This window comes from Lonchura striata, chromosome 2, assembly GCF_046129695.1.
Source record: "Lonchura striata isolate bLonStr1 chromosome 2, bLonStr1.mat, whole genome shotgun sequence".
Taxonomy (NCBI): Eukaryota; Metazoa; Chordata; class Aves; order Passeriformes; family Estrildidae; genus Lonchura; species Lonchura striata.
In genome coordinates, this window is record NC_134604.1 from 42,099,641 (window position 1) to 42,387,998 (window position 288,358).

The 288,358-nt window shown below is 38.3% G+C and overlaps 7 protein-coding genes across 12 annotated transcripts; 4 read left to right on the forward strand and 3 right to left on the reverse strand.

The window, feature by feature from the left end:
• Positions 1 to 23,294: 23,294 nt before the first annotated feature.
• Positions 23,295 to 34,648, reverse strand: ANGPTL5 (angiopoietin like 5). Its single transcript, XM_021529401.2, has 8 exons — positions 34,547 to 34,648; positions 32,684 to 32,831; positions 31,624 to 31,727; positions 31,154 to 31,247; positions 30,283 to 30,383; positions 25,891 to 26,011; positions 24,709 to 24,894; positions 23,295 to 23,614 (listed from the first exon to the last, which is right to left on the reverse strand). The coding sequence occupies exons 1-8, from the start codon at positions 34,646 to 34,648 to the stop codon at positions 23,295 to 23,297; spliced, it is 1,176 nt and encodes a 391-aa protein (XP_021385076.2).
• Positions 34,649 to 38,243: 3,595 nt separating this feature from the next.
• Positions 38,244 to 74,946, forward strand: CEP126 (centrosomal protein 126). Its single transcript, XM_021529389.2, has 11 exons — positions 38,244 to 38,312; positions 39,115 to 39,240; positions 47,712 to 47,857; positions 49,222 to 49,342; positions 51,783 to 51,981; positions 61,859 to 63,986; positions 67,858 to 67,982; positions 68,295 to 68,382; positions 68,895 to 69,104; positions 71,496 to 71,559; positions 74,628 to 74,946. Coding segments are annotated over exons 2-11 (3,135 nt in total). The 5' UTR covers positions 38,244 to 38,312; positions 39,115 to 39,187; the 3' UTR covers positions 74,629 to 74,946.
• Positions 74,947 to 101,526: 26,580 nt separating this feature from the next.
• On the forward strand, positions 101,527 to 123,015 carry CFAP300 (cilia and flagella associated protein 300). The gene is made up of 7 exons (XM_021529402.3): positions 101,527 to 101,656; positions 102,079 to 102,160; positions 103,757 to 103,829; positions 109,115 to 109,281; positions 111,502 to 111,674; positions 117,718 to 117,784; positions 122,627 to 123,015. Exons 1-7 carry the CDS (start codon positions 101,550 to 101,552, stop codon positions 122,756 to 122,758), a joined length of 801 nt encoding a protein of 266 aa, XP_021385077.1. The 5' UTR covers positions 101,527 to 101,549; the 3' UTR covers positions 122,759 to 123,015.
• A 475-nt stretch (positions 123,016 to 123,490) lies between these two features.
• Positions 123,491 to 210,791, forward strand: YAP1 (Yes1 associated transcriptional regulator). Of its 6 annotated transcripts, XM_021529331.2 has the most exons (9): positions 123,491 to 124,072; positions 127,022 to 127,269; positions 172,558 to 172,673; positions 180,852 to 180,965; positions 192,638 to 192,819; positions 194,324 to 194,371; positions 201,406 to 201,536; positions 205,293 to 205,405; positions 206,026 to 210,791. In XM_021529331.2, the coding sequence occupies exons 1-9, from the start codon at positions 123,749 to 123,751 to the stop codon at positions 206,262 to 206,264; spliced, it is 1,515 nt and encodes a 504-aa protein (XP_021385006.1). In that variant the 5' UTR covers positions 123,491 to 123,748; the 3' UTR covers positions 206,265 to 210,791. The 6 variants fall into 6 exon arrangements, with proteins under 6 accessions (XP_021385006.1, XP_021385008.1, XP_021385009.1 ...); XM_021529333.2 differs by lacking the exon at positions 194,324 to 194,371 and having other exon boundaries at positions 192,638 to 192,831; XM_021529334.2 differs by lacking the exon at positions 194,324 to 194,371.
• A 31,489-nt stretch (positions 210,792 to 242,280) lies between these two features.
• Positions 242,281 to 253,018, forward strand: BIRC2 (baculoviral IAP repeat containing 2). The gene is made up of 9 exons (XM_021529335.2): positions 242,281 to 242,454; positions 243,755 to 245,810; positions 245,919 to 246,018; positions 247,234 to 247,312; positions 247,873 to 247,921; positions 248,772 to 249,014; positions 250,171 to 250,425; positions 250,578 to 250,619; positions 251,423 to 253,018. The coding sequence occupies exons 2-9, from the start codon at positions 244,976 to 244,978 to the stop codon at positions 251,614 to 251,616; spliced, it is 1,797 nt and encodes a 598-aa protein (XP_021385010.1). The 5' UTR covers positions 242,281 to 242,454; positions 243,755 to 244,975; the 3' UTR covers positions 251,617 to 253,018.
• Positions 253,019 to 255,550: 2,532 nt separating this feature from the next.
• Positions 255,551 to 271,831, reverse strand: TMEM123 (transmembrane protein 123). The gene is made up of 6 exons (XM_021529336.3): positions 271,723 to 271,831; positions 266,655 to 266,723; positions 264,563 to 264,625; positions 259,911 to 260,102; positions 258,376 to 258,523; positions 255,551 to 257,300 (listed from the first exon to the last, which is right to left on the reverse strand). Exons 1-6 carry the CDS (start codon positions 271,778 to 271,780, stop codon positions 257,276 to 257,278), a joined length of 555 nt encoding a protein of 184 aa, XP_021385011.2. The 5' UTR covers positions 271,781 to 271,831; the 3' UTR covers positions 255,551 to 257,275.
• Positions 271,832 to 283,024: 11,193 nt separating this feature from the next.
• MMP7 (matrix metallopeptidase 7) lies at positions 283,025 to 287,105 on the reverse strand. Its single transcript, XM_021529390.2, has 6 exons — positions 286,998 to 287,105; positions 286,260 to 286,483; positions 286,005 to 286,153; positions 284,282 to 284,407; positions 283,587 to 283,748; positions 283,025 to 283,047 (listed from the first exon to the last, which is right to left on the reverse strand). The coding sequence occupies exons 1-6, from the start codon at positions 287,103 to 287,105 to the stop codon at positions 283,025 to 283,027; spliced, it is 792 nt and encodes a 263-aa protein (XP_021385065.1).
• Positions 287,106 to 288,358: the final 1,253 nt, after the last annotated feature.

Below are 288,358 nucleotides of genomic sequence, written 5' to 3' on the forward strand. Positions count from 1 at the left end.
GCAACAGTTAAAGATTTCCATGTGCACTAAGAGTGGTTTCAATACTAGTGCACAAGTCTTACTCAACAGATATGCAGTGATTGCTCCACAACTTATGCTGGGTGATTCTGAAGTGACACCTGGACTCAAGAGTGGTAAAATTGTACTAAATTAAAGAGGCAAAAACTGGCCATCTCAAAATATCAAAAATTAAAACTTGCACGAAGCCGGTCTAAGTTCAAGTGTTTAGATGATGCTCTCAGGTACATGGTATGATTTTTGTCCTGTGAAGGGCCAGGAGTTGGACTTTGATGATTTTTGTGGGTACTTTTCAACTCAGGATATTCTAGGATTATGTAATTTAAAAAAAGAAGAAAAAAAAAAAAACATACAGCATCTTTGTCCATTGCTCCCAATCTCCTGTAATAGAACACAAAATTATTCCAGCAAGTTATCCTTTATCTCCCCCAACAGCATTTTCTCTGCATGAAGAAGATGGAGGTCAAACAAGACTTCAAATAACACAAGTCATGCAAGTTCATATTTCAGAAGGGTAGAATCAACAAAATAAAAACACAAAATGTGAAACTAGATCCTGGAAAATAACTAGATTTGTTCTTCACACTGGCTCACCAGATAAATGGTAGCCTAAAAGTGGAATGTATGTCCCAAATTAAAAGATTGCTTTTTGGCAAAAAATGACCACTTAATTTTAGCCATGAATAAAAAAAAAAAACCAAAAATGTTTTGCTTCTGTCACCTAGGATTTTAAAAATTTTTACAGTGACCTGTTTTCCATATCATGAATTCTGCTTTTAAATCATATAATTTTCATTGCAAAATCTAATATATTTTAAGCTAAAAAAGTTAATGTTTCAGAAGAAGTGTTATATTCAAAGCAAAAGTTTCTACTGTCCAAAACAGAGCACATTTTTAAACCTCAGTCATGAAAACATCGAGAATTCTAAGGATCATTTCAGACAGATTACAATTTTTTTCAAAATTTGCTGTAAGAAAAGTGATTTCTTCCCCATATTCTTCCCCAGTATGTAATCTGAATTACATTATTCATGCTGCATTTCTGCAATTACTCTACTAACAGCAGGACCTTGATTTTCTTTTCATACCATTTTGTGTAACAGATAATTTGCAAGTGTGCACTTAATGGAACTGATTTGCTTTCATTTCCATTTCTGTAAACGTGACCATCAGTTTCTGGGGAGATATTTAATTCACTACTACAAGTAAGGTCAAACTCTGACTTTCTTCCAAGTCATGCTGTAACACGTTATGTCAAATGGTTTGATCAAACATTTTCTAAATCACAGTAAATAGTTTAAAGGTGCTATAACAATATTATGGCATTTGAAATTAGAACAGATGGCTGTAGTCTACACCAGCTTAGTGAAAAGCTCTGCATTTTAGGTCTGTTAAGGTTCTTATTAACAAACATCTTGTTTTAGTTTACATTATCTGAAGTTTCAAATTTGAATTCAAGTTAACTTAAAGCTTTACCAGTGTTAGACTGACCGGTAGGAAATGAGTTGAAATTAATTTAAAACAAATTTAGTCCGAGGCCTTAAAATGAGTCTATTTAAACTTTGTATAAATCACATTGGAATGAATCACATTTTTGGTTTGGACAATCTTTACTTCTGCTTTTACTTATGAACTGTAAAAGGCATTTAATTCAGTTGTTATGTCACTGTTTTGGGGTTTTTTTCCATATAATGAAATTGCTGATTGAATTTATTTGAGAAACTCAACTCTGGCTTTTGAGTTCTGTTATAGAACGTATTGGGGGATGGAGTTTTGCTATTTTTCAAGCAAAAAGAGGAGGGAATTATGTTCTATCCACTTTCCAGCTAGAGAAATATAAGATATTTGTAAATCTGTTGTCTGCAATTGTCTGATTTACATGTTCAGTGTCTGAGAAGAAAAGTGGATCAGAAAAATATTGAGGAGGTTGTAACACACAGGCTTGTTGTTTTTTTAAGACTTTATAGCTTGCACAATGGTTTATTCTTGCCTTGAAACTGTAAACAGCCCATCTAGTCAAATCCTTCAGAAATTTCAAAAAATCCTGTAAATTGGTTACTGTAGAATAATCATCTCTCAGAAAAAATTTATATTGTTATAATGATCACACTTGTATTCAAACTATATTCTTAGTCATTTACCAAAATAAAGAGTCCCTAAGTACATATTGAAGCAAGGACATTGCAAAGTCATAAGTTAGTAATAAGTGTCTAGAATGATTTGGTGTAATAATTAAACACATAGCATTACTAATTATAATATGTTTAATATTGTCTGATATTTCTACTGCATGATACAGCAGAGAATAAAAAGAACATATGTTGCAGGTACACTGGAAAGTGAGTGGTCTGTCCATGGAGTTTGAACAGAAATACACACAAGACATCTGACTTTGAAAAACAGAAACCTTCCAATTCCCACCTTAAAAACTTTCAGAAAGGCCAGCATATTTTCTAACCCTCTATCTGCGGAAGGAAAAGAGCATTAGCAAAGTTCACCCAATTTTTGTTTTGCTTTCTCTTATAAAGATTGACCCTTTCTCTAGTTTTCAAAGAAAAATATGTGGGCACTTATTTCCAGAGGAGGTCTTGTCCTGTTGTTCTCAAGCATCAGAGGCTCTAGGGCTGAGCACAGCTGAATGCTGCTCCTGCCCTCCCTGCTGTCCTGCTTGGAGTCATCTCCCTGGAGGGCATGGGGACTGGGGCTGCTGCAGGCACTGGATCCTGAAAAGCAGTGCAATGGAAGTGGGTTGGATCCAAGGACTCAATGTGCACAGTAGATGCACAGTGGGAGGGTTAACTTTAGACTGGAGCTAGTCTGTCCCTGGGAATTTAATACCCTTTGGAAGGCAGAGGGCATTAGAGGGGATCTTGAAGCGTATCTACCAGATTCAGTTTCTTCAGAAAGTATTGAGTCTGTGTGCTGTGAGACAATATGACCCAACACACAGTTAAGTGTGCTAAGACTGGGATTCACTTCTAAAGTGTATTCCACCCTGCTGACATGGGTGCAGTCAAAGGTCCCTCACTCTCCTGCACTGGAGAGCCTTGGTACTGAGATTAAAATGAATGCAAAGACAGAGTCCAGCAGCACAGAATTAGCTGCACATGGGGATCAGAAGGCAGGTAACAATCAGCTCACAGAAGTTTACCAAAACCAAGTTGCTTTTGTCTTTTAGATTTGCACTTGTCAAAGTGACCCAGTGTATTTTATCAGTTCACCACACCAGTGAGCCACAGCAATTACTTGACCTCATATGCTGAGAAACAGGGATGGAGTCCTTATAGGCCATGTACAGGCCATTTGGCAAAAGCATGATGACATCAACAAAAAAAAAAAAAAATCAGCTCAGTGGTTCTCAAAATCTTTTAGTGTTCAACATCACCATGCAGTTAATGAGCACTTGAAACAATATGCTGTGTCTTATTTTTTCTCTTTCCTGTATCACCTTTACTTTGAAAGCCAGTTTCCAAGCAGTAAACACCAGTAAAGTACATCACCTGTTATTAGCATTTGGAAATTAATCCTTCTCTGATGACTCAATCCACTGGAAAATCAGCTCTTGCTTTCCTACTGCACCATTAAATGAACTAAATTAACTTCCAGAAAGGATACAGGACTCACTCTTCTGCCTTTTTCAGCTGTTGGCTGTCAATTGGGACTAGCAAATGCTCAGTTCATTAGATAATTTTTGTTTCTTAGGAACCTTAAAATAAAAATCTTTTTCTAAAATTGCACAGTAGCTCCTCTCTAAAAAGAAACACAGAGAGCTGAACACTACAGCTACAAAGTCAAAACACAGAGGGTATAGAAGAAGGACAGAAGGACTGATCAGCCAAGATCCAGCTGTAGGTTTGCTGTTCTCAGGGAGCACTTACTATGTAGCAGAGGAAAGGTGAAGTTCATTTTTGCTACAGACCCTTTTCAATGAATACCTGACACTGAGCAATAATGGCAGAAGTAGTCAGGTTGATGTTTTGAGAGGACACGACAACTTGTCAGACTTGTCTAACCTTGAATGGTTTAAGATTATCATAAGGAATTTTTAGCACTTCCAACAAAAAGTACAGAGAGAACAATTTTTTGCCAAAATGCATCTTCATTATTTTTTATACTGAATAAATGTATATACCTACAAATAAGAGATTTCTGGGATGGGAGACTGATAAATCAAACTTTGAAACAAAATACAAATTGAAACTCAAGCCACATAGCCTGTGCTGGTGGCTATGGCCCTAAATGGTCTTTTTGTACCCAGTGTGGGCAATCAATGAGAGCTCATTGACAAGAGAAGCTGGACCTGTCAATTGTCTTTTCTTTCTCCCCTGCCATCACCTGCAAATCTGAGATCTCCTTTCATATGTATTTTCAGTCTCTGGATGGTTCTGAATTCTTTACCTGTGTTACTGAATTACAGGTGGGTGATGCTCAGGTGGGGTTATTTCCAGGCTGTAGCAGGTATCTTACTACATCACGTGTCCATTTTCCTTTTTTGCCTGGCTGCATCTTCTTGTTTCAGAGCAGCACCAGCTCCTAGCGAATAGTTGACCATCAGCAAATCGGTCACAGTTCTCAGATCTCAATTTTCAACCTGCACCCATACATTCAAGGTTTTCAGTGCTATCTCGTACTTCAGCTTTGCATAGTGCCAGGGAATAACTGGCACTAAGCTCCAGCTCACCCAGGAAGCTCACACAGTAGGTTGGTACAAGCCCTGACTGGAGCTTGTGTTGTATGCATAAGGCACTTTTAGCATAAGGTACATGATGAGGCACATGTCCTGCTACTGGCAACAACAATATTTGTACTGGAACACTGTGTACAAAAATCTTCATAGATTTGTTCCAGTTATGCTATATTAGTGTGTTTGCTTCTGAGTTCAAAGTAAGCTAATACCAATTAAATCCTTCTTAGCCTGTTGCTATCTTACATGTACCAAAGATCTGTGCTTGGGCTTCTTCACTGTCAAGGTTGAACCGTGGATGACCAGCAGGTCCTATCCTGCAGCTTTCTCTGGTCTCAGTGGGTGTTTCTGCAGAGAAACACCTCGTTATAAGTTCAAAATTAAACACTTCTGTCCATTAGCTGGAGAAGAAAAGGAGATGTTTATGAAGTACAATCTCTCAGCAGCCTTGCTGACAGTATCCAAAGTAATAAGAAAATGGTCTTCAGGCAGCAGATGACTCCAGCAGACCCATGGTCCATGAGGGGGCATGGGATGTCATGTTAGATACAGTGAAACAGTCACTGTTTGTTCTGCCACAATTTTCTTTAGGCACAAATCCAATTTTTAAACACATTTACCTCTTGTTATTATCAAATAACAACAAATTGCTTCAAAGCACTAGGTTTTACTGGAGAAGAAACAATTAAAGCAATTTTATAGTCTTCACAGATTTTTAAATCCCTGATTAGTGATGACAGTGGATACTACTGTGCTTGATCATTTGTTTGCTAGCTTAAGCAACCATGAGTGCAACCATGAGTTCAAAATTTTTCCACTAGGACTTAATCCCTATTCCAGGGAAATGGAATTGGTACATATCTCACTGATTAAGGATGGAGTGATAAATTATTCTCACCCTTTCTCACCCCAGTGAGCCAGGCAAGTTACAAGAGCCATTCTGGTGCTTCTTCTTGATGTAATGTATTGGGGAGAGCAGTCTGAAGAATGTAGGATGAAGCTTTTCCATATACTTCACTTGCAGGAGGGTGCACACTAAATTAAACACTATGTTTGCACTTTTGGACTGCCTCTTTGGATCTGAAATAGTATTTAAGGCTTTCTGTGTGATGTTGAAAATGTACAGAACTAATTAAAGTGACAAGAAGCAACACCAAATTAAGTTACTGAATCACTACTTAGGCAAGCAATTCCACCAGTGATGTGAAGTGTGTAAAGCATCACTTATGTAGTTAGGAGTTACTCTTTAAAAATAAAGATACTGGACTAATGAGGTACAATGTAGCACTTTAACCTCTTCTTTTTTGTTCACTTCCATTTCTTTGGTTCATTCTGTCCCTCAAACTATGTTCTCAAGTCTGGATACATTTGATGTCAGAGTGATAAGATTAGGCAGATACCTAATCAACAAGTCAAACAGTCAAACTCAAATTTGAACTTGTATGTTAGGAACAGGAAGAAAAAAATAGTGAAGACTTAAGAATCAAAAAGATAGTAAGTGGAAATGGAAAGTGTATATATATATATATATATATATATTTTTTTTTTAATGGCTATTTTTGAAAGGAGCTTATGGTTGAAGAAGCCAAGGAGTGCAGGGATAAAGACAGAGAGAAAAGGGGAAAAGGGTTTCCTGAAGAATGACAATAAATAATCTCAGCTTGTTCCCACAATAGCTGCTTTACCTGAACGCATAGTTACAAAGCTGAGCTTGGAGACAAAGCCAGGTTACTTAGGGGGAATGAGAAAAAAATCAAAATTTCTGCACCTGAGGTTGAAACAAATTTCAGCATTTGCTTTATGGATTTTTAACTGTAGAAACAGGATCATCATTATCCCAGCATGCTGAAGGAGCATGAAACTACAAGTCTGACAGCAAGGACTGAGCAGAGGCAGTAACAAATTTACTTCTTATCCTTGAGAAAACTGCTGGGAGGATGTTCAAGCAACGGGGCAACCACAGACCTCATCAGAGATGTGCAACCTGCACCACTGTGCTGGGTGCTGTGGAAAAGGGTTTCAGAGGAGGAGTGCTAGCCACAAAACATGATCCAACACCCATCAGCACCTTTGTGCTGGGACTTGGTGTAGTGTGTAGTAGGGTATTTAAAGTTCTGGGCCTTTGGCCTTGAAGGTGATACTGAAGTCTTTCTCCCTACCTCTTAACCCGCTGTGTCAGCAGCACAGTGGCTCTCTGCACTTACATGGATCCTGTTAGCAAGGACAACATCCTCAGCTTGAGCTGGAACGTGGCAATTACTCCACCACAGCTAAAATAGGCTTTCTGCCCCAAAAAGAAGAGTAATGCAGAACTGAATCTACCCAAGGAAGAGTGATAAGGAACAGAATCTGTTGGGCTCTGATCACTTGCTCACAGGGTCTGCTGCTGGTGACTCGTCTGAAGAGATTTGTCTCCCAGGTCTTGCCTCCCCCAGCCACAGCTTGCAGCCCCATTAGCTGAGCTGAGGCAGCTGTTTGGCAGAGCAGCTCTGCAAAAGGGATCACTGAAACAAGCTGACTCACTGTGCTGCTGAGGGCCATGCAAAACTCCTGGACACTGAAAACAGCCACAGACTAGGCACCAAATGCAAACTCTATGGGGATGAGAACTCCCTAGGATCCATCCCTTCTCCTAAATCTATTGAGATATTTTCCTTGGAGAGTCAGCATTAAGAGAAAAGATAAAAATCAAGATCCCACCTGTCTCTGGGGAGTTCCTATTTGCCAGACCTGGCAGCTAAGCTTCCTCTTCATTTTCATATCAGACTCTGATCCCTTGATTCTTTCCTTTCTCTCTGAACAGCAGTCCAGCCATTTCAGACCCCAACATTTTGTCAAAGGATTGAAGGGTAAGCAGCAGCAAGGCCAGAAGCTCCTTGGGATAATTCAGGACTTCATCAAAATATTGTCCTACACAACGACCTTATGAGGAATGTGAATAAATCCATAGCAGGAGTTAACAAACAACCTCATGAGCTTCAGTGTGATCTTTTTATCTTAACAGAACTAGATTTGTATCATTGGTGCACATGTGCACTGAGGGTTTATTTCTAGTTCTAATTGCCTGCAGTGGACTTTTACATTATGTTGGTATTGTTCAAACATTTACATAAGAATCTTTTCCCACAACATGAAACATTTCCTGTTTAAATTCCAGTGGCCATAAATGCTGAGAAACTCCTTTAATAGCTTGTAGTGGATGACACAAGCCCATAGTTTTATTTCAATGAGAAAAGATGCATATCTAGTGAGGACCATCTACTCATGCACTATGAAATCCTGGGGCAAAATGTTCCAACTTAGCTTTAATACAAAATACAACATTAAGAAATTACAATAAAAATATTTTTGTTATGATGCAAAATGTGTAGTTTCATACTGTTATTCCAATATGCCAAAATCTAAGATCAGATTTATATATCCACTCTCTGTTATCTATTAGAGATCAAGGTCTGTGGGTAGTAGAAAACTACCACAGTTTTCTTTCTTTTTCTTTTTTCTTCCAATTGAAAAGTTATTCATATTTTTAAAGATTTCTTTCCTTTATGCATAAAATTAATAATTGCTTCTGTGTTAGTGTCTGCCTATAGCATTACCAATCAAATGAAAAGCAGGATCCCAACGTGCCAGTCAATCACACCAACCTTACATCGATGTCTTCTTTGAAATCAGTTATGTGACACCACTGTAAAATCAGGATCAGCTTCTCTCAGTCTATATGCTGAAAGTAATGACAAAAAGAGAAAACCACAGAAGTGATCAACCACATTCCTGTCTGTAGGTCTGTGCTATAGAGACAAATCGTGCCACCAGCACCTATCAAAAGTGATTAACTTCTATGAAATTGTCTTCTCAGTAGTGAATTCAGCACTGTGATCTCTGCCCTGATTCGCCATTGCTCAGACTAAGTTGAAATCACAAAAGTAGAGGTTGTTTTAATAAAGATAGCATTGGCCAGGCAAACTAGCCCCCCCATGCACACATTGGTATCAGACACAGGGCAAAAGCTTGATAGAGCTGAAGAGTGATGGGAAAATATGACAAACGTGTTCAGCAATGCTGCAGTTTGCCTGAAGAGGACCATTGTCCCTGCAAGAGCAAGAGGCAGTAGAAAGTGAGTCTTTCTGCCAATCATGAAATGATTAAATAATTGTCCTAAATTGTCCTGCAGTTAAGGTACACTGATGTGCCAGCAAGGGACAGGTGCTGTCACCACAAAAAAATGTGTTGTGTGTAGTGAAAACATACAAAAACCTGCAAGGCATTCAGATGTTACCTTAGTGATGAGGAATATATAATACAAAATTCATATTTCCAGTGTCAACACTACACTAACACTAACACTAACACTAACACTAACACTAACACTAACAAACACTAACACTAACACTAACACTAACACTAACACTAACACTAACACTAACACTAACAAACACTAACACTAACACTAACACTAACACTAACACTAACTTATATTCACTGTTTTGTTCTTCTGCATTAAAATCTCCCACCCTTCCCCAGGAAAGGAAAAAAAAGCCCAATTCTTAAAAAATAATGTTAGAAACCAAGTTCTAATGTGTTTGTTGTCATAACACTAGTATTTTTCTGGTTTCGATGGAAACCTTGCTATCAGCTTATAGAGTCATAGTATCACTATGATTGGAAGAGACCTCCACGATCCTCAAGTCTAAACTTCAACTGAACACCACTCTGTCCACTAAACTATATTGTGAAGTTCTATGTCTATCAGTTTTGAAAATTACCAGGGATGGTGATTCCATCACTTCCCTTGGCAGCTGGTAACAATGCTTAATCACAGCGAATGAATTTTTTATAATATCCAAACTGAACCTCCCCTAGCAAAACTTGCAGCCATTTTCACCTTGTTATACCATATCTGTATAGTATAACTCTCTGTATTTGCATATATATATATATATTATATATATATATATATATATATATATATACACACATATAAAAATAATACTTCTGTTTTCAATATCTGAAAAGTTACAGAACAGTTTACTCAGTTTGAATTCACTGGTAATACAATGACAGAGAATAAAATATGTGGATATTAATAAAATAAAGGCTCTCTTGTGGAGCAAAATTTTCTTAAAAACTGAACAACCGTCCAGCAACTACTCAGGAGGAATCAAAGACATCTGTTTAGAACAACTATTTTTGTGTTGCTTCCAGCCTTATGTGTGCTAGTGGTCTGAAGAGGAAACAAGAGAAATCATAAATAAACCATAAAGTAATTAATTGCAAATAAGAGTAGACATTATTTTACAGAGTTAGAAATTACCCAGTTTACTGATAATAAGTCTTCATAAAATTGCACTACTGCTGCTCTTGTAAGGAAGGGAAAGCAAAGAATAATGCTCTGTAATACTAATTCAGTATATTCAGGAACTACTTAGCAAGAAATAGGGCCTCATTAAGGCACTGACCAAATTTACAAGTGCAGCTTTTTTCATCATTATAATGAAATAGGATAGTGGCCAATCCAACATTGTTGATTAAGAAAAATTTATAGAAGTGTGAGATCACCAGAATTACTCAAGAGAAGTACTTAGCACATAAATCTGATGAAGATGAACTTGTAAAAGTAAAAAGCAAGCAAACATTTGAGCAAACACAATGGATATTGATGGAGAGAAAATTCAATTTTATTAGAGAACAAAAAATTCTGAAGACATTACTAGTAATCAAATCCTACAACTTCAGGAGGTCCAGTAAATCTTTTGTGAATCTTTGGCAACTTAGCCAGTAGCATTAAAAGAACACCAGGACTTGTTCCTTCCTCTCCATTTTCTTAAGATTTAAAAGCACCACTTTTTTAACCTCCTTTCATGGGTAAGGCTAGGATCCCATAAATATTATTGATTCTCTTTTATTATTCACTGTATAGCAAAACTGTGACAACAAAACTAATAATTATGGACTTAAATGGCTGTAAATGCAATAAAGTTCAGAATCATGCCCTGTGGATTTGCCCATGCTACATTTTACCAAACCATTACATTAGGAGATCTATCCAGTGTAGTATATCCTCAGATGTTACCTCCACTTGGTTCACAGTACAATTTTAGGTAGGGAAAAAGCTGGATATGTAACATTTATTTTACTTAAAGCCATCTCATTGAACATTTTATCGGTCTAAATATGATACTTCTATATTTCCCGGGAAGCTGGTACTCTGTTTGTACAAATACCTGCTTAGATTCTCACATAAGGAATTGGTATTTCATTTCCAGTTGGGCCAGTTCAGCTGACCAAGCAGCAAAAGCAGCAAATTCAGGTTCACATGTATGTTTACCACTATTCTTCCTATAAGAAAACTTGCAAGGCTGAGTGAAATAAGTCACAAGGGATGCAACCAGGAGTTAAATATTGTTTGTCCTCGTGGAGTATCACCTGGATTGCCCTATTCTGCTACAATAGAAAAGTAATCAAATCACATAGCAACTTGCTCACAAAACTACTCGAATGTCAAGGTTCCCACAGAGTTAATCATCATGGATCTGACAACTGTCTGTGCTCCTGATGTAGGTAGAAATGATGTGAGGCCTTAAGTAACTTGCAACCATAAGAACCTGGAGATCTGCTGTTTCTGGATGTGTCCCACAGTGTTCTGAGTGGTCTCGTGGATGTTTAGTGATGCTTATTAGTGACTACAGAAACTTGAGTATTTGCAGTCCATCTGTGTTAAACATTGTCATCATGAGGCTGGAGCAGATTACATAATCTATTTAGATTGAGTTAAGGAGCCACCTTCTGTATTCCTTACCTACATCCCTGTTGACAGCTGTATGATATGCTGAGATTCTATCTCTCCTTACAAAGAATAGCTTATATTGGTGAAATTTTAAAGGAAGCCTCTTTCCTCTACAGCTACCATGAGCTTCTAGCTCATTTTATGACTGTACTCATCACTGGTGCTTGCTTGGGAGCTGTGCTGCCCAAGGCACATTGCATAACCTGGCTTAGATGACTTTGTGCTCCTCTCATCTTGTGCAGAAACCCCCTTGACATTCATTTTTGTGGTAAATACTGTCTTCAATGAAGCAGGGTCCAGTATGAATAAATAAATAATCGGTCAGAAAATTGTTTGGGATATTTACTACAATCTTTCTTATTCTTCTTCATTTTACTTTGTTCATTTCTTCCAGAATTCTGAACTTTGTTTATTTCACCCTATTAATTTCTTCTTACTTGTCTAGTCTAGACTCCATTGTCTGATTTACTGTGTGGGCATAGTGATCACCTGCTTTTCCAGGCACAGAAACCCACAGCAGCCTCACGTGGAGAATCACAGCCATTACCATTATACCAGCCATACATAGCAGATATTCAAAACAGGGCAATCTCTTGGGTGACCAAGTTACAGCTGAAACAGAAACTCGAATGAAATATGAAATGTTGCCTTTGGGTACACCATCAAATTTAATCATGCACTTAGTGGAAATTGTGCATTTGGTCTATCTCAAGCTGGAGCAGCCTTTATGGAGCTCTCCAATTGCTTGTTTCATCCCTTAAAAAGCAGTTCCGTTCAGAACACAAAGTATGAGCTACTCATTTACAGTTCAAAGCACAATTAAAGTACCCAAATCAGGGCTGGGTTTCCAAGCTGTGACTGTCAGCCGGTCTCACACGAGAGAATGTGAAATACTCGAGTCCTCACTCTTTTCCCCTTGAAGTTCAACAGCCCTTCCTCTTGGCTGGTCTAGATATACTCTAGAGAGGAGACTCCTCTCTAAAGCACAGGAGGGACTAGGTGCCAAGGCTGGGCCGGGAATGCACAGAAAGAGCCCCTCCCATTGCTAAGAGCTTGACTCAGGCAGCATAGATGCTGAGTGAGGAAAAGTAAAGATCACAGATCAGCTCAGTGATTGCCCTTGATTTATTCCTGTACTTGCCTCTGAATGACAATCTGATTATGCATAACTAACATTAAGATTTTAATGAGTTGTAACTAAACTTTCTGGTTTTCATTTCTGGGATACCTGATAAACTGCCCCTTTTATGCTCTTTTTTTCTGAAGAGCCAAGCATTTCCATCTGTGTTATATTAAAAAAAAACTATTTTGAAAAAGCTTAGTCTTTAGTAGACATCTCTGTGTGTCTCATTCCCCAAGATGTGAAATGAGGATAAAACCCAAATGAGAATAAAACCTCTAACAGTATTTTTGTGAAACTAAATTCGTATCTTAGAAAGTCTTATATTTCACACGATGATTGCGATGGAAAGCCCAAGGGAGTTATTAGCTTTATTTCAGAGAGATATATAGTCAATAAAGGACAAGGCCAAAGTTTGATCAATTAATATAAGAGAAAACAGTGATCAGTGCAACATAGTCAGAACATCTGGTCCACTGTATGAGGCAGCGTATGTCTGCAAAGAGAATATGCTGTCATAAAATATTTACTCGTGCACACATATTTTCAAGTGACTTGCTCTACATCTTTCCCACTCTGATCATTTGATAAAAATATCTATGTAAACACTTACGCAGAACCATATAGAGAATGTGTAGCTATATACATCCATAGTCATATATACATATATAGGAACACTTCACAAAATCTTTGCATTTTTATTTTTAGCATTAGTGTTATTTTTAGCATTATAACATTGGCACTAGTATATCAAAGTCTTCCTCTGCTGGAGCTACTGAATATGAAGTTGCATTTCTTTTTTGTCTTTTTTTTTTTTAATCAGACCTTCTTTTTTTCAGGGCAATTCTACAAGCATTTCTTTTTTTTCCTCTAACATAATACTCAAAGTACTGTGAGGTGAAAAATGAACCTCACAATTTTCTTGTTTAATGACACAAACTGCATTGAGATGATATTATATTATATATAAACAAAAATGAATTACATGTTATTTTTATTTTAAATACAATAATAGCTGAGAGGATACAGCAGAGTACCTGAGTACTGAGTACTGAGCAGGACAATAACCTTGAAAGGAAAATCTCACTGGCATAAAAGTACATGTTGCACCTGTGCCTTTTTTTCTCCAGACAGCATTTCCATCCTCTCACAGGAGCTAGTTTGATGGACAGGCTGAGACTAGAAACAAACTAGAAAGACTTAACAAAATAGCAAAGGCAAGAAGCAGAGCTAAATAAAAGGAGCAGATTGTTTTCCTGGTGTGGATCAGAGGGTTTCAACATGTGTCAGAACATCAAGGAGGCAGAGAGATGAAGAAGCTCAGCCAGGGACAGGCATGGGCTAGGTGTCTAGTGAACGTGTTTAGTTTCATGCCAATGTAAGCATTTTAAGCCTGGATGACGTAGGTGAGAAAGCAGGGTTCCCTGACCCTGTCTAAATCAACAAATGGCCGTCAGCTTTTCTTTCTTTCCCCCCATGCCAAGCTCTAGCAAATCTAATTCTGCCCAGTCATCCTTTCCTCCCCAAATCCCTGTCCACAGGAAATGGCGGGTGTGGGAGGCACGTGGAACCAAATTAGTTTGGAAACCAAGTGCAAAGTCATTTGAGGCCATCCTGTTGGGGGAAGCTATGGTTGCAGCAGGGGTTGGAAGGCAGGGAGGAGTGCTGGCTCCCTCACCCCCACATCCAGGACTGCCAGGGTGCAGGAACACTCTGAGATGCTGCTTGGCACCAAGCAGAGAGGATCTATGAGGAGCAGGACTTTTATTTGGTCTCAGCTCTCAGCTGGTTGCTCCTGGACCACAGCTGATTTCTTGGAGTACAATAGCTGCTGCAGGGCTTGGTCACTGCTGTGCTTTTGCCACCTCTCAAACACCTGTGGGGTTCCACTCCTCATGTCAAAGGGGATTTTTAGATCTCATCTGTGCTGCCAGACCTCAGGTTACACTGAGCTTCTGAAGAGCAACCAAAGAACGCAGATGAAAAATCAGCACGTTACAAGAAAACAATATAGCAAATAAGCTTCCAGAAGCTTCTAAACCCAGTATTTTTCAATAGAAAAACAGTTGGACAGAAAACTTTCTGAAACTTTGTCAGTTCCACTAAAGTTATTTATTTATGCTCCACCAGTAATAAAAGAATTTTTTAATATCATAAGAATCATGTACAGAGGGCCATTTAATAAGCAAACACCTTAAAATACTTTCAGTATTCCTGAAGAAAATCCTTGCATAGGTATGCAAATTCAGAAACAAGGATTCCTCAAGAATTTAATCAACTCACTATACTCACACCTGTAAAGAACTCAAATAATCACTATTTCATAGAGGTACCATCAAAAACCTCTGCAATATTTTTGGTGTTTACTTAATAGCTAAGGAACTTTACATTTTCTAAAGATTGGCCTCTTCAAAAAGGCCTTATGCAATTTACAAATGGACCAAATGCATCAGCTGAGATCTGCCTATCCAGCAACAAGAATAATCACATATTTATGTGACCAGCAAACCTGATTCCATAATAAACATAAACTACAGAAGAACATACTTTACTCCCATTTAAAATGGGTTTTGAAAGTATGCTCTCAAAAAAACACCCATTTCTTAATCTAAGATTACATGCTTCAGTGTATTGCAAGGCTCTCTACCATGTAGCAGGCCTAAAGCAGACTATTATGTCCTTCTTCATATCCTTGATTTAGAAAATTCCATGCAGGCAGAGTCCCTATTCCAAGGAGTCTTTTCCCTTAACTATAATCAGGGAAGGCACATTTGGCTCAATGATGCATAAATGTAAGTTTTTCTTGCTCCTGGGTGGCTTCTAAAAATGTTGAATCTGAGCTTGAGTACTTTGTTCTGATGTAATTTGAGAAAGCATGTTTGTAAATAATTGGACTGTACCTGCTGTTGATGATATTAACTGCATCTGTTAGTGAATCCATACATACAATTACTGTCTTCAGTAACTCTGTAAGTAGTGATGTAGAAAAAGACAGAGGTTTTTCAATGAACAGCATCAACTATTCAATGAAATTATGTTTGATTTTGTCCAAACCAACTGTGGAATTTTCCTATAGTTTTAAATCTTGTTTCATTACAGCCCAGAAAATAAATTAAGTCACTCTTCATAAAATTATCGACCAACTCACCAAATAAAAGTTTGTCGTGTACATTTTTCAAAGTGAATAGAAACATACAGCCTTTTAGGTTAAAATTATTTTACAGCTGCTTCTGAGAAGCAGATTAATCACAGTTGATTCAATTCAATAGAGAAATTTATAACATAGCTGGAGCACACTCTATAAATACAAGTCAAAGGAACACCTTGCCCTAATATGTTCAATACTAAATTGAAATAAATATTTCAGTGAAAAATTTTTGCTTTGATTTACTAATTGTGGGTCCTAAACTGAGACTTCAGCTTCCAGAAAAAGACCTCCTTTGGGCATCCACCTACTCCAGTGTGGGGTCTCCCACAGGCTACAGGTCTCATGCACCCACAAAGCACTGCAGGGGCACAGCTGCCTCACCATGGGCTGCACCAGGGGCTGCAGGGGGATCTCTGCTCTTGTGCCTGGAGCACCTCCTGCCCCTCCTTCTGCCCTGAACTTGGTGTCTGCAGGGTGGTTCTTCTCACACATTCTCACTGCTCTCTCTGGCTGCAGGTTATCTGAGAGAATTTGATGACAGCTTACCTGATGTTAATCTCAAGAAAAAGAAAAAAAAAAAATAGTGCAAGCTCTACAAGGGATCTGATTAATATACAACAAGAATTGTAGGGGGGTTTGCCCATCTCAAATACATTATCCCAGAGGTGCTACCACTGCCTTTGATGGGCTGGGCTGTGGCCAGCAGTGGGTCCATCTTGGAGCCAGATGCCATTGCCTCCATTGGACATGGGGAAAGCTTCCAGCAGCTTCTCACAGAAGCCACTCCTGTAGTGCCCATGCAGTCCTCCCACTACAAAAATCTGGACACACAAACAGAAAGCAGTTTTATAATGATAAAGACTAATCAGTCATTCACTTCCATTAGAATGCAGGAGTTACTTCTGCTTATGTCTTGTAATTATTATTTTAAAAGGACAGGAAGAAAGTTTAGAAAAATAGTTGGAGCATCTGAAAAGGTATTAGGAAAAGAATATAAAGCAAAATCTGAAAAGTTACATAGCTGAATTCCTTCAAATATTTCACTAGAAAATAGAGTGTGCTTTTTCTTCCGATTACAATTTCTGGATAAGAAAGATGCTATTATAATTGTAATAGCTAAAAAGCTTTGTACAAAGTATTCTTTTATATTGTGAGGACCTTCTCAACTTTTGAACTCTGGCTTCCTGAATTCTATTTATTACTTGGCATTTTAAAGGACTGTCAATGGGATTTGATCAGAATTAAATCAGAATGCTAGAAAATTTTGAAAATTTTTTAACCTTGCAACAATACAGGACCTCATTGAATATTATGAGGCTGTAACAGCCGGAAATAGAAAAATGAATCTGTTGTCATAGGCAGGAGACATAAAATATGAAACCTTATTTTTTAAATACTCAGTTTTGTACTTGTGTGCCTATGTTGAGTTCTGTTTCATAACTTGTGTACTTAGTTTTGCAATAAAAAAAAATAATAAGAAAAAATAATTTCTATTTTATATCTGTTCATTGTAGAAAGTTAATTGGATTTTGACATTTTTTTGTCTGCAGCTAAATACCACAATACAGCTGAAACTGGAAGAATTGACTTCATTTTCCTCTATATTTCATAGTTTCTGCAGCCCTGTTTCAGCTGAGTGACACAAACCTATGTTTTGTACATGGTCCAGGAAAAGAGGCACAAGGAGGGAGAGGGTGACATCTTCTCCCTCTGCCCTTAGTGTGGGTACATGGTGAACTCAGAAGTCCTGATCTGAAGAGTGTTCTGACCAGCACCCGGTCAAAGTGTCCTCTAATGCCTGCCTAAGAAATGCCCTGCATTGCTTCTTCATGAAAAGCCAGGTGCATCAGAGGAATGAGGGTCTGACAGGCACCGGGCACAGGAGGAGTTAAGCACAGTGACATTAAACCACAGCCAAAGCTTATCCATCCCACCTTAACTAGGAAGTGCTTCCTACATCCATCTCTATAAATGCAGCTTCTGAGCACTTACAGAAGATTGCCCACCCCACATATTCCCACTACACAATCTTCATCCAGACGACCATCTAAGCCTCACACCTGATGGCAGCCTAGAGCAGATACCTGTGGGAGCTATCAAGGCAAAACAAGACTTAGTCTACACCTAGTGACAATGTCTGTGAACACAATAGCACCAGGTGATGTTTAGGTTGGATATTAGGAACATTTTCTTCACTGAAAGGGTGGTCAAGCATTGAAACAAATTAGTGGAATCACCATGCCTAAAGGAGTTAAAAAAATGTGTAGATGTGGTGCTTAGGGACATGGTTTAGTGGTGGACCTGACAGTGTCAGGTTAAGTAGGGGGTCTCAATGATCTTAGATGTTCATCTTCCATGAAACCATTCAAGTCCTTTTTGAAAGCATGAAAACCTTTGCTATCTTTAGCAAACTTTTCTGTGTAAAGATTCATTGTCATGAGCTCCTCTTCCCTAGAGCTAAATATAAAATCCCCCCTAAACCACTGTACAGCAGTACATAGAATACAGTGAATAATGAAAACCAGAGTATATGGAAACCCTGATGGGCATCGCTCTGAGGGTTTTCTCATGGAAAGCAAACAGCAGTGACTGCGGTTCTGGGCTGCAAAGAGAACATACCCCGTGCATCCTGGGCCGGTGCAGTTCACAGAGATAATATTGACATCACTGTAGGCAAAATACACTCAAAAAAAGAGGAGAAGAGAGGCAAGGCAGGAGGGAAGGGGAAGGGGAAAGGGGGAAGGGGAAAGGGGGAAGGGGGAAGGGGGAAGGGGGAAGGGGGAAGGGGAGGAAAGGGGAGGAAAGGGGAGGAAAGGGAAAGGGAAAGGGAAAGGGAAAGGGAAAGGGAAAGGGAAAGGGAAAGGGAAAGGGAAAGGGAAAGGGAAAGGGAAAGGGAAAGGGAAAGGGAAAGGGAAAGGGAAAGGGAAAGGGAAAGGGAAAGGGAAAGGGAAAGGGAAAGGGAAAGGGAAAGGGAAAGGGAAAGGGAAAGGGAAAGGGAAAGGGAAAGGGAAAGGGAAAGGGAAAGGGAAAGGGAAAGGGAAAGGGAAAGGGAAAGGGAAAGGGAAAGGGAAAGGGAAAGGGAAAGGGAAAGGGAAAGGGAAAGGGAAAGGGAAAGGGAAAGGAAAGGGAAAGGGAAAGGGAAAGGGAAAGGGAAAGGGAAAGGGAAAGGGAAAGGGAAAGGGAAAGGGAAAGGGAAAGGGAAAGGGAAAGGGAAAGGGAAAGGGAAAGGGAAAGGGAAAGGGAAAGGGAAAGGGAAAGGGAAAGGGAAAGGGAAAGGGAAAGGGAAAGGGAAAGGGAAAGGGAAAGGGAAAGGGAAAGGGAAAGGGAAAGGGAAAGGGAAAGGGAAAGGGAAAGGGAAAGGGAAAGGGAAAGGGAAAGGGAAAGGGAAAGGGAAAGGGAAAGGGAAAGGGAAAGGGAAAGGGAAGGGAAGGGAAGGGAAGGAAAGGAAAGGAAAGGAAAGGAAAGGAAAGGAAAGGAAAGGAAAGGAAAGGAAAGGAAAGGAAAGGAAAGGAAAGGAAAGGAAAGGAAAGGAAAGGAAAGGAAAGGAAAGGAAAGGAAAGGAAAGGAAAGGAAAGGAAAGGAAAGGAGCGAGGCGGCGCTCCCGGCGCTCTGGCGCCCCCTGGCGCTGCCCCGCCGGTCGGAAGCTGCGCTGGACAGCCTCGGCTGCGAGCCCCCGCCGAGCACAGCCTGACACGAGCACAAAACCCAAACCTGTCAGATCAGATGAGGCTGGAGAAAAGCTGAAGCAATGGAGGCTAACACATGGAAAACATATGCTTGTGAGCCCCTTTGATACGAGTATCAGCAGCCTTCTGTCTCACTGAGAATTACACTGGAAATACATACCCGTATTTGTCTGCTCATGTGTGATTTCTACACACACAGACAGACACACACAGCTAAAAATTGAAATGATGGAGCAAAAAAGCCTTCTGTAATTAAAGGACCATTCCCTTCTATATTTGTATTATATCTTTGTACAATTCTGAACAGTACAGTATCATTTGCTCTGTTCTGTATAAAAAATATTCATTAGAACATGTTGTAAAGTAACAACCTAGCTTCTGGTTAATGAATATAGAACATATGTCAGCAAAATTTGTGTCCACTGAAAGCCATAGATACTTTTCTTTCCTCAATTTTAACTCATTTTACAACGAGCTGCTAAATGATGTGCATCCTCTGTTTATAGATCAGAACACCTGGCAGATCAATACCCAACCTGAAACTGTCTGTGCAGGTCTCCAGTACCCCTTCTGTAAATAAATTAAATTCTCTATACAGCCATACCGACAGAAATTCCACAAGGCAATTCTTCCGTGCCAAGGGATTGTCTCTGCAGACTTCTAGTTTGCCAATGGGACAATACAGGGCATACTTCAGAGGGAGACTTGCGAAACAAAATTAAAATTACCAGAAAGGTTTCTTGTGACCAGAATTATCAAATAACTAAACAATTTGAGTTCACCAAACTGAGATTTACAAACTGAAGGCATACTATTGGAAAAAGAAAACAAAAGAAGTGCAGTTTTGTAGTGTCAGAGATTGTGTGTCTTTTAATGGCAACTTCTCATAGTTTAAAGTATCATTCCTGGAGTAGATATTAAGTGCAGTTAAACCAAGGTACTCTTTATTTGAAACACTCAATTGGTTCCTCTTAATATGCTATGCCCTACATGTTCCCTTATATTATAGTTGAAAGAAGACTGTTTGGGAAATAAACAACTGATTACCAGTCTGAAAAATGGCCACACAAATCTTATGCTATCATATGACAGTTGGGAACCATCAGCTGCAAATAGGAAACAGAGGTCCCTGCAAACAGTTTAATGTCCTTGAAAATTCTGTGTTTAACAAAAAAAAATTGTTTTCCTTTTTTTTTTTTTTGTTTTTTTTGTTTGGGGTGTTTTTTTTGTTTGTTTGTTTGGGGTTTTTTTTGTTACTAGGGAGGAAATGGAATGAAACTGCGAAGAAAATAGCCATCAATCACATGGAAAATGGTCTCTTTTCATTGCTGTATTTAAGACATGCAAGAATCTGCCAACTAATCTCTAGCACTCTGATTTTCTAGGCATACTCTACATTTTAGAACAATGTATATTTGCAAGAATGATTCTTTAATTATCTTTTCAGGTCCATCTCCTTTAAGATTTGTTGCTGCCAGCTAATTTAGCCAATGCTGACAAAGGAGAGATTAAACCTCATAATTAAATGTGGTAATTTTTGCCAGCACAAGTCTGCAATCTTCATTTACTACCTTCGATTTTAAGCAGTAATTCTACTTAAGCCGAAAGCAGCCTCGGGGTGTCAGTAGAATATAGCTATATACATCCAAAGTACCCACTTAGACTCCTGCTCACAGGCTCAGATCTGGTTATCAGAACAGAGGCCACACCATCAAAGTTTCATTAAAGCCATTATATTTCCATGAAATTTACCCACTGACAGACTTGCAGACAGAGTTAATACCCTTTCTAAGCTCCAGTGCTTGTTAATCTTAGTGCAGAAGCTTTCATTTAAGCATCTACCTTTAAGGCTGGTGTGAGGGCAGGCTGAAGAAGGTGCACTAGACAATCTCTTCACCTTTAATTTCAAAGACTCCAGTGTCTGACAAAAACAAACCCCCACTGTGCTCAGAGAATTCAGTCTCCCCCAAGAGCAGGACCTATACCCTTTCTTACCATGCCTCTACTGAGACAAATTTAACAAAGTAAAAATCCATTTAAATTTAGATGAAATGTGCCACTTTAAGCTTACTTAATATGCTGTTTAGTCTAGTTAACAGCAGCCCTAGCAAAACTACCCCAGCTAAAGAAAAAAAAATGCAAATTTCCACACTAAAAAAAAAAGAAATAAAGACTCCTCAGACCTTAAAACAGACAGGGGAAAGTAACCCAGGAATTCTTTCTGTACTTTCTAACAAAAACTGAGTACAAGTGTAACTAGCTGTAAATATAATATAAAATCAGCAAAATAAATATGCATTAACCTATTGTAAAATTCTATGCATATAAAAATTAGTAAAAGTAATAAAAAAGGATCGACAGTTCTCAGAGGTACGCATGTCCATTAAAGGGCAATGAGTCCCAACATGTGTCCACAATGCTGTACATACCCATTCCCTGCAAATCTTTATTAGAATTGTAGAATTTAATTTTTCATCCACATTTCACTACAAGGCCTGTGGTGTTTTTCCTCAAGCTACATCCTACCGTGCATCTCCTGTTAGCCTCCCCATAAGGACACTCTTCAATTTCTCTCTAACAGAGAGGAAACCTCTTGCTTTTAGCAAATTTACTTCCAACTGTTAAAGGCCAGTCAAATAGACAAGAAAGGAAGAATCTTTTCTCCCCCTTAACCTTGTAACATACCCAATGAAAAGCTTCCTTTCTTCCTATGGCTACATAAATCTTTGTGAATAAGTCCTAAATTGTGGTGGTTCTGATTTGATGATGGTCTTTGCTCAGTGTATTTATGCTTGGTTAAAATGAAAAACAGCAAAGAGGAAATTAATGGAATTTTAAACTATTTTCATTCCACATGATATTACAGAGCTGGTCTGCTGAAACTGAAGCAAAGATGAGAAATACCATGCCTAGCTGCTACAGATGTGATGCTGGGTTCAAGAAACACTGTACTGACAATATTCACATTTTTATTGATTTTTTTCTATTTTTACTGACAGAAATTAAAAAAATTCACAATCCTTAGTTTTAAAACTTAGTTTTAAGTTGGTTTTATTTATTTCCACATGATCATTCATGAAGTGACAGCCATTAAGAATGAAAAACATAAGATCAGGCCCATATATCCAAAAATTAAAACGGCACAGGTTATATGAAAAGCTATACATTTTCTTTGAAAAAAAGTTTGAATTTTTAGTCAATTGTGAAATAGGCAATGGTAGAGTCAAAACTGGATTATGAAATACACTGACTATGAAAATTAAATACAAAATTGGTCATAGTTCTTGAATGTCACTATCAACATTACTTGTATAAAAATTGGGCCATTATGGTATACAAAACCTTATTTATACATTGAAACAATTGTTATCTTGCTTGATAAGGAATATAGAAATAAAAGCTGCTGCTGGAAATTTAACTTAAGATGTAGTAGTTTTCCAAAATATTACAATGAAAATGGCAGGTACATGTTTTTTTTTAAATAAATTTGCTAAAACTTCTTGCCAATTTAGATATGTAGAGAGCATAGAAAGAGCACATTCAAAAGTCAGCATTACACTTCTTTTTATATTTTTTTCTGCTGGTTCTGAAATTTTTTAAGAAGCAGTTGAATAAAAGCTGACAAACACTCAGCTTAATCCTTTTCCTGAAAACCCAGTTCTTAGGATCTTCTTCCTCAAGCTGGAGCACTATAAATGCTGACATTTCATAATAAAATTTAGTAACTGTATTATAGAAATGTCTAATAAAGTTTTAAGACTGAACTGTCCAAGTGAAGATGAAAGTTACTTATGATTGCAGTGATACATTATTTCACATAATTGCAAAGAGATATATATTTCTATTTTCATATGTTAATGGAAATACGGATAATTGGTTCTCCGAATTTTCATTGAAACGGATTTAATTTTGACTGGTTTTTTGTTCATTGTCCATGTATCCCAGTGAATGCCAGTTGCAAGGAATCTACCTGTGTAGCGATGAACACCATTAAGATTGGCAAGGCCACACTTGTTGAACCACCATCCGGTGTTATCACTGAAGTTACTACAGCTCTTTACTGGCTGTCCTTTAATAGTGCACATTGGCCTGCATCCATCATTATCAGCATCAAAAGTGCTGAAAGGCATGGAATTTTGGTTATCTTCTCTTCTATATCCTCTAAATGCATCACCTAAGTACAAGAGATAAAACAGAACGATAAGAATGTTATTTACAGAGAAATGTTTCTTACTTGATGCACACTGTGCAAACTTTTCCTCTGTATTTATTAGAAAAGTAGAATTCTTTAAAAGTGCTTCAAGAGCACCAGCTAATGAGCTGCAAAAGCTGAAGATGCAGGAAAGAAAATAATTAAATCCTTAGAAATATGTAAGAAGTTGACATTCAACAAAATGTCTGTATTTTTGTTGCTTTTAGCAATGCATGCTGGCTATGAAGGTAAAGGCTTCTGTTCTCAAAGACAGACGAAGAAGGGAGAAAAGTAAACAAAAAGGGTTGAAACTTCAGATTTTCCAGTAACATGCCCAAAGCCCCAGAGTGAGTCATGACACAAGATGGAATTGTTAAAACACAAAAAGGTCAGTTATTATTGTCTCTGTTGTCTTACTAAAGAACTTACTGAAGAAATAGTATTTTTCACAAATACAGAGTAGAGCACCAACACCTTTAGAAAGTAACTATGTAATTGATAGTAAAGACCATTCTTGCATAACATGGAAAAAAGCAGTAAGACATGATGCAATGCTTAATGCAAGTCTTTGCACATTGAGTATATTTATTGTATTAAGGGAGGTCTGGAATTAATTTGTATTTATGCATTACCCAGCAACTATTATACACTGTAGGCCAGCTTTGTTCCACTCAGTTGCTTCCTCTATCTTTTGTACATGACTATCTGGGCACTTCGGAATTATCCAAAGCATTCATCAAGAAGACTACCAATAACATCTGTTATGAAATAATGGGCATCTAAATAATTGTACATTAGGTAAATAAACACTAACACCCACAAAATCCCTTATTTATTTTTTATATAACCCATTCCATTTTTTTTATTACAGGCATAACTGTAATAATATATATAATTAATTTAATTAATGATGCATCTAATTAAAAAAATATCTGCATAAATGTTCATTATATACCAGAGAAAAACATATTAGAAATAAAATTTTTGAAGATAATTATTATTATTTTGGATTAATTTTTTTCATATTAAGAAAAGGAACAACTACCTTTAAACACTTCAAAGAAGGAAGTTCTTACCAGCATTTCCTGAATAATGCCCCAAATGGATCTTAAAATAACATGCTTCATCCTCTATCCAAAATCCATCATATGATGCATAGGCATGCTTGTCATTTTCTGATTCCAAATCCACATAAAGACTGAAATGAGTGGCCTTTTGATTTACGATGTCAAAAATCTTCCTCAGTCCAAGCCAAAATTCTCCTTGAAGAGAAATATAATATGTAGTCTAGAAATGGAAACTGTAAAAGAAAAAGTGATTGTTCCTGTTTTTTAACTTTCCTTCCTGAACCAAATGTAATTACAGTTGCATGATATGCTTATATTCCTTTGAAAGACTAATGAAGGAACAGAGTAATCTTCCTATTTCCTTAGGAAATCCCCAAGAAAACCCATGTGCGCATCATCCTTTTTTATTCTGTGATATATTTTAGAAAATTGTCCAGATGATAGATTTCAAATATTCATCTGTAATATATCTTAGAAGACCACAAAAACTGGACGTGCTAAAGATCCACTTACATGAACAGAACTCAGTAGCACTCCTAAGGGCAATACTGAGAAATTATAAATGTTAGCACTCTATGAAATGCAAAAAACATGCAAACCCTATTCTCAAAACTTAAGTCCTGTTGTCAAGATTTGCTGCCTCCATAAATCACACTTGCAGCCTCACATGAGCTGCACTTCTTTGTACAGAAAAGCCGTGTGCTTCCATTGCAATTTCAGATAAACATCTGAAAAAGCAAATGGGTTTAGATTTATGGGATTATAGGTGGCAATAAAAAATTAATATCTCAGTTGTGTTTGTATAAGCTACTAAAACATTTCCATTGTTAATAACTTTGCATCCCTATGGTGAAATATTATTGATTTCACTCTGCTCTAAGGAAATATTTTGCAAAAGTGATTCAAACCAACAAAGGCGCTTTTTCTTTAAATCTGAAAAGAGAGGAAATACAATCTATTATTTCAAGCAGAAAATATAATATTTTAAACACTCTTGCAAGACTGCAATAGCTAAAGACTCTAGTGGGGCAATAGTCATTATTGAGAAGATCACACAACAGATGTGATGAGAAAATCCTTAAGTAAAAATAAGATTTTTAAGAAACAAGAACTTCATTCTGCTAAAACTACCATTCAATTTAGTGGAACGTAGCTCACATAAAAGCATTTTAGAGTATTTAAAATTAATACCAGTAAGGTCACCAAATCCATCCAGATATTCAGACCATGTTCTCTGAAACTGAACAATTCCATCAGTTCTTTTCTGAACCACAGTCCATCCACCTCCTCGAAAATCCATGTCACATAAAACCTAAAATAGATATAGATATGATTAAGCATTCTTGAAGCAGCTTTTATGAAAAACACAATCTAATTAAATAAAGGTGGACTATTCAGAGTTTTGCTAAGTGACATAATTTTCAAATATCTTTTAAAAAATCTCTAAGAAAAAAAAATTAAGCTGCAGTACTTTCTTATATGTTTTTGTTGAACTGTTTGATTTGGATATTTCTTCAACCAGTAGAAACTGCTGTAAGAGTCTGCTCATAACAGATACAATAAATACGCTTTGATAAATGTCACTGTAACATTTATAGCATGAAAGAGAAGCAACTTGCAATGTCATGTCAACTTGCAACATATCATCCATACAGGTAGCAACACTGAAAACTTTTATTTCAGCAAAGCAAAATAGACACAACTGCTTATATGTTCTCTGTCACCACCATGCCTTCTTCCAGAGAATACTGTGTTTATGGTGCCTGGGAAATTTAGAGCCTTTAATAAGGGTGAGGAAATGGAAAACAGTGATAGCAATAACCCAGCATATAACAATAATTTGCAGCAGCAAAAACCTCTACATAAGAAGTGGCCCAAATCCAGGGAAGTCCCAATGTGAACATATAACTGCCTGAAACCACTGAATGCATAAGATCAACTCTCAAATTTATGAGTCTTTATGAGTCTTTGCTAAAATTTGTGCCCAGCAGTATGTCAAATGGCAGTGGTCCACCTGCCATCTGCTCTGCTTTGGAATATCACATTGTGTGGCATGTTTTCTCCTCAGCCCATCTAACTTAAGATTTGTAATTGTCTTTCCTAAGTATATCCACAGTGCCAAATCTTGATCAGTTCAAACTGGGATTGTAAAGTCTGGGAATCTAATTTAGAAAGATCATATTGCAGAGTTATACACTGTACTACATAACATATTCAATGTAGTTCTAAGGGATAGTATCCATAATTAGTGTTTGAAAATGGACTCATTTTTGTCTCCAAAGGTGACTAACATGAGGAGAATTAACCTGGAAAATGCTTATGGATAGTGAGCCAGTAAGCTTCTTGTGGTAACATAAGTAAGTTCAGAATGTAATGTTGGCTATGGTAACACTAATCCAATGCACAAGTGATGGAGTAAAGTAAGAAATTGTTTTGACATTATAGGAAATGTACAAAATTAAACATGTTTCAGAGAGATATTTGCAGTCTTAGCCAGCTGATTAAAGTGGAAACTAGATGTAAGTCAGTTTAACCCTCAAAAAAAAATTGTGGCAGACTGAGCATTATATGTTGCACTTCCATGGCCTGTAGCAGCCATATTTTTCAGGAAACCAGACTTGCTCCTTAGCAGGAAAACATCAACATCGTAGTCAGAGCCTCTGTGATTTAACAATGTCTTCTGAATGAATGACAAGAAAGCAACAGGACAGAGCTGCAATTTGATCTAATACAGCCTGAGGGATCCTGGACCATCAAGTAAAATACTTCAGGCAATTCTTGCAAAACAAACACTAAATTAATCATACTAAGAGTATTGTGCATGAAAAAAAATTGTGACCTTTATTCCCTGGAGAATCACATGCTTATTTCAGTTACCCAAGGAGGACAGGACTGGAATAAAAAGAAATACAGGAGATTCCAAAATTAATATTTAGAGGAAAATACCTAAACCTCATCAAAAATAATCCTATTGCCTCATTCACTGTCTTGAGAAGACAATTGCATGCTTGGCTACTCCTCTGACTATGATTCAGAAATACTATGAAGAGGAGCCCACTTGGTCACAACATCAACCTTCAGTCCAACATAAATCAGTGTGAGTGTTGATAATTCACAGAAGGAACAGATATGATTCTACATGAAAGGTCATCAGCCAGTTAGATAAAGCCCCAATACATACACAAGCTAAATAAAAATATTAGATAGATACAGAAAAATACAGTTATAGCTGTGTAGTTTTCTTAATGCTTTATGAAAATGTTGCAATTGTAAAGCTTTATAATAGTTAATCTGCTTTACTGTTTGCTCTATCTGATATCATGAAAGGTATGAAGGGCATGATTGTACCAGGTACGACCTAAATTAAATGAGGAGGACACTTCTACTGGATATTTCTTCCCTTTCCACCCGCAGTGTGTATGAGAGGTATATTCTAAGGAACTGTTTAGATTGTCTGATCCACCTGAGAAATATCATTGATCTAAATTTATTGACTGAAAAATGTATCAGAAATTGGTCATGGTTCATATTTCCAAAAGTAAAATTGATTTTAATCACTTCATGAATAAATGCTCAGGAGAAAGCCTATTTGAGAGTAACTTTCAGAGATGATAGAAACCTGCCACTATCACTAAAGCTAGGTATTCTTATTGCTCCTGGAATCTGGAGTTCAATTAGCCCAAGTTAAGCATCAAAATCTATACTTACTTTTGGAAACATGATGTATCAAACATGAAAAATAAGAATAGGATCACATTTTCTAAATAGTTTTTATTTCATTGATCTCTTTATGCATATTATTCTAAACATATTTTCATTTAGGTTCCATTGCATAAAAAATCATCTTATTGCTGCAAAGGTCCTCATTGAAACAAATTGTTTCATGTTCGGTTTGTTTCCTGTTTTCTAGTTTCTTACTATGATTTTCTGCCTCTGTAGTTTTTCTTATTTTGCTGGTCTGCAGGACATTTAGAACTCAGCTATTAGCCTCCAAAAGATGCTTTATAATTTCTTGTTTATATACTAATGTCTTGATATTTTTGTCTATCATTTCTCTTGTACTCCTTTTATGCTTCAGCACATGAAAGAATTCACATTAAATAGTTTTCCATAAAATAACATTCTTTATGGAACACATATTTTAGAATTTTTTTCTCTGAGAGCTTTTTGGCACTGTCTTTCAAGTTCTGTGCAACATTTACCAGACAAGTAATGAGACACTCATGATTGCTAACATTCTTCTCAATATTTATTGTTACCTTGTTCTTTTAATCAAATTGCTATGATTTTTCTTTTGTATTTCTGGAATCACCTTAAATCCAGAAGAAATTCTGAAATAGATGCATTTTTTCCTATGGTAGCATTTCTTCATACTAAAAATATGGTTGTTCTGTGAACACTGCAATGTCTTTGCTTTTCTTTTACGTGGAAGGGACTTAATGATGAATTACAGATAAGTTTCCTGAGCTCACTGCATTTTATGGAGAGAATGACAGGGTTTTATATCAAAGGTTGTAGAATCAAGTTCATTTTTTTCTTTTGGGATGCCAGCATAATTCTGAAACCTTTTATTAACCAGTTTAAGCTCCTTTTTCTAGCATTTTGAAGGGCTCCACTTGGCCAGAAATAAAGAGATTCATCCTTCCTTTGTTACACATAAAGGAACACTATAAAGTTAGATATTAAACTTTGCTAGTTATTATTTGGCTGAAATTCCTTGTTTTTTCTTCAAAAAATAATGACTTCAACCTGTATGGCAAAGTTGAAGGTTTGAAAATGCCATATCTACATTTCCACTATGCATAAGGCCTTCTCTAAATAGATCAACATGAAATAGAAATAAAAACATTAAAAAATATTCCTTGCGTTTGCAAGGATCTTAATATTCTGAGTCTGAGGAAATTAACTCAAATTTCCCTTCTTCTATATGAGCACTATTAATTGGAGCAATTACATAAAGCATAGGCAGTGATAAGAAGCATGTTTGCTGCAGTTTATTTTAGGGATATATATCCTTGTTTTAGGAATATAAATCCTGCAAACTGGATAGGAAAACCACAATTTTAGATGCCTCTGTGCCTCAAGACTGGATTATAATGATACTCAGACAAGGTTTCTACTCCTCAAACCAAGGCACATCTGCACCTACACCTGGATGAATCTGCATCAGCAGAGTCCCATCACAAGACAAGGCAATATTACACAGCAGAATCACTCAAAATCTAAAAGTCCCATCTTAAAAGACAAATGGATCAGTCACTCGCTCTTCAGTTTTCCATCTCTAAAAGAGAAAAGAACAGCTTATCTCCATATCCAAGAGGTGCTGGAAAACACCTTGGGTTTTCTTCTGGTATTTTTCACTGCATATGAAAACAATGACAATGGGTTCTTATGACAGAGATTAAATTTCTTTGTAGAAAATACAAAACTTGTCAAAATTATAGTAAAAGCACTCATGTGCATATGATTCAATACATTTTTTATTCATCTGTTGAGGATGAATGGAAAACATTTTAAGTCTATTAAAAATATACAAAATGTATATTCTCAATCAAATTATGACTATAATAATAAATGCATTACCTCAAAAGGATAATTTGATCCTTCTGGATGGATAATGTACAGACCACTTGGAGTTTTTGAAACTGAACCAACAGTATCTTTAATATGAGTGCAGTCCAAACCTACAGAAAAAAGGTACTCAAGGAAGTTCATGAGCAAAATATTTTTTAAAAAAACAGATTAATATAGGAAAATTACTTTTTTGGTGGCATGAATTATTTAAAATATAATTTTCTTCTCATGAAAACATTAAAATCATGCTTTGTCATGAATTTATCTTGCGAATTAAAATTCTCTAAACACCATCCTACTTCTAAGTTATTACAAATAACACTGTATTGATGCAGTTCTTTCTAATCTTAATAGATATGATACATACCTACATGAAATTAAAGATTATGTATCTGAGTAAATTTACATATTTTTTTCATTTTATTTATAACACCTGTACTGTGAAAAAGACATATTATCTGAGAAAATAAGTCTTTTTTCTACAGATATTTATACTTGTAAAGGCCTTTCCATCTTAAAGTACATATGAAAAATATTCCATTTGAAGAAGGATACTGCAGATGCAGAGCACACCATATTTCATTGCAAAAGAATGTACTATTTAACAGCCTCAGATCACTTACTAGCTAAAAATCATACTTGGTGTTTTACATAAAAATCAGCATGCTAAATGGGATGCCCAGAGTTCTCAATTGCAAATGATTTAAAGCAGTATTTATGATAACACTTTTAAACAGTTTATTAAGTTTATAGAGTTTATATGTCACTAACACAGGACAAGTGTCAATGTACAATTGCTTACCTTTGCTTTAATTAGCTCCTTTGCAAGATACAAAGATGAAAAGGGAAGGTGTCAAGACTATCTCTGAAAAATACTTACCATGAGATTGAACTGCTTTATAAGGAAGTGGATCCAGATGTTTTCTCAGAATTACGGTGTTCAAAAGAAGAAGTTTGTTCATAAGTTCATTTACCTGCAAATTCAAATAAAAGATCTTTAATTAGTTTGCAATGAGAAATTTTACATTTTAAAGATTTTTCTGACTCCTAGTAAACATAATGTGAAGTTAAGTTTTGTGATGTGTAGTAATTTGTACCAATGTGAAGGAATGGTCCTCCACTTTCCCTACTGCAATGTATGACACTAAGGTGTGAAATGGGATGCTTACCACTCCTCACAGAAATGGAAGCCACACTCTACCACAGCTACAAGGACTGGTGATAAGACACTCTAATTCTGGTGAATTAATGACAATTCAATGGTTTAATGACCCCTATTTTTCCTCAGAAAGATAACACCTGCTGTAAAAAATAACAAATACAAATCTTTATAATAAAGGAAAAAAGTACCTGATTAGAAAGGTAATCTAGCGAAGACTGTTGATCATCCATCATGTCTCTTACCAGTTTTTTTGTACTTCTGGCATATTCAGCAAGTGAGTTCTGCAAATTTCCTTCAAAAGAAATATGTTCATCCACTTTGTTTTCATAAATCCAGAAATATTCTTGACTAAATAACAGCATATTTATTTATGACATCTAAGTGAATACTGAAGGTGTTTTACCTTACAGCACCTAAAAGTGAAATGAAAGTAATACAGAGACCACAGATTAAAGCCAAAGGTGCTAAAAACTTCATACTTTCTGATTGCAGTACAGATATCTTAAGAAGTGATGGTTCTTCTCATGTTTTGGAGAAGAAATTAATCTTATCCTTGGGTAAACTGGACAACTCATTAATGGATATCACAGAAATATAAATGCATATGATAAAGGGCAGATCTATATAAGGTTTCTTGTCACCTTACATTTGCTCATTCATGGTACTACTCCTGGTTTTTGCTCTGATGCTAAAAATCTTAATGATCATCATAATGGCATATAATTAATAATAGATATTTTTAAATCATATGTGAAAACCAATAATTTGCACAATTATTTTCAGAGGCTGATTGTATAATTTGCTGTAAGTTTATCAAGCTAGTGCATAGAGAATGTCCTTTGTAAGCCTCCATAAAAGTAAGTACACATTTACTCCCATGTAACTAACTAATTAATTAAATCCCACTCACACCCCCACATCCAGCTATGACGTTTAATGAGGAACAGACATCCTCCTCTTCCTCTCTGCTTGAGAGAGATGCTGACATTCAGAGGGCAACAGCTGTAGGTGGGTTGTGTGGCTGCTTGGATCTGCCTGTCTTCACCAATGTCTCACACCAGCTGCATCCCTAAAAAAGGGTACCCCAGATTTTCTGGACAACACACAGTTTTGGAAGCAGGGTCACAAGGCTGTCACATGTGCTTAAGATTAAAAACAAAATTGCACAGCATAGCATAGCAGAGGAGAGGATTGCATAGCATAGCACTGCACAGCTCATCACTAAAAGTATTCTTCATGAATACATACTGCACATGTAATGTTTGTCCCCTCGTAAAATTTTAGCTTGAGCATCACATGGTACAAGGCATTGTTCTTTTTGTTTTGAAATATCTGCAGATTTATTTTTCTCTTCTGCCTGGAGTGGTTCCTCCACAGGTCCAACATTCCTTGTGTCCTGTTGTACCAAATAATGGAGGGGGAGATAAATTGAATATAAAGCACGAATAAGATAGCTCAGTCTGTCAAAATGGAGTATACTGCTTCACAGAACTTCCTTCAAAACATGTTTTTTAAAAGCTTTATCAAGCAATAATTGACAGAGCTGAGACCAAAACTGATTAGATGTTCTCTGCTTAGCCATACCTCTCAAAAAAAAAAAAAAAAAAAAGTAGTGTCAGAGGTAAAGAATAACCTGAATAAATTAAAAAACCACCACCACCATTTTGGTGAGGTATTCTATTTGTAAGCACTGTAAGTGGGAGGCAAGAACTTGCAAATTCTGCATTTTAGGAATTACCACACCCAATGGACAACTCAAATGCTAATGAACTTATTTTCACTGGAAATGAGCAGGCTTTTGGATTTACCTCATATTAGCAAAGTACTTTTACTCTTGAAAATCCTTAAGTTCATTATTTAGACATTGATCAAGGAAGTAATTGCATAACTTTTTAACTTATGCACACAAGCAATCACGAGAAGATTTGCAGACCAATTCAGCAGTAAAAAAATATTTCAATGTTCTTATAGGGGAAATAATAAAGGGACAGTATGCATAGGCACACAATTATCTGAAACAATAACAATATAGCATTAGTAAAAGTAGTTCCACCTATTCCTGTTATTTTAAAATTTTATTTTCATATTTAATAATTTTTCTTCCATGGTGCCATATGACATAAAATATGGGAATGCCTCTGAATCATCACTTAAAGAAATTACTAAAAGTAATTCCCAAAATATGTGTCATTGTCAAAAGACTAAGCAACATATTTTCATGAGTCTTTGTTTGATGATATCATCATCTCAGCAAATAATTTGTAGTATGTTCATACATTGTGTTTCCAAATGTAAACAGGATGCTTTAGAAATGTCAAGATTTTAATGAAAAACAAAAGTTATTTAGACTTGAATACATCTTCATCAGTTGTTCTTTTCTGCTCCAGTTTTCTTTCTGCAATTGGTACTACACCAGCCAGCACTGAACAAGGATTTTTCCCCTGGTTTTTGTTCTTAAAAAGTGAAAGTAAAAATTACAGAAAACTGTTATACAAAGAAATTTTACAATAAAAGGTTTATAAATTACTGGTATAATTGCATTTTGTGCCAGGAGAATGACAGAGAAGTAAAAGAATAAGTTTCTTTAATTTTGAAATAAACACAAAATAAAGAAGGAAAAATTATGCAAGAGTTATAAAAAGATCTCTAGAAACTTATAAATAGAACACTTGAAAGTATGGCTTGTTTCAGGGCTATCACAGCTACTCACCAGATGTTCAATTAAACACTGTTAAGCAAATATTTTTAATCAATATTTATCTTTAACAAAAGCCAACATGAAATAAGCAATTAAATCTGTTCTCAGCAATTCAAGCAAAAACTAACTCTGCCAAAACCAATAGTTACTCTGCATTTAAAGTCATGCATATGAGATTAAAAATATGACATAACCACTGAGCTGTCATACAGGACTCAAAAATGTTCTAATATACTGAATTCCTGCAATTTCAATGTAGTTTCTTTTCTCTATCTGAAAATACCTGATTCTTCTGTATTTCCATATCAGTCTTGAATAAGGCAATCCATATTTTTAAAACATCTGCCACTTTTCTGAGAAATCATTCAGTTACATTCATTATCTTATCTGAACAAAGTAAAAGAAAATCTTACCTTAGGTGAACAAGGTTCGCCATTATTTATCACAGTCTTTCCTAAACTGAACAAAAAAATATTAAGACAAATAAATGAAGTTACCCTAAAGTGGCGGTTCATCTTTTACTTGAAGAAATGCAAATGTTTTGATGGGTTTCAAATTTCTGTGGAAAGAATTGTACACTATGAAGGCCTGATCTAACTATTTGGGAATGTCTACAGCACAAAGGACAGCCAACACATCACTCCTTTACTGCCTGGATTTAATAAACCACATTTCAATTGCACAGTAGATTTTATATATTACTACTTGAATCCTGAAGGAAAATTACAGCTTATCACCTCTACATGACACATCAAACATATATTTTCATTGTCATAAACTCTGACAGATTTTCTTATATGCTATTCTTGAGCATTTTTGTATATTTGGCATGAGTGTTCTGGGTTGCTTGAAAGAAAAACTAGTATCACTTGATGTTTTCAGATTTTTACCAAGTTTTTTTATCATTAAAATGAAAGAGTCTGTACTGCTGTGGTGATAGTGCACTAGAACAGGATGTGGAGGCAGTTTTGGAATATGTCATCAAAGTAATTTCAAAATAGAGAACTGAATAAACATTATTTTAAATTAATACTTCGTATTGCATAGAAAATCTTTTACCAGGAGAATAACAGCAGTATGTTGGTTTCACCGGTAGCCCACCCATTGTAACACAGGTACTGAGTCTGTCATTCAGTACAATGATTTTTATCTCTGAAAAAAGTCAAAGTACAAGAGAATGGCATGAAAAAGAAGAAAATTAAATGCTTAATTAAAACTATGGGGCACTTACAGATTTCATTCAATTCCACTACTTTTGTATCTTAAAACTGGATCTGACAGTCTAAGAGGAAAAAAAAGTTCACAAAGGTCAAACATACTTAGAGAATTTAGACACATTAGAGAATTTAAATTGTTTGTGATCTGGCTGAATAAATGAAACCTCAGCTTCCAATGTACCACTGGGAAATACACTGTCTAAAGGATCTTTAAAATACAGTGTTAACCTGCATGTTACACCGGAAGAAAATGTTTCAAATTTGGCTTGATAATGTGATTAATCTCCACCTCTATCTAAAGCTGGAATACACTGGAAATAGTTTTTGCTACTAAGACTAGTTGGGAGCAACCAATATTTGTTGGGAGTGGGGATTAATACACTTTTTAATCCAATGTTTTCTTTGAAAATTAATACCTTAATGGCACTAAGAACCTGTAACTGAGAGGAGTATATTGAAATGCCTGTGAAATTCTGAACAACTTTGGCTCTTCTGTATTTCTCAAAATTATTTTTTTTTTTCTAAAGTACCACATGGTACATAATAGTTTTCCAATATGAGAATTACTAGGGTTTAATTAGTGCATCACTTGATGCTCTCTCCAGAAGATGCAGGTTGTGATCATTAGTTCAGTCTAAGGAAAAATGTGAAAAGATTTCCATGGCTCTCTATATATCACATTAAGGGCAAACTAACAGTTTTTCTTCTTCTTTCTATGTACATCAATAGGTAGAGTGACAAATTTCAGGCAGGAATAGTTAAAATAGTCAGAACATTATCTTCTCCCATGCAGTTGCCTACACAGCTTGAAGAAAAACTATGGAGCATCAGCAGATTAATCCTCCACTGGAATAAGAAGGAAAGAAAAATGCATTTCTGCAGCAGCACAGCTATGCTCTAGCCTTCAAATAAGACTTGTAATAAATTCAGAATACATCCCACAAAGTTTTAAAAGCTGATCTTATCCTTCACTGGAATATCAGTGTCCAGCCCAAAGTAAAATTTATGAAACTTCTTTCAAACCAGCTGTCAGAGCAGGACCTTCCATTCTGTAACTACTTAAGATCAGGTTTCTTGCTGCCCCAGAATAATCATACACTTCTGAATTACATGGCACTCAGCTTGTCACCTTCTTGTCCCACAGTCTGAAAAATGTGAGGTTACTCATGAAGAGAAATTATCCAATAACCACAAAGAAGGACTATGGAGACTTAATAAAAAAGTAAACAAGATAGAAATATATATAAACACTGAGGAATTTCTGAATCTCAATAGGTATCTTAAGGTGAAGCTGCAAGTTGTGCTGTATTACATGAAAATTTTCAGCAAATCTAAGGAAGCTCAAAATCTGTCAGTGGCTTGAGTTGACCATGACCTTCAATCTCGTAGGTTGAAGTGATGTGCACGGGCCCAAATTCTGTCATTTCCCAGCTCTGTCTCAGTTCTGATTGGGTGACTCAGTTCTCCATCCTGATAAAGCCTTCTACTGCATCCTAAAATAAACAGTGCATTTTATCAGGCAATCTGGGAATTTAAATGTGGGGGGGGGTTGAAAAGCCCACAGTGGTAAATTGACAACCACTTTTCCCCCTTCTGCAACAAAACAGAACAGATGGGGCAAAGAAATGGTGAAATTTGGGTTGATTTTTTGAAGCAGAGTTGAAAGACTTCCATTTTAGGGTGGTCTTCTAAATGGCAGTAACTGGGATACTATAAATATTGAACACATTTGGCAACCTGCCCACCACTGGTCTTGACCGTAAAATGGTAACAGCAACACCCACTTCCCAAACTGTGCTACAAATATGAGGGAGGGGTCTGTGGAGAAAAGTATTTTACAAATGCGGAGTACTATTTTTTTTACCTTCCTAGTCAAAGACATAGAACAGCTGTACACTGGGAAAAAAAAAAAAAAAAAAAAAAAAAAAGGAAGAATTGGTTTAAGCTCAAATACATCAGCCAAGAAATGTCTCCCCAGGAAATCACCAAGGCATTTAGCCTGTTGCTGACAGCTCATCCAAGGCAGGGCAATATCCCAAGACAACACCCTGCTTTGCTTAAAAAAAAATATAAAATAAAAGGGGGAAAAAAAAAGGTTTTGTAGTCATTAGAACAAACTGGAGGGTTTTTTCGGTTTTTTTTGGTTTTTTTTTTTTTTTTGTGTTTTTTTTTGTTTTGTTTTGTTTTTGATTTTTTTTTTTTTTTTGTTCTTTATGTAGCTGTATTCATAGACTTGTAAATATTTTTTATATAATAGTCATCATTTTGTGCATCAACTGATGCACAAAACATCTTTGGTGGTGGTTGTTGCTGTTATTTCTGCATCCTGTGTTTAAAAAGAAAAAAAAAAGTTTATGGTGTTATCTCCAGGTCTTCAAGAAGCCTAAGAGGCACCCGCACCGCAGAGCTCTGCAAAGCCCGCACACGGGGCCGGGCGCAGTTTGCCCACGAGCTCGCCCGGACCCCGTGTGCTCGGGGCTTTTAGAGGTCATGCCGCGGCTGCAGAGGGTGGAAAGCGCAGCGAGAGCCGAGCACCGTCCCTGGCAGGGTGTCCGCACGCTCTCCCGCCGGGACGGGACAGCGAGGAGCGGCTCCCCCGCGCGGCTCCCACCCTGGCGGCGTGTCACGGTTTGACACGAAAGGGAGCTCAGCCCCACGAGGACCGCCGGGCGCGGCGGCTCCCGGCCGCCGGCCCCGCAGGCGGCGAACGCGGAGCCGCCGAGCGCGCTCCGCCGCGCCGCTGCTCCCGCCGCGGCCCCGCCCCGTTGCGAAGGAAGCGGCGCCGCCGGTTGCTACGCGGCGCGGAGACGCGCGGAGCGGCGCGGCGGGGCCGGCGCTGCATGGAGCTCGGCGGCACGGAGCTCGGCGGCACGGAGCTCGGCGGCACGGCCGGCGGGGCGGCGCGGGGGCAGGTCCCGCCCGGGGCCCCGCAGGACCGCGCGGGCGGGCAGAGCGTCCCTGCGTATCCTTGCTGCGGCGTTTCCCGGGCCGGCCGAGCCTGCGTGCGGCCCGGGCCGCGCCGCTGCGTGCGGCCCGGCGGGCGGCGGCGGGGCCGGGGCCGGTGTCGCAGCCCCCGCCCTGCCCCGCGGTCAGGGGCCGCCTCAGGGGCGTCTTCAAATTGGAACTTGCACGTTGCGGGTTTGAAACTGCCGTGGGAAAGTTGACTGCTCCAGCAGCTTCGGAGTTCTCTTGTTTTCCCTTTTCTGGGAGATTATGCCACTAGGAATAGGGTTTTCCATCCTAACTTGGGGGTTCTTGTTTTTTGAATCTTAGTAGTAAGAACTACTGACGCAAACTCTTAAGATTATTTACTACGTAAATAATTACTGGCATGATGCAGGACTGACCTGGCTCTCTGGAGAGCTTTTATTTAGTGATGTTAATCAATTTCAGTGAAAACAACTAATCCTTTAGGGTGTGGGAGTGTGTGTGTGAGGGGATGTTTACTATTTAAAATTTTCCTTCTCATATCTGCATCCTTATGTTACAGGTTTAGGTAACTACACAAAATGTCCCTTCAAATGAATATAATAAAGGTGGGATTTTTCAGCTGGTGATACAATGAAAGATGAGTGTAAAGCCTCTCCTAAAATGCTTTTTAAAAGTAAAGTGCAATTATTTTTTTTTCTAGATGAGCATAAAGTTAGTTATGACTGTAAACATACAATTATGGGACCTCCTTTATATAAGGTCAATCACACAGGCTGTTATATCTTTTAATGAGCTGTTCCATACAGTTTCTATTGTCCTTAACACAGTCTTAGGGGTGGAGATTTGATATTTCATTTTGAGCAGGATTTACAAGAAGAACGTCGGGCATTGAAAGAGGATCAAAAAATGCATCGAAGCAAGGCAATGAAATATTTGATGGAGACAAACAGAAGAAGAAGGCAAGTAACTAGGGTTCCTTTAATGGAGGATTGTAAAAAAAAGATAAAACCAAAGCAAAAGGAGTCATAACCTTGAGACAGATCAATATATCTCTACTATTCTCATGTTCATTTTGATAAATAGCTCACTGCTTTGGCCTAGAGGAATTTAAGCTGAAAAGTTTCAGCAATCCAGTTTCTTGCTATAGGACAAATAAAATAAAACGAGCAATATTCTGATTTGCTCACTAATTTTTGAAAACTCACTGTAGTCACATCTCATATAAACTAAAGGTAAGTAGTACTTTCATCTTGTGGCTCTGATCTGCATTTCTAGTGTTCTGGGTTTTATTAGCTTCAATGCATGTATGAAAAATGCACTCAGCTGTACAGAGTGGGCCAGCAGAAGGCAGTTGTTGCTTTCTGAAGTGTGTGCTTTTTTGTCTGCATGGCATAACAGCTGCTCAGCTTCCCCTTCATGCCAAGGCTTTGTGCTCCCATTTCCCAATAAACACAAAGCAACATTTTTCTTGTACAGGATAATACTTATAATAAACTTATTTTGTACATTTTAAACAGAGCTTTGCATAATCTGTCTTCTGCATACATGAGAATGCAAAGCCATGAAATATACTGTGGCAAATGGATTGAGTAAATTATGCACTGAAATGTCTCAGTGAAGTGCTGTGAGTAGTTCAGTGGGAATAGAGGTTTTTCCCCTAGGACTGAGGTGGTGCTCACACATACAGGGGGCTCAGCTGTGTGTACTGGAGAGGCAGATGGGTTCCTCCTTGCAAGCCCCCAGCCTCAGACCAGCTTCCTCTGCCTCTTGTTAACTCACTAATGCTTGTGCCCTGCAGTTCCCTTATCTGATGACTTCTGTTGTGCAATGTTCACTTATTGCATATGTTCATAACTCAGAAGAGAGGTGGTATTTATTGTTTATATTGCCATTTTAGCCTGACAGTATGTGCTGTCAACTTACCCTTTGAAATAAAAAGAAATGGAAGAGGAGATAAAATCAACTGTGAGTAATTAAAGACAGAGTGCGACCCACAAACTTTGCAGATAATAAACTAAGTCTCAGTTGAAAAATTAAATACCTAATTTCTTTTTCTGGAACAGAACCACTGCAATGCTACACATCTCAGATGAACACTGTTTATTGTAATACTGGTCTTGAAATATTATACTTTAATGTAAAAGCAAGTACCAGACAGCCTGCATATTTTTGACAGACTGGTGTAGTTAAAGTAATACTTGTGGATACATAAATACATTTCCATATGTATTTCATTGCAGCCTTAGGAAACACAGTATAAATCCAAGTTACTCAGGTGAGTCACTTAGAAATTTAGGTATGGTATTCGTAAAACAAAGTAATTTCAATTTGTGATAATTGAGAATGGCATAATTATTAGCACAATAAGCAATTCAAATGGAGTCTGTGGTAACAAGTGTTCTCCTAATAACTGAAAAGGAGTGAGTTAGTTAATGTTAGAAAGGTAGAAAATGCATACAATGTTACAAGCTGTGACATAGATAATTAAAAATCCTGTATATGTGCAGGAAAGTAATTTGAAAATAAAGTTCTTTGAATCTACATATTTTTTTCCTGGGATTTATGCAGGTATGAATTGATTAATCAACCCTCAGGTTGTGTCTCAAGTCTATATGATCCAAGTTCCATTAGCTTTCTTATACATGTGAAGGTGTTAGATGTGATGATGGTTTCTCAAGAGTAGCATGACGTTCTTAAACTCCACATTCTCACCTGGCAGCACCCAAAATTCTCCCTGCCAGGGCTTACAGGTGTATGTCAGGAGTGTTCTTGGCACTGCTAGTGTATGATTTCAAAAGAAAATTTGTATCTTTTGCATATTTTGTGTGGAGTGTAAGAATGAGTGCACTGTGAAGTGTGACAGACCTCTAACCTTCGCATAGAATGGTTGAGTTAGGACGGGACCTCTTGATCTGTTTGAACACCTCTACTCAGGAAGGACAATCCTCCACAACCTCTCAGGGCAATCTGTGTCAATGCTGTCATCCTTACCAAAAAAAAGTGTTTCCTGATATTCTAAAGGAAACTTCTGTGTTTCTGTTTGGTCCTGTCAGCAGGCATCACTGAAGACAGCCTGGCTGTCTCCTCTTTGCACCTTCCTTCCAGGTATTTATAGACATTAAGAAGATTCCTTTGAGCCTTCTCTTCTCCAGGCTGAACAGTCCCAGATCTTTCAGCCTTTCCTCCTAGAGAGATTGTCCAGTTCCTTCATCATCTCTGTGGCCTTTCATTGAACTGTCTCCAGACTGTCCAGATGTGTCTTGTACTGAGGAGCCCAGAGCTGGACACAGTCCTTCAGCTGTGGCCTGCCTAGTGCTGAGCAGAGGGGAAGGATCCCTTTCCTCTGTGTGCCTGCTAGGCTTTGCGTAGTGCAGTTCAGGATACCACTGACCTTTGCAGCAAGGTTGGTCCTTTCTCTCAAGTAACAAGTTTTACAGCATGAGAGGAAATGGCCTCAAACTGCATGAGGGGAGGTTTAGATTGGATACTATGAAATTTTTTTTCATGAAGATGGTTGTCAAGCATTGGAAAAAGCCCATTGGAGTGGTTGCATGTAGTATACTTCAATATGTGGTTTGGTAGTGAACTTGGCCGTGCTGGGCTTGTTTTTGGAGTTGATGATCCCAGAGGTCTTTTCTAACCCAAATGATTCTATATTTCTATGTTGAATGAAGGTGTTAAAGAGGATTTGGCCCAGTAGTGACTTCTAGAGTTCACCACTATGTACTGGCCTCCATTAGGACTTTGTGTCACTAATCACCACCCTCTGGGCCTGGCCATTCAGGACGTTTACATTCCACTTCACTGCTTATTCAGCCTCTCAGCAGCATCTCATTTATGAGGATCATAGAGGACACTGTACCAACAGCCTTAGTAAAGTCCAAATAGAAAATATCTACTGCCCTCTTCTCATCTGCAGGACTGTCATTTCTTTATAGAATTTTATGAAGTTGATCAAGCTTAACCAAATTTAGTGTCAACCTTAAGTTTATAAATTTTCTACTAAAAAAGTAAAAGCAGTTAATTCCCTTTAGGATGGAACACTAGTGACGATACAGAAGAGTTTCTGCTCTCTGTTTAATCTTGTGTCATTTAGGTTAATTCTCTTATGTTGCTTTGTAGAGGAAAATTTTTCTGTGGGTTTTTCTTTGTGATTTTTCTTCAGGAACCACTAACAGGCCTCCTTTAAACAAGGCTGTACCAAAAGATTCTAGCAGATTGAGGTCTTCTGTTTTCAACTTTTTCTATATGTACTGGTAATGAATTTTTCCCTGATGGTCTACTGTTGATTTATTGTCAATACTTCTAAAATGCAGCATCCTCAGCATTAAAAATAGTCAACTTCTACAAGCTGTACACAGTTAATCGGTTTAGTAGTAAAAACACAAAATCATCATTTGCTCAGAAAGAACAAGGATACGTTTGGAAATAAAAGTCTCAGTAACCTAAATTTCAGATCCTTTTCAATCCCCCTGATGTAATCTGTTTCTTTGCATCTCTTGTACTGACCAAGCTCCTTAATTTTGTTAACACCAGTACTTCGACATAGCAAAATACCCTAGCCTGCAGTTTTTACAAGTTGCCTGAGTTTCAAGAAAGTAATTTCTTTATTGTCTCACTGATACATAAAGTTGCAATTTCAAGATCAGATTAAGAATCAAATATTCTCTGGGGCAGTAACTGGCAGATATTTTGTTTAAATAACAGTATTCTGGAAATAAGAGCTAGTGACAAAGCACGTACTTAATGCAAATGAATAGGATATCGTATTTTATGTTTCTATAACATGCTGCTTTCTAAATACCAGCTGTCACTTTTGCTGGGAACTATAGATTTTGTGCTGTTACTGCTCAGTGCAAAATGTGTTTCCCATTTTACTGTGATGTTACTGTCTGCAGGTAGCCGGTTCATTCTGGAAATGCAATTGTCTATGTGCATTGTAAAATAAACCTTACAGCTGGTTGTCTTGGTTCAGCAATAGCTAATCTGTCTGTTGAAACTGGGGAAGGAAATCTGTATCTGTTTCCAGTCTGTTTCCAATCTATTCCCAATCTATTCTTCTTTCCGTGAATACTTTATTTTCAACATAAGCACAAGCTGTGTGCTCCACCTACTGGCTGATTAACATTGATTATTTCATAAATGCTCTTTAAATTATTCACCAGTTTTGTTGATTGAGAATGAAAAGCAGTCTGTGGCCAGAAATATGAGAACAGTGTAAGCACTTGGTAAATAGAGAGGCAGAGTGTTAAGAATTTTGTATTTCTTTCTACATCAGAATGGAACTGTGAAAAGTAGGTGATCACTGTAACCACTATGATGTGGACTTGAAATGCAGTATTGCCATTTTTGATAATGAGCCACAGGATTGTGCTGAATTAGCAAGGACTTGGAACAGATGCTTGCCAAACTTGCTCTCTTTGAACTTTTCTTGACCTGACAGCAGTTTTGTTTTGCTTGGTTTAGCTGTAACAGCAATTTCTCTAAAAGACCGGGTGTCTGTGGCTAATTTTGCCTTTATCTTTTTATTGTATGACCATAGTTTTATGTACATAGCAGTAAGAAGCAGTTATTCTATGCAGAGGATGAGATATTTATGACTCTAAAATCGTGAAGTAGTATTGAGAAATGCAGGCCTGGTATGGTAACAGAGGCTTTGAAAACTGGAGGTGTAGGATGTGGCATGGAGGAATACAAGCAGGGAATGGTAAGAGATGGCACACAGGCTTGGCACTGGAGACCCCATGGCTATAATCACGAACAGTCAGCTAAAAAAGTGCAGAACTAGATCTGACAAACCTGGCTTTTAGAGGTAACAAAGAGAAGAAAACAATAGTATATCACATACAAAGAAGGCACCATGTATGGAATATTCGGAGGAACTGTGGAGCTGCAAATTGATGATGATAGAGCAGAGGTGTAAATGTGTATTAGCAAATTCAGAAATTACTCCAAATGGATTCTAAAGTGAGGGAGAGAAAGCATTTACATGAAGATCCTGTTGGTCCTGCTGAAGGGACTCCTGATGCTGCCTGTTCACCTTTAACACTCCAGCACAAACAGAAACTACAAGCCTTGGGATGCAAAAGAGCAATGCAAGAATGAGCATCAGGAAAAGAGATAGAAACTCAATATGTGAATAACTGTTCAAACTGGTATATCACTATTATTGACCCTTTTTCTGTATAGAAGTATTCTAACAATATTATTATTTTTCAGTAACAATTCTGGAGTTATAATAATTGGACTCTTAAGATTTGAATTATACTAATAAAAAAAAAATCTTGACTTAATAAGGTGTTCTTGGGTTTTGCCTATGAACAAGACTTGGAATAGTGCAGGCAGCCCACCTGTGGACCTTTGGGGGCATATTTGCAGGACAGCCCTCTGTGAGCCCATACGGTACTGTAAGGGTTGGTTCTTCTGAAGCTCTCGCATTTCAGGCTGTCTTTTTAGGTTCAGCATACAACAATCAAAGATGAAGGAATAGATTTAATATATGTTCCTGATCTTGGGAAGTGTCTGAGATAAAAAAGTTGATTTCTGATCTTTTTAAGGATGTAAGATCGCTTCCTGTTTGCCCATGAAGGAAATTTTGAGTCTGACACTGCATTTTAGCCTTTTCTTCATCCTACTGCAGTCATTGACAATACAAATATCTCCCTGCCTCAATTTTAAAATTACTGCGCACTGGTTTGCAACATGATGTGGCAATGGAAGAATAATAACAACTTTCATTTCATAGCACTCCATACACACTGTATATATTCATTTTTTAATTATAATTTTCATCCAATGCAGTAGTAAGCATTTAGTCCACCTGAGAATGTAGCATCTATCACTTCACTGTGAAGAAAATTTAATAAAATTAACCAGGAAATAGTTCTACCATCTAGTCATACTGTTTTTAGTATAAAACTGCCTTCCACATAATGTCTGTATATGTGAGACAGCTAAGTATTTTAAGTTTGGTATTCCAAATTCTCTATAAATATTTTGGCAGCCATTTCAAAAATTGCTGCACCACTGGGTTGTTTATAGTAGACAGAAAAATTAGGTTAAAAAAACACCAGTCAGGAAATTCTTCTGCTAACTATCCATCTTAAAGCCATACTCTTTTGCCAATGGTACATCTGTGATATGAACCTAAGCTGGTGACTTAAGGAGAGCACATGAACAAACATTTGCTTTAACTGTTTTTCTGTAAGATGTAAATGTGCATTTTTAAAATTATTTATTTTGCATAATGAACCTGAGTGTTACAATTTACATACTGTGAGGTCAAGAAGCTATTAAGGCTTCACTGAATAAATTTAATGCATTTCCTTACATTAAAATAAGATCCTTTTTTCTCCTTCTTATCTTAATCCAAACCAAATATTGATCATGATGAGCTATGCTGAAAAAGACATCTTGCATCAGGATTTGGACTTGCTCATTCCCAGCTATATGAAGAACAGTCCTTTTTTAATGCTCATTATTAAGAATGTGGAAGAGAGCAGCTAAGCCATATTCAAAATAATCTGAAAAAAAATACTCTGTCAGAATTGATTTTTTTCCATTTTGGAGTTATACACTGGAATTATTCCAGATGTAAAGTTGTAGAATTTCCCACATGTCTGAATTTAACAACTATAGTTCAACTAAAGGCCTTCTTGATCAGCTCCTAGAGGTATCAAAGGACATCAAGAAGAATGTGTTTAAAATACTTCCGAGGATAAGCAAGTCTGTTTCCTCTCCTGTGAATTTTACTTAGTCAAGAAAAAATTGCACATTTCTGTATTAAGTTTTACAGTGAGTAAAATTCAGGAATACTGAAAGTGGACAATGAACTCTGCTTCTACTCTTTAGTTCTGACATGTTTTGACAGGTATGTATATATGAGTTTTCAAAATAGTGAAAATTCTTTGTCTCTCTCTCTGCTACGCTTTGGCTTCCAAGTGCATTAAAGTGGATATTCTTGTATAAGTGTGTACTTAGGAATTAGTTGGCAGTTTTTCTATTTTTTTTACTATTGTGCCTTTAAGCCTTTAAGCTTTCTAAAATAAAAAGTACCTATTTCAAATTATTTTTGTGTTTGTTTCCACAGGTCATCACTTTTAAGCGATACTAGGTCAAGTTGATTTTTTCAGTTTGAACTTTTTCTCTGAAAAGCAAAGGGAAGAATAATTTAAAAAGCTTGAATTAAGGAGGAGCTCTGTGAAGTAGCAGCTTTGCTCCATTAAGCAAGAAGAACTATGAAGCTAGTGATTAGAGTTATGGGACGGTATCTTACTGTGATGGAAGAAACAAAGAACATTTGGCTAAACTTTCCACTAATGCTGGCTAAAGGGGGACCCTACTTAGTGTACTAGTGACCTGTTAAATCACATTTCTAATACACAGATGGGAAGCTCCCAGTTGTAGTGATCTTTGCATGGCAGGCTTTGGAAGTTTCACATGAAGACCATTACTTTTATAGTATTACTGCTTTTAGAATAGAATGTTTCCAGGGATGGGGCATCTACCACCTCTCTGGGCGACCTGCTCCAGTTTTTCACCACCTTCACTGTAAAAAGTTTCTTCCTTATATTAATTATATTCCTTATATTCTACCCTCTTTTAGTTTAAAACCATTAAATATGACTTGCCTACATAGGCACTATGCCAATAAATATTCTGGGTATATTTCACTCTGGGAGCTAGTTTGTCAGTAAAAGTTGATGATTCTGTCAGCAGGAGAAAAGATTCCACATAGCTTCATGAAGCTCACACGTACTGAAGGAAACTTTTGTGATGATGGTTGTCTTTGACTAGAGCCTGCTTTGCTTTCCAACCAGTGAGAGGACACATTTAGCATATTTTTTAATAATAACAGATTCTGTCAATTATAGTTTTGTGTTACTGTTTTATCCCATTTTGTGCTGCTGAACTGATTGTCTTTCAGGAAGCTTCTTAATAACTACAACAAAATACTTTTGCATATTTATAAATAATAGCTGTAGTTCCTTTGTGTTATTTCTAAATAACAACTTTTAAACTGTTATTACTTCCCCAACAGCTTGTGAAAAGTACACACAGAGCATTTGCTATTAACCTTCCTACTGATCTGCTCACTGTGACACACGTATGTGGTACTGTAAAGGCTGTTGTAAAAGTCACATTGGTGACAAGAACTGGTCGAGTTTGCATGTTAATTCACATATAAAAAAGAATCAAATCCCTGGTTGAGGCTAAAAAATTAAAATATGTTGTGACTCTTCTTCATCACCCACTGTCCCATTTACGTTCTGACAAACTAAAAATCCAGCTGTGCTGAAGTTAATAGCATTTGATTTATGGACAAGCAAGCTTTTGTACTAAAATAGGAAGTTGGTGAGCAAGTTACTAATACTTCAGTAAATGTAACTCATAAACATAGCAATGATCTACTTTGGTTTCTTAAATACAGAGCCTTTGAAGAAAGACAGAAGGAAAAAGAAGCAAAAGAAAAAAGATTTAGAGAACAAGTTCTGCAGCAGAGGAGAATTAAATTTCAGGAGGCAACTGCTAAGTTCCAACATGCTCATCAGTCCTTTTCTCAGCAGAAACAAAAAGGTTTGTGAATTAATTGTTATTCACAATACAAGTATTTTTATATTCACAGAACCAAAGAATAGTTAAGGTTGGAAGGGACCTCTGGAGGCCATTAGTCTTTTCTGTTAGTAAACAGAACAATTGACTTCACTCAAAATAATTGAATTCACAAAAGCAAAACAACTGACAAGAAGCTCAGATCTAATAGATATGACAATTGGGTAGGGGAAATAAAAACAGATTTTTTTTTTCCTAAAAACTGTATTGTGAGATATTTCACTATATTCCAGTCACAGTAAGTACATGACCTCCTTGAGGTATTGTGGCTTCCTGAATTTCCCCCACTTTTTTGACTGCAGTGTGCCTATTGGTCGCAGTACAGTGCTTTCACGGCTGGGTGAGGGGTGTTACAAAACCACTGACAGTTACTAGGATAGCGTAATGATCCCCTCTTTCAACTTTTGAATATAAAATACTCCAAAATGTGCTTTTTGTTTGTCATTAAGTAAATGCAGTCCTAGCATATATTAATATGGTACATAACTTTTTTTTTTCTGAATTAGTCCACTTTTAAGCTGTTCTCTTGCTGGGAAGCAATGATCACTTCAGCTCAGTTCCTGCTTTCTTGGAATCAGTGCAGATTGGCAAGAGTTTGTAACAGCATTGGCCAAGTCTGATTTCCCGTCAACTTTCCAGTGTTCAAATACTTAAGATATGGTCTATTACTTAGGTATTCTTTAACAGATTTACTCTCCCAACTGCAGTTGTGCCAGCTGTGAGGTAATGTCTCTGACTTCAAGATCAAATGTCAGATTAAAATAACAAAATAGAACAGTACTGGTTTAGGGCTTCTTCATAGTTGTACTGGCAGCCCAGAGTGTGTAGCAATAGGAGGAATCAGTTTTTTCTCTTGGTTTTCCTTTATAGAAATTTGCCTCTGCTACTCTCTGTCCTACTTCTACTCGCTTGAAAGTGGCAGTACATTGTGCCTGTCTGGACTTCTTCTTTCCCCACTGGTTCAATTATTAGGTTACAACTTGGCCTCTGTAAAATATATGCGAGCCATAACTTTGGCTTAATGCATGAGTGGAATAGTCATAATGTAAAAACAAAGTTAGATTTTTTTTAACCTCATATTTTTTCAGCAGTGCAGTTTAAAAGCAAATAGCAAAACTGCTGAATACATGTGTGACTGTAAACACTTAAATAGACTGGGATTTTGTTTCAGAGGACCTCAAGGTGCTCTTGCATGTCTAATAATGCTAAACTACTGTGTTTATTGTAACTGTCTGGATTTAGGCTTCCAAACTTCAGCAACTTAACCAAACCATTTATGGTAAAATATTCCAATTTTAAATAACTCTTTCTCCATTGTGTGTTTTTAGCTCTGATCCCTCCAGTTCAGACAAAAGCAGCTTTTCAGTTAGAAGAAGCTCTTAAACAAATTAAAGGATCAGTTTTAACACCAGGACTGTGCTTGCAAAACATAAACAAAATCAATTTCAGGTAAGCATTCCTGTTCATTCTGATGATCAAAGGAAGTAAATTTCTAAATCTAAGTTTCATTTATGGCAAAAAATGTAGGTGTTTCTGAACCTTATCTCAGGGTTTCTGATAATTTTTCTCATTTCACTCATAGGCTTCATTAAGGACAGCATCTCACTGCCTTAATAATTTTTTTCCTTATTTTTCAACTTTTTTCAAACTGCTTCTTGTGCAACACATTAGTATCTCAGGACTTGTACAAACCACTTACCATTTCTTACAGTGCTGTCACTCCATTTTTATTTGTATAATGTAAAAATGTGTTCTTTTTCTGGTTTTTATCTTCTTAGCCTGTTTTCCTAAGGAAATTATATTTACATGTTCATACTATTTACAGTTTGTTTTCCCCTCATAACCAAATTTGAGAGAAAGCTAAGAATCTTGAAGTTAATTATGTTTCTGTAAGTTTGAACTTAGAAATTGCTCAAGGAAAAAAAAGGAATATAAGTGACCCCAGGACCAGAAAGGCTTAAAAGTTGAGTCCTGTTGGGAGGTCACAAAACAGCTAGTACAGATAAAACAGAAGAGCATTTTGAAAAGGTTCTGAACAGTGAAAGTTCTTAAGAAGTCACCAGTTTTGAGATGTAAAGCTTTAAACATTTCTTATAATCCCTTTAATTGGAAATTTTTGGAAGGGTAATAACTAACTCATATGAAGTAGTAGATACCTATTCTGTTTCTTACAATTTTATAAATGCTGAAGCCAAAAATATTGTGTCATCTTTAGAATTTACCCTTCCTCAGAAAGAGAATGCCTAGAATTGACAGTCCCCTCTTAAAGGAAGAAATAAGTACTGTATTAAGTATGCAATATAAACATAGCTTCAGACCCAAGAGAATATCTGTGAATTTTAAAATATTATAGGATTCATAATGTCTGTCATTTAAAAGGTGTAAAAAAATAAGCAATGGTGACATATTAACTTCTCTTGGAGAAAGCAGAAGTCCTGAAACACCTAATAAGTGTATTCCATGCTGCAGTAGAGCCATTTTGGTTCTAGTAGGGTTTAGTTATTGAATGCTAAAGCAAAGATTTTGGAGAACTCATTAGCTAACAGACACAGGGATGTTTGTACATTAAGTGTGTAAATGGCATACTGCTCTTTTTACAAGATATATTTCCCTATTGGTGTTTAAAATTATAATGTTTGATGAAGTTGACTCTTGGGATATAAACTTCAATATGACAAATCAAAAATTTTCTATGGAAAAGTTAGAATGCTGAAACTTTTATAAATATAAATGGTCTGAGCATGTAGAAATGTTTATAGATATGAATGATCTAAATACTCAAATAAATATAAAGTAGGTTGTTTGTATCCAAAAACCCAACAGACCAGATTTTTGGGGGCCAGGTGTCAGTCAGTCTGGTCCACAATAACGAAAAGTTTTGGGATAGGGAGGATATCTGCCATTCAAAAGAAAACAGCATGCAGTTTTCTATGTTCAATAAATAAATATGTGAATTTGTTCTCCCTTTTTGCTGTCAGCCATCTCATCAGAAATAATAAATTCCATTTAACACTCTCCTTAGGTCACTGCAATTAAGCCAATGTTTTATGTAGTCTTATATAAAATCTCCTGAAAAATAACAATAATCTTAAGGGATTGAAAGTTTCCATTTTCCATTGCCCTAAAATTATAAGTGTCATGATAAATACAGGGAAAAAAAAAAAAAAAACAACAGTCTTACTAGATTATTTACCCTCATCCACTAAAAAGAAAAGGGATAGTTTTAGGTGCAAGAAGAGAAGGCTCAGAAGAAGAACCTTAAGCTGAAGAAATGTACAGAAATTAAGGAAAGAGGTTCTTGAATTTCTGTACATATATGAAACATGTACCTCCAGCTAAGAACTGATCACAGGTCCCAACTACACTAGCTACTCTAAAGATTTTTTTTTTTTTGTCAGGCAGCAAATTCTTTAACATACCACATTACTGACATTGCATATCATTGGTAAATTTGGGCTCTCTGGATATAAGAAAACCTTCTTGCTCTTTGAAGTAAGGGAATACCTGACATCATCAATATAGTTACACTCTGCATAAGTCAACTTTGTGGAAAAATAAAGCCCATTTTCCTGTTTATTTTTTCTTTTTCTTTAAAAAAAAAACCTTCCGTGTTCATTTCTGAAATTACCAAACTGTTGGCTGACATTTTCCATATCAATGCAGCCAGAGGCAGTCACCCAATAACCAAATCAGAAATTTCTATTTATAAATAGACAGAAGAGAAGTTTTAAAATGGAAAGTGTTAGACACGTTCAGATAGTACTAACAGCATTTGTCGGGCTTTTCATCATTTATTGATGTTGTATACTTTTGGTAAGAAATATATTTAAAAATGTACAGTTGATGCATAAAAGTAAGACAAAGTAATAATTTTCTTGTTTGTATTAAGAACCACAGATGACACTTCATCCTCATCAGCATGTAGAAGTGATGCTTTCCATCAGAAGAATAATTTATCAATGTTTGGCTGTGATGAAACAATACAGGAGAGCAGTAGAGCAGACATGGATAGTCACCAACTTCTCTTCCAGAAAAATCTGAAAGAAATGCAACAGCTCCTTGAAAAACAGCATCTCAATAGCTTAGAGGTATGATATTTTAATTTTCATGTGATGCATTGCAAGATGCTTTTAAGTGTGACAGGAAGTTTCTTGAATGTAATAAAAATGAAAGTCCTGTTCAGCTAACTTTGTCAATTAGACAAGTTGGGAGGGCACACTGTACTGTGCCTTATCAATAGATTATTTTTAGTAAAATTATACATATTTTCTAGTAAGAAGTCAGAGATCTTTAGAAATATTTTTAAGAATGTTTTCACAAATTCATTCAAGATACCTGTTATTTTGTCCTTTTTCCTCTGTTAATGTGAGATTTCTACGTCAGACTTCTTGTCTCTGACATTGGTAGCCATTAGTCGATCACAGGAGTCTTGTGCTAACTCTGAACTTAAATTGATGGTTTTCAGTGCACACCAAGATTCTGCTGTGCTGATTGTGATAGCACAAAATGCTATAGCAGTATTATGATGGCATGTGAAATGTTGGGGAATCTTTGTTTTGTTGGTTTTTTTTCTCCCTGGTATGTGGTGATATGTTAGAGATTGATTTCAAGTCTCTTGAGATCATTTTTTATCATCTTTGGAATAGCTCCAGGTGTTCCAGTAATGAGCTTTTTCTGCCTAAACTAATTTTCAGATTGAATATAAGTTTAAAAAGTCAACTTAGAAACAGTAAAAATCAAGAACTGAGCTCTAAGGTGATTTTTAGTTGTGCACCTTTAAGTGTGATTTTATGACTCAGTGTTGTCTTTGATTTTGGAAATACTGTCTTCAACATTAAATTTTCTGGAAAAAAAAGAGCCCGTACTTTGGGGCTCATTCTTTTATTTTTAGAATATCTATTGGTATCCAGAGTCATGGTGTCTGAAATGACCTGGACTCCATGAAGCCAGTCGCTCTATTTTGGTCGTGGATGGAGGCAAGGAATCATTTGTGGCCATATAGCAAGGTGTTTTTTTTTTTTCTTTTATTGCAAGTGTATGGATAACTTGTGAAAGACTTTAGAGTTCAGATATGGTTTGGCATTGATGCTTCTTGGAGCATTAATCTCTGCCTTTGTGTCTACTTTGTTCTGATGGTTATGCATGAAAATCTTGAGCTGATAGCTAAGACAGACAATCTCACTCAATTGGAGTGAGGTTCAAAAAAGTTGAATGGAGAGAAAGTATAGTTTGTACTGGCAGTGTTCTTTCTTATTTCTAAGCATAAAAGAAGGAAGAGAAAGTGACAATTTATAGAAGAGAGCTGATAAAACTGATTCTAGATAACCACTTTACAAAAATACAAAGAAAATCTAGGCTTTTTTTTAACAATATCACATTTGCATTTCACTGGTAGAGGATTTGCAAATCCCTCCCTAAATGATGATGCTGAATTTGGCAGTAGCTTCATTAGAACATCTTGGAATTAGAAAGCAAAATACATTCTCTTTGAGAAAAATATATAAAAATATTCTTTTAAATATATTTTAAGACTTCTGTATTGGAGTGTTTTATCAAACAGAATTATCACTTCCTAATTGGATTCTAGGGGAAAACAGCTATAAGTCATGCATAATTTTTTGCTTTTAGTTTTTTCTAAATGTTATCATCAGCTTTGGATACTGCATATAATATAGGCATTTGTGTTTACAAATTAATGTATTTTTGAAAATACCTGTAAAAAATTTTGCTTTTTTTCCAGAAGGTATTTTTCTACTACCACTAGGGGTTGCTCAGTTTCTTTCCTCTGATGAATAGTTTAAAATGTAAATATTTATACTTGAGACATTTGGACTTGCTTTCTTGAAATTGCATACTTTGGACTCTGATTAGTAAAATAGTGAAGAAAGCTATTGACCTTGTTCTAAGCCTGAGTTTTGGAAGTTTAATACTTGGATTGTGCTGATGGCTGGTGTGCATGTGCATTGTGACTTCCTGTATTGTGAAATAGTATTTTTAATACTCTTACTAATAAAATTTATAACTTATAATGGTTTAGATTGATTTCTTACTGGAATCAATATACTTCAGTGGTCTTGATATTACCTGTTGTCCAAAGTCATTTCTGAAATTAAAGTATTTCACTGTGCACATGCTTTACAACCTAGCCATCCATTGAGATCCTTTGACCTCTCTTTGTTTCTGTTTTTACAGGCCCAACAGGATTATAAAGATTCCTAAAATTCTTTACTTTCCTACAGGGCAATAAAGTTCTATGTGAACCTTTACCAGTAGATTTGTTGCGTTACCTGCTTTACATCTCTAAATATTTGTACAGATTTATCGGTAAGCTAGGGTTTTAGTGGCTTCTACTGTTTTCCAAAATTATTTTGTGTAAAGTATTGAGAGCAGTATATATTATTTTGTGCAACAGTTGTATTCAAGCCACTACATCAAGTTACTGTTTTATGTTCAGGAATATGTTCCATTTTTCAGAATTTAATATTGCTAACTTCATTCACAAATAAAGGTTTTGTCTCTCCATCCTTTCCTGGTTTTATTGCATGCATAAATAAAATCTTTAAGGTGGAGCTAGCAGCATGGTCTTTAGCTAAAGCTGCATGCAGCATTTAACCAAATGACATTAGTCCCAAGTTGCTTAACAATTTTCCGAACTGTTAACTCCTTATGTTGAAATTTTCCATTTCTGGTACCTGCCTTGGACTGAACAATTTAGAAAATTTCCACTAAATGGCTCATATGTGACAAGGAAGAGTATTTTTCAGGTATTTTTTTGTCCTTTTCTTTATTTCACCTCTTCAATTTCATGGCCATGCAACATTATTTTGGTCAGTACAGTATTTCTAGACTCCACCAGAAAAAAATTTGCTTTATGCCTAAATTGAACTGATAGCATAACATTTTATGCCTATAGTTTCATTTTTTAAACAAAATACTTAGAAGTTAGAGCTAATTCAAAACAAAATAGGTGTAGATTATCACATGGAGATGGTATTTTCCTCTTCCTTTCTTTATATGACCATAATTAGATTACTCTAGTGGTATCTGTGAAATCTAAATTTAAATCCCTTTCTGATTGATTTGAAGCAGGATTTTTACCTTGGTTCACTGTTTTTTTCTGTGAATATTGTGCAGACATTGAGGTTCTCAGTACCATTCTTTCTATGGATACCATTCCCCTTGGAAGAAAATATTTCAATATTTATTGAAATAGGAATGGAACATTGATATAATATATTGGATATATTCTCAGAAATTGCAACCCAAATTATATTATGTATAATACAGGAAAAATTTGTATCTTACTGGACTGTGTGCTTATACATGTTACATGCAAAATCCCATAAGTCTCTGAGAAACAATGAAGAATATTTTCTAAGTGATGTTCCACTGAATGGCCTGGACATCACCCGCTTTTCAGGAGTTCACTTGTAAGGCTTTAGCTGTTGGTGTTACTTTGCTTTTGAGTTTCACGGTGTCTATGAAAGGGAGATGTTTCAGGTAACCGATGGAAAAACTGTAGTAAGACTGGAATGAGTTAACCAAAACTTCCCTCTGCAAGACTAGTTAGTGGGAAAACAGACTCTGACAAGGAGGCCTAGGATAAAATGGCATAGAAGCAGAAGTCAAACTCGATTTTGTAGACACCATTCAACAACTTGAAATAGGTTTCTGCAGTCACCTTAAATCTAGAAATGTTGGCCATTTTTTAACTTGTAAATGTGAGTGTTAACGTTTTTATGTTGATCATTTAAATTGTATGACAGGCCTGAGTGATTTCCTTACTTATTTTCCTCTTGGCAAGAGGAGGGGTGTTCAGTTTTCATTGGCTTTCAACCAATATTGTGACTAACAGCTATCATCCACATTATTTTAGTAATCCAAAATTCACATGTGCTATAAAGACAAATTGAAATATATCTCCAGACTAAATTATTTTACCCAAATACTCCAACTTGCTTTGATTGTGTATTCCTCAAGAGTAGGCTTTGAGGTTTTGGAGATTTTTCATAAAATAACTTATTCTAAGCTTGCTCTGTATAAAATCACACTACAGTCTTCATATCTGACCGTCTGGAGTTCATTCAACACTGTCTTTCCTCAATTCAAAGTCCTTCTTGAACAGGTAATAATGTAGGATTGAAGCTGAAACAGATTTTCAGTACAAAACTGATTGTTTCACAGTTAGACTTATACATGGATAAGCTTTTGCTTGTGGATAAATTATGATTGTTATACATACAGCATAGCTCACAAACCACAGGAACAAGGAAATTGATACTGTCCTTTAATATATACCTGTTCCTTTTTTACAAGAACATAGTTTTTTTCATAAGAATTGCCATACATATTAGCATGACTCCATTTCTGGGTTTACATTCATATACATGTATATATATATATATAAATAATATTTATGTACAGCTATGCATTAAAGTATTTTTACCATACTTCATGACTGGTTTGGGAGAGATTTGTTTTACTGCAACAGGGTAAGATGTCCATAAATGTAGCTGAAAGAAAGGAACGGTAAAAAATAGCAGTATCAAATCTTCAGTGCACTGCAGTTACAGTAAGATGTTTGCTGGTAGGAAGGGACTGGAAGATATAAAGTTCTTGTGCATGTGGGCCTACCAGGATGCTGCATTATACTATTGTGGTATTATCAGTGATAGTATATTCTGGTGTCTCAAGGGGATGCTGGAAAATCTATTCATTTCTCCTAAAGTATCAATCTCCAAAGTAATTTTGCCCCTTTGAAGACAGCAGAGCTGTGTCTTAGTTTTCTTTTAAAAAGACTTTTGTGAATTTTAAAGCAACACAGAATTCAGATTCTTTTTTGTATCCTAGTACTCTGTTTATATCCTAATATTCTAATGGTCATCTGGGTACCCAGGAGCCTAATCAATGATTTCATTTTTTTCTAATGAAAATTAGTCTAATTATTATAATTATTAATTATTATAAATCTGCAGCAGCACTTCTGTGGTGTTTAGTAGCCTGAGCTTTGCTGGGCAGTTCATGCCCAATACTTGAATATCTCCATAAGGAAGTATGGTTCACCATAAATAAACTACAATATAAAGCATCAAACCAAACACCCAAAATTCAGAAGACAAGAATAAGTAGAGGGTAACTGGGACCTCTTTCAGAAGACTGAAAGTTCTTGTAATAAACAAATAATTGCACTATTTCAAACAGTGGCATGATTTAAAAAAATTAACCTTTAAATCCGGTAGGCTGTTTAGGGGATTGTAGATACTGAAATCTTGTACAAGTTCTTAAAAATCAAATCTGTTAAGTTCTTAGGAAGAATGTATATCTTGAAACACATCTGATTGAAAAAAAGTTGATTTTGTAAAAAAGGTAATATTTAAGTCACAGAATTTTTTTCCAAGATAAGTGATTATATTAATGAACCATGCAGTGAATGTTGCAAATTACATGAAAGTGCCTTATTAGGTAAATGTATTTCTAGAAAGGTGTAAATATAAGTACTAGAAAATGCTCTTAGATACATTGTTTAGGCTTCAGGTATGTATGTATGGAGTCAGCTTTGTGCTCAGTGATCCTTGTGGGTCCCTTTCAACTTGGAATGTTCAATGATTCTAAAAGTATTTCTGTATCTGACCTTTGGGATTTCCTCACATAAATCCACCTTCCTCCCTGGCTGCTGCTGTACAGTGCACAACAGTGAGACCATGTTAAAAACTCTTCCATCTTTACAAAATGTACTGCTAAAAGAAAAGCAATCCTTTTTCATTGACTAAATATATATATACTGTTTTTATAGAAAATAAAGAGCTTGGGTAGGGTTCCTCAGCTGAATGAGAGATTATTTTTAAAATTATATTCACACACTGATTCATTCAGGGACTGAATACTACTGGTCAAATAGTATTACTCTATTATTTTTTACTGATATTATGGCTCCAGATCATTCAAATCTGTTAACTGTAATCATTAAAATGATTATTAGTTAAACACTAAAGAACTTTTAGACTTCATTGTTCATATCCATGCCCAGTATTTCTATATGACTGTCTGCCTTTTCATGGTTTTTAATTATGCAATCCCATGCTATTGTTGAATGACAAATTTGTGGGGCAGATGATACCTGCTCAAACTGAATTTATTAATGGGTTAGAAACAAAAAAAGGGAACAATGCATTATGGTGCACCCTGCCTCACTATTTAATAATTTAAAACTTTTAATACTATTTTTACCTAGCATTATAAATTGCACTCCTGGAACTGAATGACCAGATTAGTGTATGATAGTTAGACACCTGGGACAGAGTACCTTAGAAGCAGCACTCTGAGTACTGAGATGCTAAAGCAACAGAGAGACAAGTTCAGCTGAAAATCTGTTTCCTACACAATTATATACATTTACCTCAGGGCTTATTAAGACTGAAAATCAGAATGAAACATTGGTGTTGAATGTTCAGATCACTTTTCTTTTAAAATCTTCTGATAGTATGGCTTACTGATACTGACTGCATGCCTATAAAATTAGAAACAAGGTTTTTTTATACTGAGAAGCTTGAACCTGCATTTCTAGCATCCTGTGATGGTATTTCAAATTTCATAGATTCATAGATAGGTAGTTTCCATATTAGCCTGGGAGGAGATCAGGCACCTAGGCATCAGACTGGGAAAGACAGCAGCAGTGTTGATAGTAAGCTTTTCTCTGGTCATCCGATACCTTCATAGCTTCTTTGGCTGTGGGTTTGGCACAATAAAATGTAACTCTTGTGTAAGGAAAGCACCAAAATCCTTTCACAGTGTCACTTGCTCTCTTGAGTCTGCCCAGATCTTCTGAGAAATAAGAATTGTGTATTGCTATGTACGTGATGTTTTTCAAGCTCATATGGAAATGAGATTAGTAATTTTGAATGGACTTTCACATTCAATAGTTGGTAAATTTGAAATTAGTTGTTTAGGTACCTCATTGGCTTTGAAAGTTAGTTTTGCATCTAAATGAGTTCAATGGTGTCTTTTACTTCATAGTCAATGCCAAGTGTAACATGATAAATATACACAAATTAAAAGCAAATAATTTCTCTAAAGAAACCAGTTGAAATTATCAAAAATAGTAATAAAAAAAATAGCAAGTAGTGTGAGAGGTGTGAGGGGCTTGGGTTTTTAGAATAGGTAGCATTTCTTCAGGATTTTATTTTCCATAAGAGTGTTCCTATTCACATATTGGAATTATGAACAGTCAGCACTTCTTTTGCAGAAAATGTCAAATACACATGTAGCAGCTCTTTAGTGTAATAGCATTCTAACAAAATCTTTTAGCAGAAATTTCACTTGTCAGGTTCACTTAAAATCTTACTTCTTGTTCTTTCACCGGCCTTATGAGAGATCTCATAGGCTCATGTTTGCCCTTTGTTTCAGTGCTTTACTAAAATGAAATTGCTTGACACAGCTGTTCTAAGTCCTAAGACATACAAGTGACCTCTTTAACTCCTCGGAAGTATTCCTTTACTAGGAATGTGGATACGTGGGGGTGTTAGATTTCATGCATTATAACATAAATTGTAGTTCTATAGCAGGAAAAATGTAAATCCAGTAAATACCAATATATTACTCTATGAATATTTTGTTTTCTTATAATCCTATAATATTCTCACAGATTAAATAAAATTAAGTTACTGGGATTTCTAGGTTTATTTCCCTGCACTTATTGATCACTAAAAAAGGATAATTGTTGAATGTTTTTTTTTTTTATTTCTGCAGAAATACTTCTAATTACACATTTCTACAAGGAAATGGGACATTCATTTGCATTATATAGTACTATAAAATGTGAAATATGTAAATATTTTAATGAGAATGTTAAGCATCTTTAATGTTTGAAAGGATGAAATTGTATGATGCTGCAACAAAATAAATGTAAATTAACTAAATTTGCATGAACTAAGTAGGAGTGAGTGTGTGTTTAAATGAGAACTCCTTCTGTGTTCTTTAGTTCCTAACATTTCTGAATGTTACCTCAACTGAGATTTTTGTTTTCCATGGGGTTTTGCTTTATAAGGAGCATACTTATTTATATAGTGTAGGAACCTCTGGACCTATTTTTCAACCTCTGGACCACAACTGCTTAGAATTTTTTTTTTAATTTTTGAAAGTTGGAAATTTTCCTGTACCCTCCAGATTTATCTGCTTAAGCTAACCTGCTCTCAAAATAAGTTTTTTTTTAAAATCTATAGTTACAAAATTTTTCTTCTGTCTAACTGCCATTTGAGAAACACGTTTTGGTATACAGGTGCAGTTTCCAAATTAGACAAGAAGTAAGCCTGACAGCTGTAATTTCTTTTCACTGTTTTTTTTCCCTCCTGAAAATTTCAAAATTAGTTGTTAAATTTGGTCTGATACAGAAAACTCTGAGTATATGCCTTTTGTTGTTTGAGGAAGTTCAAGCAGAGGTTAACAATATAATTTAGCCAAAAATAAAGGTTAATAAATAACTAACAAAGTGCTACTTGTTCTTTTTTATTAGAAGGACACAAGTTTGTATAGATTTAATTTGAAAATGTTCCCTAAAGGGAACATCTTATCTTTCCCTACACTTCCTTCTTTGATCTTCTGTTTAGTATCTTTATTTCAGATCATAACTCTAATGGAAGACTGCACCAACCTCTAAGCATTTAGTGCAAGATAAGATTTAATTCAATAATAAAAAGTCTTTCAGGACTTACTAAGCTTTTTCTTCTGCAGTTTAATATATTTGTACAGCTATAAATATGCAATATTTAGATAAACAATTTTATTGGAATAAAAATGTTTACTACAAAAATGTGTTATTATTCACTAAGGAATTCTGTGTTTGGTGAGTTTTCAAAATGTTAATTCAATGTAATTGCTAGGGGCCATATAGTCACTCACCTAGGTTAACAGATTTTGCTAGTTGAAAGATTTTCCATTTGAAGTCACTAATGAAAAAAAAATCTTTATTGCATAAGATTGCATATCTAATTCAGCTTCTCTTAATTTTTTGCACCAATTTTGTCCAACATAAGGTTTAAAATTACTTTGCTGCTGAGCTGTGTAAAAGGGAGCTTGAAGGCAAGAGTGTATGAGACTGAAAATTGTCAACATGCTTGTTTTCCTGTACGTTCATGTGTACTTTGAAGTCTTGTACTTAAACAAAGTATGTATTTTCAACCATGTCGGCATCTCAGTGCTTGGATAGAGGAGTAATAGTGAAGAAAACATTTGTATAGTGCATGCACACAGCTGTCCCACTGGTGTTTCAGATGGTGCCAATTGCTGTTATTCCTCACTCCATTAAAATTCAATTTAAAGGTTGAAGAAGTGGATGAGAGTCCCTTATGCCCTGGGACTTGATCTGTCTTCATAGAACAGGAAATATTTTCTTTCTGAAAGACTTGAAGAGTTTCACTGGGGGAATTGTTAATCACTGTGGGTATGAAAACCAAGAGACTTTTTGTGTTTGCCATGACAAGGCTTAGCTCCTCATTGCTTGTGGCACTTTGTATGAAAAGAAACATACTCAGTCTAGTATTATGGAAAAGTTGCAGTTTGGGGTAGATCCCCTATCAAACCTTCATTTTCATGGATTCTCTTTCAATTTATAATTCAAGTACCCTTACAGAGGATGAAAAACACCCAGTCTCATAGGGAAATTCAGAAACAGTACTGTTATTCAGATAAATTTAGTTCTTTTTTTAATACTGCAGAATTTATATGTAATTTAAGATTAATTTTGTTGAACTATGCTGCTCTCTTCTCTGGATTTCTTCCCAAACTATGTCATTGTCTTTTGCAATTTAACAAAGGTATATTTTGACTCAATGGAAATACTCATGGAGATATGACCCCAAGTCATAAAAACACTAGGATCAATATTTTTTGGTCTAATCTCTCATTAATGGAAAATTAGCAAAACCACATTTCTGAAAAATCTGAGATTTCAGTTTTCTGCCTGTATTTCAGAATTTTCATCACGAAGTCAAAGAAAGAGATGATTCAGAAAGCCTGATGAGCCTTGACAGTCTTGAGGCTGGAGAACAAAATGGAAATTGCACAATACAGAGTGAATCATCTTTTACCACACAGTGTGACTGTGCCCTGTATGATCCAGAAAAATGCCAGACTAGGAATAATGGTTTACTTCACGCAGATCAAAGTACTTCTAAAAATGCACATCTAAATAATTGTCTGAGAAACATAGATTTGCTACACTACCACAACATACCTACTCATGATCTTTTAGCTAAACATAATGTTCTAACTCCTGCTGAACATGTAAACACTTCAGAAGAGGAATCATCTGCTTCTCACAGATCTGGAAAACAACCTGCAGAATTCTCTGCCTCTGGTAAGCAAAAGAGCTCTGTAAGTAATGCATTTAGTTTCCTGCAAAACATAAAAGACAGAAGCAAGCCATCTTCTGGAGCAGCTAGCACATTTGCCACTGGTCATCCTGTTTTCAGTCCTAGCACAGCCTGGGACAGCCCTGATTCTATTCCAGAAGAAAAAATTCATGATCTGATGCAAGATCAGAGTTTTAAAATGACCCCACAGGAGAGAACTAAATCTATGCAAGCATCCAGTCAACCTATTGCAACATCTGTAATCTTATTTCCTAATCAGGGATGTTCCACTGCCATTCCCAGCACAGCTGATGTGTTACCAAAGGACAAAAATGTCAATACAGGCTTTTTAAAAAATACCTTAGCAAAAATGACTGAAACAAAAGAAGACAATATTAAATGTATGAATGACATTATTTCAGAAACATCTTTATTTCATGACATACCAAATGCCTCAGTTCTTTTGGAAGTTAAACAAAAGAATAATAAAGAAGGAAAGGGAAATATAATTGAAAATATGTCACTGTTACCTGATACAGAGTTCAATTCTGACACTGCTAGACAGGACAGAAGCCTGAAAAATAATGTTCTTGAAAGAAAAAGAGCCAAGCTATTCACAAGTATCTTAAAGAAGAGTTCTAAATGTGAACCAAATCATTTAAAAGCTGTGGTTACAGACCATGGGATCAGTTTTGGAACTCAACTCATGTCATCTATCAGAGACAGTTTAGAACTGGCAAAAATAAAAAAGAAAAGTGCAGAAAATGAAAAATGCAATAGGAAGCTAAAATGGTGTGATGAAATTAACCAGATAATAATAGAAAATAACAAAAAATGCTATGAAAAAAGCATCAGTGAAATATCTTCTTCAAAACTACAGTGTGTTCAAACTGCAAATAACACTCCTAAGAATAATTTAAGTATTGTTGCTCAGCCTTCAAACCCCATGTTTATAAAAAATCATCAGGAAAATTCTCATATGTCAAAACCAAACATTAATACTGAAAAATCAAATAAAGAATATCCATCTCAGAATATATTTATGTCTACAGGATCCTTTTCTGCTAAGGAAGCTTGGATGGTATCAAAAGATAAAGCAAGTAAACCCCTAGTATGTAGCAATAATGCTAAAATTAATGAAGGTGGACAACTCAAAAATAAGACAAAAATAACCAGAAGAGTAACATCTGTAAAAGTCCAGTCACATTTTATGCCCAAGAAGGGAAGAGGCACTATGATCCAACTGCAATCAGCCACTGAAGCCAACAAAACTCAAAAAGCTCCAGGGAAATGCCTTGCATCTCACCCACCTTCCACACCTCTGCCAGGAAACAGAAGTTTTGAGAGCCCAGCCAGCTCTGGGTATCAGTCACTGCCACCTGCCAGCCTGCAAGCTACTAGTGCTAGCAGCAGTGATTTCAATGGCAGGCATGTTGTTCTAGCAAGTCAGGTTTTAAATAGGAACAGTGCAGAAAACAGTGAGAATACTGCTGGTTGTGCTGATGTGGCCACTACCATCTCTACACCTGGATGCAGCAGGGCCAAATACAAACCTTGGGCAAAAAATACTTGTTCTGTAAATAATGTTAAGGCAAGCAACTGTCAAGATAATTCAGTAACTTGCTCTGAGAAAAGACCTGTTAACACAGAAAATGGATTACATCTCCATCGTATCCCAGCAGCTGGAAAAACAAGCACCTTCTGGCACGGAGCACATTCTACGCAAGCTCCAAAAGACTCTGCTACTGGTAAGAGTCATGTTTCTGGGTCTGGGGTGGGGGAATGTTTAGACAAAAGTCTTCTTCAAATACATCACAGATTTGTTTTCAATTAAAACCCCCAACCTTTTCACACAACACAGCCAGTTTTAACAAGCTTTCACCATTTGTCATTCTCATTTTTATTCTAGTGGTGCCCAGAGGCCTCTCAAACGTCAATCCTCATTTCTAATAGTTCTCTGTAATATTAAATGAAAAGGAAGTATTTTCCCTGAGATTATATCCATGACTAATGAGCAGATGTGACAGGTGGTCTAAATAATTATATAGGAGGAAGTGAGTAAGTTTGTACAAGTGAGTTTTACAAGGTAACTAAGAGTGAAAGCTTGTTGTCCAACAGTCACTGCCACATGAGACTGAAAGAAGTTTAGTTCTACTGTGTTTTTAAAATGCTGACAACTCTAAATGCCTACAATTACTGAGACTTAGTCCCAATTATACTATTAAAAGCTGAGCAAAAATTAAAGATTAGTTAAAATTAAAGAGCTTCTGCCAGGCAAACTTTGCTCTGCTGCAAGGTATACCTGATTTATAAAGAATTTTAAGAAATTTGAGGAACAATTCTGCATTTCATTAAAAATTAACCTTGGAAACAATATGAGGCACAGATTGGTTGGAAAATTACATGAAAGATGGATAAGAAAAATTTGGGAGAATAAACTTTAATCTTCTGGGGTTTATTCTCCTACATTCCAATTTACATTTTATGTTTTTTGATTTGCCTTGTTTGTCCCCTGCAGCCTAGCTACCTTCTGTGCCTTGGGCACTGATGACATCCTTGTACTTGCAATTTCTGTGTAGTATGCTGGTTTGCTTCCTACTGAGAGCTGCAGCTGAAGCTCCTGAAGCTGTAGTTCCTGCTTCAGGTACAAGCAGTACTCCAAACTGGTTCACATACTGGGATCACCCCAAGGATTGGCCATGGAACTCAAAGATACTTTTTAACAAAATGATGAATACCCTTAACTTTAAACCCCCCACATCTTAGTTTTATCTACAGTAATACAGTTTTAACAGATTTTACAATTTAAATGGAGTGATTCAGAACAGCTCTGTTGTGTAAGAGCAGATGCAGGCAGGTGAATATTCTTGGCCTAAAGCAGGAGTGGGAACAGCAAATACTATCTGCTTGTCTGTTCCAGTTCAAAGTCAAACAGATGAGTTTACGATCTGTGTGACTTAACCTATTTGATTTCACATTGGAAATGAATGAAGACTTGCATTACCACGCCTTGCCTCCAGCAGAGATTTTTGTCTCTTGATGTCCTTATCTGCACATCAGACCAATGAATCAGGAAATGTCCTGGGTCCATGCTGTGCACAACTGACTGTGTCTTCATTGCAACTTTAAATGCTACATCCTCAGCATCACATACCTCCAGCTCTTTTAGAGAAGGGCTGAGTAACTGCCTTTTAAAATTCATGTGGGTTGCCCTCTCTCAATATCTGCTTATACTTTGTATTTTGAAAGTCTTCTTTACTTTAAATACTCTAGATAACTATTACTGATTTGCTGTTATTTGTTCAATTGCCTGCAAATGCACATAGACACCATAGTCTTGTCCTAAAGTGCTTGCAGTGAGACTGAATACTGCACTGCTCTCTAGTAAAATGTCTGCAGAATTCCATGAGGTCTGTGAAGACACTGTAGAAAATGTGATCTGTTGTAATGCTTTGCCAAATGTACAGAAAGTGAGAACCAGATGAATACAACTGTTGTCCATAAGGATCTTAATTTAGTTCGGCTTCAAGGCTTCAAGTTGTATATCTTCTGCCCAACACATATTGTAGAATTTCTAACATCTTTCTTGTTTAGTCAGTAAAGGTTTTAAAAATGTGTTTAACCTTTAGCCTGTGACAAATATGGGGCTAATTAAAATACTTAAAGTAAAATAGCAGTAGACTGACTGCTCAGTATATCATTCCTAAAGATACTATTGATTACTATTTTGTCTTATATATCTCAAAGGAATGTTCTCCTTTGCATTTATCTAATCTTGTGAATTAACTAAATTAAGTATTGATGCATAGATATAGAGCAACTTTTGAATTCTATTTTTTCAGAAAATCATTACGTGATTACTAATGTATCAAGGGGATTCTTCTTTCTTTTTCTTTTTTTTTAAATCTTCTCTTATATTCAATATAACATGACATTTACTTTCCTTTTCAGATTTTATTCAGCACCATGTATTGTGATACAATAATTTGCAAATAACTAAATGGCAGCATTTCAAAGCTAATGTGTCCCATGTTACTATTGATGGCAGCAGTCAGATGACTACTTCTAGAACCAGTTCTTTTCTTTTTCTTTGAGTGATAAGAATTCTCCTTTAGTGTCACTTCAATAACCAGAAAATAAATGAAATTGAGTTAGAATCATGAATGCAACTCTTGGTCAAATTATGAACTGGACATTAAACTGCACATGTAAATATTTATTGTGTAAATAAATAGGTAATTTCTCTTTCCAAGTTTAAATCAAGTAGCTCCATTTACAAATCTAGTAACTTTGTTTACAAATAAGAATATAGTATCTCCTTGGTATGTAGATTCCTAAGTTACACATGAAAATACTAATTTGCATCTCCAATTTATATGCATTAAAGTTTAATTAAGAACATAATTTTAATTTTGAAACTTAAGGCTTTCATTTTGAAAATGTATTGCTACACCAGACAAAACTGAGATAAATTTGAGGTACAGTGTCTAGATTAGACCTCTCTGGCTGAGAGAAAATGCTGCCTAGCAGTACTGCCTTTTAAAAATTAGCACAAAGATGTATGAATTAATAAGATTAACTATGAAATGCCAAGCTATAGAAATAGGTTTTAAATCCATGACTTTTAAACCTCACAACACCTATGAGGACATACCTGGAATACTGTGTTCGGTTCTGGGCTCCTCAGCACAAGAGAGACGTGGACATGCTGGAGAGAGTCTAGAGTGGAGCCACAAAGATGGTAAAGGGATGGGAGCACCTCTCCTATGAGGAAAGGCTGAGGGCTTGCAGTATTCAGCCTGGAGAAAAGAAAGCTTTGGGGAGTCTTACCAATGTCTGTAAATACCTGGGAGGAAGCTGCAAAGAGGACTTTTAGAGAGAGACTTATTAAACTTACGGCGCTCACTGAAAGTACCTGAGCATTGGGTACAAATGGAAACACAGGAATTTCCCTCTGAACATCAGGAAACCCTTTTATAATTGTGTGAGTAACTGAGCACTGGCATAAATTGCCCAGAGACTCTTGAGTCTCCTTCCTTGGAGTCATTCAAAAGCCATTTGGGCATGGTCCTTGGCAATGAGGTCTATTTAGCCCTACTAGAGTGGGGACACTGGACCAGAAGGCCTCAGAAGGTCCCTTCCCATGTCTGCCATTCTGTGATTTTTGTGAATCAGATAAACTTTGTGAGCTACAACATGTTTTCTGCACACTAATATGGAATCCTAGTGAAAGTTGAATCAATTAACATATAAATATAACAATTTATCAATAGGGATTTATTGTGTTGGACAGTTAGACTTTAAGATTATTCTTTAAATTCAATTTATTTTCTAAACATTACTTATTTGATATTTTTTATATTGCAGCACACCTTTCATTCTTCTTTTCACTTGGTAAGACCACCTTATTATTTGTGCTCTTGTATCTCTGCACAGACCATCAACACAGGGCTTCACTTCAGCTGCATACCTCCACATCTAAGACAATTTAAGGAGATCAGATGTAAATATCTAAATGTTGACAGAGACATTTACTCACCATTGTTAGTTCTGCTATTACTATATTTTATCAAGTTGTTTACACATTTTTGGCTTGCTTTTTTCTCCATGTCATTTAAGGTGGTGTTCTTGTTACAAGACAAAATCAGGGCTTTGGCAACTATGAAAATAAACACCAAGGTTTTTCAGAATGCAGAAGACGAAGTGTCATCTCTAAAATATGGAAGCCTGCTCATCATGCACAGGTTAATATAAAATACTATAAAAAACCAAAAATGTTATTTATCTTCAAAATGGAAAACATTTCAGGAATATCAAAGATTTGTTCATTGTCCCGTGATTTTGAATCGATGTGCATAGTCAGCTTGCTGTCACTGCTAATAAAAAGAATAAAACCAACTAGAATGCAGCTCTATATTTGTACTCTAATATTTTCTTCACTCAAACACATTTAGTAATACAATATTAAATATAAATATTTAAAAATTGAAACATGTCAGAAGATAGTATAGTTACTTTAAATTATACTTAAATTATTCTTACAATATTTTTGACAGAATTCATTATGTGCTGTCCAGCTGAGTCCCATTCAATCTGCATTTGATCCAGTACAAAAGATGAAAAACATCTCTAAATCTGAGGAAGGTATAGTAACACAATTCACTTCAGTTCTTTATTATACGTAAAGTAGAATGACAGAATATACCCACTGTGTAACATGGCTTGTGTCTTTTGGCATCAGTGATAATAAGTAAGAAAGGGTAATTCTGTACAGCAATTTTTTTCCTGTAAATATAAGATAGAGCATCATATAGCATTATATTAATGATTTTATAAATGCATTACAACATATATTCCATTTTCATTCAATTCCTCTTTTTTTTTTTTAATTGTATGATGTGGACAGGTATTGCTTGCTATCATTACATATTTCCAAACTCATTAGTACCTACTCTGGTGCCATTTGTAAGATGTATTAGTGTCCTTAATCATTTAATCTTTTAACATATCATGTTTATTGATTTTCCCACCTTTTTCTTCTTTTAAAGTCAATTTTGTGTGTTTCAAAGAACTATGGTTATGAAAATGAGCAATTTATTTAAATGTTTATTCAAATGCACCCTTCTCATTTGAAAATCTCGCTGTAATCTCTTCAGTTTCAGAAAGCACTGCTCAATTTCTAGTGGCAGAAAAGCTAGCAAATACACCAATTGCAGAGGATGAAATCCTGGCAGCCATGGACTGTGTGAAGCCAGACAGAATGCTCTCACTGCTTAAAAGGGCTGTGTGTCCAGGCAGGAGTACCCTTTCTATAGAAGAACAGAAGATTTTCCAGTCTCTGGATTGTTTGAATAAAAAGCTACAAAGTAAGCTGGATAATAAATAGAATACTACATCAATTGATTAAATAGCTTTATATTTTGTTGCCATAGATTTTTGGGATTAAAAACAGGAATCTTGTAATAGAAATACTTTCTGTTGTTGTTGTTGTTGTAGTTTACTAAATGTAACAGTGTATCAAAATCAGGAAACCCTTTTTTAAGTCAATGAAATTAATTTTAAATAATGATGACTTTGTCTTGGCAAAAAATAATTCTAAATGTGATAGGAGGACATCTTCAGAAACTGGCTCAGCCTAACTGTAGATGTTGTTTGTAAGATGTATTTGTCAAAATTATTCCTGCAAGGTGCATCAGGTGCATCAGCCTCACTTGGAAATCTGTTCCAAAGCTTATCCATATTAATTTTTTTACAATTCTTTTTGAAAATTATTGCCCTCTATATCATATAGTTTTGCAAATGTAGCCCTTTATATTGAATAGCTTTTCATTTTCTTACTTCCAATATTTCAGAATGTTCCTCTTCTCCATGAATTCTGAAAGGCTAGAAATAATGAGATCTGATGTTGCTGCAGATAAATCTAAATGTTTAAGTGAATATTACTTTTGCAACCATTTAAAAAATGTCAGACTTACCTAAGCATTCTCTAACTTGTTCTTCCTTTATGCCATGTGGATTTCTTACCGGCTTTATACTGTTGGCTCTTTATATGAACTCCCCAGTCACAGCTTCCATTTTGCTAAAGAATGTGGGGGAAAAGTCTGTACTTGTTTGTGTGCTACCACACTTGTTCTTAATAATTTTATCCTCAGTGATTAATTAGCTAACACTTTCATTAGTCATCCTATGATATTACACTAGAACAACAAACTTACTTCTTGAGTCTCTTGCTACTTTGGGATTTGCTTTGAATGATGTGATCATACAGGTCTTCCATTAAAAATTCACATTAGTTTGGCATAGTTTTGGTATTTTTTGTGCTCCATCCTGTACTTGAAATCAGTGGGGACCTTATGACTTAGTCTCTTCTGCTTGGCTGCTTGGCTTTTTATATGATTGGAACAACTGCTTGCCATTTGTGCTCTGCATGGAATTTCCAGCTGAAATTTTACATTTTCCTGAATTTTACATTTTCCTTGCACTTTTTTCACATAAAATTTTACATGCCAATTATTTGAGTTTATTGGAATGTGCTTTCTTAAAGTCCATTGGTTTTGCTTTACTATTCCACTACTGTTCCTTCTGGACTGCGCCATTTATGGTCATGTTACCCAAGTTTACCCCCTTATTGACTGGAATCAAACTAAACCAGGGCTTATTAAACTTCTGCACACTCCATACATTTCTACATTACATGGTGAATAGTATGACTTTGAGGAAAAAGGCTTCAGTTTCCTATAGACTGCAGCAGAAGAATAAACGATCTTTGCAATTGTTTAGAAACTTTGTAAAGCTGTAGCTTACAATTCTTGCTCTGTCAAACAGTGGTTCAGAATTTCATTGTATAAATTGTATAACCTGTGGTTATTGCTTCCAGGCAAATGGAAATTTAAGAATCCATTTTTTACCAGAAAATGGTTTCAGTATGATGTGCTCAGGTCAAGAAAGTAGATATGAAAAGAGAAATATGAGCATATCAAGCTAAATTTCTGTGTAAGTAACAGAGAAACTACAAAGAAGGGAAAGATGAATTCAGCAAAAGAACTGGAAGCAAGAACACTGAAACTTTTGAAGTGTGAAAAGGAAAACTGTAACAAAAGTATATAGCAATATGGAAGAAACAGTGAAAGTATCATAGGAATTAACAGATTGCAAATGAAGTAACTGTGAAATTTAGTGTAATACATACACATATCTCAGAAATTTAATTAGCGTGCCTAATTATTTGGGGATTTAAATTGGTAATAGGAAGGTAGGAAATTTTACAGGTAGACTTACATGTAAGTACTTGTAAGTAAGGTAAGGTAAAGTTGTAGGTATTTACACATCATACAAGTACATTGCTTTTCTAAACTGTTATCTTTCTGCACCCCTTCCTTTGGCTTTGTTTTCAAATGTTACCAAATTAAAAAAACATGTAGCTTTGTACTGGTCTTTTTATTGAATAGCAGTCAATCACTAGCCAATCTACATTTGGAATATTTGTTGCTGAAGAGTAGATAGCATTCTTTTCTCTAGATTTAGATGTCTTTATTGGTACTAAATTTTTTGTTCATATACTATTTAGATGCAAATTTTTAAACTAGAGGTATAGCCTATACTTCAGCAGCTGTTGGTAGGGGAAATAAAACTAGTGCTATTAAATTACATTTCCACAATCTTCAGAAAGTTTTAAGTTGAATATTTGACTGTGAATCTTATTTTTATTTAAGTATGTTGTTATTTAATACTCATTGTATACTTTCATGCTTTTTCAGATGTTCAAAAAGCCATTACCAGAAACCCATTTGCTTCACATGTTTTGCAGATAAGCAACCCTTAGTAAGTATTTAATTTAAATGTGTTCAGCTTTAATTTCTACAAACTAACCTTATGGCTATTTTATTGTAAAAATATAATTGAAAATACTGATATCAGTCTCTTCAGCTGGCTTACTCTATTTTCTGTTTATGTAAAAAGAGCCCAAACAAACATGAACTTTATACTACTGTAAACAGGCTTTAACAATTTATATCAGACTGCCTCATCCTCTAGCTTCATTTTCATTTTTGGTATTTGAAGACATTTCAGGAAGTCCCAAGAACTTTTAAGGAACATTAATTTAGCAGGGTCCATTTGAAATATATATAACTCATAAATAATTTGTATTTCTAAACAACATGGAGAGAAAAGGGACCATTATGCATGGTAGTTCATAAAATAATTTTAATGCAATGAATTCCTACTTTGACCTGAAGATATACCATTTTCTACAAGTGATAGGTATTACCTTTCTTCAATAAGGATTTGCATTTTGTTTCATATATTGTAGATCTTGTCAGCTGAAAACAAAATATCGTAGCTGGAATGTAAAGAAATGAATAGGCATGGGAGCGTCTGAAATGCAGAATTTACTTTTCAAAAGTTTGGTGTATGATGCAGGAGTTTGTATTTATAACTGTATCATCAGTCTTCTCCTATAATCTAAATTTACAGTGAAGAAAAATTATAGATATGACCATAGACTTAGAAACATAGAATCATACAATTGTTTTGGTTGAAGAAGTTCTCTCAGATCATCAAATCCAACCATTAACCCAGCAATGCCCAGTCCATCCCTGGCCCACCTCTTTAAGTGCCTCATCTACACATCTTTTAAATACCTCCAGGGATGTGGACACCACCACTACCCTGGAGCATGTTTCAATGATTGACAACTTTTTCCATGATAAAAAACACCCTAATATCCAATCTAAACCTCCCTTGACACAACTGGAGGCTGTTTACTCTTCTCTTGTCACTTGTTACCTGGGAGAAGAGGCCAACCCCACCTGGCTGCACCCTCCTTTCGGGCAGCTGCAGAGAGCAGTGAGGTCCCTCCTGTTCTCCAGGCTGACCCCCCCAGCTCCCTCAGCTGCTCCTCACAGCCCTTGTGCTCCAGCCCCTTCCCCAGCCCCGCTGCCCCTCTCTGGACACGCTCCAGCCCCTCAATGTCTTTCTTGCAGTGAGGGGCCCAGAACTGAGCCCAGGGTTGGAGGTGTGGCCTCAGCAGTGCTGAGTGCAGGGGGACGGTCACTGCCCTGCTCCTGCTGGCACAGCAGTGCTGATCAGGCCAGGGTGCCATCGGCCTCCTTGGACACCTGGGCACACCCTGGGGCACGTTCAGCTGCTCTTGACCAGCACAGCCAGGTCCTTTTCCATCTGGCAGCTTCCCAGCCACTGCCCTCAGCCTGTAGCCCTGCCTGGGGTTGCAGTGACCCAGGTGCAGGACCCAGCACTTGGCCTTGTTGAACCTCATGCAGTTGGCCTTGACCAGCTGTTATCACAGATCCAGCCTGTCCAGATTGCCCTGCAGAGCCACCAGCAGATCAACAGTCACACCCAACTTGGTGTCAGCTGCAAAGTGACTGAGAGTGTATTCATCCCCTAATCCAGTGATAAAGATAAGTGATAAAGAAATGGCCCCAGCACTGAGCCCTTGGGAAACCCACTTGTGACTGGGTGCCAACTCGATGTAACTCCAGGCACCATCACTTTCTGGGCTCAGCCAACTACACAGTTTTTTTACTCTTTGAGGAGTGCATCCATTCACACCATAAGCAGACAGCTTTCCGGGAGACTGCTGTGGGAAACTGTGCCAAAGACTTTACTGAAATCCAGATAAAGAATATGCACAGCCTTTCCTGCATCCACTAAGTGGGTCACCTGGTCATAGAAGGAGATCAGGTTGGTCAAAGAGGACCTGCCTTTCTTAAACCGACGCTGGCTGGGCCTGATACAGGCTGTGTGATCACACTCAATATCATCTGCTTTGCATACTTCATATACTTTACTGGATAAGCTGTTACCAAAAATTATAAAGAAAATATTCTTTATTCATAAGGTTTTTGCAACTCTCTGAATTTGAGACTGAAACACCCCAGGAAGCATCCCAGCTCCTAAATTCAAAATGATTGCCCAGTTTTGAAGTGAGACTCTGAAAAGATCATCTGGGCCTTTCTTCTTGTGAATCTCAGTAATAGGTGTCACTTGGAATCTCAGCTTCCTTTCTTCTCCCTCCTATCTTATAAATTTAGTGTTTATGGCTAAACAACTTGTAAATTTTGGTTTTTTCTGCACAGTTATCTGTATTGGATCTAAGTGTGTTTTAATAATGCATTTTTCCTCTGGTCTTTCATGGTCTACCCCACACAAAAAAAAAAAAAAAAGAAAAAAAAAAAGAAAAAAAAAAAAAAAAAAAAAAAAGAAAAAAAAGGAAACAAAGCTGCTGTCCTCACCAGTGCATTTCCATGTCTTTCAGTAGACAGAATTCTTTCTTGGCTGACTGGTCTGTGACAAAGCTTTCTCCCACTAATTCATCAACAAGATTTTTATTTCATGAATAAGAAACAAACACTAGATATTGCTCAGATTGTCCAGTCTCTGGAACTTTAAGTTCTCTGATGGACATTTAAGACCCTTCTTTCACTACAAGTATATACTTACACATTGAAACAGGTGTCCAGCTATAGATATACATTCAAATCTCAGCCACTGGTTTGGAATTCTTCTTGATGATAAGAATGAACTGTCATACAAGTACCCAGCTGCAGAAAAAGTACAGATGAATGAGATTTCATCAAATCTGCTGGGAGAAACAATGGGATTTAAAATTTTTACTTCACCAAGACAAAAACCTGTTTCAGCTCTCCTTGTTTCAGAGCACCCAGATAAAACATGGATATTTACTCAATAATTTCTGTGAGGGCCTTGTACTCTGTAATACCAACCTCTAAATCCAGATGAAGGTATGTAGTTGTTTATAGAATGGAAAACACATCACGTTATACCATCAAATAATGTTTCTTGAATGTTCTACATAATCACATTACTGTTTATATACATGCTTATCATATTCTGTTTTATTATAGAGTGTTCAGCAATACATGTCCTCTCCTTGGGTGAGCCCTGCAATAGTCTCACAGCAGTACCAGAGTACCTCCAGCTGGCAACCCACTGCAATTGTACAGCAGATATTGACATTATCTGCTACAGGATCTTGTGGCTTTATGTACTTTATATGCTGTGCGTACAATGTTTGACAATACAAAATTAGCAACCAAATTAAGAAGAAGGCAGAAACTCAAATAATGAATGTCAATTGACTGGTAAGCATTTTTAGGATAACTAAATCTATTTTATTCTACACTTTATTGTAAAATCAACTATTAAAACCCAACTGAATTGCCACTTCTGGATTAAAGGCCTTTTGTTAACCAGCACGATACCTAAATCTGTGAAGTTAGTTAATTGCTAAGAAATGGTGAGCTTTTAACTTCTTCTTTTCCACTTCCTCAGCTGTTTCAATAAAAAGCAGACAAGCATTCATAGAATCATAACATCACAGGATCATTCAGTTGGAAGATCATTAAGTTCAACCTGACACCTCCATGTTTGCCACTAAACCAAGTACCCAGGTGCCACATCCACATCTCTCTTTTTTTTTTTTTTTTTTTTTTTTTTTAATGAGCAGAATCCATCCACAAATTTAGGCTTTAATTAACTGCAAGAAGCAATAAAAATAATTTACAAAATCTCTCAATTTATAACTCCATATTAGATGCCTGATTTTATGATACCTACACAGTAACAATTGTAGGGTTTGTCTCCAGGATTAAGCACTCCTGTACTTCCACCAGAGCTGTGCCTCAGCCCCACACAGTGTTACTGCTAGTCTTTGAAACAAAGTGTATGAAAGCTCAGGAGAGCCTTATTTCAGGAGTGGACTCAGTGCCATAAGAGTGCAACCACAGGAACATCTCCCCCCATGTAGAGACTGGTATTCTATAAATGGAATGCGTCTTCCCTAAAGAAACTTTTAAATTATCATTTGGAAAAAGTATTTTAAAAACTTGGTTGTTCTCCATCATACCAAGATCATCATATCATTGTCTTTAAAAAGAGCTGCCATTGCTTAGGAAGGAACCAGCATGTAAGAAAAAGAGATGAGGAAAACATGTGCTGTCCATCATAACAGTGGACAGTTTCTCAGGGTTTAGAGCTACCTGCTGGTGCATTGTGTAAGCCAAGACTAAGGTGAACTACATATAGCAAATTGTAGCTTAAATTTTACCAAGACGGTTTAGTGATAGATTGTTTTCAAGAAAATTTTTTGAATAATGGAATAATAAGTAAGCTTTCTCCTCTAGCTAGGCATTAAAACACCTTTGGAGGAAAAATCTGGCTTAAAGAGACTGACTTTAGTCTGGAGACTATTTAAACATCAAAATTACAAAACTTGGTTTCTTATGACCATTGTTCCCATCTGTTCTGACAGTTCTGCCATAAAAGGGAAACTGTGGTTGAAGTCTACATGCCTAAAGGATTTTTATAGATATCAGTACTTACTTGTTCTTTGGTGCTCAAATAAATGTAGAATTCCCAGCAAAATGCATGAAACAAACTAGCAAGGAGCATTTTGACTTGGAACTCAAAATTGGTTTGCCCTGAAACACTGAGCCCTTACATCTCTGTTTGTCATCAGTCCCCTGTGACATTCCAGTATGGTGAGGATTTCATATTTAAATAGCGGGAGAAGGTTTCCCAACAGAGATTAAGAGAGAGGAAAGCAAATAATCCAAATACCAGAGGCCATGGTAGTGGCTATTCAGCAAGGCAGAGCAGCAGCTTAACCAGATTTCTACTCCTGGGTGGCAGTTTAGGTGGCAAAAGTAAAGCCCATGAGTCAACTTCCTCAATTACCTAAAGACATTCTTTCAAAAGCAGGTGCCTGCATTTACATTTCCAGGAAAATAATTTCAAATTAGTTTTTTTTATTTAGTGTTACAGGCTTCAACCCAAAGGTAATAACCTTGTTTCTGAGGTCACTTTGGCTCTTATGACAACAGTGAAATAGAATTTTTATTTAGGTGTTTAAACGGGGTAACCCTTGGCCATCAGGAATGTGCACTATGAGAGCGGGCTCAGGGGCAGCAGTTGGATTCTGAGCACTTGTGAAAAGCCAGAGCAGAGCCTCATGAGGGTGTCATAGACAAACAGCCTCTCAAGTGCAGACATGGCCAGGAGAAGGCCAGGGTTGGAAGAAATGGGCTGAAGTTAACACAACCTTTATGCCCCATCAGGGCTTAACAGGGCGTGAAATCACCCCTACCCTACCAAGGTCTGATTTCCTCCATCACCTGTGTAGCAGCTTCCAGTGATGCCAGGAAGAAAATTATCTACCTTGTATCTGGGAGGGCACCACAGCAAACAGCCACCATCCACTCCAGCACCTGCTGGAGTCCAGTGAGATGGGGGCTGGCTGAGCTGCAGCTGGAGCTGCCACAGTGGCCTGGGAATTCTGAACCAGGCTCTGGTTTTCATTTCTCCTCTGGAACTTCCTTCCAGCCAGGGTCATTAGACAGCAGGGTCCTTGCCTATGCTCATTGGTAAGGTCTTGGTGGTGGCAAGAGCTGCAGTGATAATGGGTGGAAAGAGGGGGACTGGGAGAAGTCAGAGACCCTTCTTCTTCAGCCACTTCTCCCAGTCAATTTGCTCAATTGGGGAAAAAAGTGTTTTCTTTAGCTACAGATTCACAGGCTAAAAGAACTGCAGCCCTGTGAAGGGGGAAGGCATTTTCAGACTAATACTGACACCTGTAAATGATGTGTCAAGAATTTTAAATGTACAGTTTTGCAGCCAAAATAGGCACAAGTGTTTGAGGGCAGCCAATGTGTGTGTAAAATTGCAGCAGTGAACACTACTGTCCCATACAAGCTGTTAGGAGAGTGCATCAAAGCATTTGAACCAAAGGGCTACCTCAAAATATGCATTTGCCTGTGTTAGGCCACTGTAGAGTACACAAGTCTTGGGTTGTGTGGCAGTATCTTTGGTAAAACCCCTGCTAGGAGGAGAACCTGATTAATAGTGTCAAATTCTGCAGACACATCAGGAATGACAATGCACAGCACAAAAGAAACCAGAAATACTTGGGCATCTAAAACATGGCCAGTGGTGTGTGGGAATGACCAGACTTACTTCTCACCAAATACACTAAAACACATCTGCTCCATCAAGTAGAGAGGAGGGATCATATACTTTTTTCATCCTCATAATAATATTCAAAATCATCTGGCTCATAATGATTCCTTCTCTAATACCATTGCTTTTATAAGATAGCATTCACCCAAACTGAATTTGGCCCCCTAAAACTAGAGATGACTCCACAATATTTTTTGAATTGTATTTCAAATCATAGCTACACGATTCCTTCAATATTGAATATAAATCCCAAACCAGCAACAATGGTGGCGGTGATCCAGGGTGACCGAAGTCTCTGTGGGTGACACAAATCTACATATAAAGTTTCTATTATTGTATATATAAATGTTATTATTTTTTTGAGAAGGAAGCAATTGTTTAACATTTTTATTTAGTCTGGATCCAGTAGTTTGTGCTCTTTCAGATAAAGAAAAACAAAAAAGAAAAATAGGATGAAAGAAAAATGGAAAGGAGAAAAAAATAAGAAAGGGGAGGGGAGGGGAGGGGAGGGGAGGGGAGGGGAGGGGAGGGGAGGGGAGGGAAGGGAAGGGAAGGGAAGGGAAGGGAAGGGAAGGGAAGGGAAGGGAAGGGAAGGGAAGGGAAGGGAAGGGAAGGGAAGGGAAGGGAAGGGAAGGGAAGGGAAGGGAAGGGAAGGGAAGGGAAGGGAAGGGAAGGGAAGGGAAGGGAAGGGAAGGGAAGGGGTCAGTTTCCTTTTTTTTTTTTTTTGAATTTTTAGCAGTTTTTATTTGAACTTCTTACTTGTGCTGTGATAAGACTCTGAAAGATGCTGAATCTCTTGAAGATTGTGCTATCCTGCAGTTAGGTAAAAATGCCAGTAGAATGGACCACTGTCTGTTACTGAATGATCATTGAAGTGTTGTGCCATTAAGTAAACTGAAAAAGTCAAAACATATATTTCTAAGGAAATGCTGCTGAAATTAATATTAAGTTTTCATCAAAGAAAAAAACCCACTAAAGTTCAACTATTTCTGTTTATATTTAAAAGTTTGACTTTTCATTTCAAAATAAGGTTTTGAGACTAGCTTAATAAGATTAGTCAAAAGCTATGTGAAGTGTTTCGTTTCAGGTCCACTTAAATATTTGGTAATTTCTTGCCTGTGGAAATTTTTTCCCTTTCTGATTTCTCAGTTTGGCCATCTAATAAAAAGCAAAACTTACACAATCTATTCAAGAGGTCTGAACTCTGTTCTTAGCTGTAGGCAAAGGGTTTGGCACTGGGGAACATGGCCTTTAGAGATCATTTGGTCAGAGTGCTGGTGTTATTCTCTCATGGTTATTCACATTGCAGCATTGATTTCTGTGTTGTCTAGTCAGCCCATGCCTATGGTCTCCCTTTGGAGAACAGAGCTATGTGGGGTGTGGGGGGCAGGATGATATTTACACAGACCTTTCATGATATCACTCTTAACAGCAGGCAGAACTAGGGAGACAGAACACAGGGTGCTAAAGTGAATGTCTTTCCCTTCCTGTAGAGTGAGTCCTACCAAAGACAACAGGTGACTTGACTGGCAACTTGTGCATTTAGGTTAATTGTTTAACAACCTACATTTGATGGAGCTAAGGAGTAAGCTTGGGATTTCCTAGACAGCTTCTAAGCCAGTAAAAAATTATTAAGTCTTTCCCCATTTTCTTGGATTGTTAGAAAGCTGGATGAAAATGTGAAGCAATTATGTCCTTCAGAGCTCTTCAAATGACTGTACCATCCACACCCTGTGACTAAGTCCTTCTCTCAGTCTGTCTGAGATTGTCAGAGGGGATCGTTCTTTCTTTCTGAAGCAGAATTTGCTGTAAGGTCTCCTGGGATGGCAGAGGCTTTGTGCCTTTGCAGACAGAACTAAACCTTCCAACTCAATGATCTTATTACACATATGTGTGTTTGTTTTATAGAGACATACAGATATATAGGGTATGCATAAACAAATTAGTTTTCTTGGTAATGAGCACTGCTTCTGACAGTGCTTTTTTCTTTTGTTTTTAGATTCCAGGATGTGGCACACTATAATGCATGTTTCTGTGCTGTTGCTGCAAAAATACCCTGCTGCAGGCAGGGGTATTTGTCTTCTTTCAAGGGGTGGGGGGGGTTGTAGACTAAATATGGCCCAGGCCTGCTTGATAGTTCTCTCGTAAATGAAATGATGACAATCCTCTTATGACTAGGAAACATTCCAGAGCCAGAGTGTAGGGTTACACAATGGTACAGTGTCTTGCCCCTGATTTATAATTTGAGAAGCAGATTGTGTTCAGACAGAATGTGAGTTGAACAATGAGGTTTCTAGTCCTGATCTCATTAACAGAGATTTATACCAAGAGGCTATTGTATCTTGTTCTTTTGCTTTGCCATGCCAGCAAACATTCATAAGGTTATTTAAAAAAGAAAGCTTCTGTCACACACTTAGGTCAGAAAGTTCTCAGGAAAATAGCTAGTCACATACAGAGTGGTCTAAATCTGCATTAGCTAAGGCTTATGTTTCTGGCCTTAATAAATCTCAGAATGATTACTTGAAACATCATACTCAAGCTTATTACATGTAAAGATTTCTGGAGACATGGCTTAAAATGCCTTTTCACATATTTATGTTTGTTCATGGTTGAGTCACTCTAAAATAGCTTAATATTTGCAAATCATCCATAATCAACAAAACAACATTACAACATTCTTCCAGTACAGAAGAACCAAAGAAGGTGAAATAACAATACCTTGAGAGCTACTTTCCCTCCTGCTGCCCCAGACCCTGTGTGCTCTTTATCAGTGAGCCTGCTCTTTATCAGTGACAGCCAAGCAGTCATTGTGCATCCAGAAGATGTACAGCACATTAATTAATACATCAGTAATGCTGCCAGGCAATTTGGCCTGATCAGCAGTAGAAAGAAAATGGAGGTTCTTTTCCACACTCACCGTGCTAGAAAATAGACTGACCTGTCTGTATGTGTTCACAATGCAGCTCTGAAGCCTGCAGACCAATTCTGCTCAGAGAACCTCAGCAGGACGCTGTCTCGGAGTGTCACAGCAAGACATGAAGTCATGCAGAGTACAGCAAAATCCAGCATGGCTCTTAGGAGATTAAAGGGCACTGTAGCTGAAATACAGGAGGCATCTGGCTTCAAAGTGCCACACAGCTGTCATCACCACTTTCTCATACTCACGTGAAACATGAACAGCTAATCATTATCATGGCATGTGACTACCGGATTTCACCTGCACTGACTACTGTGCTGTTGCTGGTATAAATAAGCACACAGCACTATTAGCCTGTTATTCAAGGTCCTGTCAAATATCAAGTGCTATAGTAATACTCTCATGAGCTTGTTCTCCCAGACAGCTGATGCACATGTCAGATGAGAGGTCCCTCAACCCCAAATTTGATGGCCAATTCCACATATTAAGCACTTGAGAGTAGGTGAGGAGACAGGGCAGCAGAAGCATGTCAGGCAAACCTTCAGATGGTAGCCAGCTCCACATCACAGAAAACTGCTTCTAAATAGTATCTTCTGTTGTAAAGAACATGGATTGGCCAGACTGCACATAAAGAGACACTCTGCAGTACAGGGGCACAGAGGACAGTGGACGTTATACAGATTGACAGCACACCTTTGATATGTATGTTCAGTTTGTGCTGTGACAATAGGACCCAGTAAAGGCACAAGAGCTGAGTCTTTGCATGTTGGATAAACAGCAACAGTCATCTTTAAATCCTGTGATGGAACTGTAGCTAGACCTTCCATTTGATGTCCTCTGCCTGAACTGCCAGTAGAATTTAAAATAAGTTATACAACATCCCCTCATCAACTCCTGCCCTCAGTGTTACAGGAAAGTTGCACAGAATTTCTCACCTTAATTTTTCCAACACATTTGAAATGGATTCAGGTGATCTTTGCTTCCTATCCTGTACCTTTGCTCTCTGGTAAGTCTGGGGAAATAGGAACATGTTGCTCACTTTTTTCTGTGCCTTTCAATGTTTTGCATGTTTTTCCAGAAGAGTTCAGACTCTACTGCAATAGCAGCTTGTCTGTCTTGCTAATGACTTGTCACTGAATGCCAGACAGGCCAAATTTGAAGTAATTAGGATAAGAATGAATGACATTTTCTAGGCAATATGTGAACGATAAGCTTTAACTAATTTTGGCAGTCTTCTGCTTAATCCATACCTTTTTTCCTTTGGCTGAATGCTTGGTGTTAAGTGATAGAAAAAGGTGAACTTTTCCTTTTTTTTTCCTCCAAAGGTTTTAACTATTCTTTATCTTCCACAAAAGCCACCCTTCCCATAAATCTTACTTTCTAGAAAGAAAGTTCTCCTTTACAAATTTCCTATCCAAGTACAATTGATTTCTAGCATTTATGCTTGCTTTATTATGAAGAGCTGGAGAGACAATCCCGACAGTTTGTTTTATTCCAGTTATTAAAGCCCTGTCAAAGGGCAATGATCTGACAACAAGGCAGTGCTTAAAGCAATGAATCCTATGTTAAATCTTCACAATAAAAAAAAAAAAATTGCAATTGCCTTCTGTGTTTACCTTGTTAGTCTCATTGCCATTCACACCCAATGCAGTACTTACAGCAGGATCACGCAGCCTCCCCTCTGAAAAATGCCCTTTCCATGTTTCTGGGGACCTAACACCAGAGTAAGAAAAGCAAGGCTGAGGTCAAGCAGGAGAAAGCTTCTGTCCCCAGCTTTGTAAATAAGCTCCACAGTGAGTCTTCTTAAATCATATTTTGTATTCACACACTCAGTCGATATGAAAAGACACGCATTATTAGATCCCCATGCTTTGATTTTGAAAAAAGGTAAACTTGATAGAAAGGGTCCTACTGGAAAGAGCAAACTATTAAGGCAAACTCACTGCCTGAAGATTAGACCCCTACACAATAGGCTACCAGGGCCAGTTCCTCCACCCCTTACCTTGGTAATGTGTGTTCCACATTAGCTGCATTTGTTACATGTACTCTATGGGTACCTTATTTTTCAGAGCACTGAGGGACAAGTAGATTTGGAGTCTCAAATGCCTTGAACCAATGACTGATGCCCAGGTAGTCTGTTAATTCAAGATAGTAGCATTCATGTTCATGGGTGAGTACCAAAATTTGGATATGGATTAGGTACTGGACCTCTGTCCTTACCTTATGTATTCTCTTAAGGTACATGCATGTCATTCTGAATCTTCCAGAGGCTAATACTCTTTGGAGAACTAAATCATTAGCCCTGGCTTCTAGTCACTAATGTCAATAGTCACCTGGCTTCTAAGATAGATAGATAACCAATAGTCATAGCAGTTGTGCTGCCTCATTATCTCAATGAATTAGGACAGAGAAGAGGAATATAAAATACTTCTCCAACTCTGTTGAGGTTACATTCTACTATAAATTAATATCTGTGTCCTGAGTCTGTCTCCTGCTTTTACAATGGTCCAAACACATGGTCTAATCTCAGTGCCATTGAACCTTATTAGGTCCCTTGCTCACAAGCTCTGATAGCTCATGTTAAAATCACAGGGTTATTTAGGTTAAAAAAAACCCTTAAGATTCCTGAGTCAAACCACTGAGTAACTTAAGGGGTCACAGATCCAATCTCCATCCTCCCCTTCTCTGGAGATTTGCATCCCCATGGCTCAGCTGTACTTCACAGCCCCAAAACATGTTAACAAACACCCAGGGCAGGGACCTGAGACACCTCAGGGCTCTGACTCATGAGTACAGCATTGGAAGTAAAACAAGTATTTTCCAGGCTATCCTCAAGGGCTGTTACATAGGGGACATTCAAAGAAGAAATAATTGGTTAGAAAATAGGTACTTGCAAAAGAGAGACCCCCCTGTATGCTCTCAGTACTCACCTTTCCTGTTTTCAGGGATCTGGTAGATGTTTTATGCTCTTCTGGCCACGAGTGCATGACAGGAAAGGAGCGGAAATGGCAGTATAACAATAAACATTATACGGGACCATTTCCAACAAGGAAATGCTCCAGGCACTGCACAGTTTCTACACAGATACATAAATGTTAGCTACATAGATTAATACCTCTGGGATTTATGATTGCATCTAAAATACTAAAATATTCCTGTTTTCTTCTCAGTTTAGGCCTATTTTTTTCTCTGTTTGTGTCATTAAATCCACTATCATATCAATACCTAAGGAAAATGGTTGCAGGACCAGAAGTTTCTGGATCCAAGCTTTGGCAGGCTGCAAAGGAGAAGAGGAAAGGGAAAGAAGTTTCAAACTCAGCTAACTATGGCATTACCACTCCCAGGAGACCCTGCAGCAAGGTGTGAAGCTTGCCAAATTTGAATAGCAAATGGTAATTTGAATAGCAAGATCTCCTGAACTGTCTCCAGTGCAGCTGTGGTCCAAATGTATTACTTTATTGACTGTATAGGTGCAACACAACTGTCCTTTGTGCATATGAGTTGGAGAGAGCATATTGCCTCTAGTTTTGTTTTACTTTTCATCAGCACTTGTAGCAGACTCACTCTCATCTCTTCTTTCACCTAAGAATGCTGTGGGGTACATGTCGTTTGAGAGATTCTGTACAAATATCAGAGAATCAAAGAATCATGGAATAGTTTGGACTGGAAGGAGCCTTAAAGACCACCTAGCTCCAAACCTCCTGACATGGGCAAGAAACCTTCCATTAGACCAGGTTACTCAGAGCCCTATCCCAAGTGGCATTTGACTCTTCCAGGGATGGGGAATCCACAACCACTCTAGACAACCTGTGCAAGTTCCTCATGACTGTTACAGTGGACAATATTTTTCCTAATATTTAATCTAAGCATTGCACTCCTTCAGTTTAAGGTCATTTATTTATTTTTTTATGGCTGCCTATGGCTGCATATCCTTGTGAAAAGTTCCTCTCCAGACAGCTTGTAAGTCTCCATAGTTTTGCATTATAACAACCCAAATTAAAACACCATCAGGATAGGCTTTGCCTGAATATCGTACAGAAAGTTGTGCTGAAATTGTTTTGGGAGTGGCTCATTTCCATTCCTCATCCAATATAAACAAATGTTGAGACCAGTTCTAAGTTGTTCCGACTCTGCCATTAATGGAGGAACAGAGACCCCACAGAAAAGAAAAACGTCCTTTCAACCCAACAGCAGCACAGCATGAAGAAAGTCAGTGCCATCTTCCTGCAGAACATCTAATGGCTCTGTTTTCTGAGGTCCTGTCATCTGGACTCAGTTTTTCCAAGAGAGGTAAATACTAGAATTCTTTCATCTATCTTTTCAAGGAGCCTTTGTTGGCTAGTAGGATTTGCACAAACAGGCAGCTCCACCAAAACATATTTCAAGTTTCCTATTGGTCATACCAAAGATTGGTAAATTAAACTATATACAAGACAAAATCTCTTGATTTACAGTTTCGATGAAGGAGATTATCATGAGACACTATATCAAACTTGTGTTAGTATGATTATACTCTAAAACAGTCAGATAAAATAGATCAGATCCCATTTGGCAAGTCAGATGTCCCTACTAATTCAGCACGCTGATAGCTCCGAATCTATTACTCAATGGGTTTTTTAAACACTGGGGATGTGTACCAAATGGAGGAGAGCATAATAAAAAATACTTTTCAATATTCTTATATTATTATGTTAAGAGATGTAATAAGTATTATAGTGTATATATACTGAATTGTATATATTTATTATTATATGTTGCTAAAAATAGCATTGCACACTTATATGGGGACTTCTGCAAAATGGGAAGCTAAGGAAAAGCTTGAGTTTTGTAACACGGAGCTAGGAATATAGAAAACATGTGAGGAGACTACTTTTCTTTTGAATGTAGAAGCAAGATGATTCTGAAAAGTGGAACTATTCTCTGCAAAATACTTTAATTTGGATTTTGTGCTATTGATAAAAGTCCAAATTCAAAACAAATAGGTTGCAATTAAATCCTTATCAAAAGTACTTATTTTATTCTATTTTTCTTCTTAATTTTGAATGGAGAGAAGGTGAAATAAAGTATTCAATATATTGAGATGAATAATTATTTGTACAACATTATAATAATCCAAGTTAGGGACATAGTCCAAAGTTCCCACTCATTTTAATGGAAATTATGTGTCCACATTTTTTGGAAAGATTTTAAAATCTCAGGTATGATTTATTAGCCAAGCACAAAAGTATTTAAATGGCACCCAAAAAAAGCAATAAATGCACAGAGCACATCACAGCAAATTGAGGTGAATCCATTAATCCAATGACAATGCTTTTGTTCAGTTTCTGAATACCAGAGTATAAATCCTTTCTAGAAATTTTGCAGAAAACACTTGAAAAGACAATATAACTCTCAAAATCATACAGATTTTCTCAGTCAAAATTCTTGTTCAGTGATACATAGCTGTCAGCTACATTACCCTTCTCCTGAGAGCTGACAACAAACACACAGCTTTGTGGCAGCCCTGAACAGTACTATCAATTTAGCCTGCATACAACATCTGGCCCATAATTAATACAGCATTTTAAAATCCTTCTGGTACTATAAAATGCATGATATATTAAATCGAATTAGTCTAAAAGTTACTTTTGTTTGTTTGTTTGTTTCTTCTGGAGAACAAAAAATATGAAGGGTTAGAGAAGACGGAGTTATTGACATAAAAAAGCCAGACTATTAAATTTGACCTATCTGCCAATCCCTCAGATCTCTTTTGTCCTTAATAAGACAGTGCTCACACATTAGCCTGTGGGGTATCAGATGGCCCTTTTGTGCTTATTCATTTCCTATAAAGAACGCGACTCCTGTGGCCACTCATGTTTCCTTTGGCAGCTGAGAAGCTGGAGATTTACCACACTGTAAATCTGCAGCTGTAGCAGAGCCCAGGTCTCACCAGGTCCATGGCCACTGTGTTTGCTGTGTGCTGAGGAGGGCCCCCAAAATGTCCCCCTTCCCTGGGCCACCATGTGTCACCTACACCCCCCTGAGGTCTGTGCTCACTTCACTGCCTGACCACCATGATGGGACTGCACATGAGCAAAAGCTATGCCTCGATACATCTAGATGCCTACTTCTGCTGTGTATGGATTTATTCAGAAAGGGTGAAGAAAATCTAACAAATAATTTTATGGCACCATTGTAGACTGAGGAATTAGAAGCTATGTATATCTCCTGTAACTGTGAAGAAATTACGTATGAGAATATTGCCAAGTGCTTCCTTTATAACAACTGGAGAGAAACAAGACATTTTAAGGTATAGATCCACCTGTTCCTGTATTTCTGAAATAGGTCAGATGAATCATTCCCTAAAAATATTTATTTGTCATAAATGACTTGAAAGAGAGTTTACAGATGAGCTCAGCCATAAGCACTGTGTAGAAGTTAGGTGACATCCATGCTATTGGAGGCAGACTTGGAAGTGGTCTACTGACTTCTTCAGTTTCTCTCTTGGCATATTGTGCTGTTTTTGAGAAAACTAGATATCAAGCTGAGATGACCAAATTTGGCTATAAAAGGACATATAACATGCAAACATGATGATCACCAGTGCATATGCACCTGTGGCATATCTTGGGCCAATATGAACACCTTCCTATAGACAAAACTTTGTTCACTTGTAGCCAATTCTCCTTCATCCAAGTAACTTAAGTGTTGGAATTCCAAAAGTAAATTGTCAAACCTAAAATGAGAAAATTTGAGATATCTGCATCCTAATTCCTGATGTGTCCAATGCAACTGGGACACTGGGTGTTCAGAATTAAGCTGGCCCTGGATGGATCAGTTTTGATGTATTTGCCAATAAATAAAATGTATCAGAGACAACTCTCTGGCCCCAAAAACAAGTGACACACTACAGCTTGCAACCACAACACTAAACTCTCACCTAAAGCAGGTGGCTTTAATGTTGCACTGGGGAAGAGTCCCAGACTGTGCCACCAGTTGAAGGGTACCTACATCAGTAGGTCACTGTCTAAACACATTCCCTTTAATCCCACATGTTTCCAGTGAAGCTATAAGAGGTAGTTTTAGAGTCTAATAAAATACACAGGCTCAGACATTCTGCCCAGTGAATATGGATTACAGTTTCCATCAGTTAGCCAGATAAATCTATGTGCCTAGGATATAACCTCCACAAAGATAATCTGGCCATCAGTAAGGGACTGTATTTTCAAGGGAATATATCAAGGGAAATCAATATATTGCAGTGGCATGTTCAATATTTACTATTAATAGAGTTTTAATATTACACCTTTCTAGTCTCTAAACTCAAGCTTTCAAGGCAGAGTTTTCAATATTACCTAAATTATTTTGCCAACTAACCAACTTCACTGCAAAAGTTTGAGTTACTCTAGATGGAAGATAACACACAAAGGAAAAATGTTATTTCAAATTTAGTAAACACAAAGTATGTCTATACTATCTTGCTGGTATCTGCTGGATTTTTGCGCCTGTTATCTCCTGATTGTTCATGCTACTCGAGTGTTAGTTCACCTCCAAGCTTCAATCTGGAGAAAGGTTAGTTGTTTATGGGCTGGGAAGAACTAGGCAGAGAGGAGGAGATAGTGTGTGCCAGTGTCCCACCCCCACACCGCACAAAGATACAGTGTGAGTGTGACTCACGTTGGGTTTGGCTTCTCCCAGACTAACCAGTATTTCAGACAGCCTCACATCCTAAGCCACCCTTGGTGTTACACAACAAAAAGACATATCTGGCAGCCTGCAAACAGCTTCCCAATAGCAGCCCAGGGCAACATCTTAAAAGGACCACAGCAAATCAATGTCTCCATTGTTGGGAAGATTTCTTAGCAGCATTTTAATATTACACTGAGTGTCATAGCACAATCTGGGTTTATACAAACATGACTAGTGCTACTTTTGTTTCACAGATCTATCTGTATGTCCATGTACATGCATATGAATTTTGTGTCCCAGCTGTGTGTGTACATACATGCAGGAGGGGTAACCAACCCTTGGGTGCAGGCAGGCACAACTGCCTAGCGTATATGGGATCCTTGTAAGCCCTGCTTTCAACAGAATTCTTTGTGATTCCTGATTGCTGTGACCATGGTCTTGAGAAGCAGGTCTCTGCTTTGCTTGTCCAGACATGAATATCCCTGAAAGTCTCCAGGAAGAGCCTTCTTTCTAGGCTGTAACATGTACTCCTATAGACTCACTGGAAGAGGAAAGTGGTCAGCTTGCCAGGAAAGTGGTCACAGCACCAAGCCTGATAGAGCTCAAGAAGCATTTGGACACTGCTCTCAGGCACATGGTGTGATTCCTGGGAATGGTCCTGTGCAGGATAAAGAGTTGGTCAGATGAACACATTATCACTGGTGCTCCAGCCTCTTGCTTATATGTTTTCACAGCAACTGGATATTTTTTCTGTAGGGAATATCTATACTGCAAAACCAAAGGGGACCAGGTAATGACCTCAGGCATTCACACTTACTGCTACATGGCTTAATTCTTACTGCTCTCCTTGACTCTGTTTTGGAGCCCTTCAGCTGTCACTGAGAGAAGCCAGTTTATAGGGAGCTGACCCTCTGGAGTGTGGACACAAGCCAGTCAGTGCTATTCAGCTTCAAGGCTTGAATCAACTCAGCAGTATAAACACAGCCAAACAGTCTGTATGTTCAATGAGATGAAAAGGAGCAAACAATTCTGATTCCATTTAATGCCAATTTACAGATCTTAACATTGCCTTTCCCACAAATCAAGCAGTTGTATTGTCTAGCTGAGGGCTTTTGTCCAATGACAGGATGAGAGTCTGAGAAATCTGTCTGTTCTGATAATGTTGCAGAGAGTGTTCACATTTACTATCAAGGCTTCACTAGGACATAGTCAACATGTTGATTTTGCTAAAATAAATGTCTGGAATAAAGGAAGACACTAAAAATAAACATGAAGGGCATTCACTTTATTTTTGCCTAGAGAGGAAGAATTGTAGCTTGCCAGCCTTTTTATTTGGTTGCTAACCAAATAATGAATGGGAATAAACTAATTCTGACTATGTTTTCAATTACCGTAGGGAACTTGATGCCAATGAGTTTGAAGTTTTTCTATACAGGGACCACCTTACATATATATGATGACCTTCACTGCTCCAATGTAATCAGATTTCTTTTACAGATTCATAGAATAGTTTGGGTTGCACATGACCTCTAAAGGTCATTGTACTGGTTTTGGCTGAGATAGAGTGATTTTTTTTGGTAGTGGTTTGAATGGGGCTGTGCTTTGGATTTATGCTGAAAAGTCTGTTGAAAATACAGAGATGTTTTCATCATAGCTGAGAAGGGCTTATGGAGTCAAGGCCTTTCCTGCTCCTCACCCCATTCCACCAATGAGGATGCTCAGGGTGCACAAGAGATTGAGAGGACACAATGAGAACAGCTGATTCCAACTGCCCCAAGGGATATTCCAGACCAAATGGCATCATGCTCAGTATGTAAAGTGGGGGGAGAAAGAAAGAAGGGGTGGAATGTCAGAGTGAGGTTTGTCTTCACAAGTAACTGTTACACACAGTGGGGCACTGCTTTTCTGGACCTTCCTGTCCACGGCAAACAGTGAATTAATGCCTTGTTTTGCTTTGTTTGTATGTGTGGCTTTTGCTTTTCATATTAAACTGCCTTTGTCTCAACCCATGAGTTTTCTGTCACCATGCTGTGGTCACAGAATTCTTCTGTGAATCCTTTGCATTTTCATTCTTCTGATTCTCTCCCAGTCCCACCAGTATGGGATGAGCGAGTGGCTATGTGTTTCTCTGACTGGTTTTGTGACCTTTTTTTTTTTTTTGTGACCTACTCCAACAGGTCCACACCTTTCCTGTGCTGAGGACCACTAAGCTGGAAGCAGCACTGCAGGAGGACTTTCACAAGAGCAGAGCAGACAGGCAGAATCACTTCCCTCACCCTGCTGGCCACACTGCTTTGGATGCAGCCCAGAATATGACTGGCTTTTTTGGCTGCAAATGCACATTGCTGGGCCACTGCATGTGGCTTTATTGATCTTTGTGAGGATCATATGGGCCCACTTCTTGAGCTTGTCAGAGTCTCTCTGGACAGAGTCCCATCCCTTAGGCATGTCAACAATGCCACTCAGTTTGGTATCATCTGCAAACTTGCTGGGGGTGTACTTGATCCTGCTCTCTGTATTACTGTCCTGCAGTGAGACAAGAGCCTGTGTGATACCTCCTGTAGCTGGAACAAGAAGGCTTCACCAATGGGCTTTCCTTGATGAGGCAAGCTGTAGGAGAGACCAGCCATAAGGTTCCCTCTGTTGTCTCAGTATCTTGATTCTTACCGATAAGCTTTCAATCTGTTCATGGTTATTCTTTGGAGAGATCTCTTCCTGCTCTATCACACACACCCCTCTTGGTGTAGAAGACAATCTCTTTCATCCTATTTCCTTGCCTGTCTGTCCTAGACAGCCTGCAGCCATCAACAGCCACACTCCAGTCATGGGATTTAACCTACCAAGTTTCAATAATGGCAACAGCAAATAGCATCTTAGAGCCTGATGATTTGCTAGAATTACAGTTCTCAGGATATTTGACATCAGAGATCTAATTGTCTGATGACAAATAAAAAGATACATCAGTATGAAAAATTGCTTCCTGAAATCCCTTGTTCATTCCTTGAACGCTTGGATATTCTCTTAATAACTCTCAATGTCTTCTACATCTAACTTTAAAAAGTATGTTCTGTAAAATTTTGTGTTAAGATTGTAAACCTAAGCATCCACAAAAAGTGATCATTTTGCATTTCAAGGTATTAATGCATTAAGTTCTCTCACAAGCCTTTTGTAAAAATCATTGTATTTCTTTGTGTTTATAAAATGAGGAAATGCTTACAAGCTCTCTAGAAAATTATGTATAACTTTCTGAAATGCATGGATATCTCTAAATAGAATTGTGAAGTGTCAGATTGTGTACTATTCTGAGAGCATTTAATAGATTAAGCTCTGAAGGAAGTTATGGGTTTATTAAGAGCATGTTAACCTTTCCCTACATGCTGTGTCTTGGATACAGCTTGAAAACTCTTTACACCTCTCCTCCAGATTACAAACTCTTTTATTGTATGCACATGTCTGGCACAATTAGTCTATATTTCGGCAAGGACCTCTTGGTCTATTGTTATGTAAATAATTTCTTTAAATGTTAGTTCTCTAAATGTTCTCTAAATGTCTCTTATGCATTTTTTTCCTAAGAAGGTCTTAATACCCAAACATTTACCACTCTAGTCTAAATATTCCTCAGCTGAACTACAACATGAATAGGAAGAGAATTGCAGCTTTAGAGAAAATGGCAGTGATCCCATTGTTCCCGCTGTGAGCCAGATTGTGCACTATAAATCATGCATCCCTCAGAAGAAAAAACTCAGATCCTTCTGCCAGACTTCTGATTATAAAGTTTGTATTTGAAAACTTTAGAATCACTTCTTAGCTTGAGCTCTAGCAAGGGGAATTTTAATTTCAACAGACATTGAAACACAGAAAGTATTAATATCAAAAGCAAAATGTTTCCATTTCTCTTTCAAACTCATTGCTAAGGAATTAAAACAGACTTTTAATTCTTCATCATGTCATTTGAACAGAAAAGACAATTCAGTATCTTTTGCAGGGGATGGAATGTATAGTTTGTGACTCAATTTAGTTTCTTGCTATTCCAAGTAAATGTATATCTTCTTGGAAAGATTTTAAGAAAGCAGTTACATAATATTTTATTCAAAGCAAATAGTGCAGCATAAAACACAAGTGAGACTCTTCACTGGCTCATATCTTAGAGTGACTTTGTCATTTCCCCATGGGGACAGTATTGTTTTAGTAACTGAGACGTACACACTCATTTAGAGAGCTAAGAGGATGCTCTTCTCATTCATACTGATCCTTTCAGAATGGAGTCAAAGAGAAGCCAAGATTGATGTTGATGTTGCAACTATACAGAATGATTTATAAGACTCAAGGACTGAAAAGAGATGCAAACACCTTATGGGGAAGACAATATAAAGACAGATTCTAGAAGAATCTTCTATGCTTGCAAGAATACTATCCTGCTCTAGTAGCTGTGAATCGGCAGCAGCCTTTTTGTTCAATTTGCAGATGCAAATTCATTCTCACCAGAAAAATTACAGAAGCAAACTAGCCTACATATCCTTTTATCTTCTGGCAAAGTAGACAAAGTGATGAGCTCTCTGATTTGGTTTCCTACCAGAGGACATACAAAAGATTTAGGCCACACACTTCATGCCCATAAATAAGAGCTCTGCCTCTCCTTTCAGTCTTGAACCTGCATCTCGGAGAGGAATTGCCTCCTTCAGTGTGGATTCTAAAGCTCAGAGCTGTCAGAAAATTACTATTTAACACTATAAAGCAACCACACAGAAGCTTAGAACAGAAAGTAGGGAAGAAAAACACCAGCTGATCCAGGAGGAGGTGTCTGCAAAGATAACATGGCAATCATATTCACTAATATGTTACTTTACTCTGTTGTGTAACTGTAAGTTCAGGAGAAGTAGGCTTGCATTATGTAATCTCAATTTATATGAATCAAAACCAAAACTATGAATAATCAATAAAACCCTCCTAGTTTCTTATCACCAAATAAGCACTGCTTGGTAGAATAATAAGGACTTGGGTCTTCCCCATTCTGTGAATTCAAGATAGTTCTATTGTGTAAATAGATATAAAATAGATATAGATTCCTAAAATCTATATTGTTGTTCTCAGACCCTAAAATTTCTCGCACTAATGAGAACTTCAGCCTTGCACTGAGGGAGAAGCCTGGGCACAAGGCCTTTTTTGTGCATCTATCATAAGCTATGGTACCCAAGTTTTATATTTTCAACTCTGCCCTGGGAGACTACATTGGGTTTTCCTGTCTCCTGGAAACCCTGTAGTCTTTTGCACGCTGAAGAAAATTCCCAGAGCCACTAACAAATTTGAATTAACCACAGAATTCCTGGAACTTAAACAAAAAGTTTACGTGTTTCCTGTTTCTTCCATAGAAAATATAGAAATATCAAGTGACATTTTTGTTTTGACAACACACATTTTCCTAAATTGACCCTATGTTTGACTTCAGGCTGTGCTGCCTTAGTACTTTCAAAATACATATCCTTGAAAGGCTATCCTCACTCTTCAATTAGTCCTGATTGCTACAGCCTGTCTCTTACGTTAAGTAGAATAACAAGAAACTTTTGCTTTAGACATTTACATCGGTGCATTCTGTTCCCCTGTACTTATTATGCCTAGGTCCCTAGATATGTTTGTCTGTCCTAGAGTTGAATTTGTGGAGGTGAACTAGGACAGTCACAGCACCTGATGCTTAGCAAGGAACCCATTATTGCCAGGTCTCTGGAAGACTCTTTATCTCATATTGATCAAAATTGAGTCAAATTGCATGAAACATCTCTGCCTTTTCTGTGGCAGGAGGTACTGGTACATTTTTTTCACCTTGAGAAAAAGTCTTGGCTGATAATCTATTGGCTGCTGTAGAAATAATTGTGGAGGGAAACAGCAAGATAATTGGCTGGAAAATTTAAAAGGGAGAAAAATTATCCCCAAAAACCTTTTCTTGGTATTTTCTTTATTTTTATGGACAAGTCTAAAACAATCTTAAACTTGACTTCACAGAACATCTGTCCTAGACCTATCAAGATTCAAAGTATAGACTTTCCTCTTTGATGTGACTTCCCAAGCTCAATACAGTAAGCATCCCCTGAGGTGTCCTTGTAGAGAGAATCCTCATAAAACAAGAGAGACAGTGGCTGTGTCACCCTTCTCCTTTCATCTGTGTGGATTTTACCCATAGGGGAAATGTGCATTCATGTATTGCCTTTTATAACCTCCAGATCAGAGGGCAGTATAGGACAGGTGTCCATCAGCCTCACTGTTGAAAGTGTCTGTTTGGATAGAAGTGCCATACTTGTTGAGCTGAAGAGTACGAAAAGGACCACAGAATTAGCAGCCAGAGCTTTTAATTGAAATCAGGGACACTTCAATTCAAGAGCATGCCTCAGTTCTCATTGTTCATATGGAAGTTGTCCTTTTGTAAGATATTGTTTCCTCTTGGACAGTTTAGGTATCTTTCTGCTTAGAGTGGAACTTTCCAAAGTGGCAGCTCAGACATATAACTAAGCATCTGGATCTTGGTCACCTCAGCCCAACAGAATTACCTTCTCTGCTCTTTGTGGTCTAGTGATAAATCACTCATTTAGATTACAGTAGAAGCTTTTGGTCACATTGGCAACTGACTTCAGTTCTGCAGAGCCCAAAAGGAGCAAATTCACAGTGGAGCCCTGCTCCCCTGTCTAGGAAGAATAGCATATACTAGACTTCTCTATATGATTGAAAACAATAGCAAGAAAAAAATCTGCATAGGAATTTAGACTACTTTAATGGTTTAAAATAAGTTCACAAGCAAATAAGGCATTTTATAAAGGTCAAAGAACAAGTACTGCAGTTCAGCAAAAACCTTGTAAATTTAGTAGGCAAATCCAAAACCAGAGCAGTTTCTCCACCCTTCCAGACTGGATCAGGGTTTAGATTGCCAGTCTCTCAGACGGCTTAGGTTAAGATCCATGACTATGCAATGAAGGATGCTTGTCAGTCAGAATGGAAGATGACATTTGAGTACCTTATTTTATAACACTTAATAAACTTTGTTTAAACAGTATAAACAGCAGACAAAGGAAAAAACTGATTTTGCAATAAAAGCTATTTTTATGAAAGAAAAAGTCACATGATTTCTTACTCAGCTTTTAAGAGAGCATCAGAACTTGTTTTGCCTGTCAGCACTGAAAAAAAGATTGAATTTAATGCCAAAACCAGAGATCCTGATAGGCAACAGTGCTAAATTCTAAATCTCACATTTTATTAGCTTCCCTCCTTGCTTTAGCTTCAGTCTCTGGATAAGAAAAAACCCCACACAGTAAGGCTTAACCCTTCATAACTCCTGACTTTTACAGCAGCTGTAGATGCTCTGATTTTTCACTAGGTAAAATTTTCAAAGTTAAATGTATTGATGGGTAGCTCACATACATGACACATATTCATATACATGTAGGAGGGAAATCAAGGTCTCTGTGGGTCCTAACTATCCTACCTTCAAACTATTTATGTCAAACTACATTTAGATTTGTCATGATCATCTCTCTCAGTGTAAAACCAATATTGCAGGAAAACCTTTGCTTGTTCACTGCTAATTTTAACACATGCACCTCCAAAGTCACCTCAACAATATTATTGGTGAATATAATTCTGCTGGATAACCACACACAATTTCCTTCTGAAATTGAGCTTTCCTTTTCCCTCCTTAAAACCTTTAATAAACTCCTCAAATGCCTCATTACACCCTGTAAAACCATCAGTTACTGACTGAATATTGTCTTTGATGCCCCAAAAAATGGAAACCCTCTAAAGTCCCATTCAGTAAGAAGAGTCAAGAAATATTAAGGTCAATAATTAATAGAATAAGCACACAGGGAGTATACATTAGTGAACTGCTTAGAACCCATCTGTACTTCAGCAGTCCGATATAAAATATGCAAAAAGAACATGTTTAAATATAGGACTAATATTGTGTCCCCTTTTCAGAGAAGAAAAGGTGGTGAAGAGAAAGTGGTGATATTTCTGCCCTCTCTTTGTAAGGAAAATAAACAACTCCCTGGCTTTGGTACACAAAGTGAAGGTCGTGTGAGCGAGACCTGAAAGCCGTGGCATAGAGAGCTACAGAGGATGCAAAGAAACCTGAGGGTCAGTGTGGGTAAAAGGAACCAAGTAACCCAAAGCTGGGTACAATGCTTATGGGGGAGAGGGGTTAAACTGGGATGTACAACATACTGGTGGGAAGGTAATAGTCTTAGATGCTTTATTAGGAGTATAGGTGGAAAATAAGGTGTACAGAGCCAAGAGGGATAATAGTAATTTTACAATAGAAGAGACAGTTGTGCTTTCAATTTTGTTGTTCAATTATGAAGTTTAAGATGTTTTGAGGTCATCTTACGGAGATTTATTCATCTCATCAACTGAATAAATCTGTTCACTCTAAGCACAGTACTGACTTGGAAGTCAGTTCAGGTTCTTGCACATGGTCACCTAGCTCCATCTGAGACAAAGAAGGGTATGGCCTTTCCTGCAACTGGCAGATACACCCCTACTTAAGTGTAGACTCAGCCTCTAGCTGCCATTCCAGAAAACCAGAAAAGAGGTATCTGGGGCAATCTGAAAACTACCTTGGGCATCTGAAATGCCTCTCTCTGCAATTAAATTGAGATCCTGATTGCCCTTGATGATAATGGAAGCTTATCTGATCTATAAAGACCTACAAGTAGGCACCTAAAATTATGTCTCTGAACCTGAAACATACCCCCAGGTGTCAGCTCTCACCTCTAAGTCTACTTCCATTTAAAATCTCCAGCTGGCCTCCAGCCACCAGTCTGGAGAAGTACAGGCTTCCTCTAGGTGTTGTGTCATATCTGGCAGCCCCATGAAGATGTTCCAGCCTCCTTGCGTGGCAGATAAAAAGCTCAAGCAACTGAATCAAGCTTCCAGCACCCAGATCTTCAGTCACTCCTACAAACACCCAGATCACTGTCCAGAGAAAAACAGCACATCCAGTAGCCTGGTTCAGCTGTGTTTAGGCACTTACAGGGAGATAAAGTGTTATGCTTTAAAGAAATTTTTAACAAAACACCTTGAAGTATGGCTACACAAATAATAAGGGAAAACATTAGCCAGAATAAGTAAAAAACATTTTAAAATAGAATTTCTTAAGAATTTGCAGGCCTAAATCCAAGTAATAAAGGTTCTTTTGTAACTCAAACAGGCCCCAGAGTTGTCCCGTCCTTCATACAGTCCTTAACCAAGAAATTATAGAAACAAATTCATGCTTATGTTTTCCAACTACTACAGTAAAATATTATTTTCTACACAGCAAAGTAGTTTCTGAGATACAACTACCCAGACACCTTGTAAACTTTTGTTTGTAAACTGTGCAGGAAAACTGTGTATACAAGTATATGTTTGGCTTGTGGACCTACAAGAAATGGGGTATACTGTTGAACTCTCAAAACATAAGGTGAATTTGAAACTGGACATTTCACTTGTTGTGTATATTATAATATATATTAATATATATTATATTTTATCATTATACTATTACTGTAGGTATTAAACCTCACATATTTTCGTTACTACTTATTTCCAAATACTTTTTAAGATGTTAATTGTAAATTATCCATATTTTAGATATATACATTACTTTTTGAATTAAGCCTCATTAGGCTTAATTCAAATAGGCTGTAGTACATGTATATAGCAATGTACCACACAGTCTTTGGAAGCAGAGGTTGTTAATGGAGCAGTCACTCAGATATACAAAGCTGATTAAACTAAGACAGACAAGATGGACAAATCTGCCATAAATATAACAAACTTTAAACCACCCACTGAATGTCAGGAAGCTGCAAGAGGGAGTTGCTCTGTAAAATCAGCTGAGCTGGCAGCCAAGAGTGACAGTGAAGTTGGTAGGGCAGTGCCCTCCCTGACACAGCCCCATCCCACAGCAGCCTAACCAGCAAAGCAGGTCTGGTGACAGTGACCATGTTCAACCACAAGTCCAGATCATCAGACCAGTACAAGGGGATGACACAAGGTGAATCTGAGGTCAGGACCAGGACTGGTGGGTTTATGGCCAGGTACAAGCATGCTGTCCATGCAGCTCCAACAAGAAGCTGGGGCAACAGCTGGGGCTGAAATGCAGCTTCCAAGCTAAGAGGATTAGGGTCCCATTGAGGTGCCTTACAATTCTGTCCCACTCAGCTGTATGATCCAAGGTCACAGCAGAGTTAGCTGTGCAGCAGGCCTACCACTAGGAAAAAGTGGCTGCTGAGTCTATGTAGGGTCCTGACACTGATTCAGAAATACACTTGCTAGGACAGCAGCAGGTTAACTCAGGATGTGACAACAGCCCTAGTAGTCGAGGCACTTGAGATATAAAAGCTTTGAGCTTGGACTTCCTCAAGATGGTAAAATCCCGATCTTCATCTTCCTGTACAAGGTCTCCAGTTGGTTGTGTTTGAAAAGAAAAAAACAGAGCAAGTAGAGATGTTAATTCCTGCCCTCATCTGGGATCTAGAGTCTGACTCTGAAGCAGACAATGACTCCTACCCTGCAAGCTTGAATTACTGAAGAGTAACCCTTGGGGTGGTGGTGGAGAAAGGGGGAAATTCAGATATACCACAGACTTCTATTCACTGTTTTAGATACATTTTTATTTGGCTTTATTTGGCTTTTTATTTGACTTGCACCTGGAATCTCTTATCAGTGCAAGTGCCTAGAATTGGACATTGATACCCCATAAGTCTTCTGCAGGAGTTGAACTTCACTGTAATGTACAGTGCCTTCCATGCTGGGTGGTTCTAGTCCTCATTACAGACTGGATGCAGGATCTGAACTTTAATTTGCTCTCCATCAGACTTACTGCACAGTATTTTAACACTGGAAAGACTAATTTATGTCACAAATTAATATATAGACTGATAATTACCCCCTTCCTTCTCCATTTGGCTAATTCACATGGCTTAACTATCCCTCAGTGATGCTGAAGACTTCTGCAGGAGGGAGGGAGGTGCTGCCATTCAGGTTCTTCACCACTACTCCAACAGGCTGCTCCTCTGTCACCAGCTGACCTTTGCCTTAAAGACTGATGCACTTTGCAGAGGTACAATAGGGCTGGTCCTCTGTAATTTGATTTTTGTTTGCCATGGAAAGGCTGGTTTGTTTGCTTTGCACTTAAGGCCCACAGTTTATTCAGCACTGTAAAACTCTTCAAAATCACACATAAGAAAATAAGTGAAAAACAAACAATGATGAAAATTTGTCTGATTAAAAGGGAGTGACTACTATTGCTTAACAGTATATGCTTATCAGACTTCATTTCACAGAAGATACATTTTCCACCCTCCAAATGTATTCTGTGAGATGATAAAATCCTCAACATTTTAAAAAACCAAGTTCAATGTCTGTGTTTAAAAGAGTACTGTGCCTGACTTTCTTCAACAGCCATGAACATGGCTGTTGTTAATGACATCAGAGGATACTGAGGTCAGTGTTTAAACTGAAAGTCCCAATTTAACTTTTATTATTGTGTACTACTTAAACTGGAACTACTGAATCATAATCTATGATAGGTAAATGGCACAACATTAAAGAAATTAATTCCATAGTTCAGAGTTTCCTGTTCTGATCCCTCTGGGTCAGTCCTGAAGTCCTTGCTCATTTCCTTACTCCTGATTCATCAGAGTGTTTAAACACTCTAGATTTCTGTGGGGTTTTGAGCATATGCTAGTTGATTCAACACTTTAATCAGATAAAATCCTTACTGTCAGTAGGATTATTTTTCCATAAAGACCTAAAGTTTCAGTCTTTTTTTGTTTGGTTTTTAAATCCTGCATTTGAGTCCACACAACTTGAAATTAAAAATTTATGTGTTTGGTAGTGGTTGCTACACATCACTCCCTGCCCAAACCAGTTCTTTCACTTTGGCTATTTAATCACTGGCTAATAATATTAGTGGCAAGAGGAATTTAACAGATGGGATAGTGCTGGAGTAGGTGGAGACTTGTTGAGAAGAAGGTTATAATAATTTGTATCACATGCTACCACTTTACATTGTATTTAAACACTGAGAAGAAAGGCAAACTTTTTCTTTGTCCCCTCTTGAGCTACCATTAAAAAATCTTCAGCCATTTAAACATCGTGAAGTATACCGTAGCTTTATTTTCCCTCATTGCTTGGGTATGAGCAAAATTTATTGGGGGGAAAAAACATGGAAGTGTGTTGCAAAACACTTGGAGAAAACAGAATGGAGAAAATATAGGGGAATGGCTCCTTAAATCTCACGTACATAGCTGTTATACAGCAACTTGGGCTGCTGAACTGCAGCCCACTGCAATGTTAGAAAATCTAGTGAGTATGTAGTAAGCAATTAATTCTACTGAAACTGTGTTAACATAGGGCTTCTTAACAGGCTCATTATATCAATTTATTCTGAATTCCTTTGGTACAAGCCTGTTTGATGAACGTCTCAGAAGTCAAATCTTTGGAAGCCTTTTAGAGGCCAATGAGACCAGGTGATGTGTGCCAGCAGTTTTGACTTCTAATCAAAGATGTGGGTCAGCTTAATTTAATTTTTTTTAATTATTATTTTTTTTAATAATTAGAAATCAACAGAAGCACTGCCAAACTTATTAGACATGGGAATGCTGCTAAGCCTGAGCAATAGATTAATGGGAAAATTACAGTTTTGGAAAGCAAGCACAGGCTTTGGATGGGGTAGGCTGCTGAAGGAAATAGCATGAAATGCACAGCAGCCTTAAATTCTCACCGCTTTCCCTGCAAGGGGCAGGAAATCCCCCAACTTGTGCAAGGTGTCCCTAGCTTTACTAGACTTGAGGAACTAATTTCCTGAAGGAACAATGCTCTTTCCTTTAATTTCGACTGGGAAGAGTTTGAAAGCTGGCTTTGCTGTTCCCAAACGGCTTTACCCCCTGGGAAGCAAACAGCAGCCCTGGTTCGCTAGAAGCTTATAATTCGTAACTGTGGCCTTTTCCTAGCTAGTTTTGGTGTTACGGCACTGGGGAGGCCTCGGCAAAGGCAGCAATGGCAGCCCCTGCCTCGGCCTGCTGGGCAAGCCTGAGTTTTCCTGGCGCAGAGACAGGAAGAGAGGGGAGAGGGGAGAAGTTTGCTGTTGAATGGAGGGATTTTGTAGGAAACAAGGAAGAGAAGGCGGCCGGCCGAGCCCGCGGGGCCTCCCGGGCGGCGGAGCGCTGGGAGCGGGGCGGGCCGCGGGCCGGAGCGGAAGATGTGCGCGGAGCGGCGCGGCGCGGCGCGGCTCGCCTTCCGAGCGCTGCCGCAGAAAACCTTCTCCTGCCTGCAGGACAGGGACATCGCCGGCCGACTCCTCAAATGGTGGGGGCAGCGCCCGCTGCGGGATGCCTCTGCCTAAGGGCGGCGGGGGGACGGGCGGGCCGTGCTGAGGGCTGCAGCCATTGCCGCGCCCACAGGACGCCTGCTCTGGTGGCGGCGGGTCCGCGTCTATTGTCTTTATTTTTTTTTTCCTCATTAATTCCCTGCAAGCCCTTCGCGTGAAGTCCCCTCGATAGTTTCGGGGCAGGCAGACGGCGCCCTGTGAGGTGTGAGGGTCTGTCCTGGCCTCCCAGTGAGCCCAGATCGATTTCAGTTCGAGCGGGGCTCCGGCGCAGCCCGAGCCCTCCAACGCAGCGTTGGAGGCGCTTGTAACTGAGAATGGGGATGAAAAAACAAAGTATAATTGGTCAAAATAGGGTATTATGTATGCCTTCTGAATATTTAGTCTCATTTTTCCATTTCAGGTCCATGCAAGGCAGGATCACAGCGCAAGCGTTCAGTTTTGACCAGCAGTTTAAGCCCTATCAAAAGGATGAGTTTCTTACGGTAGTTCTAAATCCTTTGTATTTTGATTCCCCCTGCCATGAAATTATATTCAACATTAGCAGTGTTGAATGCTATTGGCCTGCTCACTGTCTTCTTGAAAGCAGGTGACTTAGGTGTGGTGCTCAAGTCTTTGACTTTGTGGGTTAACTGTATTGTCCAGTAAAAATATTTTAGTCTGTACTAATGTTACTCTGCTTTAAGAGGGAACAATTTAGCCTTTCAAGATTCCCAAGAACGGAAATCTGAACTGGATGCTGATCTTGGCTGCAGGGTTTCATGTTGGGAAGTCTACCTAGTGTGAGACTTAAAACAGTGTACATGCTCACAGCTATCAGTAAATTTCTCACAGTAAATTCACAGTGCAATTAGATGTGCTTGTGCACCACATACCTGGAAATAAAAGTTCTGAAATTTATTGGATGCCATTTCTTTATACTAGAATTTTGAACTCCCAGCTTTTTGAGACTCAAATATCTTGCTGATTTTGTATCCTCCATTCCTGCCGTCTGGAAAGTCAAATCTCTTTATCTGTTTGCAGACCGAAAAAACCCAAACCTGTGGTTTTAAAAACGATATGGTTTTTACATCTGTTATTTTAAAAATAACTTTTTGATATCTTGCATGTCTATTTTATATTGTTATCCTGGATAAAGAATTCAACCTCTTTATATCTTAAAGACATTTTTCACACAGAAATGCACCAATATTTATTTCATCTTCCACTGATAAACATTTCAAATTATTGAAGTTTACAGAATACTCATTCATGCTCTTAATGCTTGTCTCTTTTGAATTAAAAATGTAAAGATATCACTGTGAAGTTATGAAATCTGAAAAGCTGTGAAGTAATTGGGAAAAAAGGACCATTACATGTAATGTCTGATCTCTGTGTATCCTGGAAGAGTGATAAAGAAATTTAGTGATACAGAAATTGAAAGATCCATAATTTCATTTTTTTTAGCAGTTTTTTCAGTGCTTATTCACTCTCTTAAGTGTGGGTTTTCTTAGTTGGCTTATCTATCTTGGAAACTTGCCACCTATCAACATTACTATGGATGTCTCCTTTTAATTGATAAATCAATAAGATTGAATTCTTCAAATCTTACTGTAGAATATATCCTTCATCCCTTCAATAACTTAAGAATCTTCTCTCTATCTGTTTAATAATTTTTGTGTGTTTCTACACTTCTCCAAGCTTCAAATTCATTTAAATTTTAAAATTACACTTGGCATTTAGTTTTTAACTTCAATGACCTTGTTTGCAGAGATAGAACTTTCATCTTCAGTTTTTTGTACCTCTGTGAATTTCATACATTTTTTTGTGTTCTTGAACTAAAACTGCTTTGCTTTAAAAAATGAATACTACATACATAAATATGCACCTGAAGATGCCTTCTATGTATAAAATATACTGGCTACACTGAGTTACAAACCCATGGATTTGGTGGTGTGATATTTAGTACACAAACTGGTATGATACGGAACCTGCTTACTAATTGGAGCCTTACAATCTGGATTGAAAGTATCCAAGGCACTATGATTGATGATTTTCTGTTTCATTTCATTAACTTGTATTCTCTTATTTGAATATTATAGGCATTTTTTAATGATCAAAGTGTGAACTCCAGTTTAAAGTTGCTGTCAGCTTCTGGACAATGGACCACGTTGGGTAAATTTAGAATAAATTAATCTTAAATAAAAAAGTCTGTGTTTTAACTATTTTGCTCTAATTTGCCATAATGACAGTTCATATATATGTGCTTTCAGCTCGTCGAAATACCTTAAAGAATTAATTCTTTTACTAAGTAATAGGAAGAGATTCTACTTCTAGAATAAAATAACTAATTTGTCACCTTTTGTGCCCTTTATTCTTGTGACCCCTGCATCATTCCATAAAGCAAGCACCTGAAACTGTTTATAAATTGTTTGTGGCATCCAGTTGACCTGATCATGTATCCAGACATAAACAACTGCATTATTTGTGGAATTACAATAGTACCATATGCAGATAACATTTGGAGAAGGGCATTCTTCTGTAGAGGCAATGACCTGTCTTGGGACAGGTCTGAGATGATTGCTCTGTTACAAATTAAAGTTGAGAGCAGAGGATCAGCAGAGCACACCCTGAGCTCGTGTAAATCTGCTGTCTGTACAGCTGTGGTGGTGGAGGCACAGAGGAGCCCCATGGGACAGGCTGCTCTGCTTGCAGCCGTGCCATGAGGGTCACTTAATTTTCTTGCCATATCAGAAACTTCTGAACACACTCCATTAGGTCTCGCAGAGATGCAGATGAGACACTAAAGCAGGAAGGCCAGAGGCAAACTGCAAATTTGTGGCTACACTTTGAAATTGCATTTTTCATTACGTAAATGGCACACAAAAATTGCTGGCTATTGCATGTGATAATGTAATGGTATTTTATGCATAATTTTATTGCATATTGCCAAAGTGATTTTCCATAATAGGAATACCTTAAAAGAGGGTAGTGGGAATCCCTCGTTTCTTTTGGTTTGTCTGCAATATTACTGTGTGTGAATATTTAATGGCGTTTTGGGAATTTTCTAACTTTTCCATTTCAGCTCTCTGGAATTGGCATAAGTTTTCCCCCACTATATATACCATGACATTAGACATTGCCACTTTTTTGTCAGCAAAAATCCATTTTACAAACTCTTCACCCAACTGGTAAAACAATCGATATATATATAAAATGCAAAAAATATCTCAAGTACCCTTCAGGTACCTCTTTCTCTGGTAAGCAGAAAGAAAATAGATGTATTTTAAGCCAGTAGTAAACCTTTTCTTGCTTTAGACAGGATTTGTTTTAGGCTATCTGTCTAGTCTACAACTTGACAGTCCCTGTAGCAGAGGTCAGCAGGTTACATACCTTGTGTTAAGAGTGGAGGGTCTCTTGCCCAGTAACCCAGCTTAACTCTTGGTTCTTCTCAATCTTCCTCCACACAGAAGTGAAGCATTTTGTCCCAAGGACTGGAAGGGTTCCCTTTCTAAATCCTGAACAGCTGGTATACCCTGTTTGCTCTTAAAATTTCATCTTCCCATTCTTTGCCTATTTTTGGTGAGGAATGTTGGCACATTTTTCTATACTTAGTCTTCATGTGCATTTTTTGAAAATATAGTAGGCATCAGCTGTGTGGGGGAGGAGGTAAAAATCATCTTCTAGTATTTTCTTCTTCAGGGATGCTGATACATTAGTCCAGATTTGCTTATCACTGTGGAGTAACTTTAAAACAACATTCCTGTTGTTAAAAAATACTGAAAACATGCTTATTTTGCTTTCTAGAAAATCTGAAGAAAATACATAGTCTACATTGATTCAAATACTGCATTTATCCTGCTACAAACAAAAATGTTAGTAATTTTTTTTTTTTTAATGCAGGAGATAATTTGAATGCATAATAGAGATGGGGTTTAGATAGATCCATAGAAAACTCATTTTCCCTGCCCTCCATGGGCTTGGGCAAAAAGTATTTCTGGATCCACAGAAAGATATCAGCATTACAAAGGAAATTAATAAAACATTACCGTAGTGTTTATTTTCATATTTTTTTCTTTTTTAAGGCTGTGGTCCCCTCTCACCTTTTTACTTACGTTTTTTGTCCTGGTAGAATTCCACAGTAATACATTGTTTCAAGGACTTCAGCTTCAACATTGCTTGAAATAAAACATTTTAGGTCAATGATACACAATGATATTCTCTAGTCTGCTTTCTCTGATCAGAAAAATACTTAATGATCTAGTCTCAAACCAAACTTTTTTGCCTGTAGGGAAATATCCCTAATAGGGAAATTTTTTCACCTCGTTCTGACTGCCTGTCAGAGTATCTGATATTTCTGATGTGTTTTAAGCCACCTATTCATCTGTTACTCTGGTATTTCAGAAGTAGAAACAGCAAAAGGAGCAAATTTGATGCATACCCATTTATGTATTGAGTCTTGTGTTTTTTAAATAGCTGCAATGAGAACTAAATAGTAGTTTTTCCCTGCTGGCCTTGCACCTGTCAGTGGTCTTAGGGAGGCAGGACTGTATCTGCTTAAGCTCAATTAACACTTGAAAACTTATCTTCAAAGGGCTAAAGTTACCATCTATTTGTGTAAATAAAAAATTAGGAATTGCCTAAAAAAGAATTCTTGAAATACCATATGTGCTTAAATCTTCAACAATTTCTGTCTTTAGAATGGGGTTTTAAAATCTGGAAGGTAATCTTAAATCGGCAATTTTGCAACTACTAGTATAGGTTATAATTTGCAAAGAATTTTAGATACCTCATGAAACCATAAATCATTGACCTACACCTTTTACTTTTGAAATACCATATTTTTTTAAGTACTGAGCACTGAACTTGCATTATATATGAACTGTTTTGTAAATGGTAAGTTACAAGATATTTTTCTTACATAAAAAGCTTTATTTGATTTTGGAGGAATTCTGAATATACCTAATCTAGGGTTTATCTGCCCCATACTAGATATGCAATGTGTTAATATGTTAATATGCAATATGTTAATACTGGCAGCACTTTATAGATATTCCAGAGTTGGCTGTTATAATAAGCTTAAACTGTTTCAGGATTTCTCAGCTCTTTGTTTTCCACTTGTAGAGTTGGCAAGGCATTTCTTCTTCCTTTTCTTCTTACTTTTATAATGCTATTAAAACATTCTTGTCCAGGAAATTTTGAAGTTCAAATCTCACTTCTCAAATAAAGAGAAGGACCTTCCAATGTATTTAAAGTTTTCCATGTGTAGTTTGGTTTTCTGAACTACTGAGCAAATTACAAAGCTCTTGATTTTTTTTTTTCATTATTAAAGTTTTCATAAAGCCTTTTTTCAGAGCAGAAGTCTCCTTCCCTTCCACCAATAAAATCCTTATCATTTAAGGCCTATAAATAGCTCAATTTCCTATATTTTTAGCTTAGTAACTGGAACTTTCACTTTGCACAAGTCATTTAGCATCTGATGTTTGTTAGTCAACTCAGATTTTAATGTTAATTTTAAAATAATTTATGTGATAAAAGCTGGTATGTCTCATAATAAATCCCTTATAAAATAAAAATTCAATCCCTGTGAAAGGGAGCTGGAGAATTAGAAGTTAGAGGAAACTGGAAGTGAGGAGGTGGGAGGAAGTACAAATAAATAAATATATATCAGTTTGGGGATTTTTCATAGATTGCAATGCTGTATTTCATTATTTTTTCTGACTTGTTCTTGGTTATGTCATATGATTATTTTGTATAGTCATTGTATGTACCGGTAGGAGAAGGCACTAAACCTTTTTCTCTTCAATGAAAGCTACCCTTTCTCATAACCATTGTCTGTAGACAGGAAGCCAAGCAATTAAATGCTGTGCTTTTGTCTTTAACAGATTTTCTTGACATCACAATGGTTCAATAAAATAATTCTAAATTTTTCTGTCAGTATTTTAGCTTAAGTAGGCATATTTTCAAGCTATCAACTTATAAATTCTCTTTATTTTTTTTTCCTGGTCTTGATTGGTTGGGTGGTACAGTTTACCCAGGTTTAGGTATTAAAATACCAGCTCTACTTAACCTATGAATAAATAGTCTCTTTGTAATAGTACATGGGAGAAATCCTAAGGTTTTCTGCAGGTAGAGGCCAGAGAAAATTTATGCTGTACTTACAAAGATTAGCATTGGAGTGAAATGATAGGTGGTCTTGGAAGCACCATGGTTCATGCATCCCTTTTTGGCATGTTCCTGGTCCTGAAACACTGTCATCTAGAGGGAGATTTGGGCATTTCGTGAATAGTAATTCTTAGTCATCCTTTGGGTCAATTTGTCAGGACAGCACTGAATTTTATCTTTAATTGTATGGTAAAAAGTCTTTGGATACTGTTATGTTGCTGGCCAGTCTCCCATCAAGGGAACCTAGAGAGGAGAAGAGATAAGAATAAATGGAATGTTGTGACTAGTCTCTCTTCTGAGATACATTGCCCTTGTGCTGAATACTCGCTCATGTTCTCCTCCCCTCTCCTGTTCAGAAGCACTTTGAAGGTTGTTCAGGCGGACCTGGAGATGGGTAGAGAACATGTTCTAACATTTATGCTGAGCACTTGGACTGTAGAGAGAGACAGAACTGGGCTGAGTCCAAAGCTTCTTACACATGGGACCTAATGCTATTTGAAACGCCATAAGTTATCCAACACCATGCAGACAGATTTGTAGATGTAACGCTGTATATAGGGAAGATATGTGCCCTTGTGGACTGATTCCTCTTTAAGGAAAATACTATAGGGCAAGCATCTCAAATGGCACTAGATGTCTGTGAGCAACAGGATCAAGGCTTGGATGATCTGCAAGCAAAGGGGAAAAATTATAGAAAAATATATTCTGCATTTAATGATTACAATAAATACTGTGATACTCCAGATGATACTCCAAATTCATACAGGAAGTGCTGATAGTACTTTTTTCATCTTCTGAAATAGCTGGTTAATAAAGCTTACAGTGGCTACAAAAGAGCTTAAAGTTCAATATAATGCTTAACAAATCAAAAATTCTTTGAGGCCATGTTCGTTGTGGTTTTTACTTTGTGGAGTGCTGTTAGCAGCTATTGACTTCCATACTTCATCATGCCAATTTTGGCATATGTCCCAAGATGCTTTAAGGCTTAACCTGTGGAATATGATTTTCTGAGGGTGTGATCTAATGCGATGCTGGGTTCACACGGTATTCCATCTATCCCTAGTTTCGGTTGATGGTATTTACCAACAGAGGGAGCAGACACATGAGCGTTAATGGAAAGTAATAGTCAGATGAATTTAATGTTTTCTTTGCGCTTGTTTCCTTCTTAGCTTTCTTTAGCTTTTTTTTTTTTTTTACTTTGAGTGACTGTGTGACTGAGTCATGCTTACATGATGTGTGTTTTTTTTTTTTTTAAACATGAAACACGTACAGAACCAGCTTCCTATATCTTCCAGGTTCCAAAGTGACAAAAATTGATGCTACAGTGGTACCCTGTACACAGATTTCCATGTCATTTTTTGATCGGCTGTACTCTGAAGGAATTGTTAGAGAAGCTGGAACTATTGTGAAATGTTATGATGATTATTACGATGATATTCTTATCTCTGATGAATTAAGGAAGGTCAGTATAGTAATGAATAATTTATTATAATTTTTCCTACTCTATTAGGTACTATAAGGACACATTTTTCAGGTTGCTTTTTTTCTGGCAGTGGTAAAAACAGGATCAACAGCCATGGTTTACAAACAACTTACCTCACTCACCAAGATGAGGCACTGCAGTGCCTGAATATGTGAAAGCAATTACTTGTTTTCTAGACAAGCCTTCTTTCATTTTTAGGTGGGAGAAAAAAAGTTAACCCTTCTTCTACCCACCCATGTTTCAGGCAGTTAAGTGCTGGGGGTGTGTGGGGGAAATGCAGCTGCTTTGTTTGCTTAGGAGGATGCCAACGCGTGGTGCTGTGATACTCAGAGCTGTAGGTTCACCCAGCCTTTCAGGTAGTGGATGAAATTGAATGTATTTGATAGCTATATCCTGAAGCATTCCTGGATAGGAATGCTGATCATATAATATCTGAAGGCACTAGATAAAGAAAAGAAAGCCATCTTAATACATTTTCTCAAAATCAAGAGGAGCTATGGAAGAGGAAATTATTTTTCAGTATAATACTGGAAAATTACTAAATACAACTCCTGAACAGGTCTGAAATGTAAAAGTATTTGTTATACTCTAGTGGAAGTGTCAGAAAGCAGATTATCTGGAAAATAATCTCTAACAGTGGCACCCTTTTAATCAATTTATGTCTTTACTGTGTTTTTTTTTTACTTCATAAGCTAAAACCATTTTTTAAACTTATGTTTGTGTAGCATTAGCAAAGCATAGTGTGGGAGAACTGGATTTTGCTCTTCCTTGTATATATAATCAACATAAGTACTAAATAATTATAGAGTTGCACTCATTTGCACTTGGCAAATCCTTTGAAGGCAATGTATTTGAACCAGTGACACTGGTTACAGGATGTGGCCTGAAATACTGGTCTGTCTTGTAAAGTTCTGGGAAAAGGTGAGAACTCAAGCTCATGTTTGAATTTCAGATGTAGTTTGTAGCCTAGCAGTTCAAAATACTTTGTATTTATTTATAAGTTGGGTACATGTGAAATGTTTTCTGAAAATTAAATGTATTTTATGTAGGAAGGTTAGAGGCAACATTCAAAATTAGAAATTATTGGGGTTTCAGTGTCTTCCCAGTTTCCTTCCCATGGAAGTGATTTGTGTGTCAGCATTTGCAAGTTGAGGGTTTAACATTGGTTTGAAACAAAGGTGATTCCTACTCCTAAGACATCAGAAAGAATAAGTCAAAATCCAGGAATGACTTCAAAATTTCAAATTATTTAGTCAGGGATCTAGAACAGAAGACTGTAGGGGGCACCAAACTGTCTCCTGGTGTCAGAGGGTGGCCTTTGGCTGCAGGACTCCATGTTCCTTTTCTACCTGCCATGTCTTCTCTTGTTTCAGCCAGGGAGGTTGGTATATGCATGAGGTGGCCATCCAGAACAGCTGTTGCCCTGACCCCTTTTTACTCAGGTTTTGTAGTTTTGTTATAAAGAGGGCCAGAGAGCAATGGATTTATGGCTAACTTTGACCAGTTTGCCTGGGCTGGCATCTGCATTTTGGCTGACATGACTCAAATGTCTTGTAGCCATTGTGAGTTACAATTCCTGTCCACATTTACATGAAGCAGTTTGACACTAATCTAGCAAGTCCTCTGTGTTCATATAATATCTCAGCCAAAGGCAGGTGACACGCATGGAGGCAGCTGGGTGCATGTCTGGATAATCCAGGCTACGGATCAGGGCTCACTGGAGACTGTAATAAAGAATGATGGGAGTTTGAGTGATCTCCTCTGGGAGATCCTAGAATTCCTTTACAAATATGAAATAACTGTGTCAATTTAAAAGTGAAAAAGCAAATGTTGCCAAAAACAGTTGCCCCATTGATTAGCAGCAATTGACATATCAAATATAGGTAGCTAAATTTCAGATTGCTTGTTTCACTAGCATGACAGATAATTAACCAGTGAAATAACAAGGCTTGAAAAATATTCCTTTATGTCTTTTGGACATAAATCTGACACTGATTCTGCTTTATATGTAAGAATTTTACACCTAATTGCATCATTGGAAGAAGGATTTAGAAATATGTATTTCCATCCCTCATCCATGTATTTTACATGGACATAATTTCTGTGTACCATACAGCATACAAGCAGCATTATTTATAAACTGAATCTTAAATAAATTTTTATGAATTTGACTTCCTTGTTTTTTCCTTATTCCACAAGGTTTTGCTTCTGGAGGATTCTGACCATTATGACTTATTTACTCAATTGGATCGTGAAGAATTTCTGTTCTGTCTTTTTAAGCATTTTTGCATTGGAGGAACTCTTTGCCAGTTTGAAGATGTAGTTGACCCATACTTAGAAACTACAAAAGCTTTTTATAAAGACTTGGTGAGGTAAGTGTTACTTGCTTTTTGTACAGCTGTGTACATGTACACAGATACTTTGTATTGATTTGTGTAAATTTATTGTACATTACTGCTTCAAAAATGGGGCTGTTATTTAATCCACCTGCAAGTTTATTTGTGTCCAGCTATCAAAATACCATGGAACAATGGTAGTAGTTCAGTGGTAAAATAGATGCTATTTTAATTGCATCAGTCTGACATAAGAACATTTTTATATTACAGTTATGGATTGTTTGTAATTCATTCCGAATTTAAAGATACTTTTTTCTGTGACTGTCTGCCGAAAACATGGCATAGTACTGGAAACAGACTGTTTTCCCACTGTCATTGATAAAATACCAACAATTAAGTCTTGCCTATATGATCTTGGGCTACTTTCAATTGGACTGCTTTTAATTTAAGATTTAAAAATTGAAATAATTAGTTGAAACTTCCAGTTCCATATATAATTTATCCCTGCTGATTTTTTTTTTTAATACAGTTCAATTTTGGTCTTCCTAGTTCTGCAAGTACACTTCTCACAGTGTACAGCTAATGGTGATAGAATCCTGCTGTTAACATGACATAGTGAACTAACACACATTTGTTTTCCCAGGTTTAGTGTATGAAATAGTTATAAACTTTATTTGAGGGTTTTTTTTTCCACTGAGGTTAGAGGTAATTGATCAGAGGTTTAGATTCAGACTAAAACCACCATTTTCAGCCTTCTTTGATATATCCAAAAACTGACTTCTCTGATTGACAAAACTTCTTATGTTCTGGTTGTTGGGAAATGGAATGTAGACTCATTCTTAGTTAAGCTGATGGGAATATAAAGATTGTAAAAGATACTACTAAAATTTTTGTTATATGAGTAGTTTTGGTATTTTCATCTCATACATAGATGAGAATCAAGTGGGTTCTTCAGAAATACAGCATCTGACATAAAAGGATCCATCAATGCTTAACTCTACCCTCAGTTTTCTTTTACATTGTTCATTCTGCACTTGAATCAAGCTGCATGTTCCTTCAGTCCTGGGCCATAGGTGACTCTGCATTGACTGCATCTGTTTCTGCTTTTCTGTTGTTGAATTAATCTAGGACAAAGTGCAAATTCAATCAGTTCCTTCACTTTACTGCTCCCCTTTGCTGTTGAGTTGTTTTATCCAAAACGTGTTCAAGTTCTGTTCTAAACCACTAATTTTCTTTACCTTCCTATCTCGTTAAACCTCTTTCCATTCTTTTTCCTTTTCATGCTGTAAAATTTGATAAGGATGTCAAATAGTTCTTATTACTTAAAACAGAAAAAAAAAGTCTGCCAAGATCCTCCCACAATTTCATCCCACTTTCAAAGTTTACCTTTTCTGTATCCTCAACCTGTTTCCTATTAGCCTTTTGTATTTTCTTCTTGTGTGGTGCTTCTATCCTCTAAATATATTTATAAGAAAATATTTCAAGATCTATTCCTGTGCTGTTTGTTTTTTCGTTTTTGGGGTTTTTTTGCCAGTTGGCAGATTGCTTTCTATCCTCCCAAGTTTTAAAGTGACCTTGTAAGTGATCTTCAGAATTTGTCTACCATGTGTCTCTCTGTTGCCTGTAAATGTCTGCTGGTTTCTCACTGCCAGAAGAGCTGGTGTTAGCACTGGTTACCAGCTGAAAACAAAACTTAGCATTTCACTGAATCTTTTCTCTTTCTCCTTTGGTATTGAGTTCTTTGTCAGTCCCATGAGAACAGCTTTTGATCTTGACATTTCAGACCTTTTCTCCCCCTTCAGAATCACAGTTGCCTTTTTCTTGGTCTCATTTCCCCCTGTTCCCAGTTTATCCAAAATGATGCTTCTGTTTTATTTCCACTGTGTTAAGAAAGAAAAAGACAGTGAGAGGCTTTGAATAGGGACACTAATGACAGTCTTGACTTAATTTCTAATTTCTGGGCACTGTATTAATTCGTTCTTGCACAAATTACAGCAGAAAATAAAGCAATTAAAATTACTTTCTTAGTAATTAGTAATTACTTTCTTAGCCTCTTATTTTCAGTAAAAGATTGTTGATGATAGTAGTGATCTCTTAAATTCTGTTTACCAAAAAGTTCGCCCTCAAATTCCTATTGAATACCAGGTTTTGTTCAAATTCTTTTTTTAGACTGCTATCCTCTGTGTGTTTTCATTGTATCTTGGATTACAGTTGCATTGGACACTTTCTACTCTTTGTAAAGTGATATTAAAAGCTTTTCATTATATTAAAAATTCTGTAAACTGTACTGTCCTTAAGGTTTAGTTTTTACGTTTGAGAATCAGAAGGTTTGGTAAAAAACCAAATTGATACTTCAATAATTATTAGCTGCTGGCTGATGATGTGCATTGAAAATCAGCTGCCACAAATGAATTCAGTCTAATAACAGTTACAGATGTATAAACTGCCACTGTTTAGTCCTGTTACAGTATTCCGTATGGGCAAGAGCCTTGGCATGAAGAACTTCACAGAAATGCATTTACTGCTGGAAGCAGCAGACCTGTTAATGAGCTTTTCCCTATTTACCTCTATTACAGCTTTTTTTTTCTGGTCATACCTGGAGTTCTAACTCCAAGGCACTAGCATTCAAAATAGTGTCAAAAGTTTTGAGGTTTCATTTTATCAAAGCATGTGCATTGCTTTATTATGAGAGAATGCAATAATTTTTATGAAATTAACAGCTCTAGATATTTTACAAGCTAGGGACTTCCAAATACGAAGTGGCAGATATTTTTCTCTTTGCAAAAAGAATGATATATTCTTACTAAAAATCTAACGCACAACTTGTAGTCTCTTTCCCATCAGTAATGAGTCTATCAGATGAATCCATCCAAAATTCTAGTGTTTAGTGTTACACCCTGTATAACCTAAATAATTTCAAATCCCTATCCCTTGTAGTATTTTGATTTAAATGAAATATTTACATAACATAAAATTGTTAATTAAAATATAATCTATGAATCTCTGTTGATAAATCTGGTCCTCTATACTTAAACCCCTGATTTTTCTGGCAGTGTTTCTCCATGGTGACAGCTGCTGTAGCATCTTGTAGTAATTATTTTCTTCTCCTTTCTTAATCTCCATCTCCATGCCCTTTTCCACATAATGAATGAATGTATGTGAAGGCATTAAGTTGTTGTTTTATTGTTTGGAAAGCCTAGTAAAATATTGCCAGTCAGGTCAGTATATAAATAAAGCCTATAGTCAATAGAGAAACCATGAGGATGTTTGCTCTTCATATAAAGAGAATAGATGCACATTAAAATGATGAACTACCATATCCAATGAATAGTTTAGAAGTTAATAATTTGAAAGAACATGGGGCTATTAACATTATTTTTAAGGAAATACTATCCTCTCCAAAAGGACAAGATAGTTTTTTTCTAAAACCTTTCAGGGGAAAAATAATAAATAGAGCAAATGAGCTTGTCAAAGGCAACCTCCTGGTTTTCTTTCAAGTCAGCAAAGGAAGAATCGCATCTGATTTTACCAGACACAATTTTTTTGCCTTAAAAAATAACCAAAGTACTGAAAATAAACATTTTGAAAAATTACTTACAGGAAGCTAACCACAAGGGGAAAATTTCCCAAGGTCATAGAATAAATAGGAAGACTTTGTCAACTCTTACTTTGGTATCCTAGATTGTTGGAACTAAAAATGTCTCTCAGACATTTTTAGAGGTTCTAGGCCTTGGTCAGAAGCATTTTAGATCCTGGCAGGCAGCTGGAAACAGCTGTGATTTTGAGTTTGAGCCATAGAATGAGTTACCAACTTTGGAGGTGGAACAAGCAGTCACCAAGGGTTAGATAGTATAGTAAAAGTAGTCACAAAATAGAGGGAAAAATGTTTTATTATTGTACAGAGGGGTTTTAGCACCTGTACAAGGGGGTTTTTACTTTGTACATGGGGGTCAGAAGTTCTAAGATGGAGGAAAGTGGGCTGATCCTGTTCTTCCTCCTTCTTCTTCCTTGCCTCCATGTTCTTGGTGATGTTGGCACTCACAGATTGGTTTAGAGTAGAAAAGCACTTTGTAATATAAGTACTAGATACTGGGGGGGGGGGGGGAACTATAAACATGTAATACGTAATATATCATATAAAAGATAGCAGCAGCCCTGGGCAGGGAGAGAAGAAGCAGACAACAGACAGAGAGGATGTCAGGTGTGTGTGTCTCTGCCTGGGCCGCTGACCAAGCAGCCACAGCCCGAGAAGACAATCTTTTAGATAATTTAACAATAAACTGCCTTGAGACCGAACAGCAAGAGGCTGCGTAATTTTTCTTTGAAAGCACAGGTTGGAGGAGATACTATACCACTACACAAAACCCCAGACCAAGCCCAGGGTTCTCACACTATATATATATATATATATATATATATATATATATATATGTAAAATGAAAATTAAGAAACCAGAAATTGATAACATAGTTTTCTGACAGAAGAATCTGAAGCCAGAGTAACTTAAATACAACTGTTGCTTTTGGTGGTGGTGATACATGGTAGAAGGCCATAATACCACTAATACTCTACGTCATGTTCTGAAAGTTGTCACCCTTTCCACAGAGATGGTTGAAGAATTTCTGAACTGCTGCAGTTACAACCTAGTGTGTCAGCATAAAGTGACATCTTAGTTTGGCTTAATGCACTAGTCTGTAAACTGCAGTGGTTCAGAAGCTGAGTCATGAGGTAGCTGAGCTGTCCTGCTAGGAAGGCAGTCATCTCTGGAGGGGTGAGAAGACACTCAGCTGGGGTCAGTACTGATTTCAGCAGTGCTGTCTTCATCCACCATTGACTATGTCAACATGTCAGACAAAACAAAAAGTTCTGAGAAAGCATCACTACTGACTGACCACAGGGAAGATCAGTCTCACAGTATAGGTTCAAACATGACTGTATCACTAGTCTACAGATGAAATCAGTTAATTGGAGAGTCAATCTCTTTTATTGGCTGCAGAGATTGAATCAACAAAGGTGCTGTTGGTTGATTTGGGGTTCCTTTGTTCTTACAAAAAGAAGCTTTGCCAAAGCGCTGGTAACAGGGGACTGCTGTCACAGTTTGGATCTGGTGTGGTGTTCAACTGGGCTGTGTTTCACACATCCTCTTGTAACTTGTCTATACTGGGACCTTTCTTGGGAATGGAACCAACTTGTGACAAGGCAGGTTTTGCATTTCTTGGAAGCACGTAAGTATGGAAGTTTTAAGCTTCAGCTGTTCCACAGTGAGTTAATGTAAGTGGGAATCTACGAAATTAGATAAATGAAAGAAGTTGCATGATCTAATTTCTGAAGAAATGTAAGCATCACTTAAAGCAGACTGCAGGAAAAGTGTCATATTAAAATACTTTAAATAGGTTGAGATGCCTCAGGATATTATTCTTTGCAATAATATTCAGTGTTATTAGTAAATGCGATGGAAGAAATGGCAATCTTCACAACAGTCTAGAAATATAAAAGTTCAGAACTAATCCTATCCCAAGTTGCATAGCTGACTATAAATACAAAATTCCAAAGGAGAAAAAATGAACCTAAACTATAATTATATAATAAATAAAAATGAGATAAAGAATGTATTTCTTCATCAGTAATGCTTCTATTTCTTGTAGTCTGTATTAAGATGCATTTTACTTTGCAGGTTTCTTTCTCAAAGAATATGGGAAAATATTTTTATGAAATGTTTAGCTGTATAATTTTTCATATCTATGAAAATGAAAACTCTGTATTTGGAATCATCTAGGTCTGGGTAATACTGTGATTTAGTAGCTGAGAACAGTGAAACCAAGTCAGATTACTAAATATATTAAATATTTTTCAGTATAATGATAATAATGTTACCTAACAGTGGCCACATAGCTTCTCATGTTCAATATGACATAGGTTGAATTTTATCTATAAATTTGACTTTCATAAAATTTGAGCAAGGATACAGTGCATGTGTTTAAAATGTATTTAATAAATTAAAGAGCCTATTTATGATAGAGTCTATTAAAGAGTCTACTTATGATATATATTAAGTATGTATTATACCCCTGTATTTCAGTGTTCAAAAGAACCCTGAAACAAAAGAAATACATATTATTTCTACAGTCTTCAGAGTGTCTGCATATGTAAGTATTAATAATTTTTATATGGGATTTTACTGGCAGTAATATGCATAAAACAACAATAATGAATTTACTTTTACACAAAGAAAATATAATATTCCATTGTAATGGGCTATTTTCCCATAGCTGTCACTTTTTTATTCATTAACTCTTTCTCTGAACTCATCCAGTTTCTCATCCTCTTTACTGACTCTTCATTAGTAACCAGCAGCTAAAGTTTTATTTGGTAGCTCACTCACTAAAAATAGGTTTACTGGATTACAGTGGAAGTCATAATAGTCATCCAGAAATTAGCTAATGAAAATAAAAAAATCTGAGTAATTCTGGGTTTAATAATAAATAATAATAAAACTTGAGTTAACAGTAAGGATCAAGGATGTACTCTTGACTTCCTGTAGTTCTGTTTTTTGAAATGTTGCTAGAGCTTTGTGAATAGCTTGTATTGCATCTGTTTCTGTAAAGACTGCAAGGAAGTTTAGTATACAAAAAGGCTGGGGTAGTGACATAACTGCTAACCTCTTTTCCCCTCCCTTGTCAAGTCTCATTCCTATCTGTTTCCCTTGCAAAATCATACATTTACCATCAAGATAAGTTTGAGAACTGGCATGTTTACTAGATTCAGCATAGCTGTCATTTAAGTTGTTACAGTAGGATGAACTACTCCAAATTCTTCTTGAGTAACCAGAATATGTGATAATGAAATGTCAGATAATGTACTGACTTTCAACAGCAGTAGCTGATGTAATTTCAGACTGCACAAACTTCCCTGTAGGTTGCCAATAGCCCGGTTGTTCATATGTTGGTCATCATCTTTTAAGTACCATGTATGATTCATAAAAGGCTTTTGAAAATAAAGACTTTATGGGTGTATCAAAATTTATCTTTTTGCTAGGCTGCAGACTGTAATAAAAATAAAAAAGCAAAACCCTGGTAACTGGATGTTCTTCTGTTATTACTGTTCCTTTCACACCTCTAAATCAAATGCATTGATGTGAACTTTGCAGATTTCTGTGTTTAGGCAGATAGACATTAAAGAGCTCCCCTTGTTTGCCATACATTAAATATCACCAGTGCAAAGAAAAAACAACAAACAAAACCCTAACCAAACTCTAGCAAATTTTGTAAACAAAATAGATGGACAAAAGAAGATCCGTTGTTAATGCAGAGCAAGCTATCCTCCATGCATTACTACACATTCTGAAGAATTATTCTGAAATTACGATTTCTATTAAAGAACATCCTGAAGAATTTTCTCTCAGAAAACAGAAAGGTTTAAACAATGTGTCTAGACTGTTTGATAGTTATGTGGATCAAAACTACTCCAGTCCACATGGCACTTACAAGAAGGACACTTACTGGAGCACAAATGTCTTGTGTTTGTGGTGAAAAGTTTCTCTCAAGGACATAACTACATTACTGCAGTAGATTTAGTTTCTGAGTTCATTTGATAAATAACAGTAGAATGTTACTATAATTCTGACAGTTTTTAAGCCAAGTTTTCTTGATTTGTATCTGGAAGAAAAGGACATACCCTCCTAGCCTGATGTAAGTAGATAAATAATTTTTAAAATAAATAAATTTTAAAAAGCTGATCTCATAAAAGTGACTTGTGCAGCTGAGCACAATTTTAAAACTGTATCTAAAAAAGCACACTGTTAGAGATGTAAATATCTCAAAGTTCTAAATAAATTCACAGAATCACAGAATATGCTGAGTTAGAAGGGACCCACAAGGATGCTCAAGTTCAAATCCTGGTCCTGCACAGCACCATCCCCAGGGGTCACACTGTGTGCCAGAGAGTGTTGCTCAAACACTTCATGACCTCTGTCAGGCTAGTGCTGTGACCACTTCCCTGAGGAGCCTGTTCCAGTGCCCAACCACCCTCTGTGTGAAGAACCTTTTCCTGAGATCCAGCCTAAACCTGCTCTGAGTCAGCTTTGTGCTTTTGCCTCAGGTGCTGTCACTGGTCACCATAGAGCAGAGATCAGTGTCTGCCACTCCTCTTCCCCTCACAAGGAAGCTGCAGACTGTAGTGAGGTCTCCCCTCAGTCTCCTCCAGGCTGAACAGAGCAAGTGACCTCAGCAACTCCTCATACAATTTCCCCTCAAGTCCCTTCACCATCTTCATTGGCCTCCTTTGGACACTCTCTAATACTTTAATGTCTTTTTTTATATGGTGGCATCCAGAACTGCCCCCAGCACTGGAGGTGAGGCTGCCCCAGTGCAGAGCAGGACAATCCCCTCCCTTGCCCAGCTGGCCATGTTGTGCCTGATGCCCCCCAGGACAGGGTTGGCCCTCCTGGCTGCCAGGGCACTGCTGGTCATGTTCAGCTTGCCACAGACCAGGACTCCCAGGTCCCTTTGTGCAGGACTGCTCTGCAGCATCTCATTGCCCAGTCTGCCCATACATCCAGGGCTGCCCCATCCCAGGTGCAGAATCCAGCACTTTCTCTTGTTGAACTCCATATGGTTGGTCATTGTCCAGCCCTCCAATTTGTTGAGGTCTCTCTTACAAATGTCTGTAGAGCTCTTCCGCATCAAAACCTCATAGACCTGGGCATCACAAGAGAAATAATTTTAGATCTTGTGACAAAGTACTCTGTTGAACTCCAAATACCCTTGAGAACTTTGGAGCTTTGCATATAATGAAACACTTTTACAGCTTAAGTATTTTCAAGAAGTATTTTTGAAAATTGTTAATTACATTATGCAGTTTTGAGACTCTTCAGCAGTATTTTTATTTCTGTTTTATGCTATGCATATGTATTCTTAAATCATCAGCTGTGTTGCTACAAATAAAAAATAAAATTATCCTACTTTAACATAAGTAAATCAATCATTACACCCCCTGCATGTATGAACCAAAGTCCACACTGCAGATGGAATTGGTATGATTCTTAATTGTGTATATGCATGAATGTAAATATCAGAGCCTTTATGCTCAAGCATTTTAGGGGTTTTTATGACCTCTTTTGCTCATTAAAATTAAGAACCTTTTCATTTAATTATATTATATTAACTATTTTCCTGATACTAGGTTTGGTGATTGCTTGAAATGCCTCATCACCAGAACTTAAATTGTTTTTGTTCCTGAGTTGTTGAACAAATTTTTAGTGGGCTCGTTCAAAATCTCAACTGCCACAACCTCAAAACCTCAATCAATTCCACACAGACTGCAGGAGTGGGATCCTCAGTACCAATGGGAAAAGAGTTTAACTGACAATCATGTCTTGATGCTGATCTTGTGTTACTTTTTTTCCTTCAGTTACATGCATGATTTTAGGTTATTTTTGGATCAAATTCCAAAGGCCTCTTGATGCTGAGCACTATAAAATCTTAAAAATTTGCTCTCCTTACTGCAGTTGAGAATCCAGTGTTTGTTATACATGTATCCTTAGAAAACACCTGAAGAAAGCTAGGTATCCTGCAATTGGAGCTACAGAGCTTATATGCTGTGCCACTTAAAATTAGAATGCTATTTCTAGCTTGTGGTATTTGACTACCATTGGAAAATTCTGGGAATAAATATCAAATCTCTACCTGTCTAAAAAGTGCTTTTATGAGGTGCTTATCTTAAGATTTAGGGTTTGAATAATCCCCCAAAACATCTAATAACAAAACATCCCCTCAGACCATCTAATAATGGATTAATTGTCTTCAAAACAGCAGGAGAAAGCGGGGTGCCAGTAACAGCTAAAGAATAAAATTCATAATTGGTCCTTGGTGCAGAAATGGTGACCCAGCTCTTTTCCTTCTCATCTGACTGACTTAACCACTGAAAGAGGTTACACTTTTCATGTTTCTTTGGTCCAAAAAAAGCTGTCTTCCTTTTATGCAAAGAAAGACAGCTTCAACAGAAAAATGAAAAGATGTGAAATCTGGAATAGTCTGTAGTCTGTGAGTTTAAAATTTTCCTGGAGAAAATGAACAATATATGCAATGTAGCAATTTCCCTCAAGCAGGAAAAGTGTAACAGAACCCACATCTCTTCAACTATTGTACAAAGGTGTTGGGGAGCAGGAGGAAACTGTTATATGTTTTAAAAGAAAGGAAGTGTCAGCTACATATTTATTGATCTTTCACATGTTCAATTACCACACTAACTAAATAAAAAACCCGAATGCTTTAAAAATCCCTCCATCTAGTTTTTGGATCCCTACTGGATTTGAAGTGTGTCCAGCTGTGCTGGTCTGTCAACACTGAAGCTTTTATTGACATGTGCAGACGTAGGATGTTAATGTGAAGAACCCAATTCCCCTGCTAATTGTCAGCTGAATGTATTTTTTTCAGAACGAGGATTTTGCAGCTAGGTGTCTAGAATCCCTTCAAACCTTTTCTGAGGACTGGCACACAGAATGTTTCCAATAATAGTCCAAAGTTGTTAATGTGATCTGTAATAAGCGTTTTGCTTAAATGCAAATATTGGAACCTGAACAGATGCATCAGCAAATGTTAAGTGAAAAACATAACAGCAGATGGAACAGCTTTATGTATTAATATAGTGATTATTTTTCTCTTTCAAAGGCAACGTGATTAGCTGTAATCATTTGTATTTTAGGCTCTAATTGTGTAAACACATGCTTGTATGTTTTACATTTTATATAAATATTACATTTACCTCAAGGTTATTTGATACATCCAGTCAGAATTACTGTGCATTTTGTAGTGTTGGGATCCTCATGGGGAAATACACCATTTAAATAAACTGCAGTGTATTTGTTTTATTTTGCTGTGCAATGAACAGTTACAACTGGAACAAAATTATTAACTTCAGATTTTATTCTCTTACAGATATCTCTGTTGTCCCTAATACTGTTTTGGTTTTGGTTTTTTTCTTCCTTTCAGGATGTTAATGGCCTGTGTTACCCTTCAAACAAAAGCCACCAACAGACTTTTGCCTACTTGATTGTGGATCCCTGCAAGCGACACGTGAATATTCTGTATCACTGTTTCGGTGAAAGCCTATTTGCAAACTAGTTATAAACCTGGCTGGTGCCCAGTTTTATAATGGAGATTGCCTTCTTTCTGTTGGGCTCAGGTAGACATTGCATAGTTTTCTGACGAGGAAAGCTCTACTCCTTGATGATGTGCTCAGAAGTAATTGTCATTCACTCAGATGTTAATGTGTGGTTAATGACAGTAGTTTTCCGGTATGTGTAGTTCTGGAAGCTGTTTTCTTGGCCGTTTCCCCCCTTCCCTCACCCGTGTTATTTAATAAAAAGTATTTCTCTAGAGGTCTCGTCATTTTTATGAGCCTGCTTTACAGACCCGCGACGCGTATCTGCAGGGGAGACTCTGCAGTCGGTGAAAGCTCAGCGGAATCGGGAGATAGCACGGAGGGGACCGGCGGGAGGGGTCCCGGCCCGATGGCCCCTCCGGGCCGGTGGCAGGGAAGCGCGGCCGCCCCTCCCAACCCCCTGGCGAAGCGGCCTCCTGGAAGTTGGGATAGAAGTTCGGGAGAAATAAAAGTTCTGGTTGGCGGCAGCGGGCGGTGCGGGGCGGTGCGGAGCCGGGCCGGGCCGCGGGCGGAGCGGGGTCCGCGGGGCCGCGCAGCGCCCCCAGCGCCCCGGGCGGGAGGCGGTGCGGGCGGGCGCGCGCAGCAGCGCTGCGAGCACGGGCTCCCTCGCTCGGATACGGTGCGGGCGGGCTCAGGAGGGGCGGAGCCGGCGGCGGAGAGTGATTCGGGCGGGCGTAACTGCGAACTTTTGTTTGGTGTGTTGTGTGAGTTAGTTTCCGCCGCCGGGACAGAGGCGCCGGCCGGGCTGGGCCGGGCTCGGGGAAGCGCCGCACGGCCGGAGTTGTTTTGCCAGTTGCCGCGGGCGGGTCGGCTTCCCGACCGAGGGGTGAGAAGCACCGGCGACAGCAGGACGAACCCGCGGCCCGGGGAGCGGGGCATGCGGGACTGGGAATCCGGGCTCTGAGCCGCCGAGCCCCGCCAGGGAAGCGCCGGGGGGTCCCGACGGAGCCATGGATCCTGGGCAGCCTCAAACGCAGCAGCCGCCGCAGGCGGCGCAGCCCCCGGCCCCGCAGCAGCAGCAGCCGCCGCCGCAGCCCCCTGGCCCGGTGTCGGGGGCCCCGGCCGGCGCGGCGCAGCCCCCGGGGGCTGGGCCCCCTCCGGCGGGGCACCAGATCGTCCATGTGCGGGGCGACTCGGAGACCGACTTGGAGGCGCTGTTCAACGCCGTGATGAACCCCAAGGGCGCCAACGTGCCACACACGCTGCCCATGCGACTGCGGAAACTGCCCGACTCCTTCTTCAAGCCGCCCGAGCCCAAGGCCCACTCCCGCCAGGTGAGGGGGAGGGAGGGCAGGGGCCCGCGCCGCGGGCGGGCGGGGGCAGCCCGGCCGGGCCGAGCTCCCCCTCCCCGCCGAGCTCCTCCCGGGGGAGGCGTGTGGGGGAGGGGGCCGGGGCGGGAATCCGCCAGCGGGGCGGGGGGCGCCCGGCCGGGGCTCTCCGCCGCCCCCACACCCCTTTATTTGTTCTCCCCCTGGGGCAGGGCCGCCTCCCGCGCCCCGAGACGCCGACGGGGCCGGGACCCGCGGCGGGAGGGCGGGCGAGCGCCGGCCCCGTCCCTGTCTCCGGCGGGGCCCCGATCTCCACATCCGCTCCTTGGCCATCTCGGCCTCGACCGTGGGGGTGAGCCCCTAAAACTTGGGTGAAAACGCTTCGCTTGGAATGTCGCTTTGCGGTACAATTCCCTGCCCTCTATAGAAGGGGTCGATGAAGTGGTGCCAAACCTACACCCCCTCGCCCCGTCAGACAGTAAATATGGATGTGATTTTCCACCATTTCAGGACGGCGCTGTTTTGAGTGGGATTAACCCCCCACGTACACACGCACGCACATCCGAAGTTAATTGCCGAAGCAGACGCCGGGTCTGCCGGCGTTCGGGGTCCGCCGGGCGCAGCGCCCGCGCCCCGGGCAGCGGCGACTGCAGGCTGCGGCCGGGGCTCGCAGCCCTGGGGCCTCGGCCGCGCCGGCCCGGGGAGGGAGCGATGCGGGGCAGGGCCGCAGCGAGCGGGGGAGGGATGCGGGGCAGGGCCGGGAAGGGGGCGGGCCAGGGCCGGGGGGAAGGGGCGATGCGGGGGCAGGGCCGGGGAGGAGCGGGGTGGGGTCTGCGGGGCAGGGTCTGTCTGGCCTCCGGCAGCGTTTGGTGTTTAAGCAGAGGGATTTTTGTACCAAGACCTAAGTGCTGGTGTGAATACGAGCGAAAGCTAATGATGTTAACCAGCGTTTTGGATGGAGACTGTGCCTACCTAGTCAAGTGTTATTAAGTAATGAACTTAGTTACTAAGCTATAAAATAGGTTGTATTACTGGCTGTTGTCACTTTATCTATGTAGCCAGTAAGGGTGAAACTCGCTGTGTACTGGTGCCTGGTACCCGTGTTGTTAAGGGTCTGTCAACATTTCCATTATTAAACTTCTGTTTTGAACGATTTATAGCTTGACTTCAGAAGTTCATTCCAGGCTGAACCTTGGCACGTACTCTCACAGCCTAGGAGTTAATTCATTTTCCAAATACTCAAAAAAAGCAGTCTGGCCTTCATATAGGAAGACTGAAAAGAAATTGGAAGGGGTGGAGCTGATCTGCCTCTTTAGTTTTGCTAGCTTTTGAGTTGCAGACCTTTAATAATGTACTGAAATCCAGCAAGGAATAAGGGTTTATGTATAGTGTTCTCCCAACTTGTGCAAATCTCATTGCGGTTCCATTGTGTACAAATCTGAATGGGTAGGCATTTGTCTAACACTTGGTGCTGTGTCTTGTTAAATACATTAACTGCAGTTAAATAGCTAACATGTTTGAAATGCTCTAAAAGTGTGTGATAGTCATACAACTTTCGGTTGTACTTTTAGGCTTAGCCTTACATTCCTTGTGTATGTTAATCTTTGCCTGTAAATCATACTTAGTTCGATCTCTGTTCCTAGTACCACTCAGTGGTTCCTAAAACATAAACTTGGAATCCAGCTAAAGCAAGAGAGAATCATTTGCTTCATTGTGGACTATTTTCATTTTTCCTTTTTGTTTAGTTGTGCCACATAAACATTCTGCTTAAAGAAAAGATTTCTATTTTCTATAATTCTGTGATTCTCAGGAGTTAAAATATTATAATTCCACTTGATTTACTACTTGCTTCTTTTGTCTGCATATAAGTGAAAACTGATTTGTTTCCACTTGAACACATGGAACTTCATGTGTGCTTGAAGGTTTCCATTTGAACACATGGAACTTCATGTGCTTGCACACATGAAGTGTGAGGGAGTGAAGCAGAAGTGTAACAGTGTGTAAGTGGGTCCTCTTATGGTGCAATACCTTGTAGAGAGGTGTGACAGGGATTGATACATGCATCTCATTATAGATGCCAATGTTGTTCTGGTCTGTCTATAAAACCAGTTAATTGGTAAATATATTTTTAAAAGCCAATTTTACTTTAACCAGGTTTTTAGACCTGCCTTTTCTGTTCCATGTTGGGCATATATTTAGTACTGGCAAGGACTTTCTGTATATTTATGAGTGGTGACTTCTGTGAATGGGTTTGTGGGTCATTTCTGATTGACTGGTTCAACCTTTTGCTGAAGCTTTGCTTTGGATAAAGCATGGATAGACTGTAAAAGTTTGACTTAAAAATTTTAGTTATTAGGAAATGTTACATTCAGTCTTGTTTAGGTTTTTTGTAATGGTTGAATTAATAAGTCTTCCTCCATTGGAACTCACTGCTGCCAGTTTGTATTTCACTATTGCTTTTCTCGTTGTGTGATCTTTTAAATCCCTACGGGTGTGGGGGAAATGGTGTGGTGTGTGCATATACTTGAATCCCCACACCCACACTTGAAAAGGAGAGTGGGAAATTAACTCCTCCAGCAGAAAGTGGGTGTGATAGTAGTGAGTGGGTGCAGTCCAGTAACAAATCATTCAATGCACTGGATGAGATCTGCTGACTGCAGGCAGGTCTGTTCTTAACCCTGTGCTGAGGAGTAGGAACTTTAGTTTTCAAAATCAAACTAAGGGCTCTCAACACATACAGTTAATATTTCTTGACGTGCACAAGGGCTTTTGTGATGCTGATTTACCAGACTATATGGAGGCTTGCTTGAACAGTAACTAGAAGATAAGCAGAACTTTAGAACAACTGAGCTATGAATTTCTCTTGAAATGTTAATTTAAAGTGAAATGTCTTCTGGCAGCTGCATTTCTACTGAAATATGGGAATCTTAATAAAAATCATTTCACTCCTGGCAGGCCAGCACTGATGCCGGGACAGCAGGGGCCCTGACCCCACAGCATGTCCGAGCTCATTCCTCTCCAGCATCACTGCAGCTGGGAGCTGTTTCTCCAGGGACACTTACACCCTCTGGAGTAGTGACTGGACCTGGAGCTCCATCTTCTCAGCACCTCCGCCAGTCTTCTTTTGAGATCCCTGATGATGTACCTTTGCCACCAGGTTGGGAGATGGCTAAGACACCATCTGGACAGAGATACTTTCTTAAGTAAGTAAAATTTCTTTTCAACTAGCTGTATCTCTGGCTTTTTTTTGTTTTTTTTTTTTTTGGGGGGATAAATATGCTTTTACAATCTTAGAATTTCAGTAAATTTAATTGTCTTTAAAATATGTATTATTAAAAACATGCTTGTGATTTTAAGTAGGGGACCCTGCCACTTAAGTATTTCTCACATATCAACTCTACTGTTTCTGAAAACTTTATGGTACTCTGTGACTATTTGTCCTATCTTAATCTTAGCTAAAGAATGTTATCCATTATATTGTGTACTAAAAAATCAGTGAAATTAGCATAGTCATTCTTGAACAACGAGACTTTTGGATTTGCGGAATATTGTCAGAGTTGTTGTGCAGGTCAAGATACATTTTACCTCATTTTAATAATAGAGATGTAGAAATACAGAGTTAACTTTAGAGAGTATTGTAGTGACAGTATGGCAGGACTTATGTTTTGATTAAAGACAATTGTTTAAATACACAACCAAAATGTTTTTTGCCTATTCTCTCTTCCTGAGGTAATTAACATATGTGTTTGATTAGAGTATTTGTGTTTGTATATTAACTCAGCTACATTCCTGGCAATGAAAAGGAAATTTCAGAATTTCTATCATTGTTTCATGTTCCTAGAGCTGTAACTTTTCCACACAGTGAAATTAGTATCACCGTTTCTATAACTGAAGAAAAAGTTAGATATGCCATCCATTTGACACTCAATTCACGAAACTCTTTTAATCTGTGCAGTTTTCTAAAACAGCAGGGATTTGTCCTTCTTTCTGAAAATGTGCCCACCAAGACCATAACTTGCCCTCAAATACTTTGACTATAATTTGAACTTTTTATTTAACAGCAAGTCTCTAAATAACCCATTATATGTCATTTGCAGTGTAGGGAGAGGTAACACTGTGTTACTTATGGAAAACTTGTTTCAGCCAAGAAAAACATATTTATTACTACTTTTCTCACTCAAAATTGTGATTAATACAATTGAAGTAGTTGATCTTGTAGCTTCAAAAACAATAACAAATTTACATTGTCTGCAATGAAAATTGGACTTGCAGAACTTCTTAAAAATGTTTCTTGTTCCTGTAGCTGTGGTATTTCCATACAGAGAAATTTGCCTTTTCTTTTTTCAACCGAAAAGAGGTTGCAGTAGTTGCCTGAAATTATTTGAGCCTGATGATTCCCCGTTGAGAACAATCATTCTCTATTAGAAATATGAAAATAAGCATTGCTATAGATTGTGAAGATGTGATATTTTCTTTGGTGAAGTTTAACAGATCAGTGTGTTCTAGAATATGAGCTCTTCAGCAGGCACAAGTAGAAGGTTTTTTGAACTGTGTAATTTATGCTATTTGAGAACTGTAGCTCATTGAACCTTGAGGAAAGAACAGAATGAGTTTTGAAATGAAAAGCAAAGTTTTGTTTTGACTGTGCTAGAGCTCTTAAAGAGCACCTTATGAAGCATGAAAAATAGATATTTGATTTTAAAGTTTTACTTCCACAAATGTTTGTTCTTGATAGCACTGTCAATTTTACAGAAGATGAAAGAGTTTAAGAGATGAAAAATGTCTTCCTGCTCTTCTAATGAATTTTTTAAATTGTGCTCACTCAGGTGAAATCAGAGTGGAAGATTTATTCTTGGAAAGCTTTTTTTGCAGTTTGATTATTACCACAAAAATCCTTTCTTTTTCTTCTGCAAGTTTTTTTGTCCTTTCTTGGTGTCCTGGTATCCATTTCAAAGGGTCAGGTTTCAGCAAGAACAATAAAGAGCCTGAGACTGGAGAGTACACACAAGTCTGGCAATCTCATCTGCATGAGCAAGATCGTTTGTTCTCAAGCAGACATCCAAAGTAAATGATTGAAAGAGCTGCTAGCTGTGAAGGATGTGTCTTGAAGGGGAAAGGAGTGGAAACAAACCAGGTTGTTAGGAAAAAAAATAAAGGCTGTGCTTTTTGAACCTCTCCCTGCTGGGTCACATGCTGACCCTTGGGAGACTTTAAACAGTGTAATGGGCTGTTTCCTTTTGGCTTTCCTTGGGTGATGCTGTGGCATGGGAGAGTCTAACGAGGACAGCTCTGTTCGCACTTGAAGAACATTTGTTCATAAAAGGTTGCTTAATATGATCTACAGGTGAGATCCACCAGCATCATTGGAGTTTTTTAAGTTTTGTAAAAAGCATTTAAAGTGCTAGCACAATGTTTACTCTGTATGTGTAGGAAGCCCAAAGAAATTTAATAAAAGCTTTGAGTAGCAAGTTTGTATACTAAAGGTTTTTTTCAGTGATGAGTGGTAAGTTCTATTTCACATCCTACAAGCCCGCTAAAGCTCACATCTTGCCTAGTTATATCTTAAACATTTGCTTGACATGTGAGTACTAAAATTTCTGATTGTAAATTACCTTTAATGTGGTTCCTTCTACGATATGCAGATTTCTAGTGTCTCTTCAAGTAGTTGGCTTTTTTTCTTCATTGGCTACATTGCTCTTTCTTTCCACTTGCTCTGTTCTGTAGCTACTCTGTGAACAGTCTGGTAATCAGGCTCTAGAAAGATTTTTGCAGAATAGGTAACAGTATTAGATCCTTTCCAGATGTCAGTAAGCCTTATGGTTGTAGTTATCGTAATATGCTACGGTGCAAAGAGAATAATACAAAATTGAGTATCATACTTAATACACTCTGGAATTACACTCACTTCCACTAATCAGTGAGTCGAGCAGTGCAAACACAGTAATTTGTGCAAAGAAATTAAAATAGTGTATATGGGAGACAAAATACTTAATCATCTGTGTATGTGTGTATTCATAGAGATAGATGCACGGAGTTGTTTGGCCAGATATTTTATATACATACCCCATGTATCCATACATATTAAAAGAAGGTGAGAGCAGTACTATAGGGTTTGAACCAGAACTACTCTTGTAAATTAGTTTATCATCTGGATAAATAGACCCCCTTATGTATGAATGCCCAACATATGATTTGCCAGAATTCCACTCATTAGCATTCATCTCACTGTTAGGAGTAGTAATGCTGAATTTAATTTTCCCTTAGCAGTGGGTTACGGCCTGCTTACTGTACAGCTAGTAAAACTATTTTTTATTGATACTGCTCCTTCAGAGGAGCTCATAAGTTAAGACTTGCTGGTTAGTAAGTGGTCACATCTGAGTCATCTCTCACTGGTGTAGCCCATTCTTAAACATACAGTAAAAAAGCCAAGCTTGGTTTGTGTGGTGATGTCAATTGCATTGCTTTTTAACCGCTTCCTGTTAGCCAGCTGCTGCTTGACATTTCGGTGAACTGTGCAGAAAGATAGGGAATCGCTCTCGAGGCAAAAGATACTGTGCAGTGGAAGTAGCAGACAACAGCTTGCAGAAAGAATAAACAAATTTTGCTCAGTTTTAGCATTACTTTTGTATCATTTTAAATTAGAGTTAAATTAGAGCTTGTGTAATACTTTTTCTCTTGTCATAGTGTGAGGAAAAGTTAACTGATTGTCCAGCAAAAAAGTCTTGTAATTATTTTTCCTACAGGAAGTAGTTCTTGCAAGCAGTTTATCAACAGCTTCCTATTTTTTCTGTGAAGTGTTGAATGACTTCCTGAAGGAGGCCAAGGTGGATTTCATTAGTGTTTGTGGGTGTGTTTGAGGTGTTTATCCATCTGGCAGAAAAAAAAGATTTCTGTTACACATTTCTCATGTGCTCCATTCAGAGATAGGGCTTTGGGTGTTACAAAACCAAGTAGTGTTAAGACAACAGGGGATTTTGTTGCTATGATTTTTGGTTTTGGTTTTTTTTTTAATTTCCTTACGTCACACATGAAAAATATCCAGTGACGATGTTGAATTTCTCTTGCATCCTGTTTTTACCCCTTACTGGTACTACCCACTACACCAGTATCTTCTGCTTCCCTCGGTCTCTCCACCCCACCAAAGTAATCTTAGTTTGCAAGGACAAAAGATGTTTGTTGGAAAAGCTGCAGCCACAGCTGCAGATTTTATTGAATACCTTAATTTAGTGAAGTGCATATTCGGAGTCATCAATATGACTTCTTGTGTTTATAGTTCTATAGTTCAAGCAAGCTGGTCCGTAAAATAGCAGTATTGTTAGAATCCAAAACTGTAGCCACTGCTTTTGATGGGCTTCTTCACTTTTGAAGATCTTTGGTTGCTAAATTCTATTTGTAATATGTCAAGTTAGTTACATTTTTATATTGATGATTTGACTGTTGAAGAAAATACTCAAAAGATTAAAGATCTCCCTAGAAAAAGCCATGAAAAAATGGGACTGTGGACACTGTCAGTTTCGGAACATTGCTGAAGGAAAAACATTAGTTAAAACACTTTCAAAGAAAAGCCTGCTGTGGTATGTTTTTGACAATTTAAGGGAAGACAGTCACAGTACTACTAAGTGTGTATTTTTCCTTCTACTTCTTACTTTGAAGAGTCCTATGAAAGTACAATAACACAAGTTTTTTCGAATTCACAGTTCTACTGGACATTTCAATATATTTGAAAGTGCTGAGGAAGAATAAGGGCAAATATGCCTCATTAGTGTTAGCACTGAGACTGGCATCAATGAAAGTAGTGGAACACATTTCCTTGTGTTTGGTGAAACAACGTTATCTATGCATTCAGTACTCTGCTGTACAAAGGTGATTTCATAAGACTATTCCAAAAAGCAGTTGAGATATGATTTCAGGTGAACCAAAAACATATCTCATGGTTTTCACAAATTGTTTTTTATTATTTATAAGCATATAGACATTTATTATCTTCAGAAGAAAATAGAGCTGGGGAAAACACAGCATCTGTGGCACCTAGCTGGAAGTAAATAATTAAAATCTCTCTGAGGATTTTTTTTTAATTAGTTGTTGATCTGAACCTTTCTTCTTCCCATGGGTTTTTGTCTTTCACATGTTTTTCATAAAAGTCTTTGTGCGTTATAGTATCTGATTCTGGGTTTATATAGGTATCTCATACTGCTTTCCTATCTCCTGAATCAAATTTGAGATCAGCTTTATCTTACTGGTGTTCTGAAAACTTTTTATTGTGTTGAAAGCTGTAATTATGACCAAATCTTAACTTATAATTTAAATACTAAGTTATCTCTGATTAGTAATAAGAAGAGTGTTTGAATACAGAATAATCAGAATTTCATGTTTTAAAAAGATGCTTCTGTGATTCTACTTATGAAATACTTTGTCTGGTTATATTTGAGTTAGAGTTGTAACATTAAGCTCTATGGTTGTAATTGCACTGCTGTAGAACTACTGCTTTTTTTTTTTTTTTTTCTGTGTGTGGAAGATGGCAAATTACAGTAGTGGGGTTTTTAGTAGTCATCTGGCTTGTTGCATAGGATAGTCTTAACCCCTCAGTCACATGATGGAAATTCCTGCTTGATAGAAAGCAGTAAAATAATAAAAGCATGTTAATTTGAAAATTCCCATGAATGCAAGACTGAGCACTACATCATATTTTTGCAAGAAGCTTCTAATGGGCAAATACTGTTGAACTGATCAGTGGCATGTTTGGGTAAAATCATACCCAAGATTTTTACAAGATTCGTCTCTTAGTCTCTTATCTTTCTCCTTCTGGAAATGAAAAAATAACAGTAGCTTTAAAATTCAAAATGTAAAGCCACCATTTATACTTTGCTCAATTTCCCTCTGCAATTGTGGCACAACAGCTGCAAATTTTTGAAAGCTGAGACAGCAAGCAAATTGGATTTTTCACTCTGTCTGGTTTTAAACTAAACCCTCAGAGAAAGTAACTAATTAGCACTGGGAGTGCTGAAATATTTAATGTCAGGACCTAAATTAAGTCACATGTAAAAGTAAAGCAGAGTTCCTGTTGCTCTCAAAGACACATTTTCTGGTATGGGTATGGGACGTAAGCACTGGGTGCAAGTGCTTAGGAGGTGATGTCCAGGAGAGCAAGAGGTGTTGCTCAGGGCTGAGGTACAAGATTAAAACTAATCTGAGTTACAAGCAATCTTGATTAAGACTAGACACCTCTCCTCTGCAACCAGCCAAAGAAAAGAAGAACAAAAATGAGGTAAACAGCAACAGAGATCTGTCATCCAAAACTAGGGATGTTCATCCTCCTTTTATATGTGGCCAGAGCACTACATGTGTTTTATCTTCATAGCTGGGAAAAATTCAGATGATGTAATTAGATTTAGTTTAACCTTTTAAAACTTAAAACTGATAGATGCTCAGTTCTTGTATTAATTTGTGTCCTTGTGTTTTTATACATTCCAACATACTTGCATTTATTGTTTGTACAGTTCTCATATACCTGTGCAGTAAAACTCAAAAATGGTGGGTGGAACTTGCTGTCTTTTGTTATTTGAGTAATTTTTTTTTTAAGGTGTGTTTTTTTCTTTTTTTTTTCCTCTCCTAGTGGCAACAAGCTGTGAGTGATTATGTTAAAATGCTGTTATTTCCCTGACTCAGTTTCTCATGTAAATGATAAAGAAAATTTCACTTGGTTGAGTGCAGGAAATTTATGGGAGATTTCTGTGAGTAGCAGTCCTCTGGTAGGTGCCCCTAAGATATGGCTGAAGTACCATGTATTTGGCCCAAGAGAATGACAGACTTGTGTCTAGGGGAAATTTAACAGCATGGGGGTTAGCATGATGGGAAACAAATTCTTGGAGGAATGTTGTATTGGAATGTTAACAGATAGATGCCATGTGCTGGCTGGACACTGTCTCCCAAACAGTTTGCTCAACCTGATTTTGATGTCAAGTTCTGTTGGGAAATTTACCAGATGAACTGTATTTTTTGTTAAGCACTTGAATAGGAATTTAAAACATGGGAAAAATTTGTTTTTAATACAAAAACGGTATCTCATAGCTACTTTTTGCTAAATAAAACTGGAGTTTTATTTGGAGAACAAAAGTTTTTGTAAGGCGTGACTAAGCTCTGTCACTGTTTCATGGCCTCCTGAAGTGCTTCTTGGAGTCTGTTTTCTGGGATTCACTCTGTTGCTGTTTTATTTGGCTTTTAACTATGTTACTTCACACTGTATTTCAGGCAAGTATTCTAAATTGCTGGTTAAGTCAAAGTAATGATACAAAGCTGCCTTATAAAGTAAAACTTTTACCAGTATGCTGCCTGTCGGTCATGTCAGTTGCTAAGGAGACAAAAGCTGTCTTGAAAATAATCTTGGACTTTGCTTTAATTTTGCTAACGAGGCTTTGCTGCATCACAGTGAAAGACCAGATCTCTTGTTGAGTCTCTGACATGCTGTTTGGTAACTTAGATCAGTGTTAGGAGTTCAGTGTAGTTACTGATTATTACACTGAGGTTGTGAAGCCAGTTTTTTTTTCTGCTGAATTTTTTTATAGGAAAGTCAAATAAAGGTCATTAACTATTGCTAGTTTATCTCCAATGGGTTCTGATTTATTGAGAACTTGGGTTGGAAGTCTGTCTGCGCTACATAGTATTGTTTAAACAGTGTTACAACTTCAAGGATGACTTTCCCTTTCTGATTCCTTTGTTGCAAATAACTTTTTTGCCTTTACTGGTTATCAAGTTAAACATCTATGGCTGAATAAAACATCTGAAAGTGAAGAAGCCTAAGTTTATAGGCAAAATGTAATTCTTTGATTAAAGAAAATAAATGCACCTCACAGGTATCTTTTCTTACTGGATCTCACTTTTCAGTTATTTTTTCTAATTTGTTGTACTTATTTGAAAAGCTTGGATGGCAAGTCCTCTGCAATTATTTTGATTGCAACATTTCATGTTGTCTCTTTAGAATGGTGAAAAATAGAGTAAAAGAGAAATTTCTTCCTGTGTTTGCTAGCTATGCTGTTGGTGTAGTTGATATGTCCAATGAACACATAATTCAGTAGCGATTTTTATTTACAAAATTTTTGTCACTCCCAGAGCAGCCAGCTTTGCATGAGTTAAGGATTTTAAATATATATACTTAAAAAGGTGTAATCTGATATATGAAAGGCCATGGCAAAGTTGCTTTGAAGCATGTTCTATGCCATCTTTAGAGGCTGTTTTTGCATGTATAAGAAAAACATGTTTGCAGATAATAATAATAATACTGTGCTGTAACTGGATTTTAGGTGTCCATTGACTTCAGTGATAGTCTTTGGGTCATGATGAATTGTACTAATTTAACAATGAAATATTTTAAATACTTACAGATTTCAGTGAAAACATTTAATAGCAAATTATGTGGTTATAGGAATTTGTATACAAGAGCCTGACTAAGCTAAAATTGGCTGTGTTCTAGTTCATGTGTGGATATATTTTTGAAAGCTTTTTTTTATGCTGCTGTTTACAGAATTATGTTATCATCAGTGTGGACATGTGTTTTATTTTTATACCTTTAGCCTCTAAGCACATGCACACCTAATTTCTGACTGTGTATATCACTTCTTTTCAGTGAGTATAAAATTTGAACTGAAGTAAGCATTCTCTTTCATAGCTGGTATTTCAGGTTTTCACTTTTTATGAGATTTTAATTCTAAAACTAAGCAGACCTAAGATTTTGGAACAAAATAATTCATAAGTAACAGAGCGCACAAACTTTCAGATTTGTAGTGTTAGAACTCTTAATCTTTATGATTGTGAAGCTTTGTCTTTTTATTTTTCCTGTAATGACTAATAACAGGAAAAAGATCTATTGGATATTTAATATTCTGGTAATTTAGACATTGGTTAGGCATAAGGAAGAGAAAATGTGAAACAGCCCTTAGCATAAACAGTTAGTTAAGAATTAACATTTTAGCATCCATGTTAACAAGGTCAAAGGAAGTCTTAATTACATGCTTTTAAAGATTGTTTGCAATTCCAAGTTGTCCCCATTTTTTATGACGTTGTCCTACAGGTCCTGACATGATCAGCTTTGTGTTATGCAAATTTGTTGAGGAAGTTGGACAGTTCATTGTTTTATTAATTAATTAAATTTCATTTTTATTTGGTAATATATCCAGGAAAAAGAATCAGTCAATCAAGTTCATCATTGTGGTACCAATCTTCCAACTTTCACTTTTGGTATTGCGTTGGAGTAGGGAGCAGGGAAGCAGAAGGGGGATGCTTTTGTTTTCTTCTGGTGCAGCTATTTGTGTAGCTTTTGCTGACAGCTACAGTTTGAATCCTGTTTATGCTGTGATGGTGAGCAACTCGGAGATTGTGGATGAACTTTAACTGATTGCTTTGTTCTTCAGGCTTGTTGGAGTAGAAGTGTAGGCTCCTGTCTGTGTCAAACTTGACCTTTTTTAAATGCCCTCAAAGGCTTGCTCTCTGAAACCTAAGGGGGACGATTTTAAGTGGTTTTCAAGCTAAGGTAACAACTAACTTACCAAATAGCTGAGGGAGTGGCAATGAAGTGACAATTGCTGGCTTTTTGTAATGGATAAAATTTATTGGAAGAAGTCCTTTATATCTGCAAGAAACAGTTGAGCTCTTGTTTTCTGCATGCAAATGTGCATACGTGTTTGTGTGGAATTGATTTGAAATACAGGAGATCCTGGTGTTGATGCCTTTTACTTTGCCAGGATCTTTGCATAGTTTGCCTATAACTTCGTAAAATTGTTTATGTGAAAGGTATAAGCAAACCTACAGTTTTGCTGATGCACGCTGATTTTACTTCTTAACTAGCTTATATGACTTCTTTCTGATTTCTCCTGGTAAATATATTTGATCATTATAGTCCTTACCTGCAGCTGGGACATGAACTTACGAGACCTTAGACTACTTTACTGAAGTATATAAAAACTGAATGCAGCCATTCAGTTATGCACCTACCGTTGATTAAAACTTTGCAGTTTCGACTGCCGTTTGCAGGTATTTATGCACGTACTGTCTCTCTTCATCTAGTCAAACTGCAAGATGCACTTTAGATAAAAGATGTTCTCTTGTATAGGGTTCAATTCAGTTCTTGACTTCCAGCTAAAAATCTTGTCTGTTCTGCAAGCTGCAGAAGAATAAAGAAGATACAAATTCTTGCAAGCAAACACCAAAAAGTTATATTAAATTAATATATATAGGCTGCAGTACAGTAGCAACTTGTGCTATCACACTGTGCTTTATACCACAGTCCTTTCATTTGCACTTCATTAAGACTAATTGGTTTTCATTTAGGTTTGTATAAATCCTGCATACCATTTGAGGAAATATTTCTGCTAAAGAAGAAATTGATTTGTCAAAGCTATTAAGCTGTTTAGCTCATGTTGATGCCCAGCATTTTTGATAGTGCTGCTGGATCCTACAGCAAGGCTGAACTGCAGAAGGAGATGATGGTGTTGTGTTTATCATAGAGGTATCTTTTTGAGTAACGCATCTAAAGTATAATTAAAATTATCAGGTGAAGGAAAAAATCAGAAGATGATACGTGATAGAAATGGATATAAAAACCAGCAGTGCTGGTGGTAGGGATGCAGTACAAGTAGCTGTGCTGGTCTCCTTAAGTGTCCTCTTGATGTTCTTGAAGTATTTTAGATGTTCAAGATGTTCAGTTTTAAAACCTAGCAACTGCTGGGCCCTGCCGACATTGCTTTTGTAAGAGAGCTTGTAAACAGCATTAGTTGAAACTTCCCCTATTTATACAAACCACGTCCAGATGCCTGTCCAGGTAACTCTCTTTTTGCTAGTAGTGATCAGGAGCAAATTTCTTGCAAAGACTAAGCAGAACAGGCGTATCTCTTTGCTCTTCAAGCAAATACTCTTCTCTGAGAACTCTGCTGGCTTCCAACTGTCCTCCAAGACTTGTGTTGTCTCTGCCTGAGATCCCTTTTAACATGCATGCTTTGGCAAGGAGTCTGTCTCACTGGTTGTCTGTCCACTGCATGAAGAAACACCTTCCATCTCTACTAAGCTTGGCCCCCATCAGCTGCATTCAGTGATGCCCAGTTCTTACTTTAAATGTGACAATGAACAATTGGTACATATTTGTTCTATTCAAGATTGCTGTCTTTTCCTCTGGAAACCACTTTTGAAATTTGAAGATCTGCTGGATCCTCCTGGAATAGAAGCTTTTTTTCAGTTAACCCTGCCACCCATCTTTTTCATATCCTGAATTAATGCATTTTCCAATTTTTGTTATTTTTCAAGTGAAGGGTTAGGGATGCTTTGCAGCATTCACCATTCTGAACCTTCCATCTAAAATTACTCAATTTATTCTTACTGCCACTTGTCCTTTTATTCTGTATACTTTCTTTTTCTCCCCAGTTTTTGCAGTTAGCAGTTGACCAAAAGTACATTTGTATAATTGGGGAACTATGGTGCTGCTGCTGCTTTCTCTTGGATAGATTCCAGTGTATAGGCTCTTGTGGAAGTAAGCGAGAGACCCACCTCTGGTGCAAGAGCTGCTGATTCCTCCTTCCTAGTGTTGTGTGCTTGCTTTATAGTTTCTTACTGGTAACTGGTTTTTTGTGTCATATCAGGACCTATCTGCATCCTGTAGCTGCCTTTTGTTTGTTTTAATAAAAACCAACAATACTTGCTGTTACTAATTAGATTGTGTAGTCATTGGTTTCTGAAGCTTAATGCCTACTGTGAGTGCTGTGTCTGCAGAAGGGGAGCCTTCTGTATAAATGTTGGGAGGCAAATACTTCTCTTGCTGTATTCATCTCAAAAGAGAAAGGTCATCTGCACTTGAGTCTGGCTGGTGTTTGGGAGCTGCTTCCATGAAATGGAAGTATGCTGGTTTGAGAAAATGATGTGTATGTGCTTTTAAAAGGATCAGTTTCTAGAACAAAACATTTTGTGGATGATAGTACACATGTACTTAATGATATACTAGAGGTACTGAACCTATTCAATGTATGTAGGTCTTGAATGGTAATTAAAGAAGTGAGCAGTGGCAGTGTATTTGGAAGATGGCTCATGTTTCTTCATATACCCTGTTTCTGTGATGTTGAAACAATGTCAGTCTCAACCATGCTTTGGAACTGTCATTTGATATGCTACTAAATTTTGCTACAAAACCACTTCTGCCTATACCATGCTATACTTCTTAGTATCTGAATATCACATGCTTACACCATATTTTTCTGTGCCATGCAGTATGTCTACATAGCACAATAGTTGAGTAACCAAAAGAGAAGTATTTGGCTCTGCAGAATTGTGATTTTAAAGATTGTCAACCATCTGTAACTGATTTTGTGATTTGGAATATGTTGTTTCAAATGTAGCAATTAGTAAGTAGATAATAAGGAGACAGTTGGCTGAGTCTGAAAAACACCTGACTAATTAGCTCAGTGGAAACTTTCTTCTCACAGTAGTAAAGGTTGATTGATTCTGCATAGACAGCTCAGCATTGTCCAGCTCTTAAGTTGACTGGACAAAGAACCATGACTCAACAAGTGATCTAGACATGGTTTGGAGTTTTTTTATTTGTTTTTCCCCTGAAGTTCACAACCACAGCCATTAGTGTCATTGTCTGTCCAACCTAGTACTTAGTGAAGGTTGGTCATTCTTCCAACCTTCTGCTGAAAGCACACAAATGTTTCTAAAGCTTAATCAGGTCAGAAGTGACCTGTTGAGCCAAGGCTGGAAAACAGTCAAGGTTGGAGATGCCATATTCTCCCTTCTTCCTATTAAAACGATCCTTTATAAGATGTTTTCTTTGCAGCACAGCCAAATATCTGATGTAGTTCCTGGTGGACACAATCATTTTGTAAAGTGGATGAAGTTTCTCTACTAGAGAAAAAAAATATTTTTAGGTAGTATTTTCTTGTGATTAAAATGAGAGCAATTAAGGCAGTTGCTATATTGGGTTTGCATAGTAGGATTTTGATAGCTGGGTGCTATAGGAATGATTTCTTTGAGATGTTACTAGAAGCTTCCTCCATTCTCACAGAGCCAATGCCATCTGGCTCTAAGAAGCTGGCAAAGACCAAAGCCATCAGTGACAGGTAGTTCTTCTGGAATAATATAGTTAAGAAGAAGAGAGAAAAACTGCTGCAGAACAGCAATAGCTGAGGAGAGGAGTGGGAGTATGTGAGAGGAGCAGCCCTCTAGACCCTCAGGTCAGTGCAGAAGGAGGGATAGGAGGTGCTCCAGTCTCTGGAGCTGAAATTCCCCTGCAGCTTCTGCTGCCAGCCCCTGGTGAGGCAGGTGTGCCCCTGAAGCCCATGGAGGTCCATGAGGATGCAGAGATCCACCTGCAGCCCCTGCAGGACCTCATGCCAGACCAGGTGGATGCCAGGTGGACCAGGAGGCTGTGACCCTATGGAAAGCCCACACTGTAACAGGCTTCTGGCAGGACCTGTGACACCATGGAGAGAGAAGCCCACACTGGAGCAGGTTTTCTGGCAGGACTTGCGAGCCCATGGGGCATTCACACTGGAGCAGCCTGTCCTGGGGAGGACCCACATAGCTCCTGCTAATTCACACAGGAGCAGTCTGTGGGTAGATGTCATGTTGGAGCTGTTAGTGAAGGGCTGCATCCCATGGGAGAGACACCACACTGCAGCAGAGGCCTTTCCCCTGAGTAGAGAGCATGTGATGAACTGACAGCAGCCCCCATTCCCCTGCCCCCTGCACTGCAGTCAGGCAGAAAGCAGACAAATCAGAAGTGAAGTTGAGCTCAGGGAGAAGGAAGTGTTGGGTAAAGATGTTTTTTAAGTTTTGTGGGTTTTTTTCTCATTATGCTACTCCGATTTGACTGGCAATAAATTAAAGTTGTTTCCCTGCATCATGTGTTTTGCCTGTGACTGTAACTGGTGAGTGATCTCTCTCTGTCCTTACCTCAACCCATGAGCTTTTTGTTATATTTTCTCTCCAGCTGAGGAGAGGAGAAATAGCGCAGCTTTGGTGGGCACTTGGTGGCCCACCAGGGTCAGCCTATTACATTTTTATGGTCTGTTTCATATACTTAAGTTAGTCCTGTGTTGTGATATTCCATGACCTCGTTACATTGAGTAAATTCTCCAAATTACTGTGCTGTACTCTACAGTGTGATACTTAATCAGTAATTCATCCGGAGATCTGCCTTACTGGAATACCTGGTTAACATGTATCAGTTTTTTTTGGTTGTTGCTTGCAGATCATATTTATGCAATTTCTTTTAAGCATATATCATATTTAAGCAATTTCATGAAGTGCTGGCATGTTACTGGATGTATAATACAGTAATTGCATTTCAGTCAGTCTATAACATGGTTTTTTAAATGTATATGGTGAGTGCTGAGTCAAAATAGAAGAAATTGCTCCTTGTCTATGAAATCATCCTCTGTATTTGTACTGTCACTGTACTGTAATAATGGTTTCTGAGCAAGCTAGAACTGAGAAGAGGAAACCAGATAGAACAGAGAGAAGCTTATTTCCATAGGGAAAGCATGTCTTATAATGTAGTTTGATTTTGGAAAGAAGTCTTACAGTGCTTACTTCTCATCTGATTCTAGAGCGTGGCTGTAATGTGAGCTCATCACATTGGTACATAGGGATGGTCTTTTGTCAGCAGTGGTCCTCCCCAGTTCTTGTTGCTACAGCCAGTCTTAATTTTTCTCTTTCCATTGTTGAACTTGTCATGGCAGATGGGATGTGGGTAAGTAAAGTCATGGGAAGACAGCAGACCCTAATGAGTTTAAAGATGTTAGAAGAGGTAGAGTTTGAAGAGGGAAAGCAAGCTCTGTGTACAGATTTTGTCTGAGGCAGTCTTTCTGGGTTTTGTACCTGAAGCTGTGCACAGTTACGCTATAAGTCATATATCAGCTTTTTTTGTGATTATATTTTTGCAGCTAACTCATTCTCTGATCCAGGTCATGGTGTGACTTCTCAGAGGAAGTGAGGTAGATGCATCCCAAGAGTTAATTAAGCAAATCAGTAATGGTACTAAAGAGAGGTGCATGTGGCATCATTACACCTGACATCAGAATCTAGTTGTACTTTTTTGTCAAAATAAGACTCTATTCCATAAAGTATTTTGTTTACACTTGGGATGACTGAGATTGGGAGTTTAGAGGAGCTTCTTGGTTGTGTGGTAGGTTAGGTATTTTGGTTTGGGGTTTTTTGGGGGGAATGTGCATTATTTTTTTGTTGTATAGTTTGCTTATTTTTTACATTTACTGTCAATACTATTCTCTGCAATTCAAAATCACATGCTTACCATTTCCTGTGGAAAAAATAGTGAATTCTATATTGCCTTGTTGTGGGCAGCTTTAGTGGGTATTTAATCCATTTGTTTTGTCTGCAGTAAATATATTATAGGTTCAACTAATGCTGTTTTTACTCATTTACCCTGTGATGCAATCAAACACTATTTTAATGAACTTCATAGTGGCTGAACATAAACCTACATGTACAGGAGAAACAACACAAAATTTTAAGGCTTTATTGAAATGTTATTTCTAAATTCTTGACTAAAGCTTCTAAGCAGTGTTCTTCAGATACTCTTCTTTCTAATAAGTTCACTGGGGATATTGAACACAGTCATTGCAAGAGTAATTGAGTAATAAGGCATAATGTTTATTCTTGTCTGTCTTGAATCCAGATTCTGTTATGAACCTCCAGAAAAGGGGCCCTTTAGGTTTTTCTGTTAATCTTTATGCACATCATTTCAGCTATGGTGATGCTCAACGAATATAACAATCCTAAATCTAAAATACAGAGTTGGTTGACTACTGTCCTCAAGAAGTGAGTTTAGAAAGTATACAAAATTTCACGTTTTAAATTGTATTTTGATATATTTGGTTCAAAAAACACAAAAAAAACCCAATCCCCCTTGTGTAGGCACCTGTAGGTACGTGATCATAATCTTCTGTTTATGGAATTTGCATTATTGTGCTGTTTATAGAAACACAGGTCTCACTGAATGGAGTAGCTGGAAACATGGTGTAAGATGGTCTACTTTGGTGTCTAACTGAAAATGTCAGTCTTCTGGTCCAAATATGTGGTACATCAGTGGGGTACAGAGGAAATAATATAGATAAATTTGTATAATTCTTTGGTTTAGATGGGGCTTTTAGCGGGTCATTCTTGGTTTTGGTTTCTTTTAGTAAATAAACCCATTAATTATTAATAATTAATTATAATAGTATAATTAATTGTAATATTATAAATATTATATTATATTATATTATATTATATTATATTATATTATATTATATTATATTATATTATAATATAATAATTAATTATTAATAGTAATATTATAGTATTAATATTTAGCTTAATATGAACTTTGCAAACAGCAAAAATTAATAGGAAAAAGGAGTTTTTAGTGAGCCATATGGAGAAGAAAAATTAAAAAGCAGTCATGTTTGTCTGGCTTGTAAACTTCAAGTTTTATTGCAGCCATCTGTGTAGAGTTACCACCTTTCTTCACTGAAACTGGACTAGGGTGACACAATGGTTCTTCCAATCTCATCAATACACACACGTCTTAATTACTTAGGACTCGAACTAAAAATAAAAGGACAATCCAGAAAAAAAGGCATACTTTGATGCTTGCTAAGTATTATATTTTGCTGTGATCCAGTATGTGTTCTGTACCTAATTCACTGAGATCTGAGCTTGATTTTATTTTAACAATATGCATAAACTTGGCTTGGCTGTAGTTGTAGATTTGTATGAACAAAGTTCAGCTGAAATCTGCAAGGGGTGTGCGGTGGTTTTGTGGTTGGAATTTTTTTTTCTTTTTTTTTCTTTTTTTTTTTGTTTTGTTTTGTTTTGGTTTGTGGTTTTGAGGTTTTTGGTTTGGGTTTTTTTTTCCCTTTAGTTAAAAAACTTGAATATTGAATTGAACTGTTAGCTCACATGATGTGTGCTATCAAAGATGATATGCTAATAAAGCTGAAATATAATTTTGTAGCCTTTGTATAGAATCTTCTGTTTCCTTGTAATTTATATTTCCTTGTAATTTAACAGTCCAAAACTTCTAGCTTAACTGGATGATCTGAAATAGTGTGGGTTTTTGGAGGAGTGCTGGGAGGAAGACAACTTGGATTTTTGTCACTGCATGTAAGTGTTGATTTTTTGAGCCTACAAGTGCTCAACTGAGTTTCAGCCTGTTCAAGCCATTAACAAGATCCAAAATCTGCACAAAATGAATAATGGTACTGTAGTTAACTTTCATTGTGGGAACATAACATTAATTTTAGTTTTTTAACAGTGTAAATTTTGTGCACCTGGTATTAGAAAGGTACTGTAAAAAGAAACTTATTGAGCTGAATTAATGACTGATCTACAAGTGACTTTTAATCCTGGAATTATTTAAGTTGGAAAGGAGGAGATCATGGAGCCCAACTGCTAACCTGACACCACTATGTTCACCATCCCAAAGTGCCACGTGTCTATGTCTTTTAAATACCTCCAGGGATGATGACTCCACCACTTCCTTGGAAGTGGTTCAGCCTGTTCCAATGTTTGACAGCCCTTTCAGTGAATCAGTTTTTCCTGATACCCAACATAAACCTCCCTAGCACAACTTGTGGCCATTTTATCCTGTCCTGTCACTTGTTACCTGGGAGAAGAGACTGACTTCCCCTGGCTACACCCTCCTTTCAGGCAGCTGCAGAGAGTGATGAGCTGCTCCCTGAGCTGCCTGTTCTCCTGGCAGAACACCACCAGCTCCCTCAGCCGTTTCTAGAATTTCTGTTCAAGACCCTTCCCCAGCCCCGCTGCCCCTCTCTGGACACGCTCCAGCCCCTCAATGTCTTTCTTGCAGTGAGGGGCCCAGAACTGAGCCCAGGGTTGGAGGTGTGGCCTCAGCAGTGCTGAGTGCAGGGGGACGGTCACTGCCCTGCTCCTGCTGGCACAGCAGTGCTGATCAGGCCAGGGTGCCATCGGCCTCCTTGGACACCTGGGCACACCCTGGGGCACGTTCAGCTGCTCTTGACCAGCACAGCCAGGTCCTTTTCCATCTGGCAGCTTTCCAGCCACTGCCCTCAGCCTGTAGCCCTGCCTGGGGTTGCAGTGACCCAGGTGCAGGACCCAGCACTTGGCCTTGTTGAACCTCATGCAGTTGGCCTTGACCAGCTGTTATCACAGATCCAGCCTGTCCAGATCGCCCTGCAGAGCCACCAGCAGATCAACAGTCACACCCAACTTGGTGTCATCTGTGAACTTGCTGAGTGGACACTTGATCTTCTAATCCACATCATCAGAAAAGACATTAAACAGGGCTGGCCTCAACACTGAGCCCTTGGGCTCACCCTATTTGTGTGCCACTTGTGTGCCAGCTGGACATGGCTCCATTCACAACTGATCTCTGGACTCAGACATCCTGGCAGTTTTTATCCAGTGAACAATGTAGCCCCTGCCAGCCATAAGCACCCAGCTTCTCCAGGAGAATGCTGTGGTAAATGGTGCCGGAGGCTTTACTAAAATCCGCCTAGACAAAATCCACAGCCTTTCTGTCATCCATTGAGAGGGTCACCTGGTCATGTAAAGAGATCTGTCTGATCAAGCAGGACCTACTTTTCACAAACCTGTGTTGACTGGGCCTGATCCCTGGTTGTCCTGCATGTGCTGAGTGTAGGCACTCAAGATGATCTATTCCATGGCCTTCCCAGCACTGACGTTAGGCTGACAGGCCTAACTGTCATAGCTCCTCTGTCTCTTCTCATAGATGGGAATCACATTTGCTGACTTTTACTTAACTGGGACCTCACTAGTTCCCAGGACTGCTGGTAAATGAAGGAAAAGTGGCATTTCCACCACCTCCCTCAGGACTCTTGGTTGGATCCCATTTGACCCCACAGAGACATGTCTGTGTGGTGTAGCAGCTCACTGACTGATTCTTCTAGGATTATGGGAGTTTCATTCTGCTCCCCATCCCAGTCTTCTGGCTTAGAGGGCTAGGTACTCTGAGAACAACTGGTCTTACTATTAAGAGGAGCTGAGGCAATGAAGGTATTAAATACCTCAGCCTTTTTATCATCCTTTGTCACTATGCTTCTCCCTGTTTGTAGAAAAGGATGGAGGTTCTCTTTAGCTCTCCTGTTGTTGCCAGTGCATTCATGGAAACATTTTTATTGCCCTTAGCAGCAGCGATCACAACTTCTAGTTGTGCTTTGGTCCTAATTTTCTCCTTGTATAATCTATGGCATCTTTGTAGTCCTCATGAGTTGCCTGCCCCTTCTCACAAACATCACAAACTCTTCTTTTTATCATTACTTCTGGCCAGGTCTGTCTGTTCAGCCAGGCCAGTCTTCCTCAACAGCTTGTCTTTTTACCACATTGGGATGGCCTGTTCCCATACCTTTCATAATTCCTTCCTGAAGAATGTCCAGCCTTCTTGCATTCCTTTACCCTTTAGGATGGCCTCCCAAGTGACTTTCTCAATCAGGCTCCTAAACAGGCCAAAATCTGCCTTCTGTAAATCCACGGTGGCATTACTGCTGATGCCTGTTACTTTTGAGAATTGAAAACGCTCATTTAATGAGTGCTGTGACCAAAATGGCCTCTGACCATCCACCAGTCTTCCTCTGCTCACAAACATGTAGTCCAAGGGGAGACCTTCCCTAGTTGGCTTCCTCACCAGCTCTGTAAGGGAGGTCTCGTTCACAGACTCTAGGAATATCCTGGACTGTTTCCTCTCTACTGTGTTGTACTTCAGCAGACATCTGGTAAGTCAAAGTCTCCCGTGAGAATAAGGGCTAGAGATGGTGAGACTTCTTCCAGCTGCTTACAGAATATTTCATCTGCCTCTTCATTGGTTGGGTGGTGTATAACAGACTCCCCTAGAATATCTGCCTTGTTGGCATAAAATGTACTCCATAATAATTTGATCAAAGTGTGCTAAAAATAAAATGGAGGGATTTTTTTTTTTTTTTTACAAAAGCTGAGTGGTTTTGATCTAAAGTGAGGTATTGATAAGTACTATGAGTTGTACTAGATCTAAGTGGGATATTTAACACTGTAACTATTGTACTTAGCAGCTCAACTTTTAAGTAATAGGTCTGTTGAAATTCTGACTGCTCCTAGGCCAGGTAAAATCAGAACAAGTATTTTCTGTTCTCAAAAGCTTTGAGTTGTAAGTATAACTGAGCAAGTAAAAGTCTCAGATGTTCTGAATATTTGTCTCAATAGAGTAAATCACAGAATGCAAGCTGTATTAAGAAGGGTAAATGCATAAATTTGTTCACAAGTGTATCCACACCACACTCTTCCTTCTTGGTTGGATTTTTTTGTTGCTGATCATGGTGGGGCTTTTTGTTGTTTAACATATTGCAAGTTCTTGAAGCACACTTACCAGCAAAATTGAAATGCTGGGCAAGGTTCAAGTTCGTACAGCAGGTAATGTGAGGGAGGGTTTAGAGAGATAGAAAAGAAATAATGCAATATTGGTATTTCTTAATTTCTTTCTCATGCTAAAGAAAACTTGTTCAGCAGGAAGAATAAAAGAAGTAATGATTTGGCACACTTTTAAGTAGTAATGACAGTTTGAAATTACAGTCGCATGCTTGTACAGTATAATCTGTAGTGACAAAATTAGCATGCTGCTGCCTTACGTCCTATAGTAAAGTTAGGCTTGATATGGATGCCTAAGAGGTGGGATGGGCTTGGGTTTTTGCTGCAGTTTTTTTCTCAGAAAATATACGTGGCTGTTTTGTTTGCTGTAGGCTAAACAAGGTGATGAAGAATACTGAATGTCAGACCAACAGGAATTGATGTAGGAAAACAAGAAACTTGTAGGTACAGGTCTGCTACTAAAGGAATTTGTAGTGGTTTATTCTTGGAAGAACTGATATTAGCAAAGAACTCAAGCCTGTTCCATTGTTTTCAGATATTTTACTAAACATTTAAATGTGTGAGTAATCAGTAGTATTTTACAAATTTTCTAAAGTTTGATCCTTTTCTAAAATGTCTTGTTCCTTATGTAAATAGTTACTGCAGTTGCAGTTCATCTCAAAAATCAGAATAAAAAATGACCTTGTTCCTTGCTCCTTTTTTATTTATGACTTGTTCTTCCAGTTGACCAGCTTGGTTTAACTGCTGTGCTGTGTAAAACTGAAGTAAATTTTGAATGCTTTAATTAACTGTCAAACTATATGAGGATAGAGCAAATAGTTTCAATGTATGTTTCATTACAGAAAGAAGTATTAATCTGTAAACCTTTTATTCTCCCATATGTATATAATCAGATACGGAGATCAAAATACATGCAATATGATTTTAAGCAGAAGTCAAACTTGTAACACAAAAGCATGTTTTAAGAAATAAGTGCCATTAAAATTCTCACTGCACAATAGAGAACTTCAGTGGCTGACACATGCTTGGAACAAAAAGGAACAAAAAGGGAAAAAAAAAGCACAACACTGTTAAATATTTTGTGTAAATTCAGTCAAGAACTTTGAGAGAAATTTCAGGCTATACAAAGTAGAAATTATCAAGTGTGCCTGAGATCTAAAGGTGGTAGGTCTGATTCTGGAAATTTTCAAATTTAAAGCTGTTTTATGTGGGTTTTAATAGTCTTTACCCAGTAACTCTACAGCATAGCCAGTGTGACAAAATCAGAAAGAAATAAATCTCAGTTCTGAGTTATGCACTTCTTTTACACTTTGGTTGTAAGCTGTTTTTTCTTTCTAGTAGAACTAGATATGCCACTGTTGGTAATGTCACCCAGTAACTACAGGAGAGAGACAATAAAAATTAATTACTTTGATTTCCTTTTTAGTACTTTTCTGTTTCATAGTACAAGCTTTTTGATTGTAGGATTAATTGAAGCCAATCTACAGATTTCTAGAGGTTGGATACTGCCTTCTTTAGTGAACGATTTGGTATTAATAGTATTGATCACCAGAGGTCTACTATTTCAACTCTTTTTTCAATCTGCTTCTGTTTGGTGAGTCCATTTTAATTCCAAGATTATGTTTTGCTTTATTATGAGAAATGTTGGGAATGGAGTAATGCAGTAAAGCTTCCTCTGAAAGAAAAGGGGAAGGGTCAAAATGATAATTTCTTAAATTGATGCTTATAGCCTGCTGTTCAGAGGCAACCAGTGGATCTCTATTGACTGGGGCAATTCAGCCATTTGTAAAGAAAGCCGGTGTTTATTATTGGTTTGGATTTGAACTCTGATTAAGTCCATCAGTAGTTATTTTCCGGGCTAATATGCCAGCAGTGTAAAAGAAATTGGCAGTTAAGATTGCAAATGCTCAATGTTACGGTAGGTTTTAGTCTCAAAATAATTACATAATCACAATTCTGGGGTTTTTTTTGTGTGAGTGGTTTTATGTCTCTTAAATAAAGTTCCTACTAATTAACTTCATTTTTTGTTACATTTGAAGCCTTGGAGCTCTTTACTGGTTGCTTTTGCATTTTCCAGCTACCACCAGGGAATTTGGAAACACTGGAGGCATCTGTCACCTAGTTTGACCTTCTTGATAAAGGCCATATGATGTAATCCATCAGTTTTGCTGTTGACAATATGTACATTTATTCTTAACAAATAGTCGTCTATTTAAATGTTGAGTTCCAGTGAAGTCATACAAAGCCCATGCAGGAGAAACTGTGCCTGAAATGGGGACAGGATTCTGAAATTAATTTGTGTTTGAGAGATCAGACAGAATGTTGGATTAGTTTTATTAGAGAAATAAAAAGTAATGAAAAATAACTGGTAATAATGTTTATAATTTTGTTTGTAATTGTAACATTAATTCTTCCCTCTGTTGAAGGTATAAACATACTGTTGCTTTTAAACAGTCTCCTCAAACTTCAGAGATCTGAACCTACTGAAATACAGAGACCACTTTAATCAAGCAAAGAAAAGGCACAAAGTTTGAATGTTTCAGTGGAACTGAGATTTAGTATTTCAATTTCTTTTCTTGAAGATGGTCAGAGAACATGTGACAGCTAAAAATGAGTCCCTTCAGTATGTTTATTGACTTTACAAGTCAATATAATCTACCAAAACACCTTGTAAAGCCAATTTTAATTGGCATATAGAAATTATTTTGAAACTTCCCACCTTCTTGTGGAGTAAGACAGTCATATTTTATTAATTAGTAACTTATAAATAAAAGCCAGGTTAGTTAATTCACTGCTGTTTGTGGTAAAAAGAGGCAGTGAGTGGATTAAATCTGAGGCCTAGTTTTCTTGACAGGGATTTCATAATATTTCCCTCCCACCTATTAGTGTACTTATCTCAAGCTTCAGGTAAATGTGTGTCTGTAGTTCCACAGCTTCAGTAACAGCCTGTTTGCTGAAACTCTGGTTTGGAACTTCCTTTAGCTTAACTTTACAAGTTTGAGAGGTGGGTTATACAGTTGATTTTAAGAAGAAAAGTTGCACTTGTATTGTTTTACCCAGCTTTGGTGATCAGTAAATGGAATTGAAAATCAGCATCTTATGACACTTCAGCAGTGGTTGCAACTCTTTTTAAAATGTACACTAAAAACGCATATCAACTACTGGAAAAGAAGAAAGATGTGTGTGCTGCTTCCTGAAAGTGAAACTGGGACTTAGGTTTATAAGGAAATTTGGTTCTCTTGTCATTGTGCCAGTCTGATAGGCACGTAATGTTTCTTTATTCCTGAGGGAAGCAGAGGGAAACAATTGTACAAAGACATGTTTTAACAGTGTCTTGCTCAGCATGGCAGGGGTTAGCCATGTTTTGAAGCCTTCCGGGAAGCAAGAGCCTGGGCATTATCTGTGAGGCCAAATGATGAGAAATTTTGAGTAAATGGTGTGGGGAAATACATGCTACATACTGAAATTATTATAAAAGTTATTACTGCCTGAGGGAACACTTCACAACAAAAGCAATAATTAAAAGCAGTATTATCCTGGCAAGACGCGGAGAACAAGATCTGTTCTTATAACAGAAGCATAATTGCAGTCTTGTCAAAATATCATTAGACCCTGTGGCGATTGAAAGAGCGTCTTTCCAACATGGTTTGACTTTTTGGAGTCCATTTTTTATGCTTTAAGTAATTTAGCAGTTTTCTATCTACATCTTTTTTCTTTTAATTTTTACAGTCAGCTTGAATAATAGTGTTTTTGTGAAGATCAGAAAAAAGTGAAACAAGTGGGACCAGATGCCCTTCTGCCTAAAAACCCCTTCAGATTAAAGGGAATCATACATTGTTATTGCAAAGCTGTTTCATTCTCCTGATGGCTTCTTGGTATGGAAAAATTAGGAGATGCATTATAGAGGAAAGCCATGATGGTTGTTAATTTAAACCCCCAGTGTTTCAGAAGGCTGCTTTCAGCTTGAGTCAATGAAACATGAGACATGGGAGACTTACCTAAACCAGGTTTTATCAGTAGTGCTCATATAATTCCTGCTGTCATGTTATTTGAGAAATATTACATGTATGTAAATATATCCTTTTGGAGGCTGTCTTTTCAGTGAAGCATTGTTGTTTATAGAAGATGATTGTTTTGGTTGTTGAGTGCTATCCTGTTGAGATACTAGCAACAAAAAGAGGGAGTTCAAATACAAATCTTCATTATATAACTATAAAAATGTCAAAGGTAAACGTATTTAACAGCAAGCCTGTACAGAAAGATATAAGTACATGTGTACACTGATGCCTTTTAATGTTTATCTTGACTTTTAGTCTCTGTATTTTGGTAACTGTTAGGTGTGTTTATAGGCATTTAGAGCAGCTGATCGCAATTGACTTAAAGAACTCAAGTGCTCTTCTCAGAGTTGCTTGGTGATGTTATGAATACTTCAGTTCTGCTAATCACTTACATCTGGCAGTAGTTTGAGAAGGCATAGTTTTATTATTTTTTTGACTTTATTTGTTATTTTTTCCTAAAGCTACTTAAGAAAATTTAAGGTTTAGTTGTGTTGTTCTCCAAGTTGTTTCTTTTCATCAATTTCAGGGCGGGGTGGAATCAGGAGTATTTTAAAATCAACATAGCTTGATGAATCCTAAGAGATCAAAATTCAGCTTTCTGAAGCTGGTTATAAAAGTGATTGAACCAATTTGCTGTTTGAAATAAATAGTAATTGAATCACTCCAATTCCTAAAATTCAGCAATTATTTTGATAGTTGGTATGCTTGGCTGAATTACTTAATGAAATTTGTTTGCTGTGTAAAACTAAGGTAGTCTGCAATCCAGTCTGTCTGCAGCATTCAGTAATTTTTGTTTAAATTGTTTTTTAATTGTGAACTTGTCAGACTTTAAACTAATTAGATGTTCTCAAAACCTTCCTCTTGGGAAATAACTTGGAAACAAATACTTTATAAGGTAGCTTAGTCAAAATCTAGTGTGATGTGAGAGCTGCTGCTCCATGCTGACATGAGCACACTCCCAGGCTTTCTTCCTTAGTCCCTTCCATCTTGGATGTCTGAAATAGGAACTTTAAAAACTCGCTGGCTCCTATGTTCTTTTACTTGGACTTTCTGATGACTCAGTTTGCATATGGATATGTGAATTTTAGTGATAGTTACTGTCATACTGTGTGTGTGTGTATGTGCATGTATATTTTGAAGTTTTCTGATTTCAGAACTCCTGAAAAAAATTAAAATGTATAAAAATTTTCATGGTTTGGAAACTGTAGCCTGTAGGAAGAGATTAGTCTTAACAATGCAGCATTGTCTATTGAGTCAATTAAGCGTGTAGGTTTAGCTAGCTTGGGAACAAGTTCTAGCATGTGACATTATAAATAGCACTCTCTCATAACAAATGTAAGCTTAGTAAGTGGGCCATAATTTCCCCTGCCCCTTTTCCAGGGTTTTTTAGGCAACTGTAGTCACAAAGAATTTTAGTCTTTCTGATGACTGTCTTGGGGTGCTAATACTATGTGCCTAGGGACTGTTGGATCAATGTAAAGCTGATTTTCTCAAAGTGTTGTCTGTCTTCCTGACTTTCTTGGGCACATTATTTTTTTTTTCTGTTTTTCCATATGTAGAAATGGAACCCTGTGACCCAATAGCTCAGAAATCACTAAGAGTATTGCTAAACCTGTCCCTCTTCTCAACAGCTTGACTACACCACCTGATCTAGCAAAAAGTAATACCATTTAGAATAAATATTTCTGTAAATTATCATAGCTGTTTTCTTAATAGATCATCATCCTTCAAGCTAAAATCATCCTCTGAAGTAATAGTTTTCAGGAGGTGATCAGTCACTCTCTGGTCACCTTCCAGATGTGAATTGATGTGAAAATCATGGCAAACTAAAGGGTTTCTTGTCTTTAGCTATCAGCAAATGGAGGGACCTTGTCTTTGTAGTGGGTGGTGCCCTTTAAGCCCTGGTTTCATTGCTGCATATGATTTTGTTTTGTCTTCTGGATTTGGACTCGGCTTTGTACTAGAACAATCTTTTTTCCTTCTTTCACTCCCTCTCCCAGTCCTGTTGTATTCAGTGGAGAATTAATTCATACTGAATCTCCTTCAGCATGAACCTCAGATCAGATTTCTGTTTGCATTTATGAAAACAGGCAACAGAAATTCCAGTAGCTTTCAGTGTAGACTTTTAATTTTAGGTAATATTTGTAATGTGCCTAAATGGATCCCCCAATTGGAAAGGTGAAGCTGTGTAACGTCTTACAAAACAGTATTTTGCACTCTTAAATGCTGCCAGCTTTATCTTGTCTCCTCCCTACTAGAAGTCTCAAAAACCTTTGGTAGAATGTAATAAATGTGATCCCTGTTAAAAACAAAAGTCAGTTACAATCAAAAGATATATTATTTTAGCCTTGATTTAAAATACAGCTGTCATCAGCCTTTCCAAAAGTTGTTCCACTTACATTTAAAAGACCGAGTTCTGAAAGTGAGTGCATTTCAGAAGGATAGCATTCATATTTCAGACAGTATAAGCTGGTGGTCTCCAACATGGGGTGTGTATAATCCAAGTGCTGTGAAAGACAGCCCAGTGGGGTGAGGAAAATGTATTTTGGACCATTAATAAATAAAAATTAAGAAGTAAAATAGTGCTTAGTTCATCTTTAGCACATCCTTTTCTTCTTCCTGTGTTTGTATATGATTTATAATATACATCATGTATTACATGTATATTATTTATAAATGTGCATAAATTGTGGGTGCATACTCAAAATTGTTTTACTGATAAGGTTTGTGGTAAAGAAATTGGGAGACCACTGGGCTAAGTTACCTTGTAAGCAAACATTTTGGCATGTTTGTTTTTGTTGTGTTCTTTGTCCTGCTCCCCTTTCCTATCGGAAAATCTCTGCATTCTCTTATAACTTTTGTGTTTAAAATATCAGGAACAAAGGGGTTTTCATTTTTTAGTAGATCAGGTTTACCTCTCTGGGTATATGTTTGGTATGAACAAAGAAATTATAGTAAAGATTGCTTTGGTCCAGTTGGTTTGGTATAAAAACCTTGGAAATTGCACTAACAACATAGTGTTAGGTTTACTGGTGTTTATAGGCTAAATTAAAAAATAAGACTTGTCACATTTTAAGTTAAAAACCTAACTTTGGAGGTCATGTGTCATAATGATGAGTTGAGACATACATATTACTCAAGTAGAAAACATAAAACTGAATTATTTTTATTTTCATCCCCATTTATGTCTATTCTTTTACTTTTATGTTATATGTCAATATATGGGGATTTTTTTGTTGTTAATTTGGAAGTTATAAGCTTATTGACCTCTTAGTGACATCATGCGTCATAAAATGAAATGAAACTGAGGTGCAAATGAAACATTTAAGCTTTTTGCCATACATTAAGCTCTTTTCAATTCAAAATTTAATAAATACAGGTGTTCAGACTGGTTTTAGTAATTTTTCGGTAACTTGCTCAAAAACACGCAATAGGTCTGAACATATTTCTTCTGTACAGTTGCAGGATTGATGTAAGACACTTCGTCCTACAGCCAGTCCAAAGATTCTTAAATTGCTTGAGTCTTGTATCAGGCAATTACTCAGCATTTTCATAAAGTATGTTTTTGAAGGGGGTTTCTTTCCAAAACAGTCTTGGATGTCCTTCCTATATCACATACAGCAGAAGGAGGCTGGTTACAGTGTATCTATTCCTTGGCCCTAATATGATATTATTAAAACATTACAGCAATCTGAACCTTTAACATAAAAACTTACAAAACTGTAGTCCTGAACTTTAGCCTTTTCCCATGTTACAGATTTGAGTTATTCCCCTGTCATACTGCTGCTTATGGAGAGGGGTTTTTGTTCATTTATTAGTGTCTAATGTTGGCATTTTTACTTTTGAATATTTTAGATATTTTGGACCAAAGCTTTTTCTTAACTGTGGGGACTGTAAGAGCACAGAAGCTGCAGTAAGCTGATGTTGCTCCACACTTTTCAGATAATAAATTTAATTCCTTAGATAGGAACGGGATAATATAATCATTAAGTAAATACTTGTCAGAAAATGTGATGGCATCAGCAGAGCCCCCTAGTGTGGTTTGGGTAGGTGGTGGCGGTGTAATAAGGGGGTTTTGCCTTGTATTGCCTGAATAACAAAAGCAGGAGAAGTGCCTTAATGTTATTGCTGCATATACCATGGGAGACTTCCTGTCTGCATAGCAACACCAGCCAGAAGAATAAGAATTTCTCTTCAGTACTGAGGGAGTCAAAGATGTGCATGGTGGCAAAATAGCATGTGTTACTGACTCTTGACCCAATTCTTTCTTGTTTGGGGTTTTATTGTCACAGCAAGTTTGAAAGTTGAGCGATGTGTTTGTATTGCAAATGTCTCAGGTGATCTGGTGTCTGTGCTTTCTGCTGGCCAGCACATTGTGTACCCAGCATTTGTATGAGTGGAGGAAGTCTTAGGTTTGGTAGGTGTTAGGTGTGCTGACCTTTGTGGCCCACCCCTTAAGAGGCTTGAGAAGTTTGATAAAGCTTTTTGTCAGAACTGTGCTGTGCCTTATTATACCCACTAATAAAAAAACAGCAAATGGTGGTAAAAGCTGTCCAGCAAAAGAGGAGAAAAGGAATTTGGTATTGTGTTTTTGTACCCCTTTAAAAATTTATTCAGTAAATATTAATGATGATCAGGTGCAGCTCTTTCCTACATATATTTTCTGCTTTTTATTACAATATGGCTATTTTATAGATCTCTCCTTGCATCTACATCTAAACTTGTTGAAGTAGTTCTGAAGACCCTGTGAGGTGTCTACTTCTGTTGCATCTTTTCACAGGCAAACAAATCCAAGTAACTGGGTCAAGATCCCACTTCCACTTTTGTGTTTTTATATGAACTATAATATTCCTTCTTTAATTATGTATTTTATTGTTTTCAGCTTAGGATTCTGGCATTCTTGATATTTTGTTGTTGTGTCCCAATAGAGAGGGTTTGTTTTCCTTAATGTTTTGTGAACAGAGGCAACTGGCTAAGAAGAGGAAGTCTGTTGGTTCCACCTAGGAAGATAAAACTGTAGTACGAGCCTCTCTCTTACTAGTTATTGTTATATCTTGAGAGTACTTAAACAGTTTGAAATACCTAGTTAGTGGGGCTGCACATCTTGACTATTCTGGAAGTACTTTTGACTCCTGGTAACATAATGAACTCAGAACAGCTGCAGAGGTAGGTTCAGCATCAAACACACTGGCTGAATTTTAATTGGCTTCATCTGTCCAAACATATGGGTGATGGCACTGGAGACAGAACTTCACACATGTAGTTATATAGAGAGGAAGGAGCCTGGCTTGATTTTCAGGGTGGTAAAAAAGCTTTTCGAGCGATGCTGAGAAAGTTTTATTTGTAAAGTGGTATGAAATTGTGTCCCCAAAATATGAAGCCTCAGAAAGTTAATTCTTTAAGGTACAAAATTTATATTACTTTCCCCTACTTGGACCAATACTTGAATCCATTTTCTAGGACTAGATGCTTTGAACTGGCTTAGAGCTTTCAGTGTATACACTATGGGGTAAATTTTTTATGTATAAGAAAAACCTGTGGATTGGTAGATTTGAATTTATAAAAAATTGGAAGTGGATTTAATCAACCATCTAAAACACAATTACTGTTTTGCTTGATATCTCAAGATGTCTTCATTACTTAACTTTAAGACCTAACAGTAAAAAAGTGTCTTAGGTGTGATACTGCTCTGGAGTTGGAAAGTGCTACAAATCTGAATCCTGATTAGTTGGCTTCATTTTAGTCTTCATTAGGATGGTGTGATGTGTAGATTCCACTTGTTTAAGTCCAGAAATGGGGCAAATAAACATCTTAAACTTTTTGCAAACCAAGGCAGACTAGTGTTTATGTATTTGTATGCAAATAAAAAGGAGCAAACTTTGTGAATTTACCGTTCAAAATAGAGAGATTTGCAGCCTGCAATTTTTGAGTTTTTCAGAAAAATCAAATGTTTTAGAATGCTAGGTTTCCAGGCTGTTCAAACAAGTAGAACTTGTGTTTTAGAATGTGTCTCCATAGAAATTCTTTCCTCCCCCACCAAGTTCTTTCATATTTAGTTTCCATAACCAGTGCACTATTGTGAAGGAGGGGAAATGCAGGTTAACTGCAGGGAAGCCAGCCAATCACTCCAGCATCAGAGCAGACTCCAGGGCTTGTGGAGCTAACCTTTGTGACCTCCACAAGGGGCCTCTCCGAGGAGAGCCATTTTTCCTGCCTTGTAATGGTAAAGAAAAAACTTGGCAACTCCTTTGATCAGCAAAGCAAAAACAAGGAGAGCAAGGAGCAAATGGGCAGCTTTGTGCAAAAAACTGCTAAGTCAGTACTGGCATTCTCTGTACTGAGAACAGTGTTATCACCTTACATAGAGTATGTGCACATTTCTATAGGGTGCTGGGATATTTAGAAAACCCTTCAGTTCAAAACTAAGGGAAAAATCTTGGTTCTTACCAGTTATGGTGAAGTAAAAACATTTCATCTAATAATTTGCAATGTGAGAGTGAGGAAACTTTTTTTTCCTTTGAGGTCAAGATTTTCAAAAGAGGATTGCACAATGCTAAAAAAAAAATAATTCTAGCATTGGGAAGTGATCATTTCTTGTATGCAGCTGGCATATATTTTTACTGTAAAACTTACTGCTTTGCAGCTTTTGATGATTTTTTTTCCCATTTCTTAGTTAATGCTTACAGTGAATTTCAAATACATGCTTAAAGAAAGAATTGTAGTTCTGCTTTGCAAGTATGTAAAGTTTTGTTTTGGCTTGTACAGATTGAAAATCAAACCTGTTTTAACAATGGGAGAATTTTAAATCAGCTTTTAGTGTCTCTTCTCCATTATGTTTTTTCACTGTTCTGCTGCTGCTGATACACAAATGTCTCTGTGTCCTTCTGTTACTCTTGGTATTCTGATAACTTGTATTGCTCATCTGTGGTAGTTTTATGCTCAACAAATTTGGTTTATTCTCCCACCTGAGCTAAAATGCTCTGTGTTCTTCCTCTGCCTGAGAGTAGGAGAGGGTTCCTAAAGCTTTGTTCAGTACTTCCTTCCACTCTAGTGAGAGTCTATCTCCCAGACCAGTGGGTTCAACAGCTCATTCATTCTCGGCAAGAATTCTTCCTGTGGTTTGTAAATTTGCAGATTTTGACCTACTTCCTTGGTTACTTCAGCATCTCTTCATGCAGCTTGGCTCCTTGGGAGAAGTTGATATTAAAAGATTGCCAGATCCCTCTGCAAGACGTTTGTTCTTTTATGCTTATGGTATTCACTTTCTTTTGATGTTTCATCCTTTTCTCTGCCACTCCCTAATTAATCACCTCCAGTACTGTGCTGAAGTGTTCACTGTGAATTTGGTTTTTTACATGACTGTAAATAAATAAATAAATAGCAGTGATGGAGTCAGATAAAACGTGTTTTAACATCTATTCTTTTGAAGTGTAGTCTCCTTCAATTTTATGAAAGTACAGAAATTACTTGAGTGGCATGATCTCACAAAATAGCTACTGATTTTTAGCAATTAAACAGTTTATTAGATCCTTGCACAGTTCTGGATAGGATGCAAATTAATTTTTAATGGATGTGATTTATTTTAGTGCAAACTGCTCTTCAGCAGCTTTCACCTGTAGGACATTTTTACTCTAACATATTCAGTGATTTTCAGATAAGGTGCTAGATAACATCTCATTAAGATATTCAAGAAATTGATTTGTTTGAAATCCTTCATCACAGATGACTTTCTGAGTATATTGTATCACCATGAGTCTGTCAGCTGATTTAATTTGTCTTGTGTGTACTGACACTGATGTGGTCTCACTACAGTTACTGTATTTAAGGGACAAATACCCCACTGATTGCATGGACACAATCAGCAAAGAGCAGTTTGGCTTCTCTTTGAGCAGGACAGGAGTGCCCCAGGCCCTGCTCCTCCTGCGTGTGGGAGCAGTGTTGGCAGCAGCCACTTCCAGCCAGCTCCATGCATGCTCTAGCACAGAAGGTGGTATTTGGCTGCTTTGGGTGATGCTTGCTGTCCAAGCAGCTGTTCTCTGTAGTAGAGTAAGAGAGTTACCAGATAAGACTGCAAGATTACATGACTACTGCAAGTTACTTAAGATTGCAATCCTGACAAGCTCAGCATATATGAGTAGTCAAGTCAGAGGTGAGGAGAAATGTAGCACAAAGAAATGGGACTCTGAAATACAGCCAGTCAACCCAGGGCCTGGTTGACATTCTTTCATATGTCCCCTGCAGTATATTCTTTGCTCTTGGTATACTCTTAAATTTTGTTGCTCTTGCTAAACATAAATATGTAAGTAGAGTTCTTATAAAGAAGCATGTTACGTTGTCAGACATATAACAGTCCTTTACTGGTCTCATTTGAACATAAATATTTTGTGATGATTTTCTGAAGGAATAGATTTCTGAAAATGTATTTAAAGGATAACAAAATATCAGAGAAGAGTGACCAGAATGTTTAATGTCCCAGTTTATACAACTAGAATCACAATATCTTGGAATAGATTTTTTTTCTTTTTAATGTACAGTTTACTTTTAAAAGGTTTTGAGATAAAATTTAAAATTATGACCTGTGTAGTGATAATGAAGTGATTGCAAAATAAATTTTAAGATAACACTAAATAGTGAATATTTGCTACTGAACTTTGAGTGATAAATTCTGGAAGGAAGTTGCTGTGTAAGTACCTGGAACTATGAAGTGTTAAACCGCAACTTAGAAAGCATTAGCCAAGTAAATGTTTACTTTTTGGTTCAAAACTAAGAAACTTGGAGCTGAAGAGCAGAGTGGTTTGTTTCCTTCTTCCTTAATTCTGATTGTAAAAAGTATGTGGAAAAAAAAAGACATCTGTTACAGTAAGCTTTCTTTACATGGTGACTAAATACAGTTCAGCCATTTTATAGGAATATCAAAGATTATTGGAATGGGACAGACCAAAAGGATTATATTAGCTCAGTGTTCAATTCTAGCAAGCTAAGTGTGGATGTCTGAAATATTATGAATTAAAAATATATTGGGAGTTTCAATCTCCTCTTGAGATATCCTTAATCTTTTGCCTTCAGGTACTGTTTACATCCTCTGATCTGAAGATTATAGTTTAGAGTACTCAGTTGAAAGGGCAAGAATGGATATATTCTGCAGTTTGCAGTGACAGTGAGTCACTGAGTGTTGTAACTGTTCATGTGCAGTTTAGGCACCTTGCCCTAGCAGGTGTGTATCAGGTAACCTTTATACAGGCTTGCTTCCTGAGAGCTTGGCGTAAAACTGGGTTCAATATCGTTCCATTAACTGTGTTCTCCAATCTACTACTTAAATTTCAGAAAAGCTGTGTCTTATTACTCATGTGTTGAAATTACTGATATGTGATATGCATGCTGGCTCTTCTGACATCAAGAGCATTATATTTTCCAAAAATGGATTGTGAAACAAATATGTTTTGTCTTTGGAATTTTTTAGGCTAACTACTGAATGAGCTAAACCCAAGCAAATTGACAAAACCTAGACAACCTCCAGAGCTTGCAGTGAGAATTTTGTTTGATTTGAAAGTTTTAAAACAATTTTGGCTACCTAGTTGATGAACAAAAGTGGTCCTGTAGGATGGTGATAAGATACTTGGCTATAGGAAGTCTATTTTATAGAAGAGATTAAAGGAACTCAGTTTGTCCAAGAGTTCAAAGTGACAATACTCATGGGGAAAAAAAAAAAACTTGCTTTACCCTCCAGGGGATTTCTAAAACAGTTTGTGAATTTGCAGGCAAAAATCCTAAAAAACTGGAAGCTGATAATGACGGCTTTTGTAACTGAAAGGGAGTGGAGGAAAGGGGTGGGTCATAGGGAAGTGCTGACTAATGGTGAGCAAACACTGTAAGGGAGTTCTTGCGTTGAGGACTGATCTCACTTCCTGAAGAAAAATAAGCTCTGTATTATCCAAGCATAAAATTTGGACTGGGGAAGTCTCTAAACTGAACTGGTAGAAAGTGGGGAGGGGCGATGCTAGAAAGAAAGCTTGATTATAATGATGTTAGCCATTAAAAAACCCACACAATTGTCTTCTGAGGCAGAAGTTAGTAGTAATCAGTAGTGACCTGTTGTCTGATCTGTTGTGTGGGTAGGGTGTATTCATATCTTTAGAGAGGCCTGTTACTAGTAAGCATGATTTTAAATACTAGACATATGAGTCTAGTGAGTACATGTTTTTTAAAAATATATTACAATAATTTAATACAATGTTTGTCCCCCTCTCTCATGGTAGCATCCAGTCCCTTCACCATCCCGCTCCCCCAGTGACAAGTTTTGATTTTCATAACTAGTAGATGAAGACTGCAGGGATTATAAAATTGGGATTAATTTGTACTAAGTTAAGGTGATAACTTTTAAGTTATATAGGATTTATTTGGAACTTCAAAGCATACAAATCTGCTGAAATTCAGTGAAATGAGGAGATCTGTAGTTTTTGCTTTGTGATCTGTTATGCATCTAAGGGTTGAACAACTTCTAAATAAGTACTTCACTATGTTTATTGATAAAGCATGGTAGTTGCTAATTTTGGCAAAGACTAAACTGTTAATACTTTAAGAACTGTTAGTAATCAAAGTGATATGCTTTTAGATAAAATCATGTGCTTGGCATATTTTGTCATCCCTATTTGTAATTCCCTCTGTACCAAAAGATACTCAGAAAGTAAATTACTGCAAATGAAATACATAAATGCTGAGGTATTGGTATTTATTATGATGATTTAATCAAATAGATTAAGACTTTAATTGTTGCTAGAAAGCTAGGGTTTGTTTTGTTGACGATGATTTTACAATCAAACTTTTAGTTTCTGTTCAATCCTGGATTTTGCTATTACTCTGTTACTTACTCAAGCCAGGGCAGTTGGGCTGGATGACTCCAGTAATCCTTTCAACCTTTCAATTTCTGTGAATACCCAAATTCTTAATAATAAACCAAAAAGGAGACTCATATTTCCAGTTGATAACTTCTGAAACATGCAGTGAAATTTGAGTTCAAAATTATTTTAATTTCCTTTACTTATTTTACAATGGGCCTTTGAATATGTTTAAATTGATGCTCCTTAAACTCTTTCTGAATGGTGAAGAGAAATGTAGAACCTGCAACTTCAAAAGCCTCAGGTCAAAAACATTTTAAGGTCACTTTTAAAGATAAATGTAATAGCTATTATATTTAAGTGTGCTGTACATTTAAATGATAATTAAAATTATACACTAAGTAGTTTAGTTTATTCTCAGGCTTTTACTCTGTATTTTCTTTGCCACTCTAGGTTAAATAAAAATAACTTTTCAAAGCATAGCCTTCAGACAATATTGTGTATCTGGTGTCAAGAAATCTGTTGCCTCTGGTGGATTGTGAAATCTGTCTTCAGGGATTTGAAGGGTGGGGGAGGAAAAAGAATATTCTGCTGGCAAAAAAACAGTATGCAAGATTGCCTAGGGTTGACTGAGCAGGTATCTTACAAGTACTGACTCAGGCAGCAACTTGCTGTTGGAAGATTCTCTTCTTTGTTTTACTTAGCATTCTGCAGAATCTTTAGGGACAGGAGTAATTGCCTCCTACCTTAGCAGCACGTGATGGTTGTCTGAATTGTAAAAATAAAATGCTCTCCCTGAAACAAAGTCATAAGAAGGAAACAGATGACTTGGGTATTATATGAAATAAAGTGCAGCCTTCAAATGAGGGAAAAGATAGTCCATAAGACTATTTGTATGACTAAAACTGAGAACATCTGAACAGATTATCAACTTCGGGTGTGAAGTGTGAGCTTTGAAACATAAATTAAAAAGAGATGCCAATGTTAATGATTTTAATGGCAAGAAAAACAGGTTCACTTTGTAGCAGAAGGCTTCATTTCCAGTAGGTCCTACCTAATGGTTCTCTTAAGAGTCTGCTCATCCTGTCAAGGCCATCTGGGAGTGATCATTGTCTGAACAGTCAAGCAACCAGTTTGAACTGCCCTCTGAGACTTCCTACTTAGAGCAATAAGGAAACAACCTAAAGAATCTTTTTATCTTAATATTTTGTTTTCCTTCGTGGTGGTTAGCCTCAGGGTTAATCGACAGGATTGCTAGGAACAGCCCCCTTTAGATACTAAGACAGCTGCCTATAGCAGCTTTTATTGCAGCATGCTTAGGCAAGCCTCTCTGACTTGAAAACCTTCAGGCAACAAAAGTAGGGTGTTTTGATAGGGGTGTAAAATTGCCTGGCTTCTCTTCATGAAAAGAAGCATTTGATTTCCCTCTTGCTTTGTCTCCTTTTAAGAGAGAGAAATGAGACAGAATCTCTGAGATAAAAGGACACAAAAGTGATAAAGTATTCCATGGCCCATCACTTCTGAAAATCATCTGCCATCCCTTAATAAATGTGAAAGCTAGTGTTTGTGTAATCTTGTCTTTAGTTTTACAGAAGGCATCTTGGGGAGGTCTTCCACATTTGCTAAGCAAGGGTATAGGAGGGTATCTGGAAAGTCAAACAAATATAGTAATTTCACATGAAATAGCAGTAGAGACAGTTCCTTCATTTAGATTTGCCCTCCTTGGTGATATATCTTTATCTCTTTCATTGAAAATTAAGGAGAGAAAAAAAGATGAATTCTTCATATGCTGAATAACTTAGCCATGGAAAGTAAACCTCTTAACTTTGGGGGTAGGGTGGAAAGTAAGGGAGGTTTCCATTAAAAGTAGCCTCTTTTTCTGCTGGGGAACTAAGAGGGGAAGTTTAAATAAATCTGGTGACAGAGAATGTGATCACAGCATTTAGTCCTTTATAGACTTTGGAAAATAACTGAACTGGTAAAAAGACTACAAAACAAGGAAAATAATTGAACTGGTAAAAAGACTACAAAACAAGGAGTTTTCTTTTTAGTCTCTATAATACTGCTATGTCTTATAGTTTTCAAAGTAATGGAAAAAGCTCTGGAAATTAAAATGTCCTTGTACTCCTTATTTGTTTCTGAAACTCTGAAAATTATTTTATTTGGGAAATCCACAGTAGAATCCAAGAATAATACTTTTGGGAATCAATTTAAAAACTTGTAAGCATTGTGATACCAGCCCTACTTTTCTATATGAGGTCCTTAAGTGCAAGGCAGGAAAAGGGGCAGGAGGAATAAGAATAATAAATGCAAAATAATAATGCATGTTATTGCTTCCATTTTGGCTTTGACAAAAGGTAGTTGTTTCAACAGCAAATTATAATAAAAGTGGTGCTACCTTGGCAAACCTTTGAACATCACATCATGCATTCATCTCTTTCTTTTCTTTTTCATCTCACCATCTTTTCATCGTGCATGTGTGGTCAGACTGCCTGCTGCACTCACATCCATTTTAGCATTACATACTCTGAAGTGAGGACCTTTCTGTTAATGCTTTCCTAAGAAGTGCAGTGCTGTTCTGCAGTTTCAAAACAGCGTGGTGTTTATAATCAGAACAGAAAGCTTAGTTTTTAATTCCTTGGTGTATGTATTGTGCACTGTCTGCAGGCAGGCCAGTGCTAATGAAGGCTGCCTTTGAATACCTTAATACTAAACACTGTGTTTTGTGTATTAGTGTCCACAGCTTTGTGGGCCATGCTTTCTGGAATTTCTGGTACCTCTTAGTATCTTGCAATATTCAACCACCTTAGGAATAAATTCCCGGGAGATTTGTTGAAGAACTTGTCTGACTAGTAATGACTGTGTGCAAAATCTGTTTCTTGATGAATTAGACTTTTGTCAGATGCATCTAGGTTTGCCATATTGCATTGTTCTAGTTCAGATTCAGACCATTAATTTGCTGGAAGAATTTCTGCTGCCTGTAATTTCATAAGATAGCATGTAGTTTTATTTCATGCTTAGGGTAAGGAACTTGAACTCTGACAGGCTCTCTTCCCACCTGGTCAACAGGATGCTTGTGCCCACCATTCTCTTACTTTTTGCTTTTATTATATTTCAAAATTAATGAAATCACAGCTGTGGCACCACAGGATTGCACACTGAACCACTTGCATGTCAATTTTAAGGTATGCTTTTGCAAGCTGAATGAAGGTTAGAACAGTCTATTGTCATTTTACCAGTGTGCTCTCTGGCATCATACGCCTGTGGTGCAGTTTGGTGAGAAAATAATCAGTGGTGTAGATGGAGTAGTCCAACACAAGCTTTGTTTAGTTAATGCATTAAGGCTGCCAAGCAGAAGGAAGAATAAGGAAAACTCAAAAATACAGCCATTTTATGTATTTTAGGAATATTCAGAAAATTGTATCAATGTTTCTAGTTATTTCAGGAATTAGACCATACCTGGAGACCTTACCATCCTTAAGAGAGAAACTGTTACAAATTTTAGGGGTTTTTTCTGATGCTTTTTGGGAAATAGTGAAATTAAGAAGTTTTGAATATTACTGCCATGTACTTTTAATAACAGTCCTGAATCCTAAGGAAATATTGCAAATAAATGGACAACACAAGTGGAGAAACAGTGCTTTCCTCGGCAATGGGTGGAATATAATCTCTCAGTATATGAGATTTTCATTGCTCTGTAACCAGCCTTTTCTTTTTCTGGATTTTGTTGGATTTTTTTCTGTACAAAGCCAGATGGAAAGTCCTTAAAGGGTTTATGGTCACTTTAAGTATGTATCATTGTCTAAGAATGGTGCAAGTTCAGGGAAATGTTTATGGAGGACTGAACTAAGGGTAGAGGTAATTGCTAACTGAGCTGTCTCATCTCCCCTTCAGGCTTTTCTCTATACTGTTCCTGCTTGGAATTTAAGTCTTCTCAAATAATGTATTTAAAGTATAAATCTGTAATTTTGTTACAGCACCTGCAAAGTCAGCTATGCTAATTAAATATGGCCCATATATCTGAAGACTTATTAGATTCATGTTTTGATCCTTTCCAATTCTCAAAATTCCCTGAATAGGATAAAAAAGGGTGCATGCACAAAGAATGTCACACCTTCTATCCTCAGGCAAAGCTGAATCTGCTCCATTGTGTGTAAATATCCTAAGATCATCAGCAGCCATAACCCAGAAGTCTCTGCATGCTTCACTCCAGTTTTTGACAGTGGTAATTAGACGGGTTCATGTCGAGGGTCCTTATACTCGAAACCATATTTTCATCTCATTTCTAAATGCAGCTATGGAAAATTTACCTGTGGGAATCCACCTAGCTTATCAGCCCTGTCAAACTGATCTTCCAGCTATTGCCACTTTCTTAGGAATATGCATCCAGCTCTATTTTTGAATTAGTGGATTCTGCCACTTTGACGGCTGCCCTCTGGTCAGACTGCCATATTGGAATTCTGGTCTAGAGCTCAGGCCTCTGCAGAAGTAGATATACTGATTTCTTCCCTGCCTGAAAAAATAGTAGCTAAGTGGGTATCTTGGAGGTACCCTACAGTGCCTGTGCACAGGACAATTTGTATAAGATTTGGTAATGAGGTTAGGTTGTTGTTTTGTTTTTTTGGTGGGTTTTTTTTTTTGTTTTGTTTTTTTTTTGGGTTTGGTTTTTTTTTTTTTTTTTGACAATTTGTGGTAGTTTCAAGAGCAGAAATATACAGTTTCTCCCGGAATTACCAGGAAAGCTGACTTTCAGTATATACATCAAGACCTGACATGCTTAAATGTGCTGGTGAGAGCTCTAAAATAATTCTAGCATTTATGAGGAGACACTGTCGCTTTACTAGTCCTTAAAGTTAATAGACAAATATAAATAAAAAGAGAAAACCTTTCAGAAAGTGATGCATTATATGGATTAAAGGAGCTAGCTGGTTAGGAAGACAAAGAAAAAATGAAAGAGTAGAATCTATATCTCATTCATTTAACAAAACAGAATCATAGGTGACATGGTAGTCAATGGAGCAGCTGTCATTTGGGATTTAAAGTTTAAATTTCACACCAAAAATAGAACATAATTAGGTTTAGTTTCATTTGTGCATTTGCTTATATTATGCAAAAACTTCCCTAGCTATCCCCAGAACAAAAAGCACTCAGTGCCACGTCAACACCCTTGGGAGGTCTGTCATGATGTGGTCAGTGGTATGCATTCGTGTTTTGCTTTTCATAAAATGTGATTTCCAGTGAATTCTTAAGAGTCCCAAAAATCTGAAAACCAAAATCCAAGGTTAGTCATCTCAAGTTCACTAGAGACTGAAAATAATTTTCTCACAGACATAAAATATAAGTCTTTTCTAGACTGTTAAAACACAAGTATTGCATTATGGAGAGATGTTTGCATAGTTTTTATAGTGATGCTTTTATACTTAGGAAAAACTTGTCTTTCTGTGAGTTTGAGACTAAATTTTTTAAATGGCCTTTCATGAAGAGCCATGTCCAAATATACTGAGAAGTGGTGGATTATTTATTCTTATCTATTCTTTTTTGTGTAGATCAGACCTCTTATGTTTTTTTGCTGTTGCAGAAATTTCATACAGTATGATCATCTGGTACAGAGGATTAGAATATCTGTTCATTCTCTTTTGCTTTTCTTCCTAACGTTACGTTTCTATTGCACACTTCAGTGAAATAGTCTTGCAGTTCTGACCTGCTTATGTTAATAGTGTCTGTCCTAAGGAGTTCTGTTTCTGTGAAAGGGGAGTTCTAATTATAAATTATACAGCATATATAAGGTGACTGTATGCTAATAAAGGCAAAAAGGGCAAGAAAGACATATGATTTTGTAATGACTGGGAATGCTGAAATTAAGTTCTCAGCATGCCCTGGAAAGTGTACCTGCCAATGGGGACTCTGTAGTTGTAATATATACTGCATAATATCAAAACTGAAGGCCTCTTAGATAAACCTTTCTTGAAGAATTTAAATGATTATTTGAGTGTCTTTTTTGTGTTAGTTTGTTTCTGACATAGCTTTTAACAAAATAGTATGTGTCATTTCAGTGCAGCAACTGGAGAATGAATGGGAAGTTATCTTACACTTTGTACAAGGGGCAGATGAGGTCTTTGTTTTTAAAATGGTGTTATTTTATTAATCTACTAGGATCCAAAAGGTTCTTAAAATAAAAAGTAAATTTCCTTTTCTTTTTTTGGTCGCTAGATCTCCTGCTTCTTTTCCAATATACTTTAAAAAAAAAAACTAACCAGAAACTCAAATCAAAATCTTCAACACCCTTCTCCTTCAAAAAAAGGAAACAAACCACCACCACAACAAACACAAACCTTAAACTCTAAAATTTGGTTAGAATTTGAATCTGACAAATCTTCAGGCATGTGATAGTGTTTAATGCCAGTAAAGATTTCTTCCAATTAGAAATTCTGATTCTTAGTAACTGCAGAAGTTCTCTTTGTGTACATAATAGAAGAACATTTTTCTTTTCTTTGCAGTTGTTCTTGTCAAAATGCAAATAAAATTTGCATTTGGCTGTAGACCTTGAGGATGAGTGAGGAGAAGCAGCTTGTGCTCTTCATAATGCACTGCATGAAAGTCCTTTTTGGTGGAGGATGGTGGGTGATGTGTCTTGGAACAGTCACTCTTCTTGATACTAGAATTCACATAAGTTTGCTAACAAATTCTTAGCATGTGGTAGGTGTTTTAGTTTTTTTTTCCTAAGGCCACTTACCACAGACCTACATTTATGGTATGGTCTGATTTCCTTAGTTTATAGTATGTTTGTCCAGTTTAATAAAGTTTTGCTTCTCCGTGACATGAACACGGAGAATATGAAATGAACAATAATATATAGTGCCAGATAGATGTTAGAATTGAGAATTTATTCTGTGAAATAAAATGTCTTACATTGCTTGATTATCCTAGAGATGTTGCTTTAATTCCAGGAATGTTTACTCACTTTGTTCTGCTCACACGGTACAGAGCTATGTTTCTCATTTCTGAGTAGGTAGAATTTTAAGTTTTAATTTGATAATACATACTATATATAGTGGATGATTTATAGGTTACATTGATTTAATGTGATTCGCTAATATTTTTTAATCTTTTATTTGTGTTGACACTAGTTGCTTATTGAGATATGGTACAGCTCATGTAAAATAGAAGATCTTTGATGTAAGGCAGTTGTGTAATTCAGCTACACTGAGAAAAAAATCTACTTAATGCAGGGAAAGATATTGCAGCGTTGATGTCAGTTCTTGTTATGTCCATTGAGACCTTTTCTGTGCTGCTGTGCAAAACAGAGGGAAAGATCTTTACCTGTGGAGAATGTCCTATTTCAATAATACTTAACTTGATAATGAAAAAACCCACGGTGTTTATAGTAAGTTACGCTGGTCCATGTGCTGCGAATAGGAACAAAATGAATCCCTATATTCCTCCATATAATACTAGGATTTATTTCAACATTTCATCCATATAAGTGGGACCTTGCCTACTTTCTATTCTGTCAGCTGAGCATTATTTCGAATTTATAGGAAAGAACTGTGATGTGTTTTCACACTTTCTTAATACATAGCATTCAAACACTCAGGGTGTGAAGCAGGTAAAATATGAGGACTGTGATTTGATGGAGGTTGAGGAGAAAAGTTTTGAGGGAAGGTGTGGAGGAAATGGACATGTAGGTCATGAAGCACTGAGCTGAGTGGGAGGGAAAAAAGTTTGCTTTATTGAATCAGTCATATGGTCAGCTTGATATTAATATAGCCAGCTTGCTTACTTTGAGACTTTTCCTCCATGACTCTTGGCTCTAAGACTGCTGATTGTAGTTCAGTTGGTCACGTAAGGAACATGCTGACTTTTCTCAAATGATACTGAGCTAGGGAAAAGCTGGAAGCTGCTACTGCCTAAAATAGCTATCCTTGTTAACAACTCCACATGAACATTAACTGTACTTCAAGTGGTATGCTTAAGCGGTCTTGAGGAATCAATTATGCTGTTCTTGTGCTCAAGACTGGAGGTACATCTACAACTGCTTCTTCCATAGTCCATTCATCTGTCCCATGTTCAGATATGTTTTGAAAAATTGATGGATGTTGTTGCTTCAGTGCATTCCTACAGTTAACTGTAAAAATGGCTCTGTAATGCAGGGATAAAACATTTTTCCTTCTATTTCTTATTATGCACTCAAATAGCATATAAAACAAGGACTATAAATTATGTACCTTGCATTTTATTAGATCATAGTGCTACATGGATTTTTATAAGAGTTAAATGGAAATAGATGAATGTGTACAGTTGTGGGTACAGTTGTGTTTTCCCAGTTTCCACTATTGCCAGAACTGAGTTGAGCAAATACAACAAATCAGAAATGCAGGGGAGGAGTAGCACATGCTGGTACAGTAATTTAAACACACGGTCTGTGAAGCATTACAGTGCAGTGTTTTTACATCTGTATTATCTTTACCTATTTTCATTGCTTTGCAAAACTGACCAGCAGAAAAGTGAAAAATTGTTCTCCAGTATGAAGGCTTATATATAGTCCTGTATATATATGGCAGTCTTTATTATGTTGCACCATGTTTTATAAACAAATAGGCTTAAAAAAGAAACAAAGAAGTCTTGCTATATGTGGCATGTTTTTCAGTGAAGCTGAATATTTGAAAACCTGTGCAACCAAAGATGTAGTGTGCTTAATAGTATCTTGTTAAGGTTTAACCCCAGCCATCAAGCATAATTTATTGGTGTGATGATCAGAGGGAGGTCATGTTGATTCAAAACATATCCCAGTACTAGCCATGGTGAAGAAAATATCATCTACCCCAGACAAAACTGGCACATACTGTATTAAATGAATTACTACAGTGTTTCCGTAACTTTTTGGTCTGAAATTGCTTGTGTGCATGTTTAGAGAACATAAATATACGTATCTTAAAACTTTTTTAAAAGCTAGCTTGTGGTATGTCTAGTTTGTAACAGAAGATTAGAATGTGATAAGTAATTTGACATAAGTAATTTTGGTGACTAGTGCTTCATTTTATGTTCTTCTGAATTTGTAACTTGTTGTGGTTTTGCTAAAGAATTTGGAAAAGGGCATTCCACGTAATCCAGAAAAGCATAATTTTAAGGATAGTTTATTTAAGGAAAGAATGGTACCAAGTTAATAATGCACTGGATTCTTATTTATAACAATACTATCTGAATATTATTTTTAATTGATACCAGTTCTGAATGATTGGATAACAAATTTTTTTGTCAGTGTTCCTGTGCATTTGGAGTTTTGTCTTTGTCCCTATGGACTTCTCAGAGCAGTGTTGCTTAATGGCATCAAGATAAAGTTGATGCCTTTAAGAATAGCCTGCATCTGTTGCTCATCAACAAAATATGCTAATCACATACTCCAAAAATAAAATAATGATTCATTACACTTCTGTATTTTCATTTAATTTAATACCTCCATGAATGAGAGTTGTGAATGTACTTGCCATTTTTTTAAAAAACAGAGAAATCTAAGCTTCCAAAGTTCAGTGGGCTGGGTGGGTTGCTTGACTGTCCCACTGTCCTCTTCTTTTTGCATGAACTTGAAAGGCAGCTGCACATTCCTTTCACATTACTGCTTTAGTGTGGTTGGTTACTTCAACTACCACAGAGAGATTGTTCAGGTGTTGTCAGTGGGGAGGAGAGTAGTCTGTCCAATAATCTGAGGCATGTGGTCTATGCAGAGAAAGTTTGGGAACACTAATGATTGCATACTAGCCAGTTCATTACCACTCCCTAGGCCCTGAATAGAAACTCATCCTGCCGAGGTACTGGGCTGTGCTTGAGATTACAGACATAACTGGCTTGGTTTGAAAATCTGTGAAATCACATTTAAAAATGGCAAATAAGTGATCAAAGAGAGAAGGAACCAAATGTTTTATTCCAGGGTACAACATCTAGTTATGGTACAACCGTTTAGATTATGGTACTCATGATGAACCTGATCTAGCCATTGTTCTACCTCTGGTTGCTGCATCTGTTGGTTGGAAAAGTGGTGGTGGCCAGGGCAAGAGTTTGAGAATCTGACATACAGTGATCCTTGGAGAGAATCCAAGCAGTTCTTGTTTGGTTTTGAATGTGGCTGTTGTTGGCAAGCTTAACATTCTGTTGTTAAACACTCTGTGCTAGCAGATCATTGTTGTGAATGCATGACTGTCCTAACTCTTGCTTTGTTTTGTCTTAGTCATATTGATCAAACAACAACATGGCAAGATCCTAGGAAGGCCATGCTTTCCCAGATGAATGTTACAGCTCCCACCAGTCCTTCTGTGCAGCAGAACATCATGAACTCAGCATCAGGTAAGCAAAATTTGTATTTATTAAAAGTAAATCACAAGCTATTCTAATCAAGGGGGAGAGGGAGTCCAGATTTAATAATGTTCTTCTAGTTATCCTGGTTTGAAACTTTAAATTTGTTGATGCCTGATTCATCAAACAAGAAGCTGATAGCTGAAATAAGATAATTGTATAATATTGACATTTCTTAGAAAGAGCACTGGAGTTCCTTGATTTATGTTTTTATTTTTTCAAATTAATGGTTCAAACTTGTAAGGAAGCAAAATTTTTGTCAATTTTCTTCTGACCAAAAATGCTGCTAAGTTGATGAAGACAAGAATTTTCATTCAATTAATATCAATTTACATTAAAACTTTTGTGCTTCACAGTGTTCTGCCTCCATTTGCTCGCTGACTAGAGATGGTATACTACCATTTATTTACATTTCCTACATTTAATATGAACATAATTTTTTTTCCTGTCCTCCCTAAATGGTTCAAGAAAATACCTTGTTTAGAAGCAGAGATGTTTTGGTTTTCCGCTTGTGTTTCTATTACTTCCAAAATCCGCTATGATGGTCATTATTGCTCTAGTTGGGGAAGTCTTTTGTCTTTCTTTGGAATATAAATTTGTTTTTCAGCTGGCCTGGCAGGGCCTCTCACTAGACAGCAGTAAAATGTTCTTGTTCTTGCTATAGATTCTACTCTATGTTTTTAGAGGTTTCTCATATGATTATGCAGAGAGCAAGCAGATAAATTTGGTGCCATGCTTGTTTGAGTGCTTGGTCTTGCCCTTGCTTTGTCACCTCCTGTCTGTCACTGAGGTTCATGTTATATTTATTTTCTCACAGTCTGACTGTATTTTGTGTGTGTCTGCTGTTCCTATACTTCCCAAGGGTTATTCTCTGGTGCTGCTTTTTGTGGTCTGTTTAGACAGCTTTGTTTCATGCTGCAATTCATGTGCTGCAGACAATACCAAAAGATTAACAGCCATGACCAAACTCCGCTGTTCATGACTGAGTATTAGAGGGGAAGTTAATCAAACTTTTTGCTGGCTAGGCCAGGAGGCTGGATTATCCTGAAACAAATGAGTCCTGTTCAAGTTCAGGAAGTCGTGATTCACAGCAATTAAGGTCTCAGGCTCTGATGTGAAAATAAAACAGTGTGATTATTTTCTGTGTAAATTTATCCCAGGAAACCTGCAGCAATAGAGGGGGCATGTTTATGTAGGGACATTTCTAAAGGAGGGAGAATAGAAAAAAAGAAACAATTCCCTTGGTCTGACCTGCCTTTTTTGGTTATTGGTGCTAAATCTAGGTGCTTGCTGTTTCAATATTGACATAAATTCTGTATTTTAAGGTAACTCCTCGAACCTTCTGTTGTACTAAGAATTGACAGGAAAAAAATATTGATAGTAAAGTAGGAATCACTTTATGTACTCTAGAAATGAAGGGTCCTTAGCAAAAAAATGTACTGTTAAATTATAATAGGGTGGTAACAAACTAAAAAAGAGTCTAACAATCTGGACACAAGGATTATTTTTGAAAGAACATTTACATGTAATTGCCTGATGTAAGTGTGTGAGAGAGTGATGCTGCATAGATATTGTTACTTGTGCAGTAAAGAACAGTTGAAATGTGCAAGTGGGTTGTCTTGTGATTTGAGAAAGCACTTACTTGGATCCAAGTTCATTGAATATTTCTTTTTAATTTCAGAGATGATACTGTGTTGAACATCAGCTGAAAATGCTGTGAATTTTTTTTGCCCCAAGTGCTCTGAATCTAATAAAGTGCATGAAGGACTCAGAACTCCTGTGTATACTGAATTACATCACATGTTATGTGGTGTTAGGATTTTTTAAGCTTAATTCAGTTGAGGTGGTATGACTTGGAACTGGCTCTTTGGATGCACTTGCTTACCCTTATTTGCTATTAACAAAAGTCTGCTTTGAATTAAATAATACTGAACCTGCATTTATTGGATGTGATTCTGATACTTATCTGGCAAATGTTTATGTACTAACTTTAAATTATGACTGTATATTTGTTTTTACTAAAGTCTCTTATAGCTAGTTTTGTTACTTTTTATTACTGAGCTCATGGTAGCTTATGCTTCCTTGGTAGCCTCTTGAATAATCTTTGAGAGAAATGGAAAAGTCAAGTAACTATGTACCACTTCAGCACAGTGGAACTTACAGTCATGATGTTGGCGCTCAGATTTAAGACTACTTAATGTTCGAATTTGGGTATTCAGGATGAATACCCAATCTCAAGAAAGTTGAGACGTTTAAGAAAGAAGTTTCCTGTTATGAAATATTGCTGGCAGTGAAACATACACTAGTGCATGAGAGCCTTTCATGAAAGATACTGGAAAAAAACGAGTGTAAGTATTACGACAGCTAGAGATCACGGACTTGCAAAAAAGTGTCTGAAATGCCACAAAGGAGAAATATTTTCCTTTCTGTATAGGCCTTGTAAGGTGCTCATTAATTTTAGCCCTTAAAGTTACTGTCCAATTTGTAGTACACTGCCTCAGGAGCCTGTAAGTCAAGTTGATGTGCTGAAACATAAGAGAGATTTCTGGGAGCTGTTGTGACAGCCTTGAGAAGCTTTAACCATTTAGCCAGAATTAGAGTTCTTGACATTAACAAGAACTACAAACAGGAAAACAAACTGAAGATGCTGAGAGAAGAGAACTCTGAAAGCTGATGTGTACATATCGGAGATAAACCTGTTGTCTTTTTGGATAAATAGAAGAAGAATAATTCAGGAAAGATGTGATAAGGGCACGTCAAAAGATTGTTCAAATATAAAAATGGGAAAGATGTAGTTTTGCATGAGATTGAAATCTGTGGGTTATCTGTCTTAAGAAATTCCATCTCTTGAAGCACTTAGGTATCTTGCTGCAAATTACATTTCTTTAAGGAAGTTGATGGACATCTGTTCCAGGCATGATTTTTGTGGATGAGTTATTCTTTGAGTGTTAGTTAGCTACATCCTTTATAGGAAGTCATCAGTGTGTGAAAAGTGAGGGTTTTTTTGTCTGTCTTTCTTAACTTAGTTGCTACCTGTAATCAACTAAAATAGTTTGGGCCATATGTATGCAGAGAAGCAGCACAGTGCTCTATTAGATGTCATTTGTTGGTTAATCTGTGAAATAGGATTGCATCTTCAGTAGTGGAAAGGAATTACTGTTATTTGTAAATATGCCACATGTATATTAAAACAGAAAAAACAGAAAAAAACCCCCATAGTTTTTCCTGTCTTGATTTCAAACAAACAAACAAAAAGGTAGTAATAATGGTATGCTGTTCTTCTTAGGAACATATCCTATACGTTTCCTACTGAGGTAAAATTATGCATTTTATTTTCAAATGTATAACTTTACCTCAGTAGGAAGTGTATAGGATATGTCAACAGTGGCTGTTTCATATACAATTAAGAGATGATACAGCAGATGGGATAATTGTATTTATGTATTTCTGTTCTTCAGATACTTTTATTTTCTGATTCTTGCTTAAATCATGCTTGACAGCACTGCATACTTTAGCCTCTTCCACTTATGCACAGACCTTAGATAATTAGCTTTGGAGCAGACTATTTGTGTTCGTACTCTTTTGTCTTCATTCTTATGTGACAGTTTTGAACGGAGTTTCCCAATGCAAGTTTGTAGACCTAGTGCAATTCCATAGTCTCTTAAGGTAAGGCTGTAGTGCCATGTTAAATGTTGGTAAGAAAATGGACACTTGAATTCGTAACTCTGAGGGGACAGGCAGGTAGGAAGGAATAAGCCAATAACTAAAACAAGTTCTAGCTCTTCTCTTAGGTCCTTGCTCACTTCAGTTGCAGGTTGCACCTATGTAACCAGTCATACTACAAAACTCTGTGTTGTGCACAGTCAGCACTATGATCTGTTGTGAAACTTGAGTTTCTAAGTATCTGTGTGACAATAATGTTAATTTCTTTCTTGATCTGGAAAAACCACCCCTTTTTAAATAGTGTCTTTTAATACTAATTTGACATATATAAATATAAATATGTACTTTATGTAAATATTGTAGATTTTATATAAGTTTTGGAAGTTTTAGAACCACAGTGACTGATGGGAGAAAGTTCAGCTTTCACAGAGAAAGATTAGGAAAGGTTTTGGAGATCAGTGTTTGTATTAGGTGCAGGTGATTCCTGTTTCTGAACATAGGTATTCTAGTTCCTAGATTGTCCATGCATAATCATTTGGTAGATAGATATAGATGCCCTCTCATATGCATTGATAAAATATAGCTTTGTTTACATTTGTTTTAAAATTGAGTGTTAGGAACTGTAGTCTTGCAAGAGTCACTTCTTATCCCAGAATAGTTGAATCTCTACTACATTTTTGCTTTTGTTACTCTTCCAGTTGCACTCTATCTGCCAGCAGCAAGCTCTGCTTTGCATTCCAGACTCCATGACATATGAGAAAGTTTAAAAAAAAATCACAAGAAGTGGAGACATGCAGCAAAAAGACATGCACACAGGCTTTTAAAATTGCATGTTATTTATATGAAGTTACACCATTATATAAATATTTAGTTACAGAAGTATGGCTTAGCAGTAGTTCTGGAAAGCTGGCTTGCATTTGGAAATTAGAATTTAATTTTTTTGTAACTTTGTCTTCAAAAGTAACTCAGTGCAGACTGAATTCCCTACCTAGAAGGGTTGTATCTCTCTGTGCAAATTAGTTAGTATAATTCTAAACTTACATTTGTGAGAGTTCAACTGTCATAGGAGGCAGTAAACAGAGCTAGTAGGGGGACCATGTCACAGGGATATTGTTTGTGCTACATATTTACAAAAGTTGGAGGGGAGACTGAAGAAGTAGTTGAAAGAGAGATATTTTGGCACTTAGTAAGCAGACAGAAACTGGCCCAAAGAGTAACTTGTGATAGAATCACAGAATATCCTGATTTGGAAGGGACCTACAAGGATCATCGAGTCCAATTCCTGGCAACCACAGGACATCCACAAGAGTCACACCATTGAGAGCATTGTCCAAACACTCCTTGAGATCTGACAGGACTGGGGATATGACCACATCCCTGAGGAGCCTGTTCCACTGCCCAATATACTTGGAGGCCAAGTGACTATTCATAGCCTCTATACCTTTTAGGTCTCTATATGTTTTTGGTGCTTTATTTAAAAGTTTATAAAATATGACAGTCACTAAATGGGCTACTTTCAGCAACCAACAAGATCTGTCCATCACCCCAGGCTAGATGCCTGGACTAAATGGACTTTTGGTTAGACCCAGTATTGCTGTTTCTCATGAGCTACAGTAATTTTGGAAATTTTGGTGAGAAGGTCTGCACAGCTGCAATATAGGACTCGGCTTTTGTGACCTAGGTTATCTAATGCTGAAAATTCTGTTCCTATTGAAGCTTTTGGGGGGAAATGGGCATGTAATTGCAAATAATTTTTCCTAGATGCTCTGGGTGAATGTGTCTCCTATTCCTCAGCATGGGTTTAGTTCTTTCCTCTGGTAGTTGCCTCTAATAGAGTTTGTCAAGGGACCCTTTAGAAAATCAGACCTGTCTTCTAGTTTCACAATCACTCACAAAACCAAACAGGAATTACAGAAGGCAATAATTTCAGTTTTTGAACTGCCTTTTCAATATGTAACAATGACAGCAGAAACATGAGAGCAGTCTGTTGTCCAGGGAAGCAAGCTAGATTATTAATGCCAAAAGTTTCTAGAGATAAAAGCTCTGCTTCTGCAGTCATTTGTAGCACTTAGCAAGGAAGGCTTGCTGCTGTGACAGCCAGGTGAGCAGATGGTCCTGTTCCAGAGCTGTGCATTATATTTAGCAAGAGAACCTTGCCCAGGTTTGACTCTAGTAGTAAGCTAGTACTCATCAGATCACTGAATCTCATAAGAAGCATTATTCCACCAGGTAGATGGACTGATCAGCTCCTGGCAGCCTTCTTCAGAGGCATTTTGTTCTTACTTGCTACAAAGGAACATGCTGGACCAGTACAGAATTCAGTGTTCAGCAGGACTGACACCCCAAGGCTGGTTTTGTTTTTCCTAAAGACTAAGAGCGTTTTTATGGCTTTGCAGTTTACAAAGAATTTCTTGCTGGGTTTCTCCAAGGCATGCATGGTTTAGCAGGACTTTGAGGAGGGTGGTAATGAGAAGGTCTGCCTGCATGGCTAGAGTGTTGGCTCAGCAGTAAAGGAGCGGGTTTAGTTCTTCATTTACTTATATAGTTGGATGACTGGGGGCATGTCTCTGTGCTACTGTGCCCCAGCTTTGTAAAAAAGCATCTTACTGGTTTGCTGGCTGGTCTTTGGGTATGGTAACAAAATACAGTGCTCTTACACTGGGGCTTTCATTTCTCCATCAAATTCCTTTTGTACAGTGAGTATCTTAGGGTTTAAGCAGCATTTGCAGTATTGTCACTCTTTCTTGCCTGTTCTGTTCACTAGCTTCTGATAAAAGCTGAGGTACTCATTACTTGTAGGCAATATTTAGAGTGTTAGAGGTGGGAAGAAAATGTCTAGTGTTCACTGTTTTTCCTCACTTGAAATTCATCTGTAGCTCTAATGATGGAGTAGTGAAGTTGTTAGAGAAGGGCTTTGTTTTCTGAGCCAAAATGAAAGTTTAAATTAGAAATGTAGTTTGCAAGGGATCTTCAAAGACCACAGTGAGAAATTCTTGTCCTGATTATGCCTTGGGATATTATTGGAATGCAATTGAATTATTTTTTTACTCTTTTTGACATTTCTCCAAGAACATCTTTTGAGATTAAGCAAACAAATCTATCCTCCCCACCTCTCCTCCCAGCTTTAGACTGAATTCTTCAGCAGGAGCATGACTTCAGGACAAATTTACAGTCAAGTGCTAATGTAGTTCAAAGTTGGATACAGTAGACATTTATCAGATAGACACATATTTTTGGGTATACCTGAATCTCATGTGTGAAATAATGATGTTTGGGTATACCTAGCATCTCTTACATTATACAGAATAATCTATTAGTCCAAGTCTTACAGCCAGATGGCTTCTGCTATTGTATTACTGTATTACACTGAGAAAGGGTAGAAGAACTTGATGGCTTGCTGCTACAACAGGTTTTGTTCTAATTTCTTTTACATTTTTAACATGTGTAGTGAATTTTTTGTTGTATGATTTGAGGATTGCACTTAAATCTAAAATACAGGGAAGATCCTCCTGTATCTAATTTAGATACTTTTAAAAGTCCATGTCAATGTGAGTATAAAAATTCAAAAACATGTATTTGTAAAGCACCTTCTAGATAAGACAAGATAAATGTAATTTTTTAAAATAATTTTTAGTCTAAGCAAAGTATGGGTGAATGTATGTGGTCACATAGAGATGGAAATGAGGGGTTTAAGAACTGTATAGGAATGAAAGGTAGTTTCTTGAAAGCTGCTGATGGGAGCATATGGGAACCACTCCTCAGGCTCTGTGTTCAGACATAACTGTGGACTCCACAGCATCATTATGTAGCTCCTTTGACCATTTTCTAGAAGTAGTTTTTCCTGTGTGTGTCTTTCTGCTTGTAGAGGCGTTGCACTGCTGTTCATAGCCCTGTGTCTTTGTGACTGCTCATGGTGCTTTCTTGCCTTTACTTTGTTATTGCTTGTTTGCCTGCCTTGTTCTTCAGGTTTGCATTTTTGTCTGCTTAAGCCTTGAATGCTTTCACCAAAAGTTGAGTATGAGGTAAAGAGGAAATTAATTTTGTCACTTCTTTTTTTAATTGTTTGTGAAAGACAGGAATATTTCAGGATCTCTTCGGTGTTAGCTTGTTGCTACTGCTGTGTCTTAATCACTAGATGAACTTTTCTGTGAGAGGTAGAATTATGCTATGCTTCTTTTTCCTGGTGCACATGCTGGTTTCATTCTGGCAGGCTTGACTTATTGCTGGTTTTATACTAGAATGCTATAGCAAAATGATGTGTCAAAAACATATGAAAGATGCAAACAAGTTGGGAAATTGAAGTCCAAATCCTAAATAAAAATTATAGAAGTGTTTCTTGTTCCTTGGATTCCCACCCAGCACTTCTTTGCCCTTAATCCCAGAAATGAACTTGAAACTCTTCTGTTTCATGTATTGTTATATATGTAGAATGTTAAAATATTTTTAGATCAATTTCAGCTGGGGCAAACAAGAGCTCGCCATCAACTCCTTCCTTCTATATTGCAGGCCCACTCCCCGATGGATGGGAACAAGCTATGACCCAGGATGGAGAAATTTACTACATAAACCATAAGAACAAGACCACATCTTGGCTAGACCCAAGGCTTGACCCACGCTTTGGTAAAAGTTCATCTCAATTCAGAATTCTTGATTTGCTTCAGTTCACTCAGCTTTAATTTTGCAGGCATATTTTGAAAACTTTTATTAATACAATTAAAATATATTTTGAGTTGTAGAGGCCTTATTTAAATAACTTTTTTTTTTTTTAAGATAAAAACTATTAGCTTATATCCTTCAGGACTGTATGTTACCCAAGTTTCTAATGCAACGGGTTGGTATTTTGCCACATGATCCATACAGTTCCCCAAAGTGGTGACATTCTGAAATTAGTTATTAAGACAGTTTTAGTCCAGCTCACTCATCCCTTTAAATTAGCAAAACTTTACCACAGAAGAATCTTTTAATTCCTAAACAAATATTTACTTTCCTTTGTGCTATCTTAAAGAGGATATTGTCAAATAATAGTTCATGCTGTTTAAATACACTTGAAACATATACCAGCTTATAATTCCAGCTTGTCACAGTGATTATCATGACAAAACTTTCTGTATTAAACAATATGATGAGGAATTATTAGTTTTGTTGCTCCTATTTTAATAACCTTTCTGTGGGGTAAAGACTACATAATATTGGAAATAGAAGTAGTAACTTAACAATCACAAAGTTGACATGGAGAAATTCAACAAAACAGAACTTTTATGTGATTTTTTTCAGTTACATTTTTGATCTGTATGAAGAGCAGAACTGCAAACTTTTCAATAAAATATTGGCACTGATGACTATGAATAGAAATCACATGTAATATGGAGACTCTAAACTACTTTCATAAATTATCCAAGTGATAATTTAGTATGGCATTAAAATATCTGTTTTTTTGTAAAGCCATGACCTGTGGGTTTCAGCCTTATTAGCTTGCCTTTGATTTGTTTTCCCAATAACTTACTATTTTCAACTCCTTTGGATTTTAGTTATTTTTCCAGAGCCATGGAAAAACAGTAGGAGTAAAAAAAAAAAAAAAAAGAAGAGATCACTGTGGTTTTCAGGCTTTACTTTTGGGCTCAGTGCAGCTAAATGAAAACAGTGTGCAGATCACTGAGTAGGTCAGGCTGAGGGGATGCAAAACCTTTGAAGCTTTACAGGGGTTGACCTAACAACAACTGTGGGCCCCTTTTGGGAGAGGCATTAACTCCATGAATGCCATATAAATACAGAGCTACAAAACTCAACAGTCACTGTTCTGTTTTGTTTTCCAAAACGTCTGTTAGAAATTCTGCATTTCTGGTTCATAGGCTTGAGTGCTTACTTACAACATCCATTTACTCTTAGGGAGAACACCAGATTGTCACACTTTGTTTATAAACTGCTCACCAGTTTTTGGACAGGTTGAACCACTATGCAACTTGAGCCCAAAGGTGGGGTGTCACCTTTGGCAAATGTCCATGCTGGCTTTAACACCAGCCAGAGCTACAGACCTGTTTGCACATTGCAAGAGTGTGTGGGTAATTTGCAACTTCACAATTACTTCGTAAGGCTGAAAAGGAAGCAGTCATTTTGAAAATCAGCACTGCCTTCTGCAATTACATTTACTCAGGTAATCTTGCAGGGTATCTGTTTTTCCTTACATGCATTACTTTATCATTTCCAAAGATGAACTGGAGTTAAAAAGGAGTGTGGAAAATGCCTTAATGGACAGAGATTGTGAATGAGAGGATTCTTGCTTCTCACAACTATTTTGTATTCCTGTAAATAGAGTGGTCCAACTGTAAGGGCAAAAGCTGCTTGTCTTGTGCATACTGAAACTCTATCGAATGTTAAGGCTGTGCAGTTAAACTGAAAGAAGTTAGAAATGTCCAAAAGACTGATTAAGGGTTTCTTGCTGCATAGATTCCCTTTTTGGGCCCACTGTGTATGTGTATCCCAGACAGGCTTGAGTACATGCCAAGGCTCTTTATTTTGTGGTCGGACTTTTAATCTGTTCCAGACCTTTTCAGTCAAAGAGCTCAAGTGTAACTGAAAGGGGCAGGAAAGGAAAAAAAGGCATGTGGGCTCTTCTGATCTAGAATGATGGCAAATAGAGACAAGCTGCTAGCTGCTGTTGAGCTTGAAGGAGTTTTCCTTGAAAACCTAAGCTGTACACATTGTATTGCGGTTTATGTTTTTATCATTTGAGCCAAGAAAATACAAAATTCTGTTCCTGTTGCTTTCTTACTTGTGACCTCCTTAAGTCATTCCAGTCAAGAAGGGAAAAAAAAATCTCTTTGACAGTTAAATTACTGATCCTTGCATTTATTTACTATGTGGAGATCCTTGACAAATATGTGCTGTGACCCTAAATAGCATGTGAATGACTCAGAAGTTTACCTTTCTGTGCTTAATATAGGTTGAAACTTATGTTGGTATTTTTCCTCTGAGGATGAACATACTCTTTTTTATCACTGTGCTTTAATATAAGGGCTTGGTTTTCAATATTTGTGACTACTAATACTTCCAGAAGCAGGATAAATTCATCTTTGCCTTGTTGAAGCTTTTGGTTATTACAGTGATGCTAATGGTGATTGAAAATGAAGGAGGAATTAATGTCTCTCTCTGCCACTTTCACCTATCTTAAGAACCATTGAAGAAAACAAAGCTATTGAATGGTATGTGCAAACATACTCCTGTGTTCCAGTATTCAGAAGCAGAAGGTATGAAGAGTTTTTGCCCTTACTGCTTCTGAATTCCGAGCTTCCAGGGAGACAACCTTTATATCTGTATGTTCCTCATCAGATGGAAGCTTTGTATTCATCTTTATTTTCTCTGGTAGGTGCGGATATAGCTCTTTTCTAATTAGTGCTTGGAATTGTAGCTAGAAAAAAAGCGAGTGGAAGGAAAATCAGTTGGAAAAATTATTTTAGGTGGACTGACTTGGTGTGGAGCATTTTGGTATAGCATTCATGCTTTTAAATGGAAAATAAAGGCATGTAATTAATATGTATTCTTTCTTGGAGAAGGCTTTTAGAAATAATGCATCAGAAAAGAGCCTCTGTCAGAACAGCTGTGGGGTAGGCTGGGTCTAAAACCTGAGTGCTCCAAGTTCAAGATAAGAACTTAATTCCAAGATTCAAATCTAACATCTTTGGAATGGGTTAGAGGTCTTCAGCTACACCACTTAAGTGTCAGTGAACTCCTGTGGCTCAGACTTTCATCCTCCAAGTCTACAAATATGACCTTAAAACAATTTTGTGTTAGGATGATTCACAAACCTTAATATCTAGGAAAGAACTAAGTATGAAAGGAGGGTCTTCTTATGCCAAGAATTGGCAGTCATAAAGATGATGTGGGATCAAAGGAGTGGGGGTGGGAGGGGGTTGGTCCTTAAGCCTGTGTCAGCAGGATTCTTTTCTAGTGGAGCATCTGGTAAAAGCGTGCCGTCCTACCTTCTCAGTGCCTTTGCAAGCATCATAGTAAGAGGCTTCAGATTGCCTTAGTTTTTTATTTTATTTAGACAAGGGTTTTTTCCCTTGATGGAATTGGACTGTCAGGTTGAACTTGTCTTTTGGACCATTTTGTCTTTTCTGCTATTGTTCAATGGTCATTCTTCACAGATCCTACTGGATTTTAAAGCCTTTCAGATAATGTAATGCATTTTCTTGATACTCAAAGAACATCTGGATAGGAGGAAGCAGGTCAGCTATGCATTCAGAGCTGGAGTTGGTGAAGTAGAACATCTGCTTTTCCTATAAAATAAATTTCCTAGAACCAGTTGAAGTTTAAAAATGTTCAGGTTTTTTACTGTAAGTTTCCAAGAATTGGCTTTTGTATCAAATAACATTAAATGGATTCTAACTCTTTATTTAAGTTAATAACGGTAGGACTTGGTTTTGAAATGCAACCTTAAATAATTTGCCTTGTGAGGGTTCTTAATATATTAAATTCAAAGGAAGTGAGAAAATACTGGAAACTGGCATTTGATTTCTGGTGCCTCTGCTGGTTTAAGTTTGGTGTGGAGACCTTAATACTCCACTAGAGTAGTCAGACAAGTGTCTGTAGGGATTGGAATAAAACAAGATATTGTTTGAGTTTCCTTGTTGTTTTATTCTAAACTTGGGTCTTAAAGGCTTGTAGCTTATGGTCATACCAGTGTTGCACACTCCCAGTTTCTTTCCTTCTGGTCTTCCAATTCTTGGAGCTGCGATAATGGGGTATGAAGCAAAATATGTGACCTGAGGCTGCAATCACTGCCACGACTTTATCACTCCCACTTAGAGATAACATTAATGTTCTTTGAAGTTCTGCATGAATTTTGGATGAGGGGGAAGGTAAGGCAAGACAGTGTTTAATATTATTATGAAAAGTGCCAGAGGGGCTCTGTGTACATTAGCTGCTTGACTGCTAGAAAGAGAAATAAAACTGATTATGACAGTATGATTATAGACATCATTGGAGCAGCTGCTAGTTCTTAAGTATCAGAAGTTAAAAGGAGGTATTCCACAGTGTTGCTTTCTTATTCCTTACCTGTTCAGCACTTCATTTAAATTCCAGATCTGCCTTCAGTTTTTTGCACAAAAAGCAGAGCGTGAGCCATGAGTGCTTTGGTCTGCAAATGCAATGGCATTCTCTTTACATATGCCATAAAACAAAGGAGGATTTGACTCATCTAAAAAGGTCTAGTGGTATTAGATTTTTCACTTACATGTCTCTGTTTTTCCAGAAGAACAGTTTCAGGAGATCACTTAGGATGGGGTAAAGACTTCTGTATTTTGGTATGCGTGTCAGAGATGTTTACAGATGAAGCAGCAGCAGTTTTCAGTGAACTAGTGACTTCTGTCAAAGCCTGCTGCAAATCTGCAGAGGCAGATGAAATTTCACTGGTAAGCATCACTTTGTAAAAGGCAGGTGCTGCCTTATGGTAATGACAGTAAATAATTATTTGTTGTCTATGATTATACCAGAAAGTGAAATCTGGGTTTGTTTGAAAGCAGGATGTATTTATACCTCCTATCTGAAGTTCAGTGAAGAACTCACTAAATCTGTTCACAAATATTGTGTCAGGATGCAGTTACCTACTTTAGGTAGAATATTTCTAGACGACGAAAGATTTTCTTAAGAATTAATCAGGACAGTAGGTTTATATAAGTTTATACCTGTTTGGGGGTTTGTTCTGTTCTCAGAGTAATTTAATCCTGTTCAGGAAAGGAGATTTATTGCTAATGATGTCTGGTGCCAGTAAAAATAATGCATGCTAGCAACCTTGTGCTAAGCAGCTGTGATAGTGAAAGGAAACTGCAGTCCTAACAAGGACACTTTTTCCACCATATCCTTCTAATATAGCAGTTTGCAGTTTCCTGTTAATGAGCATACCGTGTTAAAAGTTGAAGGTGGATAATTTTGAACATGATTCATTATCTGTAATCAAAATATATATACACACAGTAATTATATAGTCTGTAGCTAATAATATATGATCTTAAATTAAAAGACGTCAGGTTTTTTTGTTTTTGAATTCAATCGTGTTGAAACATGATGGTAGTTTCTTATATATAGAAGTGTTTCTTGTTGATTTTTTTGTAGTAGTAGTTTTTACTGGATTTTGTAATTTCTGTTTAATAATTTCTAATGGGCTTATGACAAGTTAAAAAAAATTGAAGATGTGCAGATGCATATATACAGAGCTTGTTCCACTCAAATAAATTAAGAAAAACCTGCATTTTAAAAAGTTATCACATTATTTTGTAAGAAATAGTAAAGAAGCTTGTCATTTGTTTAGTTAACCCAGGGAGTATTAGGCGGTGATTAAACAGTGAAACTGTTCACAGCTAATAGCCTTATGTAGACTCTTCACTAATAAAACTTTGGTCTAACATGTGGACTAGTTTTCATTAAATATATTTTGCCAGAGAGACAGTGGACAAACATATGAGGCCTTGGTTAGCTTTGATTCCTGCACTTGCTGTAGTCTTCAGTGTTTGATACATAGAATTTAAATTTAAACAACATTAGTTCAGGTTTCTTCTCATAATCTATCCAGTGCACTATGTCTTATATATTCTGTAGTGCTAATACTTAGAATCTCAGTTGCGTTCTGTAAGTCAAGTAATTTAAAACTTGTTTAACCTTCCAAAATTAAAATTGATTTTTTTTTTTTTAAAGTGAAAAAAGAGTTATGTGGAGAGTTAAAAGAGAGTTTTAATAAAACCCCATTATTTAAAGAGTTTTGTTTGCTACTTACTTAACTTATTTACTGCTGAATATAATTTATATTTGCTTTTCTGGCTGGCCAGAATATTTTCATCCTTCTGAAACTGGCATACATTGAGTGAAAGTGCTTTATAAATACTGCTGTTTACTGCTGTGGGGGGGAAAGAACTGACACAGCATTTTAATCCAGTTTAGTTACAAGTGATTCAAGAGTCTGTACATGCTGTAGTGTCTTAATGGTGCTCAAGTCAGTCTGGCTATTGCACATCTACATTTGACAATACAGAAAGAATTCAAAAACAATAACAGATTAATCAAAGATAAAGGAACTTCATTTTTATTGTTTTAACCAGCAGGTGCAATAGAGGTACTAAGCTAAAAGAAAAACACTAATTTAATTTGAAAATAGTTGATAAATGCAGAGTAACCAGTCTATAGTTTGGACATGATTCTGTAATAGTATCTTCATTGGATATATCTTGCTTTAACCAAAAGGAGTCTGTGAATATTTCTGTTTGCCTAGGACACTAAGATTTGTTTGTGCACTTAAAGCAGCAAAATGAGCCCAGAGAACAGTATATTTGTAGTTTCCCCAATACTCTTAGGATCCAGGATTGTCAGATTAATCAGAAACTAAAAGCAATGGAATATTTTTTGTGCTAATTTTTAGGTTGTTTCATAACAACAGCATTATGAAACTGTGAGTGGGATTTTCTTAGGGTAACATAGCAATATATTATATAGAATACAATGCAGAAACATGACTGGCTAAACAACAAGCTGTTATTTAACCAGTCATGTTTCAGTCATTGTCCTGATTAAACAATAAATGGTTGTACCAAGCCCCTTGGAACATATTAAAAAGCCCCTTGGAACATATTTTTATTACTTCCAAGGCTCTTTCAAATCCTACTGGTATTTTTTTTCTTCACAGCTCTTTTAAATGTAATCAAAGAAGATTTTTGCTTTTGTTGAAGTGTTGCAAACTAGCACCAGGTAAAAGCCTGACTGTAGGCAAAAATTATGCACAATAGCTGTCTAGTTTCAAAATGGAGCTGAAGGGGACAAGTTCTTTAGTTCCCCCAATGAAAACATTGGTTCTTATTAGTAAGGACAGTCAGCTATAGTATGCTTGCATTCTGAGCTTTTTTGTTTTTGTTTGTTCAACTAAATAATGTCTTTGAATTGGCTGATTAAAATTAGGTTTAGCTTTGAAGGGTAAAATTATAAGTAGGAAAGAAGCAACATCAAACATTCAGCTGTGTGTACTAATCATTAAGGGTGCAATCTCTGCATGTAATACTGTACTGGGGAGATGTGCTGTGTTACTGCAAACTGTCACTGCCCTGGGACTTGGGATTTTCAACTGACAGAGACTCTTGGGAGAGAAGTTAGCCTTTTATGCTTGAGTTGTGAAAAATTTGTTGGCCTTTTCTCTCTAGCACCAATGCCTGGTAATTGTTTCTCTCTCTTAATTTTTTTTTTTGGTTTTGGTTGTTTGGTTTTTTCTCATGTATGTTGACAGCAGTATAAACTTTTTTCAGGAATTGTCAGGTATTGTCTGGTAATAGTACGGAAGAGGCATTTCTGCTGTTGACAGTAGAACATTTAATGTGTAGCATTTAAAGATGAGTAATTTTGTCAAAAACATACTGCAGCAATTGCAATTGAACTGTATTCTGCAGTATTTTAGGACAAGATCTTTTTATTGTCTTAAGTTGCCCGTGTTTTTTAACTTGTCTGCCCCTCCTCCTCCCTCAAATCCCCCTCTTCTAGAAACAAAGACTTGTTTGTTCCTGCACTGCCTGTGAGGTCTTTGCAGCCTCTGCTGTGTGGGTGCAGAGCCCCTTATTTAAATGCTTTCCATAGCCATGGAAGGTAAGGAACAGGATGCATTAGAAACTGGTGAGTCCTAGCTAACAGATAAAATGAAGCTCCACCTTTGAATTCAAAGTACTTAAAAAGAACTGTGCATGTCAGGATGATTACAAATACATGAGGTGTAGAAAAAATAGTCTGCTGTCAGAGATCACATTAATAAGAATATTCTTTAGAGTGCTCATTTCTGCAGATGTGTCCTGGTAGGTAATGGGGAATTGGAATGTAAAAAGAAAGAAAAGCTCACCAACAAGACAAGCCAGCAAAAGTATCTCAACCCCAAATCAACAATAAAAAGCTTTAAAACCCTCTGGTTTTTCCTGTCATTTGAAACAAGATGTGTTTTCCCCACCCCTTTTCATTAAATACTGTGTTGGAAATTATAGATAATTACATTCTTCTTTGAATTTCCCTTAAAGATAGCACACTTGTATAATCACCAAGGTGTATGAAAATAATTTATACTAGTGTTGTGGTTTTTTCACTGGTTCTTCACTTGGATATGTTAAGTCAGTAAAATTCAGTTAGCATCATCTTCTTCTAATACCCTAACTTTTAGTTTAATTTTACAGTTAAAAAGAGTTTGCTTATATAAAAACATCTCCACAATCTGTTCTGAAGAAACTTTAAAGTCTTATCAATTTGAAGTATTTTGCACTTTCATTCTTGAAATAATAAAATGTTCAGAAATATCCTTTCAATTATATTACTTTCAAAATGGACATTAGAAGACATTTTGGGGATCTAGGATGAGGGAATAAAATGTCAACCATCAGAGAAACATAATTTATTTCTTAAAGTTAAAATTGCAAAGTCAGTAGTGAGAAGAATGGAGCAAACAGTGGTCAGAGAGGACAGGAATAATACAAGCAGCTGTCACAAAGACACACGTATATGAAATAAAAAGAGCAGAAAGTGGCATGAGCAGGAAATATAAAACTGCCTATTTGTGGAAAAGAGATATTTGTATGGTGCATGCAGGAAAAACAAATTAATTACATGTTGAAGGAATGTTAGTGATATTGTACTGAAGTATTTACCTAAGGTTAGACACTTAAATTTTTATGAGGTTATCTGCAACATGACTTGACAGTGAACTGCCTTGAGGTAGGACTCTGAAACCATGATTATATAATTGGAGACTAGACTATAAAGGGAGCCTTTTTAACCAAAAGAAAATAGACATTTTTCAGCTTTGGGTACTTAAATTCTATAAGCTGCTTTGCTTTTAACTTAGTTGTGCTCATTTCAGTTGATTGTAATTTTCAAACTTTTCTCCCTCTTGACTTTACACTGTAATTGACCTTCAGCCTTGTTTCATAGTAGGGTTTGAATCCTGGAACTTCTGAGGATAGGGCTGCAGAATTAACTAACAGCAAGAGAAGGCTGATTTCTGTTGTCTCCTACTAATGTCATTTCTGCTTATAAGGTGAAAGAGAGTAAGATATATAGAGCAAAAAGCATGGTCCTGGTTCCAGATTTGAAAAAAGAGAAAGGAGGAGATTTATTCCCCACTCTAGGAGTGTCTTGTCTAAAACTGCTAGATGGGCTGCCTTGCTTTTTGCATTGTTTTTTTTAGCTTCAGCTTTGCTTCTGCTTTGATAAATGAAGGTTGAGTAATTGCTGTCAGGCTTCCAGCAGATATTGCCCAGTGGAGCTCCTGGTGCTTGTAGTTAAATGTTCACTGCCCACGTCCTTAAAGGACAGTTGTTGATGCTGTTAGAACTTTTGCTTAACAGTTTCTAGGTGGTGTCTTGGGACTAGTCTTCCTGTCACTGGCCCAGAGACCACCACAGCTCACATGGTTAATTGGCTCACTCTGGTCACCTTCTGTCCTGAAGTTCAGTTCTGATGGTGAACTGGTGCTGGATGTCTCGTAACATTTACTGCTTGATTTTAGGCTTTGATCCACAGGAATGTCATTTTCCCACTCTTTTTTTTTTTTTTTTTTTTTTTTTTTCATGCTGAGTCAGGATAAGACTTGGAGGTTGGAACTGAACTGCTGCTCTAATTGTTTCTACTTGGTACTGGGATCCAGTTTCTATTCCTACTTCACAGGTGCACTTACCTTACAGAAAGTTTTATCATATTAGTAGTTATATGTATGAAGCTTTTTAACAAGTAACTACATTAAATACTGTTTCAAATTAATGTAAGCTATTTTACAGCATTTTATGTTAGCTGGACTCATGAAAATATGACCATTCTGCCCATTAGATTGTGCAGTCTGTGCTGGACTGGACCAGTGGATTAGTTGAAAGGGTAGACTGCAGAGTTGGGTCTCTAATTGATTTTGTATAATATGATAAATATATGTTGGCTGTCTTGGAACAGAACAACACTACTGTACCTTAAACTGAACACTCAAAAGACTGTGGAGACTGAAGGGCTTTTCAGTGAAAAGATGATGCAGATTTTTTTATGAGAGAATTCTTCTTTCTTATGGTAGCTAGAAATGTTAGGATTCCAGGAGTCGTCTATATGATGAAAACATTAATTCAAACTAATTCTACAGATTTTTTTTTTTTTTTTTTTTTACAATTCACCCTGTCATCCTAGAAGAACAGCTCTCTTTTTTTTTTCTTAATGTCTGTAAACCATAATCCTAATTCCCAGAAAAAAAAAAATCCCTGCCATTCTCCCATCACGGCTTCCATCACAGAATGCATTTAATAGATTCAGTCTGTTACAGAGAACACGATGGAGAGCTAATTCCAAGCTGAAAGCTCCTGAAAATAGTGCTTTTGCAATACAGTCAGCCTTTTCCACCCTATTTTCACTCTGGGAACTCTCTTGCCTCTGTTGACTTTAACCATATTGGTGTCATGTGAGGGAGAAATCAGGCCTCATGCATTAAATAGATGCATTCCAGTCATGTATTATTTTATAAAATAAAATTGTCTTAGGCCTTGCTTTTATAGGGGAAAGGAAGATGGGTTCTCATTGTGCATTATGCTTTCAAAGTTACATTTTTAGTGTCTGCTCCCGAGGCAAAATGCAAAGTATAATTCTGAGGGGTAAAAGAAAATTAAGGACTAGCAAAGTGTTTTCTAGGTTGATACCAGTATTTAAAGCTGTATAATTTATCTGCCATTTCTGTACCAACTCTAATTTTGCCTATCAAGAAGCTCTAAATGAAGTCTCTAACACTAAAATAGTGATGTGACAAGGATGTGAATGCTGGTTGCATGACCTTGCACCACAATGAGTAGCCTTTAATTGTTTTCAGTAAAGGTGAAATGATCCATTTTGTCGTTCTGTGTGTTCTCAAGTTAAATGAACCTAAGATTCCACATGAATAAAACAAATTATTTACTATTTGTGTCTGTGGTGAGCATAGTTTATTAGAAAGAAGAGAGATTTTTCTAATTCAATGTGAAATATTTTACTACCACTTTTGAGTTTTTCACCAGTTAGCACATTGAACTGTTTTCAGAAGCTTTTAGAACAAGTATGTAGTCTTAACTGTGAGACTGTTCCATTAATTTTCCACACATCAATTGCTCACACATGAGCATACGTTTCACACTCTGAACATCAGTGTAGCTGCATGTTTTGTACTGTCATGCCTTGTAATTTTGTAGATTTTTTTAGTGTATACCTTTCATGGATACTGCTTTCCTTGCATGTATTTCTTTGAATTTATGTTTTAAATGCTTGTTGTTTTGGTTCCTTAGCCATGAATCAGCGAATCAGCCAAAGTGCTCCGGTCAAACAGCCACCTCCTCTGGCTCCTCAGAGTCCCCAGGGTGGTGTGATGGGAGGGAGTAGCTCCAATCAGCAACAACAGATGAGACTTCAGCAGCTACAGATGGAGAAAGAAAGGCTGAGACTGAAGCATCAAGAACTGCTTCGGCAGGTGAGGCCACAGGTTAGACACCTACTTCCACTATTTCTTTTGTATGTTACGTTTTGTTTTTTCTAAGTTGTTGTTTCAGTGAGTCTTAGAGACCAGTGACTATACAAAAAGCTTTGAGGCCTAAAAAAGTTGGAATTCATTCTCTTACTGATATCAGCTTGGTGGTGAAAGTATCTGATTTTTTAAACTGAAGAATTTTGCTTTCCTCCCTCATTCCTCCCTCTAACAAAAACTCTTAAAGAGCAGGCTTCACAAACTATAAGGATGACAGTATGTACTGTTGATGTGATTGGATATTCCTCCTAATAATGTATTTCATATTTGTTGAGTTACAAGTCGTGCAAAAACTTATTTCCCACAGTTTAGTTCTCCCTTTTAAGTGGAGGAAAGTCTTCAGTTTTAGAACCTGTTGCAGTCTATAGGATTTTGAAGTATTTACAAAGTTTATATAATATACATTGAAGAGATGCCTTGTTGCCAAAATCTTACCCGATTGATAGTGGAGTGAGTATGAAACAACCTAATAACTCGTGCTGCATTTTGAACCTGTGGTTTTATTATGCTGAAGAATTTCAAACTTCATAATAAGGCTGCAAACTGTGCCTTTCAGTATTCTCCACTATATGGATATGGCTGTAGCAAATATTAGAGTGTAGGGCTGGACTTTGCAATCTCTGGATTGGAATTCGGGCTTGATCTCCTTTTGATTCTAAGCCTTCTGTTTCAATTGTTCAATCTGAGTGTTTTAATAGTTACTACTATCTGTGCTAGATACTTAAGATATTTCTTTGGGTTTTTGACACTGGCAGAAAAAGCACTAATCTTTTCTTTGAAGAAAACCTTCTAAAATCTTTCCCTTTTCACTTTGGGTGATGGGCCTTGTGTCAGAAGAGGATAACATCTTAATGTCTTCAAGACAGCTTTTCTCTTTCTTCATCACCTGCAGTATTCTGTCCTGGAATCTGACTTCAGTTATCCCCTTTGTAGTCAAGGACTGTTTTGTAGGAATCTTCAGCATCTCTTGGTGTAAGATGGGTCATCTTTACAGCCATTACTTTTTACAGTACTCTAGGTAAGAATACATTGCAAAGGTGGCATCAGGACTTTCTCTCCGCTTAAGCACCTGGGCTTCTGCTATTCCTGCTTTGCAATTAATCCTCAAACAGACATTTTACCCTGTGCTAGCATGCTTCTAGGTAGGCCTTCTAATTGTCTTCTTGCCTCAGTTGTCATTGAGAACCTGACTAACTTTGGAGCAGGTGACAACTGGTTCTCTTCATGTTGTTCTCCTTAGTCGTTAAGCTTATCTGTCAAATACGCATCCTGGGTAAATCTGTGAATTTTGTTTCACTGTGTCATGATTTTCACAGTTCTTAACTCCCTTATCCTGTCTCATCTGGCCTGTCTCGGGGGCTTGATACTACAAGATGGTATTTATAAGACAGCCTGCATAGGTAAACCATGCAGCTAAAGTAATTTTTATCCATCTTATTTTTACTCTTAGGCATTGCGGAATATCAATCCCAGCACAGCAAATTCTCCAAAACATCAGGTAGGCTCTTAACTGATGTTTCAGCATAATCAGAAAAATGAGAGCATTAAGTTAGGCTAGCAGGAAACTTTTTGCTACATTAAAACATCCTAAAAAAAAAAAAAAAAAAAAAAAAAAGACCAAAAAACCAACCTCTGCCATGCACATTTTTGATTCACTTTTCTGGTCACAGCTCTAACACTGTTTTTAGGAGTGCTGCATTGCCACAACTTCATATCAATATTTAACAGCAAACGAGGAATTCATTGCACATTTTTTTACATTGAAAACAACCTTCTTGTTTAGCATTCTTGAGGATACTGCTGTTCCAGTCCTGATGTCATCAAGATGTTTATTTGAAGCAAACTACCTCAGGTAGTAGTTGGTGACTTTTAAGTACTGTTCATATGAATGCTCTTATCAGTTTGTTGAAGCAGGTATTATCTTAGAGAAGGATATCTGTTATCAGTTAATGAAAAGTCACTTGAAATGGTTATGATTTTTAAGAATGCATAGTATAACAGAATTACTTAATAGATTAGACTAACAAAATAATTGCTATGCAGAATAATTTTTCAACTTTTACATTTAACTGGCTCTTGCACACATACATTTTCTGTTTAGGAAACAATAGTTGTGAAAAGCTCAGACCAAAATAAAATTGTTCAAAATGTGAAGCATAATAAACAGCTTAATGTGATCTTATTTCAGTTGCTAAAGAAGTTGGTTAGAGAATGAATCTCCAGAAGGGTGGATTTATGGATATTTTCAGAGAACTTCATGCTTACTATTGTTAACATTGTTTTAATCTACTGGTTCTTAGCACAGTATTTATATTGGCTTGTACTGTACTTTGTTTTTTAAGAAATACCTCTTATGCACTAGGCAAGAAAAACAGAATAAAAGAAAGTATCCTCTGTTTGGAAGCAGTGAGTACTGATGTGCTGTTGCATTCTGAAGAGTACCACAAACCTTGTATGTTACTAGTTCTGAGATACAGGAACCTCAGATCTTAGTGCTGACACCCTAGAAAAATACTTTCTTGTTTGACAATACCAGAGTAGCTCTTGAACAGAAGGATTTTAATTGAGATGTACTAATTTGATTCATTAGCAAAGCATTAGCCACATAATAATCTTATCAATCAATATTAGGTCCTATTCTGGAGGAGAAAAAAAATGTCCTCAAGAATAATGGGTTTACAAGAAAATAAACAAGGAGAACTCCTCCACACCAGTTGAAAACACCTTATCTTCTAACATAATTAGGTCATTCACAGGGGATATTTTTCTTGTGGCATGCTGAAAGTATATTCTGTATTTTCTTCTATGCCTAAAGCCCTGTCATAGTTCACTCTTCCACTAATTTCTTCTTGTTGCCAACTCAAAAAAATACAGGAAATTAAGACGTTTGTTATCAGTTTCATACTTAACTCTGTAAGATGAAGTTTTTGGAATGCCTTGAAATTATGGCTTTAAATCCTAAAAAACGGCAAAAACTCAATGGGACTAAACTGATAGTTCATCAACTGTATATGTAGTGGTCACTCTGCTCTGTTTGGAGTGGAAACTGATGAAAGGATTCATACAGAAATCAGGATTCCATTTATATTTAACCTTGCTTCCTACCATACCTCCTGCCTGGGATCAGTTTTATTAGTCTGCACTTACTAATGAATCAAGGTGTGTGTGAGTGATCTGTTGGGTAGAAGAATGGGCAATCATGTCACCTTTAAAGTTTTATAATACTAGACTATTTGTGATGAACCATCTAAATGTACTTTTTGTGTTTCCATATCATCTCAGTAATGTAATGAATAGCCACAGGTGGAAGAAAGTGCTTAGAAAACTGCTTCTGGGTTCTGGTTCTCTAAATGTTTCCTGAGGCCTAGTAATGAGGCAAATATATTGTGTCTTCTCTGATGATGCTACTATTGAAGACCCAGTCTGTACAGCTGACCTAGGGAATCTAGAAAATGTATAGAAATAATTAAAATTCCTTTGTTCAACTTTTTCCTTCAGACAAGTCTTTCTTTCTTTTTGAATAAAATTAATGAAGTTTGGAGGAATTGCCTGATTCCCTGGTGATAAAGCTGTGCTTGGTGGAAGAGTAATTGCATCTCTTGCTAAATTTTAGATATTCTTTTAAGGAGTAATAAAAATTAAATCTTCATCTGTTCAGTGCTCTTAATTCTGGGAAGTCTAAGTCTGTTTTAGAGAGGGATTGCTAAGGTCTTTTGTTTGTGAAGAAATTATGTAACATCGGCATTCTTGAAGCTTTCATCTAATGAAATCTTTTGTATAGATGGATTAAAAACATCTGAGAAATGTTCCTTAACTTTTAACTGGATCTCTGAACTTTTTGTGTCACACATTCAGTAGGTTAGAAGGGACTGGTGGAGGTCATCTAGTCCAACATCCTCATCCCTCTTGACATTTTTTCCATGTAGCTTGGATCCAGTACCATGGTTGTATTGATACCTATGGTCAGGTTTTTTTGGTACTGGGTAACCATAGTGTCCCTACTAGGTTTTGGTCTCTCTGCCATGGTACTGCAGAATGCTGTTGTGACACTAACATTCCAAGTGTTGTGTATGGAGGCCTTAGCACCTTCTGGAATGAGTAAATAATTCATCAGTTTCATTTTTATAGGAAGCACTGTAAGAGGCTCTTCTTGTTTGAATGAGGATGTATTTTACTGAAATTCTAAAAATTTTAAAGGTACCTGTAGCAAAAATTACAACTTTACAAGTGATGCTGTTATCAGCAAGAAATTTAAAAACAGTCACTTGTGCTTATCATCATCAGTTATTTGTGAAACATTAAAATTAGTGTCCTAGTAAAGAGATTGCATGACTTGAATTTCACTCCATCCCCACTCACCCTCTTTTCATTTTTCTGCAGTTAGAATCTGGTTGTCAACAATTTCTAATTTAGAGCAGGTGTCAGTCAAGTTTTGTATGTGTCACAAAATTGAACAGATGTTAAGTAACAGATTTCTTCCCTTACAGTGTGCTGTGGCAAGAATTAGAGGCAAATAATGTTGAGGTACTGATGGCATTATTCTTGGATGTTGTGCAGACTATTTTCTTGTGCTGAGAATGGAAGATTTCTTATTTATCTGCTGCTAATATTAGAGTATTTGCTAGTAAGATCAGCATACTACATATTTATGAGACAAGTTCCTCCGTATATGCTTGCTCATTCTGTATCTGCTGCTTGTTTCTAAGCTTTACAGATCAACAAAAGAATTGTATTGCTTGCTCATATGTGTAGATCTTTATGGATAAATACCCTGTTTAAATGTCTTTATAGTAAATCAGAACTGCATTCACTGGCTGTGCTGGTTGTGACTGAAGCAGTGAATGGTTTGTTACCTCATTGTGGAGTTCATTCGTCTTCCACATGTCCCTGTGTCTTCCCTGTTTCTTTTGTATACATGCTGTAACTTTGTGGCCCTCACAAAAATGCAAGCACTTAATCTGAAGAAGCAACTGGTGCTGTAAGTCTGCTGTGGTCTTCTCTTTCCCGTAAAACTTCTCTTCCCGCCCAGGAAGGTCTGTGAATCATTTGAAAGTCGAGTCATCACTGGGGGCAGAAATGTTACAAATTGGCACTTTTAAAGTAAATTTGCAAAACCAATTATCAGGATATATCAAGTCAAATTGAGTAGCATATCCTAGGTTTAATACAGTAAGAAAATAAGTGAATTGCACAAGTCATCTGCCTTTCCTCAAACGCCAATGAAGATAAAAATGCTCTTAAAAGGGTAGTTTGATAAAGTTAATTTGAATATGGTGTGAATGACCTGTAACTTAATGTAAAACTTAATCTGTCTGGAATTATAAAAAAAAATCTGCATGAGGTCAGCCAGATAAATTACACAGTGCTGACCTTATTTTTTAAATTATTTAAGGAGATGACAGATCATTTTAGTCTCTGTGAATAACTAAAAATCAGGTTTTGTGCTAACAATAGGAATGCTAAGCTTTTCTTTTCTCCGAGGTACTTTAAACAAGTTTGACATACTTAAAAAAATAGGATGAGCTCAATTCATGTAAATCTAAGGCAGGATTTTGTAATAGTTTTATTTTTGCCTCCATACTTTAAATACTTCTAATAAAGCACATATTTTGAAGCATGAATTAAAAGCCTTGAGTTCCCATTGCTCTGTTTTGGAGCTGGGAGGGACTTGAACACTCCCATACATTTTTTTAAGTATAGAAAATCTACAACCTTTTTAATGCAAAACAGGTTTATAAGGAAGGAGAAATTAAAAGACTGTTCTTCAAGCAACACAACTTCAGCTTCCATTTTTTTATACCTTTAGGAAAAATAGTCTTTCCATACTCTTTAGGCCTTTAGGAAACTTTGCTTATCTTAGAGAATGATTAAAAATTGCCCTGTATTTGTTTCTCAATAATTTGTCTTTTTTGGTAATTCTTTCTCTTTCAGACTCCCAGAATGACATAAATATATTAGTTAGATGAGTAATAACATTCTTTTGAGGGGAAAGTGTTTCTGACTCCTGTAAAAGTAGCAGTAATACTACTTATAAATAGTTAAAAATAGCTGCAGTTTTCCATTTTTTAGCAATGTTGTTAAAACAAAGATAAAAGTAGTGCTAATTTTAAAAATACTAGTTTCACTACATAGTACATGCCAAAAAATAGGCAAAATATAGTTCTCTCTCCTGGTTTAATACATCTCTTTACTGGGCCTTTAGAGAAATTAGATATTTTTTTTTTTTTTTTTGGTTTTAGCTGGCTAGTGTCTTGAGCTACATTTATTTTTACCATACTGTTTAAGTTCATGTATTGATGCAACTTCAACCTCTCCTACACTCTGAGGATTTTAAAAAATACAAAGGTAACCTCCCTGTTTTTCCCAATTTCTTGTTCCTTTGTACTGACTTTTTTTCTTATAGTAACAGAAGAAAAATTGTGCGGTTTTTTTTCCTTTCCTATTGTCAGTAGCTCTTGAAAAGGGGGTGTCTGGATTTCTTATCTTCCTCACAACTGTTGAATCAGGAGGCAGTTCCAATTGGAAAGGCCACACAAAGGAAATAAAATGTCACTTTAGTTCATGTACAAGAATGACTTCATGTAGATTTTGCTTTGTTACCACTCTTTGTGGCACTGGTATGTGATTAAGCTGCTTCTGCAGTCTGCTGGCACTTTTGGCTCCTCCTCTTTGTCCAAATCAGGGACTGCAGCCCAAGGAAATAAAGATGTAATGTACAGATCAAACCAAGAGGGAAGGGGAAAAGGACAAAGCACTTGGTGAGCAGTTCTTGAGTTATCTCTGGGATAGCTGGTCTAAGACCTTCTGACTTCTTTAGATCACTGTTTGGGAAATTCCAGGAAGGAACGCTTCTTTCTTCTTTACAAATGGATGAGTCTACCTGTATATCAGGTAACTTGTGACTGATACAAGGTTGCAAACTTAGCTGTGAATAAGATGTCATTATATAGGCTTTACATTTGGTTTTATTACATAAGCAAATGAAAATAATATGGATAAGCCTTTAGAAATTATTAAAAGATGCTTAACGTCCTGTGATCTGAAAATGGGGATGGGGTATTATTACTGTTTGTTAGAACAGTGGCCAGATAAGTGGTGATGAGCAGAGGGCTGGGTTTACTTGAAGTAGTAAATGGTGTGATGAACACAAAAAACATTGGTATGCTTGTACGCTATCTGCAGAGATCTAATCAACTGTAGTGAGAAAATTTTCTAGTGCAAGACATAAAACTTAAAGGAATGTAGAATTGTAATCCACAGGAATGGGAGTGAAACATATGCAGAAAGAAAAAAGAAAAGAAAACAAAACAAAACCTGGCAGTAGAAAAACTTCAATACACAGTCTGCTGGAAATCAAATAAAATAACCTTAGAATTCATAAAAATAAATCATTTGGAAAGAAAATTGGGGCAAAGTTAGTTTTATATACTAAAAGACTACCGTACAGTAGTCCTTAAGCTTAGCACAGAAAATGGATTAAGACCTCTCCTTTTACAAGTGAGAAATATTGATTATTGTCAAGACTGACAGGATTGGTTTTGCCTGAGATTATCTTCCCAGGCACAGCCTGGAAGTCACACACTACCAGTAATAGTGACAAGATAGTCAATAGATTTATCAATCTCTGCAATAACAAAGCTCAGTCTTGGTGGGACATTGATGATGTTTGAATATGGTTGCTTGAAGAAAATTACTGTATCTTCACATATGTAACTCACGGATTACTTGTTTAAAAAGGGGAGAGAATCACTGGAAATGACATAAAATGTTGCTTATTTCCATCTGCCCTTAAGAGAATGCATTTTTATGTTAACACTTACTTTCGGTAATTAGTAATTGCAAGCCTTCTGGATGGTTTGATTCAAGCTGGTGAACATTCAGATGTGTAAGAAGTTATATTCAATTTAGGTTTGTAACTTCAGAAGTGCAGTGTCTTGGCCTTATTAAGAAATTACTCAGAATTTGAAGAGCTTTGAAATTTACTTAGGGAACTAATCACTGATTTGATCAGTCAGAAATTTCAAATGTATGGCTCAAACAGGAATAATGAATGGATACGTTTAGGGAAAGACTTGAAAGTTTGCTGACTGAAACAAGAAAGGTACAAAGGAAGCCAGGAACTAAATCAGGATTTAAAAGAAATGGGGATAAAATGCTATTTAGCAGAGCTAAACAGGTTATATTAGGAGTCAGATAGTAATAACAGTTCTGGTTTTGGTTTAAGTATAGACTTAGCGGAAAGATACTGAAGTGAACTAGAAAATATTTGTGTAAGCATACAGATATTTATATCCATAAATACATTTACAGTGCAGTCTCTGTAATGGTGGTCATGGCTGCTGGAACTTGCATTTTCATTGAAGCCAGTACATATTCTTGTTTTGTCCTCAGAAACTAGTTTAATTTCACTTAACTCTTCTAACTGGAAGCAGTAAAAGCATCAATTATCTATAATGTCATGTGTTCATGTATCCAAAAAGTGCGTTCAAATGCCTGACATGATTTCTCTTTCTCCCTCTCCTGCTGTTCTAGGAATTGGCTCTCCGTAGCCAGCTTCCAACAATGGAACAAGATGGTGGATCTCAAAACCCCGTGTCATCTCCTGGAATGTCTCAGGAACTGAGAACAATGACTACAAATAGTTCTGATCCCTTTCTTAACAGGTTTGTAGGAGTAGCTACTAGAGGAAAGAAATTTGGTTTAAAATTCTGTTTGGTACATGTAATAGTTTATTTTGAACATCTGTCTGTGCCAAGAGCCACAGCTGTAAATGAATCTTTCCTTAAATGGCAAGTCTAGTAAAAGCTGAAGATTAAAAGCTGTCTCCTGTGGGAGGAAGTAGTCTGTTCAGACTTGTAGGAAGGTTTTTATTCAAAGTCGTAACATGTTTGCCTCTGCATAATCTGTTGACTAACAGTCATTTCAAATTACTGGCTCAATTTGTGAATAGCTTGCTGTGAGATCAAATGAACTGTGAGGTACATTTAGCATTGCAGCTTGAGGTTCATTTTAAGGTTTCTCCATTCACCCCTCCCCTCCACTTCAGGTATTTAGCAGTATTTTTACTCTGCTAATGTTAGGTCTACAAATAGTGGTATGTTTCATTTTAAGTGCTGTATTATTTTGAAGTGGGTATTTTCATTCAAGATTTAGAATCTTACAATATAGACTCATCTTTCATAAAACGTTTTCCTACATCCCTCTGACTTGAAGTGTTTATTTTGTTGGAAATGCGGTTCAAATTTCAGCTTGCAAATGCTTCCTACCAAACATTACAACTTTAGAGACACTGCTGCAGCTTGAGATAAATGATATCTGTATTTTGGGTAATCCCTTTGGGAAGATTTATTCCTGCACAGACAGTTCTGATTAGAAAACTTGATTTTCTTTTTTATTTTTTTTTTTTGAGGGATTATCCTATGTGGAATCCATCCTGTAGGGTGTTCTTGCATGAGCCTCAACTGTGCTGGCTTTGTCCTAAGAAATAAAAGAGACAAGACAATTTAAACCTGACTTGCTCTCCTATGGGAAGCCTTCTTAGATAGGTAATGGTATCAATATGGAGTAGTAGCATTCTAGCTTGAACTTCTGGAAGGCTGTTGCCATCATACACCATACAGGTGCTCACATCTTCAAAACCTTTCTTCTGACCTGAAGGAAATGCATCTTTAGGTTTCAAATGGGCCATGGCAGTGGGCTGATACAGTTTATCCGTTGTGAGTCTACACAAAATATAAAGTGATGTATCTTTACCATTAACTAGAAACAGAGTAAAAAGCTAGAAAGAGCAAATTTACATTCTGTAATTTTATGGCAGGTTGGTATTTATTGCAAGGTGCAAAAAGATACTGCTTGCCTAGTTACATATATGTTTAACTGGGGGTTTTTTTATGTAGCTCTTACCCCATACAAAATACTGAAAATCTGTGTTTGAGTTGAGTTCAGATTATCCTAATTTACATTTAGGTCTGAAAATTTGTCTCTTTCTAGGCTGGTGTATGTGTGGCACCACACTTAATTTTGTCATATGGATGTGGGAAAGGGATTTTTAAGAAAGGACATTTGTGAATATGCAATGCTGTCTCAGAAAGCAGTCCAATAGTTCTGACCTAAAGATCTTGTTGATACTGTTGATACTCCTCATGTTAAAGTTCAGACTTTGAGAAATGCTCGTTTCTATCTTTATAGGGTGTATATAAAGTTTTTGGTGAGACAGCACTAAATTTAGGCCCCAGAGTTATATATTCAGAGTTTAGGTTGTTTAATGTTTTCTGCTGCCTATATAATAGAAGCATTAAAAAGTCTTAGAAAATCACTACTTTGGAGCAATTTGAGATAACGCTCAGTAGTGGTTTAAAATGCATAATCATATCTGCCTGCTGTCTTCAGTACTTACTATCATTATGGTATATTTGATTTTTTTTCTCTTTTTTTGAATGGAATATTCATCAGTGCAGACTTCATTAGTGCAGACTTTTGATTTGCCACACTTGTTTATATATTTCTGTTGGTTAGATTTATAGTGATAGTGATGGTAGTTCTCTGTCCAACTCCTAAATTGGTATTTCTTCTTTTGTATACACATATTTTAACAATTACTATTTGAAGGAGAATCCACTCTATTTTGGGTAATGCTGTTTAGTTGCATGTGGTAATTTTGGGTGGTATGACTACTAAATGAACAAATCCTTGTTGAAGAAAGAGGAAATATGTATTAAGAAGTGATTTGAAGAGAAGTACTGGACATTCCAAGTGTGAGAGCAGCAGCCAAAAACCTTTCTCCTCTGGAGTGATTTAGTTCAGCATAGTCTCAGTTCTGTTTTTAGTGTTTTGTCCCATAAAGTAAACCAGATTTTTGTTCACAGAAGTTTTAAGTTGTTTAATTACTAGGATTGTATTGAATGTGTGGTGACTCTGTTCTTAAGTCAATCTAAAAAAAGAGAAATATTTATGATTTATAAAGAAATGTTAGGTTCCTTACTTGCGTGGCTAAGATGTCTTCACAGAATCAAATATATATATTTATATACGTGGCTGAAGGCAGTCTACTGAGATCTGATGTTGAATAGCTGTTCATAATTTTTTATTCTTCATACTTGACAAAAAGGCATATACTATATACTTCACAAGTACATCATGAGAAGGATTAGTATATCTTCAAATGATAATTTGAACAGTAAACCAAGTTGATGTTCATTGAGGATGCCACATGGAAAATCAGTAAGGATTCTCAGTGAATCTCAGAATACACAACCTGAAGAAATAGAGATTTTGAAAATATTTTGTAAAGACTGAATATTAGGAGATTGTTAGACAGAATAACAGAGGAGAGGGAAGTAATGGTGGCCTTCAACAGCTGTTTATGCAGGCCACAGCTCCTGCCAGCAAAGCTGCTCCAGCATGGGCTTCTTTCTCCATGGGACCGCAGGTGCTGTCAGCCGGCTCCATCACAGGCTTGCCATGGGGTCACTGCCCCCATGAGGCATCCACCTGCTCTGGCATGGATCCTCCAGGGGCTGCAGGCAGATCTCTGCTCCCCCTGGCATCTCCACAGGCTGCAGGGACACAGCAGCCTCACCATGGGCTGTGCACCATGGGCTGCAGGGGAATATCTGCTCTGGTGCCTGGACCACCTCCTGCTCCTCCTTCTGCACTGACCTTGGGGTCTGCAGGCTGTTCCTCTCTTCCACCTGCTGTTCAGCATTTTTCCCCTCTTCTTAAATATGTTATGACAAAGGTACCACCATTGTCACTGATGGGCTCAGCTTTGGGCAGCTGGACCACTTTGGAGACAGCTGGAAGCAGCTGTTTGACATGGGATCAGCTCTTCCTGCTGTGTCACACAGCATAGTGATCCCTGCAGACCCCTGCCACCAAAACCAAGCTATATAATCTCAACACAGTGGCCTACTTGCCCTCCCCTTCCCACATTTTCCACTGTGACTCTCTTGGTCTTGCTTGCTGCGCTGGCAGGAGATGGCAGTCAGAAAGTGAAGGCATGTAAGGCCCCATGCCATCAGTTTGGTTAACTATTCTGTCAGCAAGATCATTGTGAGCAGGGTTTGTTTATAGGATGGCTCCTGTACCAGTGTTTGATTTATATTTGGGTGCTCTCTTGCCTTGACATGTGTGACTGAACAAGTAGTAATGCAGCAGTGGGAAGCAACTGAAGAATTGTTAAAGGAGTTCCAGCTATTTATAACAGCAGTGACCTAAAAATACACTTCAGTGGTTGATTAAACATGGGAACATTAGCTAGAAGTATATTTTTTGAGCCTTATTTTTTTTTATCCTTATGGATAAAAATAAAAAAGGTGTACCATATAAATAATATGGTTTTAATTGGAAAAGGTCTGCATCTATTTTATATTTTTCAGTGCTCTACCCTCATTTTTTTAATTCTTTATCTTCTGTTACAGTGGAACATATCACTCCAGAGATGAAAGCACAGATAGTGGACTTAGCATGAGCAGTTACAGTGTACCCAGAACCCCAGATGACTTCCTGAACAGTGTGGATGAGATGGATACAGGTCTGATTTTTGTACATTTTTGATGCATGCTTTCCAAATACACTTGTATCCATTTGCAAAGAAAACAAGCAATTCTGAAAAGCTCTGATGCTTTTTGCATTGTTTTCTACCTTTTCCTATTTACCCTATTTTTCTGATAAAAACATTATGGTTAGATTTGTGAAAAAAATATATTTGTAATCAACTATATTGGGAGGATGGGGAAATTGCTCGTAAGTAGTATTACTCCTGTTTTTATAAGGAATTTAAGTGTGTTTGCTTTTTGAAGTAATGTTGTTCAGAGCTAAGCATTATACCTCAAGTACCTCATCCAGTGTTGTTAATACTACTCCAAAATTATATTTGACTCAATATTGTCTTTTTCCTTCAAGTGTAAAAATTAAGCTATGCTAGATGACATCAAAGATCTGTAAGATTTGGGTCAGTAGGTGAAAGTTGGGAACAAAGGGTTGTTCTTTGTACATCTTCATGCAGCCAAATTATCTTTGGGATTTGTGATGGATTTCTGTGAGTCACACTGCTTGTATGATGCAAGAAGTACATGATTAACCAGTTGTCCTGATAAATTGCAGATTTGGTACTTCTAGTGTACTTAATATCCATCTTTGTGTTATAACTAGGTGACAGTATCGGCCAAAGTAACATACCATCCCATCAGAACCGTTTCCCAGACTACCTTGAAGCCATTCCAGGGACAAATGTGGACCTTGGGACACTGGAAGGAGATGGGATGAATATAGAAGGAGAAGAACTGATGCCAAGTCTGCAAGAGGCTTTGAGCTCTGACATCCTTAATGACATGGAATCTGTCTTGGCAGCCACCAAGCTAGATAAAGAGAGTTTTCTTACTTGGTTATAGGGGCCTCAGGGAGACTGAATTCTAAATCTGTGAAGGATCTAAGGAGATTAGGACATCTGTATCTGAAGTTCAGAACAAGCAATGTTTTGGCTTGTGTTCAGAAAAAGTAAATGAACAAATACTCAAGATTGTTTGGGTTTGCTCTTCCTTGTCCATCGCTGCTGTTATATATTGCTGACTTTTTTCCACAGTTGACTCTGAAGAACAGACATCTTCTTGATCTTTTTCTATTGCTGTTGCAACTACTGTTGGAGGGGGGTGGGGAGGGATGATGAGCCTATTTTGAATGACGAATGCCATTCCTTTTGTCCTAGTGTGCGCTTGCGTATCATTTTATCTAAGTACTCAGATTTGAGAGTTAATTTCTGCATGTCACTGCTTGTAGTTTGCTCAGCTAGTTGTCTCTTGCTGCCTGTGGCAAGTGGTAAAACATGACATACTGGGGTGACGAGCCAAAAATGATGTATCTGGTCAAAAGAAGTCAATACTGATTTGGAGATACGACGTAAAGGAGGGCTGAAGACTGGCATTAAGTGTTTTACTAATAGCTCTTGCATTAGCCACAAAGTGCTCTTGTTCATATTTTATGTTATAGTAAATCATGAGTCATTTTACATAGAAACATATATGAACTTTGATTGTTGCCACATACTCTAGCCTAACTTCCATTTGTCAAAAATACTTTGATTATTTTTGTTAGTTCATTTAACTGTAGCTGTAGAATGGGAAGTAATTATAGGTGTTCTGGGTTTTTTTTTTTTAAGTGAAATCTAAGGGTTTTTTCTGATTTCACACAGTCTTATTTAAATCTAAATTGTCTGCTTTTTTTTATACTTAAACCATGCCTATTGTAGCCTGATAAGCTAGTGAGTACATAAACCAATATGTTTTGCCTGTAACTTTTTTATTTTTTTAAAGGCTAGCTTTGAATGTAATCATTAGATTTCATGACCAGTGGCTTATTTTTCATGTGTATTTGTGAGACTTTGAATTAGAATCTGATTACAGCAATGTAAAAGTTATAGTCCTTTGTCATGTGTACAAATTTTAAATGCATCTTAAAGTAGCAGAACAATTTTAAAATTACATCTAATCTCTCTTCTGGTTTTCAGTTTTGATCTCTAAGTCAGTTCATATTTTAAAATCTTTAATGAAAAAAAAATATGAAAAGTTTATTTTAAGTTAACACGGACAAAAATTCTGAACTATTAATATCACTGTGAGTTGCAATGAAAAGGCTAGAACACCAAAAAACTTCTAAGTATAATGGTTATCAAGTTCTGTTTGGTGAAAAATAAGCCCTGGACACTATATGTAGAAGACTGTAAAGATATGTGTTAGATGGTGACAAGAGCAGGTAATGAAGTGTATATTAGTAGTAGAGTTTAGCGTGGGGTAGAGGTGAATACAAATAATTTTTATTTTAACAGGAAAAGATGTATCACTAAGTTGTCTGCAGGAGTTGACACAAGTTTCCAAAGAGTATTTTTAAATGAACAAAATGAGCGTGAATCAAACTTTCAATATAAGCTATGAATTTTTGTGGGGCTTTTGCGTTTTTTTCTGATGAAAAATAGTGTCACCAGTTAACACCTCTATAATTAAGGGCCTGTCACCATTCTCAACAGTGAGCCTTTATTTTCAAGGGTGTATAACATGACTGTAAAATACTGTAAGCGTGAAACTTAGTTTTGGAAAAAATTTCTCAGTTAGCAGGAACTTCTCCTGAGAAGAGATTTTTTTGGGGTTTACTGTTTTGCTTTTTTTTTTCAAGACACTGATTATTTTTTAAGCTAAGAACAAATCAGCAAAACAAGCAAAAAACCCCATCATATTACTATTGCCATTTGGATTTCTTTTATGCTTCCGAAATAATTCTGGTTTAGGATGTTGTAAAGAATGAAAACTCTTAACCAAACCCTATTTTAAAAACTGAAGCAGCAGAGGCAGAGATTTTAAATTTGCCAATACAAATGTACATTTACTACTTTACATAAATGTATTAGTGTTTGAAAAACACAAAATTTTATGGTTTGTTATGGGATACAGGCAAGTTTTAAAATAATAATTTTTAAAACACATTCACAATGATATATATTCTGCTACACCAATAATTCAGCAATTAATAAGCCACTTATATTGTGCAATGACACAGTAGCTCCTAAAGCATTGTTATTGTGTCCAAGATAGGGATTTTAGTAGCATTTTTGCAACTTCATTTTGAATTACTCTCTCCCTCCCTTCAGGAAAAGAAACACACACTAAGTTTTCCTAACTTGAACAATCTGACATAAAACCACAACAGCAAGGAAATTCAGAGTTCATTCTATTTCAGCTGTCTTCCACAGTTGTATCCAGGTATCGCAGCACATAGAGAATCACAGAATAAGCTGAGTTGGAAGGGACCCGTCAGGATCATCAAGTCCAACTCCTGGCCCTACACAGGATACCCCAAGCTTCACACCATGTGCCTGAGAGTGTTATTCAAATGCTCCATGACCTCTGTCAGGCTGGCTCTGTGACCACTCTCCTGAGGAGCCTGTTCCAGTGCCCAGCCACCCTCTGGGTGAAGAACCTTTTCCTGAGATCCAGCCTAAACCTGCTCTGACTCAGCTTCAGGCCATTCTCTTGAGTGCTGTCACTGGTCTCGAGAGTGAAGAGATCTTACCTCTCCTCTTCCTCTCACAAGGAAGCTGCAGACTGAAATGAGCTCTCCCCTCATCTCCTCCAGGCTGAACAGACCAAGTGACCTCAGCCGTGAGGAGCGGCTTCCCCTCAAGGCCCTTCACCACCTTCATTGCCCTCCTTTGGACACTCTCAAGTAGTTCAACATCCCTCTCACATTGTGGCACCCAGAACTGTCCCCCAGCACTGTAGGTGAGGCCATCCCAGTGCAGAGCAGAGCAGGACAATCCCCTCCCTTGCCAGGCCATGCCTGATGCTCCCCAGGACAGGGTTGGCCCTCCTGGCTGCCAGGGCACTGCTGGTCATGTTCAACTTGCCACACACCAAGACCCCCCAGGTCCTTCTCTGCAGCATCTCATTCCTCAGTCTATGCACACAACCAGATATGCACTGAGTGCAAACTCCTGACATGCTGTACCTCACTACAACAGAAATGAGTACAGAACAAATTCTCTTTCCTTGCTTTTGTGTGTTCGTCACAGCTTTAATATTTGAATGTTGTATTCTCATTGTAGAAACACTAAATGGCTTATACTGTATTTGAGTAGCATGGCTTAGGTTAGATACTGACAAACTGGGAATCCTTGAACAGCTCTAACATTAATTATGTTTTGTGATACTTATTTTAATTAAGACATTTCCATTCTCTTACTTACTAGGAAACATACCATAGAGATGCTGTACTGTTGGCAATCAATATTAATTCGGATTTTTTTTTTTTTTTATTATTCTGCAAATGCATTGTTTGATGAAGTGGTTAAAATTGTTTGAAATGCAAAAGTGTTTTGGGTAGTATTTTATACTGATGTATATATTGAAACAGAAATCATTGTAATAATTGTAATAGCTGTTAGTTTTAAATACACTATATGCAGACAGATGGGGCTGTACAGAACTGTTCTGTTAACACCCGGGTAGGGCTGCTGCTTGGGAACAGGTTGCAGTGTCAGTTTACCATATGGATCAAATATTGTACCATTCAGTGTTGGCGCTCACCAATGCAAAAGGAGAAGAGACAATTTCAACGTGATTAACACTACATGGTAAATTAGTACTACAGTGATCTTTTCACTTACAAGCATGTTTTTTATACAAATTAGCAGGTGTGCCTGTATAAAATAATTTGTGTTCTGTATCATGGAAAAAGTACTCTCCACATTTAGAATCACAGAATCATGTTGTATGTTAGAGAATTATGTCCAAAATTATATATATTACTTAACAATGTTATTTTTAGAGCATGACTGTAAGCTAGGTACTTAAGTACATTCTGTTACATTATTTTTCTTTATGTAATACTTTTTCAGTTGTTTTATTTGGTATAAATATATCCTTTGTGCTTAAACATCTTTGTTTGTTTTTAACATTCAATAGTATGTAAAGATATGACTTCCTTCAGTAAGATAGATGCATTGAATTTGTTGGCATGCCTATTGTAGTGCATCTGTTCTTATCCCCCTTGTCATTGCTTTTGTAGTTGTAAACTCCAGTTCTGCAAATATGGTGTGCAAGCTCACCTGAGAGACAAATTTGAGTTCCGCTGACTTCAGTAAAGGCTTAACATTAATAAGATGTGTGCATGTCTGTGTGCTTGCAGGAATGAAGAGACAGTGACTCTGGTGAGCATCATGCAGCTTGTGTAAAACAATACTTTAATTGCAAATGGCACTATAGTGAGACCTGGTAATAACAGAACATCTGGTATCTACTAGAAGAAAGCATCCACTTTTTGCAGATAATGCTTGCCATGTTCGGATGGCAGATACATTTTTTGCTAACTCTTAAGTTTATGCATTAATTTGTGGCAGACTATCAATAAAGACACACTATTTCCATTTCCAAGTTTTGACTTATGAATTGTGAAATACGTAATGACATACCTTGAAAAATGCCCGAAGATTTTAGTTTAAATTATCTTGACAGGTTTCATTAATTTTGACCTTCTGTAAAACAATCTGAAAGATGTTTTTTTTTTTTTATTAAATGTAGTGCAGTTTGGAAAGGCCAAAGTCATACACTCTTAGCACTTTAGCAGTTCCAGAGTTGTTACTGTTCAGTACCAAATGCCCCAATCCTGTGGAATTCAGCACATTTGTGTGTTTTCTTAGTTAAGGATACAGCCCTTGATGGATTAACCAGTTTGTCCTGTACTTCTGAGTTCATAGCCAGCTTTAGTCACCCAGATCCTTTAAATTTAAATGTAACATCACACCTTCCACCTGGGAGTAGGCGGCCAGTGCCAGGGAATGATAAGGTACCGATTTTGTTTGCTGGTATCACTCTCATTTATAAGGTGGTGACATACTGCAGTAGTTGAAGTATGAGTGACCTTCTGAGGCAGCCCTAAATAGACTGTATTACTGCAAAACAGGATATTTGGTCCAGGTATTACAGGCTCACTTCACAATTTTCTTTGAAATATTTTCAACACTTAGTTAAAAATAAAAAGTATTCATTTCAATAAGCCAGAAATAATATGCTTCCAAGGAGGAAAGTGCCAGTTATCAGCCAAAGAAAGCATTTTTCATCTTTGATCATCAACAGAATAATTATTTGAGATCAGGCTATGATCTGTGTAGCACCTCCTGTTTTGGACATTCGTTCAGAGATAAACCAGGGCCACTGATTTCATTTACACTGTCAGCATCCAGGGTTTATATATTCCTCCTGAAGAGTAATGGTGTGCTTCTTGACCTTTGTTGTCACCACTTCTTATTGCTAACAGGGGTTATCTGCTCCCTCTAAACTTCGGTGTCATCAAAATAGGAAGATGCTGATACAGGATGGAGAGATCTTGGTTGACATGAAATGTCAATGTGAATCCAACTCTTAACTGAAGAATCAAATTGTCTTTAGAACAGAGGGTAGAGCTTTGTACCAACTACCATATCCAGTACTGAATGCATCTTAAATAAAAGAGCCAATGTGTTTTCTCTAGGCACAGAGGGAGCCTGTTGAGTGAGAAACATGTAAGTACTGACACATCTGACAAAACTGCCTAATGGATTTGGTGGAAGACTCACTGTTTTTACTTTTTCAGACATACTTCTCTGTCTTTAATGCAGAGGTTGTAACAGTGAATGCTACAGATCTAGGCTGTCACAGACTGATTTTATTTTCTCTATGTGGGAATGCAGTTGGTCACTCTGATAATAAGAGTTTTCTGTATTAAATTGGCTCAGCTTAGCATATGAGAGGCAAAGTTTTATGGGATTTTTCTGTCTATTAGCAAATGTGACTAGGGGGAAGGGGGTTGTTTCATTTGTTTTTTAAGGGGAGGGGTCAGGAGCAGCCTAAGAGGCTTTCTTTTCAGTGACCTGCAAACAGCAAACTAGAGGTCCATAAAAAGGCTACATTCAATCTCACCTGAAATGCTCTTTCTCCTCTCATATATGTCAACTCTGAGCTGCTCTAGTGTGTTTTAAATTATTTATTGTATTTACCATCTGTGAGTTTTGCTTTCCTAACACCTAAAGACTGGACTGTAATACTAGGTTTGTCCCCAGAGGAGAGCAGATTTCCTCCATTCTGAATTGCCACTGCCATCGTGTTTGAAGTCTAATGTAACACAGAATTAGTCTTGACTCCAAATGTGCTGCTGCCCAACTGCTGGTACAGGATGGTTATGAGCAAGCATAATTTTTTTGACCGATGGTGGATTCCTGCTCTTGTTTGAGACTGGAAAAGTTTGGCTGTGTCATTGCTTTGATTTCTGCAGCCAGCTGTCCTATCAGGAGCAGGGACAACAGTCCTCCTGTTGGAGTACTCCTACCCAGCACTTAACCTGATGTTAGCCATTATGGGTTTCTTTTAAGCTGACAGAGTAATTCAGTCTTTCCTTCATAGTTTCATTGTTGGATACGCAATACGATTGTCTCAGCTCTCTTGACTGACAAGAGGCTATTCTCAGAATTTGCTTAGCGATGTAACCCTTTCATACCCATTATCCATTGTTGAAGTGTGACCCAGAGGCCTCTGAGAAGTTCAGCTGCAATCCTGGGCTGTCAAAGTTTACAGTCAAAACGAGGTAACTGGTTATATTTGTGTATGACAAAATCCCAATCCCACGGTGCTAATAAATTGTGTGACTTAGATGGTGACATCTCACAGTAAATGGCAGTAACAGTGAGGTACCTTCTGGTTAGGCCAGTGGGGTTTAGCCTGAATGTGGTTATCAATGTAGTCCAAAAAGTTGCTGGCAAAAGCAAAGCCTGTGGGGCAGCTTGGCTCTTTCCATACAGGTGAGATTCAGGCTGTAGTTGGGAAAAGTGTCACTGCTCCAGAAGGTGACAACTGCTGGGCTGGTTAAAGGCCTCCTATCAATGCAGCCTTTACCTGCCACCCCCTTCATCCCTGCCTACAGGTGATTCAAGCAACTGCTGTAAATCAATGGAGTTTAGATTTGTATTTGCCAGCGTGTAAAACTGTGACTTCCTTTATTTTTCAAATGTTTCACTTAAAACATGACTCTCCTTTTATAGGTCTTTGTTCCAGTGAACAGCCTGTCAGGATCTGGTAATCTTTCTGTGGATATAGATTTTTCTAATTAATATGACTGTCAAAAACACCAATAAATCACTGAGAAATAGAAATTTCTCTTTGCAGCATAGTGGCAAGAATGCTAGAAAATCTGTCACTCAAACAGTAGTATCTGCATCCTAGTTCCTCTCATCCATATACTAGCCATGGTTTGGAAAACAAGCTGGTTTTACATGGAGATCCATGACTGCCATAAGGTTCAGGTTCCTCACAATTGTCATCTCTGCCGGTAAAGTTTGCTATTGTAATATGTGCTGTATAATCCATTTTGCAATTTTGCTTTATCATCACCTTGAAAAGAAAGTAATGGAGCCTGGTGATGTTCACGAAAATAGGAAGGAAGCAGACCTGTACTGCTGCAGCATGAGGACCATGTTTCTTAGCTCCTTTTGGAAATATCTCACTTTTTTGGAAAAGGCTCAGACATCTGGTGGTCTTGGCACTTCATATTTGTTTGCATTTTATTTTCAATGTCACTAACATCTAACATGACCACATTATTGAAGTGATTGCACTGGCAACATCTGGAACAGGATAAAGAAGGTTTTTTTAAAAATGCAATCAGGTACAATCTACCTGGGTACATGTTGCCAAGTTCCCACCTTTTAATGGCACATCTGACTTCCTGCTGAGTCTTTGAGTGAGGCATTTTACCATTTCTCAGGAAAGCTGTGTGCATGGTTTTACTTGTGTCCTGGGAGCACTGAAATGTTAATGTTTGCAAAATGCTTTGAGGGTTAAGCATTAAGTGCTTCCTATTAATTCATTCTCAAGCTGTGCTATTCTGGGGCTTCTACTCGGTGACATCACCACATATGAATATAATCTTTGCAATGTAGTGTAAGGTATGCATCTGCTTCTGCAAGTTTAAACACACAAACGCATTACAGGAAGGTTGTATATCCATGCATACCAAATGATGGTTTTCACTGGCATGTGAACACTCAGCAGGTGAACTGACTCAAGTTAGCCCTCCTGTGCTGCTCACCAGTTAGCTTCAATTCCTTTCTGTTTGGTAGGAAAGCCTGCACAGTTGCCACTGACACATTAACGTGCACCAGTTCTTTCTTCCCTGAACACTTCTGTGCCTAAGTCCTTAAGTTTAGTTATTTTTTTAGATTGAGCTTTCTTGTTGAGCTGCTTCTGGGAAGCCAGAGTGACCTTTAGGTGTAGAAGTACGTTGAATGATCATGAATGGGGGGGGGGGGGGGGGGGAGTCTTGCATCATTATACATATATACACCATAGAGTATTGTTGCATGTATTTGTGTGTGTCTATATATAGATATTCTGTACATAAACACTAATTTCCTGCCTAAAGACAACTCAGTTTCTTATGAGCAGTATATCTGTTCTAGGCTTCACAAGGAAAAAAATAAAAAAAAACCACTAAAAGTGTCATCCCAGTTACAAAGTCTGCATGGTTGTTGCTTATTTTTAAATATTTAGGGTTTTAGGTGTGACATAGAATCATTTCAATCAGAAAACCAGAATGAATAATGAGAGAATATGAACACACATTATTCCATTGTGCTGTCTCTCAAGAAACCAGACTTGAGTAGTCAGCTTTTGGGGACTTGAAGGCTCTTTGCACACAATGCAAAACCAATGAGCTGGGGTAAGAGAAGTAGTGTTGCCAGTCTCTGCTCCCTGTGAGAGAGCACATTTTGCTTTTATCTGGGACCAAAGGGAGGTTGGCTGCAGGACAGATTTCTCTACACTGACATCTACCTTCACATTTAATGCATAATCCATGCTTTGCACCTTAGTGTGTATGAATTCTGTCACAGTCACAAAGAGAGATGTGTGTGTGTGGCTATTGAGACACGAACTGGTACATTATAGAGCAAGGAGTTTACTCATAGCAAGGATTAACCCCTAGTGGGTGCCTAATACAATGGAGTGCCACATTCCACTGATACACAGCACAAACTGCTACTTGCTTGAGCTATTGTCTTTAAACAGAGACTAAGATGGTTTTTTGGATTACTTTCATATTCCCAAGATCCCATTACAGTTTCTGGGGTTTCTTTTGTTTTAAAGATTTAAAATGCCTCCATAGGTGAGCCTAGACTGTTTTAAAATTTATTAACACGGATTTACTCTGCACTTTGTAGCTACTTCTGAGCTCTTTGTTGCTAGGTATATATTTGTTAGAACAGCAGCACTGGAATATAAAATGCCAAGTAGATGTCCAGGCAGACTCAGGATACTTTTGAAGCCAGAAGTCTGGGAAGCATGGGATTAGGAAAGGCAGTTCTTGCTTGACAACATGATCTTTTATGACCAGGCGATCTGACCTGCCTGTGGATGAGGGAAAGGCTCTGGATGTTGTATGCATGGACTTTAGAAAAGCCTTTGAACCATTTCCCACAGCATTCTCCTGGAGAAGCTGGCTGTTCATGGCTTGGACAGGTGCACTGCGTAGTGGGTGCTGAAGAACTGACTGGATGGCCAAGCCTAGAGAGAGTTGGTGACTGGAGTTACATCCAGCTGGAGGCCAGTCACAAGTTGGATTCCCCAGGGCTCCATACTGGGGCCAGACCTGTTTAATGTCTTTCTTGATCTCTATGAGGGGAATGGAGTGCCCCCTCAGCACCCAGGGAAGTGGTGGAGGCACTACCCATGGAGGTGTACCAGAAACTACTGGCATGGCACTCAGTGCCATGTCTAGCTGACAAGGGCATGCTCAATCAAAGGAAGTCTTTTCCAGCCATAATGATTTTATGACTATGTGACCTTAGATCTTGAATTAGCCCTTTGGACTCCATGCTGTGCTTGTACTGGACCTAGCCTGCTACTGGAACAAACAGGAGATTTTTGTATCCCATAATAGTCAAACAGTACTGCTTCTAGAACTGACTCCAGTGGCTACTATCTTAGACTTTCTTGTTTTTCTTTTTTTTTTCTCATTGTGTCATCTGTAAAAATGGATGATATACTTTCTGTGTTATCCAAATACTCCAATCTCAGATGAGAGATTTACATTTTATGCATTTATATGAACTAATACTTTGCACGTATTTGTGAACTGTGTTTAGAAATACACTAAATTTGGAGTGGCTTAGAGTGTGTCATAAGATGAGATCAGTCAATGAAGTGTTTGGAGAAAAAATGGAGACAAACCAATGGAGACAGATCTGCACATATGTACTAAGTAGTCAGCTAGAGGAATCTTAAATTAGGACCTAATAACTAACTCAATAGATAAAATTGCTTTTGTGGCTCAGGAGATCAACACAAAATTGACTTATGTGTTACTTAGCTGACAAATAAATATATGTGCTCTCATGGGATGCACAAGTGCAAACAGAACAGGCTCAAGGGAATCCTGCACTGGTTCATATCAGTGAGCAGCTGGAGTGCTGGTCAGACTTTTGAGTACAGCATTTGCTGAGAGACAGGCACTGAACATGTCCAGAGGCAAGCAGTGATGATGAGGAAAATGTGAGAGAGGAAGATTAAAGTAACTGGGCTGTTTTTCTACAGAAAAGCTGACTAAATGGGGAAAGATGATCTTCAAGTAAAAGGCAAGTGCCACTATGAATCTGTTATCCATGGAGTAAAGTGTACTTTAGGTTAGAAAAACCTTCTTTACTCTTCCGGCTGTTTACTTGCTGTGCCTGAGGAGGCTGTAATAGCTCTATTGTGGCAGCATTCAAAGAACAAGTTTGATGAGCATCTCTCAGAAATGGGATGGAGCTGACCAAGCCTTGGGTTGGCTGAAAGACTGAGCTGACCTGTGAGGTCCACTTCCAAGCACCAAGTCGAAGAACTGGAGCCACTGCTAGAGCTCAAGGACTAGGTTAGAAAATGCAGGTTCCTAGCATTTCAGATCAATGGACCCCTTGCTTATATCAGCTAGCAACCCCTGTTGCTCCTGCAAGCATACTGATAGCATAAAAATGCAAAAATGAAATCCAAAAAACTTATTTGCTAAATAAATTGTTAAAACTTTCCATTTGTCCAGCTTTGATTATTTCTCTGCTTCTATTTGTCCAGCTTTGATTATTTCTCTGCTTAAAATGTTGTTTGGTACCTCCTCTTTTCTTCTATTGAAAATATTTGCATGCTTTAAATAAGGTAAACTGCTTTAATAAACTGGACAAAATGTTTCCACTGTGGTAAGGGGTGCTTTATTGCTATCTATCTTCTAACTAAATGTACTGCATGTGTGCAATTTGTCTGTGAATTAAACCAGCAAGTCGAGTTTGAGTGTGGCCAAGATACAATAGATTGAGCACAGCTCCCACTTAGTAGGAGAAAAACCTCCTGCAGAGAAGTAAAGTCATCCTGAAAATCATCCAGCCTTTGTGGAAAAGATGTATTTTTGGCTGAAACTCTAGGGGAGAAGTACTGATGAGCTTGAAGCTACGCCCAGATACCAGTCTTGGCAAAAACAAAAGCATCAAACTGGGTAAGAGGGGAAAAAATCCAGCCAAAGAAGTGTGTGGTCTTTTCTAATGGAACAGTCTTTTTTGCACGTTCTCTGGTGTAGAGCAGTGTGGTAAAAATGATGGCCTGCAGACTTACACATCATTTGTTTACTGGTATGTATTTTCCTTAAGGGAGTGGCATGTTTCCCACCCCCTTTACCTCAAAACTTTCTCTCTACAATTTCTTCTTTTTTTTTTTTTCCCTACTGAGGAAGGTCTTCCTTGTAGCTGACTTTCTGCTGTTCACACTTCTACCCTTGGATAAACAAGCTTCAGAAGACTTGAAAGAGAATTTTGTGTAATATAAACATGTTTGGGAGAAATTTCAGTAAGTTAAGATGAAATGCTGTGTTTGGCTCAGGGTCATTAAATAATTCGCTGTATTTATTGCCAACCAAGCACTGTTTCATACTGTTTCCCTGGCTAAATTCCAACCTGGCTATTTCATGTGCCCACCTAAATTCCTCCTGTGTGCTTGAATAGAGATGATCGCCTTCACTTGCCTCTGTACCACGCTTGTGCCCCATCTGGCCCGTGCAGCCTGCCCTGCCTTCCACAGGTGCCTGCTCATGGGTGGGTAGGTGATAACTGCTATTATGTAAAATACTGCAGGCTCTCTCCGGATGAAAGGTGCTAAATGTATGCAAGTCATTTATGATTTTGCTCAGAGCCTGAGTTGAAGACATGCACAACCTGTTCTGACTTCTCCAGATCAGGTTTTAATGTGCATTCAACCCATTTGCCAGCGCTGCTGCGCTGCCTTTTGTTTCTAAATTTACCCTGTTGCACAGCTGATTAGGGAGACAGGAAGCAATGTATCTTGAAGCTTTCAGGAGACAGCCCCTCCCTGGAGATGTACTTCAGTGACCTAAATGTACAGGGAACAACATGTGAGAGGTGGGGCTTCAGGCCCAGGCATGCCGACGTAGGTGATACCATCAAAGAGTCTGTCACTTCCTTCAGAAGTTTGCTAACATTTCCCCCCCCCCCCCTCAAGTGATTTTGTTACAAAATGCAGGCAAGATAATGTTGCTGTTTCTTGCTGCCCCACACAGGTGAGATGGGACTGCCAAGAGTTTGGGATCAGCAGCGTCAGCACTGGAATAAGAAAGCAGCATTCTGGTGAGCTTGAACTACTGCTGGGAGTGGTTTTTGTTCATCTCCCTTATCATTTTGGCAAATGCCTTAAGGAGTCTTGTCTCTCCCTCTTCTATTTTTGGAAAGAGGATTGGGAACACTTTGTTCTCTTCAAGTAGTGTTTGAATCCAGTTTGCAGAGACCTCCTTAGCACCATACACGTCCAGCTTGCACAGAAGATACCACACCAACTTTCTGAGGTTATTGACTGCAGCTGATGCCAGCAATCAGGATGCCTGATCTACAAAATGCAGTAATTCTCTTAATTCCCTGATATGGAAAATAAGATATTAATAATATAACCATTTTATACAAGCAAATTCTTCTAGTTTGCTTTGTGTGGAAGGGCAAACCAAAACCAGTCATTTGATACTTCTGACTAGTGAAGTTGTTACAGACTTGTTAATGCAATTCTGTCTGGCCAGGAGAGGGGAACAGGAACCTGTAGTCAGGCTCAGGACTGACAAAAGTGGTTGCAAAGGTGCCAGTAGTGGTGTGGTCATAGTCAGTGCTATTGACTTAAATGAGAGCACATTTGTCCTTCATCTGTAACTTCCCATGAAGTTTACTAATCCTCTAAAGCTATCTCAAAGTGGTTTTGATGAAAGGTGAATTGCTTTGTTCATCCATTCAGTAGGTATGTGGAATCTCTACATCATTTACCAAAAAAATCATGATGTCACCTTTGCTGTGTTTTTTAGTGGAGGGTGTTATAGCCTGGTGTCAGAAATGTATCCCATTCCCATCGTGCAGTTCAATTGTCAAAGCATGACAACAGTTAAACTTAAGAAATACTCAATTAAGTGAATCATTTCAGAATGTGGATAGATAAAAGCAAACAGAGCCAGTAATCCAGCATCCTTTTGGACAGCTGTGTTATGCCATAAATTGCAAGTTAATAATGGGATTGTTGGTTTAGGTCCTATCTTATTTTTTTGTCTGGGGAAAAAAAAATTGAAACACAGCTGATGGGACAGTAGGACATGCAGCCCCTAAAAGAGATTTCTCCATTTAGCTGGATTTTTCCCCCTGATTTATAATAGTAATTATTTTAAATTTACTACTTTCAAATTGCCTCTTCTTTTTGGCTTTAAATAAAGCAAGGGAATAACTACAGTCTATACCAGCAGAGCCCACTCTCAGCAGACCTTGAGCTGTCCTTGCCAGTACAGGCCAGGGGTTTTCATGTGTCTGAGTTAATCATCCTGATCCTAAGCATACAAATCATACTTGTCTGCTGCAACTTTAAATAAGCTTGGAACTCTGCACAACATAATTAAGAGCCATGACAGGGAACTCTAAACGTTGCTTCCAGCATACAGTAAATCATAGATCTGTGTTCAGGACCTTTAACAACAACTGAATCCAGTTTTCCTTGATGAATACTTCCATGATTTCAACCTTCCCTTTACATGGGAAATTGCACCTTTGCTTTAGAAGATCTGGGAGGAATTGAAAAGTGATCCAAATGCTACAATGGCAAATCTGGTTTGAACCATATGTGTTCCAGCCAGGGTGTCAGATACTCCAACAGCCCCTTTGTGCACTGTGCTTCTGTCAGAACAGTGTATATGTATATCTATGTGTATATGTATGTATATGTATAACCACAGGGAGCTATACATAAAAGACTGGGATCTCCAGTGATTTGGTGACTCAGGCACCAGCATCCTTGCCTGAGCAAGTCCTCCAAACTCCACACATCCAGGAAAAATCCTGTGATGATGGGATTAACTCATTAAATTCACTAAGAGCAGAGATCCCCTTAAAAAGCTGGGCTTCTGTGGCAGTGCTATATCTGAGCAAGGGAATTTTTTTTAAGCTATCCATATAGCTTTAGGAAGTGTGTGCTGAGAGATTTGGCTTAACCAGCTTGGAGAAGCCACTAAGTAACTCCAGCAGGTGAGATTGTCCTTGTGACCCTCATGCTGTTGAAACGGCCTGAGGGCTGTGAGTGTCCAGCTGAAGCTGACTTTCTGTATTTTGTGGCATTTATGTGATTAGTTTGTGGTTTTCTGGTAGAGAGAGCTCATAAACACCAAACTTGGGTTGAAATTTGCTGTTACCTGCCGGGAGAATCTACATTTTTCACTGACAGACACAAAACCCTAAGACTTCATTTCTTCTTCTCCTTTATAATAAATGAGCTGTCTACAAATTACAACTGATGTTTTAAAATTTGCCTTTTGACCCTTCCCAATTTTTCTTCTGGTATAATTCTGCTACTTTTTCCAACCCAAAAGAATTTTAAACTCATACAGCCAGTCCTCTCTGAAGCAGTAGTCTTTCCCCTCCTTCTTCCAAACAGAATGGCAACTCAACCCAGCTATATGAAAAATTAAGATAAATAAAAACTATCTCTCAGGAAAGAAGAAAATACTTGACAACTTATTTTTAAAGAGATGGAGTTTGCACCAGCTGCTTACATAGAAGAAGAAAAAGAGAAAGGAAATGTATCCTACACAGTGTTGCCTAATTCAGAAGCTTTGAGGCTTTATGGATAAGTGTTGGTAGGAACCACACTAATTTTAAAATATAAGATATAGAAGCATGGACGCCCAATATAGAACCTGAATATAAGCTTGTTGATGTTTTGAAAATCAGAAGAGATCCTCATCATAGATTACATTACTTAAGCAACTGAATGATGTTTTTACCAAGTGTGAAGTAAATGGCAGTATATGTCTCTTGGTTTTCTTTAAAAATGTCATTATTCAAGCAAAATTCACTTATACAGAGCCATGCTTAACTTCTGAAATGGTTATGTCTTAAACTGAAGAATTTCCTTTGTCTTCAATCCTTTACCTACTGAAAAATTCTCTAGACAGAATAGTCAATTGGGAATGTCCATTTCTAAATGCTACATTGCTTCTTGAATGCCTCATTCTAAACATTTGTAAAGGCTAGAATCTCAAACAGAAGAAAATATACAGATGAAACCTCAAAAAAATCCTAGCTCAGTTAAAATCTGAATAGTGTTTATGATCCTGAAATAACTTTCTAGAGTCAGAGCAAAGTGGGGTTATTTTAGCTTAACATTTCCTGGATCTTAAATATATTTGATTTCTGTTAAATTTAACTTCATTATTTTTAGGTTGTGTTTGGTTTGGAATGATTCAAGCATCCTAAGCTATTTTTATGTTGTTCACAGTGCATACTTACAAATTTAATGTGGTAACTTTAGCTTTTTTTGTTAATTGTTAAACTTTCATGCCACCAATGTTGAAACAGCAAAAGGATGTGTCATTTGTAGTGATACAAAGAAAGGCATCAGCCTTATAGGTCAACTGATTTTTTAATGAAGATTAACTGAATCCTTGGCAAATATATTCTGCTTTGCAGTAGTAAATAAAGAAGAAATCTCTCTGGCAGCTTTAACTGGATCTTCAGCTGCTTCATCCCCAGAAGCAGGCTCAGTTTCCTCCTTCCCCCTTTCACTTGTATGTGAAGAAGAAGGAGGGAATGAGCTGGAGAGCATTAGGAGATTTTCTTCTCTGCCAACTCAAGCAAACCACTGCCTGCCTCTTTACAAAGGGAGAAGAAGGCTTTGCAAGTCCCTTGGCAAGTGGGTGATGTGCATTAAGGATACTGTTCCTCCATGGCTGTGGGTTAGTGCTGAGATGCCATTAAGAGTTTCCCTACTCAGTGCTGCTGCAGAGGCACTTTGAGGGCAACCTGCAGAGCCTTCAGTTTCAGAGGATGCTTCTTCACAGGGACCAAGTGACAAGAGAAAATGGCCTCAGGAGGGGTTAGATTGGACACTAGGGAAAAATTCTCCACTGAAAGGGTGGTCAGGCATTGGAATAGGCTGCCCAGGGAAGTGGTAGAATCACCATCAGTAAAAGTGTTCAAAAGGAGCATGCAGCTCTTGCTGGGCACCATGTCACCCTACTAAAGATAAGAGAAAAACCTCAAGAGATTATAATGTCAGCCTCCAGACTGTGACTGGATGTGTCTTAGCACTCCTCAGTAACTTTATCTTGACCAGAAACTTTCAGGAGACTTTAAAAAGCTTCAACACTTTTTGATATCTTTGTAAAATAACATTGCCCCAGTCATCACAGGAGATTTAACAGCTCCATTTAAAACTAAACAAAGAAGATTTTGGAGTATAAAAAATAATATTGACTGAAACTCTGGCATTCTGAGAGCACCTGGGACCTGAATGGAATTAAAAAATAAATACATGCAGCACTGTGTAGGCAATGAAAGCCTTTCCTTGGGATTATTTGGTTTATAACTTGTCCCATGCAAATTGCCAAGTTAGCAGTCAAAGGAATGACAGATTGAAGGCTGCCAGGCAATTATATCTTGCCTTCAAACATACATTATTTATGCTTATTCATTGTAATACATATAGTCTTCAGGTAAATATGGCTACAAATTAACTTCCCTGCAGAAGCACATAATGAAAATATTCAGTGAATGAGCAACCAGCCTGTGCTATGCAAAAGGAGCTTGGAGCTGAGACTAATTTTTGAAAGAAAATACTATTTCAGATTTTCTTGTTTCAATACACACACACACACACAAAAAAAAAAAAAATCAGATTTCCTATTGTAAAACTTTGAAAACAACTGTTTTGAGATCAACAGGAAAAAAAAACCTTAGATCTATTTATCTACATATTTGTGCACTGTGCTTTCCTTTCTGAATTTTCATGTTTAAATTCTATCTTCTTCTCCTAGAAACACCTAGGGCAAAGCCCTGCAGAGGTAGATACCTCCTTGCCAGCTGTGGCCAAGAGCAGAGGGCTGGAAGCACTGGGAGCCACGCAGGCACACACATCTGTTTTGAAGTGCACAGGAGCCTGTCACACACTGCACACTGTGAGGGTGGTGTAGGAGCCCTGAACACTCTCCTGACAAATGGTGAGCATTTCAGTACCCACTACATCATGTGGCAAGGAGTCACACCCCTCTTTGCCTGATTAACTCTAGTGAAAATAGACATTGCATTTCACTTGTCTTGAACTTGTTCTCTACAAATTTCATTTGATGTTGTCTGATTTTTTTTTTTTAATTGTAACTTACAAAAAGTTAGGAGTAATTTTCTGTTCACTTTATTCCTATTTATATTTTGTCATTTTTTCCTTAATTCTTCCTACTCTTGAGCAGAAAAACTGTTGTTCATTCAAGTACTCCTTGTGTGAAATTGTTCCCAAAGCTCCAAGCCCTTGCATCCCTTCTTGAAGCCTTTCCATTCCTACACTATCATTTTCAACAGAGAAAACTGATAAGAGAATTACAGACACGAGCCCAAGCAGGATTTATCCAGTGCATAACGTTCTTGTCTCCTCCGTTCTCCAGTCTCTATAACTTTCAACCAACTTTTCTGGTCAAGCTGATCAAATTGGAACATCCTGACCTTAACAAAAGATAACATTTAAACGTGTTCTAAAAAACACCCTGGTGAGAATGGTGTGTTCTAGGAACAAGGGGGAATTGGTAGAGAAATCATTCCTGGAACTTTCCCTTATTTCTGCTTTTCAATAATTTACCACCCTGGCATTTCTTGCCCCACCATGTTACGAGCAAACGACACATCTAAACTGAGATAATTCTTCTCTCCTCCTAGAGTGATTAGAGAGGCAATGATGCTTTTGGGGCGGTCCAAGTAAATATCTAAAGGGAGGCAGGTCAATGGTACCCTAAAAGTATTCAGTTATCTCCATTCACCACTGTGAAGGAAAGAGACACCCACTGGACTGAATCCAGGTGTCCAAGGTCAGCTGGCAGGAACCCCAACCTTGGGGACAGTGGGCTGTATCTAGAAAAGTCAGATGAGTGTTGTGCTGTTAGCTGGTGACATCTCTGTGTGCACCTCTCCCTGCATGAAGAGGAGAAGGTGTTCAGGGTGCCACTGGGAACCAGAGCTTGGGGTCTTGGGCAGCACCAGGGATGGGGGATTGTTGGAGCAGGGTCGGTGGTGATGTGGGGATGACTGGAGTGTGAGTGTGTGGAGGCTACAGAGCAACAGAGATTAATGCAAGAGCCAGGAGGGCTCTAGAGGGCTTTCACTGGGTTTGAGTTATCAGGAAGGTTCTGGGATATTCAGATGATACTGGAGCTGAGGCCTGAGATATAATGGTCACTGGAGGAGTGGTATTGGGAAGATGCTGAAGTGCAGAATGAAGACAGGCTAGCATGACAGGGACAGAGTTTTAGCTTTATCTTGATTGAAAATATTGGAGTGACAAGCTGGTGGGGTTGTGAGAGAACAGTGACTGCTGACTTGGCTGAGGAAGAAAGAGATCATTAGGACCCAGGAGTAAGGAAAGGGTTAATGGCCATTGCTTCTGGCCTTTCTTCAGTTCTTCCTCCATAACTGCTCCGTGCTGTGCTTCAGGGCTGGAAGCAATGCCTGGCCTGGCATCAGGACCTTTTTGTCACCTTTTGTCACCTCTGTGCAGCTCAGCCTAGGGACAGCTGCTCTTCTTTCCTCACCAAGCAGCAAAGAAGGGAGCACAGACAGCCAGTCTGGCTCTGCACCGCCTCTCACTCCTCATCTCCCCTGCAGCATTAGGGGAGAGCATGCATGAGAGATGGCAGAGATGTCTGCCCTGATTCGAAGCTGAGGTGCTCCAATGAGAAGTGCTAATCCATCTCTCTGCTGGAGACTTGAAGCTTTAGACCTAATCAAGGAAAAGTAGTTATAGGTTTTCAGCCAGTGCAGAAAACCTGCACTTTTCCCTGTGAGCAAGAAAAATCACACAGGCCAGTTGACTTCCTGATTTCTCTTGGAGGTGACCTCAGCTCTGCTCTGGAAAGGACAGGGTAGATGTCACCAAGATGTCTTGCCTTCCTTCCTCATCCTCCTGCCCACCCTGCACCTCTTATCCCACCAGTCACCCTGTTTCAGGTTCCTGGACTCTTTGCTAGGCTGGGTCATTAGCAGTTACCTTTCCAGTTCCTTGTGTCATCACAGTCTGATTCTGCATGGTTTGTTATCCAAGTGCCTTTTTACCTTGGTACCTCAGCCTCACTTCCCTGCCCACCCCCACCTCCAGCCTTGAGCCCCCCAAGGCAGTGGCAGCCTGGGCACCCAGAGGCAGCTCCTGCCCCGCTCAGGACCTGTGGCAGCACCAGAGGCAGGCATCATCCAGCTCTGCTGGGGACAGTCCTGTGAGGGCCTGGAAATTGGCACACACTGTGCCCTGTGCTGACATAACCCTCTGAAAATTCATCTGCCAAGCTGACAAGTCTCTGCTAAACTACATGAGCTGAGACTTTTTGAAAACACATTTATAACTTGGCTACATCTTCTGGCATCGGGGTGACCTACCCCTGTTTTGCCAAATTTCAAGCTCTTGCTCAAATAAACAGTTGCCTAATCTTGCCCTGGAAACCACAGAACCATTTTTACTGCAACTGCCTTCCCCCTTCCTCCTCCCAAAAGAAAATGGAAAGGGAAAGAATCAGCCCAAGGCCAAGCCTTGGCAAAAGACATTTCAGAGTGGATGAGTAACATTGAACAAACTTAGCAGCAACTGAAAGCAGGAGCTTATAACAAGAACTGTCAGGCGGGGGTAATTGCAAGCACTGCTACCAACTCTATCTGCAATGTGCATCATCCAGAAAAGGAGGGAAGCGCATAAATGGTAATAATCATTTTATGTAACCTGCAGAATTGAATGCATGCCTTGGAGTGTCTGTTTCTCATCCTCCTTCATCTATCATTAGCTTCCCTTCATCACTTCTTGCAGCTGTGCTCTTCCTCCTTTGCAGCTCCTTGTATTCTCCTATCAGCTCTTGAACATCAGCTTTGGGTGGCATTTGTATCTGAGATCCCTTATCTTTTGCTCTTTTCTCCTCATTCTGCTAATATTCATCTCTGAAAAGATGAAAAGGTTTGCTCAATTCAGCTGAGAATATTTGGGGTTCATTTTTTAAAAGGGTTATGAAAAGGAGGCAAATCTACAATTCATTCTGACTACATTAACAATTACGATACTGAGTTTCATAGGGCAATTTATGTAAAGCTGCTTCCAGACCATGAACCATTATTTAAAGGAAGAAGGCAAAAAATCAGTAAGGAAGCCATGATTAGATTAGCCATGATTTAGATTAGACTAGCTCCATTTTAATGAGGCACTTTTAGTAAAATCTGGTTTCCTCCCAAAATCAGAAATATTAATAGGTGCTTCATTTCAGTCCCAGCCTATTTTGTAATGATTTTTAAAATTCCTGATGCTGAGAAAAATCTGCATGTGAGAAGCAAGGAAGAAATAACTGACTTATAATTTTGCACATGAATGAGCTTCAGATAAAGGCAACTAAAAAACTTGATAGTCTGTAACACCCATCTAGTCTATAAGACCCAGACACTGTTTGAATCTCTTTTATATCATCTTCAGATATAAGTTCAAAAACAAGATAGTAGATACAAGTGGCATATTTAGGAGATTTGTTGCTCACCAATGACACAGGATAAACTGTCTACAGGACAACTTGGTTAGCCAGCTCTACTTTGGATTCACAGGGTTAAGTCTGCCCAGTCATTTGTAGAAAGGATTTAGCCATTTCACAGCTGTAAATCCAGGAGACATTTTCATCATTATCTAGTCTGATATCTAGCATAACACTTCCCTGGATTGATGTTCACTCAATTCGATCATCATGTTCATGAAAAAGCAATATCCAGGTACTATTTTATGGTAGCTCTATGTACTTCTCACACTGAGGCCCCAGATATTGAGCCCCCGGGTTTTGCATCTATAATGCTCTCAGGTGAACTGTGGGTGTAATTGGAGAGTTACCTAATTCATTGGCACCTGATTAATGGTGATGAATCCCTGTGATGTGGAGTTATCCAGCTGCTGGGTAACACCAGCAGCTTCATCATGGTCATACAAATGGACATCTCCTTTGGGATGAGAACCATTCCACCAGCTGCAATGGTGGAACAAGAGTGTTTCTTTCAAAAATAGCCCATTGCATTTCAGTAGTACATTCCTTTACATTATTTGCTGTTAAACTAATCTACAGTCTACACTAACCAACGCAAGTACCTGGGTTTTCTGTGAGTGCACTCACTTTTCCCACTCACTAGGAGCAAAGGGAACACACTGCATTGAGGAAGAAACTGCTTTGCACAGCTGCTGCAAAGGTATGAAAATGTTGGGATGTTGCCAGATATTGTCAGAATGGAGACCTAGGCAGAAAATCAGAACTGCAGGGAACCCACAATTTTCTTTATTTATGACTAAAGTTCTGTGACTTTACCCTCCACTTACATTCTTTGTCTTCTGGAAAAGGTGCATGTAATCAGGTGGTTTGGTAGGTGGCACCATGAACTAGAGGGAAGTGGCACAGTGTGGCATTGCGTGCAGGAACGTGCTGGCTGGATCTTGGTCTGTTTCCTTTCCATGTCTGTTACCCAATTACGGAATGGTGTTTGTGAGGAACAAGCTCTCAATGAGAAGGTTAATTGCTTATTGGTGCCTCCTGGGGAGGATCAGATGGGGCAGGGGACAGGGTGAGAAGCTGATTGGTCCCCAGGCAGGGAAATGGTGAGCACTGTTAAGTCAGACAGGTTCAGGTCTCTGGGCTGCATTTCCATGGAAGTTCAGTTGGGAAATAAAACATATTGCTACAGCTCTGAACAGAATTGCAGTAGGTGAGAGAGCCTGAAGGTTTGAGCCAGTCATGTGGCAAGAGGGGTAAGAGAGACCTGAGTCATATACTCCATCTGTGCTTTTTAAAGCCCTCGTACGCCTAGTATGAAAATCAAGGCACAAACTCTTTGCTTTCCTTAAGTCATTGCCACAGCTGGGTGAGCAGGAACAATAACTTCATTGTATTCAAATGCATTTATGGTCCATTCATATATTTTCCTATTTCTGTGAGTTACCGGGACAGCTGTGAGAGAGCACAATCTCTCCTTTAATCAGCCTTGTTCCAAGGGAGGCCTGGGAACTGCAAGGTCACAGATGCTGGCCTGTGAAACTGCTGAATGAACCTGGCAGCAGCAGCTCTGTTGACACAGAAAGCTGGTACACAAACAGCTGGGCAGTGCACGGTGAGGAGAGACAAAATGCAGGCCCTCTGCTCCAGCCAGAACCAAGTGTGCTTTCTGAACAAGCTCTATAATAGATCTCCCAGATGCTGAGAACCAGATACTTAAGGATCTTCCTATTCCAAATGGAGGCTGGACCCGGCATTAGACACCCACTTTCCCTGTATGCAACATTTAGGAGGACTCAAATGATCCAAAATTCCAACAGGTAAAGCAAGAGTTGAGAAGCTTCTTGGAATGAACCAGCAAGAAGTTCTAGGGATGCAGAACTTTTAACACATGTTTTTAAAATACTGCCTTTCAGGGATTTCATTGCCTTGCTTAAGTCCATAGCTCAGATGGCTTCCCTTCAGCCCAGCTGTCTTTGCAACTTATTTGTTTTAGAAGAGAGAAAGTGGTTGATGCTGTTGTGATAGGGGATACTGCACAGGATGTAATACACTTACTGCCCATCCCTGCTGATTTTGAGTGATTTCAGTGTCCCAGTGTGTTCAGGTCTCCAGCTCCATGAGTTGTGCAGTGCCCAGGAGCAAGTGAGGGGTCGTGCTCTTGTGGCTGCGCTCGTGTGCCATCAGCTGAAAGGGTGAACCAGCCCTGGCACCTGGGCCACCAGGCTGAGGCCCCTGGCCTGGTAGCCTGCTCATGTACCCAGGATGCAGAGGAGCTGCTGTGAATTCCCTCCTTACTCTGAAGTTTTAAATTATTACAACCAACATGTCTGGGTTGTAAATACCTTGCAGTAATGCCACAATTTGCCAGTCTTCCTACAGATGCTTCAACTATCAAGCAGCCAAGGATTATAGAGTGCTCAGGCTGAAGACATAAATGCCATGTCTGGTATGGTACAGTGGCAGGTAGGTAGGAGGTGGATTTTCTTCCACCAAACTACCTTAACATGCAAAATACTAGTCCTTCTCACTTTCTTTAGGCACATGAATAGTTGTCTGTGGCTACATTATTTTGGATTCAAGTACTCAGATGTTTTATAAAGAGCTGAGAAATCTACCTGACCTGACTGAGCAGTTCACTTGACCCTCAGAGCTGTGTGAGCGGGACAAAGGAGAAGTACATGACACAGATTAGCAAGAACTACAATTTGTACACTTGGAATTTCTGAAGGGGATTTTTTCCCTCCTTCATTCAAAGCTGAGAGGACCTGAGGCGTCAGCTCAAATGCTTCTATTTTAAGCAAGCAGGCTGTGTGTGATAAGCAAGCAGCAAATGTGCTATTAAATGTGGAATTTGCAGAAAGGGTGTGTGTAGTATGCCCTGGAGCTGCTGCCAGGAGAGATGTCCTGGCTACAGCAGTGAGGTCAGGTATCCCAAAGGATACTCACCAGTCGCCCAAGTGTTATCCTTTTATAGGATATATTTTGGGAACCTTGCCACTCCTTGTCTCCTGCATCAACTTGGAAAGGAGCCATCTCTGCCTACTTTCCACCAGCTTGGTGAGCGGGGACACGGGCCAGCGTGGGGGTCCTGCTGCCAGAATGCCCCAAGCTTTCACCTTCTCCCTGGCTTATGTCAGGCAAAGGTAAGTGTCCCATAAGGAGACAGCATGTGCTCTCGTGGAGTAGCACAAAGGGCTCTCTGGGCTGTGGTGTAATCCAAAGAACAGATCCATAACAGGCAAGTCACAGGGCACAGAGCTGGCCAAAGCTTTCGGCAGAAGTGTGCCAGTAAAACACATAGAATATAGGTGGGAGGATGAGAGAACTTTTACTTAATTCAACAAACTATCTTATCTGGTGTCAGATGAAAGCAGTTCTTGAGTAGCTGCAGCTGCTACATGGCTTCATATATCTCCTGTGAGCAGCATTAAAAGCTGTTCAAGGCCAGCCACACACAACAATTACTGTTCAAAAGACCACAGAATGGTCAAGGTGTAAGAAACACTTTGAAACACTACATTAAGCAGGGCTTTTTCCTGTGATTTAAGGAACCCACTCATTTACCTACCAGGGCATCGATTTCAAAGGAAAAACAAAACTGGCAGAAAACACTGAGAAGTGTCTGAGCAATATCTGAGCTATTTCTGAGGCAACTGAAATTCTGAATTAAAAAATATAGATCATGTTTGTTTTCTATTGTGGTCATATTTATTACAGATATTATGTTTGTATTTGCAAATCTAATGTTTTCTGGGAAGATTTTCCTGACTTTGGGATCACATGCAGTCTAACACAAATGCCTAGTTCGGTGAAGGGATGTGTGAGAACTTCCTGAGATATTTGTCAATAAGAAGAACAGCACGGGTGAGGTTGGGACACTGCTCAGGGCTCCGGCTCTGAGATGGGACTATTTCCTGCCAGGACACCCATGCATACAGTCTCAAAAATGAACTTTTTTTCCCTTATTTGTCCACCCGGTGGTGCTAAAACACCACCAGTCCCCTTTTGGCATTTCCCCACCGGCCTGTGTCAGGCAGTGTCTGTGCGATGTTCAAGTCACTGCTTTAAAAAGGTACCTCTGCAAATCCAAGGGTCAGGAAACCAAATTAGCTCCCTGGGTCTCTGCTTTGTACTCGTTGCTACATTTCCAATGGAGCAGAGATAAGTCTTGTCATGCCTAATTACACAGGGTGAGATTAGCAAATCCATTATCTTTTTCTCTATTGTTGATCATAATTTAATTAATTTGGGATTCTGTGTTAATTTTAGAGAAAGTGAATTCACTTTTTACTATTTTAGTTTTCAGAAAGAGCTGACAGAGAAGAATTAACTCTGCTAGGCAAAACTAGGGGGGAAATTTTTTTCTTTTTCTGTTAACCAACTGATTAAAAAAAATAAATTGAAAACCTCCATACTTTAGTCTTTGATACCCAGTTCTCTTCAGGTTCAATTTCTTTTAAACTAACGTAGAGTTGAGCTGAATCAGCATTCAGCAGAGAGTCCACTGTGTAGAGTGGCACACTATGAGAAGGACTGGCATTTGAACTGCCAGGAATATTTCCTAGCCCTAATTTTCAGAGTCAACATTCAGAAAATGGCAAGTGGCTGAGTATGACTGAAGGAGAGGTTTCTCTGAAGTTAAAGTCATTGAGGAAAAACCTTTATAACATGTGATGTGACTGTAGAAGGTGGGCTTAGATTGGATATTAGGAAGAAATTATTTCTTGTGAGTGTGGTGAGACACAGAAACAGGTTGCCCAGAAAAGTTGTGGATGACCCATCCCTGGAAGTGCTCAAAGCTGGGTTAGTGGTTTTTTGAGCAACCTGGTCCAGTGAAATAATTCTATGAATTCACGTAATAGAACTGTATAGAAAAGTGCAATAGTACCTGTAAACTCTGGTAGGATGCAAAGAGGCCATGCACCCTCAGCTCTTAGCACATGGGTAGTTAAATTATTGCAGACAATGCTGTACTTTGCTCTTCCTCTTTACATGAATTTTTACCACATTAACATCCTGTGACAAGAAGCAGCCCTGGAGGTTCATTGCCTAAGTCATAGCCTATGACCTGCTGATCTGCATTAACCAAATTCACAAGAACCACCTCCTGCTCCAGAAATATGGCCACGTGGCAGGACATGGCCTGCCCTGGTTGTCCTTTGAACTGGATACCACACTATACATGTCACAGATTTTACCTGAATCTTGGCTTCTCCTGTGTTGCAGGTCAACAAGCTCCTGTAAATTCTCTTTGAGGGGCAGAGACAGCTGTTTGCAGCTCCCTTTTGGGGCACAGATGGGGGAAGCATAGTCTCGTGGCCTCAGCAGTGGCTGGTTGCAGGAGATGATGGGGGATGTCAAGGGGCAGGGGAGATAGTCTGCCTGTTTTTCTTCCCTCTCTTCACAACAGCCTTCCATTGAGGTTTGTGGTCTGTAGCACTTCGGATGACTGTAGCTAGCCCAAGGAACCTCAAGGATGGACTTTGCCTGCTGCATACACTTCTGCTGGAACAGCAGATGTTCACCATAGAAACACTCCAGCCCTGCAGCAGTGATGTGCATGGCTCCTCTGAGTCCTTGGCTCCATGGACTGGAGAATTCCATATTCAGTCTATGAACTCTCACATCCCTTCAGACTCAAAGACAATTTCCACAAATTTTGAGGCTAATGCTGTCAAATATCCTGCTCTCTGGAAAGTTTATTTCCCAGAAACCAATCTGAAATCTGAAGATTCCACTGAAGCCTCTTTGGCAATAAAATACCATGACATGCCACATGATTGATCATTCTCTGGAAAACACAGTCCTTGGTGGGAGCAGCCAGAAAATTCTGACTATCTTGACTACTTGTTTGTGAAATTTGGCCCCATGCCACACTTTGTAAGTATGTCAAAAGTTTCTATGTGCCTGAACCCGCCTGTGGATTGCTCAGCTTTCCAAAATTCTGATGTGTGAAATGCACTGCTGCGTTCTTTTGCAGGACCACCCTCCCAATGAACAGTTATCCCTATACCCCTCTCTTCCCTCTGGCTGCCTCAACAGCAGTCACCTCCTGCTTTCATTTTACCTGCTGAACATACAGGATGAGGATGAGATGGCTGAACTGCTGCGATGTGAAATGCAGCTGCCATGGCTGGTGAGTATGTGGATCTTCACGTTCAGATGTGGCAGTGGGGACAGTGCCCTTACTGCAGGCCAACCATGAGAAGGTGCTTGCTGCTCAGAAAAGGTTTTTTGAGACCAGGGCATGTGGCTACCCAGCCTAGTCCTCCTGGGCTGGTGTTACATGCGCTGAGGTCTGCCAAGGGACACCTACAGATAGCATCCTCCTAGGAATATGTTATTGCCATAGCTCATTATATGTAATTGCACCAGTAAAACAATGACCCTTTCTTAATTAGCTTTTTTAAAAAAAAAAAAAACAACTCCAAAATAGTGCTTTTAAAAAGAAACAAAAAAACTAACTCTTGTTCTGATCTCATGCCCCAAAAGGAAGAATTTTAGTTTTGTTTTTCTTCAGTTTTTAATCAAATTCTGTCTCTAATGGGAAAAAAGTGCAAAATTAACAGAAACAAAGGGAAGAAAGTATCTGAAGACCTGCTGTGTTTACTCATAATTTGCTGCTATAGAATTTCTTGTATTTTCTGTTATTCCTAGAAAGTGCAGCAGACCACAGGTCTGGCTCGTGAGAAAACTGTTGAGTTCCTGCCTTTGCTACATAAACCGTGCACTAAAAACATTTATATCTGGAACAACCATTGACTTGTTTATAATTTTCCCTTGTCCTCTGACTTTAGTTATGTTTGCCTCCTAATGATATTACAAAAATGCAAGACCTTGGAACAACCTCCCTAGTGCCTTAACACTCCCACCTCCTTAGCAATCAACAGAAAGAAAAACGCACTTTGGGGTGATGCATGTAATCCATTTGAAATATCTATTTTAGGATTTAATACAAAAGCACGTCCTAAAGGCATGTTCTTCTTTCCATTCAACTATAAGGACTGACCAACTCAGATATAAATATCTGTTCTATAGCCCTTAGAGAATTTACTAGATGATTCTCTCTTGACAATTGCATCACTGTAACCTTTGTCCCTCTCTTTACTGACATTCAGCTTCTGCACCCTTTTTTGGTGCTTCACGAGAGTTTTGTTGGTCAGCAGCTCTTTTTGTTTCTGAGCTGATGTGGCATGCCTGCTTTCTCTAGCTCACTGCAGTGCCTGCCATAGTGTTATGTTAGTGAAGACAAACACACATTGCTTTGCAGACACTTGTCTTTTGTTCAACTATTTATTGAACAGATTAAATTGGTTTACAATGAATTTTTTTGCTTATTTTTGTCTATGAAAAAGCCATAGTCTTTCTCTCTGAGGCTGGGCAAGTACACTGTAATGTGGGAGGCCTGACAACCTGCAAACAATGCAGCTGACAACTTGTCAGCTGAAGAATGCTTGTGTGTAATAACTAAAAGGACAAAACAACATTTGACAAACAGGATATTGTATAAATGTGCTCATTTTCTGTGTGCAGGAGATTAGCATTGGGTAGAGAGCAGTGGCCTGAAGGGGGACAGAGATTTGAAAGGACAGAAACAAAAGAATAGCACTCACAATAACAAAGTACATGTATTCTAGTCTACCAAGTCCTGGCCCACAGGTCTACATGTCTGGATGCAGGATTGAGTAGCTTCATATGTATAAGCACTGCTTCACTTTAAAACACACACATTTTTAAATTACTCTACACGAGCCAGCAGAAGGGAAATCACTGTGGTAACACTGAAGTATGCTGCATCTTTTATAGTGATTGCTGTGTATTCAGAAACGCAGCCTCAGAAGCTGTAACCTCATGAACTGCCCAGGCATGAATACCACTATTGTTTCCAAGTAAGAAAAACAGAATCACAAAAACCAGAAACTCCTACAGTCCTGGGCCAATGCCAAACTTTTGTATATACTTTCAAAGTAAGATAACCTGCTTAATTTTGGAAATGTTCTCACAGTAGCTTGTTTTGTGCTTATAACTGTGTGGCCAAGTGAAAGAGACAGTGTTCTGGAGACCTACACTATGTGTTTGACAAAGTTCAGACACAAACAATGTTCCTAGTTAGATATACATTCAAAAATCTATTAGGAAGAGCTTTGAGACAGGATAAAAGGTAGTTTTCTTTAAAATCAAACTAAGGAAGTCATAAAGAAGTGGCAAGTGGCCAGTATCAAGCCTCAAGACACTGGTACTTTATTCAGACCCTTGATTTGTACTTCCCAATGTGCAGGTGGTGCTAGAAGTCATGCCGTGTGCCTAAGGCTTCAACACGTTTGATAATGAAACTTCTACTGTGCCAGCCCTTAGATGGTAATTTAATCTCCAGTATTTCAGAGCCTGAAGGGAGCACAGCACCTTATGTCTCAGAAATGGTGGTCTAGTCTGTTTTAAATATGTACTTTATTCTCAGAAAAGGATAAAATCCATCTCATGTCAACTTAAGACATTAATGTTTTTTAAAGTAGAGACTTAAAGCCTGAAGGGCTAGGGCTTAATTTTCCAGATGCTGTACAAGCACATTTTATCAGGATTTTCTTTTTGTTCAAAAAATGTTCTTATTGTCTGGTGTTTTAGGAATGGGGTGCTTTCTTTCTTAAGTCTTGCACAACAGAAGGGTGGGAGAATCTTACCTCTGCCCTTTTCACATCCTTTGATCTCAGTGATCTTTAGGACAGTGCTCTTTTCTCTGCTGAAATAACTCAGCAGAGAAACAAAGGACCCTTTGCTTCCCCAAGGCTACCGTACCCTCTGTCTCAGCAGCACTGTGGGGTAATGAACACAGCATCTAACTCCTGTTTCCCAAGCCAGCTATGCTCACTGCCACTCTGAATTCCTGACACAAAAATGTTTCAATTTGCATGCAAACTTCTTTTTCCCCAAACAAAAATCTTTGTTCATAAGGACTGGTGTGACCTTTCGGATTATCACAATTAATAACATTGACCTTCAGATAATAGGCCCAGATTATTGTACTAAAGGCTGAGGTGGTTTTCATTACAGAAAGAGATTAGCTGATACCAGGGATATCTGGTACTGCATGGTACTGGGATAGATGGATTTTAGGTCAGTGTAGTCACTGGTTGATGCTAAATTAAGTACTGTCAGTATACTCTGATTTCTGAGTCTGAGGTGGTCCTTCTGAATAAGTACATCAGGAACAGTGCAGTTTTTCTAGCTAGTCCACTAAAAAACACCAAGTGAGTATTCAGCATGAAATCTCATAAATCTCATGTCATTTTAGCCTGATTTTGGCATCTCACTTATGCAATCCTTTTTTTTTTTTTTTTTTTTTTTTTTGTATAAGAAAGCATGTCTGTCCACTCCACCCCAATAACTTTTCAATCTGTAAAAATATGACAGCACATTCCATCTTCTAGAAACCCAGTCTTCTAACCTTGTCATAATATGTAAGTTAATCCATTTGTAGTGACTAGCCAAAAAATGCTAGCTTAACCCCTTATCAAAGACACATCACTTTTTGTTTTCACTGTTTTACTCTAATATATTCTCATGAAAATATTACAATTTAATGTCTAAAAGAAACTATTTTTTCAGTAGTGCATACTACACTACTTTTAATTTGTTTTTTCCTCTAAGTCTTAAGAAATGAAAGTGAAAGCATTTTCGGTACACCTTTGATTCCTCTTGTTTCTCTTCTGTCCTTAAAAACCATAGTACTATGCAGCAGAATACAAAACTGGAAAGCTCAGCTTCTCTCAGGCTGCAGTTTTAGTACCATTTGGCAGCAGGATTAACCTAAGCAGCCCCCAGTCCTGTCATGTAACCCTGTGTCTGCTACAACTGCTTGTGCCATTGTTGTTCATGGAGAGCTGATTTATGGCTTGTTCAGTTTTCACACAGGGGCTTGGGGTTTTTTGGTTTTGCTGTAAATCACAAACCAGTTCCCCATAAGCTGCATTGGGAACTCAGGCAGGCACAGAGATCAGATTTCTGGTTTTGCTTACAGAATTGGGGCCTTATTTTGCATGTTGCAACAGAAAGCTCAAACTCCTCTTTGTATGTGAGTTTGTAGAAGTTAGTGTGTTCCCCTGTGTTTATATGCCATTTGAAAAGGTGATGTAGGTATTTTGGGAAACTTCATCCTGTATCTGTAGCCTCTGAATGGATGATTTGACTTCTGAGATCTTTGGCCTTTTAAACTCTTTGCACTCTGTCAAGGCAATCACCTATTTTCTAGGTACAGTGGGATGGAATAATATTTAGCATGATTTACAAATCACTTGTAATTGCCTGAATCTAGCAGCAGTCCTGGTAGAAAACCTCCAGTATAATCCTCAGGAAATTAAACAGTGCCACATTTGAGTCTCTTTCAGTTGAAGGAATATTGACAAAAAATTCCCCAAGAACATGAATGGCAAGAGCTGGTTCAACTAAAGCAAATTAAACACCTTGAGAAGGTTTTAAAATCTACAGAGAGATAATGAGGAATAAATGAGGGAAATGAGATAAAGAAGCTTTCTTACTCTGACAGCAGGAAGTAACTTGGAGTCAAAGCAGACAACTTGCTGTTTAGAAAGACAACTCCTTTGGAAAAACCCAGGAATGTGGAGCTCTGAATTGACAAAATTTGAAGTATTTTTATTTCCCTGATATATAAGTGGTCCTCTTTCCCACCTGATTGTGGTTTATTTTAGTCAAGTCATCTCTGCTTTGCCATTCTTCACGTTTCTATCTGCTGTTGAATGGTATGTTTGTTTTACCACCAGGAGAATAAAATGGTCTTCCTAGAAGCAGATGATAAAACTTTGAAAAGTGAGCAGATTCTCCAACCTAAAAAGAGAATTGAACCAAGATCTTCTTGCAACTCATTCTGATTATTTTTTATCTTTCAAGTAAATATTAATGAGAGTTTCTGACTGATTTAAAAGCCTCAACTTATTCAGTGTGGCTTTGATATGTTCTTGAGACTACTTATGGCTTACAGGAGAATTTATCGCAGCACTAAATGTGAGAAAATCCACAAGTGATTTAGGTAAACCTAAACTTTGGTACTCGTGATCCTTTGCGTAGGAGGATGTGAAAAAGAAAACTCTTGTCTGTGTGCAAAGGGAATGGAAACTTTTCAGACTGTGAATGTATTGACCTTCAGAAAGGGAGCAGCAGGATGGTTTTTTTTTCCTTGAACATTTAGAGTTATCACAATGAGTCATGGATGCCCTAAATATCTAGATATTTGTCCCTTGTGGTTTTTTTTTTGTTTTTTGTTTTTTTTTTTTTGCTATATGCCCAAATGCAATTTACAATTTTGATTTAGAAAAAGTAAAAGTAATAATTATTGCTGGTGTAGATGTAGGTGCCTTTGTCAAAGAAACTATGGGAAAAACAGAAACTCTACAACAACATCTTTTCACTGTTAAGAGAATCAAGGCATTACTTTATTCTGGCCAGGATGTGCAACAGAAATTATTTCATTGACACATGCCCAGGTTGTGCAGTGAATATCATACACATGGTTCTTTACCAGACTTCTCACATATTTATATATAAAAAACGCAAAGAAATTCATGTTCATTGGTCTTAAATTACACAACTTTTAGTGTTCGATCTCCTATTGGTTATTGATCCTTTGCCTTTGATGCTAATCTGGTTCTCATTCTTTGGTTCTCTTATCTCTTATCTCCTGTGCATCTTCTGGCTATTCACAGTCTGTGGATATTAAGCTCATCAGGCCTCTCCCGGTGAAGAGAGGTTTTGAAGAGAAACATCAATTCCTCTCCCCCTGGGCAAAGGTGAACAAACCTGTGACTAAAGTTATATTGCTGTGTTTAGTCAAAACGAAGTGGGCAGTTGCACCCACATAGATCATCACAACATAGTTTACCTGATCTCATGTTTAGAGGATGTTAGAGCTACTCTGCTCTTGAGACTTGGCTTCATTTGTAAATTGAAAAGATAACACAACTTTATCTACAGATGGTATGTTTTGCCTCAAGTCAGCTTTTCCAAAGTTATCCTTAATATATATTTTTTCTTATTTTTCTCATCATCTTCCCCTTATGTCCTGAAAGAGTTAAAGAATTCCTTCTGAAGTTTTTTATGGAACCCTAATCACCATGTTAGGTCAGTTTATAAGAGGAAACCTACTCCTTACTGCTGGAATGGAGATTCATGCTTGCAGTGAAGCCAACACTATGGAGTTCAGAATAAGCAGATCATGTCCCATGAAGGCATTTGATACCTTTGGGAAGCTGAAAAATGTGGGCAGTGATAATTGGTTTTATTTTTTAAAACAGGTTTTACAGGGGGTTTTAGATTTTTGGGAGAATGGATACAGGAGTCAGTAGCAATGGGAAAGCAAATGACAATATGTGTTTTCTCCATCTCTCCTCTTCATAGATGTTTAGAGGTGTATTACAGAGGCACCATTAAAGCCAGACATTTAATGTTGTGGAAGATGGTAAACTGGAGAATGCATCAGTGAAGGATGACAGCATGGGGAGACTGACATTCAGCAGGACTTTGAGAAAAGACTTCTGGACTCGCAGTTGCATCAGGTACTTCAAGGGCCGGCTGTGCTACTTGGTGTGATGATGCACTTATGCTGTGAGGTCACTGCCTTCCACCTCCAGAAATTTGCCCTCTCACCTTTGCTACTTCAGTGAACACTGCCATAAGGTTTATTTGCATAAACCCTGCTAATGTGGCAGCAGCAATTTTATTAGTACTTTGACCTCTGCGGTTTCTTGTGGTTGAGGACAGCTTTATCTGAATGCTGCCTTCTTCCCTCCTCTCCAGAGCTAAGGGTCTGCAAAGCCCAGGGTCTTGTTTTACCCATCCACTCACTAGTTTTCAGGTCAAGACTGTGATCTTGGAAGGTTGCTGCAGTTGGTGAAAGGGCTGGAATAAGAAACAGTCCTAGTGATAGGCCACAGCCTGAGAACCAAAGCCAAAGCCTGAATTTAGCTTGGATAGGGCTTAAGCATCACTGCTGTCCTCTTACTCCGTCTCTGGAGAGTTACCCTGGCCCTAGGCTGAAGCCAGACACGCTAATGATAATGCACTGCTCCTCAGGAATTTCAGTCCTAAGAAGAACCTTTTAGTTACATTCTTACTTCATGTCCTTTGGGTAAAGGACAGTCCATCATTGCAGCTAAGTGCGGGAAGATCCCTCTTAACTTTTTTTCTGGAAAGCGAAGAAATTACTGGGAATGGGGGGCTGCTACTGTACTGAATGAGGCAAAGCAAGCAGAAAGTGCCTGACAGCTCAGGGCAGCTGCACCTCTTTTTCTCCTATCATAAGCATTTTAGCCTGCTTTTTATTTTATCCCCCCTCCCTCCCTCCACTTCGACATGAGGCTGCCAAGGACAAAGGGAGAACCTGAAACTGCTGGCCTGGAGGCCTGGGAGGGGAGGAAATAGCAGTTGCTATTGCCAGATTAGCAGGAGGCCAAGGGTACAGAGGGGCAAGGGCAGATAGTGGCTGGGTGTGGAGTGGCATAAAGGAGGGAGGAGAGTTAAGGAGAAGCACTGGGTTAAGTTGTTTTGGGAGAATGTACAGTAAAACGTCAAGAATCTCTTATAATAGATCAGTATAACTTCATCTGGGGAGTCCTGCTTGAAGTTCTGAAACTGGAGATAACCAGTCAAAGTACATCTCTAAGCACTTGCAGTTAAAGTCACACATAAATACAGAGCTCAGCTCCTTGCGTAGCACTGAACAGTTCCCAATGTCAAACAAAACCACACCTCAGTGCTCTTCACATAAGGTGTTTGAAGAGCTGGCTCCATTTTTGAACCTTCTCTTCCCGGTGTCAGCAGCTTCCTTAAAACAATATATCACGGATCTGACAACCATTTTAAAGTTCAAAAGGAAGCTTTTAACTTTCTTTTTTTTCTGCAACTGCTGCAAAAATTTTTCTGTCATTATATGATGATAGTGTTACAGTAGAAGCCGTGCTGTACTAGATATCACTGCCACCATTCAAATTTGACCATACTGTTATATATGATAAATGTCATCACATATAGCAGGAATTTTGAAAGAGTCTTAGAAAATATATGAATGAGTTTCTCGCGAACTCATTTTACTGGAACTCTGATATAGAGAATTACCCAAAGTGTCATAATGCTGTTACACTTCCTTGTTTTAACTCTTCAGTTCTCAGTTGTGTAAACACCCTACTACCAATCTGTCATCACAAAACAGGGCTTTTTAAAATCTCTCATCTGCTGTTTGTTCATAGGAAATCCCAGACCATGACTGTGCTGGGACATTTTGAGCTCTTGGTCAGCGTTCTGGTAAGTACTGTGGAAGTTTTTTAGATTTCGATATGCAGCGATAACATCTTAAACCCCTCCAGTGGAAATTTATGGTCTTATTTATCTTCCTCATTATCTTCCCCAGTGCTTTCAAGTGACCGAAGTCTTTCACGGGTCACGTTGCAGGGGGCAGAGATGCCTGTATTAGGGACCGCGGCCGAGCAAAGCGATGGGGGCCGGTGTCAGGGAGAACCGCGGGGTTGGGGGAGCGGTGCTGCCCCGCGGCCCCGGCGGGCGCGCCGTCCCGCACGGGCCCCAGCGGCTCCGCGGGCCCCTCCGGCCGCTCCCCTTCCTGCCCGCCTGCCAGCCGCCTGGAAATCCCCGCACGCTCGGGTTTCCCCCGCCCGGGGAAGGGGGCGGAGGAAAGTCCCGGCTGCTGACGGCAGCGCCGCCTCCCCCCCGCGCCCGGCCGAGGGCGCCCGCGGGCCCGGGGAAGGCCGGGCTGGACCGGGCTGGGCCGGGCTGGGCCGGGCCGGGCTGGGCCGGGCGGGCCAGCGCCATCAGGCGGGGCCCGCGCCCGGGCCGAGCCCGAAGCTGCCGGGCCGGCCTGGCCGGAGTTTTCCAGGCGCGGGGCGGGCTCCTCTCCCCCCGCCCCTGCCACGCACCGCATATAGGCTGGGCCTTGGTGGGGCCCGCTGCGGGGCTGCGCTTGAGGCCGTGAGTACGGGGCGCAGGGGGCTGGGGCTGGGGCTGGGGCTGGGGCTGGGGCTGGGGCTGGGGCTGGGGCTGGGGCTGGGGCTGGGCCTGGGCCGCCCGTGGGGAGCAGGGGGTGCCCGTGCCCTGGGCCTGTGCCCGGCCTGGCTGGAGGAGCTGCGGGTGCCGGCCGTGCCCCGGCGCGGCTGCCCCGCTGGAGCCCGCTCGGGGAGCGGGCCGGCCCGCGGCCGGGGGCCGGGCCTTGGCTGTCGCCGCCGTGCGGGCGCTGCTGCTCAGGAGCTGGGGCCTCAGCGCAGGGAGCTGTTTCTGCAGTGCTGTGTCATCGTAACCGAGGCGTTCCTGGAAAAGCTGTTTGGAAATCGATCGACCAGACTACTAAATACCTAACTTTATATGTGTTCATAGCTAAATATGTAAAAACCCTTTGAACTTTGTGTTTGCCCGTACTTGAATTTTTAGGGAAGTTCAGTTTTGCCGATGCCCTTGCTTCAAATATAATTGGATTTACCTAAATAAGAAAATCCAGTACTCTTTTACGTCAGTGTTATAAAACTGTGTCTTCATTGTTTGGGAATCTACAAGCTTAAACCAATTTAAATGTATGCAACTTCTTTAGTACAGGATTTTACCTTTAGTTATACAGCTTGCGATTAAGTAGCCTGATTAATCTGTCTGCCAAAAAATTCTGCTTGTGGGTTAAACAATTTTGCATATGCGTCAATAAGAGGGAAATGGACTGTGTGAAATCACTCCATTTCACAGTACGTGAAATTGACTCCCTGAAACTTCCTAGCTGACATTAGACAGGCAGAGGAACTTGGGGCTGTTCAGCCTGGAGAAGAGAAGGTTGCATGGAGATCCCTTAGCAACCTGCCAAGGTCCGAAGGAGGTCTGCCGGGAAGCCAGAGAGCCTTCCTCTTCGTCAGGAACTGTAGTGACAGGATATGCAGTAATGGGTACAAACTGAAAGAGAGGAAGCTGATGTTAGATATTAGGAAGGAATTCTTTACTGCGAGAATGGTGAGACTGGAACAGGTTGCCCAGAGAGGTTGTGGACATCTCAATAGTGGCAATTGGGATGTCTACAAAAAAAGCCAGGTTGGATGTGACTGTTCCTACTAGAAGATGTCTCTGCCCATGGCAGGGAGGTTGGGACTAGAGGATCTTTAGGGTCTCTCCCAGCCCTTAACATATTATAAATGCAGAAAGCTTGTGCTGTTCCAGTTAATGTAATTGCTGTTTGCATAGACATTACATGCACCTCATCTTGTGTATTTTAAAACACTATTTTTCTTCCTTACAGGTTTTGTTCTGCCACAAAAGATACTTAAAATTTCTCCTTGAGGACAGTCAGTACCAATATGGAAGCGTAGGCACCTTTAGAAGGGACTTCAGTCTTACCTCCGGGAGGTAGTTCTGTGCAGAAATAAAGAAACTAAGGCATCAAATACTTTTTTTTTTTAATCTGAGAGTTCTGTTTGCTTCTGTATGCCATAACCATGGCATACAGGAAAAACTTAATTCAACAGTATAAAGCATCTGAATGTCTCAACACAAGGCAATTAATTTATGTTAAATTGGTTAACTCTGTACTTGTAACTAAGGCACCGAGTTAAAAGTGAAGTGCTCTGTTGATTCGGTGCTGACTTGTAGACAAACCTGTCCCAGGTTTGTTAATAAAGAGAGTTCATCCTTGTCTGAGACAGTGTATAGGATTTGTTTCTCTAATAGCTGAATACTCTATACATGTGAAGTTGAGTGTAAACCAGCTTCTTTAGTCTTAACAACTTATTACAACAATATGCAGAACTTGAGAGGTGGTTTTTTTTGGAGTTCAGTAGTGGCAAATATACTAAGATTAGTTTAGTACCATCATTCAGGGTCTATATTTTTTGTGTGCCCTTTGAACTTGATAAAGTCTTCTTTTCAGCCTCCTAGTGTGGTTTTACAAACTAAAATCTTTGTGTGTGTATAAGCTACATATTTATCAGCTGTTTAGGGTGAAATCTTGTCCTTAAATCATCTAACATATGTTTTGGATAGAAACAATATTGCTTTAATTGCCCCCCAATTTAGTTTCTTTATTGACAAAGGGTTTTGATAAACCCATTTGTGTTTTTTTCCTCTTTTGAGCTGAACCTCCACTAGCCTGACAAATTGTTACTGCTCTCCCAGATATACAGAACACATAAAGCATGTGATGCTTATGTGATTTAATGGAAATTGTTTTTCAACATGCTTTCTTCAATTGTTAAAATGGGATGGGGAAACTTTTGAGCTGAAAGAAGTTGCTAAACTAGGGTACAAGAACTTGCCAAATGTTTATAGGCTGTTAAATCATGAGGTCAGTTCTATTCATGTGCACATTTGAAGTTACACTTTAAAAGTTGCTTTTGTACAGACAGGGGTTGTTCCAAATTGCCTTTAATGCACACAACTACCTCCCAGAGGAAGACTTGTCCCATTTTTCCCAAAACAGTCCATTTTGAACACAGTGGAAGATAGCCCTTTCTTGACTAGCATCATGAGGCAGAGTGCTCTGTGTGACGAGCTGAAGTATGACCTGTCCTGTGAACTCTACAGAATGTCAACATTCTCCACCTTCCCCATGAACACGCCGGTATCAGAGCGCAGCCTTGCCCGGGCTGGGTTTTATTACACGGGTGTGCAAGATAAAGTTAAGTGCTTCAGTTGTGGCTTAACATTGGATAACTGGCAGCCAGGAGATAATGCTATGGAAAAACATAAGCAGCTGTATCCTCGCTGCAGTTTTGTTCAAAGAATGCTTTCAGATAACAACGCGGGATTGTCATCTCGTTCTGCCTTTTCACCCTCAATTGCAAACAGTCTGCCACCGTCTCTACATTCCATAGCACTTTCTCCAAGTTTAGAACAGGTTGGATATTTCAGTGGCTCATTTTCCAGTTTTCCTCATGACCCAGTAACTACTAGGGCAGCTGAAGACCTTCCATTCTTGAGCCCTAAGCTTCACAATCATTCTATGAGGACAGAAGATGCTAGGCTATGCACCTTTCAGTCATGGCCACTGACGTTTCTCTCACCCACTGATTTGGCAAAGGCTGGATTTTATTACCTGGGGACAGCAGACAAAGTTGCTTGTTTTACCTGTGGTGGTCAGCTGTATAATTGGGAACCAAAAGATAATGCTGTGTCAGAGCATCGGAGACACTATCCCAACTGCCCTTTTGTGGAAAACCTTATCCGAGACCAGCAGAGTTTCAATGTTTCAAATGTGAGCATGCAAACCCATGAAGCACGTGTTAAAACATTTTTAAATTGGCCAACCAGAATTCCAGTTCAGCCTGAACAGCTTGCAGATGCTGGCTTTTACTATGTAGGTAAGAAACCCAGACTTCTCCAGTTTTATTCATGCTGCTATATCAGCATTTACTTTCAAGTAAGTTGTGTCAGGGTTTGCTAGATATTTTGCCTTGTGTTTTTTTAAGGTCGCAATGATGATGTGAAGTGTTTTTGCTGTGATGGTGGCTTAAGGTGCTGGGAATCTGGAGATGATCCATGGATTGAGCATGCAAAGTGGTTTCCAAGGTAACTTGCAAAATCTTCATCATAATTTGTTTATATTCCTAAATTTTTTAATTTTGGTAGATATGTACTGCACTTACTAGTTTTGTTTAACTTTATTTTATATGCAGATTCACTCTAATTTGGATGTATTGCATGTATGTAGAAAAGCTCTGAAGGCTGTAGGTGTGTGTAATTAAAACATTTCTTCATTGACAATGACATATAATGCTTTCCCCTTCATTATTAAAAGCTGTCTGTGTCCCCAGATCACTAACAACAAGTGAGACTGCATTGTTAATGAGCATACTTTTCTGTGTAAGAGAAACACTCAGTAAGTCAGTGCCCCCCTCCCTGATCAAGGGGAGCAAAGGCTGCTGAGAAATGAAGTAAAATGAATGTTTAACTCATTGGTTCTGGGTTTGTGCCCATGCTGAATGCTCATGAACCAATTTTTCTGCTTGCAGAGTTTACTTTCCTATGTGTGGAAGGGCTTGTGAAGGTTTCAGTGGCTCTTTAGTATGTCTCTACTGGAAAAAGAACAGAAATAACTTTTTAATGTCACCTATAATTAAATGGCAATTTCATACCTAATTGTTATCTATGCCTGTGGAAATCACCACCTCCATTATGGAAATAGTTGCACTTAATTTCAGGAAAGCTAATAATAGTTCTTTTCATTGTAGATCTCCAGCAATTTATCAGCTACTGCTGGACTATATGATGTATGTAAGGCTAAATGTCACTTGTTGTTTCTTACTGTGTTAAGCCTGTCAGTAAATGTACATAAGAGATAAATCTGTGTTAGTGAAGCAGACCTGGCTTTGATAATGGTATCATATTTTGTTAAATTATTTCTTAAGAATGATTTGAGTAGGAGGTAAGATTGGTGAGATGCAAGATAGAAACAGCTTATCTTATAGAAACTGCACTTTGTAGTGATTCTGACATAGTGTCATTTCTCATGACATACCCTTTTGATTACAAGTGGTAGCAGAATGTAAAGCTGCTGCATTTATATACATAAGCTTACTGATAGCTGGATGTCATGGAAAAACTTTATGCAAGTGTCACCAGACACTAGGCTGCACCAAGCTTCCAATTAAGAGTATTTTTTCTCTTCTGAAGGAAGAGAAATATATTTAACTTCCACTGGGTTTAAACTTGTCCATTCTTCTATGTTTTTTTTCCTTTGGCAGGTAGAAAGTATAATTTGATGCACTTTTGTCAATGTTTCAGGTGTGAGTATCTGCTTCGTGTAAAAGGAAGAGAGTTTGTAGATCAAATTCAGGCCAGATTTCCCCATCTCCTTGAACAGGTAAACTTTTAATGTCCTGTAACTTTGGTTTTCCCGTGTTGAACAGTGCTGTATTCTTTTTTCGAGTTAATTCTTCTGTCTCATTTATGCTTATGCTTCTCCTGGGTTTTTAACATCATAAATTCTCTTCATGAGCACATGAAAAAAACTAGTGCTGAACCATGGCTAGTCTTTGACTAGTAGAGTTTAACCTCTACAGATTACTTTTGGAGAGTTCTATGAAGCAGTGAGCTCCTTTGTGTTAGCAGAGTGAAATACTGATTATACACTGAATAGTGCAGATCAGTAATTATTATTTCAGAAATCAGGCATGGACAATGTGAATTATTTGTATTCATAATTCTTATGGCAAGAGTAACCAGACTTCACTTCATGGAAGTGGTCAGCAGTAGCTTTGTGTTGATTATACAGTTGCACAAATTTGCAGACTTGTGTAACTGCAGGTGAAATTTTTAATGGGTAGGAAGCTTAGCAAGATTGATGACAAACAATATGTTAGAAAGCTACTTAGAAGGAAGAGCAATACTTCAATCCTAACATAGTTCTCTTGTGTTCTATAGCTCTTGTCGACCTCTGATCCACCTGTAAATGAAAACCTTGATCCTCCAAGTATGTATATTAAAGCATGTTTTTAAACTCCCCCAGCATTCTGCAAGCTTAATGATTGCTAAGTGAGTTAGCTTTGGATAGCCAATTCTTAGATTTGTTTCCTAAAATTATAATAATTTTGATGTTGAATTGACAAGCTCTGAGGAAACATCTCTAAGAGATCCTGTTTTTCATTTTCCTTATTTTCATACTAGCAGCTCATATTAAAATTTTTGGGTTGCACACTTGCTTTTTTTTTTATTTCAGGGTTGCGTTAAGCAAAGCAAGTGTTGAGCTGGGTGGAACAGTTGCTAGAGGGTGTCATGACTATACAGTTATGCAATTCCATCTCTTTGGCACACAACTAAGTAAATGCTCTGAGCTGAGCAGCAGCAGTTAAGGAAGAAGGTGGGACAAGCTGATACAGTGAAGTCTTTCTAGGCTGGACTCCAGTTATGGTGGAAAAACCCACTCACCCTCTGGGAGTGTATGCTGTCCTAGTCTCTCCTGACTGAGGACAATGACACAGAATCCCATGTGTCTGGTGTTTACTAAATTAAATGCAGATTACTGATCAAGAGTTGGAATAGAACAATTGTTTGTACTATAAACTGACTTCCCTCCCCCACCCCTGGCACACTCCCAGGCCATTTTTCAAGGCTGAAGTTGGAAATTACTGAAGTACAAAAAAAGCTGCTAGGACTGGCTGGCTTCCATTTTTAAAACTACTTAAAAAATTCTCTTTAAACAGTTGAAACTTTTTACTGGTCAGTGTTCATGTATGTAGGTAATGTTGATGTATCTGACTTTCTGGGGTTGTATGGATATTTTATTCATTATGTTATACACAAGGATTTTCCTTTTTCTTTAGTTATTCATTTTGAACCTGGAGAGAGCCATTCAGAAGATGCAATCATGATGAACACGCCTGTGGTTAAAGCTGCCTTGGAGATGGGATTCAGTAGAAGGCTAATAAAGCAAACAGTGCAAAGTAAAATCTTGGCCACTGGAGAAAACTACAAGACTGTTAATGATCTTGTGTCTGATCTGCTCATGGCTGAAGATGAGACAATTCAAGAAGAGAAAGAAAAGCAGTTGGAAGAAGTAGCATCAGGTAGGCATCAGGCATAAATAAAAGTGAAATCTGAAGCTGTTAGTAATATGTATAGTTTTTATATTAGTTTTTATGCGCCAAGTGATTTAGTTTAATTACTGCTAGGATCAGCTTCTATAAAAGCATTGTCAGGATATCTGTATGGAGCCAGCAGCCTGAGAATTGTTTCACTCCCTTTTAGGAAAGTGGTTCATAGCAGAGGCCAAGAGTTCAGAAACACCTCTTCTTTCCAAAGCCATTTTTTTTTCATTTGTGTGCCTTTATATTGCTGTCAATGAAACAGTTGGTACGCTATTATTTTTTATCCAAGTTTGGCTGCTCTTTGAGCTGCTTGAATCAGTAAGCCACCATATCTACCTCCTAAGGATAGGCCACAAAGTTCTACAAATTCAGATTCTGTAAGATGGACAAAGATCTGCTTTTCTGTCTGACTCAGCCCATATATGACAGTAATTTGTTTATTTGATGTATCTTTAACATTTCCTGATGCTTCAATGCCATGTAAGTTTTGAAGCCTGAAGAAATCCTTCTGATTTTGTTTTTGTGAAGCAGAATGAAACTTCTCAATTATAAATGAAATTAAGGATGCTTCTTTCCTAGTTGTATTTCTTTTAAAAAACATAGATGGATTCAGCATTATAATCCTACTAGAAATTTTCTTGTTCTTGTTTGTAGTAGAGTATTAAAATAGTCTGCAGAGTCTGATTGTGCTGTACTTCTGGTTTTCTTGTATGTAATTGTGTTGGATGCTTCATAGAAGAGCTTTCTTTTATTTACAGCCCAGCACTGACAAAAGTTAACCTCTGGCATGTCAATGAGTTAGTGGTGGTGTTAGTTTTTTCTTTGCAATTGCCCAGAGAGTATAAATCTCACTAATATGGAGTTACATGGGATCCTCTGTGATCATTTAACCTAGAGATGGGAGCAGGAAGTTTTCTTGCTGAACAGGCTTTGGCTCAGAAGCTGCTTGTTTGTGGTTTCCTTAAGTCTGTTCATTGTGTGAATACCATTAAAACTTGCTGAGTGTTTTATTAATAATGTGTAATAAGCAAATATTGCAAGTAGAGTTTAAAGAATATCCATTATTGCTAAACTGAAGTGCAACTTGGAGTATTGTATTCCTAATTCTCTTATCTAATTCCTCCTTGTGTTCCAGATGATTTGTACTTGATCCAGAAGAATCGAATGGCTTTATTCCAGCGTTTAACATGTATACTGCCAATCCTTGGCAGTTTACTGTCAGCTAAAGTGATAACAGAACTTGAGCATGATGTTATTAAGCAGAAGACTCAGTTACCATTGCAGGCAAGGGAACTGATAGATACAGTTTTAGTGAAAGGAAATGAAGCAGCCAGCATCTTCAGGAACTGTCTGCGAGACTGTGACCCTGTGCTCTACAAGGATTTATTTGGTATGTGTCTCTGGTTTCCTTCTGTTTTTAAAGGATATCCTTTTATAGAGGTCTTACCAGTGCTCTCACAACAGTCTAAAGAAAAAGAAACAAACATGCTGTTTGAACATAGATTAGTTAAATGATAAGGATTTTCTTTTCTTTTATTCTAGTGGAGAAGACCATCAAGTACGTTCCCACAGAAGATGTTTCAGGTACCTTAAATTCTACCTTCTATCTTAAAGACAACTAAAATAAAAAAAAAATTACTTTGGTTAAGAAATAGGTTTGATGCTTTACCCTCTCTCTAATTCTGCTTTAGTAATATGGACTGAAAAAGTTAACCAAAAGTTAAGTGCTTCTGCATACTTGCAAGTCTGTCAGCTATCAGCTGTGTCCTGTGCCTTGCTCATGCTTTTGCACATCACAGGATGTAGAGTTTTCTGGAGCTCAACAATCCGAGAAGCACATGCTGGACTTGATCCTGATACAAGCGTTCAGGCATTTGGTAAAGACTGGAGAATGAGTAATTGGTTAACATATCATCTATGCTTTTCCAGAGTGGGCATAGGTGTCCTGAGATCTAGTTTGACCAACGGTCTGTAGGTAAAAACTTGTCAGACATGAGATTGAGTTTGCTCTGGTCCTGCAGTTTAATCTGTTAATAGACTGGAGAAAAGTATACAAGCCTGGATATAGCCCACTTCCACCAGTCAGGCTGTATTTGTGTTTCTGATATCCAACCAAGAAAAGTAAAACATTTGCTAAAATGTAAACACTGGTTGGCCTCCAACCCCTGGGCTATCCATCATCTCACAGAACTGGAAAGTACTACAGACTAATTCCTTGCATGCCACTTTCTGAGCTCTAGAAAATGTTCACTGCCATCTATATTTACTCAATAGAGGCAGCGAAATAAAAGGTGGAAGGAAAGGGGCATGGCTACACTCTAAATAAATAACGTTTTGATCTATTCACATATATTCAGGCTGACAAAAACTTACCTTATTTTTTCCAGGTTTACCTATGGAAGAACAATTAAGAAGATTGCAAGAGGAAAGAACATGTAAAGTTTGCATGGACAAAGAAGTTTCTATTGTTTTTATTCCATGTGGTCACTTAGTGGTGTGCAAAGAATGTGCACCATCCCTTAGAAAATGCCCTATTTGCAGGGGGATAATAAAGGGTACAGTCCGGACATTTCTTTCATAAAGAGGGAGATTGACAAAATGTCTTTGTTCTGCCATACTTCACTGCTGAAGCTTAACACAGCTGTATCTCAAGAATGGAAAACTGTGGTACAGAAAGCTAACAAAAGTTTTGTGATAGTAAGGCATATCCTCATTATGATGCGTGTATGATTATGTATAGAAGGCCTTTGGTGCCAAAGATTCTCTGTTCATAAAAATAACCAAGTATTAGGGTGAGGTTTTTCTGGCCTTCCTTTCTGAGTAGGGAAAGTAGTTTCACTAGTGTCACTTTAATTCAAAGAAGTTTTTTGTTAAGTTCCTAAAATGGAGCTTGGCATAACTCTTCTTTTGAGTTTCCTCCATGTGGATGTGAGGAAATATACTAAAATTGCTGTTATTAATAGTTAATGTTAATTAACTTCAGCTACTTCTGGTTTAGCTTTCTTCTCGACTTAAGGAGAAAAGAGGCTAACTGTTGCAGGAACAGCAGCACTTGTAAAGATTTTTCATGTCTTGATACTTGTGCAATGTATATTACTAATAGTTTTTATGAAGATTGAATTAAAATATTTCTACTTCTCAAACTTGGGCTGGTTTATTCTGTTGCTGTTGTTGACTTTTCTCTGTAGACTGCAGTGATTAGAATGCTGTCTTTTCCTTACCAAAGTTTGGGATTGTTTGCCTGCAATAGTAAAGTAAAACTTCATTCCATTTGTCTTCATTTTTGAACAGGGAAGTGAACTTCTCTGCTGTTTGGTGATTTCCTCTCTATTTAAAAACAAACAGTAGCCCCCCCCCAAAACTCCAACAGCATCTGGTACTTCCTTCTGATTTGATTTTTCAAATTACAGAAATCCTGGTCCTTGTGACCTTAAAGATGAGACAGAGGGTAGCCATACAGTCTGTGCTAGGGATTAAATGTAAAAGCTACTTTTCTGTGTTTGGAACTTTATAGGGATTGTGCAGTTAAATAATAGGATCTCCCAGGCATCTCTGAAGTCTTGGATTTTGTTTTGGTAAACTGATATTTTGGGAGCTCCTATTCCCTTACTGGTTGACTCATGATCTTTTTCAGCTTTGTATCCCTAGACTTGCATGGTGGATACCTCCAAAGGTGTTCACAAGTAGGTTGCAAGGATTTCATGTCAGTCACTGGAAGAATACTGCCAGGTTAATGGCAACAGGTCCTGAAGTGGTGGAGTCAGTTTGTCTGGCTCTCATTTAAAGTTCAGTCCACAGCTGCCCACACTTAGAGCCTGAGTGTGGATAACACAGTCTTCAGTCCAGACCTGGATTCTTTACCTGTAGGTTGGCTTGCTGTAATTCTTTAAAATGCAGACTTTTGTTTTGTTCAGCTTCCATTTATTTTTATTACTAAAAATGTGAATGTTTCAAATTAAATGTTTCAAATGTAGTTTTAAACAGCTTTGATTCATGTGCTTTTCCTTTCTTGGTTTTGAAATGCCTCTAAAAGCTCTTTTGTCTTGTGTAACAACTTAAGATGTTTTCACAGCCTTTGACAACTTTTTAAGAAAGCAATCTCAGGACTTGAAATTTCATTGATTTATTCCAGGTGAGAAATTAGTAAGATTACTTTCTACAGATTAAGATGAACCTGCAGGGGGAGCTGGGTAGGTCAGGCTCACCTGAAAAGTGTGGGGGTGCTAGCAGGTACACCTTGTTTCTGAGCAGAGAAGAGGACAGGAAAAAACATACTAGCAGGCAGACTTTTTAAGCAATGCATTTTTCTTTAGAACTGTGTGGGGTGAGAGTTTTTCAGACACTGCAATTAACTACATATAAATCAGATGAGAGGATATTCAGGGCTTTAAAAAGTGTTCAGTGTCATTTGTGATGCCTGTGTGTATCTCCCTCAGGTCCTGCAACACCAGTCAGCCCATCACTGAATGTTTTTAATATCCCTTCAAAGAGCAGCTTCAAACAGCACCAGCTCTCTGCACTAGGCACCTGAATTGCTTTGAGATGTGGAAGAACTTGATCTAGAAACTAGTGGGTAAAACTGTGACCTAGTTTTGGCAGGAAGGCTGATACAGGTTATGACTCTGCTACACCTCGCTATAATGACTGGATGCCCTGATTAATAATGTGAGCATGTGAGCACTTACGCTCTCCTTATGACTACTCCAAGAAAGTCAGGCTTGTCTGCAGGACATTGCAAACAACCCTGGCAAAAGGTTAAACCATGGGTAACAGTGTGGTGGTTCACTGGGAGAGGGTCAAGTGACTTCTGTCACTTGTGAACCAGCTGACCATGCTCACACTTCATTCTGCATTAACTTCCTTCTTTGAAAGCATTTTCCAGAGCTCTGACCGGGTTAAGCAATAAACAGGCCTCTACCCCAGCACCCTGTGCAGCTCTGCTAACTGAGCAGCTCAACATCTCGGACATCAGTGTTTCTGCCCCATGGCTTATCATGAGGTGACAGCATGTGTTTGCAAGGCTCTTAGAGGGTGTGGAGGATGTGAACTTCAGGATTGTTGGAATTTAGTGGTCAGTCTTGCTGTGGGATGGAGATAGAAGGGGTATTGCATCACATCCTGTGTCTGGAGCACAGCAGTATTCCCAGCTGGAGCACAGCATTTTTGGAAATAACACTGCAGCTGTGAGAACCACCAATTGGGTCTTCAGTGCCGTCTAGAAAATTTTACTTTCTCTACACATCCATTCTCATTCCCTCTGCTTCCATATCACAGCTAAATTCTTAACCTCTTGAGTTCTCTAGGCAATTTCCAGTCTCTGATGCCCTTCCAGTTAGCTTTTGGTAATAATGTCACATTGTTGCTTACATCTTTTTAAACAAAACATATTAAGAATGCTATGTGACGTTTCAGGGCAAAAATAGGGTGGCATGAGTACATAAGAGCTCTGAACAAAGAAGAAAGGTTTGAAATATTTACAAAAGGATACTGTTAAAGTTACTGTTCAAGTCACAGCAGCATGATCTTGCTTTAACAGTATGGACTTTTTTTAAATAAAAACACAAGTATACCACTGCAACATTTCTGGACTGCTTTGAAGCCTTTGATGCAGAGCCCCATCAAACCAGTTATGCTGGAAGTGCTACAATTTGGTACTGGAATACAGGCTAAAGGAGAGCTGCATAAAAAGGGAAGACCCATGGGCTGAAGGCAGAATGTTGCAGCCCTGAGATGTGACTATAAGTCTGATCTTGATGTGTTTGAAGGGCAAAAGTAACATTTATGAAAGCAAACCTAAGCTGCCCATGTTCTGTAGTCAGTGACTGACTCCCCCAGCCTGTACTATTAAATAAAAACACTTTAACATGAAGCACAAACCCATGAAGATGAAGGGTAAAATGTTTGCAGAGGGGCTGTCTGAAAGAGCTGCAATAATGAATCGAATGCTGGTGCTCAAAACCGACCCTGCAAATGCAGTTCCTCGATGTGTCAGCAGAGGGACTGCCTCCTAAGGCAGTCGGAATTGGGAACTGCCTTGCTCGGCCACCAGCACTCCAAGGAAACACACATACAGCGGACGGACTAGAAACAACTGAATCATCTTTACAAGTATTAGTAAACTCAAGTGAATGAAGGGCTGAACGACCATAGCATCAGCTCCCTTAATAAATCAGTAACAAGCTGGGGTTTCACTTCCTGTTGGAAAGCAAAGATAAGGTAAAATTCATCAACTGCACTGCACTTTGTCTAAATTCCAAACAACTGAAAGGAGGTCTGGTTTTATGTTTACACTGACACTTCTGAAGTCTTAAGCACATACTTTTGGCTTTACTGTAGTAATTAGATTACAGAATAAATTAGAAATTATTCAACTAGGCAAAAATGAACTAGGTCTGGTATTCTAGCACTTAAAAGTATATATAGGGAATGCTTCTTGTCAAATGGTTGATTATGGAAAGGACTGAGGGAATTACAAAACCAGATAATATATTAAAAATTCAACTGAAATTAACATAGTAACTCCAAAGATTTAATTTTATTTGTCTGTACAGCAGAGGGGAGACAATCCCAGTTGCACTTAACTATCTTAATTTCTACAAAGTAAGGAATTACAGTTCTATGAAAGAATTGTTTCTGTAACTCTTCAAGTCAAATCCAGTAATATTCCACCAAACAATACAATTAAGAAAAAATACAAATATTACTTCAACTCACTCTCCCCTCACCCTCAAACACAGTAAAAAAAATGAAGCAGCCCTGTTAACCCGTTTTCAGGCGGGGTAACTGGTTTGCCTATGCCTTGGAAACAGTTTTACCGTGAAAAAGGAAAAAAAACCCCTTATGGCCACTTTAACATTGCATATCAGAATAAACTACTGCTTAAGAAAATCCGTTCTGGAGTAGTTAAACTTTCCCTGACGAGTTGTTCCCCAGCCCCCAACAGGCCAATGTGCAGTTCCCACTGTGACTTTCCTCGCCTGTCACCATCTCCCCCGTGCCCAGCAGGAGGCACTGGTGCCACCAGCAACCAGGACAGGCAAACCCACACATCAACCCTCTCCAATGGGGATGGGTCTACAAGCGAAGCCTGAGCAAGACTGAACAATCATTCAGTGACTTAAAGAGATGCAGGCCTGTGTTTCCTGATCCTTGTTCTAGTTTTCCTTACAGCAATGTAAGTCAGGAGCCCATCTACTGAAGTCAGCAGATTAACCTGAGTGGACCTGCAGAAGTGACACGGGAACAGGACGAGCCATCCTGCACAGGACTCTCAGAGTATTTGAGCCTTCAGCTAAAGATGCCCCAGTGCCTTCAGCTGGGCTTCTGACCAGGCCTCTGTACATCTGTGCAGCAGGATCAAGTTCTGGAAATAGCTGTAAAAATGCAGTTTATAGTCTGCTAAAATGCTGTCTTATAGTTTTCCCCTTCTTTATATAACTTTGAATGATTATCAAATGCTGCTAAAACACTGCAGACAGCTTCATAATAAAAACCAATAATTGCCAACTTCAACTTTAAAGCCAATTTTTTTATATATATTTATAATGGCAAAATTACTTTTCTCTATTTTCATTACATCTTCAATTACACAAGCTTCATTATGACATGGTAGAAAAAAAGAAGCTTTTAGAGAAAAGGGTTATGGATGGATACTTCCATTTTGTCCATGTTTCTTGCAGCTACTCTCCTTATACAGCCTATTAAGGAAAGCATCTGCATCTCATGGTAAGCTAATGGCTGACATTTAGAGTAACCATTCTATTCACTTCTATACAGTTATCTAACCACAACTCCTTTGAAGCCTATTAAAAATTAACTGAGTTGTTCAAAACCTGAAGTTTCGAAACTAAAGTTCACATCAAACTTCAAAATAAATACAATTTAATACAAAATTTTAGGAAAAAAACCCTGAACTTAGAATTGCACTGATGCAAATGCATGTGCTAATAATTAGCTATTTCAGAGCTGTGTGTGTACCTTAAAATGACTCAATATGTGATTTTCTCTAAATCTGGTTACAAGTTACTGGGAAAAGAAAATACTGTCTCTGCAAAATGCCAAGTTCCTCTTACAAGAGCCAGTGTAAAAAATCAGGATGTTTAAAAGCTTCTCAACATTTTGCAGGACAACACCCAAGACCGGTTTAGAGACTGGGATAATGTTTATGAAAGTCACTCTTCCAGAAGTTATAACAGCTGCGACAAGGCGGGCTTCCAGCACGGTCTTCTCTGAAGTCTCCTTTAAATGATGGCATCATGTTCATCACTGTAACAGAAACACAGTAATTAATGTTCTACACTACAAGCAAGTCAACATGAGAAAGAACCACCCAGATTCTGCTGAGAAGATTATTTTGTGTGCAGAGGACACCTTGCTGGGAAGGAGTAAGGACACATTGATCTGGGAGTTACAATCCTCTCTGAGCCAAGTCTGAAGTTAGCTGAACTGTTTTCCTCCAGCTTCACTGATCTCATCAGCAGCTTGTCTTTCACACGTCATTCATGTATTCTTACATCAGCTGTTGCTCAGGCCTGTTTATCCTGTCTTACCCATAACCAGTAGTAAAGTTAATCAAAGCCACTACACACACTCAGCAGCAGGTTCCTTTGTTTTGAAGATGCTGTTGATGTGAATTTTACAATATCCATTGTCCTAGACTGCATCATAAACACCACTTCGGGTAAAGGTGCAGCAGGGACTGGCCTCATTCCATAACCAGTAAGGAGGAGTCAAGATAGAACAAAAAGCCTGAACACCAGTATCCCAACAGGTCTAATGACATCACCTCACTTAAAACAAGCTTCTTGACTGAGATGGATGACACTGAAGAGGAAAGAAAAAGTAAGCTAGCTCTTAAACTAAATGTGAGTAGGTCCTGAAGCCTGGAGTAGAGCTAAGCATAAAAGCAAGTGAGATGGTAAGATAAAAAATTGGTAAGGATAAGAAACTTTGATTAGAATTCACTATACATTAACGGCAAGGGGGAGGAAAACACCAAAGAATTAACAGACAAACTGAGTCTAGGAAAAAGAAGAAATCTTGCGAACTGCAGAAACTTTCAATGAAATGTTAACTATTCATGGACAGGCTAAAAGATAAGGATAATTTTAAAAAGAATAAAATTATTTAATATAATAGATCAGAGAAAAAACAAGACACAGAAGAGAGGCATAATGAGGAATGGCAGAAGTGGCGAAAGACAAAACAACAGTTAAATCTCTTAATTCTATTAATATAATGTACATTAAAGAAATGTGTGAATTCATTATACTCATTTGGCTTTCCTTTTTGCTCTCAAGAAAGTAATAAATGGTCAAGGAACGACCCCTTGGGAACTTACATGGTTCTGTACTGAATGCCTCTTCTGGAGTGATAAGTTTTGCATCCAATGTAGAGCATTACTAGGACTCCAAGAGTCAGCACAATGCCACCTACAAAACTGCCCACGTCAAATCTGGAGGTTTTGACAGCCTCTGATTTTGATGTGGCTAGAAAGAAGAAAACAAAAGGCATAAGTTACAGAGCTTGCAAAATTGTGTTTTGAGGGACTACCCTACATCCTGCCCTCACCATTGATTTATCATCTAAAGACCCACTTAGACAACCAAGATCAACTAACAAGACACAAGCCAAGCACACAAATGTAGGGCTCTGATTTTAAGTGCCATATTCTGGTGACATGGGCACAGCTGACCCAACTGCTTGATGTCTCTTCAAGACTAACTGTTCCTTCTCTCCACCTCCCTTTTCCCCCCTGCCTTTTCTCTCCCCTGCTCTCTCCTCCTTCTCTACATGGAGCTCCTGCTCTTCTTAGGCCAGTTCTAGTGTTTTTCATACTCTCCATGAACCAATTTAACTCACAAAGGTAGCCTGAAATGAACCCAAGCATAAAAGGAAGCTGCTTTAATTCAGATTAGCATAGTGAGTCATCCTGCAAGAGGGGTCCAACAGCCTCCAAGTCCATCAGTGTAGTGGTAACACAACACTTGGTATTTGCTTTACCTTGTCTCATGGAATTGTACCCTCACAGTCCCAAGTGAGATCAGCTCTGCAGCCTGACACAAACATTGACACAGACAACATGGCCTCAGGTAAGCCACAGCTGTTTCGCTGCTAGAACTGGTCACATCTGCTACAAACTCCCACCTGAAGACCAGTTTGTGCTCAGTTCTATTTGTACGAGCTACATACAGAGTGTTACATGATCAAATTCTTCTGCTGACACCTTCATCTACTCAATGATGCTTCACTGGTATGTGAGCACTCCTGATGTGTTCAGAAGTGCAAGCATGAAGTGATGGGAACACAGCCAGCCAAGTGCAAGAAATATTGAATTCTGCACTCACTGTTTTTGTATTACCAGGTACATTTAAACTGTATTTGACAACTTTTACATAAAGGGTGACTCATGCACAGTCATGCTCTATTCTCTGTTGGGGTAACATTCATTACATTACTAACAGAATTCAGTCTTTTTACTAAGCCAGTAGATATATTCTGAGATACAGGTCAGCTGTGGAAAAGAAGTATTAGTAAAGAGTTCAAATGAACTGCAGAAAGGAGAGCTGAACAAACACAAAAGTTGTATTTAAAATTGAGGCTTTCTCCTTTTCATTGCTGATCTTGTTGCTGGTGGCTGCTGGATAAGACCACTTGCACTTTTTTCCCTAAATCCATCAGGTCTCTCAGTAAGTGGAGTGCTCAGAGCAACATAATTGTATGCAGCTTAGTAATGAATTCCCACTTTAGTCTCGTTTTTTAGCATGCAAATAACTTCCTTCTTCTTTCTTTTTACACTGCTGTCAAACTAGCTGTTCTACAGCCTAGGTGAACATGCATCCGAGCCTTTAGGAGCCTCCTGAACTGTGAACTCACCTGTTACAGAAGTGGAGGAAGGCTTAGAAGTGGTCACCACTGTGATGCTGCCTTGTGGAGATGTGCCTGGTGAGGCTGTGGTGGGTGTCCCTGTCTGGCTGGTTTTGGTGGGCTGAGTTGTCAGGGTCACAGGCGTGCTGGTGGTGTTGGGCTGACTGGTACTGGTCAGATGAGTAGTACTGCTGGAAACACCTGGGAATTTTTGTGATACCACACAGAAAAATTTGTCAAAATAAACAACTGTACACTCATTGAGTAAGATCATATTTATTATACCCAAAGAGAATGACAGAGTAACAACAAAAATGCCACTGCATGGTATCCAAGCTTGCATACAGATTTTCCTTTGGGAAGACCGAACTTCTGATTTCTGAGCCTCAAGGTAAAGAATTCTTTAAAGGAAAAGCTATAAAGAAAACCTGGATAATATATAATGACTTTTAGGTGAGTCAGCTTTTTTTTTTTTTTTTTTTTTTGTAAAAACTCAGTTCCATAGAATGATGCCCAACTTAAAATATGTTAAAATGCAGTAAAATTCTGGATCAAGAGTTACTTTCTATTTGAAGTGCCTGCATTTTCAGATAACAAAGATTTTCTGATAAGAACAGGGTTTGCATGAAAGTACCACCCCCCAATTTTAGTAATGATTTGATCTTTCATTTACTTCTGAATGAAACACTAGCATTACTAGGGTTCCATATACATTAAAACATACCACAGAGAATTCTGTATTTATGTGGTAAGGATAAAACATGACAACATTTCAGCTAAAGTAAATGTACTGCTTAAGTAATTTATTTAATCTTGCCAAGGTTAAAACAAAGGCTGGAATGCTTTTTCTCAAGTTTCATTGATGTAGTGTCTTTACTTTTACTTAACACTTCCCCTTCCCTCCTCAGAAAACACTAATAAACTTCAGAATAAAAATACCATGATACAAAACTCAAGAATAGAAATTGCTATTTATAGCAAAATTCCTAGAACTTTCATGAAAGGCAGTCAGATAGAATTATTGTAAAACAATTATTTCTTTTTCTAAGAAGGAACTAACAAGAAACATGAGTCTGTTATGCAACTAAAATTTCTCTAAGCAGACATTAGGATGCAAACAGCTTTTATGTATGAAAGAATTCTAGAGGGAAACAGCTCCTTTGCAGCTGTCTACTTCTGTATTATTTCTATAGTTTCATACAAGCTGGGCTCATTTTACACACCTCAAAAGCTTTTCAACATGGAATTCCAAATATGGCATTATATCCATGTTTTCTTGAAATTGTCTAAAATTAGAAAAATTGAAGGATAATTTCATCTCAATTCTAGAGTAACTGTGATACTCAATTTCTGCCCTTTTTATACAGCATTTAAAATGCTTCTGTAGAATAAAATTTGTGTTGTGTAAAACATGAAGAATTACATACAAAACTGTGTCTTTGCTAAGATTTAAGTATTACAGCTACCAGTGCTGATATGAGCATCAAAAACTTCAAAAAAACCTCATCAATATAACAATGTAAATATGCAGAAAGGAACTCACCTACACAGCACTTCTGAAACATTTAGCATTAAAACTACTCAAATACCGAAATACAGACTCCTTTGTAAATGTTGTTTTCCTGTTCTTTCATGTTATAACTTATTGTGCCATAAATCCAGAAAACCCTTTGAAATGAGCATGCATTGAGATGGAACAACTGGAACACCATATTCATTTGCTTACCTTGTTACAATTACCAAAATTCAGTTCCTCTATGAAGCATGCGTAAAATACATCAGATAAAATTCAGGGCACATTTTAATACTGACAGGTAAAACTCCCCAAAGGCACAATGATCCATAAATATCAAATGGTTCCTCATTGTAGGAAGTAAGCAAGGAAATGTCTACATGAAACAATCTACAGTTACATGACATGAGACCACACCAGGTAAGTACATTCCTACATGAGTGACACCAAAGGAGGACAAATCTGGATGCAAGTGTCAAGCAGTTTTCTGTGGGTGGGTTGTTTTTGAGCTGGGATTTCTGAGTGTCAATGAGCCTTCTGTTTCTGAGCAATACAATGGCTAACTGTTAGATGTATAACATTATAAAATGATGTTACACAAAGTTACACTGGTATTCATTCCATGGGCATTAAATTACCCTATGAAACGCCTGAGTCACAATGAAAAAAAATCCTAATCTATGAGGAATTCCAGCACATTTGCACATAACTCTTCCCCCCCATCTTTTCTAGTAGCAATCCTTTTTTTTTTTTTTTTACTTAATCAAGATTACAGCCATTAAAATCTCTCTAATCTCTAGACCTATCTTTCATGATGTATTTAGCATCAGGCATTTCAAAACATCATTGGGAGGCTATCTGAGGCAGCTGGAGAATTTGGGAAGCTGACATGAATCAGGCATTAATCTGTTCTTCATCTTTGAAAAATCTTACCCATAATATTTTACAGAGTGAAGATGAAAGAATATTTGCTAGCAACATCTGTCCTTTTATTTCCCTAAGCTGGGCTTCATCAAACATTACACTAAACAAACTTTGACTGCCCGAGTTATTTTTTATTATTTAAAAAGGATGCATGCCAGTAATGTAGTTCAGGTTTATGATGCTTTGTTTTTAAAAGAGACAATTGTTTTACATAGTTTGCTATGTAAGTATTTAATTAAGTATTTAATGTGTTTAAGTATTAAATAGCTATGCTATAATCATAAATTAAAAAAAAATATATACCATATAGATAAGAATCCTTAGAGCACTAAAGGAGTAGGAGCGTGTACTGCTAACTCAAAAAGAATGGGCATAAAACTCAAATTGTGTAAGCACTGTGCTAACATGCAAGACTATTATGGAATGCCCTTCCTAAAATAAGTACTTTCTAATAAATACTTTCTCTTGCATGGAAAATGATTGAATGAAACAGACTTTTGCTTCCTTCTTCCCCCTCCCAAAAAATAATGGCAAAGACTTTAAGCAAAATTAAGTAAGTACATATACCCACTAGTCTTAATTCTGAAGAGGTTGGGACAGATAATCAAAATACATGAACACTGTATTAAAATCTATAACATTTCTAATGGGAAAAAAACAAAAAAAAAACAAAAGGATGGCACAGCTCTCTGTTATTTATTCTGTGCCTAGCTGTAAAGGGCTCAGGCCTCTTTTTAGTGTCATTATCCAAAACTAGTAAAACTCAGACCTCTCCAAGAAACCTGCAAGGGCTGGAGCAGAAGTCAAAGGAGCACAGAGTGGGTGAAAGACTGTGGCTTCACACACTTAGGGGATGGCCATAAGGGAACAGAGATTACAGAAATCTCGGGACTTTCCAAGTTAGACATGCTTGAACTGCTACACTGCAGGCAATAGAATGAGATGCTGCACCACTTGCTTGCTATCAAAAGGAAAGTCCTTGCAAAGATGTGGGTTTTTTTTCCCTTCCCGTGATTATTTTATACTTAAAAAACAAGCAACTTTTGAGTGCGTTAGCTCAGAGTTTATCTGGAAATTACAGAGACAAAATATAAGAGTTGTATTAGAAATGAAATGACATAGCTGGGACTTTATGATCAGCACAAAACCCCACAAATACACAAAGCATCTTAAGAAGACACAACATTTCTGCTCTGCTTTCACATAGCTCTTAGCACAAAGGAGCCTCAGACTCTAGCTTCTCTCAGATGCAATATTCTATCTGTGCATCACAGCCTGAACAACTGCATGACATTAACGCTTATCCAGCCCTTACTAATGCAGTGAAATCTACCTGTGCAAGTTCTTCCAGAAGATTAATGTTTTAACTCCCTTTTTTAACTTACTTACAGTTGTTATGAAGGAAATACAGTAGTGCTAGAACAATGAAAACACACTCATGACAAATTGTTCCATGACTGATACTGGCTTAAATGTTTCTATTTTGTGCTAGGACCTCTCTAAGGATTATTTTCTATGGTGCAGGAAATTACTTTAAGTTGTGCCAGGGGATATTAGAAAAAAAAATTCACTGAAAGAGTGGTTAGGCATTGGAATAAGTTGCCCAGGGAGCTGGTGGAGTCACCATCTCTGGAAGTGTCCAAGAGAAGCCTGGATTTGGCACATGGAGATACGGTTTAGGGGTGATTATGGCAGTACTACACTGATGGCTGGACAGATAATCTTGAAGTTCTCCTCCAACCTTGATGGTCCTGTGATTCTATAAGTATTATATGAAAGGAAATAGAGTCCTATTCTTGAAATTCAAGCTCCCAGGATTTCATTACACCCCAAATCTGTTTATTCTGAAATAACATTAAACAGATATGCACTGCTTGCTTAACAACATATTCATCTTTACTTCATGAAAATGGAAGAAGCTTGCTTAAAGATGAAGAATAAACATTAAAAAAAACCCAACTTCTTTCAATTTTTTCTTGAAGTTAAATTTTTATTCCCATGTTTAAACAGCATCACAAATGTAATTACTAATGAAGTATGGTATCTAAATTTGAAAAACAATATAGCTTCTTTTCAGAGTTATTTTACATGTTGCTTCCCAGCCTTAAAATAATAACACCTGTCTCACATACCCACTTTTGATGGCCTGTTCTTTATAATTTGGTATGATCAGGGTTAGGTTTGAAAGTAACTTCTAGGTTCACAGTAATGAACAGATACATACCTCCTGTAGATGTTGCTGTAGATTGTGTGGATGATGCAGTGACAATGGGTGAACTGCTATTGTCTTTAAGGGAAAAAAAGCAACAAGAAAATCAGTACTATTCATTTTAATTTTAACATAGTATAATTAAGTTACCCACAACACAATACTGTCCTCAGGGAATCTGTGCCTGGAGACTACAGTTGGGAATACAGCAGAGAGTGGTCCTTCCCAAAGCAGATGGTTTTTATCCCTCTGCAAAATGCTTCCAGATCTCAGTGCAACAAGAACATAGTTAACACTGTATGCACAGCAGAGCCCAAAGGGCTTGCATCTGATTCATTGCACATCCTCTGTTTGTTGTCTTCCACTTCTGTGTCATGTTTTATTCTGTCTGCTGTAAAATAGCCATACTGTCACTAACCTTCTTAATCTACTTATGCACTATGAGGGAAGGCAGCTTTTAATTTTATTCGTCTATTTCAGTTCTATTTTCTGTTCCCTGATCTCTTCTTTCATTTTGTTGCATCTCTGTTGCAAACTGGGATGATACTGAAGTAGGGGCAGACAGATACTCTGAGAAATATGTCATTGCATACTTAAGTTCTCTACACAAAAAAGTCCCAAGAATGTACCTGTTTCCAGACATAAAATGTAACCCAGTTTTAGTGGTTTTACCTTCTCTCATTTGTTTCACTTCTCCTTTTCCAGTTTTCTTTTTCTTGTCCCTCCTTCCTCCTTACAGTCCTCCTTCCTTCTAGGCTTCTCAGGCACGCTCCACTCACTTCTCTCCACATTGTTGCATGCCTCTTCTGTATTTCTCACAGATTACGTGTCCTTTCCTCCTGGCAAAGATCTACTGGGCTGCTCCTGCGAGTGTCACTGCCCATATCTTCCTCCCTTCATTCTGCACCATTGTGAAAGCCCATTCTATGATCACTCCTTTCTCTGAATTGTCATCTTTTACAGCACCCTCCTAACACTGGCAAGGTTATGTGCCTTGCAGCAGCTCTGCTGCTTTTCAGCATGGCTGAAGAATATAACCTCAGAGATTAAGAGGAGAGCAACAGAGCTACTGCAATCAAGAAGCAGACCTACTTACTTCCTCTGAATGGATCTGCTGTTCCTACCACTGGAAAAGTCAAGTCTGAAACTCTTTGCAATTGCATACATTATGAGAAAGGTCCAGTTAAGAACAAATGCATTAAATTTACATCTTTATACCAAAAAAATGGTAGGGGGGGTGGAAATTACAGAGCGCATTACATTGCTTTTTGTTTGGTATAATCACAGCCAAGTAGCCCCCCACACTGTGTACTGCACAATCAACTCTTATACTGACTCTTACAATTGGGGCATTAAGTTGCAGATTTAATTGCCTTTGAGAAAGGGTCTATGATTGTACAATTACAAACACATTCGTTCTTGCATATGTTGACTTTTAACCCAGTATAAGCCATGGATATGCCTGGGGTTAAATATTTTCCACACAGGCCCAATACTGTAGCCAGAACACATCTTTGAGTTTCCCCCATATTCTAAGTGCTTTCTTTGGCAGCCCTGGGACAGCTCTGGATGTGGACTGCATGTTCATACAGGTAAAAAGAGCCACATCTACTGCCTGGAATTTGGGTGTGAGTCAGTATTGCAATTAGCACAAGACAGAGTGAGTTAATGAACAGAGTAGTGTTGGCCAACAGCAAATGAGATGACTAAAGTAGTACAGGGCAAAAATGACTCAAATAAAAAAATGCTCTGCCTTTATCTGAAGATCACTGAATTCTAATTTAGCAGACTTCTTGGTTCTCCTTTTAATTGTAAATTGACATTGCCAGGTGTTCCTAGTTCTATACACAGCATTTTCCCATTTTATTTCTCCTCTGTTGCTCTGGGGTACCCAAGGATATGTGAATTGAATCATGTTTTACTGTTCCCCTTAAACATCTTTAGTTGTCTCAGAACAGATGTGGCAGAGTACCTCCCTTCTGTCCTACAGCTGCTCACAATTCAATAAAATAAAATAAAGGGCAAATTATTTTTAAGGCACACAATAACACATACTGCTTTTCTTGATGCTATTGAGGAACAGTAACAGAAATGTCAAAAGTATTACCTGGCAACCTACTGCCTGGAATGGGAGTAGTGCTGTTCACATTGTTAGTGCCGTTTGTGACTTCATTACCTACATTAAAAAACACAGGAATAATAAGATCGTTTTAGGTGGAAGAAGGAAAAAAGGTTCAGCATCTGCCACTTGCTTTGGGCATATAAATGACTAATTTACCTTGGACAGGAGTCAGTCATGATGATGATATAAAAGTACATTAGCACAACAGCCTGCTCTGAGCGCATTAAAGGTGACATAATTTATACTACCCAATCACCAAATGAACTGAAACTCCTCTCATCCTTGTTTTATCTTTTCCATCATCCCCATCCCAAGTTTTCATCTTCCTTGAGATGAAATGAGACTGAAAGAGGCAAAAGACCAGGCACTTTCCTTCAGTAATAACATCTGACCTACATCACCTACAGCAGAAGAGAAAGAACTTCTCACTTCTATCTCTTCCTGTGAAGTTTGCCAGGCCTTTTCAAGCAGATAGGTGCTTCTCTGGCCCTAAATGGACAACAGTGATAACACAATTAGCTCCACTAAGAAGTAACATTATTCAGTTTGGGACTAAGGGCATGCTAATGCATCCACTGAGCATTTGGAAGGTGGGGAATGGGACTGAGGATCAACCTCCAAAGTAGTGATAAAATTTAAACCACAGAGAATGAATAGACTGACATTCACAGACATACAAGATGATCAATTGTGGATTCTTCCTTTAACAAACAGTTTAGTTCTGATCACCTAATATTGTGTAAAAAACAAGCAAATAACCTGAACTGAGTATCACAGAAATAGGGAAATTTCTTCATGCTTACAAAACCTTAGTCAAAGTCTCAAAATGGTGAAGTTTGCAAATACAAATGGCAAAATAACTTACTGTATCTCATCCCTACAATCTCAAGACTGAGGGCAGCACTGCAAAGTATGTTACACTGTTTAATTAGGGAGATTAGGGAAAACAAACAAACAAACAAAGGATTGGACACTCCTAAACTAAGCTTCCCCAGAGAGGACACAATCCTGCTAAAACTGTTCTATATCACAGCAAGTTCCCCCACATTAAACAATTATTTGATTAGGAAACCTAAGCCACCACAAAACTGGCATTACATCCCTCTTCAACAGCACACAATGTTTTTTTCTGCAGAGAAATTTTTTAACCAGCAGAAAGGACTCGGTATGTAATTGGCTAAAAGAGAGGGGAAAGAAATAGAGGTGGTAGTAAAGGCAGGACTGTATTAGTTTAGTTCAGATCAGCTTGGACTGCACACCTTGAAAGACATCGAGGACCTTATCCAGTTTGAAAGATGCTTATTTTTTTTTCCTTCTTAACAAACACAAACACTGGTAAGTTTCTTCATTTGAATAACATGCATTGGCTCCAGAATACAAATACTCCTTAAAATGGAGTTCTGCATAAGCATATTCCACATTGGAACACATGGCAGTGAATGGGACAAGGGAGATAAAAAAACATCTTAAAATGATACTACTCCCTAAGTGTTCTCTATCCTGAGACTGTGCCTTTGAATATGAAGCTGCATGTATCACTGCAGTGGCACACAGGAAACTTCAGAGGCAGTAAGGACTCCTGGGTTAAGCAAAGCAAAAAGCACCACAGCTTTTATGCAGTGATGGCTCTGACAAGTAGAACCTCTCATCCCAGACCACAGGATTCACAGTTCAACTGTCCCAAAGCACAACAGGGAGGGGTTCTGGCCTTCTCCAGGAAGCAGAAGGGGAAGGTTTAGAAATCCACACTGACCCAGGTGTAGACACACATGGGCTAGCACAGGAAGGAAGGGGAGAGAGCCAGCAAGCAGCTGCAGCATCCTGTGCAGGAGCAGAGGCCGAGCTCTTGGGGCCACTGCATCAGCTACAACATCAGGCCTATGAATCTTAAGCAGAGATTAAGAAACTCTGTGCTGAGATCTATTCTCCCTGTGTCCCAGAAGAGAGGGACAGAAAGAAAGGATCTCTTGTTTTCGTTTTTCCTTATTAAAGAACCAACACAAGGATATACCCAACTTAAAACTGGATCAGAACAGCACAAACTGGAAAAGGACAGAGATGGCAGGATCAACATGATTTTTGTCCAACAACTCTGTTTTGCTCTGTTTAAGGTCAGGCACAGGTGCAGCTAAAAAAACACAGAACTGTGGCTGGTTGGGGTGTATCTGAAGGCAATGTGCTTCCTGTGAAAGCCCCTCAGAGTTTGGCATTTTGAGTGCTTCCAGGGCCTCTTGTGGTTTTGTTGTTGTAGTGCATCAAAAGTCACGAACTGGAGACAATTTTGATATGCAAACTTTCAAAAGGGCAAAATCAGCCCAGTTATTCCTGTTTCATAGCTGGAATTGAGATTTCTGAAGCGGCAGAGACTGAAGATTTGTGCTTGTGTGTTAAACAAATGCATTCAGAGTGAGTGATAAGGGCAGCCCTGATACCTGCTAAAAATGAAAAGGACAGGATGTTGAATGGACTTGATTTTGTTAGGCCCTGCAAAAATCAACACAACGGAAAATAGTAATTTGGAATCTGTAGTCTCCAGCTTAGACACATACCAAATTACTATTCTCCATAGCTGAACCCTGGTAGATGGAACCTACACAAATGAATGGCAACAGTCAGTCAACTACCTGCATGTGACAAAGGTCAATTTGTTCACTCCAACCACCACTTAAAAGATAAACTCATATCTAAGGGCTCACGTACTTTATGTCCAGTATAGCTAAACTTTATGCTGCAGAAAATGTTGGTATATAAACTCTCATTTTTAATAAGCACAGCTTTACATATTCATTTTGGAGACATGGCAAAAGTCTTATATAAAGCTCTCTCAAAAGCAGCATGCTTTTCAAGCTTAAGGCATGGAGGGCACAGATGGGAGTTTTATGCCCATCATTCTGCTGTTGTTGGTTTAAAACCCCAAAAGTACAGAAGGACTGACAATGTGCACTCCAACACAAAAATCACCCACTTGCTCAGTAATGTCCAAGATATCCAGATGAGGAAGAGTTGAGGTGCTGGAATGGTTAAAGAGATCTTAGAGCAATATGAATATAACCTGTTCTAAGAGCAGTGTTTTCAGGCCTGGAGGCTGCTGCTGCTTTTAACTGTTTTTACTGTGAGTAGTTTTATGTACAAGTAAGTTCTTGGAAGATGTCACTAGCAATCTTTTCTCAGCACAACAGGAAGGGGGTGAGGGCCACTTCCTGACAGGGAAAGGGGATTCTCCTTACTCAGGTACCAGGAAGCCAGATGGATTTTACATAATAGTGGGAAGGATTTTTTTCTAAACCGTATTATTTTAGTTAAAAAATGTTTTTTCCATTGACTTGACTGACACATAGAAATAAACTGTCCAGCAGAGTAAAAGAGCAGCATTATATTGAAATAACCAGACTGCACAAAAATATTAACTGGAGTGAGACACATCTACTGCCACTTTCACTTTTTGCATATCGGAGTATTTGATGGGGTTCACACTTCCTCCTGTAGTGTTGATTAGATGATCACAAACATCTGCTGAAATCAACACAAATCTCAGCAGCACTTTCTGGAAGTTTCTAAGTGGACTGAGGGGAGGAAAAAACAAGCTGTTTCAACAGCTACATTAAACTGAGCCTTAAAAGGGCACAACTTCTTTCAACAAATCATAACTGAGCTCCTGACAACCAATTCATATACAGAGGAAGGACTACAACTGAGTTTCAGGAGTTGCAAGAGATCACCCCTGCCCCAGGAGACAGCAGTGACTATATATTTTGAGTTAAATCACTACATGCACTCAGGAAGCAACATGATAAAAGACAGATCAGGGCAATCTCATATCACATGAAATGACAGGCTGTTGTTAAATAGAGGCCATAAGATCTTAGCAAAGCAATAAACAGGTTACTTGTTAACTCCTTTTAAAGGAACTTGCCCTTCTTTTTAGAAGGGCTATTATAAAGCTGTTTACATTTCTCATTCTATTTTTTAAAAATCAGTTTATATTACCACTTCACCAGATTAAACAATAGCATATTAACACTGCTGGACTGAGATTCCTTAGCAGTAATTACAGCGGGTCAATTCCAGTACACACCATCTTTTGGCTTCTTTACTTTGGAAAATTGTGTGGCACCGCATGGCAGTCTTCCGACAAGGCAACCCTGGCAGCACAGACCTGTATGTTTCTCGGCTTATTTCAGAGCCTCTCAACGCTGATGCCCTGACTGTGGTGCTCTGAGCACAAGGCAGTGCATTTGCTAGAACCACCCACTACAAAGGGGCACTGCTGCCAGCGCCTGCCAGAAGCGGGACAAAGCACAGCGGCTGTCCGAGCCGCAGCGCCACCACCAGCCCCGAGCCCCGAGCCCCCAGCACAGCCCCGGAGCGAGCAGGGACCGGCCCCGCCCCTGCCGGGGGCTCTCCCGGCCGCACAGTGCCCCCAGCACAGCCCCGGAGCGGGCAGGGACCGGCCCCGCCCCTGCCGGGGGCTCTCCCGGCCGCACAGTGCCCCCAGCACAGCCCCGGAGCGGGCAGGGACCGGCCCTGCCCCTGCCGGGGGCTCTCCCGGCCGCACAGTGCCCCGAGCCCCGAGCCCCCAGCACAGCCCCGGAGCGGGCAGGGACCGGCCCTGCCCCTGCCGGGGGCTCTCCCGGCCGCACAGTGCGGGGCCCTGGCTGCGGCTCCCGGGACGCTCCCCGGCTCCCGGGCGGAGCCGCGCCCGCGCATCCCGGCGGGCGTGCGCCCCCCAGCCCAAACGCTCCCCGGGGGGCTCTTCTGCCGCTGTAGTTTCTCTTTACGAACATCCCTTCTCCGCTTTCTGTCACAGCTCCCGAAAACGCCAGCCGTGCCACCTCCCCTCCCGATCGGGAGCAGAGCGCCAGCGACCGCCGCCCCGTCCCGTCCCGCTGCCGCGCCCCGTCGCGCTCGGGCAGCCCGGGCGCAGCCCCGGCCCCGCTCCGGGACGAGGCCTGGCTCGACCCCGCTGTCGCCACAACTCCGCTGGGCCGACCAGCTGCTGCGAGGGGCGCAGGAGCGGCGCCTCCGCCGGCCCGTGCCCCCGGGCGCTACTCACAGGAGCCGCGGGCGAGCAGCAGCAGCAGCGCGCAGAGAGCGCCGCGCAGGAGCCGCATGGCCGCGGAGCCGCCGCCGGAGCTGGCCGGGCGCGGTCTGCGCGCTGCCGGGCGAGGGGCGGGCCGGGGCGGGGCTGCGCGCCGCGATGGGCGCGGCGAGGTGCGCTCCCCTCTCTCTCCCTTCTCCCGGCATTTTCCGGGAGGCTGGGCGGTGGGGCGCTGCGGTATCTGTAAGGGGAGACTAGCGAGCGGAGGGATGTGCGTGCTTCCCCGGGTGCTTCAGAGGCGACACCCGAGCGGCGTTCTGGTCTGCGAGCACCTGTGGGACAGCGCCGAGCTCCAGGAGCGCCGCCTGCGAACAGCGCGCACGGCTGGTGATCCCAGCCTGTTTTCTAAATACCATTCAACATCTGCCAGCAGAGCCTCAACTGCGTGGATTTCTCTTCCTAACCAACACCTGGGTTCACTGCGCCCTCCCGAGGCGCCTGAAATTTCCCGATACGCTTGGAAAATTGTGAAACCGACTACAAAGGCGATAGGGAAAAGTGAAAAGGAATAACTGTTCAGTTCTTTCAAAATTTTCCTGAGAACCTCTAACATAAAAGTGGTGTCGGGAATTTGTTTTTCAAAGGGAATTCATTACTATGTTCTTAAGAGTGAAAACAACTTGAAAAATATTTATCAGAGGAAAGAACTATTTTTCATGTGAATAATTAAGGATTAGTAGCAAACCCACAGTAGAATACTTCGCATGTACTGCTACATTTATGTTCACTGCAGCACTACGGTGTTCCCGTGTTAACCACATATCTGAGCCAGAGAGGGTGAATTGCCTCACCTGAGAGCTCATAGGCAGGGTGTGAAGCTGTGCTCAAGGAGCTCATTTCCCCCCAGGCAGACATGCATTTATTCTGTCTCAGCAAGTGAGTGGTGAATTAAAATGGTGGATAGATACTTTATTCTTTTTTAATTCTAGCCTAATTAGGTCCTTCAGTCTGCATTCAGTGAAAATAACTGCGTGCTTTGTACTTCCAGCATTCTCTTACGTCTTTGTTCTGCAGCTTCCTGTGTGGCTTTCATCACTAAGGTACCCAAGGATCAGTATGCACCTTTTTATTGTGAATTTTCTGAGATGATCCTCCAAAGCTTTTTTTTTAGGATGGCTGTAGGACTAGTATCTCCAGCTAGCCTAATTCCAGAAAAGCTTAGAAATACTAGTAATCCATAAGTAACTAAGTAGAAGGGCCTCTGGTTGCAGAGGCAAAACTTATAGTGAGAAAAACAATGGTAATTTATTAAATTAACATGCATTTAGAGGATATATATCTATATAAGATATATCTGTATCTTTAACATATCTACATCTTTCAGCTCTTGCACAACTCCAGTGATCATCAGGCTTAACCAGAGTGGAAACCTTGTGTATCTGCAGGAAAAGAGCAGTTAAGATTGATGGAACAAAGAGCAGTGGCAGATGGGAGTGTAGCTAACCTAGAAGTGATGACTTAGCAGGCACTGAGGCACAGTTGCACAATTGCACAGGATCTTTGCTGTGTAAAGGCAGAGAGATGCTGGAAGTTCTTGTGTTGATTGCTTTGTGTGGTCTTGTTTCATTTTGGTGTTTGTTGTTCTGTGGGAGGTGAATTTATGGCAATTTGTTATGGTAGCTGGAAGTTGTTCCTACACTGAGAAGGAAACATTCTGGGAAAACTTATTTGGTACATGGTGTAAATAATGACTTCCCATATAGATTCCCACATAAATATAAGATCGGTGAGAAGACTCTTTCTCCCCCCCAATTTTGTATGAAATCCAGTGGCAGAAAGCAGTGAGAATGGGTGCTGAGAGTAACCACAGGAACTCACCTGGTGCAGTTCCACAGGAGCTGAGCAGGGCAGGATGCTGATAGTGAGAGGGTCTAACAGCAGCCCCAATCAAGGTGATGAGCCTGATCCTGGGAGTCCAGTTGGGAAAGAACAGCAGGAGAGGACTTAGAAACAAGCCTATATCATAAGTCTAATGTCACTCCAGGGGACGTGATACAAGGCTGCCACCTTTGTCAGTCTGGAGTCCCTTTAGCAAAACCAGTCTCTGAGTCATGACAGCTGGGAATAAGCACAGCTGTACTGCAGTTCAGGCAGGAGCTGAAATAGAGCTGCTGGGTGAATGAACACAGACATGTACACAGAGGTCACAGGTGAGGTTGATCAGGGCTTGTTATTACCAGTTTAGGCTTGCCAGAGCACTCAGAGCCCCGACAGGAACTGCCTGAAGGCAGTTCTTTCAGAGCTACAATCTGACCTCTTAGAGGAATGTCCTTAATTGGTAAGAGTTGTTCTTGTGTTGTTAAGTGTGTAACTGATTGACACAAGGATTATAAGTTAAAGCCTCACAACAGAATTGTCAACAACCTAAACATCCTAAACATAAACATCTCAGATCAATTTTATCCATGACATGATAAAATGGCTTTGGGGAGCTGGTGAAGGTGAAACAAAACAGGTCCAGCATAGGGTTAACTCACAAGGATGAGTTAAGAACCAGCAACACCAAGCTTGAAGAAGGAAAACTATTTTTATTCACATGTGAAACCTGGTCATCAGAAAAGACCTGCAAAGGCAAACCTGGGGATCCAAAATACCAATTCCAGTCAGTATTCAAAACTGTGGACTCAGTATTTGATCAGTAGAAGTTTTATGAGCACTGTAGTTTTCTGTGCATCCCATCAGCTAGTAAGCCATTGTGCCATGGAAGTTCACTATCATCTGTCATCTCTCCTAGTTGACATACTTGATGAGCTGTCCTTCTCTCCTAAGGAATGTTAATTTAAATTACAACAAGAGCAGTCACTCCCATGTTGTACTTGGCTTGATGTCTGCTCTGTACAGATCTCACTTTTAAATTAGTTTTTATTCTCCACCCCAAAATGCAGTATTCCAGACATAATAGATGGCACCTTGCTTCACATCCTATGTAATTTTTATATTCTTAGATGCTGGAGTTAGAGCAACACTGCTAGCTTAGAGGAAAGTATTTTAATCAGGAAAAGACAGGAACATACAACAGGTTTTGCAGAAATACTAGCAAGGGCAGCTTTAATCCTTGCTTCATGGCAACACAAAGTAAACTCTTGAGCTTTGTAGAGGGAGAGATAAGAACACAGGTTGATCAAAACCTCAATCTCCTTAATCCAGACCGTTAGCAAATCTGGGTTTCTTGATGCAATGTTGTTTTTGTTTTTTTTTTTAAGTAAGGAATTAAGTTCTAAATTATATTGACATAACCAGGATTAGCCCCATATTTTTTTAAGAAGTAGCGGCCACATGAAGAATCAGCACCTTACAGTGTCCATTGCTAAAACTATCTTGATTTTCTTCTCAATCTGTTGGTTTGCCTTTGCATTATTACAATTTCATCAGCTCAAAAGAGCCTGAGCCCTAATTCTGGCCTTTGCAGATCATGCATGACTGCTGCTGTTGCAAGGAGATTTTAGCTCTCTTGTACTTGTACTGAAACTGAGGCTGTCTTATGCTCACTAAGTCTTTTTTAATTTTTGGTTTCTTCTCTTGCGTTTGGAAAGGAGGGGGATCCTAGTGCTCTCTATTAGTCATTCATCCATGCCTGTTGTGAACATATTGCTGTGTTAATTTTTGTGAAAAAAATGAGATACTAATCTGACCTCATTGCAAACTTACTAGAAAATTAATGACATGAAGGCCATGTACTGAGAAAAAAAAATCAAAAATTAGGCAGAAAGTAGTTTCACATAGGGACTAGAAGAATCTGCAGAGAACAATTCAATAAGAATTGTGCTTACTTTATATTTCTGTTTCTAGAATATTCTGGAAAATACTTGTCCTTTTTTCACCAACCAAATATTGTGTTGATTTTGGGGAGAATTCCTACTTTTCATTTCTTGAACAAATACACAGATTGAGGAAACAGTAGATATAATAAGAAAATTTATTTGTTATTATTATAAGAACTAATAACAAAGTAATGTTAAATTATGATTATATTATTTAAAAATAAGTGGGGCAAGCAGCTTTTGCTGATGTTGTCAGAGTCCAGAAGAGCTGGATAATGCAAATGTGTACACTGCACTGACAGGGTGGCCAGGTACACTCTTTGCTTTGGGATGGATGCTGTTAGTGGAATATGATGAAATCTTGCTGCTATTGCTTCTGGCCTCTATTTGCACTAAACCTGATAACAAAAGTCCTGAACCCAGTATGATTAGGTCTGGTGCAATTGTTAAGCTTATTAGGACCTGTAGTGTGTGTCATCTCACAGGCTGGCATGCCCTTGCAACTAAAAAAGTAAAAAGCTATTTCAGAGTGAGGTTTGGAAACATGACTGATATTTATCTGACAGATCTTTTTGCATCAGTCCTTCTAATGTTTTATCTCTTTTCTCAACATTTTGAGTGACATGAGGGTGTCACACTTGATTTGAAGAACATGATTTTTGTGCACTTTTTTTCTATGCAGTGACATTTCTGAGAGAGGTGTGTCTTGAAAAATCATAGCAGATGGTAAGGAAAGAAAACAAGAGATGGTTTCATTCCCAGTGTAAGTCTGTGAGTCTCCTTTAGACCATATTCTCTTTCTTTGCATTAGGTGCATTGTATTATCTGATTAGCGGCCTCTTTTATTCAAATATTTCTGTTATTCTTTTTTATTCAAATAAAAATTAAAATAATTATAGAAAGATGGCAAATAAGATTCAGCTAAGCAGGAATTAAGAGTGCTGTGCCAGGTCTCATTACATAATCTGCTGCAGAGACACCTGAATCATAAAAAATTGTCTGACATGCCATGTCAAAACTTAGATTGACTTTGGGAAGTTGTCAATAGATTTTATAAAATACCAGTATTGTCTTTTTGTCATGGACTTAGATTTATGAGTTTCTGAGAATTGAAAGAGGGTTAAAATCAATATAATGAAACATTGGAGGAAAATAATTTAACTGTTTAATAAAGTCTGCCCTGGATTTCATGCACTGTATGGATTTGCATTGCAATTAATAAATCCAGAATAGCAGCCATATGCATATGCATTCTTCAGATGAATCTCTAGGGAATTTCATGCCCAGTGGGTGTTTTCTAGGAGAAAAATGTAAGACAGTGAAATGTTTTCCTTTAACAGCCTTAGGTGAAAACCTGCAGAGACAAAGAAAACATCACAGCTGTGGACTTGAAATGAAATGACCCTGTCCTGAGGTCTGCATGGAGCCCACGTGCCACAGGTTGAGCTCTGCCTCCTGCCTCATCCCACTGACCCAAAGACATGGCTCCTGGCCCTTGCTACAGCCACTACCAACATTCTGCCCACTGTGACCCAGCCTCCTCAGCACTGCGGGAGCCAGGGCTGATGGAAGACAGAAAAAATACATAATTTCTTTTAAAAAACAGCTACATTAAAACTCCACAGTTAAGGCACTCAAAAATTCCCAAGATGAGGTTTTCTCTGCCAAGCCTGGCTTATTCTATCTGATCTTTACTACCATCACAGTCTCTAACATTCAGACTTCTCTTTTTCTATTTGAAAAAAATAATTATATAATTTTGTACAACCTATGCATTGTTCACAATCTTATAAGTTTGCTTTGCAGTCCTTTTGCTTCCTTTAAAAGTGTTTGCTGATTAGTAAAATATGCAATTGTTTTTATTTTTAAATAGCCAAGCTTTCTAGATCAGCTGCAAAGAATTCTTAACTTTAGACTGTATTAGTTCAGAGCCTAGCACTCTGTGACAGTGCATTGCAAGGGAGGCAGCATTGAGCAGTCTACTTCAACTACAGGGCTGCCAAGTTTTTCCTTTTTTTTCCTAAATTTTATTTTAAAGTTATTGAGTATCCTGAAATAAGATGGAGTTTCTAGTAGGTTTCATATATGTTCTTGTTTGTTCTTACTTCTGTTGATGAAAAACAGTCAAGAAAATTAATCAGTCCTGGTACAAAGCACAAACCAAAATCTTTCTGAAAGCAATAAATACTGTTTGCAAATTAGCAGCTGAAAAATCTGTAAATTATGTCTGTCATAGAGTTCCTTGCTTTTGTAATGGCAACTACAGTATTCTCAGAATGGACGAGTAGACTGCACTGCAATATATTTTATTCTAATGGATACAGTGGCAACATTCTACATGTGAAGTGCAGAAGCTACAGGTGCCTGGAGGAATGTCAGTCAAGTTGACAAAAACACTCTAGACACAGGATCCTTTTTAAAAGCAGGTTCCTGGCTTTCAGTATTGATGGTCTTAAAATGCTTTCATCCACTTCAACTGATTCATTTTTCCAGATAATAATTATGACTGATGTCTTTTAAGCAAAGACTGCAGATATGTCTGTTGTTGCTATAAAAATGCAAGTGAACTAGGTCACTGCTGCAATATGCTGCCATGTGTCTTCATTTTGTAAATGTTTTAGATTCCAGAGGATGCACTTTTGTTTCTGCTCAAATCTACCATAATAGTAAGACAAAATATTTATACTGGAATTAGTTTGGTCAGGGCATAATTTTGTTTGGCAGATTGGGTCACCTTTAGGGGAATTAACAGTTTGTGAGCTGCAGGCTCGTTTGGGATTTTGATACACTGCTCATTGTGAGCAACACAATATTGGCACACATGGGACAATACTGTAGCAATGACACAAAGTAATTGGAAAGTACATTCTCCTCAACCAGACCGGGTGAAATATCAGACTTTGGTCCTGAACTGAAAAAATGTGCTGCAGGACTCAAGAAGGCAAAAACCAGTATCACAAGAAACTGTTTTCCATCAGTAACTCTTGGTACTTTGAGACAGCTTTTTCAAATATCTGAACTTCTCACTGTGATTGCCTGTACATCCATCTTCTTTTAATCTCACATTTTTCATTTAAGTCTTCTGCTAACACAAATTCCTGGGAATCCTCTGAGGTTAAATGATAACAGTCCTTTTCAGCACCTAATGGGGGGCTCAAAAGATTTGAGGTAATGACTGATTTCAGTGAAATGTGCAAGATTGAATTAGTAGCTCTTCTTGCTATTTAGCTATTGATTGATAGGCCCCTGTTCTTGCTTACCTGACAGTATATTAGAGCCCAGTGCTCATTAATGGCTGACTTTTACTTCTGCTGCTTGCTGTAGTGTTTTGCTGGTTATCATCTGACTCTGCTGAGCCTGGGAACAGCAATGGGAACATGTCTAGGCTGGCAGATGGCCCAGGCATCTCTGCTGTCTGTATGGCTGTGCTGGACAGGCTGGAACTCCAGTGGGAACTTGAATTGAAAGGACTGTGACCTGTGGATGAATCCATTCAAGAGCAGGACACCCCAAAACACCCGTGGCCATGGCCAAGTCCCCAGCAAAACATATCTCAAAGCGTCTGTGGCAGTGGTTATGGAAGAGATGGTGGCCCATGCTGAAGCAGGTACACTTTGAAGCATCTGTGGCTGTGGATGATGTACATCATCTTGGGAGTGCACAGTTTATATCATCTGATACCTGAAATTAAATTTGAACTAATTACAAAGATGGTACTTTTTCCTGTGCTTTATAGATATAGCCTAAAAATGAAGTTCCAACAGGGAATAAAGTAACTTTCACTGTTTGTACCTCTCTGATAGCACAAATTACCAGGTGATGTTTCTTCTTCAACTCTTTAAATTACTGCTTGACTAAAAAATGCATTTAGGCACTTAAGGCTTGGTTTATAAAACTTCTGGTTACTTTTTTTGCTGGTTCTTTTCATTGTTTCCTTGGTAAAATAAAACTTTGATCTCATGAGTAATAAATGGGATTGAAGATGTGAAAAAAATGTGGTATTCTCAGAATGGATGGGTAGATTGCACTGAAATATATTTTATTCAAATAGATATAGTAGCAACATTTTACATGCAAAATACAGAAGCTACAGGTGCCTGGAGGAATGCCAGTCAAGTTAACAAAAATACACAGGATACAGGATCCTTTTTAAAACAATGTGTTTGTTCTGATCAAGCGCTTCCAGGGTATTCACACTGAAGTTCTTGCTAGGTGATTTTTTACATTGTAAATAAACTAGTCCTGAAGTACTACTTCTAGCATGTAATTAATTTGTGGGAAAGGGGTGAATATTATTTTTTACTGCTTCCTCTTCTGTTATAACAAGAAGGCCAAACAAACAGAACTGAGGGGCAATCACTTTAAGTACCATATAAGCATAATGGAAGCACAGGTAACAACTGAAAGATTTACAACAGAAATTAGAGCTAAGAGATAGCAGGGTAATAAAGATTTCAGGATGACAGAGGGCAAAGGTTAGGATTAATGCATTAAGTGATAGGTAAACTGGATTCCTGAGCACCTTTTTGTTGAAACCCAGTGTTCAACCAGTATATGAAGATGGGCAGTGTAATGGGGGGTGGAATTTGTGTGGGCTTTTCTAAAGGTTGTGTGACAGAACATGGAGAAATGATTGAGCTGACCTGGCAAGCAGCTCAGATCTGCACAGCTGGCAGACACTTCCAAATAGGTGGTCTCATTTCTGGTTTTACATACAGGGAATGTGTACAGAGCATCCCACATCCACATTTCTGCACTGTAGACATTTTGTGGGAGCAAATAGCTCAGTGGAAAGTACTGACTATAAATTATCCATTCTCTTTTGATGATGATTTGTTGGAACTATGGAAGTAGCCTGATAGTGATGTGATACAAACATTCTGCTTCATAGCCACAGCAAACATGAGTAAGAGAAGTGATCATACTTCTTATTATCATATAGTATTCTATTCACTGGGAAATTAAAATTGAATCTTTTTGAATCAGGACTGGATAATCCTGGAAAATTGTTTGGAAAATTATGTTGAGGGGAACTCTTAGTGGTTTAGTTTTATTTGCAAAATTAAGGCACACTTAAAAGAATATTGTTCCAATATTATAGTAGTGCCAGCATCTGGACTTCTGCTCAAATTATTACCAAACTTTTTGCTCCCAGGATGTAAAAACTTTACTATTTTTATGCAAAGAATCAATCATCATTCATATTTCTGGCAATGAATGTAGGAATGAAGGAAGTAACATAATCAAAGAGAAAAAAGTTAAATTCAGTTCATTATGATTCTTTCCCACCTCTTCTACTGCTCTTTCCATCCATATTTGGAACCCCTAGAAAATATTACAAGAATTTTGAGGCAAAAATGTCTGTGCTAAGCCAAATTACCAACAACAGCACCATTATTATATACTTTTCTACTTCAAAGCAATGTCAGTTCATAGTGCATATTCCCCCAAATATTAAAAAATAGAGCAGCATCGGGAGCATTAAAGTAACACTAGGAAATCTCTTAGTGTATTTTGCAATATTTTTCCCTTTTATCCCTAACTGCTGTGAGTTTTTGTAACCATTTTGATAAAGAAAGACTCTGTTAGGCATAGCATGGCTTATACCCTTGTGAATACCAGGTATAGCAGGTATTGATTTTGCCCTCTTAGAAGATGTGTGTGTTGATGGAGTGGGCACAGTCGAAGGACCCATGAGAAATGTTAACACATTTGAGAATTCATTTGCTGCTTGTTGTACTACCTGGAACAGCAAGTATGCATTTAAAGATCATTTTATTTAAAGTAACAGTAGTAGAAGCAAGTAAAAAGTCAAATCCCCAATCCACCAAAATATGTTGTGGTGAGTCTTTTCTTCTTTGGTATGGAAAAGGAGGGACAAGTTGCCATTTGAGTAACATAACGTGCCTCGATGTGTATTCGAGAGAGCATGTAAAAACTGACACAGAATGCGGCGGGATAAAGGGAAGAAGGAAGTTTGCTAAGTCTGCTGTGGTTCCCGACGATGGTACGTGTGGTGCAGCTGTGCGCTTGCAGGCAAGGCACGCTTTACCGCCGGGTGCAAAGCCAGCGCAGGTTGCTGAGCGGTGCCGCTAGGCGGAGGCAAGTACTGCACAGTCCGCACCTGCTAAGCAGGGTTAGGTGCTGATGGCAGCGCTTTTCCCCAGAGGAGAGGTCCCGTATGGCAATGGAAAGGCAATAGGAGCTCAACAAGAAGTAAAATGCTGCTGGCAGCCTCATCAGAGGCTGTCTCTGAGGACGAAATTCCTGGCTTCTATTTTATTTCACTTGCTGTGGTGATGCTAAGTTGGTGCTGCTGCCTCTCTTGAGATGGATCCTTCAGGACACAGACACCTGTGCTGGCCCTACTGCAGGCCAGTCACCCTATGTGGCCACAGGAAGCTGTCTCCCAGATGTGTCCCATTGTCAGGACTAGGAATACACTTCTGGGTTCTATTGAATTTGTCTCAGTTCACAAGGATGTTAATTGTACGCTAGAAAACAAACCTACTACTTTCAGTCAAGTATTTGTTCTCCTGGCTTCACTTGGTAGAGTGCCTTCTCCAGCCCTGTACATGAATTGTTCTGTGTGGCCTTAGGAGTGTATTTTTCTGCACAGTCTTTGATAAAGCACGTTCCCTGCTGTGCTGTGTCACCTCTGGGGGCTGGCTCACGGTCATTCCTTGTGCTGGGTAGCCCTGGTTTAGGAAGCGGTGAAGATGCTGGCCGTGACACTGAGCTGATGTTTATGCTCCGCATCTCTGTGCGCAGGGAGCCATCTGTTGGAAACTGTTAATAAATGCACCTTCTACCTTCAAATTTTGAAGCTTTTGAATATCCTCTTTTTGTCTTATTTTTTTTTTTTTCTTTTTTTAAAAATATTTTTTAAAATACCCAAGGGCGTTTGAATATCACAGAGGACAATGGGAATCCCAGTCCACTACTTCTCAAACCTGCTTCTCTGGAAAGCCAGGGAGGACATGATGATGAAAAGCTTTTCCCTTTGGGAAAATATCCCAGCCCATACTGAAGAAAGCACTGTGGAGACCTCCTCTATGTGTGAGCCATATGGGAAGCACACTGGTTCTGAGGAGTCAATACTGTGAAGTGGCAGGACATGCATGGGAATTGAAAGCAAGCCACTAATGTAAGAACAAACCCTTTTCTATTCTTACATCAGTCGGGCTCTTAAGGTGCCTATAAACCTAGTCACAAAGATACTTGTCTGACTGTCTATCATGCATGTAGGAGTAACTTAATCCCTCAGTGAAATGCCAGAAGAAAAAAGAAAATCTAAGAAAACAGAGCATACTTATTTTTATTATTTTTTTTTTGTTAGGTGAAATTGTGTAATGTGCAAATAAATCATTATAAAAATTCAGGGAGGGAAAATGCAGCCTGAAAATTTACCATCTTAATTAGCCGGAGGATTAAAATTGTTTTGGAACATCAAAACAATGGGAAGTGAATTCTTTGATCTTCGTTAAGCACTTTCTTCAAGAGTTTGATGGCTTTTTCCCTGTGAAAAAGAAGCACAAAGATAGAGACCCTACTGAACACTGACAATGCAAACAACTGTGTTTTTTTTCCTAATGTTCCTCTAGCATGCCCTGAGTTGGGCAGTGCCTAAAGTAAAGCAAACCTGACAAATTCTGTCCTGTGGGATCAATTCTAGTTATGTTCCCTTGTTGCTGAGGAGTTTCTGCCTTTACTGGACATGGTGAGTGGCACAATACCTGTCCTTTCCTGCCAGGGGCACCACTCACTGAAAGAGCTCCTTTGCAGAGCAAGTGCCACAGGATTTGCTTGGCAGAATGCAGGTGTGTGGGAGGACAGAGCAGCAAGCCATGCACTGCTGCTTTGTCAGCTCTTGCTTGCAGTGGGAACAGACTACAGAGGAAATACAGTGAGTGGACAGAGTATGCAGGAGTTGTTTTTTGCCAAGTTTGTTCACTTTCTTTCTTTTTGGTAACATGATGAGGCCCTTGCAATCAGGGACAGTGAAAGCTGTACCCCAGCAAGTTTTGTCTTGAAAATCAAATTTAATCATGAGTTTACCGTATAACTTCTGAATTCCTCTCCTGTCATCTTCTGGAAGTCTGAAGGTTTCTGGGTTCTGATACGAGTAGAGAGGGTACATCAGAGCTCCACGGACATTGGAATGAGCAAGTCCCAAAGAATGGCCAAATTCATGAGCAGCAACAAGGAACAAATTGACATCTGCAACGTAGAAATCCATAAATGGATGTTAAAGGTATGGCATTTTTTTAAAAAAATCAAATTAATTGAAAGTGCAGGAGAATTTGTATATTTCAATCCATCTTGCAATGAAACTCCAGGATTTTGATCCATTATTGTTGAGCTTTCATATATAACGGTAAGATTTTATTAAAAATCTACTTGTTCCTTGCATATGCCTCTAGAGACCCTGAGTCTCTTTTGGACTCTGCGTTTGGTCAACCTCATTTCTAGAAGCAAGTAAATTCACCTTTTTGCAATTGATGTAGGAAACAAGGGCTCACAGTCCTTGTTTAGCCTGCAAAAAGTGCTTTAAATGATGGACAGAACAGGCATTATGTAGGTGCTCATAGTAATGAAGCCCTAGTACTTAAATGATAGTTGAAAAGAATAGAAATGTTAGTATTGAAGTAATACTGAGGGATGAAGTGTAATTGAAAGCACTTCCCGTGACTGTGTTCTTCCAACATGGACAATATTTGCTTTTCCCTTTCATCTGCACCTATGAACTTTACCTCTATTTATATCTGACCATTTTTCATCATCATCAAAGTGAGCATCTCCTCCAATCCCATCTCCAGGTTCAAACGCATGGGCCAGTGTGCCACCTTGTCCATCAAAAGGAGCTCCATCACCATGCTCTGCATTTGAAATAAATCAATGTCATCAGATGAGATCAGTTGTCATATTTAACTTCAGCAAATAGAAAAGCATGCTGTTGGTTTGTGCTAGTTTTGCTGGTTGCAAATCCTTAAAAAAATCTTACAATGGCAGCAAGGTTGTGAAAATGAGAAGTGAGGCTTAGGGAAATACTCTCCAAATTCATTACTTAATTCAAGTCTTGTATTTGATAGTTCAGTCAGCTGCATGTTTCAAGAAGAGCTGAATATATTTCTCCAGTGCTTTTGTCAGGAGTGTAGTCCTGAGGCAGCAATCAGAGATTATTTCAGAATAAATGCTTAATGCTTGACCCTACTGTTGTTAATGTATGAATGTGTTTGATGTTGAAAAAGTGCTGGGCAATATTAGTTCTAGACATTCTAACTTGCACTGATTTTAGTGTGGATGGTGATTTGGGATAGATAACCTTGTTTCTGAAGAGATAAATTTATTTATTCCCAGCCTTGAGGTATGGTCTATTATCTACTTCTGCCATAGTGCAGGTGGAATATTACTGTTTCCTACTTTGAGAGCAAGAGCTGGATTAGAGTTGAACCAACTTTGAAAATTTCCCTCTCCCTCACAGTGAGTGTCTGACTTTACTGAGGAGTAGTTGGGAAATCAGATGCCATCCTGTGTCCTTTCCCACAGACCATGGCCCTTAAGGCACAGCTAACACAGGCAGGAAAGACCTAATCCTAGTGTGTGATGTGGGATTAAAACACATTCCAGCTTGCAGCATCATTTCTGCCTTTGACTGGGACATTAGGTCATGTCTTTATGGTACCATAATGTTCTTCCCATCAGTGACACACAGGCTTTGGACATTTTGGTGCTCATCTGCTTGCAAGCCTGGTGTCAATGGAGCTCTAGTAATTATTGCCAATGGATCTACAGAACAAGTTAGTAGGCATTTAGTTTGTCTGAGCTGTCAGTTTACATGCCAGGCACAAGTTCAAGGTAGGGCTACGTCCATGCACTACTCCAGACCACAGATGCACTTTTGAAGTGACTTCTGCTCAGCCCCACTCACCACGCTTTGGCTGCTGCACCTTGGTGCAATCTTGGGGTGCAACATACGATTCCTTCTAGAAGCAAATCAACCAGAAGACACTTTCTATGGCCAACCATAATGCACCCCAGCTGCCAAAGGGTGCTTATTCTGGGAACCAGGCTAAGTCTAGGCCTAAGTAAATGCGTCTTAACCTGCTGGAATCCAGCCTGTGGAGGCTGGATCTTCAGAACCTGCTGATTTGCTCTACAGAGCTCTTCCCAGGAGTTTGCCCACTTATCAAGGCAAAAAGAGCCTTGAGTATCTAAATTCAAGTGTCTCATACTGGGAGCTGAATTCTCCCTTCATTCACAGCTGTGACTCTGAAAGGATTTTTCTAACTCTTTTGTAAGAGTAAAACTGAATCATAACATAGAAATTTGGTGACATGATATAAAGAAGATAAAATTTATGCAGACTTTGATTTACTTCCAAACTCTTTGTTCCATCTTAAAGCTATGTCAATAAAAATGAATGCTTTGAGTAAAATATGGACCAATGTATTTTAAAGAGGATAGGTATCTCACCACGACGTGCAAATCTAATCTCAATGTCTGCACGGCCCGTGAAGACTCTTCGGAATTGCAGCGGAGTCACATCACTCCATACCATCAAGGCCCTTTTAATTGCATCATCCACTTTCCTTCTGGGTAGATCAGGTGTATAATTGAGAATCCTGTCAGCAAAGAAAAACAGGTTAATTTCATTTAATCAGTGAAGGAAACACACCTAGTTAGATACAAGGCAATTCTCTTCCCCAGAAAACTTGAAACATCACTTACTTGTAAGTTAAATGTGTCTTTTTCCATTTTGGAGTTCCAGGAAATGTTTGATATTCTGCTACATCAGGCCTACCACATCTGGGCATTTTCATTATTCCTTCTGTTTCTGTGTCTAATTTTCCAGTTACAGTCAGGTGGAAAAACCTCTGCATTTCTTTAATCCTTTCTTCTATGCTTAGGTTTTGTGTTTTTGCCAAAATTGGAAAAAATTTATCAAGATATCCCTGGAAGAAGAGAGGGAAAATAAAGATTAATATGTATATCTGTGATGTTTTGGTAATTGCATTTTACATTTTTTTTAATTGTTTCATCATCCTGCATCATCCATGTCTAGTTTTAGTTGTATCTTTCCATTTCAAGTTACCGAATTCTGCTCTCTCAGTAGTAGAGATCAGCATATATAAAAAGAATTGTAACAGCAATGAAACATTGCAAGTAAGAAACCCTTCCAAGTTACCACAGTTCACTGAGCATTCAAGTCTAGAGTCTTCTAACACAGTACACATAACATTTTTGAAATATTTTTAAAATTACATGCTCCCATTATTTACCAGTTGGAATGTGGTCTCTTTTTAAAGTTAGTCTTAGGAGGTTTAAGCTACTCATCAAGTTTAAACTGTTTTATATCATGTCTGCAAAAACTGTTGTAATGTAAGACAAGGTTAATATGAAAAGGTATTAAAGGTATTAAAATCAGATTATTCATAATGTAGTTGTGTTTCTCCCCATGTAACATACCTTTACTTTCTCAAGTTCTATGCTATTCCATGATTCTGGTTTCAGTTGCACTGGGAAAGCAGGAATCTCAGGTAGGAAGATGACAGCACAAAGCAGGAGGTAGTGCATGGTGCTCATTTTGATGAGGAGCCTTGCTGGAGCAGAAAGAGTTTGACTTTCTGTCACCCAAGACCAGAGCTAAAACCCTTATATAGATCCTGATAGCTCCAAGCAGCAATTATGCATGTGACTCACTTTTTGGTTTTGTTAGTGTAATGTCATCAATACTCTAAGATGTAAATGAAATCACGTTAAACAAATCTTTCCTGTAACTTCCCTGTTGATGTCACGTCACAGCTAGCAGCCAGCTTTGTCTCTCTCTTTTCATATTATTCCAGTAGTGAAACCACAGGGTCATAGGGAAGTTCTTTTTCTGTAACTTTATCTGTACAGTTACTGTGTAATCACTTCACACTGCGCTTTTCCCATGTTACTTATACACAAAGGCATTTTGCAAGAGACCTTTGGCTGCCTGCCTGTACCAGTCAATGTAGAGGCAGAGAGGAGATGGGTGCGAGCAGTGTCTCACTGAAACCACTGCCCTGCTCAGTAAACTTTCAGAGGTTCCTGCAGTTCAGAAGACAGCTCTTTAAAAGTACCCTCTTGGACTAAGTGGACATCAGGTGCCTTTGTCCCTTTCCTTGGGACAAATGGGATGACCTTTCAGAAGAATCTCTTTACATTTGAGAACTAGATATAGAATATAACTTACAAGAGTAGGTGAGAGCTCTCAGGGGAAAGAGAGGAGCTTTTCCTAACAAATAGGGAGCTATCTTAGACCTCCTGCTGTACCAGTGCAACCTGAGAAAGCTGCATGAAGCACTGACAGAGCAGGGCAGCTGTAACCCTGTAACCTCCCCGGCCCCCTGATGGAAATTTTTGAATGGAAATTTTAAAAATTCAGTGAAAAAATTTTCATTACTTTGGGCTCAAAATCAGCATGAATAAATCAAATTCTGATAAGATCAATATCAAAAAGGAACAGATTCTGTTTCCTTACATTTAGTTGTGTGAATTTTGCAGACTTTATTGCTTCGTCTTGGTCTTGAATAATAAAAAATATCATGGGTCAAGAAAAATAATTTCCTGCACAAAAATCATAGTCATGTGACTCGTATTCAGTAGAGAACCTGTGTCTGTGTTGGAGAGTATGACCTGTGTAAACAAAGGTCAAGGAGATCCAAAGCAATACTATAGAGACATTTAATAATAGAAGTTGCTGTAAATTCCGTTAAGAAGACTTACAACATTGCCATGGAAAAGCTTATACTGTCACATTTTTGAGGAGAGTAACCCTGCTGTGATCAAGCATGCTGCATAAA

Bases quoted from the DNA above. Each gene is read 5' to 3' on its own strand.
- ANGPTL5 (XM_021529401.2), bottom strand. From the start codon at position 34,648: ATGAACCGCCACTTTAGGGTAACTTCATTTATTTGTCTTAATATTTTT. The intron at 31,248-31,623 runs GTACTTTTTTCC...TTGAATTTGCAG, and splicing joins TAGATTACCTTTCTAATCAG to GTAAATGAACTTATGAACAA. The intron at 24,895-25,890 runs GTATTAATTTTA...TTTCTCTTCAAG, and splicing joins TGGATTTGGTGACCTTACTG to GAGAATTTTGGCTTGGACTG.
- CEP126 (XM_021529389.2), top strand. From the start codon at position 39,188: ATGCATCGAAGCAAGGCAATGAAATATTTGATGGAGACAAACAGAAGA. The intron at 49,343-51,782 runs GTAAGCATTCCT...GTTTGTATTAAG, and splicing joins ATAAACAAAATCAATTTCAG to AACCACAGATGACACTTCAT. The intron at 63,987-67,857 runs GTAAGAGTCATG...ATGTCATTTAAG, and splicing joins TCCAAAAGACTCTGCTACTG to GTGGTGTTCTTGTTACAAGA.
- CFAP300 (XM_021529402.3), top strand. From the start codon at position 101,550: ATGTGCGCGGAGCGGCGCGGCGCGGCGCGGCTCGCCTTCCGAGCGCTG. The intron at 102,161-103,756 runs GTAGTTCTAAAT...TGAATATTATAG, and splicing joins AAAAGGATGAGTTTCTTACG to GCATTTTTTAATGATCAAAG. The intron at 117,785-122,626 runs GTAAGTATTAAT...TCTTCCTTTCAG, and splicing joins TCTTCAGAGTGTCTGCATAT to GATGTTAATGGCCTGTGTTA.
- YAP1 (XM_021529331.2), top strand. From the start codon at position 123,749: ATGGATCCTGGGCAGCCTCAAACGCAGCAGCCGCCGCAGGCGGCGCAG. The intron at 172,674-180,851 runs GTAAGCAAAATT...TCTATATTGCAG, and splicing joins CATCATGAACTCAGCATCAG to GCCCACTCCCCGATGGATGG. The intron at 180,966-192,637 runs GTAAAAGTTCAT...TTGGTTCCTTAG, and splicing joins AAGGCTTGACCCACGCTTTG to CCATGAATCAGCGAATCAGC.
- BIRC2 (XM_021529335.2), top strand. From the start codon at position 244,976: ATGAGGCAGAGTGCTCTGTGTGACGAGCTGAAGTATGACCTGTCCTGT. The intron at 249,015-250,170 runs GTAGGCATCAGG...CTTGTGTTCCAG, and splicing joins GTTGGAAGAAGTAGCATCAG to ATGATTTGTACTTGATCCAG. The intron at 250,426-250,577 runs GTATGTGTCTCT...CTTTTATTCTAG, and splicing joins GCTCTACAAGGATTTATTTG to TGGAGAAGACCATCAAGTAC.
- TMEM123 (XM_021529336.3), bottom strand. From the start codon at position 271,780: ATGCGGCTCCTGCGCGGCGCTCTCTGCGCGCTGCTGCTGCTGCTCGCC. The intron at 260,103-264,562 runs GTATGTATCTGT...AAAAATTCCCAG, and splicing joins TACAGCAACATCTACAGGAG to GTGTTTCCAGCAGTACTACT. The intron at 257,301-258,375 runs GTAAGTTCCCAA...TTTCTGTTACAG, and splicing joins GGCATTCAGTACAGAACCAT to TGATGAACATGATGCCATCA.
- MMP7 (XM_021529390.2), bottom strand. From the start codon at position 287,105: ATGCACTACCTCCTGCTTTGTGCTGTCATCTTCCTACCTGAGATTCCT. The intron at 286,154-286,259 runs GTAAGTGATGTT...CTTTGCTGACAG, and splicing joins AAGACACATTTAACTTACAA to GATTCTCAATTATACACCTG. The intron at 283,749-284,281 runs GTAAAGTTCATA...TCTACGTTGCAG, and splicing joins ATGGTCAGATATAAATAGAG to ATGTCAATTTGTTCCTTGTT.